The sequence below is a fragment of the Acanthopagrus latus genome, chromosome 2, assembly GCF_904848185.1.
Source record: "Acanthopagrus latus isolate v.2019 chromosome 2, fAcaLat1.1, whole genome shotgun sequence".
Classification (NCBI taxonomy): domain Eukaryota; kingdom Metazoa; phylum Chordata; class Actinopteri; order Spariformes; family Sparidae; genus Acanthopagrus; species Acanthopagrus latus.
The window spans coordinates 3,836,875-4,075,970 of record NC_051040.1 but is presented as its reverse complement, the minus strand read 5'-3'; the positions used below and the strand labels follow the sequence as shown (position 1 = coordinate 4,075,970).

The following is a 239,096-nucleotide window of genomic DNA, read 5'->3' as shown; positions in this document are numbered from 1 at the left end:
GCCTACACTCAGTTGGACATTAGGTCAGCGTGCCCCCACCCCTCCTTCCTCTCCCCACTGGCTCCGAAATTCCCCAATGAACAACACATTCCTCCTTCCCAGTCCCTCTGTTTATGACACGCCATCCTTTGAAGCAGCATGTCAGTGTTTGTGTACGTGTATGTGCCTGGGTGCACGAATGTGTGAGTGTGTGTGTGTGTGTGTGTGTGTGTGTGTTTGTTAGCCTTGAGCAACTCAGCCTTTGTGAATACATAAACGTTTCAGCATGACGCTATCAAAGTTGGCGCGCGTGTTTGAGCATTTTGTGAGTATTTTGCGAATCGGGCGCACCTGAGCAGGTACGATAAGGGCATACATCTGTGTAACAGCTGTTTTTTACATCGCCATGCCAAAAGGGAGAATCTAGGCCAGCTGAGTTACACAGAGAGGGAGAGTGCATGAGAGCGATGGGTGGAGGAGAAAGCTATGACTCATCACCAAACATGGGATGCGCTCGTTTTAAAAGGAAGAGATTGAGAGGGGCAGAATGGGTGTTGAGACTAAGAAAAATAAACTAGTTGCTTTTCTAATTAAAGCAGCCCTGAAGGAGAGGGTGGGGGTGTTAGGGAGTTTGTTGGGGGGGTGGGGTGGCGGAGGTCAAAGCAAGCTGAGTCATTCCTTTACACCCATTTCCTGTGATCGGGGCACTTTGGGAGCTGGCAGCAGGGTGAAATGATGTGTTTGGTTTATGCAATCCTTCCTCAAGCACTCTCACACGCAATCACATTATACATGTGCACCCATGAGAACTCTTTAGACACACGCGTCCATACATGTGCAGCACGTGCTCACACATAACTTATTCCTGTATGGACAATAGAATACATCATATAACTTTCTGCCACATCTGCACTAAGTCACTGAGTGCGTTCACTGCACAGTATTGTACAATTCTGAATCACCTGCACTCAACTTGACTATTTTAATTATATGCCGCATTTAAACTTCAACTCCAGCAATGTAGTAATTTTAAGTCCATGTTTCATTAAAATGCTGTTTGCTCATGAATGCACCGGGATTCGATCCATTATCATTAACATGTATTTTAGATAAAGATCATTTCTACAGAAGCTGACAGCAACTGATGGCTGATTACAACATTACTGATTAATGCATCGGACTGTACTTCGACCTTTTTTCTTTTCCATTATGAAGGGCACTATTCAGGGCTAAATCCCAACATATCCCTTACAGTGATTAGCTATAATGTAGAACAATACAAAGTTCATATCATTATCTTTAAAACTCCCATCACACAAAAGCAGTTTATAAGCACTATTATAAATCTTATGAAACAGTCGTCTTGTGATAAATTATCTCGTGAACATGTGAAGTCGGCTACATGTTTCCTACAAGATAATAAAATAAATGAAGCCTTTATCTCCAGAAAAACAAGACAACAAACATGTTGCTGTAATGGCACGCATAGTACGAGTCCTTGTTGGCTTCCATACATGTCAAATCTGTATAATACTTTCAATATATGAGTTAAATTCTGTTGATGTTGAAAGGCTGAATGCAGGACTTGGAATTCAAATGGAAAATGTTTATTTATTTTACCAGGAGGTCCCGTTGAGATCAAGATCTGTTTAACAAGAGACGCCGGGCCGAGAAAGCAGCCGAATCAAAGACACAGCATGATAAAATATAGGATATAAAACTGGGGAACATGACGTGGTGGTATTGATACTTTCATTTACTGCACAATGATTAAAAAAAGGAGCAGGGCTGGGCACATGTAACACAACCCAGACTTTAAAAGCGGGGCACTAATTCAAGTCAGTCTATCTTAGAATCAGCACCACAGTCCGGCCCTGCGGCGCTGCTGAATCACAAAGGCTAATGCTCAACACACCGAAACCCTGAGAGCAACACGCACAGCCCCGTCTTCTTTATTTGCATCCGAGCGAACCTTGACACAATTAATTCTGGCTGATCAGCGTTTTGATGATAAAGAGGGAGATCATAAAGTCTACTGCATTCCCCTGGAGTCCAGTGAGAGTTTGGTAGATAGTATCTGTGGCTGATTACTGCTTCACACCACCTGATGAACACATGTGACGACGCCGTTGAGTGTGGTCCTCATTTTCTTTAAGACATATACCCGCTGGTCTCTGCAGTGCAAATAGGTGCAAAAGAGGCCGTCTGCTCCGGAGGATACCTACATCTAACACTGACTCCTCTGCCCGGCCACCCAAGTGCACAGGATGTGACCTAATACTTTACAGTAAGGAATCATACTCCCTGGAGATAAAAAAAGGGGCTCAGGGATGAGTCTGGAAGGCACCCAAAGGTCTGTCAGTAGTTAATACTAACTGACAGGAAAGTCCAACAGTAAGAGCAACAGGAAGAGGAAACTCTCCCCCACAACATCCTGGATGGCCTGCCTATGTGTGAATAGATATTTTCAGACCCTGCGTAGAGTTTCTGAGCCTGTATTTGTGCCTCACAGCTGGTATTGACATGGCAAAGTTTTAGTGTATCATTAGCGACTTAAAAAGCATCTGTGTTCCAGTTTGTGTGTGCCCACTATTATGCTGCGGTTAGGAAAGTAATGTTGTTCTACTGACGGATATTTACGGTTCGCCTTAAACACTTGTGACATGTCAGTCTGTCTGCCGCTGTGCTCGACTGTTACTGCCGTCTCACCACATCAGATCGCAGCTATTCACGCCACTTGAGACAATTCAGCCCCGTCAGAAGAGGCTGGGGTGTTTTTCCTCAACAATCCTTGTCTCTCTCCACCTTGTTTGCGGAGCTCTGTGGAAGTATTCCTTCCCTTTTAAGTCCCAGAGTCATCTAATAGTCCGAGTATTTGCAGCCCCAGACATCCTGAGTCACTTATGATGCGGGTTCCTTTCTGTGGGAAAGCTTGACCATGTGGGCCGCGCTCGATCGTTCATTGCTCATAAACAGTAGGAGCACAGCCTGCGATGTAAAATAAACTAGCTGCCACAACATGTCGTCGCTACCGTTAACTAGCGTGAAAACAACAACCGCACTGCCAGATGAAAGGGCTGCAGCGGGTCACGCTGCCCCGCTGGTGCGCCACTGTCGCTTTGATAGATAATCCTACAGCTCTGACTTGTTTTATGAGCTCAACTGCTCGAGGGTTGCCGTCTGGCACATTAGTACAACTGTGGGACGTGGGTGTGATGCAGAGCCTGTCGCAAAGCCGGTGTTACCTCCAGGTGAAGAGAGCAAACAACTGCACTGTCTGACTCCCAGAGAGCTGTAGGTGTCCTCCGCAGAAGTGAGAACTAAAAAAAAAAAAAAAGTGTCTGATGAAAATGAAGATGAGATCACAGGTTAACAGTTAAATGGAGGTTTTCGACACCCTCGGTGGGTTCAGTGGGATGGTTGATGTCATAGGGCGACGCAGAGCAGCATCTGGGGTGGGCAGTGTCTATAAATATCATACTTGGGGTGTTCCTCCTCTCCCTGCCCTCTCGCTCACATAGCAACCTTTTCACCTCGAAAAATATACAGCCTCTTGATTCACTGTGTCTATTCCACATCCTCCTCCGCCGCCTGCCCTAGCTCTATCTATCTGCATTCCTCCCCTCAGCTTTCTGTCTTTCTTGCCGAGGCGCACACAGACGCGGGTCTATTTGCTTGAATTTCTCATTTCCTGTTTGGGGTGTGTATCCGATCCCTTGTTCTCGTGCCCAGCACACATCAAACACTCATGCTGCTCAAGAAAAGACAGAAAGGAGGACACACAGAAAGCATGTAAATGAGGGAAAGATGGCAAAAGTAGATGTGGATGGGAGAGGGTGTGTGTGTGTGTGTGTGGGGGGGGGGGGGGGGGGGGGGTAATCAGGATGAACATGGAAAATCCTGAGTAATGACACAGTGTTATACAATGGAAAATGAAAAAAGGAGTAGAGAATACAAAGTGGTTGATTATCATTCCGTCCACAGATATGGCCAAATAAGGCCAGACTCATGCCAAGCAGAGTTAATACAGCAGAATTGTTTTAAATCCTAATCTAATTTCCAAAGAATCTGGCCCGCTTTCACTTCCCGTGGCAATTTGTTTTTATTTATTTCAATTATCTGTTTAGTCGGTCATTTTCTAAATGTGCTTTAACAGGGCTGTGGTGCCAGTCGATCGGCGGGGGAGCCTGCTCAGTTCCAGCCATAAAAAAAACTAACAAAAAACAAAAAAACACAACCTTCCATAGTCTGTTTCACATTTCCACAGTCAAGAATTCCCTTCAGTCTGTGTGTGGGCTTACACTCAGGTATGGAGCTGTGGTTTCAGTGGCTAATGCAACTACTCTTATTGCATTAGTTTTTAAAAAAAATCCTGACTTGACTTGTATTAGTTTGCAAAGTTCTCTGTGAGATGTCAGGGGGCTCAGGGTACAGAACAGTCATATTCAAACTGTACTGCAGCTTTAAGTCGTGTCTGATGAACCAAATTAACATCTGAACTGAGTCGTATCTGACAATTACACACCCAGACGCACGCTTCAGCTTGTTTGCTTGTTTTGGTGAAATGCACGACTTCTGGAATTGCTTATAATAAGTCTCTGTGGATTTTCTTGATCTCACCTGCACAAGTTTATTATTTCATGTTGTTGTTGTGTTGCAGAATTGAAGAAAGACAGAAAGAACAAAGACATATCTGATTGCACAATGTAATTGCTATAGAATAATGACACCATCTGCATTTACTTTGTTAATTATGCTTTTCTGTTTGCCACTGGGTACAAATTCTCCAGTGTCGAGCTGCTTTCTCACGTTTCCTTGTGGACTGAATTCATAAACTCATGTTTTCGTTTTGTTCTGTGTAGTTTGTAGTTGCTACTCTGAAGAGAACATAAAGCAATCCAGTTGTTTTTCAGACAGTGGCGCCAACAATAATGCCACTTGGGGGGGTTAATGTGTCTGTTTCCACTTTCAGTTCAGCATAAAGCATCAGCCATTGCCCTTTCACTCAGCCCCTTTAATAGCTTCATAGTTGCCAAAAAATGTGTGTTGAAATGTGAAAGTTTGAAATTAATTCTGGGCAAATCACTAATATTTTGTTATTGTTAATTAAGGTTGTTATAAAATCATATCTGGTCACCAGGGTTTACACTGCAGCTGGTTTTATTGCAGGAGCTGAAGGTAACAGCCTTCCTTAAATGTAAAACAGCCCTACATGAAATGTAAACAGACGCTCGACAAAATATAAACACAATTGCGTTATATACCCTCCTCCAGTCCCCACCCATAACCACCAGAGACAAAGGAGAACACAGAGGGGGTTTTAATGTGGAAAGGTAAAGCCAGCAGCAGAGTCTTTAGGCAGGTATGCATCACGTTTCTTTTTCCATTTCCATGAAATTTCCAACTCCTCGTTCCCCCGCAGCACAAATAACTTTAGTGAACGTGCGATGTGTCATTTCAGGATGTTGAGTTACACACTGACTGATGGCCACACTGATCAACAACAGGAGCCCCCACACAAACGAGGAGGAGAGACTTGGTAATGCTGTTTTATAATATGAGCAATCCCTTGCGATTCGTAGATGACTCAAAAAGAGACTATCAGCAAAAAAAAGAAAAAAAAAAAGGAAAGCTGGTAGCTAATAGAGGAACCAAATGGCCAAACCAAGCATAAGCAAGATAGAGGGAAACACAAAAAGGAGGAAGGGTGGAGCGCAAGAGGATGAGTTTTTTTTCCACAATTTATCTTTAATGTTGTCCTTTGCCCTGCCCACTAGAATAACATGTGGTTCAAATAAGTGCGACCCCCCACAGACCCCCTGAAGTCATGCTCTCATTAGTGAATTATTTGGGCAGCGTGGAGCAAGAGACGGGGCAACAAGACCTTTTTGGCCTCTACAAAACACTGGCAAAGTCTGACAAAACAGTTAAAGTAGTGGAGTAAAAGATTAAAAGGGGGGTGTTCAAAACACTCGCTACACAGTGGTCTTACATGCTTACAGGATAATAAATTGTAAGAAGGTCTAGATCGGGCCTATGTAACGTATACTCCACTCGCTCTGCGGCCTCATCATTCATTGGCTTGCGACCTTGGAATGTCACTCACATTCGCCCTGACCTTCATCCGTCTCTTTCTCTGGTTGCTCGTATATCTCCTGGCTCCTCCGTTCGTGTTTGTTTTAACTTTCTCAGGACCCCTCCAAAGCCCACGCTCATGCATCGCGCACCCAAGAGGATGGCAATTTCCCCGCTTGGTCCTCAGTCGCAGCAGAGCCAGATTTTTCTCTACCTCTCTTCCTCCCACACTGTCTCTCCCACTCTCTGTCTGCGTTTACACTCATGTGGGGCTGAGGCTGTTAACGTCAGCTCTCAGTCTGAGGCAATCCTTTTTTCTTTTCTTTTTTTTTTCCTTCCCCGCGAGCGCTACTAGTAAAAACCATCACAGAACTAGACGTGTTATGGCTCACAGAAGAAAAGGACGACTCATAGATAATCTTGCTAAGAGAAAGTGAACTCACACTCCACAGTGAGCGAAGTGTTCGACGGGGGTCACAGTGAGTCACCCGACTGTTTGGCCTCTTACTCTTCACTGCGGGATGTCGCTGATGAGTCAGGGCAGCAGACTGGACTGGGCTGTATCCTCTGTGTCACATGCTTCTCTTTAGCATCTCATACTCTGTTGAACTTCTAACCCTAACCATCTAAAAACCCAAACACACCAAACCACAAAACCTACGTCTCGAAAATTGTTGACTTTTCCTTTCTGGTGCACATGACAGATGTCCTTTTCCTGACTCCAGTGACGCAAAGTACCATTTCGACGAGAGTTTCTGGCAAAGAGAAGGTGTCCAAGCTTGGATGTGTTTCTGCTTAAGGTTGCGTGATGTTTTTGCAAACCAGTTATTTGAGGCTGGGGTGCGTCAGATGCCATGTGTGCGAGTGAGTAAAGTTGTGGAGATGTGCACCTGTGCCATGATTGTCCCCTCGCTGCCACATCTGTGGATGCCGACGGGCCGACACTGCTGCGCTCGGATGGCAGGAAACTTCCACTTCAACACTCTCAGGCCTCGAGGCAACTGGAAGAAAACCAAAAGGAAATGTGACTGAGGCTGTACTTTTTGTGTCACAGGAGCCAGTTGGTTTTAATTGAGGGAATGTTATTGCAGTTGAGCCACAGAGGTAGCACTGAATGACAAGCTACCACTCTTCATTAAAGTCACTGCTCCTGAGAAGGCAGGAAGAACTGGCTCCCCCATGAATCATTTACCTAATCTTAAACTAATGATCTGGTTGTAACACATTACTCACCGTCAGAATATTCTTCTGGTTAACCTCATATGAACGCACCGGTATTTTCCTCTAGGCCCCTCTCCCAACCAGTTAGGCTGCTCGGATTAGTGAGAATTTCATGGATATTTCAGTGAAGGTCTATATTGACCCCTGCTGGTTAATAAACCTAAACAACTAAAATGTAAATATTATTCCTCTTTGATATTTCTCCCTTCTACCATCCTGACTGTATTGACAATGCCTCTGTCTCACACCTAGCAATCCACACACACACACGTACAGACACTTAATCAAAAATAACTGGGCCAATGAATTATTAATTATTATTGTTGGACAGTGTAACACAAAAATGAGCTATAAGCCACAATAAAGACAGAGAACCCCCCCCAAAACAAGCAGTTTCCTCAACAGAGGCATAAAAACCCTCAACAGGGGCTACACTTGTGATTTAACCACATAATAACCTGATTAATTAGTGTAATGGGATTTCACAATTAAGCTCAATTGAGGGAAACTCAGTCAAATTCTTTATATTTTTTTCTTTTTTTGTTTTTGTATGTAAGTCATCTTTGTACTATTTGTACTTGTATTTTTCAAGCAGAAGCTGTCTTCACAGGCATTTTAACACTTCTCAAATAATTAACTCACAAATAAATCAAACTGTTTTTTCTCTATACAATTTTTTTAGGTTAAACTTGAAAGTGCACTTTGAAAAAAAATAAGTATTATAATTTATTATAATTGTTAAAAGAAAAAAATAATAATAATAGATGGGGGGGAGGGGAGACTTTGCGACCTTTGCGACCGTCAATGGCGAACGGATCGGTAAACGGCAGAGAGAAGAAGATGGCGGAGGGAGGTAATGATGCAGAGCTGCTGAAGGAGAAGGCGAATAAGTACTTTAAAGGTAAGCTGACACACCTGTCAGGTCGGTGGCTTTTACCAGCAGCTCACAACACACACAGATGTGACCACTAATTACAGCGGCAGCCTAATTACGTTGCAACACGCTCCGTCTGGAACCGGCCGCTAACGGTTAAGCTAAGCTAACACGGCTCAGACAGCATGCTAACTGTAAACCCCCATTCATTGGATTACGCGGCGCTGAATTGAAAGAGGTTAGCCGGATTTTGGCTAACGCTAGCTAGCAGCTAGTTCTAACACCAGCGGGCAGCAGCGTGTTAACCCACGCTGTCACGCGTGTCATGTGAAGTGCACCGCAAACTTCTCTCAGATTTGGTCACATCGTTGGGCTTGAACCGCACGGCCCTCTGCTGTGATCACCCATCTTGTTTGTATTGGGTGGTGCTGTCAGATTAGTGTGTAGCTAGCTGTTAGCTGTAGGTTAGCATCAGGCACAACTCCTAGAATATTCTGCTAACCGGCGGGCGCGTGTGTGCCAGCAGCACGGCGGAGCCTCGTTTTAACAGCACTCACAGAGGAAACAGGTGTTTTAATGTTCAGCATCAGTATTTCTGAGCCATTATTCCTACATTTTACATTATATACATCCATTTTTTTTACTAAGCGGTGGGATATAAATACTAACAGTCATGTTGCTGTGCCTCCGTTTTAATCCAAAGGAAGCATCAATAATGAAAGTTTATGTTCCACTGTGTTAATATTTGATTGTTCATTCAGATGCATTTCAAAATGTACTTCTAACGCAAAGCATTAGAGGATTTTTACTCCCTTCTGAAGATATTCCCTGTTGAAGTTTGATTGCTGTAGGCCTGAACATCACCAGGACTGATGCCCTCATGAGTCATAGCAGATGTAATGTGAATGCTGTCTGCTGAAGGATGGGCATGCTGTCTTTTTTATATCTTATGCTGCATAAAAATAAGGGACAAGGTTAAATTCATACCCATAATTACCGGATAGTTGCTGTCTGCATATCCCCTCATCGATCCCAATATAGAACTTATCACTTAATGGCAGAAATATTGTCATGTCAGATTTAGCAGACTTGGATCTGACAGTTATTTTCTGAATCAGTCGATTAATTATTTAGTGTAGAAAATGTCAAACAGTGCCAGTTTGTAGGACTAATAAAGTAGTTTCTGATTCGTAAATGACAAATCACAGCAGAAAATCCTCAAATCTCACAGCTGGAACAAGTTAAAGTTTGACATTTTTGCTAGAAAAATGACTGAAATGATTAATTGATTATCAAAGCAGTTGGCAAGGTTTTCCACGTTTATTGGTGAATATTGTATAAACTGTAAAAACCTGATTCAGATTTTCTTGACTATTGGAAAAGGAAAGCATACCATTAGGTTTTCATGAAAGTTTTATTTGTAACAATTCATTTCAAACATAACTTATTCTTATAAAACTTCCATCAACAATTAGGCTGGAGTATAACAAAGTGGGAGGAAACAAGCACTTGCAAATTAATTCCAAACGCTGACATATCACTGAGATTGATGCGGTGACATGAGCCAAAATGTCATCACGATTGTTTCAGCACTCCTTGTATTTTGGCCTTACTATCAGCTGAACTATCGCCCAAGTTGGAAATAAAATATACCTGTACTGCCTGCATTGTTTGTGAGACAAACCCTGTTTGCCAGTGAAGATGTGACATTTGTTTTTTTCAGACAAAGACTATGAAAATGCAATCAAGTACTACTCAGAGGCTGTGGAGCTCAATCCATCCAATGCCATCTACTACAGCAACCGCAGCCTGGCATACCTACGCACAGAGTGCTATGGCTATGCCCTGGCTGACGCGACCAAGGCCCTGGAGATAGACAAGAACTACATTAAAGGATATTACCGCCGTGCCACCTCCAACATGGCACTGGGCAAGTTCAAGGCTGCACTTAAGGACTACGAGACGGTAAGAAATGCTGCATCTTTGACTTTTAGCAGCTGCACACTTTAGCTTCCATGCAGTCTAAACCTAGAACAAGTGAATAATGTGCACATTAGAACTACATGTTTTTCCATGATTCTTCTCAAAACAAAGAACACTACAATCCCATCTGTGGTTGGCACGAGTTAGGCTCCTCATTTTGCTTCGACAGCTTGGAATAGGGATCATCCTTTAATCCCGTCGTGATGCCAATTAGATTCTGTGTACAGGCACTCATACCACAGCTAATTTGGTGTCTATTGTTCATGGTGTTCTCATAATTAGGAATATAAATATACCAAGGCTGCGCTAACAAAGACCTGCAAACTAGACGAAGCACCATGACAACAGAACATGAGAGCTAATCCTCATGAACTGATGAGAGGTTAGAGCTCAATGTATATGTATTTATAGGTCTCTGAAATGTATCAGGCAAAAGAGTGTGAATGTTTTAAATGTTGTTCATTTCATTTCCAGCACCACAATGAACAAAATATGTATTATCCATTTTAAACTGTCTGCATATTTAAGAAATTAAAACCTTGATATACTTTAATTACTGTTTTCATCTGGTTAAATTTGCCCTGTAGGCCCCAATGCCAGTTTATGATTAACCAGTTTAATTCCTGTCATTTCCCTCTCTTATAATAGGTAGTGAGGGTTCGACCGAATGACAAGGATGCAAAGATGAAGTATCAGGAATGTAACAAGATTGTGAAACAGAAGGCTTTTGAGCGAGCCATCGCCAGCGATGAGATAAAGAAATCTGTTGTTGACTCTCTGGACATTGAAAACATGAGTAAGTTACCCGTGTTGCCCTAAATGTATATGTGTCATCGGATGAATATATGAAAAAATATGTGATTGAGCAAAACATGTTGTATATAAAACAGGAACTAATTATAACAAAGTCCAGTCGTGTTCACATCATCTAAATCATTGGATTCTTTACTGTACTTGGTGATTTTTGATCTGAAATCAAGGTTATGTCTAATTGCAGCGATTGAGGATGACTACGTAGGCCCCAAACTTGAAGATGGGACGATCACATTGACGTTCATGAAGGAGATGATGGATTGGTTCAAAGACCAGAAGAAGCTGCACAGAAAGTGTGCTTATCAGGTAAAGATGTTTATTAAATACACTCACTGAAGGAAACATATCGGTTTGTGTCATTTAATGTTTCTTTTTGTACTCCTTTCAGATTTTGGTGCAAGTTAAAGATGTTCTATCAAAACTACCAAGTCTTGTTGAAATCACATTAAAAGAGGTGAGGACTTTGTGTTTACTTTATATACGGCGAGTGCAACAGTATGATTACATTCTTTAGTTACCGACTCTGTGATCAGCACATAATAACTCTACAGCGGTTAGTCACCGCATGACAGTAAATAAACCCTGCAGGTCTAAGATGTTATTCTTCATGGCTGTCTGTCATCTTTTTTGTGACCCCCCCCTCCCCCCTTTTTTCTTCTTTTCCACAGACAGAAAAAATAACTATTTGTGGTGACACCCACGGGCAGTACTACGATCTCCTCAACATCTTCAAGCTGAACGGCTTACCCTCAGAGACCAACCCTTATGTATCCTTTCCTGTTGCGGCAGCCACGTGTCGGCTAGAAAATTTGTGTCCACGTTTATGATTAACTAAGGGGTCTACCTGCCAAGGGCCGTGTGAAGAATACACAGTATTTTTAGTGCATATCACACTTTATATGTATGTCTCAGAATTTGTGTCTGTGTCCAAACCACCAACAGCCTCAAATCCAAAACTTGCTTGTCATAATTCTTAACCACAGATTTCAGCTGTTCAACGGTGACTTTGTTGATCGCGGCTCTTTCTCTCTTGAGGTCATTCTCACTCTCTTCGGCTTCAAGCTACTCTACCCTGAAAACTTCCACTTGCTTAGGGGTGAGAGCCATGTTAACGTCTCACACTTATTACATGGGTTACATATAACACTGAAGCCTTTTTCATATTGTGACATTCAACCAAGATTGTTACCTACAGGTAACCACGAGACAGACAACATGAACCAGATGTATGGGTTCGAAGGGGAGGTCAAAGCCAAGTACACAGCCCAGATGTTCCAGCTCTTCAGCGAGGTCTTCCAGTGGCTGCCTCTTGCACAGTGTATCAACAACAAAGTTCTGGTAAGCAGTGGTACTCACCGGGCCACCCAGCTAGTTTTGTTCTTGCTGACGTGTGCAGTCTGTGTTATTACTAAATTCTACAGACAGTTGTGCTCATTTTTCAGAGAGGATTTTGTGAAAGAGTAGAACATTAAAAAAAGGGGTTTGTTGGTGGAAAACTGGTTAAAATAGTAGACTCCTACAAGCTGTCTTTATTTACAGTCTATGTGTTAAAAGATGCTTTTATCAGGCAATGCATTCTTTTTGTATAATGGACAAACAGCCATAATTTACCCGAGTCTTCCCAGTATAAATAATTTTTGCAACCCTTAATAGCACAATGGTTTGATGTGTTTCACTGTGTACACAGTTCTAATAAGATTCCCCATCTCAGGTCATGCATGGTGGACTGTTCAGTGAAGATGGTGTGACATTGGACGACCTCAGGAAGATTGAAAGGAACAGACAGCCTCCAGACTCAGGTAGGGTCATATTCCAAATGCAGCATGAGTCTAAATCGAGCTCTCAGAGTGTTTTCACACCCATAGTTTCGCTGATCTAGTTTGGATGGACAGGAAAATGTGTTGTAGTTGCATTTTATTTTATGCACCAACTGATTTGCATAATTACAACTTGGTTTCACTTATCAGCTATGAAATTGCTTGATTTCATGATCAGCAGAAAGATTTATTAGTAGTTTAGCTTTTGAAATCGTGCTGAAATCATAATCATCATAATCCTTGGTTGGGTTGATTTGTTTGCTTTCACACAATGAATGTATGAGTTCACTTGGAACCAAACTGAGACTTTTTTGACCAGTATTTTGGTCAGCACTAGGATACGAATGACGGTTTCCACACCAGTCCAAATGAACTAATCTAAATGGATGAATGCACCATTTAAAAATACATTAATCAAAAGGAACATATGTCCGTTTCAACACCTTCCTCTGCTCTTTCACAGGTCCCATGTGTGACCTCCTCTGGTCAGATCCACAGCCTCAGGTCAGTTCCCGCACAGAACATCATTAGGTCAATAATGTCAGACTTTGCAGTAGTTTGTTAGAGCATTATTCAATCTAATTCTTCCTCAGATTAATAATTAATTGTCCACTTCTCTCTCTCGCGCTCTCTGTGTCTTGTAGAATGGCCGGTCCATCAGCAAGCGAGGAGTGAGCTGTCAGTTCGGGCCAGATGTGACAGAGCGCTTCCTGGAACAGAACAAGCTGGACTTCATTGTGCGTAGTCATGAGGTCAAAGCTGAGGGTTACGAGGTCACTCATTCAGGGAAGTGCATCACCGTGTTCTCAGCACCCAACTACTGGTACGTTATCATGCTGGCTAACCTAATTAAGAGTATAAAATCATCTGTTACTGTTCATTTCAACTGTTGTGTGTTGTATCCTGCCTCTCCTCAGTGATCAGATGGGAAACAAAGGAGCTTATATCCACCTCAGGGGATCAGACCTCAAGCCAGAATTTCACCAGTTCACTGCTGTGGTCAGTATCCTCAACTCTCAATTGTTATATTTATTGTAATTGTCACCTTGTGTCAACACGCCATCATTGGTTTTGGTAATTATCCACCAGGAGGCTTCATGGCCCAGGTTCTGCACATGAGGTTATGTTCATAATGTTGCAGTGACTTCTACTGGGACCTCATGTAAACCGGTCCTGTTCAGCCCAGCTGCTTATTTGGTAGTAAAATTAATTTGAAAGTGAAAACTTCCGTGGCAATTTTATTACAGAGCCACTTTGGTTAAGGAAAAATGTGATCAAAACAAATTTTGCAGTTTGATGCTGCAGCAGTTTTGGATTGAAGGTTAATCTAAAACCTGCTGATGTAAATATTGACAGCTGCAAAGGAGCATTGTTTAATTACATTATAGTCAACTTTCTAAAGACTAGACAGTCATTAGACAGTCTACTGCTTAACACTAAACACTACTGTGGCTAACACAGCCAAACGTAACAAGTGCGACAACAGAAACTATTGCAAGCCAGCTGATATAACTTAGAATTCAGCCAGCCCAATGCACAGCTGTGGTTAACCAGAACTGGAGCCCACTCATCCAGCTCCAGTTCTGTTGCACCTGAAAACCTCCTCCTCCCATTGTTTGTTTCAAAACTCCTGTGCTTCAAGTGTAAATGACAGCATTCTGGTGCTCAGAGCTCAGATAACGTCAGCTACGGTTAGCAGCAGTCAGCGGTTACTTTAAGTAAAGTTGTCTGTCTATGATGACACTCTGTACATCACAGAGTTGAGCCAGCAGCCACTGACATCAGAGGAAAAAAAACAAAACAGTTTCTCAATAAGATATGATCAATTTCACTGACATTGGGGGTGAAGTAGTGTCTTGCACCTCTCATTCCCTCTAACCCAAGTTGTATCAAAATGATATTCAGGTGTTTTAATATAAGGCAAAATGGTAGCATAATGTTCAGAAGCCCTGATAGAAAGCTTAGAAAGCTTGTTGCATCTCAATCTAATTTTTGTCTGCCTCTGATTCTCTTTTACAGCCTCATCCAAACGTCAAACCCATGGCGTATGCCAACACGCTAATGCAGTTGGGGATGATGTAGAGGCCATGCTAACCTGTCTGTGACACTGACGACCTCCCATCTGACCTGAACCATCCCAGCCACCACACTCCCTCCAGTGCTCGGACATGCTCTTGTTCATGCTTAGCCTAAGGGATCCCTCTCCCCAACAAACTTCCACTAGTTGTGTGCCGAAAGCACGTGGTGTAATTGCGATGGGAAGAGATCACTTACACCAGCCCAGTTCAGAACTGGGTCTGTTCTTTCATGTTATCAGTTAAAACTGGAAAATCCCCCCATTCCATTGTCCATTTACCCACTCATGTGTTCCATCACTGGTTAAAAAAAACCAACCCTGAGAATTTCAGATGAGTCTCCTTGGAGCTGTTTGGTTTTTAAATATCTGATAAACTCGGCAGATGGATCAAATAGCTGGTATGTACCAAAGATCTGTAATGAAAATGATTGTTCAGTTTTTACAAGGAGCATCCTCTGATTCTGAAACCTAGCACTGTTGGCCTCTGTACACAGCTTAGAGCATTGTAAACTGGGTTAAGAGCAGCATGTTTATCAGTGTTTCTCAAACCAACCTGCAGTATGTCATGATTTTTTTTATTTCACAGGAATACAAACTATGATTACATGTATTATCCCAGCCCCCCCCCCAGAAAAATAGATTGATTGTCCCTGGGTACACTCTTAAAGGTGCTGTTTGCCATTAGTGGTGTATTTAGTCAGTTCGGTCATGTAGCTGGTAACATTTATTTTGCACTGCTTCCTGTTTAGGAAGATACTGCTGCTCTCCATGTTTTCATCCCTGACCGTCATTGTGCCACTCACCTGGCAGCTCCCGCACAGTCTCCTCTCCAGACTAGCTTTGGTGTAAAGGCAAACACTGATGGCACTCGTCTCCAATACATGTTCGATTGCTGGTGACTTATTATCCCCATATGTGGATTTCTTCAGTACACAAACGTCCAAAATGCAATCCTGTCTTGAAACGCACAGCTGCATTGTCCAGTGGCCCTCAACTTTTTAGATAAAGAAATACACTGATGTGTATGTATATATACTGTATCATTTAAAGATTCCGTGTATTGTTTGGAGAAAATTATTGAATAAAAAAAAAAATACAGTCCGGTGATTTTAGAAACAAGCTGGTATCTTTGTCAATTTAGCAGTGTTGGAAACGCAACTGAAAGCCATATTAGAGTAAAAGTAAAGATATTGTGTGTATCATATTATTTTGGTTAATGTGAGAGTTACTCATGTAAATAATACTTCCGTAAAAGTCTTAAAGCTTATTTAATAGTGAGACACCTGAGTAAAAAGTAATTGTCTGACTATAAATGCACCTTATACCTACATGTCTATATTTTATACTATGGTTCTAACAGATTATGTAATCAGGTATTCTGCAGTTGTGTGATGATCAGAAATATTAGGTTGTCTTTATCTAATTGACCATAAATTAAATAAATTGAATCAAAGAGTGCTACTCTGGCTCTGATGTGGCACGTAATCTGCAAAGAAACAGATGTAAATGTCATGTAAGCAGTAAAAAGTACAATATTTACCTTTTTAAAAGCAGCAAAAATGGAAATAAGTACAATTTAAGGTATTTATACTGTACTTGGGTACAGTATAATAGTAAAAAAAATATACTAATTATACTTAGTTACATTCCACCTCCTGATGTCAACACGTCGATGAATTAAAAAAAAAAGTACTTTGTTTTATTATTTGATCATAAATAATTTGCTGTGGGGTTTCACAATCGATCCGATTCACGAGCGACAGAGGCTGACTCACGCTGCTTCCTGGTTTGTGCGGCAGTCGCATGTATTTGACGTCACCAGCCTCAACAGCTGATCGTCGCTCGTCAACTATGCGCCACGCGTTGACAACACAGCACGAGTTTCACCTTGTTGTGAACCCAGTTGGACACGAAACCGTCGGCAGCAGCAACAACAACAACATCGAACCGAGATGCCGAAATATTGTTCGGTTCCGAACTGCAGGAACGACTCCGGCAGCGGCAGCGACAGGAAAAGCTTCTACAAGTAAGATTTTATTTTAATTTTTTTTAAACAAGTCTTTGAGCTGCTAGCTTACTTCAGAGCTCAGGTGCTTCAGGTAAGAAGCGTCATCTAACTTTCTTCACCGTCTTCCTGTTTGTCACACTTCAGCAGCGCCCTTTCTTACAGCAGGATTGTTGGCATGAAATAAATCAATGTTGTCGTGAAATATCAGATTTTTCGACGCGTTTTTTTTTTTCTTTTTCGATCACCTGCTAAAGTTTGACTTTTCTCGCTCTGCACTTTGTGACACTCCGAGTCCGGAGTGAATCAGGAATTGTGACTCAGCTAATCTGGAGGTTAACTGACAGGCAAACACACCTTAAAGATACCTGTGCGTAAGAGTGTAGGAGCGTATATGAACACTGACCTTTAAGCACCTATGATGTCCAAACTTGTAGCATTCTTAAAACAGTTACAGAAGATAATAAAGTAAATAAATAAATAAATAAATGACAACAGTAAAACAGGCTAGTTTGGTGGTGTTCATTCATGTAGTTACACTTGAAATTCTTGATTTCCAACTCTATAAGTGAATCTTTACATTTCTATAATTTGATTTCCTGCTGTTTTATGGAGGCAAAGAAGGATTTTACCAGCTTATCTGTCTCATAGCTAAAACAAAGTATTCTGTGTACGTGTCTGTCTATTTGGTACAGGAAAAACCTGATTAGAGGAGAGTAGAGACGTTACAATTTGGGGCCTCCGTTGATCTGTCAGGAGCATTTTCCCAGCATTGATCAATCAAAGTGGGTTTAAGTGATCACCTTGATCTTATGATGAAGCCTTTTTATCCTGGTCTCTTGCATGATAATGTTCCTATTCAGGGTCACTGAACTGTTTAAAGAGAGTGAAATCAGTGTTAGTAACTGTTGTGATTAATTAATTAATATTCTGTCCACCTCACACAAAATACTAAAGACATCCCTCAGTGTAATCATCACTAACTCAGCCTCATAAACTAGCAGTGTTGTTGCCTCACACTACACAGAGTGTAACGGCACAAGCCGAAATGTGATGAGTCCACAGAGTCAGTCAGGCACCTGATACCAGCACCGGTTCTGATACTCTGATTTCCAGCCGAGGCAGGAAGTTATAACGCTCACATATATTGACTTTACTGTCATATCATTTGCGTAAATTCATTTTTTCTTTGTCTCACATCACCGGTCTTAATCGTATTCCAGGTTCCCTCTGCAGGACACGGCCCGGCTGCATCAGTGGCTGAGGAACATTGGACGGGAGAACTGGACTCCCTCTCGACACCAGTACATCTGCCACGAACATTTCTCACCTTCGTGCTTCAAGGTGCGATGGGGTATCCGTTACCTGGAGAATGATGCTGTGCCCACTGTCTTCCTGGAGGCCGAGGTACTTAATTAAAAAGATAGATAGACAGAGATCTGCCAATGTACTGATTGAGCTGATTAGCTGCAGTATGTAAAGACCTTGCTGTGGCCAATTCCGATGAGGTTTCTGAAGTTCCTAGGACAGTTTTGTTTGCAACACTTCACCTGCTCTGTGATCAATATCATGTTGCGTTTGACAAACACACACTCCTGCTTCTTTCTAGAAACGGAAAGCTACTGATCTCTGTGAGAAGAAGCCAAAGCGGCTTCGAGCTGACGGTGATGAAAGCGCGACGGTGTCGGATGACAGGACGGAGGCTGTCGACGCTGCAGAGATGGAGAGTTTGTTGCACACGGTGCACCTGTATGAGATCACTGTGGATCCAGCGCAGCAGGGAGATCCCAGCCTGGCGGAGTCCATCGATGTTGGAGAATCTGACCGCTCTCTCCAAACAGACGCAAACCCGCTGGCATCGGTGGACGCGTTCGAAACGGTGGCCAACTTCCCTTTGACTTTATTCCAGACAGTAAGTGATTTAAGTCACAGTGGAGAGAACGCCGAGGTGGTGGTGATGTCTGAATGCCCTGCTGGTGAAGGGCAAGATGAGCTGCTGAATGGAATCATTTTAACTCAGGGCCATGGGCTGGTCCTGAATGAATCCACGATCGGCTGTGCAGACGAGGCCGTGGCTTCTCTCTGCGTCGAAGATTTGACTTGTACCACCGAGGAGCTCTCAGACGTCCACGAAGGCCACGAAACTCAAGTCATTGCGTACTTCGAGACAGTACCAAGCGTTTTCCCCAGTGAAACCTCCAAACACATCACCGTCTTTCCGGACACCGTGCTGTCGTCAGCTCTGAGCTCCAAACCCATCACATCCACTCTGCCCATAGTGTCCAAACATGTGCCGCCTTCCTCCACGTCCCTGGTCCTCACCGTGGAGAGACTGGACACAGACGAGGGAGAGGGCGACGACGGCCAGTCAGAGGACGACGGTGTAGAGCAGCTGGATCACCAGCTGGAGGAGCACTGGTGAGCGATTTCAAGGATACAGGACAAAGGAAATATTTAGAATTATCACAAATGTTTAATTTTTTTCAGCAAGCAAAGGTGCTGCAATGATTAACAGAGTAAACGAAAATAATCAACAGATTAACTAGTGAAGTTGGCAATCTTGAAGTATTGAATTCAATTTCAATAAAGATCTATAACTAAATATTTAAAATGGATTGTTTCAAGTTTTTACAATCGCTTTCCTTTTTCCAATGAGCAGCTACCACAGGAACAGTCTGAGTAAGGAGCAGCTGGAGGCGATCGTGTCGGAGCTGCAGAAGAAGGTCAAAGTGCTGCAGCAGCGACACCGTCGACACCTGGAGAAACTCCTGGGACTGGAGAACACAGTCAGCCAGCTGAGACAAAACAACATGCTGAATGAAGAGCGACTGCAGCTGCTCGAGAGGGTGAAGAGCTTTAAGTATTTACACGAAGTTAGACAAGATTATTTATTTCCTGTGAAACTTGCGCAACAGTCCGCTCAGTCAGAGATGACGAGGTGAAGGCACTGAACACATCTGGGTGAAAATATGTAGTGAAAACGTGAAACAGTAAATTCCCATTTGTGTGTTCTCCTCTTTCTCAGGCTTACATACAGACCAGTGCAGCAGTGTCGGATGCCGGCGAGACCGTCGCCATCATCTATGAAGAGGACGATGCTGCGTACCTGTACACACCGCTGAACAACGTAGACGAGAAGCTGTGAGGCCGGACTGACTGCGACCCACTGTGCCAAAAGAGATGTGACTAATTCATTTGGCAACTAAATGCTACCTTATTTTTCTTTTAACAAAATGGCATCTATGTGTTAACATGTAGTAATGTTTGGATAGATCTGTGGTGAACTTTGCACTAATGTGGATGATTGATAAGGGACAATGTTGAATGTGTGTGTGTTTTTTCTTTTTTTTTTTATGGGTTTCACTCGTTACCTATTTTTTCCTTCCTTCTACCACTTTTGTTTGACTTTTAAAGTATTTTTGTTGGTGATAATGTTCATATCTAATTAAAAAACAACTTCCATTTTGGCGTATTCTTCATTTCTTTCATTACTGCACACAATTCATTATCGTGTTGAGTGTTGCTCCAGTTGTTTTCCTCATTGTTGACTGAAATATGAAACAACACCGTTTTAGTTGTACAGTTTTATTCAGGAAATCTCATTAGGGGAATACTTTGTTATCTGAAACAGGGCGATTCTTAACAAATCTGTGGTTTAAATCCTGTAAAATGTTCTTTTTACTCCAGTCAGTGTTCAAGATTGAATTCAGCGAGAACTTTTCCCAGTGTGCTCACTCTCTGTCTCCACTAGATGGCAGTAGATGCTGTTTCACCTGAATTTCGGATTGTGATCCAAGTATTCACTATGATTTTGTAAGAGTAATAAAATGTGAGTTTTAATACTGAAAGGAAAAATGAACTCCACAACAGGAAATGAATATGTAATAGTGTACTGTGGGGAGTGGAGTGATGACTGAATACTTCACAGGGCGGTTGATAATAACCAGCAGCAGATTTAAGGACATCCTAGATAATTGAATAGAGATTTGGCTTTTCTCAGAAAGAGAATAACAAAGTGATTTGATCCACGTCCTGGTGAAATTGTTCAATTTAGCATGTTTGGCACATTCCCATCTGGAAACAGAAAACAATCACCGAGGCAGAAGAAGACATAAATGCTGATGAGTCAGACGGTCCCAGCTGTGTTGAAGTCTGTGTGAGACGTTTTATCAGCTCCATCACTTGAGAGTCGTTTCTCTATTCTCTACATATTCTGTCTGTCTGGAGCCATTTCTTCATCAGACGTCATTCGGTGTAGATATGTCGGGTTTTAGTGTTTCTCCATGCATAGACTCAGTACTTGAATACAACCAGGACCGCAGTTCTGGCCCCAGAGTAAGGCTTCCTTTAGGACTTAAGAGGATGGCTGAAATATCAAAATAAAGATCCTTTAGCTGAGGGACTGTGGCCACTCTCCTTTCTCTATAATCTCATCAAGAACATATGAATCCATGAATCTACTTCTTCAACCACTGTCTGCCACTATCTGCTTTATCTTGGTACACAAAACAAGCGTCTTCACATCCTAATGAAATAGTTTTCAGAATAAATAGATCGACAACCCTCTCAGTCAGTCAGTCACAGTGATTTCCATTTAAACATTCACCACTGATTTTTCCTTATTTTGTGTTAAAGACTGTTTTCCTTCTCCTCATCCATCCTGGCCGTCAGCAGAAAATACAGCAGCAGGTCTTCATTGATGTTTGAAGGGGTGAGGACGGTGGGGAGCTTATGGTGAGAGGGAGGAGCAGAGGAGCGGGACGGGTCGGAGAGGCAGCAGGTCGGCATTGGGCAGGTGGGACTGGCTGTACGCCGGCACACTGCCAACCTGCATAATTACAAGACATCATCTCAGTTTTCTGTGAAAGGAAAAAACATGTAAAAGTCCCTTTTCCTTTTAGCTTCATTAGTATGTTTAACAAATTGTAACTATGTGGCTCATGAGGAGAAAATGGACTATATTCTTTGTGACAGTATCAGTTTCAAATGATGACAAACAACCTCCTCGAAATGTGTTAAATGACTGAAGTAACATCTAAACAAAAAATGTGAGATATGCAGGAAAGTGTTCCTGCTGCTCGTCTTCTGAAGTGCGCTTTTGTAATACAAGCGTAGTTTCAATATTTACTATTCTGCCTGTTTTACCAGCCTGCACACAAATGTTTTGATTTAGAGATTTTGTGTGAATATACAGCAGGTATTTAATCGACACAGTCCACCTTTGGCGTGTGGCTGCCAGTGTTTCTCAGGTCATCCAGGTCAGTCGTCCCCAGCTTCCACTTCTGCCATTTATTCTTTATCTCTGCCTGCACCTGAGTTGCAGAGAGAAAGAGGAGTGACCAAGTGTTACAATGATGGGGTAGATGAGAAATGACACAAACGCTGGAAGCATTAGAAATGACAACGCTGTGTTTCCTCACTACACAAACACACACACACACACACACACACACACACACCACGTACCTCCCTGTTGACAAAACAGTAGAGGATGGATACAAGGAAACCCTGTGAAGAGGGGAAATCACTCTTAATGTCAAACCAAATATATAAACACCACGAAATGCTGCTTTTATCGAGGGAAACTCGTCTAAGTGCAGATATCTGTCTCCAAATGATATATAAAGTCCTGACCGTACCTGGAAAGAGCTGAAGAAGAGCTGGAAGAAGAGAATGATGTAACGGAGGACGCCCTGCATGTTCTCCTCCGCCAGCACCGCAAAGACCACTTCATGGATCCCCAGCAGAGGGATCAGGGTCAGTGTGGATTTGGCCAGTCTGGAGAGATTGAACACAAGAGACGAAGTTTCTTTTTTCAAATTTACACTGAACAAAGTTATGTCAGGACATTATAAGAGGCCTCTTCTCTTGTCTCGGTTTCCTAAAGTCTTTAGATATCCTCTCAGTTACTCCTACTGAAGCATTTGTTTAGCATATTTATGTAAAAATGTACCGCATACTGTTGTGGTGCGCTTCCTTGAATAACTTTGGCTCTACAGCCACGTCCACGTGTCTCACCTGATTTTGTAGTCCGTGTATCTCATCTGATGGGCCTTCAGTTTGGACACCAGAATATGAATGATGCGTATAAAGATGATAAAGTTCACCTGAAGCGAGAAAAACATGCAATTTCTCACTCGTAGTGTTACAGATAAGATTATATGCAACTTCAAATTCAAATCGTTTTTTTTCAGTAATTTAATGCTTTGTTGATGGAAGCTTCCATGAGTCAGCCAAGAAACAAATGTCCTGCTGGAGTGTGTGATCATGGCTGAATAATCTGAATGAGACAGTGTTGCATGTTATGGATGTGAAGGTTTGATGTCTGCACAGACGAACCTTTAAGCTCCCAGTGCTGTGATGTTGCTCCTTTATGCCGTCTGCTGTCATCTCATATTTACTGTAGAGAGTAATAAGCCCTGACACATCCTGCCACTTACACCGAGTGAGTCTGTCTGAGTGTGTGAGTGTCCCTGTGTGTACATTACCAGGATGGCGAGCAGGATGGGAGTGCGAATTATCCACCAGTGCACCATGTTCACGTTCATTTCCCAACATCTACAAGGAAACAAACACATTCAGGGGGGTCAAATCAAATTAAAATCTGTGGAAACGGTGCGCACAGAACTTAGTGACACTTACCTCACGTTTTCAAACAGGTAACGTACAATAATCCAAGGAACCACAAAGAACACCGGAGCGCCTGACGAAAACAAAACGTGATGCAAGGAGAGAAAGTTCACAACTCAGCAGCAGATTCAGCTGATTAATTCATAATAATGTAACGGATAATTAATAGCAAAACCAATTCCTTTTTTATTTAATTTTATTTCCATTTCAGCTGTATTGTGTGTGAGTATTTGTGTGACTGTGTGTGTGTGTGTGTGTGTGTATACCCCAGCCTATGATCAGGTATCTGGAGAAGTAGCGGCCGTCAGAGAAGACCGCCATCACCAACAGGTTGTGAAGGTACAAACCTTCCACCAGCAGCCAGTAGTAGTTGGCTCCCACACAGTACTGCATCAGCACCTGAGCCACCTGGCAGCCTGTCACTGCCTGGTGTGTGTGTGCGTGTGTGTGTGTGTGTGTGTGTGTGTGTGTGTGTGTGAAGGAAGAGATAAAAAGTTTTCATTAGAAGATTTAAGTGATTTTTCTGTGTAACATCACAACAAGTCTTGTGGCTCAAGTCCCAGTCAAGACTGCAGGATTTACCTGGATTTACCAGGTGAAACCTTGAAAAAACACGATCAGGACACCTTTTAAATTCCAGGTCCAGACTTTTGAGAGTCAAGTCCAACAAGTCTGACTACGAGTCCAGAGTTGTGATATCGATCTCCTGCGTTAATGACCAAGAACATCTGGCAGGTGATAAGTAGGATTTATTGTTGTAATACTCAATTTGACCACAAGAGGCAGAAGCGCACCAATACTTCATGTTCTTCATGTTTTCCTCCAGGTGAGGTTTAATTCCTCCATGTAAAAGGTGCACGAGGTTCAAATATTGTGTGTTAGCAAGTTGTGTAACATTACTGTCAACATGTGTAGCTCAGACTTAGATGGATCACCATAAATGTTTTGTTTTTTTTTCTCACTGGCCTTTCAGGACTTTTGTAGATACTTGATATAAAAAGTGTTGGATCATAACAGATTGGACTTGTTGACTGTGGGACTCAATCTACTGAGACTTGAAATTTAAAAAAGCAATACCTTTTTGTTTTCCAGGTTTTGACCTGGTCTTTTGATACAATACATCCATGTTTTCTGTGTCCTAACCTGATCACTGAGTACATCTGAGATGTCCTGACTGTCTTTGACCTCAGGAATGTCTCCGTTCAGCAGAGCGTCTCTGGTCAGGATGGAAACCGCTCGCAGGATGAACGATGCAAACAAGTTGGCGTGGATGTAGTTTCTGGTGCAGTGCAACCTCCTGTAGAGACACACACACACACACACACACACACACACACACACACACACACACACACACACACACACACAGTGATGCTCAGCAGCGTTGAGCTGGTCTGAGCAGGTCTGAATTAACTCTGAAAGTTTTTCCGTAATTCTATTTTTACTCTCTTTATATGGGAGAAAACTTTATCAAAGGTCCAGTGTGGAGAATTTAAGGGGATCTTTTCATAGAAAGGGAATATAATATTCAGATTTATGTTTTCATTAGTGTAATAATCACCTGAAACTTAAAATAATGTTGTATTTGTTACCTGAGAAAAATACAGGGGAGTATTTTGTTGGCTGCAATCTGCAACCACGAAGCTAAATGCCACTAAACGATGCATGATAAGATGTTCTGCAGAAACATACTGGTTGTGCTTCACTGTGAGTTGACACTGGTTGTGCAAATAAATGATAAAGCAGAAAAGAAGAGGCAGCTACCTGAAGAGCAGCAGAACAATCAGAGCCAGAGACAGACTCGCCAGACTGACGCAGTAACCGACTGTGTACATGACTCTGAAGTAGGATAAGATCATCATCTGCTTCTCCTGCGAGAAAGTGAGTTAATATCGTGGGCAGGAGCGGAAAGTTACATTGCGTGAGTATTTATGTTTGTGTGTGTGTGTGTACCTGAGCTTCCTGTTGGCTGTTGTCATAGTTACACTGAGAATGGTCCCTCCAGGTGCTGCTGGAGCTGCTGGTGGTCCACTGACCATCAGGTCCACACTCCCGCAACACAAAGCCGCTACGCACTGCACAAACACAGCTTTGATTACATAATGTGTGTGTGTGTGTGTGTGTGTGTGTGTGTGTGTGTGTGTGTGTGTGTGGCGTTCCTACCTTGATTGTACCAGGGCAGGTACCAGGGGCAGGGCACCTTAACTGTAGAGTTTGGTTTTCCATCCGACCAGCAGGCGTACATGTCAAACATACGACTACAAAACACTCCTGAGGAGGAGAGGAGAGGAGACGAGGAGAGAGGAGAGAGGAGGGGAGGAGAGAGGAGAGGAGGAGAGAGGAGAGAGGAGGGGAGGCGAGAGGAGAGGAGGAGAGCGGAGAGGAGGAGGGAGGAGAGAAGAGGGGAGGAGACGAGGAGAGAGAAGAGGAGGGGAGGAGAGAGGAGAGGAGAGAGGAGAGAGGAGGGGAGGAGACGAGGAGAGAGAAGAGGAGGGGAGGAGAGAGGAGAGGAGAGAGGAGAGGAGGGGAGGAGAGAGGAGAGGAGGAGAGAGGAGAGAGGAGAGATGAAGGGAGGAGAGAGGAGAGGAGGAGAGAGGAGGGGAGGAGAGAGGAGAGGAGACGAGGAGAGAAGAGAGGAGGAGAGGAGAGAGGAGGGGAGGAGAGAGGAGGGGAGGAGAGAGGAGAGGAGGAGAGAGGAGAGAGGAGAGAGGAGGGGAGGAGAGAGGAGAGGAGGAGGGAGGAGGGAGGGGGGGAGGAGAGAGGAGACGAGGAGAGAGGAGAGGAGGAGAGGAGGAGAGAGGAGGGGAGTAGAGAGGAGAGGAGGAGGGGAGGAGAGAGGAGAGAGGAGGGGAGGAGAGAGGAGAGAGGAGGGGAGGAGAGAGGAGAGGAGGAGAGAGGAGGGAGGAGAGAGGAGAGGAGGAGGGGAGGAGAGAGGAGGGGAGGAGAGAGGAGAGAGGAGGGGAGGAGAGAGGAGAGGAGGAGAGGAGAGGAGGAGAGGAGAGAGGAGGAGAGGAGAGAGGAGGGGAGGAGAGAGGAGAGAGGAGGGGAGGAGAGAGGAGGGGAGGAGAGAGGAGAGAGGAGGGGAGGAGAGAGGAGAGGAGGAGAGGAGAGGAGGAGGGGAGGAGAGAGGAGGGGAGGAGAGAGGAGAGGAGGAGAGAGGAGAGGAGGAGAGGAGAGGAGGAGAGTACAGTGTTTATTCTACATAGCAGAGAAACAATGTGTGTGTAATTACAGTTTAATTTGCAGAAACTGTAGTTAAAATGTGGAGAAAGTTAGTGGCACCTTCATTAATGTTATTATAAAGAACGTCTTTGGGTGGCTGAACATTTTTGTTGTCATCCATTAATTAATAAAATGTTGGTATTTGTTACCTTTGGGTCTGAGTTCTGTGCTCATCTGGAGCAGACATTCGGTCCGGTAGCGGTTCCATTTCTCCATCGTGTCCTTCACCGTCCTGCCTGACACACACTACACAAACATTCAGGTAAAGTTTAAATACATGATGTCTTCAACTTTAATAAAGCAGCAAACTGTTTGCTACGTAAAGACGGAGCGGAGTGATGGTGTGAACGAAGAATGACATCGTAAAATCTGATCTGACTGACAGGATGTTTGAAGGACTCTATACTAGATTGTGTTACATTTATACAACGGTACCACATAAAGTGGCATGTCAGTAGGAAGTCTGTAGTCACATACCAGAGTCCTGTAGACGAGGAAGATGAGGAGGAACATGTCAGAAGCCTTCATCACTCGGGAGCAGGAGCTTTAACCACGAGGCTGGAAAAACAGTAAGAACACTCGACAAACTACAAGAAGGAATTCAGGAATATTGATATTTTTAGTTGTTATTTTCAGTGTTTGATTTATAGGTAAAACCTAAATATTCAGACTGGATAACATTCTCTATAGTCCAATGAATCCGAGCTAACGTGCTAATGTCGTGTGATAATGTGTCTCACTGTACGAGTTTCTTCACAACTTTGTGTTTCGGGTTAGAAACACAACAGCACAACTGTAAGTGTGAAGTCATTCTTCACCAAACTGGAGTCCATAACCAGATGGTTCTCATCTACAGATTTCTAAATCCGCACAGTTTTATCTATCACTCAGACGGAGCTTGAGAACTGTACAATCATGTCGACTGTTGCTTAATAAAAATACTTTTATACTCCGAGAAGAACACTGATGAAAGTATTAATCAAGATTCAATATCTCTGAATTTAATGAACGCTGATAAGCCTCCAGCGATCTGCTCAGTACATCATCTTGATTAACTAAAGTTCATATGCAGTTTTAATAAGCCCTCGCTATTAGAATGAGTCTCTTTTCACGTTTAAACAAGGTCTGTGCTGCACTGTAAGATATTTACAATGTAACTGAACATGATGAGCAACAACTAACAACCTTTTCTTTCCCGTTATGTGACCATGTGCACGTCACTGCAATGAGCAGATATTCACAAGAGCATCCAGTTGTTTTTTTTTCAGTTGTCAATAGAGGTTTTGATTACTTGTTTGTATTTGTTTTGTGTGTTTTTCTTGTTGTTTCTGTTCCAAACACAATCACATTTTGCCCACTGGCTGATTTATCATGCGACATTAACCACAATCACAATGTGCCAGAGGAGGCTTATCAAAACACTAGAACTGGCTGTGCTGTAAACATGTTCATCATAACACAGTGAAGGCAAAAGCTGCACCATACGAGCGTAACGACAAATAAGAAATGTGGCCTCACCTCTGTAAACGTCATGTCGTCTCTGTCAAAGTCTGCAGCCGAAGCCAGAACAGCTCAGGAGAGGAATGAAGTCTGCAGTCAGAACTGTTCCTGAAGGCATCACCTCTCTCTCTCTCTCCCTCCTCCTCTCTCTCTCTGTCTATGTCTCTCTCTCCTCCATTAATGAGACAATAATGCAACTCAGACATATGATTTTTTTTCCCCTTAAGTGAATAAACATCAGGTCCCTAAAACACTGCTCGAAGCTAGAAAGGTGGCAGGGTCCGCCACATATTCACAGTATTCAGTCATTAAAACAAAGAGAGTTTGTTTATTTCTTTATTTGTCCCCCAAAACTGCTGACTGCAGCTTTATGAAAAGTCATCTTGACATGATTGTAAGGACGGTACTGATTGATCTCCTCGATGTCTCAGGTAATCAGAAGCTATCGGGTTCACCTGTGATCTTCTCCCTCAGCTGGCTGCAATCAGTCAGCTGGGAGGTTTTATAAAGGGGCTCGTCTGCTCGGGTGGTTGCGTGTTCTCAGGGAGTCGACACCATCAGTTGACTCTGTGGTTTGTGTTTGAGATTTATTTCTTTTGGTCATTTTTCCTCTGATCAGTGACTCCAACTACACCTTTAGTTTTTGGGTCCAATGTTTTTTGCTCGTCTATCATTTTGATAGAATCAATGGGAAGTTGCGGGTTTTATTCCCACCGTCGCCTTTCAGACGCTGAGGGACCAGTTTGATTTGAACCTTTTGTTATTTGTCCAGAGTTTTGTTAGTTCCCCAACCTGTGACCTCCGTCCTTCAACCCAAGTTGCAGGTGGTGTAGACGTATTCGTAAGCTGCACATGAAAGCAGGCTGTCGTCTCACTTGAATCCATCTCACAGTTGCAGAGAGATGGTACTGATAAAATCAAATGACAAGTGCAGGGTGATGGGATTTTTATTCTCCTCCAGCAGTTTTATGGGATGCCAAAGTAATGAAGATGAAATAAAAGCCCTATTAAACAGGACAAATGGAAATTACTTTGTGAAAAGTTGTGGATGTGATGTCCCGACGGTATTATTCTGATCAAAACTGATTCGCTCTGATATCACAGAGTAAAAGAATGAAAGCACGAGTGTGTTTTTAATGTACTCGTGTCAACGTGACAGTATCACGTGTTAGGATGGTGCTCAGTGTGTTATGATGAGTAATCTGTACCTTCATCTTCTATCAGTGTTGCTCTCCTCAACATGAGAAGCTGCATCACTTCAGTAGAATATCTGATATGATACGACATCATGTTGTCTCTCCACATTCATTGAAAAGCCTTTTTAAGTGTTTGTCGACATAAACAGAGCAGTTATCGTCTCGCTCTGATTACCGCTCAGAGGATTATGTAAATGTGACTGAACTTCACACAATCCAGCCACAATGATCTGTTATCTACCGTATGTGTGCTGGCAAATCCATTTAAGATTTGTCTGCATATCTGCAAGATGTGAGATTTGTGTGCAAAAAACTTAATTGTGCATGTTCATACTGTGCTTGTTATACACAAATCCCTCTGAAATAAATGTTTTGAGTCCACATGGGCTGGACAGGATTTCCATTTAATCATGTTTTTTTTTTAAAATTAAATATTTTAATCTGTGACAAGCAGAAGGTGATGGAGATAAGGTGCCCCTGTTTGCTTATCTTTTATATATATATATTTTTTTTCTTTCTCCAGTTTTGGGGCTCCATAATTCTCTGCATTTACTCTTCAAAGATAAAAACTACACCTTTGCAGACTTACCTGCATTTCCTGGGTCTTTTTACCTCCTTCCAAAATTTCCCAACTGTGTTCATTCATGTGCAACATCCACAAGTTAGTTATCATACTGCTTCCACACTCACAGACCACTGGAGGGCAGCAGAATGTTTTCCTCTGGTTGTTTCTCTTCGTGCTACGACAGATTGTTTCTATCAATCTCCATCTCCAACACTTTTAGAAATTATGGGAAATATTTTAGGATGATTAAAGGATCACACTTTTTTTTTTTATTTGATGTTTGCACAATGGCAATATCCATTTTTTCTAAGTGTCTATCTATCAGCTGGTAACTGTTCTATACATGTTCCTTTCCTCTCTGTTGTGATGGTGTTTCTCTCTGAACCACTGACCTAGTATATTTAGCTTCCTCTCTCACTCAGCTCAGCCAAACTGTCTCACACTGGAATAATTCAGCTGGGAGAGTGAAAGGTGATGAAGGCGAGTGTTTCTTATCTGTCCTCGGCTGAAAGAGACACACTGCTGGAATGTAACAGGGAGGGGAACTTCATGGGCAGATGCGTTAGCTCACCAATGAGCTAATAGGTCAACCAACCAAACCGCAAACACAGATGCATCAAAGTATGCACACACACACACACACACACACACACACACGGATATTGGCAGTACAATCTGACCCGAACTACCCTGTGGCTCACACTCTGTACCTGACCTCCTCATAATATTTTGGTGAAGACAAACCGCAGCTTTATTTACGATCATTTCAGAGATTTAATGAGCGATTTGTGATTTGAGGGCTGTTGTGTTGCCCGTTTCCTGGACATAACAAAAGTTTGAGACCAAGTGTGGCAGATCAGATCTTTTTTTTTGCATTGTTGCGATGACTGATTCACAGTGAACAAACCTTAAATTAATGTCTTATCTTTTTAAATGTACACTGACAATGACTGATATCCAGAACTGTAGCAACAATAGAGAAATCTTTGCCAGAACCAATGACTCAAAGTGAGAGAAAGAAAGGCTATAAAAAAGAAGAAGGGACGTTTCTTTCTTATGTCAAGGGACAAAAATTCAGGTGTGTGGTTGAAAATAAAAGTCTGTGTTTTCCTCCTCATCTGGTTTTATTCAGAATTTCATGATAAACGTCTCAGTACAAAACTGCTTGCTGACAAACAGACTAACTCAGTTCTGTAACTTTGATTTGAAGACAAGTGTTCTCGTTGAGTCGGTTCCCTTTGTGAGTCTGCAGTGGTTCAGATTTGGATTTAGGTTTCTTGCGGTTGCAGGTGAAGACCCCGGTGAGTTTCCGTTCCCACTGAGTGGACACAGGGAGCCTCTGTTATTTTCAGGGAGGAGGAGGAGGAGGAGGAGGGAGGGGAAGGTTGCTTTCTCTTTCTGACTTCAGGTGCCAGGCAACCTCTCTGCCCTTCACATTCCCCAGTATCGGTCATGTGACCAAAAGTTTGGACAGAGCCAGCGGAGCACGACCGCAGAGACTCACACAGAGGCCTTTTTCTTTCCTCTCTTCACTCTTTCACTTCTTCTTTTTTTCTTTTACAGTCAACCTGGTTTAGGTATTTGATGAGATTCATTTTCATTATAGCCTCAGGATCTTTAGGTTTTCGCCGTACTCATGTTGTTTTTTTTTTTTTTCTTCTCTTTAAACTCACACATTAAACAATTTAACTCTTTTGAAGTGTTTCAATTCACATACTCATTATCGGAAGTTACTCCATAGATTTACTCAAGTTTCAACAATCAACAGATGAATTATGATGTAACTTGATAGATGAAGATATTTTGTATTGATCCATCCAGCAGATAAACTATATAACTTATTTAAACCACTCTTACCAGCATCAACATTAAACAGAAATAATAAACCATCCATACTTACAGTCCAATGATATAATAGGCATTACATCAGTACATGACTTTGAAATGTTCCGTTCTGCATTAGGAGTTAAAAGTGCTCCTTACTGCGTCGATACTGTGAGTGTATTCTGATGTTAATACTTAATTGTAAAAGCGATTATACACTGTTTTTATTACTACTTCTGCTAAAATACAACATCTGAGTGCTGCACCTCAGGGTGTGCTTCCATCTGGAAACCAGAATGGCTGCGAGGTTCATCTGTGTGAGAATCAATGATTAGCTGAACGATCACCTAACACGCCCGAGGGTCTTAAACAAGTCACTGGAACAGCACACACACACACACACACACACACACACACACAGTTTCTCTGCCATCGTGATGCTCCGTCACGACTCTGAGGAACGAGCTCACTTTATCTTCTTTGTATTTTCAGGTTTGGAGCTGATTTATGTTTTGGTTCACGGACCAAGAAGAGATTTAAGCAGAGAAATTGTCATTAACACTAAATTAGACAACGACTGTAGAGATTTTAATGTGAGTAGTGTCACATTTCTTTTTTAAATATAAGAATTGAGCAGGTGAGGCAGGTTTAGTTACAGAATATAGAACCATTCAGATACAAGCAAATCAAAGTGCTTTACAGAGGCATAGGCACACATTAGAAATAGATTATTGTAGATGTTTAATTTGATTTTAAAAGATAATTTAACAAAGCAAACAGATGAGCTTATAAGTAGTTAAAGATTTGAAGAAATTGCATTTGAAAGACAATAACTGAGGGAAATACATGGTTACAAACCTCAAGGAAATAAGTAATTCTGACCTAGATGATGAGCGATACAATCTGACTTCTTCTGTGCACAAATCTATTAAAGAAATGTGTGAAAATCTGAGCACTAGGAAATATTTGAACATATACCTCATATCTGTTAACTTTAAGACAACTTAAGTAAAAAGCTGCTGTGTGAAAGTCCCTTTTTAATAACTTTCTTATTCTTTATAACATGTTACTTGATATTTATCATGTGCAGCATTTGGATGCGCCTGAATTTAACGGAATAGAAAAGCACTGACGCATCGCCTGCACACTGAATTGTAGTTTTGTGTGTTTGTATTGCAGCGATATGAAATGAACTGGGCTGTAAAGGAGCGTCACGTGCCTCAAAAGTCACAAAGAAAAAAAAAAACTTTTCATGAAAGTCATCAGAATTTAAATGAGCTCTAATCTGTAGTTGCTGTAGTCATGACCAGATGTCAGGCAGCGTCTCGTCCTTTGTCCGAGGCGACACTGATCTGGCAGGAAAAGACAACAGTTGGAAAGTAATGCGATGCTGCTCGGAGGGGCCTCTCCCATATTTACGATGAGGCCTTCATTAAATTTTCAGGCCGCTGCCTTCGTCAGGTGTGACTTCATGTGTTTCAGGCCTGACTCGTGTCTGTTCTGGGGGAAACTCTGGCTGATGTTTTAAATGTGCCGGGGGTCTGAATAACTACTTTGATGTGTATCGTCATTAAAAACAGGACAGTTAAATATACTGAAGGGAAGCTAGACTTATCTGAAGACTTCAAGCTGGAAGAATCGAGGCTGAATCACTGGATGACTTTGTAAAAAAAAAAAAAAAGAAGATACTGTGTGCTTTTGCAGAGCACTCCTGATCTAACCAGTGGCAGGTGGCTCCCATGAATGATGAGTGTGGTGTAAGTGTGTGTCAGGCTGTTGGAGAGCCAAGCAACCAGAGATAACTAATGTCTTATGGTTTAAAAACAAACAAACAAATGAATCATGTAACCTGTCTGGAAGGACTCCACTCCTCTGTGCTCACACTTCTCACCTCTGCCGGTTAACCGATCCCGCGGCTAATTGCTCAGAGCGTGTGTGGTTAGAGTTGCCAGCTGCCGGTAACGTAGCCCTCGGGGGATCAGATGTCGCGGGCCACTCTTACGAAAACACCATCATTTTTGTCACCGGCCTGCTGACTCATGTGGGAGTGAACACGGAGCTCGAGCTTAAGCACGAAGGAATCGAAAAGTTTAGTCGTGTTAAGACGCAAGATAAGACAGACGCAGTATCTTAAGAAAACAGTCATGTTTATTTAAAAAAAAGCAAACAACTTGTGAGATACATGTCCTGCAGTTATAGCACTCAAAGCCTCCCCTCCATCCCAACCTTCACAACACTGCGCTAAAAAGCTGCGCTGAACACGTTTATCAACTGTCTGGACTGTCGCAGGTGATTAATGATGCTCTTACTACAGTGTTTATAAAACATAATCCTGGTCATAACTCTCTCGTGCTGTTCAACACATCCAGTTCTTCCTGCTTTGTAGGCAGTGTTGCCTTATTTATGTAGGTGGCAAATGAAGCAGTCATGTCAGATTTTATAAAAAAAAAAAAAAATCAGTGGTAAACATCAGGACTGTATAAAAGGTTTTTGATTGTTCGATGATAACATTTAGCATGTTGACTTTTAAAAGAGCGTGATTATCCTCACTTTTTGTCTTGCAACATGATTATTGGAAATTTCCACTCCAGCATCCTTTATAAAATGCTTTTTCAGTCTCTGAAAAGAGCCTACGTCAGACATACGTTACATTTACAGGCAAAATCAAACACATTCTTCATTGCGGAGTCTCTCTGTTCCTCAGTTCGCCCTCGTTTTGGTGCGGAGAGCAGGTTTGAGATTCAATAAAGTCTTTTCTTCTTTGACCGTCGTTCATACATAGTCTTTCCTTTCTAACCCTGGTCCTCCTGCGGACCTCGGGGCAGAGTAAGCCATTCGTGAAGGGTTGTATCTGGTCTCACGTGGCGGACAGGAGCAGCAGAGCAGTCCGCCACCGAGGATCAGGAGGGCGGCAGCTGCCCAGCCGATGTAAAGTGCAGCGCCCAGCTCCCTTCGCTGAGCATCGGTGAGTAAAGGGTTGTAGAAATCCCTGATGATGGTGTTGGCCGACCAGGAGACAGGAATGAGCTGCATGACACCGGAAACAATGAAGAAGACGCCGGAGATGATCATCACCTTGGCCTTGGACGCTTCGTCGTCGATGCAGTTGGTGCACTTGGCCCCCGCGATGGCAATGAGCACAGCCAGGATGGCCAACAGGATGGAGATGACGGTGAGGGCGCGGGCCGCTTGGAGGTCTTGGGAGAGGGCGAGCATGGAGTCGTAGACCTTACACTGCATCTGACCCGTGCTCTGGACCACGCAGGTCATCCACAGGCCCTCCCAGATGATCTGAGCCGTCACGATGTTGCTGCCGATGAACGCCGTCACCCTCCACATAGGGAGGGCGCACGCCACAATGGCAATAATCCATCCCAAAATGCAAAGGGAGATGCCTATCAACTCCAGCCCGACAGACATACTGAGACGTCTTCCTCTGCTGCTGCTGCTGAATGTGTGTCACACCTGAGACGAGTTCACAGAAAGAAAGAGAGAAAGAAAGAAAGAAAGAAAGAAAAAAACTGCTGAGAGGAAGAATCAACCGGAGACCAAACTACTAATTAAGTTAATTTCAGGCCTTGCATCGGTGCGTGTGTGGTGATCTGTTGCCTCGACTTCACCAGTATCCTTTATAAGGCGGATCAGATGGAGGGAGGAGACCTTCAAGGAGCTGACATCACCAAAAAGGGGGAGGAAAGGAACCTGGACACACTCTGCTCTCAGCTTACATGGCCAGCTTCACAATGGGCCCGGCCACAAAGAGGCCTTATGCAGCGGAACGGGGACACAAGCGTGTGCATGTGTTGTCATAACTAAAGAAACAGTTCTAAGGTTCGAGGGCTTATTGTAGGATTGAAAATAAGGGTATTCGATTTCATTTCACCTCTTTTATTTATCGTGCTAATGAAGCGGGTTGCAAGTGTAATCTTACCTTTCCAGGATCAGTGAATAACATGTTTATGGTCTTCTTATAAAACTGTACATTTAATATTCACATAATATTCACATTCACTAATGTGTAATTAAAGTCTTTTCAAATGAGTTTGGTTCATCTTGGATCACACGGGATGAGCGTACAGAGCCGTTAGAAGATAAAGGCTGAATCTCTTTTTCTTTTTTGTGCAACCTGTTCCTTTTACGCTTTTCTCGCGTAACATTTGAGCATTTGCTGGTTCCAGCATCTTAAATGTGAGGATTTGTCTGTTTTCTTTGTCATTCATGGTGTTAAATGAAGAGTCTTTGTGTTTTGGACTTTTGCAATTTAATTTAATTGAAGATGAATTTTGAGTTTTTGCTTCTGTGTAATTGTCATGAGGCTCGTTCACAACTGTCTAGGCATTTTCTAGACCACACAATCAATCAATTAACTGTGAAAGCAATAAAAAAAAAAGCCCCAACTGATCTTGCTTTCAAGGCAGGATTGAAAACGTATCATGAGACCAAGTATGGAGCAACGTTCTCAAAGTTTACAGCAACACAAACTCCTTCACTTCGAGCTGGAGTTACGAGGCGTTCACCTGACCTGTCTGATGGACCTTAATGACTCCGTCTGTCTGCAGAATGCCCTTGAAATTCTTCGGGGCCCGGATTGTCTCCCTAGAAATCGCCCCCCCACCCCCTCCTGCATTCTGTAACCCGGCGTTGACAGTCTCCCCCCCCCCTCTGCCATGAAACAGATCCATTGTCTGCAGCTCAGACAGTCGAGTGTGGGGAAGCTGACAAAGTCGTGGTTCTTGTTATCACAGAGCCAACAGACATGTGGGAGACAGCCAGGTGGAGAGGGGCTGTGATAGAGATGGGTGGGTACGCAGGGTGCACGGGACCAGAAACCATCTCTGCACCTGCTCATGTGAAGATCAAACATCTCACAGAGTCTATTTTTGAGCGTGTTGTTGCAGTTTCCCTTCTGGAACCAGTTTTGCCATGAGGAGTTTATCTGAATGTTTGACTGGCCAACCCAAAGTGAGTCATCTTACTCACCATCAGTTGCATAATACACTGGATTTTAAAACACGTCATCTAATATTGAAGATATCGCACCTGATAAGAACAAATATCCAAACACATTCTGCATTTGGGATGTTGTTTCTCTCGTGAAAGTTTTTTTTGTTGCTGATGGTTTTTAATCAAAAGAGCACTTACCAAAGAAGTTTATTTACTTCAGGAGAGAAAGTTTAATATTCCAGTTCCAGTATTTTAAAGACAAGAATTAAAAAGATGATCAAGTAATCTCAATCCTTAGATGTAATCCTAATCCCAGTCATAACCACTGCTCGATCACATGATATACAAGTGTCCATGTGTACTTTTAAGGTTTACATTTAATTGGAATTATGCGATCAGATTACAAAAAATAAGCAACTGTAATCATTCCTGATCTTTTTTTAAACATGTGTTATTAGATTATAGTTATTTATGCAGTTAATTGTGGTACACAGTGTGTTCATGAACGTGGTTAAAACAGACCTGGAAAAATAATTGATATTTTATATTAAGGTTCTCATCCTCACCAATGATGATGTGAAACAGACAAACTGAAAAGATAATTGTGATCAAAGATTTGAATAATCGAGACAGTTTAGAATAAAAAAACACGGCCTTTAATTGAAAACATATTAATAACACGTCAGATATTAAAACATTTCAGATGAACTGTTACAAAAAAACCCAAATCTTCATCACGTCCATAAACATCTTAATCAAAATTCAAAGTTTCTCCATAAAACACTCACACTTCAGTGGATACAGTGAAAAAAAACAAAGCGTACATGCAAAAGTGAAGTATAAATTGCAGGACACGTCACATCACTAACAGTTGTTGGTCTCAGTGCTTCCGACAACTTCATAGTAACACACAAATAAAGAAAACAAAAGAAAACCAGATTGATGCAGGTTCTGCTCAGTGTGGAGCCACGAGTACGGAAGTTTTCCTCATCTCAGCATGAAGACGGATGCGTATAGGTTCTGCAGCGCTTCGAGTCATGAGAAAAGAGCAGCTGCGAGTTCAGACGTAATCTCTCCTGTCGTAACCACCCGGTGCGATCGACCTGGTTTGGGAGAACGCCATCTTTGATGGAGGCCCGTACCTTTTCTCCGGTTGTTGGGGGCAACTGGAGCACAGGATGCCTCCTCCAATGAGCAGAAACGCAGCTGCAGCCCAGCCCAGGTACAGAGCTGCACCTATCTCCCTCTTCTGCGCCTCAGGTATGACTGGATTGTAGAACTCCATGATGATAGTGTGGGCGCACCAGGACACAGGGATCAGCTGGGTCAGAGAAGCCAGGATGAAGGCCGACCCGGCAGCTATCATCACGCGAGCTTTGGCCGACTCTTCATCCACACAGTTGGTACATTTTGCCCCCATTACGGCGACAAAAGCTCCCACAATACCCACGACGATAGAGATGATGGTGAGGGCGCGGGCGGCCTGGAGATCCCCGCTCAGAGCCAACATGGAGTCGTGGATTTTACACTGCATCTGACCTGTGCTCTGGACCACACAGTGCATCCAGATGCCTTCCCAGGTGATCTGAGCTGTGACGATGTTCATCCCGATGAACGCGGACACTTTCCACATGGGCAAGGCGCAGGATACAATGGCTAGGATCCATCCCAGGACAGCCATAGTCACGCCGAGTATCTCCAGTCCCGCTGAAGGCATGTTCGAACTCTGCGTCAGTGCAAGTCCTCCAAAATCTGCTCAGTAGTTAAAAGTGGAATGAGGGTCTCCCCGATGCTGATTACAGATATAAGCAGCAGATGTCTTTAGAGCAGAAGGAGGAGTCGCTTTGTTATTGGCCGGGGGGAAGAGTTCAAATCATCTTCTGTCCCACCTCGTTTGACTAAAAACTCAGCCTTGGCATGTAAACGGTTCCCAGCTTAATCATTCAACCTCCTCTGTGCCGGTAGCTCTCCCACCTATTTGGGTGAGGGGAGAGTAAACAGAGGGTGTGTATCTCAGGTCTGGAGTAGTTAAAGAATAACAGACATGGTAAAGATCAGTGGATGAATGATTGTCGGTGGGAGGCTCCGTATAACCTCCTGCAGATTTCTCATCACGATGCTCTCCTAATTGGATAAAAAATAAAACATTCATTAAGATGTACTCCTTGTTCCCGAGCACATTTAGTAATATCCTTTATACAATCTCATCCCATCCTTGCTTGTGAATATCTGAGCCCTTGTCAAACTCGATCACGACACGATCACCTGGTTCCAAAGATCTGTGGAAATGAAACAGGTGTTTTTTGGAGCATTTCACAACGTTCCCACTCTTTCCTCTTTCCAGGATTTCATGCATAAAAGTCTTTATATCTCAATAAAGTCGATGAGGTGAAACATATATTTTGAAAAAAAAAATGTCAAAAGGATTAAAAAATAATCACATTCTGTTTTATTTATGTTTTAAACTGCTCAGTAGTTAAAAAAATGTGATAAAACCTTCACACCTTCTGTGGAAGGTCTGCAGATTTTCATTTACTGTAACTTTTAACTTTTGAAAAGCCTGTGATGGGAAATGGTGTTTTTTTTTTTTTTTTTAGCTGCACGTATGTGGGAGAAATCTGCAATCTTATCATACAGAAAGTTTGACAAGATTGGACCTGGAATCTTTCCCGTAAAAATGCCTGACAGAATTAACGGTTCAGATACACGTTCCCTAAATGAGAGTAGTTATAAACGCTGATTGTGTGGTTTCTCTCCACACCACATGGAACTTCAGATATCAGATCTTAAAAAACCACAAGGTGATGAAATACTACTTATGAGTGTTGGGGTGTGTGTGCTTCAGCGTGTTTTTTTTTTATCTTTATTTTTTTTAAACAGCTTTTCCCAGCTGTCTCCGTGGGAAGTGAATGACTGAGACCACATGTGTTGACTGCAATGCAAACATCAGACAAAGCCCTCTGCGCATACAGTGAACTCTGTTGAAAATCATTTATAAGTAACATCCGTATGTCTCTCAGGACGTAGACATGTGTGTAATGATTATTCCGAGGAACAGTCATTCACACCGACAGCAGTGTGTCGAAGCTGAAACAATTGTCTGCCTGCGTGTGCACAAAGCTGACGGGTCTTATCAGCGTCCTTGTTCTGCAGGCCAGAGTGCATCAGGATCTTCAACCTTAGTTTAACTTTTGCACGTGCCGCGGAAGAAGGCGCTCCTAAATAAACACCTTCAGTAGTTCTACCAGCTTCCCTTATCATTCTGTGTTGAATCTGCAAAGCTAACTTTGTAGTTTTCAAACAAAAAATAACGAGATCACCAACGTGATGCAATGAATTCAGTCAAAAGCATTAATTCACCTTTTAAACACAGCGTGTATTAGATGAGCATCGAAGAGGACAAAATCACTATTTAACATTAAATTTATTTTCTCGTTACTTATACTCTCTTTTCTGTGAGATGATGTCTTCATATTTCAGTTTCAACTCCATAATCAAACTGCAAAAAAAAAAAAAAGCAAAGAATACAGGAAATAAACTCTGATTTAAAGAGAAAGACTTTAAAAAAACCAAAGTGATTTCATATCAGTCAAATGATTTGTCCCTGCAGCAGGATTATTTTTTACTTTACAAGAAATTAGGTTTAGGTTCAAAGATTTGAAAATAAAGCAAAACATGTTTGTGTTCTTAACTTTCGCACAATGTCACAACATAAAATCACAAAAAACAAAGTCGCTTATCAAGACGAGACAAGACATCAACTTGAACAAACCTAAATAAGTTTATTACTCTCTGTTAAATCTGTAGTTTTTGTGGTGTCTGTTGAGTTTTGGTGAATGTCCATGACTGGACTGACGTACTTTCCCATTAACACATGACTGCACAGCCAGTAACACAATCCTGCCAGCAGGGTCTGTGGTCACTCAGAGGGAGGGAGGGACGTGAACCCATCCTCCAGATCGCTAATCTCATAGTTCAAACCAAAGAAAGCAAAGAAACATTTTCAACACCAACATTAGTTCTTGTTCTGATATTTTTAATATTGCTTGTAGGGAGTTAAGGACCACTGAATTTACATACAAGTCTATATACCTTCCACACATTTGATAAATGTTAGAGTTGACTCAGGTGGCTTAACACCTGCTGCTGTTAGCAACTTTCTTCTACAAACAGTTTGTTTTATTGCTCCTGCGCCTCTTTTTGTTCTGCCATTTAAACTCAAGAGCCTCTCTGAGCATTCAGACACACAGATTCCAGTGAGTCCTACCTCGGCCAGGAAGGTAAACAGTTGCAAACCACTGGATCAATGGGGTCTTTGTGGCTCAGTTACAGTGCAGGTTGCAGTTGGAGACTTTTATCTCCGACTCAGTTTCACCCTCGCACAGGCTGCGATGGAGAGGAAACACAAGGCCCTCTTCTGAAACAAGCCACCCGTTGTTTCTTTCCTCCACTTACACTGAAACAGAATACCTAATTTTCTACGTGCACCAGCGGCTCTCATTGGTCAGACTCTGCTGAACTCTGCAGCTGGTATCTAAACTCATTTCCAAGTACCAACGCACGTAAGAAGACAAAGTTGCTGTAGTAAGTGAAGCATCCGTTTCTGATCTCAGAAAGGTTGTCAGGGCAAAAAGAAAAAGAAATCCTAGGCACACAAAATAGTATATTTTTTTCTTTTCTTTAATCAGAAACCTGCACGTGTTGCTGTTACAGAAAAAGTGACTGAAAACACATCTACACATTTGTAATAATGTTCATATATGTGCAGCCTTTTGCTGAAAATCAGATTGTGGAGCTGCAAAGTTACGTACGGTCTCCACTAAGAGGAAGGCTTGTTTAACAAGTTCTTTTATTGTAGTGTTGTAAAATTACTCAGAATCAGACAATGTCTTAGTATTTCTTAAAAAAAGCAGAACATCAACAAGTAAAGTGAACTGATGTTTGATACAAAATATTAAAAGCACCTCTACAGAAAAACACATCGTGAGACATGCAGCAATAATTCACATTCAACATTTAAACCCAAGATGCTGCATTCACAACCCTCTCATGAGCACAGATTCACTAACACTGTCATCATGTGCACACACATGCTCATACATAGTCCCTTCTTGTGTATCCATTGACTGACATGGTCTTCACGGGTGTGTAGTTCACCCGGGGAGGCACGGAGCCGCCACCACTCGGCGCTGTAGCTGCCGTCTGTGGGCAAGAGCAACAGAGCAGGGCTCCCCCTAGGATGAGCAGGCAGGAGGCAGCCCATCCGAAGTACAGAGCATTACCAAACTCCCTCTTCCCCGTCTCCTCCAGCATCGGGTCGTAAAAGCCGATGACGATGGCGTGCGCAGTCCACGACACGGCCACCAGCAGCAGCAGTCCGGCCACCACAAACGTGACTCCGGCTGAAACCACGAGCCGAGGTTTACTGCTCACATCTCGGCTACAGTTGGTGCACTTGGCACCAGCCACCGACAGCCCGATGCCCACAATGGACAGAACCATGGAGACGATGACCAGGGCGCGGGCTGCCTGCAGGTCCATCGGCAGCCCCAGCATGGAGTCGTGGACTTTGCAGTGCATCTGGCCTGTGCTCTGCACCGAGCAGTTCATCCACAAGCCTTCCCAGATCACCTGGGAGATGACAATGTTCTGACCGATGTAGGCGGCCACCCGCCACATGGGCAGGCCGCAGGCCACCATTACCCCGAGCCAGCCGGCCACGGCCAGGATCATCCCGAGGATCTCCACGCCTGCAGAGTACATAGTTGGAGCTGAGCGAGATTATCTTCCAGGGATAGAAGGCCCTCTGTGTCCGCAGGCTCAACCCTCCTGAGATGAAGGCGATATCGGATCCCGTTGGCTCAAAGTCCTGCGTGAGACTTTTAGTGGGAGAGAAAGTGAGAGGGAGAAACAGATTCTACCTTCTTTATACAGCTTAGACCACTGAAGGTGGAGTCTGCTTAAGGTGGCATCATGTTTACCTTCAAACTGCACTTGTGGTCATATTCTTTACAAAAGTGTGTTCACCTGGAGTTTGTGTCACCACTGAAAAATGTTTCCAACAAAGAATTTGACTAGTACATGCAGAGTCTTAGATCGAGGTAAACATAATTAGTAAGTATAGATTTTGGGAGAGTTTTAAATCCAAACCACATTCACACAGAAGCAGTTTATACACCAATTGTTTATGCACTCAGTTCTGATTTCACTGTGTAAAAGTGCTCATCTGTTTATTTGTGTATTTGAGAAAGAGTGTGTGTGTGTCTGTATGTGTGACGTGTGACAACCTTGAAGAAAAATGCTGAATCACCATCTGAATGAGATCTCTGGGCAGGAAAACACGAGCAACAATGACAGGCCTTGTTTTTTTTTTTTTTGTTTTTTTTTCGTTGGTCAGCTACATAATCCCTCCTTGGAGAAACACACACACACACACACACACACACACACACACTGAGGTAACAAGCTTCCCTGCTCATGTTTGAGGTGTTTTTCTTAAAATGCAGCACGTACGGTTAAAAACAAACTAAAAATACACTGAGAATGGTAGTTTTATGACGGGACAGGAGCAGATGATGCTCTTTTGATTCTCCATGGGAGGAGCGTTGAAAACGTCAAAATATAAATACACACCTGGGACTTAATAGTTGGTCGTCTTTGTAACTAATCCCCTCAGTAAATTCCCCCTTTGTATAGTATGATTTTTTTGCTGCAACAGAGAGGCCATTTTGTTTTTGGTTACACGTTCTTTGTGAGCAAAAACCAGAAGCTGCATTTCATGTTTCATTTTCATCTCCGTTCTATCTGAAGCTGGAAATGCATCATCGACATCATCGTGCTTCACAGTGAATCAAACAAATAATATGTTGTTGTTTCTGGAGACAACGGGGACGTTGATGTTAGTCGAGCTCTGTGTCATTACAGGCTCTCCTCTTCTTATTCACAGAGGTCAGCGGGGGTCAGCGGTCGGGATCAGTATCTCTGCTATCTGGTGGTGAACCTCCCTCCACTGACCCACATCCGTCCTCCCACACAGACGCACACCTGACAGCAACATTCACAAAGGACGCCCCGTTCATCCTGTTACCAGTGAAGCTGTTTACCTGTGAAATGGTCCACAAACAGGTGTTTTTTTTTGGAGCATTCTGTAACTTTCCCAGTCTTTTGTTGCTCCTGTCTCAGCTTGTCTGAACCGTGTTGCAGCCATCAGTGTCAGAATAAACATGTATATTTACAACAGTCAAAGAGGTTGATGAGTTGAACATTAACTATATTGTCTTTGCACTGTTTGCAATCGAGCCGTCAGAAACACTGAACGGCTGAACTTCATTTTGTTGAAGTTTGCATCAGGAAGAAGAAGAAGAAGAAGAAGAAGAAGAAGCTCTTTCATCATCAGAACAAAATGTTTTTTTTTTTTTTTTTTCTGTCAGCTTGAATATTTATTTCATTCTGAGTGACTGTTTCATCTTTTCTGTAGATGTTATCAGTCTGTTTATATCAGATCTCAGTGGACGTGTGACTAATATGGTAGTTTTTGGCATCATTACTTCCACTGCCGAGGAAAAGTTACATTTCAGAAAACGCAGCTCGAACTTTGAGGTACTTGTACTTCACTTGAGTATTTCCATTTTACTTTACTTACTATACTTTAGACCTCCACTCCACTACATGTATTTGATAACTCTTAGAAATTAGAATTTAAGGAAACAAATCACTGATTCTGATTGTCAGAGAAATACTGAACGTTACATCCAGGCTGATGATTGATCAACAGACAGACTACAGTTTAAACATACTTGTAAATATGTTTAATTTACTTTTTCTGGCACTTTTGGTTTTTACATAAATACATTTAATGTCAGATACTTTCAGACTTTTACTTCAGTACTTTCTGTATGGGTGACTTTCACTTTTACCAGAGTAATATTGTAATAAAATGTCTTTATATTGGTTTTGTTAAAAACGTTTGCTCAGATTAAAGATGGAGGTCAGAAACAATGTGACACGTGACTTTGGCGACTTGATTTAAAAACAAGCCTGCTGAATTGCTGTTCGTGTGCGTCATACTGTAAATGTATGTTTGTGCAGGCAGGGGGAGCCACTTTTACATTTGATCAGTGATTATATTTGGTTTAGGAGAAAGCACCTGTCTGTCTGTCTGTCTGCCAGGTTACAGTACAGGTGGATTTGTGATTATTTGAATTGTCTTTTTCCTTGTTTCTATTTCTATGACATCTTTTGTTTTCGTTTGTTCATCCAATGATTCTTTTAATTTAAAAGTCTTGCCCTGTGTGAATCCCTCTGTATCTTGAGTTTGAAAAAAATCTCTATGAATAAAATGTTTTATTATTTTGGGAACAAAACACTGCTGGTTCAACGGAAGTGTTCAAATGTAGCACCTGTTTCAACTCGCAGCTGGCAGCCGTCACTGTATCACGAGCTCTCAGTATTAGGCAGTTCCAACAAAAAGAAAAACATATTCATGTCTTGGTACAGCCAGGTTTTCAGAACACTGTGCTTCCCTTTTGGTTTGCCAGATGCAGTCAGATAAAACCAGATACAGCTTGAATCATAACATCATCGTAACATTTGGAGGAGGATGAGGCGTTGTCCCTACGGGCATAATCTGTAGTTTTAACCTTTATCAAGCTTAACACACCCGCTCAAAAACCCCTGGTGAGAAACCTGTTACCAAAACATCTCAAAACACAACACTGGTGCAAGTACCCTGATACAAGCAGTAAATTAGATTCGCTTAGAGTCTACAGAGAGATTTGGTGGTTGAGAGATGAAACCGAGCAGCATCTAGAAAAATCCCCTCATGGAGTCCAGACACCTTTAGCGGCGGCGGCTGTTTGTGTGGCTTCAGACGAGCAACAACTTTAGTTTTAAAAACAAAACGAGAACATCGCTCCTATTTTCAAACAATAGGCCCAATGTTACTCACTGCGACCGAGAGGAAAATGATTCACATTTGCCGTTAAGTCGTGTCTTGACTTGCCAAGACAACACACAAATCGTAGTATTACAAAATACGGACTTTTCAACAAAACGTAATATATTATGCAACAATGTGTGACATTTGAGTTTTGCATTATTTAGCTTCTGATTTGCACCTTTAATCAGCTGAGTGTTGTTTATGAAGACGCCTCTTTCAGATGTTATGAATTGTTTAATTAACATTCATTTCGAACAACAAATCTTGTGATTGTCCAATTTAAATGACTGACATCTACGCAAAACTGTATTTAAATGTTAAATTAACCACATCCAGTGAATGTCACGCTGTGTTTACTGAGAGTTGTGAGCACAGATGTGTTGTTTGATGGGTATGCGATCGATAGATCTCCATAGATCTGTATCTCTGGATTACAAGGCTGTGTTGCAGGTGCAGCTTTGTGATTATAGCACGCTGGAAATATAGATGCAGCGACTTGCAGAGCACCTTGCTTAACACTCACCTGTCCTGGGAACAAGAGCGGGTCAGACCGGTTTCCATGAGGTTCTGTTGTCTGTTGTAGGTCGCTGTTTTTTCACATCCCGCTCGCCTTTCTAGGAACTATAAGAATATAATTTGTGACTTATTTGTTCAATTCAAACCTTTATTTATTCAGATTTTGCTGTTGTTGTGTGTGTTTCACTACCGACGTGTACAAAATGTACATTATTAAAGTCCATGCTGTGTCGAATATGGCAGATGGGGGAAAAAAAAAGCAAAATATGTTTTGGAAAGTTGCAATTATTGAAGAAAAAGGAAGCAAAAGTTGTTCCTTTTTCTTATACAAATTTGTTTTGCTAACACTCAGGAGGAACTGAAAGTGCTGCCAGGCTAAAACACAAACCGTCAGTCACGCATTATTTCACAACCAAAATGACTTTTCTTCTGACTTGCTCGGCAGCGGTTGTGTGCGGTTTGTTTTATTTCATAGACACCATCTACGCTACGCGCCTCCACACATATACCTGGAATTCATTTACCATCACAAACAAGACACCTCTGCTCATGAATGAGTCCAAGTCACCAACGTAACACAAAGAACACAAAGATCTGAGCCGTCGTGTCCTGATATTAGAGAAAGTTATAGTATATTGTTTGATATGAACAGATAATCTCTTTCCACTGTCCCGCAGACTCTCGAAAGCTTCAGGTGCGTGTTTGTGTCATGTGACAGCGGGTCACGTCTGAACATGCGTGACTCACCGAGGAGAAACTGTGACTGCACCTCAGGGCCTCAGGGCTCGCTGCCATTAAATCACCAAACACTCACAAACATACTTCCCACTCTGATGCGTGAAACTACCAAAACAGTGAAACTAACGACAGCAGTTGCAAATTATTAACGTGTCACAGTTTTGTGTCTTAGACTGAAACTTTCAGCACTTCCTCACACAGAGCACAGATCTATGATCTTAAGTGTTTCTGGAGTTTTGACCACTCCAGACTTTCTTTCTTTCCCATAAAAGTGGCTGAACTTGTGCCGTAAATATCGATTTCTAAATGTCTGAACATAAGAGTTGCATGGAAGTCTCTCACTCAGGGGGAGAACAGACTCGACTAACTTACCTAAAAAGAAAAACAATAGCGGCAGCTCTAAGAACAGAGCTGCGAACTGAAGCTTTCAGAACAGGGAAAACTGTGAATCTGAGGTCTTTAACTGCAGTGACACACCCTGAATATTCAAGTTCAAAACTATATCTCGTCTACTATATGGGGAAAATTTAGACTCCTGACCTGTTGTCTGCACTGATGGATGATGTGCTTAATAACCCCGCCAGTTTAAATGAACTGGTCCAACCCTTCAGGTGAACCGGCGTGTCAACCTGAACCAGCGGCAGCCAGCGGCAGCCGTTACAGTGCAGTTTGGACTTGCCTCCGACTACCTGCTGACACTTGTTGCTCCGGCTGCCTCTGGCACTTTCTCACGGCAGCTTTAATAAAACCTTTTGTCTGCCGCTGCTAAATTTGCTCTGCTCCCTTCTGCAAAGTTGCCTCAGTGTCAACGTTTTCAAGTTATGACACTGTTCAGCTCCTTTACTCTCAAAACCACAAAGATTTATCAAAGAAACTGAATTCAGCATTTTGCATTTAGCATCTGATAGTTAAATGATCATGCACATTTGAAATTATATCATTAGTACTTTTTTAATAGTTACTAAAGTTGCAGCATGTGCAGTAACTTCTGTGGCGTTCCTTTGAAAACATGACACATGTGACTGTGGCGTCTCTGAGGCCTATCGGCACTAATCTCACCCTGAAACCATCTCTCCTCAGATTCTTAATTGTGGAAATTCCTCGCTGCCTCCTTGTGTGTGGAACCCAATCTCCTCAGCCAGGCCGAAGCAGCTTTAATGATCCTACCTTGGATAAAATAGAGGCATTATGGTCCTAACGGTAGTTTTGGCTCTTAAACACTGCCTCCATTCATTTCTGAAACAATCTGATTCTCTCTCTACCTCTCTTTGCCCCCTCTCGCTAGTCCCTCTTTTTTTTTTGCACCAGCCTGTCAACTGGAATCACTTGGCAGAGTGTTGTCCATTTCCCCAACATCTCCCTCCTGCATGTCTTCTCACCGCTGAGGAAAACTATCGATAAATCGAGTGGGACCCCCCCGACTGCGGAGAGCACCACATTTTATCTCCCAGAACGACCTGCAGGAGTCGACTACAACCCTTCTGACATCACTGCAAGGTCAGCTCTTATCTCGCTCTTTTTCGCCTTACGATGGATACGCTGAATTGCAATTATTTCTATATTTCTGTATATTTTCATGGTCGTGTCCTTTGGCTGTTCGGTCACACTGCTCTGTAATTAGGCCTGTTAAATCAATTTAATCAGTTTTTAATGTAATTTGGAGTTGAGCTTTACATTTTTACTGTAAATGGGATTCTGGGACTGATGAACACCAGACTGGTCGGAGCATTTACACAACCAGTTGCATTTGCTGGTGTAGATTCTGTCATAGCAGTAGTTAGTAGTTATTAAGGACACGTTCAACATGCTGTGTTTCTATTCGTCACATCAACAGTTCTTGATGTTTATTTACATTCTGTGAACTGAGTATTCCTTAACCAAGAAATCAATAAGCAACAAAGGGAAATTAAAGTGTTTTCATGCAGTCAAATGCATGTTTTTTTTAATCTGCACAACTCTGGACAAATGTTTTTCTGCCTTTGTCATAAACTGAAGATCCCACAGAGACAAAGGGTTAAAAATCTAGAAAACTTAGGACTCTCGTTTATTTAATAACGGGCTAAAAAAAAAAAAATGTAAATGAGAGCTGTAACTGCTCACGAAAACCCTGACACTGAGAAAATCTGTCTTCATTTCTGGTTTTAATCACAAGCGAAACATTTAGCGCTCCTTTATAGACGGATCAGTACAAGGCTCAGATGTAGGAAACATTTTCAGAACCACTTGAATGAACAGTCATTTTTAAACCATACTGTTCCTCTTCCACTTGACCACAGCGAAGACGCACATTCATCGTTATCGAAGTGTGTAACAGAAAACATGTAGGAGGAAATCCCAGGACTCATGATATGCTCCAGTAACTTGTCGTGGGGTGTGGCCGATGACATTTTTTAAAAGTCTGCTCAACTGATCCCAGCACCTGTGAGTCACAAACGTGTCCATTCCATCTGTAACGATTAACTGACTGAGTACAAAAACTGACATGATGACACATGCCCACAGCTTCGGGTGGGGAAGTGGGGGTTAGCCATCACGTCACAGCTCTGTGCGACAGTTTGCATGTGTTTATGCGCCAAGCCCCTCCCGGGTCAAATGTATAAAAGATCCGATCCAACTGTGCCCAAACATTCACTCTTTGGGGATCTCTCAAGCAAGACTTAACTGACTTCCAGAGACGCAACTTTTGGATCTTTTTTTTTTTCGTTGGACAACTGCTAGAATCTTTCTGAGGAGACATGGTGGCTGCTGGTTTACAGATGTTGGGCATCGCCCTCTGCATTATCGGATGGATTGGGACCATCGTCGTCTGCGCCCTGCCCCAGTGGAAAGTGACGGCCTTCATCGGCCAGAACATTGTGACTGCTCAAACGACTTGGGAGGGCATCTGGATGAGCTGTGTGGTTCAGAGCACGGGCCAGATGCAGTGCAAGGTTTACGACTCCATGCTGGCGCTCACCACTGACCTCCAGGCTGCCCGCGCCCTCATCATCATCGCCATTCTGATCGGCATCCTTGGAGTCCTCCTGTCCATCGCAGGGGGCAAGTGCACCAACTGCGTGGAGGATGAGAGCTCCAAAGCTAAAATCGGTGTGGCGTCTGGTGTGATCTTCATCCTCGCTGGTGTGATGTGCCTCATCCCCGTGTGCTGGACGGCGAACACCGTCATTAACGACTTCTACAACCCTCTTACAATGGGCTCCCAGAAAAGGGAGCTCGGAGCTGCGCTCTTCATCGGCTGGGGGGCCGCAGGCCTCCTCATCGTGGGCGGTGCTCTCCTCTGTGCCAACTGCCCTCCCAAGGATAACTACTCCGCCAAGTACTCAGCTGCCCGTTCATCTGGGCCCAAGGACTACGTCTGAGGAGGAACGACAGGGGGACTGACAAGACACTTTAATCAAATGCTTTTACGGCTCGTGAAATTAATTCACACTGCCGGAATGAGCATGGTTTGAATTTCACAGATCACAGCTTGTTTTTGACGCTTTCATGTTGAGTTACGGCACTTCAGGATTTGATTCATCATCGGCACGACAAAGAGACACGCACCACACCCACAACAACTCCTCCTCTGTGGACTGAGAGTCGAAGTGATTGAATCAATGAGAGTGCAAAAAAAAAAAAAAAAAAAAAAAAAGAAGAAGAAAAAGATACATAGAGATATTGGAGCAACATTTAACATGTCACTGAATTTGTATTACTTTTAGATATCATTTCATTTTATTGTGTGAGTAATTTGTGACTGTCCGAATCTGTAAATAAAGATTTTTTTTGTATCAACATCTAATTATCATGTTTGCGTGGTCTTTCAGATTTTTATAACATATTTAAACTGCTTCATCTTGAGCCAAAATGGAGGCTACAGGGGGGGGAAGACATAGGGTGTGGCACCGCTAGACACGACGGTGTTAATAAGCTTCAGCGACCCTAAAAACAACTTTATTAACAGACATCTTTACAGCTGATTGATAACTAAATAAATAACTAAAAGCAATGATAAAAAGTAAAAAAGATGTATGAAAAATGATTTAACTGAATTGAGATTTTATATGAATAACTACTTTATAGCAAACAACAAAACTCTGTAGATTTTATACACATCTAATACAAGGTTGTTAATAAATTAGTCATAATCTTCACGTTAGTCTGATGAATAATGAGACGGATGTATTTATGTTTTTATTTTTTAAACAGGAAGTGTCCCTGATGACTGAGGACTCATTACAGGTGCAACACTGCCCCTTGCTGTAAACAAAACAACATGTCGTGTGGTTTGTCATTTATAAACAAGATCACTTGTGTTTTGTTCGTGTTCAGCTTGTAACCCCGAATCCATATTAGACAAGAGAAGACAACACAGCAAGTTTATTTGTAAAGCACAATTCAGACACAAGATGACTTAAAATGCTTAACAGGGGCATAAAAATGACATTAAAAGACATTAAAAAGCAAGATGGAAGTCATCAAGAAACATAGTGTTGAATCAAGGAAAGAAATTGTAAAATAAGCTAAAATAGAAAAGGTTTAAAAGAGACAAACCACGGTGCCCTCAGGATAAAAATGAGGTCAGCTTTAGGTGGTTCTGCTTGTTATTTCAGGTGAGACGTGAACGATAAGAAAAACTAGATTTTCCATGTTCTGTTGAAGCACCTGCAGCATAATCCACTCATTGAAGACAGCAACAAAGTGATGTAAGGGCGTTAAAAAAACAGTAAAGGCCTTTTAAATACATAAAAAAACAATGTCTATCACGGCCTGACAAATTGATATGGACCTGGAAGTGTCGCAGTCAGAAACTGTGGGCGGCACCAAGTTGCACAAAATGCAGATTTTTACATGTTTCTCAAACCTGCAGTTGCAATAACCAGTAATACATCTTAGTGCAGAGTGATAAATGGCATCCAAGGGCTTTAGAGAACAAAAAAACAATAACAATAAGCTCGGTGTGAGTGAGTGAACAAGCTCGACTGCATGTATAAATGTAAAAAACATCTTTTTTAAATCAATATGAAACCTGTAGGCTTCCAGAGACACCAGATGAGCTGTAGGGAGCCTTTTTTTTTGAAATTTCTTTTACGCTGTTATGCTGTGAATCTCCAGAAATGTTTTCTAGATAATGACTGAATTTTCATCTTTCGGGTGAACTTTAAGGGTTTTGTAAAATCGTGAATTCACAAGAATGTTCTTTCAGAGTGTGTGCTTGTGCTGTCGACAGTTTTTCTTGTGTTTGTGTCTGACCTTGAAGCTTTGGATTCTGGCAGGTCAGCACTACTAAAGGTCAGTGGGTCTGTGTTTGTGTGTAAACTCCTTCCAGCCAATAGGAGCTGAGGTTTGTGGTATCACATACCCTCACATGTCTTGTGCATCCCACTTCTCACACACAGCACCCTATAAATACCAGCTCACCTCATTCCACTCGTCTTTTTTCTTGGATTTTCACGTGTGAGGGACGAAGGCGGCAACATGGTTTCTCAGGGGATCCAGATCATTGGTATATCGATGGCTGTGATTGGCTGGTTCATGGTCATCGTGGTGTGCGCACTGCCCATGTGGAAGGTCACCGCCTTCATCGGGGCCAACATCATCACGGCTCAGACCATCTGGCAGGGCATGTGGATGAACTGTGTGGTGCAGAGTACGGGCCAGATGCAGTGCAAGGTCTACGACTCCATGCTGGCTCTGCCCCAAGACCTGCAGGCCGCTCGGGCCATGATCATCATCTCCATCCTGACTGGAGTCGTCGGAGTGATGCTGTCGATCGCTGGCGGGAAATGCACAAACTGCATCGAGGATGAGCGGTCCAAGTCGAAGGCCTGCATCCTGGCCGGAGTTCTGTTCATCGTCTCGGGGTTGCTCTGCCTCATCCCGGTCTCCTGGTCTGCCAACACCATCATCACCAACTTCTACAACCCGATAATTATAAACGCCCAGAGGTACGAGTTAGGAGCGGCGCTGTATATCGGCTGGTCGGCTGCTGCGCTGCTGCTGCTGGGAGGCGGGCTGCTGTGCTGGAACTGCCCGCCCAAACACGAACACCCTCACTACGTCCCCAAGTTCACACCCGTGAAGTCAACCTCCACATCGAGGGAATACGTATAAGATGATCCGCACTTCCTGCACGCACTCTTGCATCAAAACGTAAACGTGTCTGACCTGGAAATGTAAAACGTGAAATCGCAAGCTGAATCCTGAGATCCGATTGGTGGTTAGTGAATGTCAGTGACCTTTCTCACAACGGACATTTTGTCCTGTCCGGCAGGTTTGACTGGAAGCATAAACACTGGCTTCATTCCATTTAGTTGTGCTGACGCGGCCCTCAGATTGATCAGGTTGGCTCACAGTCACATCTATGGACTAAAGCCTTCTCAGTCTAAATTTTAATTTAACTTAATGTTTTAAATCCAAGTTGTATTGTAGCTATCTGATGAATAACTAGGATTAGTATTGTTACTACAATCAGGCTTATCTATGTAAATATTTATTTTTTGGCTTCCTTCATGTATAACTTCTGCTTAATCACATTTTTTAATTACATCAACAAAAAGGGATGTTGGTAATGGTTACACCTTCAGTAAAGTCTGTGCATTTTAATCTACTCACACATCCTGCAGATACCACATGTATATTTCTGTGTTTCTGAATCTTGTGATGTTGCTGTAAATAAACAATATACTCACCGGATGATGACTGTTTACTTGTGCATGAAAAAAAAACAAAAAAAAAGCATCAGTATTTAATAGCATTATGGAGATTAAAGAGGAGGGAAGAGGTGTTAAATTAAGAGACGATTCTGCAGCACTGCAGTTCACGTGATGTGACTGTGTTCATAACATGCCCACAAAAAAAAAAGAGAGACCAGATTGACATAAACCATAAACGAGACCTGCACATCTGTCACACCTTTAGTCCAGCAGAGATCTTCATCAACACCCTGGTCAGCATTATTAGAATATCATACATGAGAGTTTCTTTATCTTTGATTGTCTGCAGCCAAATTCATCACTGAGGAGATGCTCAGCAGAGACATTAGCCCACACATAATATACTCAGACTCAGTTTAAAGAAAAGCTGCCATTGTTTTAAAATCTGTTGGGCTTCAAAATGAAATGGAAATGGAAATAGCTGCCAGTGCAGTATCACTGGGATAGGTGTGTGAAAATGGAGTGTCTGTTTGTTTACCCAACAGCGGTATCTGTGTTTGTCTTTTCAAATGCAAAGTGACAGCGTCACTGGATGCGTCCGGCTTCCTGTGTGTCATCACTCCAAGCTGACTGTTTGCAGTGCTGAACAGATAAAGTCTCCTCCTCAGCTTAAGGCTTCTTTTTTTATCACCTGGGCCACATCCTGTCTTCTGTCGCTGCACGGGACACATTAAGATCTGCTGGCTTTCGATTATCTTTCAGACTTACAGCCGACATCAGGGACACAACTAAGTCTTGTGTCTTATTTATGTGGCCTTTAAAAAAAATCTAACAAGCCCAGTGGAAAAATATACAGATAAGTGATATTGTACATAACGTCTCCTCATGTTGATGGAATTAACATATCATTATCTCCACTGTTATAGTTATCTGCACATTCACTGGTAAAAATGAGAAATGCAGCCCTCTGCTGTGGTTAGAAAGATACTGTGATGTACAGCTATAATTCAACGAGTCAACAGAAAACCTAAACACATTCAGCCTCCTTTGATCAAACCAATTACTGTCACAAAATCCCATTGTGTGAAAACTAATTGAAGAAGAAAAAAGCTCACAATTTCCCTCCATCATTTCCTTAAAGGTTGTCTCAATGTTGAGGCAAATGAAACAGTGTAGGAGACTTAAATGAATCTGTGCATTTCCCTTGTCCAAACAATAAAGAGTCTTTAGACTAAAATCAAATATTGACATTAAAAAGAGATCATCTCATGATTGTATTAAATTGCCCCACTGCTCTGATTTTAAATCAGCCTGTTTGCGAATAAAACAACCAGATATAATATAATCATTTACCATCTTTTACAGCCTGAACTGGTTTCAGGATCTTTGAAAACACAGAGTGGCTGTAACTCCAGCCAATAACACATCCTAACTGAAATCTGCATATGAAAGTGCGTTTTCCAAGAACAAAAACACAGCATTGTTTGAACAATGAGTGCCACTCCTTCAGCTGTATAAGAGAAGGAATCTTGTTTGGCCAGAAGAGCTCTCCTGACAACATGACAGCCCTCCGCCTGCACATTTCCTGACAAACAACAAGTGAGAGAGCTGCGTTACTCCCAAGGAGAACCAGACCTGAAACACTTCTCTCTCCTGCCGCGGACAAAGCCTCTTCAACATGGGGAGGATTGGCAAGGAAGTGGCAGGCCAGATCATCAGCTTCATAGGTTTTGTCGGGGTGGCGGTGACATGCGGGATCCCCATGTGGAGGGTGACGTCCTTCATCGGAGCCAACATCGTGACGGGACAAATCGTGTGGGACGGCCTGTGGATGAACTGTGTGATGCAGAGCACCGGGCAGATGCAGTGCAGGCTGAATGAGTCTGTTATCAGGCTGTCCAGGGATCTGCAGGCCGCCCGAGCCCTCGTCATCATCTCCCTCATCTTCGCCTTCATCGGCTTCGTCGTCTCCTTCATCGGAGCCAAGTGCACCGGCTGCCTGAAGAAGGAATCATCGAAGGCCAACGTGGTGATTGTGGGTGGCTGTCTCATCATTTTCGCTGCCGTCCTGGAGCTGATCCCCGTCTGCTGGTCTGCAGCCATCACCATCACGGACTTCGAGAACCCTTTGACCATCGAGACGCAGAGGAGGGAGATCGGAGCCTCCATCTACATCGGCTGGGGTTCTGCTGTATTTCTTCTGGTCGGTGGGATCATCCTAACCACATCCTGCCCTCCTCAACGACCCGCGTACGGATACCAAGGCTACCCAGGAGCCCCGCTGTACCCTTACACAGCACCGGGGGGAAACCCGGCAGCGTACGGCCCCGTGTACGCTCCCCCATCCAGCCGCCCATACACAGCTACTGGGACATACATACCCAGCAAACCGTACGCAGCACCAAATGCATACTCTCCTGCCGGATACATCTAGAACTGAAACAACACAAGAGGGATAAAGACTGTAAATTCTGGCAGGCTGCTTCCAGGAACTGTGTCCCATTAGCGTAAAATTGCACCAAAATGCACAGTGTATTTCTAGAGGATGGTATGTATCCCGAAACATTCACGGGATTGAAAATTAATCAGCTGAAAAAAAAAAGAAAAAAAAACAATCACTGTAAACTGTTTCTCTTTTGGATTGATGCTGTGCTCTTTTCTAGTTAATGAAGTCATGAGACAAGAAGAATATTGTGAGAGTTGCATTGCTTTTCCAATAAATCAGTGTCAATATATTTATTTCCTTGTCACACAGAGCTGATTTTGTAAATAGTAAAGATTTGTGATGTGTCTGATTTCTGTAAATGCCACTTTATTTTTGAGATTATATGAAAGAGTTCCAATAAAACGTTTGTACTTTATTCACTCGTGTGTTTGTGGAGTCATTATCAAAATACTGTTGCTACTTCATGGGTACGTGAAGGTCTGAGATAAATAAGAAACTGTATCAGAAATATATCAACGGACCTCCTAAAACAAATCTTTATTAAATTTAGATCTCTGCGTCATTTCGCTATGAGCTCTGAGAAACTCACCACAAATGATGAGCCTGTGAAAATAAAGACAAATATTGATCCAATCAACTGTGACATTGATCAGTGGGAACACTTTCATCCTGATTAGAACAAAATACACTAATAGAATAATTTGGAAGCTATAAAGCTCTGATCAAACAGAAGTAATGAATAACCACAGGGAAAAGGAAACATAAATGGCCGTTCTTTCCGTAAACGTCTGGCGTCTGGTGATACTCACTCCCTTGTCGGTGTTTTTTTTTAAAACCTGAAACCAGTGACAGGACCTGATCTTCCGGTAACCCGTCAAATCCGAGAGGCCGGTCACTGAGAAAGTATTGTTTCGGTGACGAATGTGGTGCCTCTTTACGGCCCTCATTAACATAGAGTCGTTTCCGACTGATGTTCATCTCATCGAAACTCCTTTCGTCCACATACGAATAATGTCAAGAATCTGGTTGGGCGGGTAAAAGTACATCGGTTTCAGGTCAGAGGCAACCTGACTCCACCTTCAAGAGAGGCATCCTTATAACCAGACGAAGTGTCCCACAGACTTCATTCAACTTTACAACTCGAGCTGAGCTGATCTTGCTCCTGAAATCTTCAATTCTTCAGATCTAAGTGACTCGACGAGACCTCATCATGGTGTCAATGGGACGGCAGATGCTGGGCTTCGTCCTGGCCATCATCGGTTTCTTGGGGACCATCATCGTGTGCGCCCTGCCGATGTGGAGGGTCACAGCCTTCATCGGAGCCAACATCGTGACGGCGCAGGTCATCTGGGAAGGCTTATGGATGAACTGTGTGACGCAGAGCACAGGCCAGATGCAGTGCAAGATCTACGATTCCCTGCTGGCCCTGCCACAGGACCTCCAGGCTGCCAGAGCCCTCGTGGTCGTCGCCATCATCGTTGCCGTCTTCGGCGTCATTCTGGGCATCGCAGGAGGCAAGTGCACCAACTTCGTGGAGAACGAGCACTCCAAAGCCAGGGTGGCCATCGCTTCCGGAGTCATCTTCATTTGTGCCGGCGTCCTCATCCTGATCCCCGTCTGCTGGTCTGCCCACACCATCATCAGGGACTTCTACAGCCCCATCCTGACCAACCCGCAGAGGAGAGAGCTGGGGGCCGCGCTTTACATCGGCTGGGGCACTGCTGCACTTCTCCTCCTGGGTGGAGCTCTCCTCTGCAGCTCCTGCCCATCCAAAGATGGCCCAGAATATCCAGTCAAGTACTCCGGTGCCAGGTCCACAGCCACCAGCCGAGCCTACGTCTGAGAGGCCCGCTCTCCTGAAAAAGACTGCAAATGATTTTACTTTTTTTTTGTTTTTTTGAGTGAATCCTCCTCATTGTGAGTTTCTGATAGCCCCATAACCTGTGTCTCGACACAGAGTGAGGACACTTGTCTGAGAAATTCCCGATTTCTCTGGAAGCGAGCGAGTGTTTGTGGTGGCAGAAGGACGTGGTGTGAAACTACAGCACGTCACAATGAATGGACCGAGTTATTCCATTTTAAGCTTGTATCAAACCGAATGTTGGAATGTATTGAAGAAAACTTGTACAGTACACTGATGCATTGTGAATATATATATATATATGATTGAATAGTTATACCATAAGGCTGCTTTTGTTCACTGAAGTCTCTGATTTTAATAAAGATATTTCATAAATGAAATTCTTTTGTCAAAGCATTTATTTTCAGCTCACAGAGAGTCGATTTAAGATTTATTATGTTCTCTTCTTCTTTTTTTTTCTGTTTACATGAATGGTTGTGGGTTTGAACTGACAGTCCAGAGCAACTCGTCAGACGAGTTCGGGGTTAAGAGAAGAAGAATCACAAAGTAAACTCAAACCAGGTCAGGGGTGTGACCCATTGTGAGCAAGACATTTAAAATAATCCAGATGCAGCAGTGGCCAAAACTTTCAGTTTGATCACGTCTGAAGAGGAAATCACTGGTGACCCAACTTCACATGCTGGTGATTGAATCATCACGCTGTAAAATGTAAAGAGGTCACAAACTAGAAACTGTGGCACAATACAGTGAAACTTCATAAACATGCAGCAGTTCATTGAATACTTCATGCGGACGTTGAACTGGTTGAACCAGTCGTGCGGAGCTGAGTGCCAGTCAGAGTTGGCTACAGTGTGTGAGTTTCAATACGTATTAAGAGCCGTACCCACACACACACACACACACACACACACACACACACACACACACACACACACACACACACACACACACACACACACCAGCCTTTAAACACCACCTGGATCAAAACATAGTGCGACTTGAACAAAAACATCTCCCAAAACTAAAAAATCTTTTCTTACTTGGTGATTAAATGTGGGTCACAAGTGTAAAGTATTATATAGTATAGATATATAGAATATATTTTTTATCACGAGCGGTGAAATGACTCATTGATGTGTTTGTGGAAGTTTTACATATGTTAATAAAGTTAAAAACAGACAGTTTAGGGTTTTTACATACAGATTTGGTGAGCTTTGAAGCAGTTGAAGCCCACCTCACCGTCACTGCTGTTTTGTCCTGAAAGTCAGTGACTTCACTATTTATTTTGTCAAAGTCAGGATATTATATTATCTGTCATAGAAATGTGCCTCAGGCCGGAGAAAACATTTAACTGGTCAAATAAGACTTTCCTCTCCAAATGCCCCAAAATGAAATGTTTACATTCACTACAAAAGCCGTTCAGTGAACAAAGTAATAATAACGTGTCCGTTGAGAGTAAAAGAGGACGTCAGGTGACTTAAACACAGGACACAGCTGCTCTGTTCTCATTTCACACCAACTGTAAATGTTGTTTAGTCAGAGCATGACCACAATAATTTCCAAACCTCATTCAAGTGCTTATTATCGTGACCATGACTGAGCTGTTCTGCCAAAATCTCACTAAATCATACAGCGAATTTAGTTTTCAAGTGTTTTTTTTTTGTAACTGTTGGAAAGCAAAAACTCACGATGTCATCCTGCATCCTGTGACATCAAGGAAATAACCTGTATTTCTTTCTATCATGTTCCTTATCAAAAACATGATGTCAGCGCAGAATTACAGGGTGTTTCACCGGTGTGAACACACCCTGCACATGATCTGGTTTCACATTCCTATGTTGCCCTGTGCCACGCAGGAGTGAATCTACCTGGACCTGTTAGATATGAAGGGATGTGTGATGTCAGAGTTACACAGTGGAACAAATGAATCACAAGTCAACCACTAAATAAGCAATGATCAGGAAAAAAAAAAGGGTTTCGGTAAATGAATAATGCATTTTTCATAAATGTTTTACCTGATGACACTTTAGTTTCTGCTTTTACTTTTATACATATTAATAACTGAAAGCACTAAAGGTGTATTTACATGGATAATTCAGATTATTATGTGTAATGTTTATAGTTTCAGGTAATCAAAAAACTTGAAATAAATATATATTAATTGGGTTAAATGTGCAGTATGTAAAGACATGAGTCGTGTGGGATGATGGGAGTCATCGCTGTTAAACATTCATCGGCAGTGGAAATCTATCTTATGTGCCTGTTTATGAACGAGATGCTGATTTAAAGATTTATCAACGTTATGTTCGGTCACGTTTGCTGACTTCCTCCCTCACTCTCTGACTCTCTCCCGGAAGTCATCGCAACAGACGACTAAAATGAAACGCAGTGTTTGATGTTTACATGTATATATGTGACAGTTTTCTGTCACATTCATCCTTTTCCTCGTAAAAGAATACAAACAAACCCTTGTGTAACACAATACTCGTCTCCATCCAGACGAATAATTGAAACTCCAACCTTTATTATCCCCGCACACAAAGAATCCTGCACGGCTGGTATTCTTTGGCAGGGCCTCTAATGTGTCTCTAGCAGCTTGGTTTTCACGCCCTTCTATTCTTCAGTCTTCGTCTGCTTCAGGTGCACATGAACACCTGATCAGCTGCTGATATTCTCTCAGAGACGCTCAGGGATAGAGGACGATGGCTTCCATGGGGATGCAGATGGCCGGCTGCGCCCTGGCTCTGTTTGGCTGGATCGGGGTGCTCATCACCTGCGGCTCGCCCATGTGGCGGGTCACTGCCTTCATTGGCAACAACATAGTGACATCGCAGACCATGTGGGAGGGCCTCTGGATGAGCTGCGTGGTCCAGAGTACAGGCCAGATGCAGTGTAAGGTGTACGACTCCATGCTGGCTCTGAGCACTGACCTCCAAGCCGCCCGAGCTCTGGTGGTGGTGTCCATCATCACAGGCATCGCGGGGCTCCTCATCGCGTTCGCCGGTGGAAAGTGCACCAACTTCATTCCGGAGGAGAGGGCCAAGGCGAGGGCTTCAGTGGCAGCAGGTGTGGTGCTGATCATCTGTGGGTTCCTCTGTCTTATCCCCGTTTCCTGGACCGCTAGCATCATCATCAGGGACTTCTACAACCCTCAGGTCATAGACGCACAGAAAAGAGAACTGGGGGCCTCTCTGTACATCGGCTGGGGGGCCGGGGGTTTGCTGATGTTGGGTGGAGCGCTTCTGTGCACCAGCTGCCCCCCCAAAGAGGACGAGGCTCCCTCGGTGAAGTATCTCATAAACAAGGCTGGAGGAAACAGCAAAGTGGATTCATTCCGATCTTCCACACCGACAAAGACGTACATTTGACATCTCTACAGGGACAAACAGAAGTCTGGCTCATGGATTTCTGTTTTGTGGCTTGAAGTTGAGATACCTGCTGTGGAATATGAAGAAAAAGGACATTTAACAGTCAACCGGCGATGAAGGAAATATGCACTTTGTCTTTATGAGAGAATCAATTTGGATGTATGAAGATGCTTCGTCTGAGTTCACTCTGAATATTGTTACTTTGGGTGATGGTCCTGTTTATGTGGTACTTTGACATGTTTGGGAAAGTGGTTTCAGTTGAAAAGAAACCTCTGTGTAACTGCACTGTGCATCGTTTTGTCCTTTGATATATGTAATTCTTTTTTTTTCACAATAAACGATCTCTTGCTATATGTTTTTTTTCCTCTCACGCTTCTTTGTTTATGTACATTTGAAAAATGCACCTGTGGTGATTCAAACCAAACACTGAGACAAAGAACCGGTCTGTCAGGTCCTCACCTGAGATCTCTATCCAGGGAACAAACACGATGACTCAGGGACCGACGATCCTGCTGGCTGATCTGTTTAGTAAAGACAGAACTCCTTCAGAATGTTTTGTAAATCACTGTCAGTGTTTGTTGCGTAAATACTTAATAAAAGAAAAAGGATTTAAGTAATTAAAGGAGGGTCTTCTAAATCTAATGACAAGTTTAAACTATTTAACTAAATATTTGGACATGAGTTGATTTAGAAAGATGGTTTTGATTTGAAGTGCTGACATGGTTAGTTGACTGTAACGCCCAAATTACTGAAGTATTGTGTGGTTTTTTGTTACCTGTCAGAGCAAAGAAATGACTCAAAATGTTGAAAATGACACAATCCTCCAGTAAATGTGTCTTTGTTCTTATTAGTTTACTTTCAGTTTTATCTTCAGTGACTCTGAGCACAACAAGAGTAACACATGGAACACATAACACATAATACAAACATAACATGTTCAAAATAAAACTGAAACTAACAATACATGCACAAGTTAAAGTAATAAAGCTTTTATCTCAGGCATTAATGTCCTTATAGCTTCAGTCAGGAAACAGCATTTTGATGATGAAATGTGCACTCATTGAGTGTTGTAAGTGCACATTTGGGGTACTTGTAGTTGACATGAGTTCCTCCACATTATATGCACACATGAATATAAAAAGAACAGCAACATGACAGAAATCCAGAGATGATTTCCTGGATGTCACACAGTGTGGATGCATTGTTTGTAACCATCCTCTTCAACAGTACATAGAAGCATTCTCTGATCTCCAGCAGCACAACCTCTAAGTTTGAATAGATTCAGTGACTACAAGCAAACACTAGATTTGAGCAGCTGTTTGGAAGTGAAGTTCAAATCCAATCACAGTTTGTCTTTGGTGACATTCTGCCCTCTAGTGGCTCTTTGGAAGCAGGAAGCAGCCTCAGCTTTATGGAAAACTCTCTCTGGCCTCACTGTTATCCTTTCTGTTTTGGTTTATCTGTATAGTGTTCTTATCATAGCCTTTGTTGACGTGAAAAGCCACACGTTAACATTTCAGTTTTGTATTAATCAGTGAAACGTATCACAGAGCAACATATTCAACATGTCAGGATGTGATAAAAGGAAGATAACATCGATCCATTCTGCTCCTCTCCTCCCTCTGCGTCTGTCAGGGTGTGGGAGTCCTCATCGGCCCCATGGCTCTGCAGGAGCTGGGTATCAGCCTCTCCATGATCGGCTTCGCTGGGACCATCCTGATCTGCGCTCTGCCCATGTGGAAGGTGACCGCGTTCATCGGCACCCACCTGGTGGTCATGCAGGTGTTCTGGGAGGGTCTGTGGATGACTTGTGTCAGTGAGTACACGGGTCAGATGCAGTGTAAGCTCTACGACGCCCTGCTGGACCTGTCGCCGGACCTCCAGGCAGCTCGAGGCCTCATCTGCATCAGCCTGGTGCTGGGATGTTTGGGATTCCTCATCTTCCTCCTGGGAGCTCGCTGCACCAACTGCCTGAGCCACCCGAGGATCAAGGCTCGCCTGGTGCTGAGTTCGGGGGCCACCTTCTGTCTGGGAGCCCTGACCACTATAGTTTCTGTTTCCTGGACGGCCAACTCCATCATCAGCGACTTTCACAACCCACGAGTCCCTGAGGTGCTGAAGAGGGAGCTTGGAGCGGCCATTTATATAGGCTTTGTCACCTCTGGGCTGCTGTTTATAGGAGGAGCCATTCTGTGCACGAGCTGCCCCCCACAGAGGCCCAGGTTCCCCACCAGTGGGTACACACTAGCCAGGACACCCACACACAGCAGCTACGCCGTCAAGAACTACGTGTGAGGTGACGACTGAGGGCCGAACACAGATCAGATCAGAAAACACGTCACAAACAATTTCCCACTTCAGGATTAAAGGATGAAACTGTGTGATAGAAGCAAATAGCCGTATGTACATACACTGATGACTAACAAGTGAAGTGAATAACATTGATTGTGTGGCGATGCAATGTCCTGCGAGGAAACGCCATGTTCTGGTATCATGTGGGTGACACGCACCATCAACCCTGTTGCAGAACAAGTACACCCTCTCGTGGCCACAGCACTCCCCAATATCATTGTTCCTCCTGTCAATGTTTCCTGACAAACTGCAGGAAGGAACGACCTGTGGAGCGTGTGTTGAGTCTTATAAGTTCGTAGTTGTAGATTTGTAGACGTACATCTCCCTCTCTGCCCGCCCAGAAGGTAGAGTTACGCTAAGATCATGTTCAGATTCACGAGCTTCTGTGTTCAGAGGTTCTTCTTCCCCTCCCTGAACAGTATCTCATCCACAGTGAGGAGGAGGAACACTTGTTGTGGCAGCTGTAGGTCGATAAGCTCACATTTGGAGCATTTCTGGTCCTCTAACATCTTCACTACATCTCACACGAGAGATGCATCAGCTCCATGAACTCCAAATGCTCCCATCAACCTGGTTTAGTTAAGCATGTGTCCACTGAATGTGCTCAACAGAGGGTTCTGATATATTCAGGGTTCAGAGATAGCTTTATATGGATATTCTTCATTAGGTTTAATTAGACATGGATGACAAAGTCTCCCTCAGAACTGTCACTGCGTTACACTGTTACTACATGTGCTGTGTCAGCCTGTGTTCCAGTCTCCTCGGTCTCCTTCCTCTGCTGAGTTGCACAGATGAAAAATAATAAATCAACAAAGCTGCTGACCTGGGCTCCAAATTCTCCAGATCCCAATCCCACTGAGAATCTGAGCGAGACGTGCCCGGACATGTTGTGATCCTCGCTGTCAGGTTCGCTGGAACATGTCAAGTGGCAACATGTAATTTGAACTAGATGATCAATAATATTCACTTCACCTGTTGGCTTCTTTTAATGTTTTGGCTTTTCGGTGCGTCTATATATGTCCAGTCACATATGAATGTATGCAGTTAATTCATGTGTGAAAATGTAGATTCCACTTGTGAAAATGTCCAGTTCACATGACATTATTTTCTTTTCACTTGTAGGTATTTTTATACATTTTTATAAGGGGTGACGTAGATTTGACCATTATCAACACAGTATCCTGAATAAAACCAGCAATTTACAGAAATTTGTCAAGGTGGTTTTCTTGAAACATGCGGCTGAATTATTAGATCTTTTTATGGGGAACATTTCAATAATTAATTCACTTTTAAAATAGCTACAATTTGTCTTTTTTGGTTTTATGATGACTGACTTTACTTCCAGCTGCTGTCACAGAGGAATAATCATTGATTTGTTCTCAAGTCGCTGAATGTGCATGCATTTTTCACTAGTTAATCATGTTTTAGTTAGTATTTTTAGTTAAATGACACTTGTATGTTTGTGATTTGTGTCTCAGAGTGTTAAATAAACTCTGCAGAGTGTGCAGCATGTGCCACTTGACTCAGTCTTCTGCAGTATGGAAGGTGTCAGTGTTGTTCTCCACCCAGTAGCTCCCCTGAGGGAGTCCGACACACTGCTACTGTAACACAGATCCAAACAGAAGTGAGACCTCGTGGCTCTTTAATTCAAATTCCCTCGGAAACATGACACAGAGGCCGAGGAATCAGACAACAGTGGATCCTTTGTTGTCCGCTCGCTGCAGAAACAGGGAGAAAGGGATTGTTTTGAAACCATGGCAGAGCAAACAGAGGGATTTCCCTCCTCCACCCAGGGCCTTCTTCTTCTTCTTCTTCTTCCTCCCATGAATACCAGCAAACTGGTTTCCCCTTTCTGAGCAGACATGCAAAACATACACACACACACACCTATTCACACACATACACACACACACACACACGCGTTATTATCTCTCCCTCACTCGTGCACACACTAGTTAAAAAAACACCCCACCCCGCTCTGCTGCCAGCTGTTTCTGGTTAGGCCTGCAGCGAAGAGGAGGAGCAGGCAGGCCGGCCGGAGTCATGGAACGGCAGCTGGAGCTCGCTGCCCTCGGTCTGGCCCTCACTGGGTGGCTTTGTGCCATTCTGACACGCTGCCTGGCTCTGTGGAAGGTGAGCGGCACCCTGGACAACACCACGGCTACTCTGCCTGCCTACTGGGACGGGGTGTGGCTGGAGTGGGATCACTGGGACTTGAACCACGATGGCAGCCTGCACTGTTCCTTCTACCAGTCTCTCATGTCTCTTTCTGGAAGTTTTCGGACGTGGAGGGCGCTCATCATGGCGGCCGTGGGTGCTGGGGCTTTCGCTTCGGTGATCGGAGCGGCGGGAGCAGTGTGGTTCCCTCAGCGGGGTCAGATCAAAGTGTTTTCTGGTTCTCTCTTTGTTTTGTCTGGGATCCTGCTGCTGATCCCCACAGCCTGGACGTGTCATCACACCAGTCAGCCACTGGAGGGGGCTGAACTGCTGAGGAGAGACTGGGGACCTGCACTGTACCTTGGATGGATCTCCTTTGCTTTGATGCTGGCTGGCGGGGCGTACCTCACCACCAGGTGCCCCACAAGGGAGACCCAGGTGGCTCAGCCTGAAGGCAGCAGAGGGAGCGGGTACCCGAATCTCCAGGATGAATCTAATCACCCGCTGAGCAGGATCAGCAGGACTGCGTTCACCAACAGCCAGTACGAGCGCAGATCAGAGCCGATCTGAGGGGACTGTGGTGTAATATTTAACAGGGTGTGAGAGTTTAAACTGGATAATCATTAATGTGTGAAATGACTGTGGAGAGATTGGACAGCTGAGGGAAACGTGTGGCTGCACATGTTGAGCTGTGATGCACTGGCTTCAATTAGCATGAACATTAGAGAGTTTCAGCACAGGGAAGTGTCATGTAGGTTTGTTGATAGAGGTGTGAGTGAATAGCACTTTGAATTTTCTTCCATTACTACTCAATTTAACAAACTGAATGTACTGTGTAGTATAGTTTTCCATTCAATCACCATTTCCCCCCCGGATTCCATATTACTGTAGAATACTACTTGTGTGCTTTACTTGATGCAGTAACTGATATTACAACATTAAAGCCCTCTGATTCTTTTAATACAGTTATATATTAGATGTGACAGAACTGATATTGATCTTCAGACTAAATGCTGTACTGCACAAACACATTGCCCTACATTAGAGTGATGCAGTTTCATGTTTGTTTTGCTTTTGTTTAAGAGTGTTTTCTCCTGAGATGAATTCTTCTGCACCAAAGGACACTGTGGAATAATAAAGCATTGGAAAACATTCAGATACATTTGTTTACAGAAGTTATTGGATGTTCTTAAGTATTAAATTATAGCTGTTCTGACTCTTTTTGCCATTGGTTCAGCTGGTTGTAGAGAAAGAACGAAACAACATATTTTACAAGAGTACTGACGCGATACATACCACAAAAACTTCTTTTTAAAAAAACTCGAAAAAGTTGAGAACCACTGAGCCACAGAGCACTGGAGGAACAAATTTAAATATTAAAAAACCACAAGAAGAAGCAGCCAATGTCTTGTGAGCAGGTTGATATACTTTATAACTATTCAGAGGAGATTGTAAAATTATCAGATGTAAAACTGGAATTTTCAGGCTAAACACAAATAAACACAAATGTTGGAGGGTAAAACACAGAAAAGATGGTGAGATGAACACAGGAAACAAAGTTCGACTGTACGGAGTAAAAGTGAACTCAGAACTGTTTCTCTCGTTCTAAGTAGAAGTCGAAGATAGAAACCTGACAGGAAAACATCCGTGTTTCCTCATGTTTCTTCTCCCTTATTTTTGCATCAAATGATGAAGATATGATTCAGAGATGACTCAACACCATGTGCCCAAACGTTTAGTCACAGCCCTCAGATCAGTTTGAGCATGAAAATAATAATATTAGCTACTTCACTGTGACTTGATTCTTCAGGTCTTTGTGTTCATATTTCTGCAGTTATACTTAAATGTGTCTTGTTTCGTCTGAAAATACAATTTTTCAATTAAAAAACACCTTTTAAAAATAATTTAAAGTCAAAGACAGAGAATGAGATTCCTGCAAAGTCGATTTCATTCATTCTCAATCGACTGCATTGATCTGAGAAAAGTCAGTTTGTATACACAGAAAAAAAATTCCTCAGTTAAACATTTATTGCGACAGAGGAAATACACTCATTATGACAAAATATAACTTATTAGATTTAAGGAATTGTGCATAAAAACTGAATATTGAGCATGACTACATGACAAGGCTGCTGGAAGGCAAAAATACTTTGTCCAGATGTTCTGTTAAGAATCCAGAGACACTGAAATTAGCCTGGAGAAATGTTCTGATCTGTGAGTTTAGGTATAAACACTCCCATGTATTTTCAAAATAAAGTCCACCCAGCACACAAATCTGGTAAATAATAATAGTCAAATAAATCCTTTAAAATATAGAGAGGCAGGGGAACAGGGAGCGCTGAAACGAGCATGAACATCTTCATGTTTATAGTCTCTTAAATGAGCGGATGTGCCGCAGTGAAAGCTTGTTAGTGTGGATAAGGTGCAGAGTCCTGACTGGCTCGGTTCACTATAATTTCTCATCTCCCTCCTCCACATCCTTCAGACTGATGACCTCCAGAGAACCTCGGCCTTTAGTCTCACAGCGGATCAGCTCGTCGATCTCCCTGTAGCAGCCGGGATCCACCAGACACACCTGAGGAGAGACAAACAGAGGCCACGGTGAATACAGAGACGACAAAAGACTAAAGTCATCCGAGTGAAAGCAGCGAGCACTCAGCTGGTGTCTGACTGTAATTCCCCCACCGCAGAGATCAACGGTCTTGAAATTAAATTAGTTTGTGCCACATCATTCAGTAACTGTACAGTGGATCACTCCTCACCATTTCCAGCTCCTCGTCGAAGTCTTCACTCTCCACGACCTGCAGCAGAGGTTTCAGCTTCTCCTTCAGCCTCTTGGCCTCCTTGGCTGGCAGCACCAACCGCAGCCTCATGTGGGCTCTCTGGATCTCCATGGTCTCCTTCAGCTGCCGGATCACTTCCAGAGCCTGCGAGAGACAAGACAGAGCAGCTGGTGAGGACTTGACTGAGACTTTTTCACACTCTCATGCACACTTCCAAGTCAGAAAACAAGCAAATAAAGCTCCTGTGTCTCTGGACCTGCTGCTTGGTGTTCTTGCCGGTCTTGACGGAGTAGTGGATGTCCTTCATGGCCCGCTCAATCAGGTTGACTGTATACGGCCTCTTGGTCTCCGGGTTGACACACTTCTCTGCCACGACCGTCGCAATGTCCCTGAACATCGTCTCCAGCTGAGACTGCCTCTCCTTGTCTGACACCTGGAGCTCTCCTTTAGCCAGGATCTGGGAAAAAAAGGAAACAGCAGGTAAAATGAGAGGAAGTGGGAGAGGATACAGTGTGTAAATGAGGTGGAAGGAAAAAACATGTTGTACCTGTTTACAGATTTCTGTCAGGTCATCTGTCCCAAACGCTTTAGTCAAGTCATCCTTCTTTGCCACCTGTCCTTTGGATACGTTGACAAAAACTGAGCTGGTCTGTAAAACCTCATCCAGGTCTTTCTCTCTGGAAGAACACACGAGCACTTTGGATTCAGACATGTTTGTTCTCCGTAGTTTCACAAAGAAGCTTCGAGAGGCATTTAACTGACTGGTTTAATACGACCTTTATAACACAAACCAGCTAACTAACCTAAACAGATAATAACCATTTAGTTAACTACTGGGTTAGAACAGTGTGGGTGCTGACGTTACGTTACTCACGCTCCTGATCTCCAGCTCATGACTTTATTCTTGTAGCAGGCGATTTCAAACCGCTTCCCTCCTTTTTTCATCCGCACCACCGCCACGTTCGTCAGCCGGATTTGATTTGTTGGCGTGAATATCGACATGTTTGTGTTTAATGCGTCCAAAACAAACAAGCTGCGCGGACAGTTAACAACGCCTTCGCTGAGCGCCGAGTACGTCTCTCAAATGCATCCGCAGTGAAACGACGTTGAACAACAGTTCCGCTCCCGCTTTTTTCGTCTTTTGTAAATACTTGGTGAATTATCTTTTAAAAACAGCAATCGAAAATACATTTAATGACTTATTTAAAATAGGATATAACGATAAGAATAATACAATAATCGTGTAAAGTGTACTGTTCAAGTGCGTCACTACAACTTTCTATATTTCAACATACTTTACACGAATATGTAGCGCACTACTGTGGTTTGCTTAACGTTTGGTTGGTGGATTACATCATTACATGAGCACATTTAGAATCATGAGTTTAAACGAGAGAAGACATTGATTAATTTATGTTCATTAGCGCCTGGTCTTAACGTTGGTCTCTGTATTTTGAAAGTATCTACCGGAAGTTCAGGCACGCTGTCACTTCCGCATTGACTAATTTGATCTTGCAGTTCCTCTCTGTGACCACTAGAGGGCAGTGAAGACTCATCACAGCTGTGGTTCGCGCATGCTTGGTCAAGTCAGCGGCAACTTTTTTTTTCCAGTGCGACAATGCACCAATGTTTACGGTACTCGTAAATAATGCAGCTGCTCTAACTATGGGTCAGATTGCAGCCTCTCAATCAGACCCATGATACATGATACTTTTATAGTAATTATTCCCAGTAATGAACTGATGGTATCACGTAGGTATACTTCCGGATTTCAAAGTAAAGGTCAACGTGAGACCCCCCCCTCAAAAAAACATTGTTTCCATAATCAGTCCAAGATTCACATACTGCTGCACTTACTTCCCAGACTATTTGCATGCATAATTATAAGTACCTTTACTGTGTGCAATTCGAGTAATACTTTGTCAAAATCCTTAATTAATGATCTTGAAAATGTTGTAATTTTGTTTAATTTAGACTAATAAATAATTTATGAATGCCTATATTTCTTGAACAATCAGTTAAATGCTTTATAACTATTTTCCGTGACACTTGCTGTCTGTCTGAGAGAGAGTGGGGGGCAAAATGTCCAACAGCGATGGACATTAGACTGACCCTCAGTCGTGCTCATTAACTACAAAATACTTACTTATTAAAAACAAAGATGGGAACATTAATATCTGAGAGGAGTTTCTGCCTTGATGAATGAAAGAATGTTTGTGAGTTTGCTTAAATAAAGAAAACACCTCTTGCTCGTATTTAAAACACCAAAACTCTTATTGACAAAATGTTACAGGAGATTCTGAATGAACTGATGTAGATCGGGAACAATGAAGTTAATAAAACTGGTACTGTTTGTTCTCCTCCAGACATTAAGTTTGGAATTTAACACAGGAGCTTCTGATGGTTGGTGGCACTCTTGTTTTTGAGAGTGTGAGTCTGTTTGCAAGCAGCACAACATTTCCTACTGATCTGATAGAAAACATTTGACAACACCTGGCTTATAAAATAAGTTTGACTCATTTATTGCTTCATCACAGATGGACAGAAACCAAAAGCAGTCTGTGTTGTTGAGGATGTTCAGGAGTCTCACAGCCTGAGGACAGAAGCTACGTCAGCAGTTACTTTTGGTTCTTTTAGTCTTTTCAGTATTCTTTGAGCTCTGATCAGTCACCTCACTTCTCCTCCGTCACGGATGCTCTGTGGATGGATGGATCACCTGCTGCAGAGCCTTCCTGTCCTGGCCCGAGCACCAACCAGACAACACGTCAGTCCACAAAACTTGATTACAGGAAATCAGGATTCAGTTCAGGAAACTGTCGTCCAGCTCGTCCTCAGCAGCCTGTTCCTCTGCCCACACTTTCTGCTCCTGGCTGCTCTCGTTCTGGAGAAACCAACAGTGACCATCAGCACTCTGCAGATATATCAGCCATGTTTGATCCCCTCGTAAAGTCCAGGTGAAAGATACTCACACGTTCCCTTCAGCTCCTGTGGCGGCTCGTCTCCATTGTTCGTCTCGGTGATTCGTCCTTTCAACCGTCCATCACCTGCAAGATGAGAAAGAAGAGCAGTGGTAGTTTCACGTCTCTTTGTGCAGGTTTTGTGGGGATTATGTGCAAGTTTTTAGTGTATTTGTGGACATTTTTGTGAATTTGTGGAGGTCTGTAGAGATTTTGTGTGTCATTGTGGAGGTTTTGTGCATATTAATGGCAGTTTTTAATGAATTTGTGAAGTTTTGTGTGTCATTGTGGAAATGTTTGTGTTTTTGTGGAGGTTTTTGTGTATCTGCGGAAGTTTTTGGTGAATTTGTGGAGGTTTGTAGAGATTTTTGTGTCATTGTGGAGGTTTTTGTGTATTTGTGGAAGTTTTTAATGAATTTGTTGAGTTTTGTGGAGTTTTTGTGTGTATTTATGGTTATTTTGTGTGTCATTGTGGAGGTTTTTAAGTATTTGTGGAAGTTTTTAATGAATTTGTGAAGTTTTGTGTGTATTTATGGTTATTTTGTGTGTTATTGTGGAGGTTTTTGAGTATTTGTGGAAGTTTTCAATGAATTTGTGGAGGCTTGTAGAGATTTTTGTGTCGTTGTGGAGGTTTTTGTGTATTTGTGGAAGTTTTTAATGAATTTGTTGAGTTTTGTGGAGTTTTTGTGTGTATTTATGGTTATTTTGTGTGTCATTGTGGAGGTTTTTGAGTATTTGTGGAAGTTTTTGATGAATTTGTGGAGGTTTTGAGTCTCTGGAGATTCTGTATTTGTGGAGGTTTTGTGTGTCATTGTGGAGGTTTTTGAGTATTTGTGGAAGTTTTTAATGAATTTGTTGTGTTTTGTGGAGTTTTTGTGTGTATTTATGGTTATTTTATGTGTCACTGTCAAAGTCTTTTTTGGGAGGTTTTGAGTGTATCTGTAAAAAACATTTAACATGTGTATACACTGAGAGCCACAACATTAGAACCAGTGACAGGTGAAATAATAACATTCATCATTGTGTTCCAATGTCATGTTCGGCTGTGAAGCCATGGGTCCCAGCATTCATGTGGATGTCACTTTGACAAACACCAGTCACCCAAACACAGCTGCAGACCAAGTACACCCCCTCATGGCAGCAGCACTCCTTGGTGGCAGTGCCCCCCCAGCAGGACAACGCGCCCGCAACGCTGCAAAAACTGCTCAGGAACGACCCGAGGAACGTGGGAAAGAGCTCAAGGTGTCAACCTGACCTCCAGATTCCCCAGATCTCAATCCAACTGAGCTTCCACTGGATGCAGTCAGAGCCAAGAACCATCCATGGGGGCCCCAACATGGATAGGAGTTGGTTCTGATGCATCCAACAGATGCTCAACTGGATTGGGATCTGGAGGATGAGGAGGCCAGTTTGACACCTTGGGTTCTTTGCCATGAGGGGGTGCAGTTGGTCTGAACGGTGTTTGGGTGGCTGGTGTTTGTCAAAGAGGATCCACAGAAATGACAGAAGTCAAAGTTTCCCAGCAGAACATTTGATTGTAACAAGATGATCAATGCTCACTTCACTTGTCAGCTGTTTTAATGTTTCGGCTGAACAGTGAAGATATACATGTTAAATACTTTTCATATTTTGCATTAATTGAGTTTTTATTGAATTTTAGTTATCCAGCATTAAAAGCAGAAAGTTGAGATAAGCCAGTGTGCTTCATATGGAGGACAATTATCAATCAATCGATTAATTGCGTGATGTCGGTATACTCACAAAACAATTCTGTAGAAAGAAAGCTGATTTCTGAGTCTCATTCTCAGGTCGTCAAATAATGCACTTTGGGGGCTATAAGCAGGACTCAGAGAGTCGCGTTATTAACAGTGAGAAGACTTGTATGTTCAGATAAATTTTAAAGCAAAATATATTTAAAGATATATATATTCATGTGTTTATCCAGTAGCTGTAAAAACACTCCTTGAATCCTGTGGGTTTTGAGGCAGGGCCTCAGTCTGATCTGGTTGGTTGGTTCACACACGTCTGATAACCAGGTTTACCTGGCAGACCAGTATCAACTGGGTTGCTGTTACTTAATTTTTGTGCCTAGAACTCTATGGTGGTGGACTGGTTGTCGTAGCTTACTGCGCTCAACATTGTTTTGCTAACACTGTAAGCCTGAAAAGCTTTACACCACGGTGTTGCTCCAGCAAAACAACTTCCAAGGTTTCATTAAGCTAACCAAGCACTCTGAACGCACATTTGCACACCCGAGGGGAGATAGACAAGAACTAAAAACAAACTTTCAATACTCTCAGAAGGAGGCAGACAAACTAAGAACTACTCAAGCTGTTCAGTTTGCAAGACAACAACTCAAAAGGCTTCATAAAGCTTATCAAGCACTCTTTGAATGCACATTTGCGCATTCGAGTAGAGATGTACCTGAACTGAAAACAACCGCTCAAGCTGTCTGTAGCTATCAGTTTGCTGCAATTCTACCATAAACGTGACCACAACAACTGCTTCCAAACAAAAAATGTCACCACAACACAATCAGATTCTTATCAGTGGTCTGCTGGGCAGTGAGGCCGAGGGCCCTGTAACAGCTTTGTAATGATCTCTGCCTGGTGTTATCAAGCAGGATGCTGTTGCGCACAATTGCAAAGAAATTGAATTCCTGCAATTTTTTTTTTTATTATTTCATTTAGTTTTATCACAGAGGTTCAACATTATCTTCAAGGCAAAGGCATCGCGCCCATACACACTGAACTCGCGAGGGGAATCGTCATGGACAGATGAGGGCAGAGATCCAAGCCGCTTTAGTGGCGTCAGGCTAGCTTCTACCGTGGCCCTGAGCATGTCCCTAGCCAGGCCGAGGCCCAAGCTAAACACGCACACTTTGTGCACGCTTCTACCATACCATAGGTGTCTGAACATGAGGGACCTGTAAGTTGGCGGGATCGCACAAGGGCTCCTAAGATACGCTATTACCAATACCAGCAGCTGATCAAAGGCCTGACTACTGCCATTCATGGAAACCACTGCTTACAGCTCCGATGGACTGCACTCGGGCATTTGCCATTGAAGACAGCTGAAGTCTGGTCAAGTTAACCTATAAATTACAATAACACCAGGTTTGCCTGGCAGACCACTAACAACTGTATTACTGTCACTTATCTTTTGTCCCTAGACAGATCTATACCACAAGGCCTCCAAAACAACACGTCTCCACTCAGTTCTGCTGGTGCTGTAGCTCTAAATTCGCTGCACTTCTACCATGAATTAGAACACCAATGTTAACACCAGGCTCTGCTCATCATAGTTTATACACTCAGAAGGACATAGACAAACTTACAACTGCTCAAGAGAAACCTTACACAGGCTGACAGAACTTAACATGTCTCCGGTCATTCTGCTGGTGTTTACAGCTCAGTTTGCTCCACCTCTATCATGAATGAGACAACAACAACCGCTTCTAAACCAAAAACTTCACTACCACACACCTTCACGTCAGAAACTGAATATGATCCTTATTAGTGGCCTGCTAGGCAAACAGGTTGAGGTTAATGTTGATGTTGAATCTACATAAATGAAGCTTTCAATTTAAAATGTATGTAAAGTCCCAGCTAAAAACCCACAGGATTCAAAGGAAGTAGAAGTGTTTTAAACAGGTTTTGTTTTACTGAGAGGAAATATAAACAAGTCTGGTTACAGTCCCAAAATGCATTTATTTGATCTAATTCATGAAGTATTTAACATGTGTGCACACTGAGAGCCACAACATTAGAACCAGTGACAGGTGAATTGAATAACATGGATGATTTTGTTCCAATGTCATGTTCGGCTGTGAAGCCATGAGTCCTAGCATTCATGTGGATGTCTCTTTGACAAACACCAGTCACCCAAACACAGCTGCAGACCAAGTACACCCCCTCATGGCAGCAGCACTCCTTGGTGGCAGTGCGCCCCCTGCAGGACAACGCGCCTGCAACGCTGCAAAAACTGCTCAGGAACGACCCGAGAAACGTGGGAAAGAGCTCAAGGTGTCAACCTGGCCTCCAGATTCCCCAGATCTCAATCCAACTGAGCTTCCACTGGATGCAGTCAGAGCCAAGAACGATCCATGGGGGCCCCAACATGGATAGGAGTTGGTTCTGATGCATCCAACAGATGCTCAACTGGATTGGGATCTGGACAATGAGGAGGCCAGTTTGACACCTTGGGTTCTTTGCCATGAGGGGGTGCAGTTGGTCTGAACGGTGTTTGGGTGGCTGGTGTTTGTCAAAGAGAATCCACAGAAATGACAGAAGTCAAAGTTTCCCAGCAGAACATTTGATTGTAACAAGATGATCAATGCTCACTTCACTTGTCAGTTGTTTTAATGCTGTGGCTGAACAGTGTAGATATACATGTTAAATTACTTAGAATTATTTAATTTATATTGTACATAAATGAGATCAAATAAATTCAGGTGTGCTAAACAGACATACTGTTCATATTTCCCCTCAGTAAACAAAACCCATTTAACACGTTGAACTGAAACAAGGCCAGTTGCCAACAATATAGCACTTAAAAGTAAAAGCCATTTAAAATACCACTTTTACTTCCTTCTTTTATTTCCAATTGAAGTAAACTCTACATTGTTTGTTTGTAAATTTGTTTTCCTTTTTAATTATTATTATTATTTTTTAATATAAGACAAACAGAAAAAGAGGGAGAGGGACTCGTGTCCAACAGTGACACTGTAGTGGCTGCAGTAGAATCATTTGCTGATTCCAGAGTATTAATGAACAGCAACTGACAAATCTCACACTTTCTGCCTTTAATTTTTGCACCTATATTGCACTGACCTTGTTAGACCAGGTGTCTCTCCTCTCCGGGTCTGATCACCATACAGGTCAGAGCTGCTCCACCTGAAGCTGAAGTCCACTGTTCACCTGGAGAGAGGAGGAAGAACTTTAATATAACATGATGACTACATGCATATGTGTGATGACAACACTTCAAGAGTCTGCCCTGTAAAATCAACAATAATCTAATTTAATAAATGTAGTTTTTTAAAGGTAAACCAAAAATAAACTAAATGTATTAAGTCCTGAAAACATTTAGTGCTTTATAGAGTGATATGATTTTAAAGACTATCTTTTGACACAGAGGGAGTCAGTGCAGTGATTTAAACAACACATTAAACCAGAACTGAGACAAACACACTGAACACATTCTGTGCAGATTACAGTGAGGCTGCATATTGTGTGTATAAACTATTTTAGCTGCTCAAAATAACCTTCTAGATGCTGACAAACTAACATAATGAGACATCATTAAGCACAACACATGGAGCCTGATAGCTAACTGTGCTGTGCTCAGATATTTGGCTGTAACATGCTAGTATTAACTAGTTAACATGACACAGCACGATAATGGCGTCATGCTAACACTCTCCAACAGACACACACGGTAGCTAACATGCAAACCTGTCCCTTAAAGAACAAGATTAAATGACTCAGTCGTCTTTATAAGCTCCTTAATGTGTCCTTACCCGTTAATAAAGGCAGCTAAGCCGCTGCTAACATGTTTCCCAAACCTGCAGTGCATCTGCAACAACTTTAAAGTCAGCTAGCTAACATAGCATATCATAACCACTCACTTAAACTGACCAGCAAACTTTAGCTAACCAGCTTTCATGCTAAAGAATACATACATTTTTAAAAAGTTTGATGCCGATTTTACCGAGACTGCCTATATGTTTTGAGAAACTAACCAATGTTTCATTAACTGTGCATTCTTCATGTAATAAACACGGCAAAGATAAAACAACCAAAATTACAATGGAGTTTGGTGCACGAGCAAATCATAAAGTCCATCCGGATATAATTGGATGTAGTAGGATTTTGTTCCAGCCGAATTTACCTCAACACTTCACAGTTAAATGAGAAGTCTTCAGCTTCGTGTTCAGAGTTATTTTAGAGACACTTGAGGTCAAAACAAATCCCGCAGACATGAGAGGGAGGCTGGCTCCCTTTGGGCTTAACTTTAACAATGCATGAATGTAGTTACAATGCAGAGCTTGCTGGTATATAAAAGAAAATCACCTGGGATTTTCACCTGAGATCAGTAAGTAATAACTGACCTGTACACCTCCCACACAGACATGCATACACCTGTGCTGAGCAGGTAACTGGACACATAAAGCAGATTCGTTCAGAACAGTTTACTCACCGTGTTCGTGTCCTCAGAGAAGAGACGCTCTGACCAGAGTAAAGATCCACCAGTGACTGATATTAGGTATCAGACAGTTTTGGAGGGAAATGCATTAAATTCACGCGGGAAACGAGCGAGACCGCCCCTTTCGGCGCGCACCACCTGTATTCTTCAGAAAGCCTGTGGGCGGGACTCATTTTGCTGCTGTGTGCCAATCAAGAGTCAGAGAACTGTGGAGTGCAGTTCAGCTCAGTTGGCAGAGCAGGCCTTCAGTAACCACAGGGTTTGTCTCTTCCATGGGTTAAAGACCCAATCTGGGTTCTTTTGCTGCATTCTGTTCCCTGTGATCTCTCAATCTGTCTTGTCAATAGAGGGCAAAATAACAATAAAACGAATATTTATAGGACCAACACAAATAAACAATTAGGACTAAAAAAGCTCTTTTTTTAATTAATTGATGATTCATTTCTCTGGCCTGTATTTGTTATTAATCCCAAACTAACAGAAAGTAATCAAGTTACATTACTTTCATATTGTTAACCGGTGAATGCAGGTAATCTGGACACCTCAGCTCAAGTGTGTACAAATATATGTACTCTTGTTCAATGTTAAGGATTTTGACACATGATTACTTGAAAAGTACACAGTAAAAGCACTTTGTTAAATAAAAGTAAAAGTGTAAAAGTAAAGGTATGTTTCATGGGTCTGATTGTGAGACTGCAGTCTGACAGTCTGCAGAGCGGCTTCAGTACGATTACCGTAAACGTTCGTGCGTTTGCGCACTGCAAAAAAGGTGCCGCTGATTTGACCAAGCAAACACGAAACACAGCTGCCTGACCGCAGTCGACAGCCATATCGGCTTTCTCGCCTTATGTGGGCCCCTTAATAAGACAACAAAGTCTGACACACAACCGTGGACACGACCCGCTGTCTGTTGTTCATGTGAACGCGTCCCTGTCCTTAAACGAGAGGTGAACGTCAAGGCAGCATGTAGCCATAGCAACACTTCCGGTTAAGAAATTCTGAATAAAACTTAAAATTAGTCAGACGTGTAAATTAGCGCTCTGTCTCAGGGGATCGTTACGAAAGATTAAATATATTGTCCTTGTTGTCTTTCTATATATTTCTGCCACGATACTTGAAAGACTGCTTCGAGCGTAACGTCAACAATACAAAGAACTACGCTTCCCGGCATGCTCCGCGGCCAGACAACATGGTGTCATACACTGCACCAGCTGCAGAGGATTGTGTACTTTAATATAACCTCACAATTTGCAGCCATGTCGAGTTTCTTCGTGGTTGTTTTGCTCTTCGTAGGTCGGGTGTCTTCCTCGGATACTAAAGGTGAGCTCACTTCACATTTTAACGGATCAGGGAACGAACTTTAAGTGATGTTTGAGCTAATGTTAGTAACATTCCTAGCATGCTAACCTGTCACCCGCCTTCTGATGTGGCCGACCTGAATGTTGTTTGTCTTGTTGCGTTGGATTAAAAGACAAACGCACGCAGCTAGCTAACATTTTATTGTTCTTATTTATTTATATGTGTAAACAGAGGACGTGATGCATTGTCTTTTCTCCCTCCAGTCTCACAGAATGCCTACAGCCCCACTGAGAGCTATTTCATGTCGATATGGCACAACAGGCTGTATTTGTATTCGGCTGCTGCACTTGTTTTTGGGATCTGGTTCTCACTGAAGGTGGCGCTGAAGAAGGTGAATTCTCTACTTGCTCGTATCATCACATCACTTGCTCATTTCTGTCCAGTTTGTGCTGCTGCTGTTGTTGTTAGTATGTTGTGTTATCAGTGGCTCCTGTTTCCAAACATTTGAGGTCTTTGTCTTAGTAGGAAAGGGAAGCTCAGCATACAAAAATACCTGACATTTATTTGTCATCCCTTGTATGTTTTTTAGAAAAGCTTCTCCAAAGATGTCGGCACATTGGTGTACAGAGCTGTGAAGAACAATGACCGAGACACTGTGGTTCACCTGTCAGGAGTTAAAATCTTCTACGGCTCACAAACTGGAACAGCAAAGGTACATAATTTGTTTATTGAACACTTACAGATCTTCACCAGGTTACGATGATAAAATATAAACAACTTGATGCTATAATAACATGATGTAAACTCCGGGGAGGCGGACCAGTAAGGCTCATAATATTCTAAATCTTAGGAAAACAGAAATGAGGTTAAAAGTTTATATAATGACGCCATCAAGCACGGCCACCCAAATCTGATTGAATCACAAACCAAATGTGAACACAATAAAAAAACATTGCAAAAACACTTAATTCATCACGATACAAAAGTAAAGGTCACAATTGATTAATCCAAGGCCAGTCAGACCGGCAACTCACACAAAGTAAATACACCATTCTGAGAAGTCTAACAAGCATCATCTCTGGCTCTTCTTTTGTTTAGAGCTTTGCACAAGAGCTGTCCGAGGAGGTGAAGACTTTGGGAATACCAGCAGAGGTGATAGACATGAAAGACTACGATCCCGACGATCGGCTTGCTGATGAGGTAAGATGAAGAAAAAGAAGAAGAAGATTCCTTGTTTATTAAAGCACAGAAAAATGGCAAAAAAAACCCAGCAGCATGTGGAGACATATGGCCCTCAACTTGAGGATGTCACTTCTCTTAAATTAGAACCTAAACTCCTGCCAACTTACAGAGCTGCTCCTCGCTGCATAACCCTTGAATTTGGCATTATATAATGCAAAGTGAATAATTAATGCATCTGTGAATTATGGCGTCTCTGTTAAGAGGATAAACACAGTGTACAGACAGCACTAAGAAGTTGCTCCAGGGTGTTAATTAAATCTCTAAGACCTGGCGATGTGTCTTTTACAGGCGAGGCTTAATTAGAGACGAATTAATCAAAGTGAAATAAATCATAACTGTTTTCTTTTTTTTTTTTGATGAAAGCTTGACAACAAACTGTACAGTAAGCCTCACGTCGTGTAATGTTCCAGCTCAGCTTTTTTCAAACGGCTGTCACAGAGGACACAAATCCTGCTCAGCTGAAGAGAGATGGATTATTTTCATCAGCGCTCCCTTGTTATTTTGTGGGCGCAGGCACAGACGGTGCATCAAGAGAGGAATGGGATATATTGGTTGGCTGCTACACCGCTGGAAAGAAAATGTCTTTTTGCTCTATAGGACCGTGATAAAGTTTTCAATGACGGAAAATCTCCAGAAGGGAAATGATTGCAGACACCAGACATTGACCAGCCATCAATCAAGAAGACACTATGTGTTTGAACACGCTGAAGTTTTCTGTTTGTTGAGATGAGGTCAAGGACACGAGGTCTGCTTACTTTTGGTTTAATGTTCATTGATTTCCTGCTGGCTGTTGCATGAAATCTGATTCTTGGAGGAAAGTCGGCCAAATCAATGTTAGTTTAATCATCATTCATCACACAGCTGCCATAAGTAATACTGCTCGGACTTAAAGTAGGTGGGCAGGTTTTTAACTCCAGTTGTTTTTGTTGTCACTGTTCTGCTCCACCGTGTGGTGAAATACATTATTACACAATTCTTTCCCCTTTATTCCAGATAATCAATGATGTTTAATCAGAGACGTTCCTAATGACTCATTTACCTGACGTTTAATGGAAGATGTGAATATGTAATTTAAATGTGTAGAATTAAATGATTACTACTCGAGCACATCCCTATTTTTTAATATCGTTGAATAATGTCTAAGATCTCCTCTCGTTGAGTTTAATGAATCTTTAATTAGACTTAATCGTTTCCCTGTTATCTTTTATGTCTCCACTCAGTGCTCCAACAAGTCCGTCTGTGTGTTCCTCGTGGCCACCTACACTGACGGACGGCCCACAGAGAACGCTGAGTGGTTCTGCAAGTGGTTGGAGGAGGCGTCCACTGACTTCAGATACGGGAAGACTTACCTCAAAGGCCTCAGATATGCAGTGTTTGGTCTCGGCAACTCCGTCTATGTTGGCCACTACAACACAGTGAGAAACGGTTTCCATATTCTTCTGTGTGAATAATGGTGCTTGATAATGTGCTTTTAGATATTCAAGGGTTATCCAAAATGTAAAAGTGTGGTGGGAAATGGATTTCAGGTCAAAAATGTCAAAACTCAAGACCAGACAGAAATGTTTAAATGCTCTTTTCCTCACCAGGTGGGTAAAAACGTGGACAAGTGGCTGTGGATGCTGAGCGGCATGCGAGTCATGACCAGGGGAGAGGGCGACTGCAATGTGGTGAAGAGCCGTAATGGCAGCGTCCAGGCGGACTTCCTGGCTTGGAAGGTCAAGTTCCTGAACCGCCTCCAGGCTCTGACCAAGGGAGAGAAGAAGAGCTGCAGTGGGAACTGTAAGACTGGAGGCTCCTGTAAGAACAAGAGGAGAGACACACAGGAGGAGGAGGAGGAGGAGGAGGGGGAGAAGGCAGCGCTGAAGAATAACAGCTCTGAGGTAAAGACAGAAGAACAAAGTTTATTTCACTGATGTGTTTTTAATGACACACCGAACATTTTTTTCTTTTGGGGCAGAAGGTGAATAGTTGTGTCAATCGGTTGAGCTCACTTTGCTGAAGTGCCCTTGAGCAAAATGAATGTCTATCTGCCCCTGGAGCAGAGTTCTGGTGTTGACAATTATGTTTTCTTTATAACTGGGGGCAACGCATCTGGTCACCTGTCAGTTACCTGTCACAGATCATATCTCCCTTTATATAATGGGCTCTGCTGATCTGGATTTACTGAACATAGGTACAGCGTCTCCAAGCAAAGGTGTTAGAAATGATTCACTGAAATCATACGCGTCAGTATAGTGATAACTGCCATTTCTCCTACAACTGCAATAACCACATGGATCTAAACGGCAGCCAGCCTGAAGTACAGAGACACACCGTATCAAGGCAGTGATTCTAGTCTGACTCATGATGCTCATGTGAATTTCTGTGCATTGTCCCTTATTTAAATGAAATAAGCAAACATAAAAACAAAGTGTATTAAAGATCCAGACTGCTACATCACAGACCTGATGATGTTGCAGTCTGACTGCTGTTCCCTCTAACAGCCTCCTGACTGAGGACGACAGTGAGTTGTTTTTCCAAAAAGCCTATTTAAAAAAAAAAAACTTTCCTGGCTTCTGCCTAAGACTTTAATGAATTACAGTATTTACAGTCATATAAGAGAGTGTTTACTGTTGAATAAAAACATGGAAACATACCTTGATTTACGTTTTAATGAATGAATTAAAGTAGTTCAAACTCTTATAACAGACAGTAAATGCATGATAAGTCCACTTGGCTCCGTAACAAAACACAGAACAAAAGGACACAACCACATTCTTCAGCCTTTGAACAAATTAACTCAATATGTACCATCAAATCAGTCAGTTTCGTTGAAGGATATAGTAGCACTAATAGTTCAAATCTGTTATATAGACTCCATCTTCTCCCTTTGACCCAGAATACAAGCAAGCAGATGGTGAAGATGAGAGTAAGAACAGCAGAGAAAGTGTAACTGATGTCTAACAAAGAAAATGTCCTCTGCCTTACGATGTCATCTGTCAACATTACAAGGTCACACACACACCATATCCCAGCAGGCTCAGTAGTCTGAATGGGCCAACAGCCTCCTGCTGCACTTCAACTATGTGATCAACGTCTGATGAGGATTCAGGAAGATGAGTGTTACTCTCTTTATATCAGCACTGATGTTGTGCAATTTCAATAGTATTCACGTTGTTATAAATGTCCTGCACAGCTTACATGAAATCTGTCATCACTGTCAACACTGTCGTCACGTCAAAATAGCATTCATACGCATCGCTGCACACACGGATGACCAGTTGTCATGGTAGCAGGCACCTCAGAGCCAAATCTAGCTGAGACTTCTTCCCCTCTGTCCTCAACACTCGGTGCACTCAGCTGAGGTGACATTCAGCCGGAACCAAGAGCAGCTGAAGAACTGTGGCGAAGTGGATCATCATCGTGATTTATCTTCCCACAGTGCAGCTCATACACTTTATCCTGCCGCCGCCGAGTGTGTGTGGTCAGAATCTTCAACACCGCATTGTGATAAATCCTCTAAAAGACCATAAACATGCTCATGGCTTTTGTTATTTAATCAGGCAGCCCAGGAGGAGACGACAGTGTGCAATAAATGTGTTCCATATGGGCTCCCTCACTCAATCATGTCAGTCGTCACAGGTTTTTAATTGGTTATGTGATGGGACACATGTGAGTCTCTCTACGCTGGAGGATCATTTACATTTGTCCTTGAGCTTGTTTAACCTTATTTTGATGTTTCTGACTCTGTTTGTTCTGGTTTCAGGAGGAGCTGATGGAGTCCAGCAGTGATGACGAGGAGTCTGGTCAGCAGCGTGAGAAGAAATCTGCTTCAGTGGTCGACATGGAGGATCTGGGCAACATCATGAACAGTGTCAAGAAAGCAAAGGTCAGATTCTGATACAAGTGACTTAAGTACATTTACTCAAGTATTGCACTAAGCTACTAGCTCCCTCTGCAGGTTTAGCTTAATTATACAAAATATAATGATTTAATGTTAAAGATTAAGATAAATTTCCTTTTTCAGCTGGAATGCATCAGTTATTACAGTCTAGTATAATGAAATATGCCATCCTGCATGAAAACTTTCACTGTTGGTGCATGTAAGTAAAGGTTTATATACATAACTTTTACTGGTAATAGAGTATTTCTGCACTTCTGGTACAAAATTGGTACTTTAAATTGGCCACAAAATGCTGCGACCCCTCAGAATCAAAATGTAAACTGTACAAATTAGATATATAGTACTGCTTCACAGTATTACAGTTAAATGATTGTATAATTATTTTAAGCTGGAGGTCCAGTCATCATCCAGCAGGTTTATTTTCAGCCTTTCCACATTGATGCCTATAAGCAGGCACCATCAGGGCATTAAGCTTCCACCACCTTAGTCCTGATCTAAGTGTGTTGAGTGAGGAGAAAAAAAGAGGTGTCACTGAAGGAGAAATGGCAGATGGGTTGATAGACACCAGACCCCCGGCAGGCGAGAAGCGGAGGCTTGCATAAGAGCGAAGACGCCCACCTCACAGACTTGTGAGGAACGAGTGAGTCAAGGAGAAAAAAATCAGATGGCAGAAACATTATCTGCTCCTTTATAGGCTGTAGTGTAAAGAATATATTGATGAAGTGAACATGACGGGTTTAAGGGAAGGGAAGGAAAAGACGGGGAGGTATTCAGTGTGACATTCACTTTACTTGTCTGGGATCCACAAGTAGAGATTCGATTTCATTCACAGTGTCACCGTTGTAGTGGTTTGACAGCTTATTGTTTAATATCTAGTTACATACAAGTGACATAGAATTTGTTTGAATTTAATACTTTATATTTGACAGTCGCGCCCCCTTGGTGTTGGTTGTGGCCCTGGTCTTAAGAGACAAGTCGCTGAACGTGTTGACTTCTGTTTTGTTTGGACAGAATCATTTTTGTGTTTATCAGTAACTCCAGAGAATACCAGAGATAATATTGCAGTTTGTAATTTGTTCACGACAAATTATAAATGTTCTGGATTGCAGTGGGAGTGTCCACGTCTACCACAGATTTAACAACATGTTCTCGCCGGCTCGTCCCGTCTCACGTCACATGAATATTGCAGTACATTGTGTGTCGGCGCTGTGAGGTTTGGACAGGCCTCTTTGTGAACTCGACATGGACGTGTTTATACATCACAGCTGGAAAGTTGAAGAGGCATCAGTTGATAATTCGAGGAGTCTGGGAAGCTCAGTGCAGTGGAACAAGGCAGACGTCTTTTCAAAGTGTTTTTATTTAGTGTTTATGACGAAGCCGTGGGGTTCCCATTGTCATTCTTCCCTCTGAGGATATTCCAGTTTATTTTTTTTGTGATGGCCAAACACAAACATGGACACAGACTTTGAATAGAATTTATTCTAACTATCTTGTAGCATTTTAGTATGATTGTAATTGTATCATCACACTTGGATGTCAGGATGACAACTTTGCTTGCGTGTCTGCGGCAACAAATTAGTGTTTTTGCATAATTTGGTCACAGAGAGCAGGCAGTGCAAGATGTAATTAGTTTGTACACTAAAGATGTGCTATTGCCAAGAGACGACGAGTATTTAGCCAAGCTGCAAATTAAGTGTGAACAAGGAAATTCCCATGACAGGAACATGTTAGTTGGCTAATTTTCAGTGTGGAGCTGACTGCAAGTTTGATATCTGTTTTTTTTGATAAACTGGATTATGTCTTTTTTTGAATCTGATGTTATAAAGGTTAAATATAATTCACACACACTTATGTTGCATCTTTCAAAAGGGAGCTGGAGACACAATATTTCATCATAACTGCAGGTGGAAGCACACTTTGGCCACATTTGACCACTAGGTGATGGCAGAGACTCTCAGTTGCAGACACCTCAAGTCTCAGAATGAACCACGGCTCTGACATTTGTCACCATGCTGTCATTTCACCTCCAGAGCGATTTGCTTTAATGCTCTGTGCACACCAGCAGGACAGACATTTAACAGATTTCATAACATTTTCTCTCTCTACGTTCGTCTCCAGCCTGAAGCTAAACCTCACCGACTGAGGCTGTATTCAAGAGCTTTGAATCATCAGGTCGTTGGTAAATGTTTTAGTGAATTCCTCCACGATTATGTCCAAGTGATTTATGAACACCAGTCACACACATGCAGAAGAACAAATTATGTTCATGTCATTGTGGAACAGATTAACAGCTGTGACTGCACTGCAGGTGACTGTGATTTTATCTCAAGTCGTTTGGATTTTGAGACTGATCAGTTTTCACATTAAATACTTAACATGATGATATATTTCCTTACTGGTGATGGCAATGTTTGATCATATTTCTTTGCTAACGTTCTTGTTTTCTTTTCGTATTTATTACACAACTATATCATCCCCGAGGGCTGCGTTAAGAAATGCAGTAAACATCAGCACATTTCCATTCACTGGTACTAATTTGTATCATACCTCATAGTCTCTGTTCCCTATATACACTGGTGAGTAGGGATGCAAATAACGATTAGTTTTATTATTATTTCATCTGACTGTCAAAAAAACATTGTGAGAAATGCTGCCAGCGTGATTTCCTAGAACGCAACGTGACGTCTTTTCATGTACTCTTATAAATGACAGGAAGAAGCTGGAACAAGCAAATCTTTTAAATGTCTGATTTAAAAATTATTAAATTTTCAATTTACTCATACTAATCTTCTTTTGGTCGATTAATACATTAATCAGCTAATAGTTGGAGCTGTAATTGTCACTCCCAAAAGATGTCCAAGAGAGCTCATAGGCATGATTGTAATGTTATTATTTAATAGAAGAATTGTTTTAGGGGTGTGTTTGTGTAAATATCCAGACTGACACAAGGAAAATGTTTTCAAACACAATATCGATCAGTCGGCCTGTTATTGAACTGAGCCGTCCAGAGATTAGGGCTGTTTTCACCCACTAATGAGTTTCATTTGCTGTGCCATTTCATGCTCTCAAAGCCATTACGCTCAAATGAACATCTGTCTCCAGTTGATTTTGATCTTACAGTTACTGAAATGAAGTGTCAGTAGCTGTCATGTCTAAGTATGTCACCACACCCAACCCCGAATGGTCTTTTTGCCATCATGACTGCTTTAGTTGAGGCCGACCCGTAAAAGAACAGGAGGCTGTAGAGCTAAAAATGGCAGTGATGGATGTCTGTATTGATGTCAGTGGAGCTTGTAGCCAGGCAGGAGTGAGGATGAGTGGACCGCTGCTAAACCTGATGACATGATTTGCTCGTTTTGCCAGACCTTAGTCAGTATCAGTCTTTGGCTGTAGTTTTATTTGTTTTCTGCCAAGTTCCAGTAAAGCTTCACTGTCTTTGATTTTCTAATTGATTGTGCACAAAAAAGATGTTGCACCAGCATCTAAACTCTGTCAAAGGAGGCTTTTTTTTTGTGTTTTTCATGTTGTGGGACTGTTAGCAGATCAGCGTTTGTGTCAGGCGGATCATTCAACTTGGTGGCTACGCAGCTTTCTGGGCTGGATTTTGATTTTTTTTCAGCTCAGTGTCCAGTCGAGGTGAGATCTCTAGGCACCTCACGATTCAGTGAGATTCTGAATCAGAGGGATTATAAAATGATCATGGATACATTTTGATGCATTCAGATTTAGAATTTCAGCACATTTCATCTCGTATTTGTTTCCCTCTTTCCTCTTCATCCGTCTCGCTTGTGCCGTCTGTCCCACATGTACCGTCATGTTTGTCCCTCGATCACCTGCTTGCACTGTGTGTTGTCGCTGTGCTGTCCGTCTGCATCAACCCCATGTTGCGTCATGGTTCCAGAGCACAACGTGGTGCTGTGAGATGTCCCAGTTCTGTTAGTCCAGACACATCCGGGCATAACTGGATGTCTGTGAGCTCTCGAGCGCAGGGTGAAAGCGGAGCTGTGGGAACCAGAGACTGGAGCCAGATGAATCGCTGGTGCTGCACGCAAACACCACAGGGACAGATTGTTGCACTGTCGGCTACATGTAGCGTATGCTGTCAGAATTTTGCATGCAGTAAGTGAAGGTGGACATTTGTGATGGCTGATGGTGTCAAACTAGTCTTATCCCCTTTTAGGGTTTAAATTGTACCTGACCTGAACGGCTATTTGAGCCACATCCTCCTGATGAGTGAACCTCAGGGTGGCTGATGTTTTTACAAATTGATTATTTTAGTGAGTTACTGTACACCAGAAATGGAATAGAGCACGGCTTAGAGCATCATTTAAGCCAGCTGAAGTAAGGCAGAATTATTTGCAGAGACAAATTAAGTCTCAAAATCCTTTTTCCACCTTGGAACAAGATGTGGGTGGATTACACAGCATGATGGCTTACTTATTCACAGTGTCTCCTTTCAGCAGAGGAGCTGCTCATCCAGGGGACCACAGGAGTACTGTGATCTGCCTCTTAATGGTAGGCACACATGGCCTCGGATGGACAGAGCAGTTTGGGCTGCATGGGTTTAGTTTGAGGAGCACCATTGTCAGGTTTCTCAGCAGAAGATTGGTTCTGATTACCTGAGGTCTTGCACAGATTCACAATACATGTGCTTTGTAATTACACACACATGTTGGAGCCTGGTTTCTTTGAGGTGATGCTCAGTATTAATTTTTACAAAGTTTGTGGGATGCAAGAAGCAGGTCACATATATGTTTTGTTCTTTTGTTTTTGCAAATTTTGATGAGATCTTTGAGTAGTGTGTCGCAGCTGCACAACATTGTTTAGCAAAGTGGTTCATTGCAGTTAAACAAAACAAAAAAAGCAGCAACAAGTCACAGTTGTTAAACTGAAACATTACAGATGATTTGCAAGTAACCAAATGTTCATATTGTTTTAGAATTGTTGTCTGTCTGTCTTTACTGTTTTGGTTCACTGCCCCGTTCTACAACAAAATCCCTTTAACATTTAGCTTTCAGCAGCAGACGTGTCCCTCAGAAGCTGGAAGAAACCGTCATGGCCAAAAACAACCCTTCAAATTAATGATCGTGTCGGTCCGACTGGGTGTGTAAATAGACAACTGTTAACAGCAACTGTTCGCCACGTCAACTTTAAAGTTGTTCACAGCTTGAGGCAAAACAATGTGTTAGTGCAGTTGTAGAAGTTTTTTTTCAAATGAACTTTCTAACAGAAAGAAAGTCCATAAACTCTGGAGTCTAAACACTCTGATCCAGGAGGAATCGTTTGGAAAATATGGAATTGGGGGAGTGTAAAACAACGCATGGATTAGTTGATATAAATATGAATATTTACTTTTCTCTAAATCAAGTGGTAATCAGACTGACTTGTCTTAAACGCATATCTTATTTCAGCTGTCTTCTCAGAACCATTACTTAGACGCAGTGGTGCATGTCTGTAGCACTTAGAGCTGTGTGTCCAATAAACAAGGGATAGCGCCCTACAGCATGCTGCACAGAAACCAGTGAACTGTCTCCTTTCTTCAGATATACACACAAACATTCGTCAATGTTTGCTGACAGAGTATCAGCCCCTCATGGACGCCGCAGTGCTGAGAAGATGACATATAGATCCCGACAGACAAGCCGAAGCAGTGGCAGCAGTACCATAATTGGGTGGAGCTGTCACTTAACTTGGTTAATCTCCGAGACGTCTCGTCCATCACGCTCCTCTGAAAGTATTACCTGTTCCCATCCACCAGTGTTGCATCTGTAAACAGCACATCTTCTGAGATACTTAGATTTACATACAAACATCGTACTCCACAATGAAGTAGTCCTGGCCTGAGGGAAGTTTTTAATCTTTCAGATGCTGCTGCTGTTTCAACATTCAAAAGAAAGAGCTTTTGAGATAAATCTAAATAGCTCTTGTGTTAACTTTCAAAGGGCCCCTGAGGAGAACTTAAACCAACATTACCTTCCACTGTCTCGACAGGAACATGGTCCTGTATTAGACAAATGAAGCTGTCACGCACTGGTTAATGGTTATATCACATACAAAGTCATGCGAGGACCGCTGAATCATAATCCTTGATCTTCTCTCCTGTCAAACATCAGACACTTAGAGGAGCTCATTAAAATTTCTTACTTTTAACTTAGTTCCTTTAAGTGTTAAGCATCAAATCATGTGGCAAGCAGGTAAGACACATTCAAAAATGGATTTATTAAAGCCTTTCTGGATGTTTTCTGCTGTTGGCGTCTGGTTGAAGAAATGCACATTGTATTCTTTTCATCAGTTTCAGCTTCTAGCCTCATCGTGTCTATTAAATGATTTATTGGCATCTGGTTGGTCTATTTTTTATTGAATAGATTGAATTTATTGTCAGCTGAGACAGTGTTGGTTTTTGTAGTGAATGCATTTTACAAGAGCAGCTGAATTATTCTTTTTCTTTGCTAATGTCAGAGTGTACGATCTCAAAGATCACGACACAGCAGCAGAGTCTGATCTTCATGGATACCAGCAAGGTTATAAACAATAACTGAGGTTTTTTCTGTCTGCCGCAGAGTAAAGATGAGAGTCGAGGAGACGGCCAGATGGTGAAACTATCCAAATTGAACGGAACGAGGAAGATTGAAGATGAAGGGGAAAGAAGAGAGATGATCACCCCTGCCCTTAGAGACGCGCTGACAAAGCAAGGTGAGGAAAATGATAATTTGGTAATTAAAGTTATAAATTACAGAGTTTATACGAAACAAATTAGAAACAAGGATGAACACGCTGTCAGTATGGTCTGTAAATGACAGCGCTTCATTTGTTGATATGAATCTTTGACTCATGCGTGTAAAACTGTGTATTCATTTCCAAAATAACATCTGCTAAGTGTCACTGGGTAATATATTCATATTATCTAGCTGCTCTGCTCCGCAATAAAAAAATCACATTACAGACCTTGCACACCAGCTGCTTGTCAGCATATCCTTAACCTTGCTCTTTCCACAAGGGCAGCAGAGTTATAATTCACTTTAAAACATGAATTATGAGTCATGTCATGTCAAATATGCAGCTTGCCAGCCGAGAAATCAATCTAGATTTTCTTTCCTTAAAAGTATTGTTTCGTGATCAAAGTCACTGATTGAGGCGTCCGCTCGCTTTAAGTCTGGTACCTACAATATGTGGAAATGTTACATATTATATTTTTAAGGTTAATCTGAGGTGCTCTGTGAGGAGAAATGTTGAGCTGGTGAATGTGTGTTATCTAATGGCACCTAATGATGCATTGCAGTCCAATTAGCCTCTCTGCCTCCACCTGTCCTCAGGGTGCAGTACCAAGAGTTTCACTCCTCTCTCCTCCCACACAAACACTCCTAGCTGGTGTCATAAAGTTCTTAATTCATCATGCAGAGCCTGTAGTTGAACTTGCATAATGTCACCTTGTCTGAGAAGAAAGTTCCTCCTGTATCCGTCCTGAATAGATGTTTTGATACCTGTTTCATCAGATGAAACGTCTGCTGCATTTACTCACTGAAACCTCTCAATTCTCTAATTACACATGCACATCTGATAACCTTAGTGCCCCTCGCCTCTATGTGAATGCTTAACTCTGAGTGAAGCTCAATATTTATGATACTGCATCTGTGTTTTAGTACATGTAGCTTCATGCAGTGTATCCATATGTTCTCTGTGTAGGTGTTTGCCTCTCATAAGGCTCGAGACTCTCAGTTGTTGACTCATTAGCGCAGCCTGAAACATTTTACAATCTCTCCTCGCTTTAGTCCATTCACAAGCGTAACACAGGCCAGTCATTTTCAGCCAAACCCCCCCCTCCAACTGTTTGCTTACACAACAGTCTATAAATAGGACTCTGTGAGCAAGACTTCACTTTATTTGACCAAATGGTGACCTATTTCATGGTGATTGTGTTGGCAAAAGTCAGTCCCCGGAGACAGTTTGTTATATTTGCAATAAAAGAATGAAGGATGAAAGTTTTGGCATTGTTTTAATGATACTGTGTCTTTTGAGGGCTGTTTTCTGTGCCGCCATTTTCTGGCATGACACGGATGCAAAAGTCACTCATCCAATCAAATCGTCCAAGAACGTTTGAACGTAGTGCTGCACACAAGATGAGGCTGAAACGTGTACGCCTGCATCCAGAATCTGTTTCTTTAAAAATGCATTCACAAAGAATAAACATAGAGGGCAGACATGCGTTTAAAAACAGTCACTGTAACGGATTAGACCACAGGAATCTCATCAACTATAAACTGAGGTGAATGTTTTTTGTTTTTTTTTTGTTTTTCTTTCTTCCACATGATTTATGAGCTGGCACACGTGTGAGTAAGGAGATAAAAATGAGGTCATATCCAGGTCCATAAGAATTTACAGGACAGCGGGGCTGTAAAACATTTCTCATCAGAATATTCAGATTGTGCAGCTGAAACACTGAAACACATTATTTTGCCAAGTGTCTCTTTGTTTTATTGGTGGAAATCTAGTACCTGTGAGATCCTGATAGAGGATGCTGCAGACCTGTCCAAACAAATTGGGCTTATTTTCCAGCTCTTTGATTATTCACATCCTCCCTTTGCTCATTTTTATTTCCCTCAAAGCTCAGAGTAGAGGACAGAATATCAAAAAATCAAAGTATAAATTGTCTGCAGAACTGTCAGTGGTGTTGTACCCAAATCGCTCGGGCACCTCTGATTCTGTGCTTTACAAATTAGAGGCCCTGTGGGTAAAGACTTGTTTCTCTTTAGCAGTTATTTGTAGCAGCAGGCCGTCTGTGAGCCTCGGTTGATTAGATCTAGTGGCAATTTATCTTTTTAAAGAGTTGTTAGAGAAGCAGGTGGTCACTAATATAATCAAAGAAACAGATGTTTTATCAACAGGCTTTGAATTCGTTATCAATCTGTTTTGGGTTTTGATGACACATCTCCAAATACATACATGTAATGAACACCTGTGCATGAGGCCACGAACATCAGCACTTTCAGGCTGTATCGGTGTTGTGTGACGCCTCCTGGTGAAGCTTTTGGTCTTTTTCCTTGATGCATTACACGTTAAAGTGTAACATTTCACAGCACATATTCTCCTCTTGCAGTGATAACAGAGAAAGGGGGGAAAGGAACAGACTTTCTTTTCTTCTCTCCATCCACCTCCCACTCACTCTGGCTCCATCCTCTCCAGTGACACATTAAAGGATGTGAGGGCATTGGAAATCAATTTTCCTAACAAACACAAGAGGGGAAACCTTGCTTACATTAAAATCATTAATAGTTAAATAAACTGCCCGCAGGTCCAACTCCTTACTGTTATTTCCACAGTCTCGTTGGCCTGGGATTATATATTTTTATGTATCTTGCGGTTGCTAGGCTGGAGGTTAAAAGAGGACGTGTGCTCTCAAGGTATTTTTCAAGTGGAAAAACAATTTGATGCTAGTCAGCATGTTTTTGCCCCAAAGAAAAAAGGCAAAGCAAACATTGGTGAGAAATAAGACACTCAGTTCTGTGTTTGTGCATTTATTGTTATCAAGAAACTCAAAAAAACATCCTTGATTATTGTCAAGCTGTTTCATTCAGGTGGTAAATCAAAGAATTTGTATTTTCGTCCTCTAGCCTTCCCTATAAATAAACATCTTAGTATTTGACTTATCTAGCATCAAACTTGAGATCTGTGGAAGCTAAGGGAGATCTTACACACTCTTACACTTATCCTGTGTTTTAATTGAGTATTTCAGCTACAAGGATTTAAAATCAAAACATATAATGGTCCAAATAAAATGTCACCACCTGGATTCCACATCAGGCTGTTCAGCTTAAATATAAAGCCTCTTTGAATACTGGGACTTTAAAGTGAGCCCTCCTTGATTCACCCAGAAGCAGTCCCCATGTTCTGCTAGTTATTGAGCAGATTAAGCGTTAAACGATTAAAAGATAAAAGTGTTCTCTTTGACAGACGTCACAGAGGAGGGTTTGTTACAGCGCAGACCTGCAGGGACTCACCCAGACGTGACCATTCACAGCTTCTGGTTTTAGGCTGTGGTAATTTAAGAGGATAGAGAGGCAGACTTGTGAAGAAAGTGAATTTGAAACACTTTATCCTCCTTTTGTGCTGAGGGGGAATTTGAAACGCCATCCCCTCCTTCTAACTGTGGACGTGCCCTTGAGCTGCCATTAGTCACTTTATTGGAGATCTTCAGTGGCCTATCAGAGGACTGTGAACGAAGATGACTCTGTGAATGTTGAGCAGGGCTTTTGTTAATGCACCAGTCAAAGCAGATATTATCTCTACTGGTATATGTATTGATTATCTGCCGAATGTGGCCTCGTTGTTCTGGGCCAGAGAAGTGTTTAACTGATTAAAAAATTCCTCTCACATGTTGTTGTTCTGTCTCGTTCTGCGCAGGGTACAAACTAATTGGAAGCCACTCGGGAGTAAAATTGTGTCGATGGACCAAGGTAATGGATCTTACTCTTCTCAATAAAACATTAGAGTTTGTGAAATACTGCATGCATGAATCACAATAAAGCTGTTGTGTCTGATTGGTAGTCTATGTTGCGGGGGAGAGGAGGCTGTTACAAGCACACGTTCTATGGTATTGAGTCCCACCGCTGCATGGAGACGACCCCCAGCCTCGCCTGTGCTAACAAGTGTGTCTTCTGTTGGAGGTACGTGCCTGAGGGATAAAGCCAGAATCTTTGACTTATTAATGAACAAGGCCAAGTACCTCTGCTAACTCATTAACCTCGGTTGAACAAAAACAACTGATGCTGTCTTCACCACACATCCAGGGTACCTTTCTCTTCCTCTACACCTTACCTTAGTTAGTCTAGCTGTCATTGAGCGATGATCTCTTTGTGTCAAGCAAGTAATTGATTTACGTGCAGGAGACTAACGGCCAGGATAACTGTGAGGCCTAAAGGTGGACACTGATTCATTGTGACATTAGTGCGAGACGGGCCCGTTCACTCCCCTCAAGTTCCATTTGAAAAGGTGACTGTGTTGAGCACTGAAAGGTCGCTGTCAGAATGTGCTGCGGTGAGCTGCTTCCCTGTCACCGCAGATATGCCAGTGTCTCTTAAGGCAGAAATGTGGGATGACAGGAAATAAGCAGTTTCAGGTCCTAGATGTATTGTTGCAGCTGCCCTCTCCATCCACCTCTTTCTATCGCAACAGGTGGAATAAGACTTGATGTGTGAGGCCAGCATGTGTGGAGTGAGTGTGTGCATATGCATGCGACAAACCGACAGTTTTGTAATTCCCTCAGGATTTGTTGTTGCACCTAGACATCACACTTACAGAGTCAGAGGGTGTTATTAACACCTAAAGGAGGTGCGATCTTTTACAGAAGGATGCACTCATTCACTTCAGGTTTTTTGTAGTGTGAGGATATGCATTAGCCTTCATTATGCACTTTCAGTTTGTGAATAAACTTGTTTTGGTCTTGACATTTGTCACATTGTTAGAAGGATGCTCCTGTCAATCCAGTGAAATAACTGTTATTTGTGTCAAGTCTAATGGCCTGAATCTATCTAAATCTAAGTAACGCCTTGGAGTGATACTATCTGTCAGTCAAGAGCTCCAGTAGGCAGTAAACAAGTGGTATCTTCAGTGTGTCAATGTGTCTGCTGTTATTACCTACCTGTTCTTCTGTGTGCCCCACCGACAGACATCACACCAATCCTGTGGGCACAGAGTGGCGCTGGAAAATGGATCCTGCTGAAAAAATCCTGCAGGACTCTCTGGAGAAGCATCAGAACATGATCCGACAGTTCAGAGGTTGGTCCTTAAGCGGGTCACACGTGCAGACAAGGACGATACTACACATCCATTGTTTAGAAAATAAAATGTATGGCAAATCCTTACATTTAAGAAGCTGGAACATTTTCCCGGAACAAAATAACTGAAATGATTAATCAGCTTTAAAAAAAAAGTTGTCAACTGATATTCTTTGATTTGACTAATCATTGAATCAACTCATAGTTTCACCTGAGACGTGAGTGTTCTCTCCTTTTCTATCTCCTTCTCTGACTTTCTCCAGCAGACTGTCGATCCATCAGCTACACCGTTGAGCTCACATCATGCATTATATTCCTTGTCAAAATAAACACTGGACTCTGTAGCGCACATCTGCACATTTTGCCTCCTTATGAGCTTCAATTTACCGCTCATGACTTCTTGTAACCTCCAGTGTAATGAAGCACAGTGAAGATCAAATCGCTGATGTTCTGTCAGCTGTTGCACCACAACCTGTCTGCACCACCTCATCAATCACTTCTCAGCATAAACACACACACAAACTTTCCCCATCTGGTGCATTATTTGTGAAAACTTGACTCTCTTTATTTTCTCCAAACTTTTACTCACAACATTTGAGCTTAAACTGCACTCAGGGTTCTATAGAAAATGAGCTCAATTGGAATTACAGCATGTTATTGTTTATAGTGCAAGAATCTGCCCACTGTCCCCACATTTTCGGCTCCATTTGTGCTACTTGTGTTAATATTATTGGCATTTCGGACTTAATTTCTCTGGCGGCCTCCGGTATTGGCTGAGGATGGCTGGTTGGACGCCCAAAGCTCAGTCAAAACTGAATTTAGTGATCATCCTGTCAGTCCTCCCTAAGCAGATTTTCTTAGAGAGGTTTTGATAAATGTTGTCAAAACATGGTGCTGACACATTAATCAGACATTTATGAAGGCAAACAAGTATTGGTTGGCTTGTGTTCCAGATAGATTTAAAGGTTTTAAACAAGATCTTTGCTGTTGATGGATTGTGGGGAAATTCAGGCATCGGTACGTTTTTCACTTAAAAGATTTGTAAATGAATGTCTTTGCAAGGTATTGTGAGGAATTTGATAGCGATGGTTCCACGTTTCTTGCTTTCTATGATCATAAGTCCAAAAGTCAACTTACAGTGATATGATATAGAGAATCAACAACTTCTCACAGCAGCTGTAACATGTAAATTCGATATATTTACCTGTTGATCTAGTTTTTTTGTCAGTTGACTGATCATTCCAGCACACGATGTTTTTTTCTTCAACTGTGTGTTTGTGTTCGTGTTGTGACCTGTTACAGAAAGTTACAGATATTTATTTCATCACCATATTTTAGAAGACAATGAATCACATTCAAACAATTGGCAAAAATGAGTTTTCTCCTCCTCAGTACTGTTTGTCTTTTGAGCCTCTTTCACTGCAGCATCAGTTGCAAGTACAGCAATAAGCTCTTGCATCGCCCCCCTCTAAACTTCATCCTGTTCATTATTTAACAGGTTATGCTGCATAGTTAACACTTGGTTTTTTGTGGCATGACTCTGGCTGTGCAGCCTGTCGAGACTTGGAACAGATTTAGCCTGCAGATCCCTGTCGGCACAGACACACACACACACACACACAACACACACAAGCACACAAAGACTGTTCTCAAGCCCAATCTCAATTTGTCTTCTTTTCAGTTAATCTTATTGTTTATTTCTTTTTGTGTTTTTTGCGTAACTCAAACTGAAACCAGCAGCCGGTACCTACAGTACTCTGATGTAAAAAAAAAAAAGATTAAATAGCTGACATATATGAAAGTACCTTCAGCCCCTATATTCATACAGCCTGGTTTGATTCTGCAACCTCACAGTCAGACGGCTGCCTCTCCAACCTCAAAGCCACTGCTGATCCCATTATAAAACAGAGAAGCAGTTGTACTCAGGAAATGACACAGATGCCAAATGCTAAAAGCTTATGAGACGTATCTTCTTCAAAGGGCTACTTTTTTTATATAGCTAATATCATTCTCAGAGCAGTCATTCATGATGTTTCACAATGCGTGTCATCACAGTAGATGTCATTTCCTGATGTGATTGTAATGGAACAATAGGACACATAAGCTAATGTTGACAGTAAGCTGCTTCTAAGTTCACTTGGCATTAAAAAAAACAACACATTGTCGCAAAAAGGATTATGGTTTCATTGTTTTGTGCATAAGATAACAAAACATACATTTTCAGCTAGGCTTTGCAACTCCAATTAGAAACAAGCTAGAGCACTTTGAACCATAATTTTCTTTCCAGTCGCACTATAAAATCACATTCGGCAGCCGTCATCTCCTTTTACCATTGACAGAGGTACATTTTTATGACATCTAGCACAATGAGCTATCCAGACAATGTCTCTGAAAACCCACGGTGTGATTAAGCTTTCTGCTCTGACTCCCCGATGATCTGCTGCTTAAAAGGTCTCATCAATTAGCAGCTTTAAACATCCATCAGCTGTTTATAATGAGCAGGTAATAGTCATCATTTAAATGTGGAAAACATGTTGTTATTGTGCTGCCGGAGACAGAAACTTGGTTTATTTTGGGATATAACACTGTTAATTTGATTATTTTAAACTATAAAACAATAGAACTCACAAGGCAGTACATTTGCATGCAAGTCATTGCATAAATTAAATATTCTGCTCTGTGATTTTTTTTTTTTTTTTTTTTCTAACCCTAACCCTAACACACTTACATTTTTAAAAATGACTCACTCCAGTCAGTCATGCATACTGTACTTCTGCACTACACCCTTCCATCCAAGCACAGATGACCTGGTTTAATATTAAAAAGCAAATGCATCGAGCAGACACCAAACAAAGTTGTGAAGTGAATTTCCTGAATTGCACATCTTGGGCAACTGTATGAGGAGAAAAATGCATCAGACTACAGGATAATGACTAAACCATCTCCTGTGAGTATCGGTGTCAAACCAAAGGTGAAGCAGGTGAAGGTCAGACGACACTGAAGGTCTTTGATTCCTTAACGATCATTACACAGCTTGTATCAGCACCCTACGTTCTCGCTGACAGACTCTGTATCCGAGCGATCCACCTCAGAAAAGAGCACCCCTCACCCTCCCAAAGGACCTCCGGGGAGGTTAGAATATAATGGGATTTCACATCACTAATACCAAAAGATGTATACTTTTAATGAGGTTTCTCACACTTGTCTTAACACACTTGCACCGTCCTCCTCAGCTGGTTGTTATGAGCACAGTTAAGTGGGATTTCTCCTGAGGGACAGTTTGGTGTCTTTGTGGCTGTTGTTGGGTGTAATTTGTCCTTGAAAGATAGATGGCAGAGTAACAGCTGATTTTTCTCTGTTTCATCCGTAGAAAACGCTGCAAATGTATCAATAATTCAGAGACGGTTTTATAAAGTTTGTGAAGGCAACAGTCCAAAGTCTTATTTGATTAAGATTCACTGCATGTACTCTTAAATTAACTGGCAGCTGCTGTAGCTTCAGTAATATCACATTAAATCCCCATGACAGAGTGTGAAACTTTTCCCCTCAAGCTTTTACTGTTTGTTTATTTTCCTGCCTCCATCAAATCCTATACTTTATACTGTGGGCAGAAAGCAGGCTAATATGCTTATATATTGCTTCTTGTATGTTTACTTGACACTCTGTACCTGCCCACCCCCTCTAAATCCCAAAAGATGTGCATATTCAAATGAAGATGCACCTCATTTCTCTGCTCCTTGTTGGTTAAATGTCCCAGGTGGGTTTTTTTTTCATTAATCTAACTTTGCTTGGCAGAGGAAATCAGTGTTATTTACTGCAACATTTAATGCCTAAGGCTGAGGTTTAAACTGTGTTTTGATGAGGCGGTTACCTCCGGGACTGAAAAATGAACCCGGTGCAGAAGTGCCACAAACATTTCCTGCAGTTCCTCAAATGGCCACTTGAGGCTCCAACAGTGAGTCAATCCCCGTAATTGAAATGTCAAACTTTATAGTAGAAATAATCATGTTTACAGCCGAGTATAAAACACGGTTTTGGTCTCTAAAGCTAATTTTCCTCTTCATTAAAACTCTACAGGAGATGGAATATTTGTATAACTTAAGTTATATCAAAGCATAAAATTTAATTAAGGGTGTGGCCGCTTTGAGTCACAGCAAACGCTAGCTGTCCAATCAGGCTTCATTTGGCCCACTCATCTCCACCCATGCTGCACCTCTTTGCCCAGTTTTAGATTAGCCAGGAGTCGGGCGGAGTCGAGGACGGCCAAATCCACCATGTCGTTCTTCTCACTCGTAATGTGTTTAATGCTTCTTGGTTGTCTTCTCAACTGTAACTCAGTTGTTTTCCTTTTTATTGTATTTAATGATCTTCTAGCTGTAGTTATTTAAACTTTATAACAGTTATCCTTCATACTCAGGAAGTTGCGCTGAGCATATTTTTACAGCACCCTGTAGTCTTCTGCTTCACTGAACATAGGGAGAGTCCAAGACCACCCACTGGAAAGAGAGAGAGGGGGAGTGGAAGAGAGATGATGAACTGGGCTTTAAGCCCATTTCTCAAAGCTCAAACTTTTACTGTTTCTCCTTTCTTCCTTTCTCCTCTCCCCATTTTTCAGCAGCACCACATGTCTCATTTCTGCCTTTTTGGGTTGTATGCAGTTGCTCAGTTTGACCTCAGTTCAAAGTCTGACCTCATGCTGTTCGCCCTCGCGTTGCTCTTAAACTTTGCGGTGCTTTGATTTATGCCTCCAGATGTGAGGCTCCTTATTTTATCGTTGGGAGACATTGATTAAGTCAAAAGGTGGAGCTGACTCCAGAACCTCTCTCACTCCAGGTGTCCCCGGAGTGAAGCCAGAGAGATACGAGGAGGGCTTGGCGGTCAAACACTGTGCACTCTCCCTGGTGGGTGAGCCAATCATGTACCCCGAAATCAACACTTTCATCCGCCTTCTCCACTCCCACCACATCTCCAGTTTCCTGGTCACCAATGCACAGTTTCCACAGGAAATCAGGTACGGGCAAAACAAGACGCACGCAAACACACCTTGCTTGTGTGGATGTTGCTATTTCTTCTCTGCTCTCAAAATATCCATTCCAGCCAACCTGTTTTGGCAAAGTATGATTCAGTGATATATTTTTATTCACTGCCATTCGCAAGCTCTTTTCTTTGAAGTCTCAGAGGATGAATTGGAAAGTAGGGAGTGTGAGTGTGTCTTAGGCTCTGAGCAAGTAGATTATTCCATAGCGGGAAGGATCAAAGGTTCAGCCTCCACAAGTGCTCTGTGTGTTCTTAACAATGAGGATACAATGCTGTTGAATTGAGCTGTTTATTGTATTGGAACATAAATAATCAGCAGTACTTTGTTGAGCTAAATTAAACTTTTAGAGCTGCGAGCAGCACAAACAAAGTCACAGTAATTTATTAGGCAGGCTCCATAAGTAGTTCTAATTACCTGCTAATGATTTAATTTATGATCATTTCACACCTGAGGGTACTTCTTCTTCTTCTTCTTCTCCTCTTCTGTATTTATCGGTGGATCTCGAACCAGTTTTTAAGGTGCCATCAGCCACCTACTGTATCAGAGTTTGCAAATGCTCCTGTTTAGTCAATGAGAGCAACTTGGCTTCATATTACTGACTCTGTTTAATGATAGAATTTCACTGATACCAATTGATATTCAATAATATACAAGTTTCCCAATATTGGGCAGATAATGTATCAGTCCGATACACATGACAAGTTTTCTGTCTGCATGACCGGATGCCACAGAAGAGAAGGGAGAAGTTGGGGGTCTACAGAGGGTCTGTAGCTGATGCCACAGATGCTACAACCATTCTTTTTGCCGCATTGTATATCGTGTCCCAGCTAGAAGAGTTTTGGTATTCAGGTTCTGCATTGATTTTTCTTTGACAGAGGGGTTCAACACAGGGTCAGGTCCTAGAGGCATGCGCCTTATGCACCTACAGAAACAGTGTGAAAAATTTATAAAAGACAGCACCACCTCAGATTGCTTTATTTGCAACAGATCAACAATGCACACACACACAAACACACACACAAAGTTTTGTGTCTGAGGAGGAAGCGCACTGAATTGACCTCAGAGTGTCATTATTCTCTGCGTTATGGCTTCTATTCAGCACGCTGTCAGCTCAACACTGAGCTGTTACCTCTCTGACATCCCTTTTTGTGTAGAAAATAAAAAAATAAATGGAGCCCTTTTCCATTATAAGTACAGTAAAAACAGCGTGAAGTGAAATAGGAACTCGCCCAAAAACTGAAAATCTATCTCCGGTTACTTGTTTTTGAAAGATCAGCAGTTTCATATATCAAATTTTAATGTGTGTTTTCATTTTACGGAGTCATTCACTTCCACATGAAGAAGGAACTTATACTACTACTACTGCTTATTATCATAATAATATTTGTTTCATGTATATTCTCATATATATCAGGAAGCACATTGACGACAAGTATATCGTCTGTATCTCAAAAGGCTAAATTTGGTTTTTACTCTCTCAAATCCTTTGTCATCAATATTTTTCCATATAACTTTAGTATACAGTTACTGATTTCTCAAACAACGTAGACTCTAGAGGCTGTATGTTGTCAACCTGTTTGAAATGAACGCTATGTTTATCCTGGTTTCTGCCCTTTGACTCTCAAATCTACAGACATCACTCAGTCCAGAAGCCTTGGAAGTTGTCATCAAGACACACACCGACAGTATGGGCGATATTTCAGCTAACTTAGCTGTCACACGCTGACATGTCATACACTCATTGAGTAGGTCAAAGGCAAGGACAACAGCCATCAGCCAGTTTGGCTGAGCAGCTCATCGAGTGTCTCCTACAGCTCTGCTTTGATAAGGGGAGATATTTTTCTCCAGAAACACTGTGTTTCCTGGATTTGCTCATTTAGGTTGTTGGTTTGGAGTTTTGCATCCTTACATAATTGCCGCTCTTATCTAAAGACACATGAAAGGGTATTGCCCTTCATGTTTAAGTAGACTCTTTCACACTGTTTTTGGTAGTGCTGCTCTGGTGCCTTCTGCCTCCCTCACAGATTGTGTCAGAGTGCAGTAACACACAAATAAGTTGATGTCTCCCCTCATTCATTATTGATGAGAGGCACTCCGAGTTTTTCCTACAGCTTCTCCTTCTCCGCGCCCTTAAATTTGCTTTCATCCGGCTATGCAACAAATTTGCTGCATTTAGCACAACTGCAGCGAGTGTTTGACCTCATGTTGTTGTGCATATATTATTGTACCATCATTGTATAAGAAGTATATACTGAGTGGAGCTGAGCGACAGGTCTGTGTTCAGTCCAGATGTTTTCTGTTGTGTCTCAGACTGAAGAGGTACAACAGCTTGATTCAAGAGCTGATAAAACACACTTGTGTTCATAGGAGCCTCTCTACTGAGGGAGACAGAGACTCAAGTAAAACATTTATATATATTGCTTTTCTTCAAATGTTTTCAAATGCCCCCTGGGATTTGTACTACCTTTCTCTCTCAAATTGGGTCATTCTTATCCTCATGTCTCTGCCGTTTCTTTCTGTAATTTCCAGGAGCCTGGTGCCAGTTACCCAGCTGTATGTTAGTGTGGACGCCAGCACCAAAGACAGTCTGAAGAAGATTGACCGGCCACTTTTCAAGGACTTCTGGCCGCGCTTCCTGGACAGCCTCAGGGCTCTTGGAGAGAAGGTAAGCTGCCCACAGAGCAGGTTTGGTTTTGAGAGAGAGAGAGAGAGAGAGAGATTCTAATAATGTGAAAACAATTTCTACACAGTTGCAAAAAAAAAGGTTACATTTGGCTTCACAATCAAATGATAATAATTTTAGAAATTATTATATTACTCATCTTCCGTGACTAATCTAGAAGAGAAGGATAGTCTGCATGCACAGCCAACCACCAATCAAAATCATTGTTCATCAGTTTGTCAAATAAAGCAGGGCGATCTTGGTTGTTTGGTAAAATTAATTAATTGTCCCCTGGAAAACTTGATCCACTTTTAACTACTTGTATTCATTTTGTTTGATACATGTTATGGTTATTGTCTTCTTCTACTTTGTCTTCTTCGTCTTCATCTTCGTCTTCTTCTTCTTCTTCTTCCACTTGCCTGATCTTCAGAATCTGTATATCTGGAAAAGAAAAATTTCCAGAACATTGATCCAGCAAATATCACATGATTGCTGTCAGTGAAATATAAATCAAAATACAATACATTTTAGTATCTTTTGTGTTCATCTGTTTTACCAGATAAATTAATGAGGGAAGCTTCTGCCAGCACATTCATACTCCTAAGCCACATGGCATCCTGGGAGTTTTCTCACCAGTTCTCACCATTTTCTGTCATCACCTTTACTTCAAACTGAGACGTGCGAGAGGATTGAACACGCTGCAAGTTATGACCCCTGCGTTCATATTCAGCTGCTGTTTATCTTGCTGTATCATGAGGGCAGATATAAAGGAAAAGTATACACATATTGGTATCCTACATTAAACTCAACATCAAATGTTTCATTATGAAATAGATAATTGGAGCCTAGATGAAGGTGATTTCTTTGACATCTGAAGATTTGATAGCAGGCCGGAGGTGAATTAATAACGACCTTCAGTTTCCAGTTCCTGATTTTACCCACACTCGAAAGCATCATCCTGACATTGCTGTGGCTTTTCTCCTCTAATCGAAATTGTTTTTGTCATGGTTTGTTGTTCTCTCGGCTCACAGAGAAATGCCCAGAGTTTGTCTGCGAGATTGTTTCGTATATAGTCCTTGATAAGAGTGTCTTATTTAAATACTTGTCAGATGCACCAAGAACAAAACAATCAGACTCAAATCTCGGGATGGAGGGAGTTTATATCTTCTCCGCACCCTCGGGGGATTGGTGACAGGAAATGTTTTGTTGTTATTAATCTTTGGAATAGAAAAGAAACTTTGTCCATAGTGCTTTAAACTTTCAAACTATTCTGTCTCAGCCTGCCATGAAAATGCACTGAAGCTCTACAACAATTGAAGGTCTCGACAACACGCTCATTCCTTGGAAAGCCGTGACTAGAAATATGCTGCGTTGATTATTTCAACAAAAGTAATGTCTTATCACCAACGCAGGATGAGACAGATTCTTACCTCTTGTGCAGATTCATCTATTTTTGTTTTGAGTGAATCAGAGCAGCTGATGTCTGATTGAGTCCTCTCAGAAAACGCTGAGGTTTCCTCTCTATGTACTGACAGCAAGATGCCAATGAATTATAGACTGTTCAAACCTTTAACACTTTACTCAAGTGGGGAAAGGTGTCTTAGTATTGATTTCTGAACCTTTTAACAGTCTGGCTCTATCAGAGCGTGTATAATGCTGCTGCTGCTGCCACCAGAAGAATGAAAACATCCGGTGGTGTTATTCTATTAAATGTGTGATCTGTGTCCAGATAACCTTGTAGCAGTTCCGAAAAGTGCGTCCTGTAACCTTGCACGCCTTTTCATCATTCGTGAGCAGAGGGAAAGTCTATTATCACAGTCTCCCTTCAGTCACCACACCCTCTGTGTAAATCGATTCGCTGTGTTAGTTTCCTAAAAAGCCAAAGTGAGGAAAAAATGGTGCTCTGGTGCGACGGGAAAATGACCTTGAGGGAGATCTGGGCTGTGAAGTCTGTGTGAAGATGGAGCCTCTATTACACCTCTCTGTAATGGACCAACTTCCTCTTGATTAATCCTTTTGCAAACAATGAGCAAATTCATTACCACTCAGTCTGAGGTGTTGGAGACTGCGCTGCTTGAGGCAAATCACTGGCGATGGATCATTGTGCTGTGATTGCATCTAGATCCCCATTTTCTCCACATGACAACAAGCAGATATCAGTGTGAGGTAGCAGCAGGAGTAGACAGAAGAACAGGAACATCTTTGGAATTAAATGAAAAATTAGCCCTGTGTTAGATGCTATAAATGTGAAGTAAGATATTTAATTTGCTGTCAGCACTTTTGTCAAGTCTGTGGTAGGTTTTGAGGTCATGACAGTGAGTCTTTCAGTCTCACTACTGATGTATTTCACTGCGTCGTGATAGATTTGCATGAGATGATGCTGAAGCAGTCATGATAATTTACGGTCGCGTCTGTGGTGGAGCATGGTTTGATCCCTGGCATGTTCAAGCAAAGTTAAAAATGAAATGGAAAGCCCTGGATGTGTTTTTTAGTGAATATTTTAGTAATGCTTTAAATATTAAAGTCAACATTTGCATAACAAACCCTTGAGTCAGTGAAGTTTTATACTTGAAAGACAACAGTGCATTAAAAAGACATTTGTGCACATATGTGGTTATTTACTTTATAGATTAATATGATTATGTTTGTCGCAGAAGGTTGCACTTTTGGTTGGTTGTTTTTGCTTCAGCCAGTGTGGCAATATGTTTTTTGCTGCGTGCAACTTTCCAAAAATAAACTCTCTGTTCCCCCCCCCCCCACCACCACCACCCCTGCTGCCTTCCTGTCTCCGCTCCATATTCCTAAGTCTCCATTTCATGGTGGGCTCTATCTCCATCCCTCCTGAGTGCTTATCCCTCTCTGTTCTCTGTTAGCCCTCCTGTTTTCCTCCACCTGGCCTCCCTGACAGTGCGCTGGGGGATTGATAGAGCTGTGCCTCTGTGTCAGATTTGGAATGGAGGCAGCTCACCTCCCTGCTTTCACTGGCCAATTATCCCCTCCCCTACTGGGCTGAAAGGACCGAGTGTTACAGATAACCTTCCAGTCGGAGAGGGAGAGACTGAGGAGATGAGGGAAGGGGTGCTCTCTCCGTTCCCATCGTCATTACCTGTTTCTTTTGTTATCGATTTCTCATGTCCTGTGTCCTTATCATTCCCCTTCTTCTTCTAACTTTTTTCCTGATCTTTATTTCTCTTCATCACATTCTCAGTAATCCTTCTCCTCCTGCTATACAGCAACAACAATGGCCTGAATCTGGACCATTGAACTGAGATCAAGGCTTTTTTTCAGTACTTTTATATACCCAGGGAAAGTTAGCTGAGCACAGATCGGATATTCTTGGCTCTGACCTTTAAGCCAAATCTGTATTTTTTAACTATCAGCCAAAACATAATCATAGTCTACGTCTATCATATCTTTTATTTATAAGTTTTTTTTTTCATTTACTAATTAAACCATCTTTACATTGCACAAAGAACGCATAGCAGGCTGACATTAACATGCTGAAACCTCGGTTCCCTCCCTGATCACTTGCTGAGAATACTGTTGTGTTTTAATACTTTTGGATGCCCATTAGGATATTTTTGACAGCTGGAAGAGTAAACAAAGTGTTGGAATTGTTATTTGGAAAATTGATGTATAGTAATATTATTCATGAAAAAAACGTCCCTACTGGCCCCTGATTTTTCAGATAAAATTGGGAAATGCATATGCAACATATGCTGCTCTGCTGCAACACAGCAGTTGTTGAGCATTAACAACCCCCCCCCACACACACACACACACACACACACACAATCTATGATTCAGACAGAGAGGAGGTGGCTGGCAGGACATCTGTGAGCTGCTGTGTTGCCCGTTGAGGACAGATGTCTGCGACAGCTAACTTCCCTGATCATTGGTTTATAATCAAAGACGAGAGGATAGCTTAACTGTGCTAGCACTTAAGAGACGTCATATTGAGCTATTTAATTTCGCAAACAAATTACAGTTTGAACTCCAGCAAGTGTGTTGTTTGGTTTTGCTCTGATGAGCTTTTACAGTTGAGATGATGATCGGACCACCACAGTGAAACCACTTAGTTTATGGCCGAACTCAGCGTTATGACTCTTTTATTTAATTCGTGTTTACAGTAGCACTGAAAAAACTGTGAATTCAGTTATAAAGAAGAGTCTTTTTCTAAAGTAGAGGAGTTTTCTCAAGGACAAAGTGTTGCACAAACAATTTGATTAACAAATAAATTGAATGTTTTTATCAAATATGATTCAACTAAGGGAATATATAAAGTTAGGTCTCCTATATTTGATACGCTGCACACTATCACTGCAACAATAACATGTTCCACTGATCCCTGACGCCTGTCTGTCCATCCAGAGACAGAGGACGGTGTACAGACTGACGCTGGTGAAGGCCTGGAACGTGGAGGAGATGCAGGCCTACTCGGAGCTCATCGCTTTGGGCCAGCCGGACTTCGTCGAGGTTAAGGTGCGTTCAGCAGTGCGGGCTTCATTTCTTCTTGTGTTCTCTGCTGTCACAATATTTGTATGTACTGAGCTAAATGAGCTTCAGCCTCAATCAGGGACTCAATGATGCACCTCTTCATTTATAGCTGCTCAGTCAGTTGGTATATCAACTTTTTTTTTAACTCTTTTAAAGCACTTTGTGTTTACGGTGCTGTTTTTTTATTATTACTGCATACACTACAACTCTATAGACCCCCTTTTAGCTTATGTTGCCTTTAAAAGTGAAATACTGTACTCGTAGTGAAATAGTTGGAAGAGGGACTTTGTTTCGATAATATATTCTGCCACCTTTACAGTAAAAACAACTGTACATGAATTTGCTCTCTTGTGCAGTTTACCCAGTGTTTCTTTTAAACAGAGCCTCGACTCTGTAAAATTCGGCCAACACAATTAATTGTCTCCTCCTCAGACTGCAGAGATAAGAGAGAGCCCTGACCTTTTGAAATCAAATAAAGTTGAGTCAGTTGTATTCCATTTTAATTTCACTGCAGGGGTGCAGGCTAATTGGTTTAAACAAGTGATCTGCTCATTTTTCCAGCCTCATTCCACCTTCCACACACACGAACACATGAATAAACAGGCTGCGATGCACCTCATCCACCACCTTGTGTGTCCCAGTACATGCTTCCCTCATCCTGAACATAATGCAGTAGAGGCAAAAGAGGAGAAAGGCTTCCCACAGGCAAAGTTGGCATTCATGATGCACCGTCTTCACAGGGGAACACCTCCACACGTCCTCTCATTCAGAATCCAGAGCACATCTCATTCTTGTGCTAACACAGTTCCATCACTGGCCACTTTTCCACTGGGATCCCACTTCTCACCGCTATTACTTTCTTTAAGGAGAGGCTTTCACAGCTGAACGGCCTCTTTCTGTGCAAAATGTGTAGGTTCTGTGTAACCGCTCACAGAACCTCACCTGGGAACTGCCCATTCAAAGGCACTTACGTGTTGGCCAGCAGCAGAAAGGAGTATTCAAGGATAAATCTCCTTATTCAAGGACACCTAAACTGTAGATAATGAGGGAGATTTTACAAATACAGTAAAGATTAAAAAAAAAAAAGACTGATTCATTAAAATTTTACTGAATATATGAATTTAACTAGGAAACATTTTTCTTCTTTCTTAAGCAGCAGACACAACCTGATTTTCCTTCCTCTCTCTGTATTATTTTCCCTCTGGTGCTGCAGAACGGTGCTGACGATGCAGAAATAAGTTTTTTTATACCACACACACACACACACACACACATTCGCACTAGAATTAGTTACGACCGAACTTACTTTGGTGAAAATGTGCATATGGGACTGCTGGAAGTAATAATGTTGTTGCTTGATTTAGGTGTTGACACTGTTTTCTCAAGCGAGTGAAACCCGTTTGAGCTCACAGTTCACACTGATAGAAATCATCAGATCAGGGTGACGCGTTTAACTGTTAACACTGTTTAATAACATTTGGTGACCATTTACTCCTGCATGTTATAAGGAGTAATTAGTTTTTGCTATGGATTTGACATCACTTGTGCACTTGAATTCCCAAACCGGCACTTTTATCATAAGATTCCCAACCGCCGTGTATTTGTTATGCACCATTTTCTATATCTAAATTAAATATTACATTTGAAGGGGCCTTGCTAAGCCGGGCTGCATCCTTGCAGCGCTGTAAGGATGCAGCCCGGCTTGGTGAGTTATTAGACAGCATACGAGCATACAAACCTTTAAAAATTATAGTGTAGGTTCAGAAACACACACAGATTGTGCAGAGATCAGATTCACACAGCCAGCAGTCTTTGTCAGGCCTGAAATATATTCAGTTCACTCTCTCCAAAGAGCTTATTTCCTCTCAGTAACTATCTTAGCATATTAATTACTTTGTCCTTTATTCTTTCATTTGTGACCTGGTCTTTGTTTCTCATGTCTCTGCACTGTTGTGTTGTGACACACCCATCCTCAACTCATCTCCCTCAACTTTCTTCTGTTCTCTCCCTCTGTCTCTTCTGCTCCTTGTGATCAGATTCTTTCTTCTACTCAAACTTGTCATGTGCTGTAAATGTCAAGGCATTTTATTTTATTTTTTTTGCCATCTGTGCAAAAATGGATTCGACCCAGCTGTGTGACAATTAAATGTTCCCCGTCTCCATCTCCTCGCTCTCTCTTTCCTCTACATTAAGCTAATCTTGTCTACTTACATGCTGTGTTTTATCGCTACTTGAGTAATCAACAACTGGCTTTATGATGAGGTTTATAATGTTAATGGGTGAGAAACGCACACTGAATCTTAAGTTGCCCCCCTGAGACGTGGCTGGCTGTTCTACTAAAGATTTTTCGTAGGAGTGTGCATTGATCCACTGCTGCGTGGCATTTCACCACATCAGAGGGAGCACAACACTAACAAGACAGCAGGGAGCATTGGATCGGGCAGGTAATATGGCTACCCATCAAATGTAGCTTTACACAGGAGCTAAGATGTTAATATAATTAAGCTGCACTCGCACTTTCCCACTTTGTTCATGTGCTGCTTCCTTTCATCGCACAACGAGAGAGAGCAGAGAACAAAATCAAAACAAATCAATTCTTGGCATTTTTCTTAACGCTGTGGAGGAAATGAAGATGGATAACAAGAAGCACACACACACACACACAGAGAAACACTGTAAACACCTTTATGGTCGATCAATGGATTCAACAATATAATAATCAGCTAATTGCGTGTCATTTATCAGTGCCCAGAATTATCCAGTTCACCAGTACAAATACTTCCTGCTGCCTTGTTTTTGCATCAGTGTGAAGTAGAGCTGCAATGGCTTATCGGTTAATCCATCAGTCAGTTAAAAGACAACTAATTGCAAACGTTTTTGATAATCGTGAACAGTTTCAGTCTTTTTTTTAGCAGTTTCATCTTGAATATGAGGATTTGCTGTTCTTTTGTGCAGTTTATGACGGCAAATGAAAAGTCTTTTGGTTTTGGACTGTTGTTTTATTTCTTTTTACACTAATAATCAGATTAATCTATAATGAAAATAATTATTACTTACTGTGAGGTGACTTAAAGCTGCTTAAAACACTCCACAGCAGAGATTACTGTTGGAATATTGAGCTGTATAATACTTACAGCGGCTTTGACCTTCTTTCATTATTTATTGGCTAAATTCAGAAATAGTTTTGAGATTATAAACGTTTACATTCATTTCAGCGCTCTCTTGGTAGAAGTTGTGACGGTGTGTTTAATTTTCACACTTTATACCCACCTTTGCCCTGGCATTTGTTCAATACTCCCAGTCCACAGTTGAGAATGACTAATGTCACTGTCTTTATATATTAAGTGTTTAATGTCGTCCAAGTCTGACCTTCAGGACTGTAAAAATCACAGAAGATTCTTCCTTTTAATCTGGACAATCAATTATTAACCCAGTCTCACTGGCACAGGTAAAGAGGTCGCTGTCAGGGTGAACCCTCCTTCTTTCTTATCTCCTTCTCGTCTTTCCTCCCTAAATTATCTCCACTGTGTCTCTCTCTTATCTCTTTGCTCCTCACTTTCCTCCTCCTGCCTCCGAGCAGTTTACTGTATCTTCCTTCACTGAACGGATGAGCCCCTCTTGCTGCTGAGCCTTTGGCCAGCTATCGACTTGAGCATCATGAGCTCAGTAATTAGTGCGTCCCAGGATGAACTGGTGACAGTATGATGGAGTGAGAGGCTCTTTCATATCACCAGCTCTCAAATAAGCCCTCGCTGCTGACTGATGGGAGACGGGGGTGTCACCAACAGGTCTATTTTAAAAGTACGCCGCCCCCTTCAAATGCTCAGAGTTACCTGCTGCAGAATCATGATTGTGTACACTTAGATGGCTGCGAGGAGTGCTTCGTATTTAAGATGAAATCAGCAGGTGTGTTGTTTATGCAAAGGTTTCCTAAAATGTTTAGAGCCCAATCTGTTATTATAGTCCAGGTTCACTTTTGCCTTGACAGACTGGAAAATAACTCATAATCGAAGCATGATTTGGGGAGAAAACAACACTGTGGGGACATCGACTGAATATGATTTTTAATGATTTAATTCTTCTTTTCTTTTTCTGTTTGGGGCCAATATTAATTCAACTAGAATAATACATTTGGTGTCCTATTTTGGCAATTTTTATCTGTGTAAAAGAAGCCATTAGGAAAGAAAGAAGAAAAACATCAGTATAACGGGTGATTCCAAACATTTGAAAGGGTATATATTTTCAGTATACTCTATAATGGAAGTGCAATAGGGCCTTAAAGACCAGGAGGAATGATAAACCATTTGCAGACATGTTAATCAATACACACAGCTATTAGAGAAGCTGCAGTAATAAAACAGAATCTCAGCTGATGGAAATTAAAGCTTCTATTGTATTTGGGTCTGGAGACAAAGGACATAAAAGCTATGCAATTTCAGTCGAAGTGGGACAAACGGAAAGTAAACTAATTAGTAACTGTAGTAATTAGTGCGATTTTAAAAGCAATTTGAAAACCCCCTGCGAGCTAAAGAAGGAACGCTTAAATGGAGGATATGTGATGTTTCCTTATTGGTGTAGATTAAAATCTTTCTGCTGTGTTTTAGTTTAGCTGCAGAGGAAAGAAAGCTTTTACTTACATGACCAGAAAGAAAGGGCTGAAAATAAACATTGGTGAGAAAATAAGTATCTGAAAGGACAACGAGACATGTTCTGCTAACGCCTCAGTGGTCACCATGATGGTGAGGTTCTGGAGTTTTTGGTTGTCGGGCCAGAATGATCCACTAGAAGAGCTGTATCGGCCCATGGCAGCACTTTTCAACGCCATAGCATATTATTTACACTATTCATCGACCCCCCTCATGCCCTGTGAGTGCTGCCATGGTCACAATGGAGGAGACTTTTCTTACAAAGATTGATAAAGGACCCAAACCATGCAAGAATGTACTCAGGTATTGAGTTACTGCTCCTTTTGTTGTACAGAAAAAAAACTCTCTCTCTCTTAGCTGAGATCAACAGATTTAAAGAATGTACTACATTATATTTTTCCCTTCCTTTGTTTGGCGTAATCCATTAATTTGCCACCCATCTTTACCGAGAGAGTGAGAGAAACACCAGTGTTGTGTGTGTGTGTGTGTGCATTTGATCAAGATGAAGTGTTGATCTGTAAAAATGATGTATTACATGGATGTGTGTGTGTGTGTGTGTCCACCGTCGCCGGCAGCAAGATCTTTGTTATTGACCCATTAATTATTAGTCCGTCATCTTATATGGTGCAACACATTGTGCCTACGCAAATTTACCATCCACTGTCCGACCGTGTGATTTATCATCTCGCTGCTGCATCAATACCACTTACATGCCACTGGTCCCTCACTCGGCCAGCGAGGAAATGGATTACTGAAAGAGCGAGAGAGAGGAAGGGACCAGGCAAGGGCGTGAACGTACAGAGATAAATGTATTCAAACACACACTGCTGTATGTTTGGCACCATGAGGGGGGCCTCGAGGATCAGCATTTATGATTTCCATAGAAGGCGAAAGACATAGATTATTAGTGAAGAGGTGAAAGGACTCTTACTCTTCCCCTCCGTCTCTTGCACACTCGCACATAACTTCCCTGATGATACACCTCATTCATTCCCTCCGTGTATCTCACAGATCTTTCCCCATCTCCTCCCATTGCTTCCCTCCTCCTGCCCGGCCCATTCCTGGTGATTTATACTGAGTCCTGGATAGTTGATCTTTATTCAGCGGGGCCTCCAGGCAAGGCTGATAACACCAAGGTCCCCCATCAATTCTGTCCAGCGCCCCTGCCCTGCCTTACCCCCAGCAGCATCCTCACTCTCTCTCTCTCTCTCTCACTCTCTCCAAATTCAACCTCTAAAGATACGTTCACTCTCTGTTTGTGTTGGTTCTGTTTTTGTGCGGTGAATTCACAAGCGGCCCCTACGAGACACATGTGGTCGGCCGCGGTTCATAAGTGGAGACAAAGATCCCCTGTGACTGCTTAGTGGACGGGCTCGAATACATGTGAACGACGCTCCTGAAATAACTGGCCTGGTGGGAGAAAGAGATCAGTTGTGAGGGTATTTCTTGTGTAGTCTGTCACAGAGTTTGAGTTTTACTGTCTCCTCAGACAAATCATCTCTTCCATGGATATAAATTCTGCTTTTGCGATTTAGGGATTTGGCCTCAGCCAGCAGATTGTTGCACTTTTGATGTCTGGCTCGGGTGGAAAGGTGAAACATCTGGTACTTCATCTTCACGAAACCTGTAATTTCTTCAGTGGTTAGAACTTTTTGACTTCCGAGAATTCAGGTTTTTGTTATATTTTTGGCCAAAGTCAGAAAAGTGTTGAGTCACCTCTTACTAAACAAGGTGAAACAGATTTAACCAACTGAGATTCTCATAATTTTAGCACCGTTGAACGAAAACTATTTCAAAATTCATACTGTGAATTTAATGTTTAAAAATGGATCCTGGACATTAAATCTGATCAGTGAGTCTCAGGAGATCTCATCAACGTGTACAGACCTGTCCAGTTATTTTCTCTGTGCAGTAGACTGTCAACAACCAGAATATAAATACTAAGTTATTAATTATGGATTGTGTGGCTGATATACTCCAGTCAGAGCTTTTCAATGGTTTCACTCTTTTTAAATAAGATCTTCAACAATTTGTCAACTTAAAAAAAAAAACTTTTGAAACATTTACTGGTTCGAACTTCTTAAATGTGAAGATTTGCCTCCTTCCTTTGTCACTGATGACAGTAACTTGTGTTTGGACTGTAGGTTGGATAAAATAAGCAATCTGAGACGTCACCTCGGGCTCTGGGACACTGCAACAAGCATTTTTCACAATATATTTATTTATTTTAGTTAATCTTTTATAATTATCGATTAGTCTGCTGATTTCTTTCCACAGTTCGAGAATGACATTTTTGCGAGTATCCACAGGAACATGATTGAGTGTGTGAGCTGTGCAGCGGTACAGCAGGGGTCGATATTGAATGGCTGGCTCCAACAAAGGGCCTGTGCAGCTATCTTTACATTTACAGTGGGGAGCTTCCTGTTTGCTGCTGTTTTTGGTGATGGATCCCCTGCCAGAACGACAGAAGGGAGAATGCCTAGATGCCTGATTTAACTTTAAACATGCTCACGATCATTATTTTTCCTCAAACATGCAGACATGCACATATACACACACAGACAGTGACTCTTGGTTTTCCTCCACGAGATCCCTGGGTGAGGATCAGACGTTGTTCCTGGCCAACGGATCAGAGGATTATGGGAGCACAGCTGCTCTCTTGGCTCTTTTGCAGCACATTTATACGGAGGTGGTGTGTGTGTGTGTGTGTGTGTGTGTGTGTGCGTGCACGCACAGATATTTGTGTGTTTAAGACTGAAACTCGGTAAGAAATGTCTAAGTGAGTAAAACAACCAGGACTTAGATTCAGCATGTTTGCAGCAGTGGGATGTGGTAACATGGTGTCAGTGAGAATCCCAAACAAACCATTACTTGGTGAGAAAACAACTGCAGTGCTGCCTGCTCTGTAAGCACACACACCATGATATGTAGGCAGTCTTAAGAAAGCCCGTATAATTCAGTTAAGCCATACACACTAAAGCGTTACACACACTGTCGCACACGGAAACCATTTCTGGTAAAACGTTTCAGAGACGATCATGCTGCTGTGTTTGATGGTGTGCATGCTTCTGCTGTTATGGATATGTCAGAACCACTTTATTCTTTTATTATTTTACACTTTCATTAAAAAAAAGAAGTGTGTCGTCAGCTCACATGTGACTAATTATTCTCCTAAATACTCCTGAAATCTTAATTACTCCCACGATCGACTCTCTCTTTGTGCTTCTCTGCTTGCTTTCTCTCTTCTTCCAGTTTTTGGAGACTCTGCAGAAGCAACAACATTGAATCATCCTCTCAGACTCTAAATCAGCTGTATCTGCTCCTCTCTTCTAAAATATGTCAGCCATGAAATTCAAGAGCTCAATTTCTGTATATCAATAGAAACATCAGTCTGGGTTTTTAATTGACGCTTGACGCTCAACTGCAATAATCAATGAACTACACAACAATATGATTATTTAACTTTTTAGGAATTGAAACAGACATCTGAACACATTAGAATTAATTTGAAATACATTTGAGATGACGTGAAAATCTCGTTATGGTTTAGCGCAATATCGCTAAAAGCTGAAATTTTCTTTGATAAGGTTAAAATGTGTCACAGAACAGCATTATAACGAACCACTGTGGTGCTACAGAGATGCCTCGGCCCACTAATTCTGTTCTCCAGATGGTACAGACCCCAATAAACTCCACAAAACTTAAAAGATTTTTAAGTGTATATGAAAATGATGATGCTAAAACAGCATTCCTACTACTCATCAATCATATTACAGTCTTTAAACTTGTAAAAGTAATTGCAGATTCATTTATTTTCCTGTACAGTACACAGTATTATATGATTAATCAGGTTGCTGATGCAGGTCTTGTGTCGAGGCTGCTGCCTCACACCTCTCTGCTCTCAGCCCAGCTCGTCAATAATACGTCTCTGCCATCGGGAGCTGTTGTTCTCTCTCTCTCTCTCTCTCCTCATCACTTGTAACCGCAGCTCAACTTCTCCAGTATTGATCAGAAAACACTCAGCAATCCAGCCTGCTGTTTTGATTGATTTTTTTTTTTTTTTGTATCCAAGGCCAGATGGTTTTGCACCTCCTACTCCGTTTCTCTCACCTGCTGAACAGGAAATTATATGTGTGCTCCCAAAGTTTTAGTAGCTGTTACCATGAATGAAGCCTTTTCGTCAATCATTGTACTCCAGCCTGGCAAAATATATATTCTTGTTATGTACAGCTAGTATCTGCTTTTGGTAGGATTGCTTGTTTGTGTGTAATATGTTGGGATGAACTGGTAAATTGTGTTTTGCCTCTGCTTGGTGCTGAAGTACTGTTGGTACTTCACCACTGATCAGGCAGGCGGACACATCCAAGAAGCTTGAATTAATTACTGATGCTCTGGCACCTTGAAACAATAGAGATAGTGCTGCCAGGTGCTACAACTGTGTGTGTGTGTGAATTATAAACACCTCAATTTGATACAGCAGTGACACACTGCATCATAGACATTTGCTAGCTAGAGGCTCGCTAACTGGGATGTCACTGACAGTTTGTCATTTTCATGAAGCTGCTTAAAAATGGGTACTACAAGAGGAGAATATCTCATTTTCTCTCAGTGGGCAGATTTTTCTGGGATTCAAATCAGCAACCTGTGACTTAGTCTCACTTCTAGGCTCTGCTTTCTGAAATATACAAACTATAGTCCAACTAAAACTCAAAACAACAATGATTATTTGTCAGATATCTGCAGTTTATTCCTCAAAATCAGAGCCTGTTTTCAGATTATATCTGGTGATTCTGTGTGATCCTTTTTTGGTGTGTTAATAAATTGCAAAACCTGCCTCTCCTGTGTGCTTTGCTTCTGATCGTGTGCTTATGTGTTTGCAGGGAGTGACGTACTGTGGGGAAAGCTCTGCCAGCAGTCTCACCATGGCTAACGTGCCTTGGCACCAGGAAGTGGTCGCCTTCGTCCAGCAGTTGGCCGACATGTTGCCTCAGTATGAGATTGCCTGCGAGCACGAGCACTCCAACTGTCTGCTCATCGCGCACACCAAGGTAGGAACTCGGCATCAGACGGGTCAGACGCAGCTCAGTATATCACATCCAGAGATATAGCAGATAAATTAGTACTTTCAGAGGTTATTTTGTTTATATTTATATTATTTTTTTGTTGCGGTGAACCAGAATCTGCACAGCTCTGACACTCAATACAATAAGATGACACATGCATGTTCACGAGGCTGCTGTTTTTTTTTTTCTAAGTCATGATCAGCGGACCCAGACAGTGGATTCTGCATTAAGCATCCCTTCGCACATAATCATGAATAATGTGTACCTGATGATCCTCTGTGATTCTACAGGAGTTCTGCTCAGACACAAACATAAACATCCTTAATCTCCATTTTCTTTCGAAGGAGCTTTTTGCAGACAGCTCAATAACTTTCTGCAGGTTCCTACTTTTTAAACCATTGTTTTGATTTAGTCTTGTTTCATTATTTATCTTATTGCGTCGCCTGTCTGGCTTCCTATCGAAATATGCAACCATCAGAGGGTTTTATTCAGGTTCACCCCGCCCCAGAACGTATCAGGCTGCGGTGGGTTTCTGCCAAGGCAACTGTCCATCAATAATTAATGAATGATTAATTGCCTTCTTGGCTTTGCCTGGCAGAGTAGAAACTCGAGCCAGCCAGCTAGTCACCCACACCTCCTGAACACAAACACACACACAGAAAACACACACAAACATAAACGTCGTGCTCGATGTGTTATCGCAGTTTATATAAGCATCCAAACTCCTAATCCTCGTTTGTTTTTATTTACTGGAGCTTTGTTTTCATGGGACTGCGTACAGATTTGTTTACCTCTGAGCTGTCTGTAGGCTCTTTCTGGGCCTGTAATGCCTCGAGGGATAACAGGAGAGAGCGAGAAGGCTCAGGGTGTTTACACTTCATTCTGCGGGTTTTTTGCCACACAGTGGATTTCATGTTTTCAGTCACTTTGAGGAAAAAATAATCAGTGGTTTTACAGTCACAAGAAAAAAAAAAATGGTACAGTTGCGTCTTACTTCCATAATTCAAGATCCAGAGGAGGTTTAAACAGGATGTTGGCAGCTCAAATCTTCTGGGGTTGCTGGTGTCATAACATGGCCCACCATTAAGGATACAAATCGATATTTCACTGAACCGATTTCCACGTTCCTCTCTTCATCCCCCTCTCTCTCTCCTCTGTCGTCTCTATTTTCATCTCTCCATCATTTTCTCTCCAACACAAATATAACAGGGGCCGTTTGTGCACCTGCTTCAGACGCCGTAATTCATTTGCACCTCCTCGTCTACAACTGTCAGTATTTCTTATTATACACACTCATACCTTCACATTCTCTGCGAGTCTTCCTGCTTTCAGCCACACAGATTGCGGTATTAGTGCTTGATGCTCTGAAGCGGGATCTATCTGCCTGTTAACTAATAGCCCCAGCTGAGCCACCGTGAGAAGAATGAACAGCGTTTTGCACTCACGGCATCTTTTGAGGCATTTTAAGCATCACAAAGACTTTGACAAGAAAAAAAAACCAGAGCAGTGGAGCTTCATTTTCATGCACACACGCTTGGTACCTCCAATTATTCTCTTCCCCTCACTGTGTGTGCGTGTGTGTGTGTTTTTCTACATCCATTTATGGATGTGCATGCACTTGTAGAAATTGACAGGAAGAAAATGCCTTAAGGTTTTTATTGTAAAATATGAGCAAAAATTAGGATTATTAAGGAAGAAGTTATAATGTGGGAGAGGCTTTTATTGTTCATGGATAATGTGTTTTTGTTCTTGTGGACTATTGTGGCTTCATTACTTTCTTCTTTAAATGCAACAGCATGTGTAGAATCAGTCACTCGTCATTTGTTTTCGTATTCTCGTCAATTATCCAGCAGTTTGGGAGCTGAGCGCATTTTGAGGTTCCTCCTGTGAACGCAGAGTCTGATGTTTTTTCTGTTAAGTGTCTCCTGCGTCCTGAATGTCTTGTTTTTTGCAGCCTCGGCCTCGGCAGAAAGAGAATATGAACTCCTCCAAGTTTTAATGTTCACTTATATAACGGCAGAGTTTAAAAAAAAAAAAAAAGAAAAGAAAAACGCAGCACAGGAAAGCACATCAGTCTCATTTTGAGTGTGTGTGCTGACTGCACAGTCCTCAGATCTTCCAGTTAGATGAGATCACTGTTTGATGTAGTCCTTTAAAAGACATCAGAGGTGTGTGTGTGTGTGTGTGTGTGATATCACACTTTAGCAGCAGCTACTGATAGATCCTCCGTGCACTGACACATCATCATCATCATTAGTTCCTTTTCAACCCCTGGGATCTTCCCCGTGATTGGCATTTCTCTCTCGTTCTCTCTTTCTACTTTCTCCACCAGCCGTTTTCTCTCTTTCATCTCCCCCTTCTCTCGTCTCTCCTTCTCCTCCACCATCTCTTTTTGCCTCTTATCCTCCGTCCTCCTCCATCCATCTCAGTCCCATTCAAAAACAGCAAACCTCCCAGAGATAATCGCCCTGAAACACCTGTTGACTCTCACCTGTTGTGTTTGTTTGTTTGTTTGTTTCAATGTCCAAGAGAGGTCCTCCCCTTTGGCAGTCAAACATCATATTATATAAGTGCAACGAACAAAACAGGAAAACTTTAATTAATAATTTCAATGATTTTTCCAAGCAAAAATATCAGACATTTCCTGCTCTTCAGCTTCTTAAATGTAAGGAATTGTTGCTTTTCTTTGTCATGTATGATATTAGATAACGAGTCTCTTGGGTTTAGTCCGAAGTCATCACGTTGGGCTCTGGGAAATCACAATGAGCATTTTTTTCTTTTGCATTTTCTGACATTTTTATAGGAAAACAAATAATCGATAAAGAAAATAATGGTGAGTTGCAGCCTGAATTCTTTGAGGACGTATTGTTGTTGTCCCCTGACTCGTAATTATAACTCGACGACACACGTAAAAAGGTTTTTTTCACACGTGACTGCTCATCCGTGCAGCGTGGCAGAGAGGCAGCATCCTTACTTTGGTGGATGTTTGCTTTACAATATGCATAAAGAAATCTGTGTCCCTGCCTGGAGATAAGAAAAAGACATTTGCTTTATTGTGGTTGAGGTTTGAAGTCTGAAATTATTAGGTTAGATGCAAAGAAATGTCACTTTATATGCAAACAACAGCAGCTCTCTGAGTGCAGAAGAAATGTAATTTACAGGGCAGATCTCCGTACGGGGGATAGAAAAGTATGTAATTGAATTTTCTTGAAGCCAGAGATCGGATGCGATTATCCTCCATTAGTTCTCTGCGCATGTGTGTTTGTGATATTGCTGTGTTGCTCACTGGCATGAGCTCATACATGAAGACACCTCCTGTGGCGCTCGGTGAAGACGCTGTCGTCAGCATCCTCACTGATCCTCTGCAAATACGCTGTCAGTAGAAACAACAGGCCGTCTTGTTCTCGTCCCAGACAGCCGAGCTTTGCTTTGTTGCTTAGAGACATAAACTGTTTGCCTGAGATGCCGGCTGAACAAATATCGTCCTTTCTCATTACCAGAAACATTAACTCCCTATAGGCGCCGTTTTCATTTTTTTTTTTTCCCCTCCCTTTCTCAGGCCTCATTAGCAATGCGGCGCGTAGCTTTTCTCTAATGGCCGAGGCAGGCGCAAGGCATCTAAAGGCTACTGCTCAGACGCTTAATGCCATGGCTTCCTCAGCGGGCCATCATCTCCAACACCGCAAATAAATGTTTGCTCTTTGTGAGTACGTTTTGTGTCGTTCTGCTGCTGCTGTTTTTTGTTCGGTCAGTGATGATGTAACGCCACTCCGTTTCCCTCCCGTTGTGTGAATTGCAGTAGTGGAAGCAGTTTAAGTCTGAGAATTTAAAAGAAGCCGGCTCCAGTGCACACATGGGGGTCTGGTCAAAGCAGAAAGAGCTTTTAAATTCTAATTGCTGAGCACTAAAGCACAACAGTCGTCCCCAGTGACACCTTACCAACATTTTGCATTCAGTTACAGCTTATCAGAAACCTCCAAACAACACCCGCGGGTGACTTCAAGTCACCAAGGAGCGTTTCAAACATCAAACTTTTGCTACTTGCTGCCATAAAAGCCAATAAACTTCAGAGGACAAGTGGTGTTTCATGTTATACTTCCTATGTTGCTTGTTCTGTTTCTCTGTCATTCTTTCCCACCTTTTACTGACACCAAAGGAATACATGGTATTGTATCAACCGGAGTGCTCTGGTGCATGCTGGGAAAGTAGAGGTGACACACTCTGTACTCGGAGAGCCGGTCTGGGAAAACAAGCAGGATTAGAGAAGCAGAATGTTGTGAGAGGGTTTTTTTTTTTTCCTCACCGTCAAACACTTAAGCTCTTCACTCTCTCGCTGGTAGTAAGTGTGCCTCTCACAAATAAACACACACACACACACACACACACACTCTCCTGGTCCTCACTCTCCTTCTGTCCCATTTATTTCCCTCCTTTTTCTCTTTTAGTAAGATGGATGGCCATTTGGGTGGAGGAGTAAGGAGCAGTGACTGATAACAGGGGAGATGTGAGGAGAAGGGAGGAGGTGGACTTTGTGAATCCACCAACTATTCAAAGAAAAGGTTGAATTAAGAGCTCATCTACCACTTTGTTTCTCTCCCTCCCTTCTCTCAGTTCAAGGTGGACGGCGAGTGGTGGACATGGATCGACTACGAGCGTTTCCAGGAGCTGGTCCAGACTCACGAGGAGAGTGGGGGACTGCAGAGCTTCTCAGCCTTGGATTACATAGCCAAGACTCCCAGCTGGGCTCTGTTCGGAGCCAGCGAGCAGGGCTTCGACCCGGCCGACACGCGCTTCCAACGACGCAACAAAACCAAAGACATCTCAGGATGCTGAGAGAGAGAGAAAGAGGGATAGTAAAGATGAAGTAGTTGAGTTTCGTTGTTTCCTTTTGCTGGACAGCTTCTTCTTTTTTTTTTTTTTTTTACTGTCCGCAGCTGCACTCTTCTGATGTGAAACTCATTCTCCCTCTTTTAATTTCTTTTCGATTTGCATTTTATTCTAAGATCAGATGAAACCTGCCAGAATCAGTTACTTTACCCTCGTTTTCTAGACATTCCCCTTCATTTACTGTCAGCGCTTTTCTTGCTTTGTAGATATTTGTTGATCTTTTGATACTTCTCTTTATTTTTGAAGGGGTCGTTATTTTAACGTCAGTGGGTTTGATCGATTAGAACCTTCTGGCAGCACTTTATACTCTTAAAGTTGAACCTGGCTGTGGCTTCATCGCCTGCCTCATTTCTTACGATCCAGTTCCTAGTTTGGCAGCTGTGCAGTTCGGGACATGATCAGAATGTAAGGAGCAGATCTTTTCCTCGTGTCGTCTGTGGGAGCGGCACATCTTTCCCAGACACCTTTGCTCTTCCTCCCACTCATTAGGACGGTGGTTTTATTAACTTGCCAGTGAGAGAAAAGCTCTCAGACTGCGTCTCCTCTGGGAGAGTCAAGCTTCTTATTGCTCTCTTTGTGCTTTTATTTATTTATTTTTTTTAGTCCAAACGTTGCACTGTAGCACATTCCCAGCAATGTCAGCTTTGCTTGGTTTCAGAGCTCTGAGCCTGGAGGAGGAAAATGTAGCAGGTTTTGACAGGTGAATCTACCATTCTGACTGTTTGGCTGTACGTTAGTGAAAGGTAGACAGCATTTTAAAAAACGAACATCACAACATACAGTTTTTGACTTATTTTAGTAACTTTATATCAAGTTTCTGAACGTTTTGGATGTGATGTCACTGCTAGGGAGGGATGACAAAAGTCTCAAACTTGTACAGTACAAATATACTGTACACATTAGCCAGGTCAAGATCTGATCGCTCATACCACTTTTGTCCAAAGGCGCTGCTAGAATCAGCAAAAAAAATAACCTTTCTTGTAGTCGCTTTAAATAGACATACCACTGGACACAATTATAGAAAACTACTGTACCAATGTGCAACACATTTATAGTGTAAACACCCAAAAGTATACAGTTAAATATACCTTCAGGTAGCAGTCCAAAAGAAGCCACGTGGGAGGTAATGTAGCTTCACATTGGTCTAACTCATGGACTCCTCACCAGAATTTAGCCGTTACTGATATTTGAGTGAATCCAGATGTAAAAGTGAAGTCCATTTGAATTTGTTTTTTTATTATTATTATTTGAATGTAAACCTTTCAGTCCCCTTTTGTATTTGTTTTGTACCTTCTTCAATGTCGTAGCAACTCCATGTTGGGAGAAACAGCAGGTGTGCGATTAATCACTGTAGTAAATGTATTTGAAATACTTTGCTTCGTGTTTTGTGACTGTCACATGCAACATACACACTCACACATGTAAGCGCATTAACGCACGTGTGTCGCACTCTATTTCCGGCAGACACCTTTTTTTTTCTGGCAACCTGGTAGGTTGACATTTTAAGAGCACTATTATTTTGGCAAGAGCTTTCTGGGCTGCAAGTAAAGGTCAACAGAAGTGCCCTCTGCCAAGGATGGAGTCAGAGGTGGAGTTAAGCTTGATCAGGCAGAACAGAAGCTCTCTTATTCCTTTTTCAAGTACACTCATATAATACAGCTGTACTTTAGAGATGTAAAACTGCAGTAAGTTAATATTATAAGTGGTTGATGCTCATTCTTTCACAAGCACAGTTATTATATATAATTAAGGCATTATTGTAATTGGTTCACGGGTCGTACTAACTTTCCTGTTCCACTCTTATATAGGTTGTCTTGGTGACGATGTTCAGGAAACTTAAAGATCAAAATAGAAGATTGGTGCCGCTTGATCTTCTCTTCCATCAGTATCGTCACCACAGGCAAACAATAAATCACTGTTTTCAGCCTCCATGACAGAGTCGATGGTCCACTCCCTATAAATAATGCAAAATGATTTAATTCTAATGGTAATTTTCTCTCACTGGCTCTTAAAGGTAATGTAATGTGTAAGTTTAATCCACGGTCTAACACACCGCGACACCGAGAAAGACTCCCCCCTTGAGAGATCAAGTTTTCCGACCACTAGCTTACATAGTTTTAGCAACCTCAGAAAAGACTGCATGATAACAATACACTGCGGTCTACGCCTCTAGCAAGAAAACGCCATCAAAACGCCACAAATAAATCTCAGAACAGCACCAAACTTCAGCAACAGTACAAGTAGAGTCCCAGCACATAGTTCGAGGCATCAAACATCAGCTAGCTTTGCCGGATTTCTACTGAAAAGAGAACGCAGCTCACCACTCTCCTGCAGCAGCTTGCTCGTTGTGGAGAAGCCCTGACGAGTTGATTACCGAGTGCAGCTCAAGGATGAAAAGATATGATTATTACTCCATGGAAATGCACTAAAAGTTCACGAGTCTTGCCTACCAGTTTATAACAATTATCATTGAGCGCAGACGGGGAAAAGAACAGAATTGAGCGTTTCAAACTGCACTTGGTGATCGACTCGTCAAACTATCCCTCGTTAAATAATCTTTAATTGGGTTTTCTTTGATGTGAGATGACACAAACCACAGAAGAGAACAGGTTCCTTGCTGGGTAAACTATGATCTAGGTTGCAGGATGTGAAGTGTGTGTTAATATAAACACGCAGCAGCAACATTCAAACCCCCCGTTTAATAAATGAAGATTAAAAGAAGTCACTTTGAATTGACGCTGCTGGTTTACCCACCCTGTGCTTCCAGCTGTGCTCGTTTGACTCCACACGTCCCAGCTCGTGTCAGGAGATAAATGACGGGAGCAGATTGCACGTCTCAGAGGAGAAAACCTGCCTGGAGATGGTGAGAAGGCCCTGGGGGATGATGGGTAATGGCTACAGTGCCCCAGGCAACACAAGGTAACAGGTTGTTTAGGTGATTGTGCATCTTCTGCCGGCACTGACAGTTTGTCACCTTCTCTTAGATGTTCAGGTGCCGTTTCAAAAACACGAGGCAGTTCTCAGACAGTGTTGTGCAGCTGTCAGCGAGAGCTGGTTGTTATCATGTCGAGGGACAGTCGCTCTAATGTGAGTATATGTTCCATCAAGGTTCCTCCAGCACTTCCTCTGGGATTGGGAGACATTCAGACGAGTCTCCACCTTCGACGTTCCTTTGAATACGCTGAAGAATATTACATTTGCAGGGACTTCTGTCAGTGGCATCATCACCTTAAACACAAGCTCTGAGTGCTGCCGCGCCGCTGGTCAGACACGCCACCACTCAGGAGAGAAACCACATGCTCCCACAGGAGAGGTAAAATATTGGGAGGATGTTTCCACAGCGCCCTGTGTGTCAGTTGATTGATGCTGCCTATTGTTTTTTTTTTTAAGGTCCTCTGAAGATGATTACTCATGTCTGTCAAACATCCATTTTATTTCAGACACAGCACCAGGATGTCACTTAAAGACGCTGATGGACTGCTGAGAGGTACATGAACTCAAATAATGTACTTGTACGACAACTCAGAGGCAAATATTATACTTTTTACTCCACTCCAGTTTCTGACAGCAATAGTTATTAGTTGTTTGGTTTTTTTTTTCAAACCTTTCCTATCCAGTGTAAACCATGTACGGTATCTCCAAATTGAGGGGAGATTTGAATTTGAATGAAGTATTCCTCTAAGTGTGTGAGAACATGATCCTCCCTATTTATAATCCTAATCTCCTAATAATGTTTAAATACCTTCATGGATTAGCTAGAAAAAAGCCTCAGCACAACATCTAAAAATACGCTGTTTTTTTCTGACACCATGAAACTTTTTAAAGATGCACGTTTCTCACAGGACGACCACGCTATGATACAGATGATCCAAAAGTATAAATGAACGTGACTTTAAACAGCAGTAAAATGCAACATTCTCACGAATGCAGCATTCGTATTAATCCATACATATCAGACCACTGACAGGGAACTTATAACTGCACAACGACTATCTTTACTTGTCATACTTTGAGTACAGTGTGGTCACAATACTTGCCTCCTTTTAGTTCTTTCACAGTGTGATGATGAATATGTTTACTGAGATAAAGCGTCCTTGTCCTCCATCACTGCTAAAAACAAATAAGTATCAGCATGTAACAAGGGTCTGCGTCTGCTGTTGGGTATTTTATGTATGTTTGTTGTCACAGAAGGTGAAGTGTTAATGACTTAAGGGACATGGAATAAGTTATTTTAAAATGTGTGATTCTGTCCACAGTGGAACGATAAAAATACTTTTGTAGGATTCAAAATGATTATTGTCTTTGACTCTGACATCAGAACTCTTTAATGTTTTCTGCTCTCTTAGTATATTCGTATTTACGCGGCTTGCTGACTGAAATATATAATGATTAATGGTTTCAGTAGAGATTTTTGTACAGTACTGATAAATTTAGCTCTATACACCATTAGAAGTTAAAAAGACAATGTTTATCCAGTTGACTTGTCTGCTAAAGAGAGCTTACATTTCATTCCAATCTTTAAATATGTCTACTTAACCTTGTCAAGGAAAATCCAGATACTGAGGCTTGCATGAAGGCCATTGAGCTAAACACGACAATAAAAATGTAATTGAACAAGAATGAAAACATTCCCAGGAAAATGAAGTAAAACCAACATCGAGGGGGAGAAACATGAGCTTAATACTAGAACAGTAAATCACGGCGGCAACTATATCTGTCCCGACTCTGTTCTCTGTTATTGTCACATACAGTACGTCTCACCGGCACAGAATATGTCTCCGTCATCCAAGCTTTTTGTCTGGGCGCATTCCCCAGAAGTGTAAGATGAATTTTTCATGATGTGAATGCATGCAGTGAATGACTATTCAATGAGAATTTTTTTTTTTGTTGTTGTTTTTTTTTATCGTCCTCCAGCAATCCTCCCTCGAAGCACACCAAAGAGACAAATAATAAATAATTAATAAATGGAGGCCAACTGAAAGAGAAAAGATTAGAGTAATTATTTTTAACAGAGAGACTGTTGGTGCTTTGTGGGAGGGCTGAGAGAGGAACAGAAAGGGGAGGCCATCTGATTTTGTTGTCTTACATAGTAAGCGCGCACACACAATACACACACAACACACACACAACACACACGTTGCTGAGGACTGATCTTTTTTTTTCATATCTTAAAATCTCCCGGATCATAAGTCACAAAGCCTCTTAATAAGCATTTAGCTAGAACATATGTGAAGCTTAAACACACACACACGCACACACACACACACTTGGCTGTGCCCAAACAATGACAGATGGAGACTTAAATGGCTTCAGTTCATCCAGAATGCTTTGTACTGTCGTTCCTTTGTGGATTTTGGTGACATTTGAAAGCGAAGACCCCAAAAGACAGGAGACATATTTAGCATCTAGAGTACTGAACGTATTTTAACTTGAAGTCTTTTACTAGTTTGGAGTTTGGAGCCCGAGGAAACCTCTCTGGAGGTCGACGACACAAGTCAGAATATTGACAGGATATCCATTAAAAGTTGAACATGTGCCCACAAAGTAAGCCTGATATTCTCTCAGGGTGATATTGTGGAGCAGGAGTCCGGCTGGCGGTCCGTCATTAGAACAGCAGGGGGTCCACTGAGCTCGGAGACGGTCACCGGCCCTGTAGAGACCGCTGAAAAATAGCAGTAGGTGGTGATGTTTTTATTTTCCTGCTTTTCCTCCCAAAGGTTCTGTCATCCGTTTTTAAGCTGCTGCTGCTTGTACGAGCTCAGAGTCGGCCTGTGATGGCAGGACTGTAAACAGTTTGTGTGCGAGTCCATGTGTCACGCTGCCTGTCAGCTTCTGCTCGGACTCGGAGGATAATCCATGTATTTATGAAGGTGATGTCTTCAAGTTTGTCTCCGTATTGCGTGTCTAACGATGATGCGCCCAGAACTCAGGGATATGTGAAAGTGATGAGGGTTCTTACAGATGGCTGCTGAGCGTGTTGGAGGATATCATCGGTGTGATTTCGTGTTTGCCAGATAGAGATGTGGAAACAGTCTGTTCTGCTCCACTACCAGCTCCAACCATTACTGAGGCCCCTTCCTCTCCACAGCTTCTGTTTGTATGTATGTATGTGTGTGTCCTGTTTGGGCCAGATGTCCCGACAATCTGGGCTCAAAGCAGACGTCCACTCTACAGTTTCTCTCTTCTGTGTCCATCTGTAAGCCAGAACCTCTCGGGACTAATGTGTGTTGTTAAGTAACCGACGTTCGTCTTTCTCCTCTGCAATTCACGGTTCTCCTGTTCCCTTTTGCTTTGTCTTTGTCAACCCCCGAGGTCAAAGTCATTGTAAATAATCTCATTGCTTCAGTCCCAGTCTTCAGACTTGCAGGTTCTGTTACCTGCACTTCCTGTGGCTTCAAACTCTCGACCAAGGCTCAGTTAACTAACAACACGCTGCACGGCTAATTGCCCCCTTTGAACAGATGGCCGTATCTTACAGACTGCACCTTTAAGCCGTGTAGTTTTCTTATGGAAAGCATAGTGGGACAAAGTTAATCACAATTAACATCCATTGGATTGTTTTAAATTTGTTTTTGATGGATCTTTTATGGATTTTTACATTCACAGTATGATTTATGTCAACTGTACTGTGACTAATCTTGTTTGTACAGTTCGGATCGATTTCCAGCATCCTGTGTCAGCATCAGTTTCTGCTGACTGGGAACGAGGCCTCTTTTAAATACAATATACAGTAAAATACAATACAATACAATTTACTTTCATTTGCATTTCATGGCGCTGCTGTTACATTAAATATTTATCACCACTTGTAGTATTTTATTCTCTCTCTACGTTACGTTCTCCTCACACAGAACCTGCTGTGTTCAACTAGATGCAGCGTATGTTTGCGTCCACCTGTGTGAATCCATGCTCGCTCACGTCTTCAGGTGCCTGAGAGAATTTGTATCTGTCGTTTAAAGCATCTGAAAATGTTGGCCTATAACCGGACGAACTGCCTGCACCCTCTCGTGTTTATATCTATGCCTGTATACGTTCAGACGCCGGCGTGGATGCGCGGTGCTTTTTCCTCTCTGTCTGTACGAGAATGCCTTCAGACTCGCGGGTACGAGCTTGTCGGCACTCTGTCAAAGCAACAGATTTGAGGGGAGCGGGGACCAAATGCTGGGCTGCCCTCTGCCAAAGAGGAAATTTGCTGAAAATGACTTGAGCAGCCCAAAACAAATTACAACACAATGGAGACTCTTGTCTGGTGCCACGCTGCAGACACAGAGGCTGGTGGTTTATTGGTCGTTGTTTCAGTGGACTCTGCAGAATGTGGGTGTTGAAGCCTGTTGCACTGTCGCTTTATATCCAATCTTCTCAATGAGCATCTGAGAAATGCTTAGATCAGAGTTTTTTTTATTATGTTTTACTGCATAATAATGTGTTATTTATTGCTTGTATACCACTGAAACATTTATCACTGCAGTTAAATTCCCCTTTTCAGTCCTAATACTATTCCTTTTGTAAGTAATGTGATAAATACTGGAGCACAGAGGCACAGTTCCCACGCTGACGATGTGTTTGTGATCTGTAATTTTTCTGCCCCAGCTGTATTGATGCCCTCCTTCTCCTGGACCACGGTTCATTTTTCACATCAGCTGAGGCATCAGTGGAGCTCAGCTGTGATTACAAGCCAGCGACACAAATGTTCTGTCAACAGACGAACACACCTGACCTCCTGTGCTGTGGGAGTTCACTATTAATCAATTGTACTAATTAATAACCTCCTTTTTGAAGTGTATTATTAGAGAGAGGGGAAAAAAAAAAAGCAACTGGCTCAAAACTGACATTTGCCCTCAGAAGCTGCCGCATCATTTTCTTGCCAGCACACATGGCTCTGTGTGAGACAGGTGCTGCGGGGAACGACCTTGATTAGCTCATATGCTAATCCCCTCTTTAAACAGAGAGACTCAATTAACCAAATGACCGTCTAACGAAGGCATCGCCTCGCATACTGATGCTTTATTTTCGAGGGAGGATTTGCATTCTAATGGCGTAATGAATTCTCGCCCGACAACTGGCTGGTGGTAAATCACACGGCGAATGCGATGAATCATAGAAAATCTGTCTCAATAATGAGTGTTGAAATGTGTTCTGGGTGCCGAGCGATTAGAAGAGATATGTGCTAATTGCCTGCTGTGTGTCCTGGATCATTCTTTTTTTTTTTTTTTTTTCTCCTCAGGCTCAGCTGTCATATGCTCTGTTTCACAACTCGTAGGATAAAGGGGAACAGTCCGCACCAAAGTTTTGCACCATCAAATGCAATTAAGGGATCATTTTGAAGGTTAAGGCCCTTTATCCAGATTACATCATTTCCTTGGTGGCTAATTGATGGAGACTGAAAAAAAAAAAGAAAGGTTATCTATTACATCATCTGTTGTTTTTGACATCATGGTATGAAGCGCTGCAGTAATCACCATGAAGTAAAAAGAAACATTACCTTTGCTGTTTAGGTGCTGACTCAGTTTTATGGTCTTTAAAGGCACAGTATGTAATTTCTTCTGCTAGGAGTCTCAATGAAACAACAAAACAAAAGATGTAAGTAGCGTGGGTCCATGGGAGTCGTTGTTCATCCATCTAGGTGACTGAAACAATTTATCTCCTGATTACTGACTGTATAAAACCTGCTTTCTTTCTAAATACTGATATATGTGAGCTTGTAAGAAATATGTTTCACTTGATATATTACCTCAGCAAACAGTTTCTAAATGAGTTTATAGTCTCAAACGCAGGTTTCAAGTCTTCTTTAATGCAGCGTGATGTTCGTTTTGTGAATTATGGTCTAATTTCCAGTAAAACAGACGATTATCCGAGGTTTAGTTTAGGATGCCGACGAGGATCTGTGTTTACTAACACAATCATTGGAAAGATTAGAGGTATTTAGAGAAAAAGAGAAGACCTTTTAGATGATACCAAGAGCTGAATGAAAACCAAATAAAGCTGCTGTGTCTCCTCACTTCTTGTATGTTACTGTCCCACAGAGAGCTCACATGTGTGTGCGCTGCAGGGGTGAGAGAGTTCGCCGGTGGGCATCAAGTGAAGCCTATTTTCCTGTAACCTTTGTGTCCTGCGGTCTGCGCCGTGCTATTGAGCTCAGAGAGTCTGATTGATGAATGAACCGCGGGCAGGTTAGCAGGCGAGGAGCCAGGTCGCCTTGTGAGCTGAATCACACTGAGCTGATTATTATCCATCACACACCGACGGACGGAAATAAAGACCTGTGACACTTGAATCAGCTCTAAGTGAGAGGTGTTTTTTTATTGACCCTGAAACTGAAAGGCTGTTGATTCCACTTCTGTGACACACAGGTGTGTTATGTTTTCTGCACTTGTGTAGATTACAAATACAGCACAATGTTACACTGTGTGTGTGGCTTTGTACCAATAATGGCCAATTAGGGAGGGTTGCTGAAATAGGAACTGTTTGTTCTGTATATTTTTAGCCACACATCAGTGATGAAAGCTGTTTCCAGGTCAGAACTAAAGAGAAACACATCTAAACTTCACATTTATTGACGTCAGGATCTATCCAACCTGGTCTGGTTCCAGTGGCACAGTAGGAAAGTGTAATTTGATTAGATTAAATCTGCATTCATTATTCAAACCTTCCCAACCACATCCTCCAGGGGGGATCCCAACCGGGCTCGATGGGACATGTAGTCCCTCCAGTAGGTTCTGCTTCTGCTCCGGGTCTCCTCCCAGGTGTACATGCCCCAAATACCTCCAGCTGTAAAAAGTCACGGACCTTTGAGCTGAAGCTTATTCACCCCTGACATTTATTCTTACTGCTGCCTGTGGTTTGGCACTCAGTCTGTTGGACGTGATGGAATTTATATCTCAGGCAGGTTGCTAAGGATAAAAGACAAGCTGAATAAGACTCTGCTGATCAGATCCATAAATAAACCAACTAAGGTGAATCCTCCATCAGAACTGAGGCAGTGATTGAGAGATACTAAACTGACATTTGACACACAATTGTTGAAGCCATTAGGGGGAAGAGGTGCATCAGGTGGGCTGCGTACATGGCGTTATGCCTAATTACGTTAGAAATACAGCTGTTGCGCAACATGTTACAGTTACCGTGGTCTACTTGTTTGTGCACATGCTGTGGATGAGGATGTGTGGATGGATATGTGTGTTTGAGAAAAGGGAGACACATATATTGATTTGATTACAGTCATCAACAAGGAAGTTAACGGTATGGTTCCATTTCTGCACACGTGTTATTTGATCAGGAAGTGTGCACAACTTCATGATGTCGACAGCCAGTGATGAATGTGTGTGTACTCTATGTAAATACTCCCTCACTATGCAAATCTGTGTGGAGAAAACATTTGTTAGTGTGTAAACAGGCAGCACAGGAAGATTTATTTCAGTCTAGTTGGAGCAAAGTGTTTGCATAATGAATGAATGTCTTTAATCTTCAGCGTTCTCTACCTGCATTCTTCTCTCTGTTTCTTGTGGTGCTCATCATATCTTTGTTTCCTGAATGTGTGGCGCTGACACCGCTGTGGCAGATTTAGTAGTCATCTGAATTAATTTTTTTCTTGTTTGAATTTAATTGTAAACTGAGCTTGTCGATAGCTGTCAGTCTGCAGCACTTTGTAGGTCTTCTGCCTGCACGTGAACACAACGTCGAACATGCAAACAGTCACCGAGCACAGATGCCTCACATTCGGTTGTTGTCTTGAGAAACTGTGCGTACTTTATGTGCTGCGTCTGTGAGCAGCGGGCTTGGCAGATATATGATAAACCAAATATAGGAACAGGAGGACTGTGGGACTGTGAGCGCAATTCACCAGGTGTGATGAAATTAGAGGAAATGTCAATACAGTAAAGGCTCCGGATGGCGACAGCAGGCAGCGCTGAGGAAGATATCATCCCGATATTCTCTGAAATCTTTCAGCTGGGATCATGATTGTTGCAGCATACAGATGAAGTTGCTGACATTTGCTGCTACACACACTCAGAGCTCCTGCAACATGTTGAAAGGCTGCAGTTGATCTACAAAAACACCATAATTCAACATAGAATAAAAAGCACAGACTTTCCTTGAAATGACTGTATGTTTACACCACATGTCTGCCAGCTGTTTGTGGAGTTTGGTGTGTGTGTCGGTGAGAACACTGAAAGGAATACTTGGAAAAACAGCACACAGAGATAGGTGATGTTACACCTATTTGCATCAGAAGTGCAACTGTCATGCAATACATTAAAGTCACTGCAGAAGACATGTTTGTGCACATTATACTGTGGATGAAAAGCCGATGAGAGGAGGCTACACATGGGAGCTCGTCAGACAAATGATGCAGACTTCTGTAATTGCTGTGCAGCTGATTATGCAGTAAGTTGACGTCCTTTACTTGGTTATTTCTGCTATGTTATGCTTCCATCCTGATAGATTTTGGAGGCAAATATTGTATTTTAACTCACAAATTGTTCCTGATAACATTAGTTACTGTTTACTTTGCAGATTGCCTGAAGCTTCAGAGCCAAAGAAGCACATTTAAAAGGATTTTGATCATCAGAAAAATGCAGAATGTCAAATCCAATAATCGGCCAACCTGTCGCCCCATAGTATACACAGAGTAAACATGTAAATATATGTATAATTTACTTTTACTTGATTCTTAAGTAATCTACATTTGTATAATTTAATTTTACTTTTACTCAAATAATATTCTCCTGGATGACTTTCACTCTAAAATGACTTCTGCATACTTTTTAACTCTGATAAAAAACAAAAAAGGGCGATTACGTGATAAGACAGAACATCTAAAATAACAGAAATCCAGAATTCATCAGAGTCCAAATTAATACCAACTCAAGAAGTATAGTGATAAAGTAAGTCTTAAGTATGTCAATAAAAACATCTGTCAGTATGTCAGCTCCCAGTTGAATCATGTAAACTAGGAGACTACTGTTGTTTTATTTATTCACCTTATGTGTGTTATTTAGGTCAGAACACACCTGTACCTCTCTGTCTGGGCAGCTGAGCCCCCAGTAATATGCATGAAAAAGGATTCCAGTACCTTGATGTTTTGTTTTTGCTTTCTGACTGATGAACGGAGGAAGAATGACAGTTAAACAGCAGAAATACAGCAGCAGAAGAACTGCGATATTTTGCAGTAAAGTGAAGACGAGCTGTCTTTATATGCTGTTGCTGGAGGCTGCTGAGCCGGCAGGAGCAGCCACACTGATGCTCGACTGCCTGAGGAGACCTTTCTTTTATTCTGAAGCGGCAGCAGTGCTGGGTACATCTTATCTACTGGCTCCAAGACTTACTTTGAAAAACATCGCAAGGTGGTTTAAGGACTTCCTACAGTGCAATAAAAACAGTTATCTGAATCTCAGCATCCAAAGTGTAGCGAATATAGCCTCTGAAGGTCTCCTTCCATTTTTAGTGCCTGCTTAAAAGTTTTTATTTTGAATAACTGAGATAAGATCTTATTTCACTTATGAGGGCATGTTGTAGGAACTTGGGTTTGGGAGTAAAGATACTGTAAATACTACTCAGCCTGTAAACGCCTGCCACGTAAATACGTGATTTTGAAATATAACACACATTATTGAAATGCAAAGTGTTACACTAACACTGGCATCAGGGCTGCTTTATTCAATCTGGCAGTGATATTTCTGCAGGAAGTACATTTGTCATATTGGTTTTTTTCCTGAGATGTAAAGTAGAGGTTACATAACATTAAAGTCTTCTTCTGCTTCAGTTTTATTTCTTCTGGGCTCAATGAAACTCTAAGCAGGATTTATCTTTTTCTATAAACAACGAGAGAAGGAAAATATTAACAGTTTCTTTATTTCCATCCATGTGGTGATTCTGTCTCACTGCTTTTTACAGTGTTCACTACATTTCTGGTCGTCACGAGGCTGTAAATGAATCGACTGTTGTTATTCTGGGTACAGTTGTTAGTCCAGCAGGGCAGCGGTCACACGCTGGCATCATGCGTCACCTGTCACCTGCTCCGTGTGACTGTGGTTCTGGTTCCGGCTCTTTCCGTCTCTAACGAGGTGGCTGCTGCAGGAGATGAGGTGACTTCACTGCGACGCTCAGGAAACATACTCACCTACTCACTGAATTTTAAAAAGGGAACAAAATGACCAAGGTGTTTTTTGGGGATTAGTTTATATTGACTTGCTTCTTCGTATTTACATTTCATTCACATTCGTACTCCCTCACAGCAACAATCACGAGGCAGGCAGTGTTAATGGAGCCTGACTGAGGACTGTGGGAGGAAACCGACACTGAACGCTTAGCGTGAATGTGTCGGACTCTGGTTGTGATGGATCAGTGGATCGTTCTAGGTGTGCCCTGCCTTTTGCCAATGCATGCTGGGAAAAGGCTGTTGCTGCCATGACCTTGAATGGGAATGAACCAGCAGAGAAAATGTTTTGACTGGGGTGAAGCTTGTGATGTTGCTGATCAAAATGTGTTGTCATTATTGTTGTTGTTGTCGCTCAGGCTCACTTAAAGGTTCAGTGTGTCGGATTTAAGGCGCCAAAAGTCATGTTTAGTAGTAATAATCATGTTTTTAACAGACTATAATGACCGGAAACAACAAATCATTGTATCATTGTTACCTTAGAATGAGGTATCCAAACAATGACTCTAGAAAATCCCTCTCTTTACCACCTTTAATTGCCGCCGTCGGGGCTTTTGAGGCTTCATTTTACTTCAGAGAGTGACGTTCAAATGCATCAAGCAGCGAGGATCACAGCGTTGACAATAATCCTTTAATGTTCACTGTGTGCATGTATCACAGTGGTGTTGTTGGCTCAGCTTTACAAAGCAGATCCCTCTTCTTTTTGTCCCCTACAAAAGATTCTCAGCAGCCAGAGGCTTTGTGGTCCTCGGCAGCTGTCGGGCGTATCAACCAAGACTTCAGTCTCATTACAGCGAGTCCAGAACAGACGTATTGACTCATTAGACTCCCTTCTGAAAAAGTTAGACCGAGCCACTGCAGAAACAGTGACGCCGTGACTCATTCCATCAGGGAACACACACACACACACACACACACACACACACACACACACACACACACACACACACACACACACACATATATAGTACACTGCTCAGACATGCAGTCACAGTTACACATGCGCCACACACCTCATGGTGATGAGCTTTCCAAGGCTGTAACTGGTGCAGGAACTGAGCACAGATTGGAGATGTGATACATGGTGTGTGTGTGTGTGTGTGTGTGTGTGTGTGTGTGTGTGTGTGTCTGCATGAAAGGAAAAGATCAGAACAGCTCAGAGTGTTTCCTGCATGAAGCACATATTTAACACAAACCTGATAAATCTGCAAGCACTGCAGTTTATTTCACAGTTCTCTCTCTGAATGACCTCGACAATGATTTTCTAAGTTCACCTGTGTTGTTTCTGGGCGGTCTCCATCAACGGTGTCGGCGTGTAGTTTGGTGATCAAAGAGTCTGCGGAGGCAATCCTGGATGGAGTAATAGTACAACCTTTATTGAAACAGTCTGAACCAGTGTGGCAGCATCATGGTGTTCCCAAATATCCGGCAAAGTTCAGCCCAGTGTTTTACCAGAGATCCTCCAGAACGATCAGAAGTATCCACACAACTTTCTCTGCCTGTGCGAGTCTGTTCGCCCGCACCTACCTGCTTCTTCTAATTGGTTCACAATCCAACAGGAGAAAGAGGAGCTGATCTGCCTCGACTCCCTCTGGAATATCTCCTCTTCTGTCCGTTACGTAACTCTGATAATGTCAGTCCTTGCAGCTTGCAACCTGAAGTTGACCGGATTGTGTCTCTGTACTGATATGGAAATGTATACGTTAAGTCAGCTCCTGACTCAGTCGCCCTGTATGGATCTCGTCCTCTTGCTGACCTTTAACACACACACAGAGCTGATTAATGACTCCGGGGCTCCCTGGACATGTACGGCCCCCCAACATCCACCACATTCCTTAACTCCTAGAAGCAGAATCAACCTGTCACAATTAAATCATCGCTCAGAGTGTGTAATTGCCCAGATACCTCACTTGTTTACTTATTGCAGGTTTCTCTGCACTGCTGTCTCTTTTGTAATTTATTATTAATCATTATTCCTTGTGGGACACGTAGTCACGGCTGTTACAGAAGTCATTGTGATGATTCACTAAAGAAGGTGATTCTGATTCAAACACGGTGCGTGTGATTCCTTCCTCCAGGTGTCCGTCAATCAAGACTACACAGGAGATGTAAGTCGGGCGGATTCATGGGAGTTGTTGTCTCCATCGTCTCCACTGATGATGAGAATCTACCTGACAGAGGCAGAAACATTCAGCGACTAGGTAAAGTCAAGTTGTTTAACTTCAATCTCTGACGTACCATCGTACAGCCACAGAAAAATGAAATGTTCCCTCGAGTAAACCAGCACATTCTCCTGTCTTAACAACTGAACAAATCGATTACCTATATCCTAAATCACTATGTTACTTCTATAACTTCAGTTAAAAACGTACCTTCATTACGTAACTAACTTACGTTCCATTATTCATGTTAAAGTGTGTTTAAGTTAAAATAACTTGTGACTTCTGGTTTCACTCTGGACGTGACCAGCGGCCTCCTGAGTTAATATCTCGTTCCTCTCTGTGTGGATGTTTTGCTCTTTCTGCTGCTCCTCCACTCGTCTTTCTTTCTTTACAGTTGTGATAATAACAAGGGCCACACCGCATAACAAGAAACATCAATATGGATCATAACAAGCTGATTTCATAGTCGATTTATATGTTTAATTTTCTGGGCTGAAGCAAATTACTGAATTTATCTGGTTCGAACATCCTGGACAATGTAAATACTGAAGGTCTCTTTGTTTTACTACATTGTAAAGCAAAAATGTTAAATGTTATATCTTTAAATGCTTCACTTGCGTTCAAATATCGACAGAACCAACCTAACTTCTGCCCTGCAGGTGATGAGGCTCAACCATCACCTGTCTTCCTCCGTAAAGTTACGTTATTGTCTTAAAATGCAGACAGCTTATTCATTGAACGGGAGCTCGGCTACAGAAGTCACAGGCTGTTCCTGCCAAAAATAATCGCTCATGCACTAATAATAGCACGACGCTCACATGACCGAATCAATCTGCATGTAAATAACAGGCCTGGGTGATTGGAACCTACAATCAGGTGAACAGCAGCTTTTTCCTCCTGTAGCTCTGATTACAGTGTTCAGAGCACCGTGTGTACAGTGCACTGTAAAAACACCAGCGTTACATACAGATCGTTGGTTTAACGTGCGGCAGCGTCAACGTTTTCTGTTTTCTGTTTCAGCCGTAGATTCGACTTCCTTTACGAACTCTTGACTTCTCCTGCAGGTCCACAGGCTGATGTTTAACCATGTGTACGTTATTGTCTGTGAAATTATGACCAGGACGTTTTGCACATAGAGGTTCATGTACACCGACATCCAGAGACATTCCTGGTAACTCAGAAAAAAACAAACTAATGCAGTGAGAGAAGTATAGCGCACCAACTTGTGTCCATCTGACTCCTACATGGTGACTCACAACACCTTAAAATGTGAAAATTAATTGTTGACAGTAGAATAATGGGTGGCATTTTTTGGCATTGCCTTTTTTTTTTTTTTCTTTTGTCCTCCGTCATTGCTCGTGGGCACATTACCCTGGATCTAGATTGCCACCGTTGAACTCACAATACCCTGTCAGACTACGAGTTCATTTGATCTGAACTGACAGGAACGGGAATAAAAGAAAAAAGAGAGTAGGCGTTTCAGAAAGTTCCCCCGCCGTCAGCCGTGTAGCCTTCAGGAGAAATCGAACTGGCTCCTCGCAGAAAAGAACTCCACCGATTCTCCTTCGCTTTATTTTAACAGGTGATTGTCAAGACTTTTTGTTTTTGCTAAATGTTGGTCACACCTTTTTTTGAGCTGAAACATCACTCACACTTTCATCACAAGCCGTTCTGTTGTAGTTCCCTTTTTTTCCCTGGATTGACTAAAGCTAGTTCAGACATACAAACTGGAAATGAATCATATTCAAAGCTCTGAAGTCGCTGCACTGGTTGCATCGTACGTCCTTCAGAACTGGTTTTGAAGTTATTTGACTTCTTTATAGAACTCTATCCGACCTCGCTCCTCTCAGCATCAAAGTTTTTCTATCATTTTATGTTCCAGTTGGATCCCTAACAACCTCCGCTGCTTTTCTTTTGAATGTGTCCTGTGACAGTTCAGGTGAGACTGCCTTCGGTTTCTATGCCCATAAACTTTTTTTTTTATAGCCTTAGATTTAATCATTGGTTTGGCAAAATTTCATCCCTGGTATTTATTTTATGGATTTCTCTTGATCTTTTACATTTCTATTGTTTAATTGTTGGACTTTTTAGTCCTGTATAGTTTTATCTAATGATGTTTGTGTGGCTCAAATGTCCAGCGAGAGAGTTAATTTGGTTATTCACACGTCAAAGGATGCCAAGACGTCTGGATGAAAACTGGACTGCATTTGAATGATTAGTGAACTTTTTTTTTAAACATTTGATCAAACAGCATTTAGCTGATTGTATTTCAAACCATGTGGTCCTCACTACTGCTGAGACATTGTATATTTATTTAGATTTCTTTTGACCTGAAAATGGCCAATGACATGGTTCTGTAACAACAAAGACATCTGGTGACACACTTCCTGTGAAGTCCAAGATTTGTTTTGAAGATGAACGATCTACTAATTTTGAAGTGTAAAAGTTTTTTAATCAGCTGTTAAAATAATCTCCACTTTATGGTATTAATCATCTGCAACACTGAGCACTTCATTTAAATGAATGTAATCACTCCAACAGGTGCTTTCCTTGAGTGCAACACATTTCAGGAACATGCTCGGTAAACACCAATTAGGAGGAAAAATGTGGCGTGCTTGTTGGCCGCAGCACAACCACCTGTTCAGGTAGTTTGTTTACTTCTTCTTATTCAGGTCGGGGTGAGGAGGGCAAGCAGAGCGACGGCTACAAACCACCTCCTCTGCTTCACCTTCATGTAGGCTCAGCAGGTACTCACAGACTTCCAGGGACACGTTGAGTCCATCTCAGATATCTGCGTCCATGTTCTCCTGAGAAGCTGACAGTTTCACTCACAGCTCCACGTGTAGACAGCAGGCATCAGTTTGTCAGCGGTGCGTTCGCTGTCCTCTAAAAAGCCCCGGGTAACTTTTTATTTTGCAGAGCAGGTGTCACTTCTTGACTCAGCTCCATTCGAACACACAAACTCATCACTTACAGCAATGTCACCGGTTTCATAACAAGCCCTTTTTATCCTGAGAGAAACACCAACCTGCAGCGTGTCAGAGCGAAACATTTCTGATTTATTCAGTCTTTCATCGCATCAAGTCGGAGGCTGCTGAGTCTCATCGCTCCTGTTTCTGTCTGTGGGAGACATCAGTCAGCGTGCAGCAGTCTGAACTGGGCCGTGCATCAGCCGAACAAGACTGACGTTCTCAGCTGGAAGGAAATAATGGTCATCTGAAAGTCAACACAGAAGCCAGTTATAAAAAAAAAACCAAACACATTTGAGGGATTTATCTAAACAACCATTTGGTTTCTTTGTGTCTCCTTCACCACAACTGATCATATAGATCTGCCTGTTCCTGTTCCTGCAGAACCAGAACCAGATCAGAACCGTTGATGGATGTAGATGACACGGTCAGTCAAGGTCCACATGACGAGGAAAACACACATCAAAATACAAAAATCCACCAACTCATATTCACATCAGTGTTGTTTAAAGTACCTGCAAGTCAAACTTGAAATATTACTTTGATATGAATTCTACTTGAGATATCTGATATTAAATGTACTGAAGAAGCAACAGTGATTTTATAAGAGTAAAAGTAAATTATTTAAAATGTGTTTATATACTGTATGTTATGGGTCAACATGTCATGGAGGCTGGATATTGTGGATTGGTCTTGTTATGTGAACCAGTGTTTGTTTAAACTGATAGCTGATAAAATCAATTAATTAATAAATGTGCCACTGAAAGTCCAAAGTACAATATTTGCCTTCAAACATGCAGTGGAGTGGATGTTAAAGAGGCTGGAAATACTCAAGTAAAGTACAAGTATCTGTATTTATTTAATGACGTCAGTGTTCATCGTTGACTTGACAGGTTAACAAGTAGTTTGGGAGTTTTGTAAAGTTTGGCAGGAATAATGAGAAAACCCGGAAATTGGACGCTTCAACCTCAGAAATAAAAGTTAAAAAATAAACTTTGTGAAAGTCACAGACGATGACATGAGACAGATTTAAATAAATCAAGACTTTTAGATAAATTATGAGGAGAAACTTTATTTATTTATTTTTTTACAGCAATTCTAAAATGTTTTGTGTCTGTGGCCAATAATGAACACATTATTTTGAAAGTATGAACCGGAAAATGTAATCGTGTTTTAGCTCCTTTGACACAGATTATCGTCATTATTATTTATTTTTTTTAAAGGTGGGTCTGAAGACGAGGCGCACATCCGTCGTGCAGGACATCTGCACATCAACACTTCACATAGTTTCTCCGGTTGAAGATGAAACAATAAACGTGTTCAGGCAAACCGGAGTGAAACCAGCCAATCACTGCTCTCCTGTTCGATTGCGTATTGATCTGGGTCGGAGTCTCCTGTCGCCGCCGGGCTGCTCTCATCCATCAGAACCACACTCAGCAGCACCTGTGTGTGTCCGTGTGTGTGTCCGTGTGTGTGTGTGTGTGTGGATTAAACTTTGAATGAACGGACCTTCGCGGTGAACACTGACTGGACCTCACCGCGCGTGATTATCACCGGATGCGACGCGAGCGAGAGGAGGAATTCAATTAATTGATGAGAGTTTGGCGAAAAAAGTGCAACTCGACTGAACGCGCGGCGCGTCTCTGCTGCTGCTGGACTTCACATGAGAGGGAAATAAAACCCAAGAACCGAATCTGTGACATCTTCATCATGTTTGAAGATGTGAGCGCTGCATCTCCAAAATAAAAAAAAAAGAAAAGGATTAACTCTGAGAGCGCGACGATCAATCCGGATCGATCGACGAGCCTGGTCCACCACAGGTGTCTAAACTGGATCCTACCGCCAGCATCGATTAGCGGATTTGACGGATATCATCACGCACGCACACACACACACACACACACGCTCAAGATCCTTTTACAGGTAAGTTTGGGACATCAGACGATACATTATCTTTCTGTGTGATGATAAACAAGCTGCAGCTCGTTCGGGTTTTTCTTTTTTTTCTTTTTTTTTTTTTTGTTGGTTCGGTGCCAGATGAACAACTGTTGTTCGGATCGGTCCGGACCCGCTGGTGTCCACTCGCATCCCAGCAGTCCGAACAATATCTGCTCTGATATTAAATGTTATGTCTCAGGTTATAAAATAAGTCGAATGAAATGTTTCCCTGTGCAGTGAGGTTTGTCAGCGGCTGCAGCTTCGTCTGATCCGTGTTTCATAAAGTTTTTTTTTTTAATGAATTACTGACAGCTGACCTGCTTTAAATCAGCCGTCTGGAGATAATGTGGCGTCTCCCGCACGCAGTGCTGCGTTCAGGAGAGAGAAGCTTGTGTGACTGTTTCTTAAGAAAAACAAAACAACAGCACAGATTTCTGATCTTTCAATGAGAATATCGACAGTAACTAACGCCTGTTGGAGATGAGCGGAGCTGTTGCATTAATGTAGTGATGACGAGCAGCTCACAGGAAGTGTGTGTGTGTGTGTGTGTGTGTGTGTGCGGGGTCGATGTGATGTACTGGAGCTGTGAAGGGGCTGAGCTCTCACTGTGGACCCCCCGCCGGCCACCCACCATCATCATCATCACCACCACCACCATCATCATCATCATCATCATCATCCCGTTGCGCAGCGTCCGACGCGCGTTCTTGCTGCTCACGGTGGCGCACGCTGTTACGCACGGCGCGCCTTCACAGCATCCCCGTGTTGACCTGCAGAGCGCACTGTAAGCATCATCAGAAGGGATATAAACGCGTGTGTGTGTATTCTTCCTGCACACACACACACACACACACACACACACACACACACACACACACACACACACACACACACACACTGTCGTCTTCAGCTACTGTCAATTTTGCTCCCTACTTTTTCGTCCTTGTCCGCTCCTGCTGGTCTGTCATACCCAATTCTGACTGTCTGTCTGCAAACTGTCTCCCCTCTTCTCTCCCTCCCTCCCTCCCTCCCCTCTACTTGTGTATTTTGTGAGCACAGCCGCAGGCAGGCAGGGCTGGGTCTGTCATTGGGACTCACTAATGAGCCCTCCACTCTGTCTCCCCATGTGGAGGAATGTTTGCACTGGAGAAAGAGTGAGTGAGCGAGCAAAGGGGGAGAGAGGGAGTCACAGAGAAGGAGGGAGGGAGAGAGAGAGAGAGAGAGAGTGAGGAGCCAAGGAGTGGAGCATGAGAGGAGCTGTCGTACCTGCTGCTCTCACTGCTCAAATATTAACAACGGGTTTCTGGGAACCGATGCCGCTGCTCTGGGACAAGCCCAAACTGTGGAGGCAGCCTGGCTCAGTGGTCTGTGGACAGGCAGTCTGCTGCTGCTGCTGCTGCTGGAGGCACAGCTGCATCTAAAGGAGTCCGATGGAGGAGGAGGTCACAGAGCCCGATCCTCAGACAGTGGAGCCCACCGGCATGCCGCCGCCGGGGACGCACTCTGAGGTAAATGGAGACTTGCCAGGCAACCCGTACCTGAGGGACGGGGCTGTGGACGTGATGGAGAGTCCGGCGAGGGAGCCTGTTGTGCTGCAGGATCCTGCTGAGTACAGTGAAAGCCACCAGTATGGGTAAGAATCAGCAGGGGAGAGATGGAGAGAAAGAGAGTCTGTTGCTGCAGGAGGCAGCTGGTAATGCGTGCAGAGAGGTGGCACTTCTGTGAGACGCTCCCGTCTCTTTTCTCAGTTTGACTCCTGTTTGCAGTGAACGTTTGATGGATTGTCTTTGCACCCAGTTGGCTGCGTTTTTTTTTAAAGCATCATGTGTGCCTGTACTGCACAGTCCACAGCACGGGGAAGTCATTTAACCATTCATTGCTCCAACAGAAGGCGTAACTGATCGATAGTGATGATTTTCACCTTGTTATTTCCATTACTGACCCATCGTCACACACACATTTGTTCTGTTGGTGTCACTGTACACACCTTCAGATCAGATGTGGTTGAAAACAGTTGGTAATTGTTCCATCTTCATCATGACTTGCTAAAAGAAACTGCTTTGTTTTCACATTGATGATTTTTTTTTAAAGCATCTGTTTGTGTGTTTGCTGCAGCGGTGTAGAGTATTTTCAAAGGTGTTTGCACAGATCTGTGAGTAGACAGAGTCATCAGACGGCACCAAGCTGCTTCGCTGTATGGAAACGCCACAGGCCGAGTCAATAACGTTTTAGAGCAACTGCAACACCTCCGTTTTGAGTTGATATAAAGTTTATAGATTCAGTACCTGCAGCTTACGATCATTATTATCATCGATTAATCATTTAGTCCAAAGAGCCCAAAGTGACGCCTTTGAGTCGACAATGACAACGAAAAGCAGCAAATCCTCAAACTTAAGAAGCTGGAACCAGACAATGTTTGAGATTTGTGATTAATTTATCCAAAAAAGTCTCGACTGACTAATTGTCGCAGCTCTAATAGATTCTCCACACATCAGGATCTTGGCTATATTTTAACAATGCCGCCGATTTCTGAACTGGTCATTTTTATGACCGGTTGGCTGTTTCCATTTTTTCTCAGACAGCGATGGAAAATGGTAAAAGAAAAAAAGACACACACTCACACTGAAAACTTGCCGCTACATTTCTCTCTGTGGGTGGAAAGTTTTAAAGTATTCTTCTAACGTAGCCACACCTCAGTGTGTGACGTCTTCGCAGGTGTTTTTTTTCATTTTTGCGCTCGCTGTCACATCTCTGAATCCAAACAGAAATGTGAGGCGGCAGAGAGTCGGCGCAGAACGTGTTAACTGCCCCGTGTGATTCAGAGGGGATTTACGTTCAGAGCGAAGCTCACCTTTCCTTTTGGTATGATAGTCCAGCAGTTTGTCAGTGTGATGGGAAGGAATGCCAATTCGTCAGTTTTATGGAAATGGAGTCTTTTTTTTTTCTGTCGCTTGAAGAGGAATTATTGAAACTGCTGGTGTCTTTTCTCAACATAGAGGAGCGATGCATACAGCACTCATACAGATGTCACTGTGCCCTGGTCCTTTTCACACAAACGATTCTTGTGGTTAGAGGTTCTGCTGCCAGTACACCGTGTTCTGCTTGTGTCCCCATCAGTATCGGACCATCGCTGTTGGCTGTTGTGCTGCAGGGTCTGATGTGAGAAATTGCCATCTGGCCTCCTTGTCCTGCAGAAAGCTTTGAATAAAAGCTGCGCTCTCCTCATCAGGTTGCACTCTCCAGGAGCGGAGACCCAGAGCTGAGGTCTGGTTCTGAGCTCTGGCGTGGCCGTTTGATTAGTCATGTCGTAAAGAGAGAGAGAGGGAGAGGCTTGGCACTCGCAGGTCAGAGTGACATGTCAGATTTAAATGCAGAGGAGAAGATCACAGTGTGTGGTTTACTGTCGGACTACGCTTTCTTCTCAGGATCATTTCATGATTATAATGCAGTATTTCAAAAGGAGACGCAGCCTGTTTGTCTAATAAGGTGCAAAATATCAAGTGTTTAGTCTGTGAGATGGTGATGGTGTCTTAGCGATAAACAAAGAGCTGCAACTAATGATTCCTTATTGATTGATACGCTGATTAATTGTTTTGACATCTTCAGATTCCTCCTTTTGTCCGACCAACAGTTTAAAACCCAAAGACTCTTCATTCAGGATCATATTTGACAAAGAAAAGCAGCAAATCTTTACATTTAAGTAACCAGAGTAAGAAATGATTGACTTCTTGCTTGAAAATAAACGATTATACAATCATCAAAATAGTAACTTTCCATCCACTAATTGATCAAACGACTAACTGCAGCAGCTACGCAGACGATTTATCAGCTGTTTAATCGATAGAAAACATTGACAGGACTGATAATCAATCCATTGTTTAAGAAATTAACGAAGACAACACACACACCTCTCTCTGGATGCTTTGACGTGAGAGTTATTTGCTTTTTACAGTTTTGTTTGATTTTGACTGAGTTTGAACAACACCTCCACGTTAACATGTGACTCTCGTCAGTGATGTCTGATTGGACACAAGAAGAGGAATGATTTCATTGGCTCTCCTCATCGGCGCTCTGAGGACACGCAGCTTTTTAGTGGTCACAGCTTAATTGCGGCTCAGTGCTTCCTCCTTCAGGGTCAAAGTGTTTTGATTAGTCATGTCATCTTTGTCTTATCCTTGAAGTGTCGGTACAGGTAGTGCTTTTCCTGCAAGGCATGCACACGACTTCAGTGTAGGTGGGTTTATTTATGTCTCGGCTGTAATTGGGTTCAGTTTCACCGTGACCCAGTCTTAACAACACCGAAAAGACTGAAAAGCGGCTTTAATGACGCAGTAATCGCTCGTCAACTGTCGGTCTACCTCAGAATAGTTTTACTGCGTTTGAGTGGAAACGCACTTTCAGAAGAAAAACTTATATTTGCTCTGAAGTTCACCAGTTTCTAATAGGAGGCGTCCTTGGAAAATCCATTTGAACTGTACGTTCACACCACGTTAAACATCGTTAGTGGTTCTTGACTAATTGCACATCATCGTCATCATAATCATCATCATCATCATAATTTCATCACCCATCATCGAATCCGGTGATAAACGCAGCCACCCTCTGTGTATAATGTTTGGGTCTTTAGTTACGTTAATGGTTTCTGCACGCTGCCCACTGAATTTAGAGCTTTTAATCAAGGAGCATTAATCGTGTTCAAACATGTTGAGACGCCGATCAGTTAATTAGATCATCACGATCGATATCATGCAGAAAGTTTTCTGCTGTTACTCTTCGGGCTGAGTAACCTGTACTCTCCTGTCACCTCTTCTCAGGTACATGTTGTTAAATGTCAAAGATATCAGTTGTTCCTTTTTTGTGTGTCTGATTACTGAAATGAATTGACATCATTCTGACCAGCTTTCGGAAATTAATAGACTTTGATAATGTGATCATGCAACTGGCAACCAGTATAGAAACTGGCATCAAGTACTTGGCCTTCAGTTTCCATCAGCAGCTATTAAAGACGTTGAAAATAGGGACAGAAAACAGAAAAAGTCCCTCGAAAAACAGCTACATGTTTAATATTCGACTAAGCTTTACACTTCATCTGTACATCCTTCATTCAACCATCAGATAAAAACATTTAAACATTATTACACGTCACGTTTTCATTATTATGCTCATTCATTAAGTATAATTACGTATTAATCATAATTATAAAGTGACTAAAAGTGGCAACCGTATTTGAATTTCTGCAACAAAAACTGGTTCTTGGTTTATCACCTGGAAACCAAGTCCCGGGAATCAGACTGTAATAAAATACGTTTTTAAGCAGCGCGTCTGAATAAACTCCACAGGTCCAATCACAGCTAGTGCCGCCGTGAGCGTCCTTGAGCCTTTACACCAGAATCTGACTTTACCCGCTCCCTGAAAGTTACTCTGGATAACCACATTAGCTAATGGCCTGAACCTGACGTAACATTTGATTGACTGCCCTGTGAAACCACGGCAGGTTTATTCTGCTTTCAGTGTTTCATGTGAAGTTTTTTTTAAACATTATTGAGATGTTCTGTCTGCCTGGATGCAACAGCACCACTAAAATAGTCAACCCGGGTCAGGCCTCCATTCTTAGATAGACTTCTGTACAACCGTTTAAAGGTAAAGAGTGAAGCTGAAACAATTAGTTGATTAATTGATCAGTGAACAGTCTTTTCCCCATAATTTTATATCATTTTAAAATGGAATTAATGCGTGTAAATACATCTGCTTTTCTGATCTGGGAAGCTGTGATCAGCACTTTTTCTCCGTTTTATGTTACCAGATAACATAAACAGTCGATCAATCAAATAATTGATCCACAGTGATACAGACAGGGATGGTGATCGCAGCTCTGTTGTCAGGCGGAAAAATGATCTTGATCGTATCCTTAAAGAACCAGGGATGTAGAACTCATCAAAGCAGCTCGCTCAGTAAAATACTGAGGTGATTTTATCTCTGAGTCATTTCTACGGCTCATTTTTATCGGCTATTCAATCTGACTATTAAATCCCAGAATCCTCGGCTCTTCTTCTGTTGAACTGATACACCAGTGTGCAGAGAACAGAGATCAGATGAGGAGAAAAAAGAAGAGGGAAAAACGTTGGATGTGGTCCTGGTCGAGGCGGTGGTGATTACTTCCTGATTTAAGTGATTACTGTATGTTGCTCTGCTCCTGAAGGGCAAATTAGCTTGTTCAGCTGAGACCCTGATCAATTTAATCAAGTGTAATGATGCTGAGGGATGTGAGCAGCTCTGTTCAACGCTGTCTTCCTGAAGGGGTTGGAGATCAGTTGTTTCACTGTTTCAGCACATTATCTCACAGCTCGTCTGCTGCATTAAAAACATGATATCCTTGTGACTTACACTGCAGTAAAACCCGACGTCTTGTTAAGATGCCACGCTCGCTCTATGGATGCTCTTATAGGCACAACTAGGTCTTTGTTTGCCCGGGCTCCTCTCCAGCTGTTCGGAAAGGTCAAGTACGTCAATACGTGTAATTGGTGTTGTTCGGTGTTACAGAAAGTGTTCTTGTGTCAGGGACTCTAAGAAGTCGGCTCATCTTTGCGAAGCGGCGCGCAGCTGTCAAAGCAAATCGTTACACAGTTCTGTTGAATTGATGCAGAAAGCTCTGCTCTTTGGGGGAGCGTTCAAAAGAACCTGTGCAGCAGCAGCCAGAGTCGTGCCGGGAGGCATCGACTTTCTTGGCGGCATATCGACGCATTTCCAAACAAGGTGTACGATAAGACAATGCCATCAGTTGATCTAGTTTGATGTCCTGTTTGGAGGACCAACATGTTTCTTTCTGCGTCCAGCCTCTCTCACGCTCCACACGCAGCTGAGACGCAACTCTGTTCGCAAGTTTTTCCTTCTAACGAGGAGAGACGAGTGACTGAAGGAGTCTTTAACAAGCAGCGTTTACTTCAGCAGGCAAAAAATCAAAGTTGACGCTTGGTGTCATACATTCAGTGTCTGCCATCTTGACTCTCTCTCTCAGCGAGTATCTGCTGTACAACCCTAGTGGTATAAAGCAGAAGACATATGTGATGCTTCATTCAGTCCATTAGTGGAGTACACACTAAGATTTGCTTTTGTCTGGTGGCACCAGGTTGGCATGATTTCCAGTGTCGTTCCTTCAGGCAGCAGGTTGAAAGAGTCTGTTGATGAAGCTGAAGCTCTTCAGCCTGTCCAGAGTCAGAGACATTGTCCATGACAGCCAGCAGTTTTGCCAGCATCCTGTCCTCCACCACCTCCTCCAGGGTGACGAGCTTGGAGCGGACAATAGATCCTGCCATCTTGATGAGTTTATTCAGTCTGTTGGCGTCCTTCGCTTTGTTGCCTGCACCTCAGGACACAACAGCGAAGAAGACGGTGCTCGCAACAACAGACTGACTGATAAAAGGTGCACAGTCTTTTACATTTTAAGGCATTTATCCGACGCTTTTGTTCAAAGCTACTTATATTAATTCATACATCAGGAGCAGTTTCCGGGTTCAGTATCTTACCCAAGGACACTTCAGCATGCAGACCTGGGGAATCAAACCAGCAACCTACCCCTGAGCCACAGCCGCCCCTCCTGAGAGGGGCCAGTCGTCACACCTGAGAGGTTTGAACCGGCACGTTTGATTTTGGTTTGATGGATAATGAGTAGTTTTTAAAGTCCGCTCTCACTTGAGAGAACTGTCACCACAAAGTCCATTTAGCCTAGAACAGCCACAAAATAAGGAGACCATCAAGTTTGTTTTCTTCAGCTTGTCTCAGTGTTGCTCAACATCGTTTAGCTCCTCGTTGCTGAACACGTCCGTCCTCCGCTCAGCGCTGGTTAGCACGAGCTTTTAGCTGGATAAGCAGATTACTTAAGGATGCAGAGACAAAGTGACAGAAACGAGAGAGGACTGACAATGTTGCACAAAGCACACACTTCTGCTGCTGCTGAGGCAAAGTGCTATTTTTCCACGTTTCCTTCCATTCTCAGCTTTTCAAAGTAATTACAGATTTCCAGAAACTCAGTTATTCTGCACTGAATGCAGCCCAGTCCTGATGGATTTACTGTAATGACATGTATGTAAATTCTGTCCCTGCACAGTAAATCCTTCTGACCAACAAACGCAGGATAGTTTACACCTTCGCCAAACAGCTGACTTCAGACATTGTGTGTATATAACCGCTATATGGTCTGGCCGGTAACAGAACAGACAAGAGCGATGATTGTAATATTCATAATGACAGCAGAGAGATGACTGAATAATTGATGAATCAAAAAATGAAAGAGAGAAAAAAAAAAAAGCCTGACATTACATGCAGGGAAGCTGGTCATAAAAAGGCTTGAGGCGTCGGTGCAGACGTCTTAATATTCATGCTTATTAAACTGACAAACAAGAAAGATGCAGGGGAGCTTTTTTTCAATTTGTGAGGTAACAGATGGCCGACAGCTTTTAACTAGTGAAACATGATCATTGGTTGGTGCCGGACTTGGAGGTAAAAAGCCTTTTAAAAAGGGGATAATGGGAGCACGAAAAATTAAAGATATATTTTACCATTTATTGGACAGATATTCTAATATAATATACTTTTGCTGCCAAGAATCTTTTTTTTTCTTTGTCTTTCTTGTGCCTTTTTATTGATAGAACTGCTGAAGATGTGAGAGGAGAGAGGGAACCCCTGAACACCAGACGGACCGCTGCAAGAAAAGTTAGAAAACATAAAATCTGGTTGATCGTGGATATTATTTTTACCCATTCTGTAAACATGTGTGGCACTTGTGTCGTTTCTGTTCAGATCTCATTATTCACTCTGCTGTTTTGCAAGAGAGCGTCATTGTTCGGTCGCATTACAACTGAACTGTGTCGATAACAAACATTATGCAATCGACTAATTCCGTCACTGCATTGATACGGAATCTCATACGTGCACTTCACATTGCAACTTAGACATTTTCCACCTCTCTTAGTTGCCAGGTTGTGAAAAATCCCTCATCTGGTTTGTATCCTCCTCCAGACTGACCTTTAATGTTGATCTTGATGGTTTATTAGACCGTGACTTACTAACATTTACAACATGAAGAATGACTTAAATCATCTTAATTTCGGAAGGCCTCGTATCTGCAGTTATAAGGAATGTTGCAAAGTGGCAAAACCGTCCACAGAAGAGGTCGTAATGAGTTTGTGTTCCCTTCTTCCCTTTATCTTTTAATTGCAAAAAACAAAACAAAAAACAGAACACCAGAATGATGCTGTGAGCTGACGTACGTTTATCCTGCGGGACGAGTTTGAGCGAGCTAAACAGATAAAACAAGCGGAGGGTTTTTTTTTTGTTTTTTTTCTGTTATCTGTCTGTGCAAATAAAAAGAGGCTTCCTCCTGATAAAGCATGAATAACACTGATGAAACATTCACTGCAACAAGAACAACCTCGTTACATTAAGTGTGCAGTATAAGCAGTACGACCAGCGCAGCAATGATTCACCTGATCGATTCATAATGTAAATGTATGAACTAGCAACACGAGTTGGACTCATTCGCCTCAACAGAGCTCGCGTTTGTGAAATTGTGAAGCAACCTTGAACAGCAGGCCGCACGTGTCACGCTGAGGAATACACTGAATGTTCATCGAGTTTTAGACGCGATGCTGCTGAAAACTCAAAGAGCAGAACTGCTGCTCGTCTTCCAAACAGAGCGCGCGTCGTCGTTGGATGTGTGTTAAAGGTTTGTGTTATCGAAGCCGCAGAAACGTGTTGTAAAGTTCAACTGATAAAGAGAAAAAAAACCATGGAGAAGCCCAGAGCTCTCTGGGTGTAATGTTTCAGCCCATTCTGAACTCCTCATTCTGTCTGAAAAGCGTCTCCTCCAGGTGCTCATCGAGACGAAATCCAATTAGAGAGACGGAAGTCGGCGCCCAAATCTCTCTGCTCTCTGTGCTCTTATTTTCCCCCTGTGCCCTTGGGCTTCGATTTATTGAATAATTAATTGCCTCGCTCACATTTGCACATACAGTACACACACACACACACACACACACACACACACACACACACACACCACATTTACCTCTAGTTATATGAGCTCTCCTCACTGTGTGACTTCCCATTTAGCGAATGAGTTCTGCTTCATTTATCGATCTCGTTTTGGCGGTGCCCCTCGGACCTGAATTTGTTTCAGCTTCACTGGTATCACAAATGGTCACATCAGCTCCTCGCTGCTGATTATGGCTTTACATTTCGTTTTTTTAAAAATTTTTTTTTTACTTTGGTTGGGTTGAAAAGAGGATTTATGCACCTCTCACGTTACCTCTCATTATGTTATTCTTGATAAGTGGCTAATTTGAATGCCTGACAACAGTGATGAGCCATGTGTAATGTGTGGAGCTTTTAATTTGTGCTCAGAATGAATTTTCCCCCCTCAAAAAAACAAACCCCAAGAGAGAAATCTGTTCAGCGCCTCTCTTCCCTTCACTTGTGTCTAAACGTGTCCTTGTGTTGTCTCTCAGGGAGGAGAACATGCCGTTCCACCATGTGACGGCAGGCCTGCTCTACAAGGGGAACTACCTGAGCCGCTCGCTGTCGGACAGCGACAGCGACGTGCTGGCCAGCATCTCCGTGGAGGAGCTTGACGGTAAGACTTCTCCGTAAACCGTCTGGCTGCCGTCCTGCCGTACGCTTAATGTGCTTTTAAAGTGATTTGGCTGCTGCCGCCGGCCTTTCTACCCCATAATCATTGGCACCATTTCACGACAAATGAAGGTGAGCAGATGATTATATCGAAACATGGAGGCTACTGGAGGTTGTTACTGTAATCTGACACATTGATTCAGTAGCATTTCAGCGTAAATGATATCCAGAACTCATGTTGAAAGTCTGTTACAGATGCCTTCCCTCACTCTCTCCCTCGGTTTTAGTTTACTTCTCAACTGTCCTATCAGATTAAAACTGGTTTTGAAACATGTCGTGTGGTAAAAGGAAACAAATATCATTGGAGGAACAGACAAAACGCTGGAGAGCGCTCAGTCTCGTCCTTTTACTCTTTTCTTTACCTCTATAACTTCATCGTCTTTGCCTCCTCCATCACTGCCATTGTTTTCTTTTGCAGTGTAAAGTCTCCACTGTAACTCCAGGTGTTCCATTGTTACCTGCGGATGGCAACCACAGGAAAAACAATGTCTCTTCCTGTTCAGGTTGTGTAACATGCTCCCTTTTGTGCCCATAATTCGACCTTCACTGTTGGAGCTGCCGTTATTATTCTATGGACATCAAGATGTGCAATCAGGATTTACCTCAAAATAAGAAATTAAAGCACAGAAGTTGTCTGTTGCTGGTTTAAAGTGGCTACAAGGAACGTTTAAATGTTTATGAACCAGTCTTGTAAATCGTCTGATGGTTATAAATGACCTGTAACAGCAGAGGAGACCATCAGATATTATTATATAGTGATTGTTAATGCCTGTGTTTCAGTATTTGTTGAAATCCCAAACACTCACAGTGTCTCTGTCGTGGTGGTCTGGAAGGAATAATAAAGTACGTGTCTTTGCTCTGTGTTTTCAGTCGTAGCCAAATTTCAGTCAATTTATTTTCAGAAGCGATGCTTGGGTCAGCTTCAACTGAGCAATAAAAAAAAAAAACAACAAAGCTGGACTAGAATGGTTGCAAATGGAATATAGTTGTGCATATAAATGATTAGAACTCTCTGCAGCTTTATGTTTAGTTGCCCTTCATGCCAGCTGGAGGGGGACGCAGAGCCAAAGCTAAGAGAAACCGTTAGCGGCACTTAAAGAACAACGTTGGCTGCAGTGGAAAAGGGGGGAAAAAAAAAAAAGACACGGAGGATTTCGATGGTCTTTGACTGTACAGCATGTAAACAAAGATAATGACGCAGAGGACAACAGGAGACCCACGGCCCGTCACGTGATCTGAGTGCAGATCAGACGGTCACACAGTTGGAGCCACTGCACAGAAATGAATATTTTCTGGCATCGAGCCTGTTGCACACTGCAGAATCACAAACCATATGGAGCTTCGTTTTTCAGACAACATTTCAGGCTGCTTAACGGGCCTCAAATGAGATAGTATATCCCAGAGGGCTAATAGAGAGACTTGTGACGGGTTTTTGTTTTAAAGATCCAAGTCAGTTTAATAGTCGGCAGTGCTTCAAAGACAAAACGATGCCACGAAACCTCCAGCTTCCGCCTCACCTGAGCCAACAGAGCACAGCGCTGCACTATTCTCCTGGTACCTTATCTCACCAGGAGCATTCACGTCTGCTGGCTTCTGCCTCTGGCTTCATGTCTGTAGCAGCGGCTGTTTATGAACCTTTTGTTTTGGAGTCTGTCTGAGAGTAATCACCTGGGCCTGTAGAACACAAGCCTGATCAATTACAGCCCGACGAAACCAGCAGCGGCAGCAGCGGCAGCAGCCTCTCAGCTGGCACACAAACTCAGCTCCTCCGGATCTCCAAAATATTAATCCATCGACGCAACATTAAGCTGCCGCCTGGAAAATTGGCTGCAGAGCTCACGGTAATAGCCAGATACTCTGTCAGGGTCCCGTTTTAATATGTATGGAGATATCTGCAGCGTATGAAATACTCATTCCTGTTCCAGGGCGCTGATGTTGTTTGGAGAATAAGAAACGGCTCGTGTGTAGAGGGTCTTCACGAGGTCAACTAAACACTGTGAAAGTGGAACCTGTCACCTGTATAATTACTACGAGTGTTTACTACATGCTGTCTGCTGAGCGACGGTATCACAGCAGATCAGGATGTTTCCACTCTCTGTAGTTCATCTGAGATCTGAGTGGGAGAAATTACTCATTCATAACATCCATTCTTGTTATGAAGTGCTTGTCACCGAGGCACTTCACCTCATAAAAAAAAAATAATAATCTCACCCGTTTTCGGAGTGTCATAAATTAGTCACACTGAAGTGCACAGATGTCACACATCCACATCCTGCTGAAATGTTGATGTCCCTCAAGTGTAAATCTCCCTTGAGTTACTTTATATACATATCCTGAAAAAAAAACCCCCTTATCTTAAAGTGAAACTCTCACCAAAATGCAACTTTTTTTCGTGAATGTATACGAGTCAAACTGTATTTTTGTTTTTGGGTCAAGTTCATTTTCTCAGTGCAAGGGGCACGCTAGCATCAAAATCTCTGTTTTTAAAACAGTAAGAATACTCGACACTTTGCTCGTAGTATCACGAGGGTCTCTACACATGAACACCAGCAGTGAGAATGTTGTTTGTGTACACAGAGTTTACTGAAAAGAAAGTTTTTCTAACAGCTCACATTAGCAGTAGCTTGTTCCGCTCCCAGTCGTCCTGCCAGTGGAGAAGTGTCGATTTCTTAATGTGACGTAACCTGGAGGACAGTTAAGGTGGAACTACTATCCACGCGATGTCTCACGTGACTTTTCTGGCTTTTGATTTTAGTATTGTTTCTTATATGAGGCTCCTTCTTCAACTTTAAGGTCAATATTGTTTCTCACTAATGACAAAACAACAAATTATCTGTGCATTTATCTGGAAATAAGCTTTAGGAGCGTTCCACTTTCCTCATTTGACTCATATACATTCACAAAAAAAGCCTACGTTGCATTTTGGTGAGAGTTTCACTTTAACTTAAGATCTTGTCCTCTATTGCTCAAATTCAGACGTTGATATTGGACGTGAACGCTGCAGAGTGTAGACGTATTAATGCTGAAGAGAAGGACGCAGGTGTATTATCACACCAAAACTGAAAACATCGCTCTCTCAAAGTGAGATAAGCCGGAGCAAAGGAATGATTCCACACAAACTGCAGCTTTTTAAATCTCAGACTCAACGTTCAACAAGGTTTTTATGTGCCTAGAAAGAAGAGCTGCAAAGAAAATAAAGAGTCTTGGTTGCACAAAAAATACATTTGAAGACGTCACTTTGGACAATATATATATATACACAATATATTATATTTAATATTCGTCAGCTTAATCATCATTAGATGCAGCTCTCCCTGGAACAAGCTATCCAGGAAACAGATATTTGGATGTAAACTGGAATCTGTCACCAAACTATTTCCATTGTTTTTCTCTAACTGACATCGCAGCGTATTTTAAATGGGTATGTGGCACGTTTCCCAAACATACGTAGTGATTATGACATAAATCTGCAAAAACATGAACTGAAAACTGAGTAAAAACTGGCGATTATGCTCAGTGGTGTGACAGTTTTGTGCCGAATAGAGTAAGTGGGTGGTATATTTCCAGTCTGTACACACCAGGTTTACATCAGACACTGTTAGAAGTTACCTGACTCGTTTCTCTCTCAAGCTTCATTAAGAGCTCCTGTACTCCTCCTCCTCCTCCTCCTCCTCCTCCTCCTCCTCCTCCTCCTCCTCCTCCTCCTCCTCCTCCCGGTTCAGCTTACACAGCCTCCACATTCTGCACATTCAACACTTCTGCTTCACAATATTTAAAGAAGCAATTTACTGTATTTGTCCCAGGCCATTAGAAAAAGCTTGCAGCAGCCGGCCGAGCTGTCACACTCGTAGCGGTGTGGAATCAGTCAGCTGGAGTGTTTTTTGTAAACGTCTCGTGTCTCAGGAGGAGCTGCTGTTGCCTGCAGGGATTTATAAAGAGAACAACTGGCGCTCAAATAGGATGTCAACATAATTACGCCATCGACTAAAGACATCCATCCCTTTTGATGACCTCAATATCGTGTTTGTCATGTGTGTTTATATAAGAATGTCACCAACATGATGACAAATAAACAGCAGGTTTTTACCTTAAACTGACCTTTTAAAAGACTTAACCGTAAAAATGCATTTGTCCATGTGTTGTTTGCTTCACACACACACACAAAGATGAGTTGAAACTTGCAATGTGACATCAGCATCCTTCCGTTTCACACCAGTGCGACTAGCTGAGTAGTGCATCATCTCCACAGCGATGAGTGTACGTCGAATCTAACTGTCTAAGTTATTTGCTACCGTGATGAAACGGCAAAAACAAAAGGTGTGTGTGGCTGAGTGACTGAAAGAGCGCAAACGTTGGGGTGTGAAACGCAGCATCAGCCGCGATGAGTCGAGCTGAGACGGGCGGGTTCACTCCTGCAGCGCTCTGAAATCTTTTTTTTTGTTGCAGCTCTTTGGCCTGAACCGGGCTTTACGTAAAGCAAATGGGTGTTAATTTCGATGACCAGAGGATTGTGCAAGGTCAAATTTTATTTTTGTAACCTAAAATCGCAGCCATACTCCCTCAGTGGGCTTTACAGTCTGTACAGGGAGCGACATCCTCTGTCTTTACACCCTCAATTCGAGAAAGGAAGTCTTCCCAGGAAAAAAAACCAAAACGTAAGAAACCTCAGGAGGAGCCACCGGACAGAGATCCCTCTCTGGACGGACAGACATGCAGTAGATGCTGAACATACAGTTCAGACCAACTCGATCAATACATGGCTGAAGCATCGCCAAGTGGTGCCTGAGCCCAAAGATAATACACTTGGGATTTGGAAAGACAGCCCACTGTTCTACTATTACACTCATATAACACCTGTCGGACTCATTATGGACAGTTTAAAATCAAATTATCAAAATTGTTAAAAGGCAGGAAGATATAAGATATTTTTTATTCCTCACATTCGTCTTCATTTTCGAGATTTCCGGTGCCCACATTACCCACGATGTCACACTGAGCGACATCACTGGAGGCAGTTCCTCAGATGACATGCGTCCACAAAAGGCTTCATACTACTTTTGTTTCACTCCTCGCGGTGCCTGTAGAGTTGAGTATGTCATTTCAGCAGGAAGGGAGACTTAAATGTGTTCTGTTCGGTCTCTTCGCCAACACAGGACTGTTTTTTTTGTTTTTTTGTTTTTTTCAAATGTCACTTGAAGGATGTTGGGCAGGTATTTAATTCTTTGAAACATTCACAAGACGTTCCACTGAACATACAAATTCCAGCGAATGTGCGAACACACGCGTACGCACCACCTACCGAGCCCGGCTGCAGATCGGAGCGTCTGATCCGATCCGGTCAGAAGCCAGAACCCGGAGCTCCGCTGTCACTCGTCTGAAGACTCGCTCTGAAGATTTAGTCTGAGCTTTCACACCCGAGTGTCAGTTAGAATTAATCTAGCGGCTCCATCTTCACACTCAGCGACGACATCCCCCGTTCAGTCTGAAAGTAATGAGCTAAATTTATAACGATGGCCGAAGTGTTCGCGTCTTCACCACCACAGCTGTCAATCATTCACCTCGGTGTGTAACACAGTGGATGTCGAGCATTACAGTCTCGTTGTGGGTTTTTGTTTTGATGCACTGTTCTTTACTTCATGCATCTTTAAGAGTCACCTTGATACCGTCTCTCTCTGTTTGCCCTCTGGTACGTCGTTACATGCAAGTATTACTAAACTGAACAAAGTCCCCGCTTGAAAGCTTTTGCCTATTTTTTTTTTTTTTTTTTAGCCCCGTTGTTGCTGAGCGAGGTTCAAACTGGGCCAAGAGCTGCACAAGGCCAGTGACCTTTGGTGGCATTTATGCACTTTGGGAAACGTATTTTCCTTCAGTTTTATGCAAATCAAATGTTAAATACGTTTTTCTCTGACCTCAGGCCGACTTGAGTAGACATCAGCCAGCATTTAAATTAAATTTGGGGACAGCAGGACATAGAGGAGCTTTATGACTGAGAGCTAATATCACTTTTTCACCAAATACGTTGTACAGCTGATTATATTCAGTGTAATCTGGAGAGTGTTGTGTATAGACTGTGTACATTAAGGCTGAAACTAAACTTCAGACCATGAATAATAAAAAAAGATAAAGAAAAATGCTCATCAAAATACCCCGGAGCACAAAGTCATGTCTTCAGATTTCTTCCTCAGCAGATCCTCGCCATTAAGATGTTTCGAACCAGAAAATACGACTGAAATGATCATCAGCGAAATAATTGTAATTTAGCTCTTTTGAAATCTCCGGTCTGTTTCTAACAGCAGACTGCAGCAGTCAGCATAATATCCAGCACAGTCTGGCAGCATCAAGACACTCCGCCACATGTTGAGCTGAATCTTTATCCACAGCGGTGAATTTCAAGCAGACCTCGCAATAAAGAAGTCCTGCAGACGGGCTTTAGAGCGAAAACTAAAATAGGCTATTTTATTAAAGGTTTAGTGAAAGGGCAGTGAAAGAAATCCTTCCGTGTCGGCACTCAGGCCGTCTTTTCACTCAGCACGCTGAGCTGAAACAGACAGCACTAAGCCTGCAGGGAGGCTTGTGTCTGCTCAGCCCACCAGCGCCGAGCTTTCTATGAAGGAGAGCGGGAGAAAGAACAGGCAGGCTGACGGAAAGCAGCACTAGGCAGCTTGTTTCCAACTCCATGGCCATAAAATCAGCTTTCTTTCCGTACCTGGCAGTTTCTGTGCTTTGGCTCAGAGAATTGGCTATTTACAGGACCGGTTCTGGGGTTGAAGCTACTGGGTTTGGAACTGGAACCATCAGGTGTGCAGCAGACAGATGACCTCTCTTCAGCAGGAGTGTGTGGAGCTGTCCAGAGTGCTGACAGTGTGGGCCTTGCTGCTGCCAGGTGACAAAGATGGAACAGATTCGTCTTCAGATCTCACACAGCGTCAGACTGACATCAAAAAATCAAAATCATTCTGTGTGCAAACATGCCACAAATCAAAACAAACAAAAACTTTATCTTCCATGAAGCTTATTAATGAGTCTAACTAGAACTGAGTAGCTGGTCGATTGATTTGCCCATAAAAAATATATCGACTCAGCTTTGGATTTAACATTTTCATGATTGTATGATATTGATGGTTTTATTAGGCGTATATAAAATGGGATATTTAGTGGAATGTAGTGCAAAACTAATCAAATGAAACCAGTCAGTCAAGAGAATATCAATCAACTGTTTTTGAGGATAAAGATGATTTCCTGTTCCAGCCTCTCACATTTCAAGATTTGCTTTTCATTAATATCTGAAATATTATCTGCGGCATGATTCATTGGTCATAATGATTAAAGATTAATCAATGTTGAAAAGAATTTTCAGCCCTAAATATACAGTTTTTCTTCAGCACGTCCTCGTAACTTAATGACTGATTGCTAATGACTCTCAAAACGACACGGCCATCTGTACATGACCATCGGAGAATACCAGCGGCAGTCGTACTGGATTTAAGGGACCGTATTAGGCACCAAAGCTTATGGTTAGGTTCAAGGAGAAGCTTGTGGCTTGCATTAAAATAAGGACAAAAAAAACGAAACAACATAAAGTATGCAGAGCTCTTTGTTAAAGAATATATCGATGATGCTGTTGTGATTCCACGTTGTCTGCACATTCAGCAGAAAATAGATTTGGTAGATTTGTGTGCACACGATCTTCGTTTCCTCACAGTTCTGTTACTTGTAATAATGCAAGTAAACAGGCATCAGTCATTCAAGCAGACATATAGTCATAAACCCAGCCACAATAAAAGACATGCCTCCATAAATATTTTAACACCTCAAGACATCATTTGCATACAGAATTAAAAAAAAAAACTCTGCCACTTTAGGATTCTGTTCCACTTTAGCGGGAGCTTGCGGGATGTCTTTTGTTTCCCCCTGTCCTCTTGGTGGAAATATTGGCGTGCTGAATGTCAGATTGTGAGCTGCGTATCCTCTGTGCGCCGTGAGTTTTGATGGATGGGAGCGTTTGTGCATGAAATGGACTGATTCATTTGAATATCTAAACCGAGTCTCCGTGTTGTTGTTCTTCTGTTCCAACACGCTCCAGACACAGGGAAGTACTCAACAAAGGCCTGAGTCACCGATAGATTTATTCATGAGACGCTCATTTTAATGCAGGGGAAAGAATCTGTTCGCCTTTTGATGTGTTTCAGCATCTGCGTGTGTGAATCATCTCTAAAACTTACACTTTGTATTGTCACGAATGATGATGGGGCTGTATTTGCTCAGGACCAGCTGTCTGGGGATGCAGTAACACGTTGTTTGGATGCAGGTCGGAGACTGTGACCTCTCATTATCTCCTGGAGTTGCTCCGCAGAGTCAATGTTCACAATTTTACGAGGCGATTCATAATTCACGCTCCATTTACGGTTTGTTGTTTCAAACAATTTGCCAGCAGACTGGCTCAGAATGGTAGCAGAGCAGCAGATAATAAGGTGATTGATGGGCTCATTTCTTAACGACCGGGTTTTTGGTTCAGTTTGGCAATTTCTTGGTTCAGGCTGTCAGAAAATGCTGGTAGTGTGTTTGTTCCCTGAGCAATTTTGAATTGAAGCCCTCGATAACAATAAATTTTCCACTCCGTTAGGATGGATTATTTTTTTCCTCTGTACATTAATTCGATGAAATTGATCTGTCTGGTCTTGCTGCCATTTTTTTTTTTTTTTTCGACAGCGCTAAGACAAATTCCTGGCAGCTTTTTTTTAAAAAGCACAGTATCTAACTTCAGCTGCCAGAAGTCTCTTAATCAAAACACTGAAAGCAGAAGATGAAGTTTAATGATGTTGTTCAGTAGCGTGGGATCATGGGAGATGTTGTCTTCACTGTTAAGTTTATATTTTGTCACGTTTGCTGACTTCCTTCCTAATTCTCTCACGTATCGTCTGGTATTTCTGGTATTATGGAATAAAATTACAGGTTTCTCTCGGTTTGAACGTTGATGGAAACATTTGGGTTGATTTAAGCACACAAGTCAATAAAATACAACAAAGGTCTAGTTGTCTAGTTGACGATATAATGAAATTTCTGTAAAGTGGAAGCAGACAATGTTCCCGCTGCAGCATCTTCAAGTTGTATTATGTGAGTTTATTCATTCATTTCTTCTACAGTGGGGACTTGAGAGCAGACAGAAATAGTGCCGGGCTCTCAGCCTGATTTGATTGCGAGTCAGGCTTCATTTTCTTGGGACATTTTGTGCCTGGTGTTGGACTAAAGAGCATAGTGAACGCAGGGTTACAGGTAAAAACTCGTATGTTGCAAGTTTACATATTGAATCATGATTGTTGGATACAACTGATTTGTCGTTTGTTGTTTTTGTTGGATCCAACATCTCCAGAGAGATGAAGCCCTGCCTCTCTGGTGCCTGGGAGGGAAAGAGTTAAACCATCTATTCCTCGTCCCAGTCTGAAATTATTCAGTGCTCAACAGTGTGCTCATGCATGTCATGCAGTCATAGTGTTCTTCAGTGAAGTGACATTCCACCTCTATTTAAAAAACACCAGATGCCTGTCAGTCTCTCTCTCTTCTCCTGCCACACACCCTCTCCTGTCTGTGGGCACGCTTATGAAATATGCATTTATTAAAGCACATAGAAACCCGCTGACTCGTTCCACTGACGACTTGATCACACGTCGGGATGCTGGTGAACCAGCTGCTGACTCAGTTGCGTACAAGCGAGGCGTTTTCGCCTCTGCTGCCGGAGAGAGTCCGTCTAGTAAAATGTAGCTTCAGCTGCGCAGCGTGTGCGCTCCGCGGCCGAAACAAACAGACGGGATGTAGATTTCTGCTGCTTCAGTGTTACTAATCAAAATGTGTGGATCCTTGAGATCCAACAAACATGTTCGGTGTATTTCTTCATTATTTTTGCATTGGCTGGTGCTTTGAGATCATCTCGGCCTGTCACCACCACCTGAAGATCAGGGGGACAGTGTGACACCACCAGCAGGATCGTGTTGATCACCTGTGTGTCCAGCTGGATTATTGTGCTCCATTGTGCTACCAGGGGTAAAACTAACGGTTGCCACTGTCAGGATTTAATTTATCCTCCTTATTGGATCGGTTCTTTATCAATATACACATATTTGTGTCAATTACATGTTCCCAAACTAAACTAAACAAAAGAAGATAAACAGAATACATCTTAACTTGTTTGTAACAATCGCTATCAGCTCAGCTAGTGCTGGATTCAAACATCGCTCCCTCCTTGTTGAACAGGTGTGGTGATTTAAGTATTGGTCTTTTTTACTCACAAAGGTTTTTATTGCAGGTTAACAACTGTAGCTGGACCAGCTCACTGTCTCCACCACAGACTTTCTGCTCTTATGTTTGTGTTTGTTGGAATGCGTTGCGTGACGAGACACAGACGGCAGGTAGAGACGGCGTTACAATGAATTATACTAAAATGTTCAGAAGTACTGTAAAAAAAAACCCACTAACATTAGAGGTTATCAATACGACAATGTCTAATTATCTGTCACCAGGACGTTTCCCATCCCTGAGTGAAACGAACAGCGAATATCATGTTTGTGATTTTGATTTTGCGACTTGATTTTTGCCCTTAAATTGCTGTTGCTTTGGTCACCAATGCAGCAAATCTATGTGAGGTCGTGAACAGGACATCCATATGCTCCAAAAGTATTAGAACATATTCAAATCATTAAAAAAAACAGTAGCTGCTAATAGTCCCTCTGCATCTCCATCTTTGACCACTGAGATGAATGAGCTGCCGTACAGAGTCTATACAGCCTGCACTTTTGCTTTATGCTCCTGTAATATTTTTCAAAAGTTGAATTAGGGAAAGCCTCTGAGGTGTCTTTTTCTTGCTCCACACTGCAGCCGAAGACGAAGCAATTTCATCAAGTGGAGTTACGACTGCAGCGTGTGTCGGACCCTCGGGGGTCACAGCATAAATCTGAGGGGTCACAAGATGATTAACAGGAGAGGAAAGATGAGGGACTGTGTTCCTGTTACAAACGGGTGTTTCTGACTTATCACAATCCTCGTCCTGTCACATCTCTGAGGCAAACGTCTGACTTTGGTCCCTGTAAATAAAACTGAACTGATTTTTTTTGTCTTTTCAAAGTATATAGTAGATATTCTGACCTGTTTTTAATAGTAATATAGTGAAAGAACAGCAAGATAAAACAAATCTGTTTCATAAATGTTGATACATTAAGCAGTATATTTTTTTTTTCCCTCTGATGACTAAACCATGTATACAGACATGATGCGACACCAATAAGAGCTGAGAATATTTCTCGCCACCTGTTAACTGCACACAGCAGGAGTGGTTATGAATAGAGTCGCATCAGTGGGAACCATAACCTATGAAGTAGCGGAAGGAAATGTCTTTTTATCCTGAAGGTCACAAAGTGCCCTGACGCAAAAACCCCACCAATCTAAATCACTGAGTCTTTGAACGTCACTTTGGATGATGGACTGCAGTAATTGAAATATTAAGAATACATGAATGAGGAAACCAAATATGAAGAGAAGAAAGGAAACACACCGAAAGGCTGCAGAATGGAGAGAGATGACGGCGGCTGTGACAGCAGGTGGAGAAAATGAATCGATGGCTGGAATTGATCTTGTTAACTTGAGGCAGTGGAGCGAGACCAATTGCATAATGCTCAGCCCGAAGCTGGGTCAGACAGGAAGAGAGCGGGAGCTGGGGAGAGGTGTGCGAGTGATGCTGATCGAGGGGGAAGGGGTGAAATGCCAACTGACTTCATTAATTGCGAGATGAATTCCAAGCCGTGAGAAGTGCATCACTGCCAAAGAACCTAATACCCAAAAAAATACAGAGGGCTGCGTGAAGATATGAGGATGTCTGGCAGACCAACACACACACACACACACACACACACCATGCTGTAAATGAATATGAATAAGTGTTTATGTTTGTGGAAGCAGGAGAGATGGCCGTTGTTTATAGATGCTGACTCAGTTTCCTGTTTGTCTCGGCAGAGATCCGGGAGGCGTTTAAGGTGCTGGATCGTGACGGAAACGGGTTCATTTCCAAACAGGAGCTCGGTATGGCCATGCGCTCGCTGGGTTACATGCCCAGTGAGGTGGAGCTGGCCATCATCATGCAGAGACTAGACATGGATGGTGAGTCACATGTGCACACACACACACACACACACACACACACACACACACGGGTAAACATGTACTGTGTGATGCTGATGTGTTAGATCATACACAAACACATTTCCCACCTCATAAGAATATTAATAGCATTGACGTATTTTCACACGGCGGCCATTCTCCTCTGACGTCACAGCCGGTCCTGATGCTGTGTTCAGAGTCACATAAACGTGAGGAATCTGATAAATCATCACCAATTCACTGCTTTCATATATTTCATATTTCAAGGTATTTGATAACCAATCAGCAGCCATTAGCATTGATTACATCAAGTGTATTTCACTTCACACCTCCCGGGCTATAATTCAGCAAGATTTATGGCATTCAATTTTTTTCCAGTGAAAAATAAGAAATATGTGAGTCTCAGACGATACAAACAAAGAACCAAACAATTGATTAAATGTAGTTTCATAACTGAAATTGTGTTTGGAGAGCACTGCTAGGATTTTGCAAGGTTCCAGCAATTTAATAGACGTTTTTACTCATTTTCTTTCAAGAAATTCAATGACGTGAACTGACAGATCCAAGGTGAGCTGGGGCGGAATGACCCAAAGGAGTTTATGAACTCAATCCTCAGTTTTAAGTCTTCATATTTTAAATGCAGCATAAAGTTCATTTTGTAAACAATGGTCCCATTTAGAGTCATATATATACCACGATGCAGAGCTTTAGGCTGTGATGACCTTGTGATTGACACGTCACTTCCACAGCTTGACTTGAGCTCCAAGTGAGGTCCAGTCAGGATATTCGCCCCAGCTTCACCCTCTCAGCCAAATATTTGCTGTGTCTCAATTCAGAGTCTGCATCCTCTGAAGGACCCGGCCTTTGCGGTCTTTGAAGGCGAGTCCTTCAGAGAGACCTTGTTAACCGCGTCAGCCATTGTTAAATGGGACTGTGTAGCCTTTGGAGCATTTCCTGGTTGCGTCACCAGATGTTTTACCCCCACGTCACGATTTCTGCCGCACAGGCCTGCGAAAGTGACGATCTACGCCACGCATTGTCGCCATTTTCTCTCTTTCTGTCTTCTTTTTCGTGCGCGCAAAGAATTTTGGGATATGTTTGGCATTGTGATGTAATTGGCCTTAAGATTGAATTGAGATACAGCAACTCTCACTTCTGGCTCCAAAACCGATGTGACCAAAACCTCCACAGACCGATGTGAGATGTCACATTTAGATGCACAGATTACACATTCATCTGTGTCATGCATGAAATAATATTCATGCATGCCTGAGTGTGTGCTCATAGTTCAATCTCAACCACTTGCCGTTTTCTACTTGACATGAAGGTACAACAGGGACGCTGCTGGAGAGCGCAACCATGAGACATGTGAGATTAATGAAATGCATGCACACACATTTCTGATCGGTTGTTCAGTTTAGATCTGACTGAATCCATGAATTTCCTGCAGCAGCTGAATCTGTGGGGAAATGCTGAGTGCACATGTTTATTTCTGCTGCACCGTCCTCACCTGTGACCATTTAACCTTTCGTCCTTGGCGAGAACACTCAGCTGCATGCAAACACAAACACGACCCTCTCCTATCGAACAGTGTTTGTGCAGTTTCAGGTAAAGCCGTCTGCCTTAACTGTGACTGACATTTTACAAAGGATACATTCTTAAAAGTGTCTCAGACGGGGATGGGGAAATGCAGTATGCAAATGTCAGATCACAGGGAAAATATAAGAATTCTTCATGCTGCTATCACAGCCTTTGATAAGTGCTTTTCAGCTTCACAGCGGAGAGAGAAATACTGTAAATGTTCAAGGCTGGATATTAAAGTTTAAGAAGTTACACTGCCTTTTTATTCCTGCTCTGACTCATCAGCTTCAGAATCTCAGGAGAGCGTAGCTGCTTTTGCGCCTCAGGGCTGTTTCTTGTTGCATCGTCTGCCGCAGCCTGAAGATGCAGGAGAGGCGACTTTCGACGCCGATGAAGGTCGCGGCAGCTTTTGTCTCGGGAAGTCTGTGAAGTGTAACGCTGTTTATTTATTTATGCGCTCGGTTCTCATCGTTCTCTCTGCCTTTCTGTGTAGTGAATCCAATCTTTGGTGAAGTTGTTGGGAGAAACGACTTCCTCATTAAATGACCCGGGTCAGCCTGCGTGTATTGATCGCCATCATTACTGAAATACTCTTGTTCTCTTGTTTTAGGCATTATCGAATCTGAGGATCGACTGGTAGCTTGGAAAGGTGTCACGTCCTCGTGTTTGTTGATTTGCCAAAGTTCTGTTCAATAAAGCGACCTCACTCAGATGTGATGTAAAAGGTCGAGACAAACAAATGAAGAGAGTGGTCCTGACTTCTTTCAGGTGCAGGTGTCTGTCTGATTGACGTGACAGGGATTTGAAAAAGGCTGACAGAACTAAGACAGCGTATAACCGTCGCCTGTACGAGCCAGAGAGAGTGTTTATAGAGGCTCTCTGCTGCAGCCAGATTATTACTGAGCTGCTACCCACAAAGTTTTATAGTAAAGAACTAAATATCAACATGAAATTTACATTACACTACTTATAGAATAAAAAGTGAGACCTATTCAATTTGATCGCAACGTAAATTGTTTGACGTAACTCATTCATTCATTCATTCATTCATTCATTATGTATGCAGTGGGCTTTAACCACATCCAGCACACACTGATTTGAAGAAATTGTTTGCACAATGTGAGAACTGCTCCCCACAATATTCTGATGAATGATGAATCTGAGGTGTAAAAAAATCTGGCCTGTTGTTGTTGTTGGTTTTTTTTTTCTTCCTTTTTGTAATTTACAGAGCCGCTTGTGAAATTATCTTCTCATATGCATGTGTGTTGACACCATGACAAAGAGCCAGCGATCAAAGGGACACGGTGTGGTGGAGGAGGAGGAGGAGGAGGAGGAGGTGGGGGAGGGAGGGAGGAGAGGCATTAGCAGATGGATGAGAATGGATGACAGCGATTGTATCTGGTCCAAGTGGGCAGCTGTGAGGATCGGATCCGCGGCCACAGCCGTCGATTCTGAGCCCAGCGGCCAAGTCCACCTCGAAGACTGTGATGGGTTATTTTCTCTGCTCGCCTTCGCTGTCAAGACTAATCCATGTGATTGTTATTGAGCTCTGTATGCCCTTCATGGAGGAGGTGTGACTACTCCTCAGCATTGCACCAGCCTCTTTTTTTTTTTCTCTCCTGGTGTTGATGGCCTTGATAACGTCACTCTCTAACTTCTACTCTAATCTCTAACTCTGGATCGGTGTGGACTTGCCAATGAGCTAAATACCAACAGCAGCCAGTATCTTGTGTTTATCTCCCATCGCATTGAATCTGACTTGTTTGCAGGATTTCACACCTTCAATAATTCATTGTTCTGTTTCGAGCCGAAACAGGATGCTCGGTTGTGACGCAGCACAGGAAGAGAGCGGTCTGAAGCAGGTGCTTTGGACGATGACAGACACAGAAAGTGACTCAGTGACTTTGCTTTTCCTCTCATTTTGAGGTTTCTGGCATTTGTGACGGCTCAGCATAACGCAAAGAGGGCTTTCAGGGCAAACCTCAAATATTGGACAGTTTTACCTGATGTTGAGGGGTGTTTGGAATCTTAAACTCTACATTTGGTACAAAAACTCTGCAGAATTTTTGTCCTCGGGTGTCAATATTTTTTTCCATCTGGGAACTTAGAGCTGCAACAATTGATGGAAATTGATTTATTAATTGTCAGTTATTTTGTCAGACAAAAATGTCAAACATTTACTGGTTCCAGCTTCTTAAATGTGATGATTTGCTGCTCTTCCTTGTCATTAATGTCAGTCAATGGAAAATATTCAGATTTTAAGGTGTTGGTCGGACAAAAGAAGTAATTTGAAGACATGTTGATGGTCTTGGAGATTAAAGAAATAAGGACAGACACCACAATGGGTTGATTTTACCCAGCACCAGTGGGTTGAAACCCCCCAACATGAAGTTGTTTTGATCCAATAAATCAACAGATTCTGATATAAACATATAAATTAAAGCCATCATTCAGTCATTTCATTTCCACTCAGCACTGCTCAGAACATCCTCGTCCTAAACAACCGAACAGGTCGATCACTCTCAAAACAACATGACACTTTACAGCAAAGCAGCAACAGGACCTTCATCATATACCTGCAGTTTGGTTAGGTTCAGGAAAACATTGTGGTTTACCTGAAAATATATCACTTCAGTTCCATAATTTACATGAAATGTTACTTGTTGGACAGTTAAACAACTCGCTTGTGTTTTGTAGCCTTTTCCTGATACACAAACAAACACAACCCTGAACTCGTTCACCCAGTCCCTGTTCAGCTCCACTGTCTCCCATCCATCCTCCCGTCCTGACGCTCTCAGATCTCAACTCTGCTTCACCTGGCCCGGTGCCTTGCACTTGCCCTGCTGAATATGCATGGACAGAAGTGCAGTCAGTAACATTAAACGGCGTCAGCAGCCTTTGCCACAGTCGGAGCAGGAGCAGAGGTACAGTCTGCCGGTCGGGACAGATTGTGTCGTCCTGCATCGGTAAGTTTCCACTGACGAGGTCTCAGCCTCGTCTGCTGAGACAGGAAGAGCAGAAGTGAAAGATCAGAGAAGTATGATGAGAGTTAACAACAAGGACACCAAACGCATGAGACAACAGGAAGAGAGGAGACGGAACAAACTGGGTTTTGGAAGAATGACGGACTGAAAAGAATTCTGTCTTTTCTCTGCAGTTCATCACAGCTTTATATTCAATTATTATTTGATCTCAAGTCACCCAACCAAATATTTCATCTGCATATTTCATAATAGAGTTATCTTAATGTCTCAAAGTGCAGTTATGGGTTTACAGCGTGAAGACGAAGGAGCTGAGCACACAGCCATGAGGTGCTCCGCTGTCGAGTACTAAAGTAGATTTGCTGATTTCTTTGTTCCTATTCTCAGTCTCAGACGCCCCTAATCGATCTCTAAATCATGAATAAAGGTTGAATGAATGAATTAATAGATAAATGTTAAACTGAGTGAGTTTACTGGTCAACACATTATTTTAAAACCGAATGCTCTGAATTCTTAACCCATCTAATATTCACAGTTTCAAAAGCAAAACCAGACCGGCCCTGCTGCAGAGATAAAGAAAAACCTCCTCGGCTTATGAAACTTCCCACTCAAAGAAAGAAAAGAGAAAAAAAAAATTCAAAGGATTCAAGGATATTCAACCACATCGGTGTGGATCTGTGATTTGTTTGCTTGAAATAGCCGCTGTCTGCAGAATTTAGATGATTTATTTTGGCAGCAGCTTCAGCAGCTATCAGCAGGCTCCCAGATCAATGTGCACAGCAGGAGCTTCTTGTTGTGGCTGATACAGTAGCTGCACACTTTGATCAGCTTCACATCCTGTATTATACATCTAGTCATCATCGCTCATTGTTTTTAACTGCGTCTTCTCTCAGTACTAAGTGCTGTTTTCAGCTTGGAGTAGATCATAACAACAAAGACATAAAAAAAAACAGCATATTTCTTCTTCAAGCCCAAACACATGTAACTTTTCTACACATTCTTGAAAAAATATATAATTAAAGAAACCTTTTTGCAGCTCCAGAGGCTTCAGTTATGTCTGTGCTGTATACGTATTTAATCCAGGAAAGGTTCATAGCCGTGTCCTGCTTTGCCCTCAGCATCGGGCTTCACTTCCCTGCAGTAACACATTCAGCTGCAGGCTGTTGGCTGCTGAGTGCTCTGCTCACAGCCACATCAGCCTTAGTTGTTCAGGACAGGAACATCATTTGTCATTCACCCGACCTCACCTCAGACTCCAGACCAGTGAAGGGATATCAGTGAAATTGCATTTAAAGAGGGATGTGAAGGGAGCTCGGATGCAGACCAGAAACAAGAAAGGTTGCCTGTTTGTTGCAGCTTTGATTAGGATTGATTGGGGATGAGTTTTACTTTTGGTTTGATATCACCAAGAGTTATTTACAATCAGCAACTCCAACAAATCCCTAATCTTTACTTTTTTCATTGTGTCAGGTGATGGACAGGTCGATTTCAACGAGTTCATGACGATCCTCGGACCCAAACTCCTGTCGTCGGAAACGAGAGAGGGCTTCCTGGGCAGCACAATAGATACCATCTTCTGGCAGGTAAAACTTTATCCTCTTAAATCCGCGCTGGGAACTTTGCTGAGTCATGAATCGAACGGTAAAGCGGATGCTGTGTGACTCAGTTGAATGATAATCACTGCAAAGTGGAGTGGGGAAAGTAACATAATTATGTCTATCTTCAGCCAAAGATGCGTTGGTTCTGACAATATACAGTATTTATTAAAATGTTCCTCTACGTACGAGGCACAGATGAGCAGGAAACACAAAGTACAACCTCTCAGACTCAAAACCGTCCTTTGTTCACACATGAATCCTTAAAGCATGATTGATCATCGACTTTATACAGATGAATACTCATCGCTTCTCTTCATCACCTGATCTGATCTGAATCATATCTGGTTTTCTGTTTTGTGTTTATTTGGTCGGTCCATCACTCTTTGTAAATGAAAAGTTCTTAGTTATTTTTTATAATAATTACAAAAATGTAGCACTTGTTGTCTTTCATTTATTCCAAAATATTCTTCTTTTGTTCATTTTCAGCACACTGCAGACTTTATTGGAATAAAACATTGTCCACTGAAATGTCTTTTTGAGATTATCTTTTCTATAGTTCATCTAACTTCCCCCCCAAAGGGGTTTTTTTTTTTTATCTCACTGCTCTGCCAAACACAATGAAACAGTGCCCCTCTCACCTCAGTGCATTTTGTGCATAAAGCTGGCGTTATTGCTGATATATTGATTTTACTGGAGTGATTTAGGTTGTAACAGTCTTAGCTGATTATTATTTGATTTTCTGGAAACTGAAGTCCAAAATATTGTTCAGCTTTTGTCAGATGAGAACAGTTTTTCTATCCAGGTGTGGTTCAGAGAAGCAGTCATTGTGATGCGGGTGGTGATGGAAAGAGACAAAGTTTTTAAAAAATGTGTTTTAGGCACTCAGAGCACCACAAGCTGAGCTCCATCTAGTCATTTTATACTGGAGAGCAGGCAGACATCTCTATTTGGCCGATATCTTTAAAACTCGCACCAAAACAATGTAGATCATAAATTCACTGCGGGTGAGAGGAACAATATGTATTTTTGATTTAGGAGTGAACTGCTGCACATGTCGTGGGTCTCGCCAGAGTTTAGAGGATTTAATGTTACTGAAAAGAGATATTTTTGGGTCCAGACTCGACGAGTCCAGAGAGAGTCTTCTCTGCCTCTCTGTGATAATGCCGTCTATAAATCACGTTAAAGGAAGTGTAACTTTATTTGACTCTGTCTCCATTACTCGCACTGTGACTCTTTTGAAGGCCGGTGCCAAACAGATGCTTTCTGTGCTGCGCCTGACGTCCTCTGAGTGATATCGTGACTGATGATGGTTACATGTGACCCTGACGGATGTGCCTCTGCACAGCCTGAAGGGGGTTTGAGAAAACCTCAAGAGACTCAAAGAAGTCGGTCGCATAAGAAACAAAGACGAGGGAGAACGGCAGCATGTTAGTGACAAAGACTGACTTTGAGCGAGAGGGACGGAGAGTAATGAATGCACAGACAATAGAAAGAGAGAGAGAGTGAGCATGAACGGGAAGGATGACAGATTGAGCAGGTGTGAGGGGAAAGAACGAGACATTTGGCTCTGATAGTAACACTTGGCGAGTCTGTCCTCTTGATGTAATCGTCGGCTTGACCCGGGCTGTTTCTGCGGGGCAGGAGCGTGTGGTTTACACCGCGAGGACACGAGTCTTTGGAGGTATGAGTGCAGTCTGGGTGAATGTGCTGCCAGCCCCATTTGGCTGCTGCAGTAACCTTGGCTTGTGCAGGAAAGTGGTTGGCTTGAAAAGGTTGCTTTTTTGCCTCCAAGTAGGTAAAACTGGCGGTTGTGGGTTGAGGTTTTGTTGCTTCTACACTTGCAAACCCACATTTCTAGTCTGATGAATTCATGCCTGGAGCGGGATTCAGCAGGAATCTGATGTGTGGAGCGTTTTTGGATTAAAAACCTTGTTTTTTTTTTCATGATTATTCATCCACATGCCTCTGAGATGAGTAGCTGCTCGAGGTATTACAGTTTTGTTCTTAGTTTATTTTGTAAATGGACTGTGGTGTGTGCCTCAGCCTCTTTCTAAGTGTTCATTTTGCGTTCTGTCCTGCTTGAATATCTGTATTTCGGAGCCTTAGAACGGAGGATTAGATGCAGCGTTTTGGCTCTAAATCCTGCCGGGAGGCCACCAAACAAGTGTCCTGTTCTCAGTTCACAGTATATAAAACTAGCTCAACATCAGCTCTGCTGGACAGAACATGCAGTGTAGCCTCTGTGTGACAGGAGAATAATGGAAATGATGTTAACATTGCAAGTACACATGAAGAAAAATAACACTGTCTGCTCAGGAGCCCACCCAACAGTTCTGCCAACACTGAATAAACCATCTATCAGGACAACTCATGCTGCTGGCTCATTATGTCCCACTCATCAGCATTCAGAAACTACAGCACACTCCTAACGCAGGCTCATAAAAACAAGTTATCCTTCACAACTGACTCCAGGATTCATAAGAATATGTGTAAGTAATATGTAGCATGTAGGATAAACATATCTTATTAATTTCTGTGCAGATTTGAGTCCTTTAACCTGCACTTCTCAGACGAGTTGTGGACATTTCTGGATTCTAAAATGCATCACTTTGTCTTCGTGGAAGATTTTGCAGGACAATGAAGCCGTCTTGCTTTGAATTGTGGGCGAGCTTTAGGCTAATGTCACTTTTTATACATGTTGGGACATGTGGTGGAGGGAGGCAGCAAGTGATTTAAACAAAGCTGCCAGTATTTTGACATTTCAGATTTTCTTTCAACTTCCTGAAAAGAACAAACTGAATGTTTCACTCTTGTAGCTCTTATAAGCGTGTTTCTGGTCTCTATTTGTCAGCTTGTTCTGGAGTTTTTCCTGTTCCCTAGTGACCGAGTGATTAATGCATCTCTAAAATGTAGTAACAGTGAGAAGAAACTGGCACAGCCGAGAGGGCTTCACATGAAACCTGGTTATTTTAGACGGGGAATATAATCCCTCCACCTAACACCGACCTCAAAAACACATCTTTAAATCTCCACGTAGAGCTGTGATGAATTATTTTACAATGATTTGATGAGTCAACACACTTTGATGAAGTAAAGGAAAGGATTTGTATTCTGATTAAAATATTCCTTCATTCTTTCCAGCAACAACTGAAGCAGTGTTGTTCATTAAAGTGAAACTCTCGCCAAAATGCAACATAAGAGGCACTTTTAAGATTTACTGTATTTTCGTTTTCGGGTCAAACTCATTTTCAATTGGAGTGCTACGGGCACTTTAACGCTAGCATCAAAATCTCTATTTTTAAAACAGTAAGAACTCTTGACACAACATGAAACTTTGCTTTTAGTTATCACCAGGGTCTCTACACATGAACACCAGCACTGAGAACATTGTTTGTGTACACAGAGTTTACTAAAAAGAAAGTTTTTGAATAACTCATGTTAGCAGTAGCTTGTTTTGCTAGCTGCCGTCCTGCCAGTGGAGAAGAGTCCATTTCTGAATGTGACATAACATGGAGGACAGTTTATGTCATGGTAAATCTTTAAAGTGCCTCTTTTGTTGTAGTTATACGAAGGTTTGACTCGGGTACATTCACACAAAAAAGCCTTGGCGAGAGTTTTGCTTTAACATTTAGATGTAAAGTGCAGGATTTTTTTTTTTCTGATTGAAATATTCCTTCATTCTTTCGAGCAAAGATCACCTGGCAGTAAGATAAAAGTCATTTCAGAGTAATATCTACACAGTATGTAGAGAAAATAGTTGTTAGATAGGGAGGAAACTGTGACACTTCAAGCTGTTTGACTGTTGGATATGATAAATTATAAATCAGTAGAAAACAGCCTCTGTACTCACCGGTGAACCAAAATAACAGCAACAACTCTAATTCTCTGATTTTGTTTTAGTATTTTAACTGTGACTCTACAATAATGCTGAGATGGTTTTCATATTTTCTTCATAAAGGGAGACTCCATATCAGTTTAACATCATCTTAAATCTTTCTTGAGCTTTACTGCCGGACATTCATGGAGCACATCTAATTTTAATGATCTGCCTGTGAGGAATAAAAGCCCAGTAGACTCATATCTAAGAATTAATCGGTCAGCCGCAGCACATTGTGGAGTTATTGGAAAGATTCAAAGCAAGTAATTGTTGTTTTTCTTCAATTTTATAACTGCAGCAGCCTTTCCATTCATCACGGCGAGCCGAGCAGACACTAAGGAGTAAGAACAAACTGCTCGGAGCTGTTTAATGAATCCACAATGAACCCTGTGTAGCTTCACGACCGATCGGCTGAATATCCAGACTCCTCCATAAAACATGAACCGTGACAAGCACACAACAACGACGCGACGCTGAAAGCATTTAGCTGGAGGGGTTTTCGTGTAGCCCTCATTAAATCCCACCGTTATCAAAGCATTTGACAGAGTTTCACAGATTTCATTTTCCTCCATCTGGCATTTTGTGGGATTTTTTAAATTTTTTTTTTTACCATGAAGTATTTATTTTACCTCAGCCCGGGGGCTGTCAGAGTTTGTCTCCATCAGAGCCGGGCTAACTAAGTCCTATATGAAGCACGTGTTATGTTCTGGTTCTGTCGTCCTGGACCGTGACAGCAGCCGAGTTCCTGTCGGCTGAGAGATTTTTCTCATTCCACTAATGTCAGGAAAAGTGTCACATCCTCACCAGCTGGAGTGACGGGATAATGATTCATCTGCTGTCACACGCTCACCTTCCTACTCACTCGTCTCTGCTCTTCAACACTTTGTTAATGTATCTAATTATCCCATCCGGATAATTATTATGAGCTTGTAATTGAACAACTGCAAGCAAACATCTATTTTCCTTTTGTTAATCATCAGCAACGTGATTAGCAACTAGTCTTTCATTAAGACGTGTGTATATAACGTTTTCTAATTAATACAACTTGTAATTTTTCTTCTATAACATTTCCTTTGACTTGATTGATCACTTTGGTTTCACACACGTCACATTCGGGGACTTTATTGCCGTGTATGATAAATATTAAAGCAATGTGGAGCAGATCAAGTCTCCGTTGTGCTTTTAATTACAGGTCAGCGCCTCTTACTTTGTACTAACTAATCCCCGAGCAGGTTTGTGACTCATCATTGAGGTGGTGATTTATTCCAGCTGACCCGAGTACAGTGATGTTCTGGTCTGAGTGAGACTGGAGGAAATGCACATGGATGTGCTTTAATAATTCATAACTTGTGAAAACTGACAAGGAAATATGTGTCAAAAGTCGTAACTTGTCAAACACGCCGTGTCTGTGTGGGGTTCGTCACTGAGCGAGCTGCTGAAGTGAGTCGGCTGGTTTTCATTTAATAAAACACATTCTCATTATAGCTTTTGGCTTTCGCTCCTCAATTTTTATGTTTTCTCTGAAGGTGAGAATCATTTGTATAACAGGGATTGTGTCCAAAACAAAGACTATTTTCGTGAGCTTGTCTGGAACATACTGTTCTATAATCAGTACTGGGTGCTGGTTCAATACGCCTGCACTCTGGTGCCAAATAGTTCTTTTGTTTCTGAAAATGAACCCAGTGAAGTTTTAACTTCCTCATATTTTAGAAGCTACACAAGTGATTCTCAGTGAGAACAGTCATGATGAAATTTGGGAACACTTTACGATACTGCACACAAAACAAATGTAATGCATAGAAAACAGTGATGAGTTACAAGAGAGCAGAATGGAAAGTAATGATCTGTTGAACATCAGGGAACTTGGCATCAAACCTAACGACAGGATAAAGAAGCGTGTTTGGGAACATCACACATTGTTTGGTCCATCATTCAGCGCACACAGGTGTGATGTGGAAACTTCACAGTGTTCAGACATCATGAACGGATTTTAAGGTGAACACATTCTGGAGTTTTTAATGAGGGAGACAGAATCATTTTAAGGATTTTGGTGTCGTAATTATACTCTCATTTATTCTTCTTTATTTTTACACATCTGCAGGTATGTTTAAGGATTAATATCTCGATTACAGAATCATACTTTGCTCCTCACTTGCAAAACTGATGCTCATATCTTATATATGAAGTTGAATTTTGATCAGGTACAGTGCAGTTGATGGCTTAAACCGGACACGCACACCTGAATTTTTAAAGCCACAGAGTCTGTGATACAGTATAACTTCGGCATCACAGGGATGTAATTTATTTTGCTCTAAGTACTGCAGGTCTGCAGGTAATAGTTTGATAAATGGTCTTTCAAATGTGCATTGTTCTGTGGTGACCTGTGCTTCGGCGTGTTTGTGCAGAAGTGTGGGGCTCGCTACAGTCGTCTGTGCCCTGTCAGCAGTGTCTTGTTCATTATTAACCGTTGGCTTGAAAACTTTTCTGGTTTTTGAGTTTACGCCCGCGCTCGTTAGGACGAGGAGGCACGCAGGGGGGGAGGACTGTACTCCTGCTCGTTGTAATTAAAAATGTACACAGCGTGTGTCGTGCTTTCTTTCTGCGCAGCTTTAGAAAGTGGATGCAGCAGTGGAGCGTGTCAGACTTGTGGTTGTTTTCCAGAACTACAGAAGCTACTTCTGTTTTAGACGAAGGAGTCTTGATGATGAACTGAGGAGTCTCGTGGCCTGGGCAGCAGCAGGGTGATCAGACTGTGGCTGGCTGGGTGTTTATCTTTTAGTTTCCTTTGGGGCGTCACTGATATCACCGATGGTCTGTAGACAGGAACCGATGATGTTTCCTGTCATTGGAAGTTTCCTCAGATATCTGCGTCCATCTGTACCGTGGAAGCAACAAACATTATGTGTTGGTATCAGTTCGTGAGAACCAGAGGGCTGCTTCCTGAACCCATTATTTACACTCAGATGTTTAACCATCACAGAACAGGAACTGAGGAAGCGCCAGATTCTCAGCTAATTGTCGCATCATTAGAGCAGAATCCACTGCAGCCGCAACACATTTAGCGTTTTAAACAAAGGGGCTTGTACGCTGTTATACCAATTTTTCATTTTTCACAGTGTGCAAAGTGTTCTCTTGTATTTAAGGCACTTTTTTTTTAATTTGTGCAGAATAAATGTGGCAGAAAATAACACAATCTTTCTTTAGGTATGATAATTAGCCAGCCATATTGTAATTAAAGTATGTAATCTATCCCCTCCCTTCTCAGCCCCCTGAGTCTCTCTGGTTCGGCCTCAGCTGTTGAGTTCGTGTTGGCTTTCCTCGTATTTTCAAATTTGTACAGTGTGTCCTCATAAAAGGAAATATGCATGCATGATATCATCCCTAAAATCAGTGATCCTGGCAGCTGGAGGACGGACAACACTGACAGGATGAGCGCAGGCAGGCGTGTCTTGTATCTGGGAGACTTTTCTTCTACGCTGCCATGTGAGCCATGTCCTGACCATCAAGTGATGCTCCAGTGGATCCACAGCAGATTGAGATTGATCAGACTGGTGGTGCTCAGTGACCTGTACTTAAACGAGCGCTCCATCGATTCAACCAAATTTTTTTTGGCAGAATAGCGTCACGAAACCGTACAGGTGTGCAACTGAAATGGAACTGAGAGTTTGGTTATTTGGACGAGCTAATGAAGCCTTGTGTCATGAGATGCAATCAGAGAAAAAGAGCAAGCTACAGGAGTTTGGTGAAGGGTCAAGTCCAGACCTACAAAAGGTCTCAACATGGTCATTTTAACATAAATATGATCGCCGTGTTGTCCCAACCTGTACCGTCCAGCACTGACTTGATTGACTTTCAAACTCTCACTCCCTCTTATAGTAAATCCCATTTAAAGACGACTTTGTGCAATGCCTCTCAACACTCTGATTTGTAAAAAATTGGCATATTTCTCCCCCTTTTTTTAAATGAATTTCTTATTTTCCAAAGCCGTCCATACAGAGACTGATGTGCTTGTTGTTGATTTTGCCTCCTGATCATGTTTCCCACAGGTGAACTGACAGCCAAGCAGAAATGACTGATGAAGGGTTACATGCCTCGTTGACAGAACAGCATGACTGAGATTATTTTAGAGCTGTTCGCACTGTAATCATTCTCTGTGCTGTCGTACCGAACGCCCATTTCGAATACGATTCTGCAGCCCTGAGGAAGAATTTTTCTCATGGAAAATGAATTTCATCATGCCACAACACAGTCTGAATGTGGATCAGTCAGTCTTTATTCTCTTTGAGCTTTTTTTTTTTTTGCACACTGATATTAATATCCTTAATGGGGAATTATTATTTCTGATCATCCGTTTTGTCCGCTGCTCAGATTTTCAGAGAATAAAAAAAGTATAGTAGAGAAAATATCTTCACTGATACGTGTGGTAGCAACGTGTGTCCCTTTTTCAATTCATGGTGAATACAAAAAAATTACAAAAACTGAACAACAATTTGAAGTTTCATCCATCTGCCCTGAGTGTTGAATTCAATCTACACTGTGTAACATAAGACTCACATGAACATGTTGAAATTAGATTCTGTATTTTTATTGTTTTTGTTCCTCTGTTCATTGAATTTCCAGCAGAGTCGAGCAGTAAGTTTGGTATCGTGCAGCCTAGTTCCTCATGTAATCACCTCGTCTTAATTGCTTCAGGTGTTTGATCCCACTTTGGCAGATGTGGCATAAAGTTTCTGGCTGTTTTAAACAAGTGTAATTAAAATAATTCCTACTGTAAAAACCATCAGTGGAAGCCTCTCCAAAAATAGAACTTTCTCCAAGCTAACGAGGGGGAGAAAAAAAAGGGAGCAGAGGGTTTAGAATTGGTTTCTCGGAGGTGAAGTGTGTGTTTTTGGGGAGCAGATGTCAGGAGGAAGAAGTACTCAGAGATGTGTGAGGAGCCTTAATGAGGAGATCAGATCAGTCATTACACTCGGCTCACAGTGAATCCTTTAGATTAACAAAACAACTGATCAGGCTTTGGTTGTTTCCGACAGTCAGTAATGTTTGATGCATCGAACTTATTTGAACAGTGACAGGTTCCTCCGTGAGAGTAGTCTACATTTAAGATATTTACCAGTTGTAAAGTAGCTCAGTGGGTCGTAAAGCTGTTCTTTGGTCTTGCAACACTTCAGGTTTTCGTCCTTTTCACATATTCAGAGTTAGAGTTGTTGAGATGTTCAGGGGAGTCTCCGTGTTTCTAACTTTCTCTCGCTGTGCTCCTGATATTCACTTTATCCCATTAATCTCCTGATGTCAGTCTCCGTGTGAGTTTTGGTACCTGACGCGTGTCATTGTTCGCTGAAGCCGTCGTCTTCTTCCATTTTAATGAGATGAAACGGGTCCAAAGACGAAGAAATAAGCTTTCAAAATGTTTCACCACTTTTACCTCCTGTCGCACTTGCTCGTCCTTTTGTCTCCACTCTGCGGACTGCAGTCCTGCACTTCTGATCACGTTGCTTGTTTATCTGTATATTTCCTTTTAAACAACGAGTTTAAGACTAATTAAAAGTCTCCCAGGTAACAAAGAGACCCAGAAAATCTCCCTCTTTTTCACAGCTTGATGTTGGCTGGTATGCTGTCAGACATCAGGCAGCATCAACTCAGGACACAAGCTGTTAGCATGTTGTGTTAAATAGTGCTACGCAAATGTTGACATTTTCAAATAAAGTAAATCTTGTTGGTTACCTGCAGTGTGAAAGGATCTGGCTTTAGACTTTGGTCCCAGCTCCAGACTTTAGGACACCTGGCTGTTCGAGTGTGCAGCCTCGGCCTCATCCGAGCTTTCTAAATGTTGACTTTCATCCAAATTCAGATCTATTATCTTCCCCTTCGTCCCGTCCTTTGAGCCAGGGCACGTTTTTTCGGATTGATAATGACTTTGAAACAATTCATCTGAGATGAATAAAACATGGGGCGCAATGATTTTCCTACAGAGAGATAGGAGCAGGTTAATATTTATGCTGGCCCCTCCAGTGTTAGTCTGATTCTCTGTAGAAAATGAGAGTAAGTCATGAGCTCTGTAATCGTCTCTGTGCAGATCAATATATGAAGTCTAGTCAAATCGAGTTAGCAATAATATGTCATATAAAACATCAGACTTTCAGAATGAAGCTTGCTGACACACGGTTAAACATTGTATGACATATAATGTCTTTTGGAAATGTGATTTATGTCAAGCCGTCTCAGTTTGACGAGGTTTAGGCACAAAAACTATTTAGTGAGGTTTAGGGAAAGATCATGATTTGTGTTAAAATAACTACGTTCAGTATCGTAATGCTAAATTGGCATCGCGGCATTGCTCACATAATGTAAGTGACGTAAGTTCTACAGCGGTCAGGTGTCAAATTGTTTGATTTTATAGATTAATTTGACGTTATTCATGATTTCCTGCAGCCATTCAGACATAATTTTCTTCTTTTTTCACATCACAGAGAGGCGACGCTGAACTTCTTTCCCTCTTCCAGCCTCGTAAAAGACGTGACAGAATGTGGATATGCCCATTTGATACCCAATGATGATTAAACAACCTCAATTATGATCTTTTTTCACCCTCATTGGTCACACCGATGTAGAAATAATTCAAGTGTCCCAAACTGAAACTCGGGATATAAATGAAGAACTGCTGACAGTCAGTAGTTCTGCTCCGGGCAGGTAATATGAGGAGGGCTGGTTCGTCTCTGACGAGCGGCTGCAAGGTGTCTGATGGATTCCAGTCGGCCATGCAGGAGGTAAACACACTGAGAGGGACGTTCACATGCCTGCTTAGAAAGCAGAGAAGGGAGAAAAATCATATTCCCTTTGCCAGGCATGGCCTTGAATAGCAATGAAGGTGGCACAGAGATGTGATGTTACAGTTAATCAACACACACACACACACACACACACACGTCCTCCCCTCCCCGAACATAATCACCCTCCTTCAAAAAGTCGCATCAACTTTGAGTATCGTCCCTGTAATGTGCTCCTCCTCAGATTCCAGCTCAGAGGTTGGGAGGTGAACTATGGAGGATTATCAAAGTGAAAACGACGCCATTCGTCTCAATCGCGCCGGGCATTACGGCGCCATTATGCCAGTAAAGAGCATCGTTTTGATCCCTGGCCAGAGTCGCCTCCTCTGAGATGTTCGTCCTCACCGTGAGACAGAGTGGTGTTCTCATGACGCCCTCCAGATGAGATGCACAGCACTCACTTTGGTCTCGACCATGCAGGGTTTAATATCGTGGTTTCAAATGTCCTCCGTCTCATTTTCATTTTCTGTAGTTTAGGAGAGAATAGTTAAATTCCTGTTTGAGTTTAATATTTAAGCAATTCTGGCAGCTGTTTTTTTTTTTCCCAGCTGCCTCACAGAAGGGTTTGTCCCCATGAAAATATAATGAAGTGGTTAATATATCTAATTTCCTGCAGAGGGGACTGACTTATTTCCCCACAACTATGCACACCTTTTATAAAAACCTGGTCAGGTTAGACTCCATCGTAATGTTTTCATATCTGAAGAGGTGGTGAAGGTGTGTGTGGAATAAGAAGTGGAGTCTAGACGCTGGTGGTGGTGTTTCTGATCGGAGAAGGAAACCTTGTAGATCCGATGCAAAGCAGAGTTGATTCTGGTGGGTTCGACCCAGACACTGGATATGAAGAACCGGAGGAGAACAAGATGGGGGATGAAGAGAGGAGAACAGATTTATAGCTGCATTGTCATGGAGAAATAAGAAGCCCATAGTCAGATAGTCAGAGGATGAAGATCCAGATAGAACTTACTCGGAGCTTCGTTGCAGGACCCATCACTTCATGAGAGAAGTGTAAATCAGACAGGTTACTGCAGGAGGAACATCACCTTTGTGTGCATGAAGAACTTTGTGGATAGACATAAATAAAGCCGAGTATTATACAGTGCACAGTAAGAAGCTTAGACAGATTAGAAACCTCAAATATTCCAGCTATTATCCGGAGTACAGTGCGGATGTGAAGGCCGTGTGTCAGTCTGCGGTGAAGTGAAGTGCTGAGCTGCAGACTTCAGTCGAGCTCCTTCTCGCGGCGCTGACAGAACATGGACGATGCCGTTTGAAGTTCTGCTGCTGCTGCATGTGGAGGAGCTGCAGCAGCAGAACCTCGGGCATCATCCGCCTGCTTTCTGTAACAAATGAAGCCACTCTGTGTGATTTTTTTTTTTTTTTTTTTTTTTAAAAGACACCTTTCTCGCGTTTCAGTATGTGTCAGTTTTTCTTCTTTTTCTGACCCGTCCTCCTTATGTTCCGTGTAGCTTTAATTACATGTGAGTCAGCTTCGGCTACCTCAGTGATTCACTTCATTACAGCTCATTCTCATGCACGCCGCCGCACCGACAAGTGTCGGCAACATATTACTTCATTTTCTGCACAGTCGCTTAACTTAAAATGTGCACACGTACACACACGCACACACACACACACACCGGAGGATCATTTGTGCTCTTGAGTGCCCAGAATTTTAATGACGCACCTGTCAGTCAGTAAAATGCTGGCTTTCCGAGAGGGGACCTTCTTCATTTTTATCTACCAAGTAATCACGATGTAGAATCACACTTCACTGAATTTAGAGAAAAAAATTGTCAGCTGAAGGCAATCGAAGTTGTTCGCCACTTCACGGTGTAGCCTGGATGTGCCAACATCGCCTGAGAGGGTTTAACCTTTTTACTCTGAGCTGTACTTCAAAGTCTCATCAGGGCTGCAGACAGCGAGGGTGAAGTGTGAATATGGATGCGTGACTTCAAGAGATTTATCCCCATCGCTCGTCATTCATCATTAAACGTTTTTAGTTTGTTAGCATTTCCTGAGATGGAAGGAGTTCGGTTTTATTTTTCTGCGAGCTGAACTCATAATTCTGCATGAATTAACATCCCCCCTCCCTCCCCTCCCCTCCCCCGGCTTTTAAAGTGCAGGCTTCGACTCCTCGGTGATGCAGTCCTCGAAAATACTAAAACAGAACACCTAATGTGACATTTCGGCGAAAATTATTTCAATTTCCGATAATGCGAGTTAGCGGGTGGGTTGACACATCCCTCCCTCTTCTCCCTGCTTGTCATGCTGGGTGTTGTTTTGCAGAAAGAAAAAACAAAAAAAGGCAAAACAGCCCAACAGTCCAACGTCTCATCAGTCCAGTGTCTTTGAACGTTTAAGAGGATTTTATTTTGCAGGAGATTTTCACACGTCCAACTAATTCAGACACTGCTCCTGCTCAGTGTCACAATATACTGATCACTTTGGTCCTTTTGGACTTTTGTGGTCTAAATTGTGATGCTGAAGAAGAGCGTGTGGGATCTTCTTCTCTCAGGTTTAGGAGGAAAGAAGTCTAAAGGTGACTCGGCTTACTTTTAGAGCCCGGGGGAGTTTGATGCCTTGATCCTGCTGATACTGCATCTGGTTCTCTTGGGTTGGATTTGGTGTCAGTTTCGACCACTTTAAGGTGAGAAATATGGTCTATAATCAGTTCCAGGCGTGAGTATCGGTCCTGTTGACAAAAGCTGCTGCTGCCCTTTGGGCTTAATTAAAACCTGCGCTGAATGTTTCCAGGATTTGGATCGAGCTGCGATTGAACGTTAAACCCGCAAGTAAAATTGTGCTTGGAATTAATTTGGTCTCCCACTTTTCTTCCATCTCTTGATCCCCGCTGTTCTTCTATTGGCTATCTGTCTCGCCTTCTGCCTCTTCAGTTCCTCCTCAGTACAGGCGATGCGTTATACGAGGCAGCCCGTATGGATCCACTGAGTCGCACTAATGACGACTGTGACCCTCAGGCAAGCTCCTCGCGCCTGCTCCTCTCCAGGGGTTAATGCGAGTAATCTCTCCTTGATTAATCATATCAACAGTAATTGGCTATTGATAGCTTGCTCAGTGGTTTTAGGCAGTTTCGCTTCTTTTTTTTTTTCTCACTTTCCTCTCATTGCCCCTGTGACTCTGAAGCCATAAAGTCCGTTGATGACTCGATGCTAGCAAAGCATTTTGTCATTATGCAGCAAATGAAAAGCAAATGTTAAGCAAGTGAACATCTTCAAAGGAGAATATTACCTTTTTTGTGCACACAAATGGATTTCCCCGAAGGACTCACAGGCTGTTAAATACCTGATGCGAGCGTTTATCGGAGCCTCTTTGATCAGTTTTCTGTCGACTGTTTGTGTCTGAAGAGGCAGCGGAAATACTTAAGACGACTGCATGATAAGTTGTTTTTGTCGCAGAGGATAAAAACAGCACACGGGGTGAAGGCATCAGCACAGGTCTGGTTATTTCCCTCAGGGCCTGAATGTGTATAGATTCCCTCCATAAGAATCAAAGTACAAATCCATTTTCATCAGGGGCCCATGTGGCCAATGTTTCTGTCACTTCCAACACACTGGTGACTCGTTCGAGATATGAGCCCCAATTCATTTTTCTGCCTGTTTGTGACTCTCGTGGCGCATGTTATGTTTTCTATTTCTCAATTAATCTGCTGCCCTTTGACAGGCGGGTGACGCAGTGGTAATGGAGACATAATTTTTTTTTTTTCCCTGATGGCTCGGGGGTGTGCGTGTTGGACCCAGACATTAAGCAGGAGGAGAGGACGTAATGAATATACTGAGCCGGGTCTGGTCTTATTACCTGTAGCATGTCCTGGGAAAAACCTGCAGAAATACAGCTACACTGCAGTCATGTTCTGCCTAATGTTGCATCCTCGTTAAAAGCGATTTGTCTCGTATTTTCTGACAGATAGATGCTACGATGTTCATATTAGCTGTTTCCAAAGTTTAACATAATCGGGTGAAATGATAAAATAATCCCAGTGAGCAAAAAGCTCCGAATGCAATCACAGTTGCTTTCAGGATGATCTGAAGGCACTTTGTCGCCAACTCGTTTGCCGGTTTAACTCTGCAGACACAGAACGCCTACAAAGTACAGGGATGCACCGTCCACCCGCTCGGTCTCTCTAGTTCTTCACGCTGAGGTGATTCATAGCGGCTCATATTCTATGGAAAATATGTTCTGGTTTTCCCTCTGACGTCCCCCAGCTGCTCCGAGTGAACTTTCTGTAAAATATACAGTGTTTCAAGGAAAGATAGCTCAACCTTTTGCTAAAAGTAGCGCTAACTGCTGCTAACTCTAACATGACAATTTGTACCATGAGCGCGTTAGCTCAGCTTTTGTGCAGTAAGAGGTCTGATTAGCTGATTCTGTCCCCGCTTCAACAAAATCAGTGAATACAGTTGTGAAGTTGGGTTTTTTCGTGCAGTAATCGCTGACGCTGGACCTCATCAAGTAGGACTTTGAAGGAGGGGGCAGGAAAGAGGATGAACAGAGGAGCCGTCTGAAGGCCAGGATTGGATAAAAAAGGTGTTTTTTTTCAACTGTGAATCATGAAAATCTACTGCAGTGTAGTCACAGAATAGAACATAAAGCTGGAAATGAGCATGATGGGTCCTCTTTAACACGTTTTCATTAATTTCCAGGTTAATATGGGTGTTTTGAAATAATGAATCATATGAAAAGGAAAATAAATGTGCTGGAATTTAGTGTCTTTAATGCAGAATAACAACCTTATTGTTGTTGTGTTATGGCTACAAACAGAAGTTACTTTGAAAGTCATGATGTGGAAGTAAAAGCTTGAAATGTCAGAACGGCAGACAAAGAAGAAAGCTAAGAGAAGAACGAAAGAGCTGGATAACATGTTTATTCTTGAAAGTGAGAAGGGTCGTCATGGGAAGACTGTGAGCAGATTCAGATACTGTATTGTGAATAATGCAGGAGTGTATATAAACTGCTTTGTAAATAATAAATGCCCCGGCAATAAATATTACCAGCCGTCAGCGGTGGGAAAAGTTTACAGGAGGGACGTCCTGAAGAGTGACGAGAGCTCAGAGACGGTTCGATGGTATCAAGTGATGACGAGTCATTACTGTACAACTTCTCCCACACGGAGCAGCCGATGGAGTCAGTGCCTACTGACATAAAGCTGTCGAAACGTCAACTTGCTAATTTTCATTGTCACCGTCAGTGTACAGTGCACACGTCCCGTCGGTGGATTGAACTGTGTCTCACTCTCTCCCGGCTGAGTGGTGATGCAAGCAGGGCCTCCACAAAATCCAAAGGAAATGTTGAAATTTTAAAATTGACAGCCGCAACTTCCCAAAGTGCAAGAGGGTGCAATTTTGTGTGGAGGGTAGAGAACTGTCATCCTCTTCTGGATGACACATCAGCTTGGTTGCATAAGATTTTTTTATTTTTTTTCCCCTATCAAATTTTATTTCATGGTCTGGCAATGCAGTGCAATCGTAAAGACATAACTGTATGTACATCTCATGTTTATATTGTCACTGTAGCGTTGAGACTCAGACCGAATGATCTCGCAGGATTTGAAGCTTTTCTAACCACCTCAGAGGTTTCGCCAAGGTGTCTGTGTTCATGCACGTTTGCAGGTTTGTGTAGTTAATTTTTTACAAACCGTTGTTTACCTTGTGAAAATATATGACTCCTGTCTCTGACACACTTCTGCTTCCAGTAGCTGTGAGGCGTGTATGAAATCCTGCCGTCATCGTCATCAGAGCTGCATTTTGTTCCCATTCAAACACATCAACCACATCCAGAGATTTCACTGCTTGTGAGCGATAGAAAACCATCAGTTCACAGACAAACAACACAAAGATAAACTTCAGGCACAGACAATGAGGAGATGACACATCTAAGAAAGAGAGTAATCGAGGGTTTTAAACCTGGGCTCAGTTTTTCCACATTTATTTATCTAAATGACTAACAGGCACAAAACTGTTTTGAAATGTGTCCAGTTAATAGCCTCGTCCAGCAGCCATGCAACATAATCCTTAAGGTCAACTGCGTATCTCTCATAAAAGTGACTTTTTTTAGCAACTGACCAGCTCAGATTGTTCCTCTAAGCATGGAAAAGGTCACTACAGCGATGGACCTATTTGCTTAAGATTAAGATCCTTGTTGTATCTCTCACCAAACTTCACTGACAAAAAAAATTTCAGTCATTTAACTGCAGTTTTACCAAGCTGGATGTGAAACGCTGTTTTCCCCCTCGATTCATTTCGATTCCTGACCTCCCTTCTCCTGCTATTTTCACATCTTTCTGGATAAATGAAGGTTTAATTATGAGAAAATAATCACTGAATGAGAGCCGGGTGATTGTTGTGTCAGTGGAAGGACGAGCAACAGAGAGCGTTTCATTTTGTTCCATTAAGTTTGAATGAGCCGTGTTTTATGATGATCTGTAAAACTGCTTTTTTCTTTCTTTTTTTTTTTTTATACAATGGTAAAATGGTTAAATGTGATCGCGAGAGGAGCAAAGAGGGAGGAATATTTTAACATTTCACTGTGAAATCACCAGGTTTGTCAGCGAGTCCGGTTAATTAAACAAAGATTTCATGATTTCAACTTATTTGTTGGACATTAGAAAAACAATCTGAACCTGTCACTGTCAAAAACAAGCACTTTAAGAGGACAATCCAGCCATTGCAGCCTGTTTTGCAGCTGCATTTTGAGGCTGATCCAATTCCCGCATTTTTGTGTGCTTGTTAGTCATTTAGACAGCGAATACGGCCCAAGTATAAAAACTGCTTTTTCTTTTTTAAGGGCTTGTTTTAAAGAACAGAGCCCATAAAAATCCTTGTCTGTCTCCTGCTCCTCTCTGTTGCTCTGGATTCAGACCCTCATGTCCTCTGCTGCAGCGTGTTTCAAATGCATTCATATTTCTGCCTGTTAAAACAAAACGCTTGCCAGCCCATTGCGTTTAAAAAAAAAAATAAAACATTTAGATTAGCAAATGCATGTAATTGGATTCAGCGTGTGCAGAGCATTATCTGTAGCCGTATAATTTGGCCGTGCTCGCGGAGGGCTGAACTCAGCAGATGGATGGATGCTGGCTCTTGGCACCTTCTCACCGCCTGTGTGTGTGAAAGCAGCCGAACACGCCTCATTTACGAGTGCAGAGAAGAACGGCGCTTTCTCGTTAGGCCGAGTCCCGAATCCACTCTGCGGTGTGAAGGACAGGCGCGTAATCGATTGAGCAAAATCGTAAAAAAAAAAAAAAAAAAGAAAAAGAAAGAGTTCATGGTTTAATCCAAGGACGGTGTTCCTGCCAGGGTGAGAAAATCACTCTCATGCATCTGCTCAGGCTGAGCTTGATTGTGCTCATGGCAATAATACTTTCATTGATTGATACCCAGGTGCAGATATTGCTTTAGTTGATAATGTTTAAGATAATAGTACTATAATCAAATTATCACAATTTATCAAACATATCACAGGCTCCCACAATCTCCAGGTATTTAAAGACACTATCTGAAATGCAGATATTAGATTAAAACATTCGTCAGTGACCATTTTTATATTCTTAGTTACATGGTGTCTTCTTATTTTGGGGGTGCCAGAAGCATCCTCATTTCCATTTGTAGTCCGAGTTGTATTGATTTATCATGGTTGCATGCTGGTAAACAATCTGTGTGGAGAGCAGCAGAGACGAAACACGTTGGGGGAAATGTAATCTCTGAGTCCATCGGCTGGCATCTGATGAAGAAGAAGCCTCGGGGAGCGTCAGCTGATGTGTGAGGGCTCCTGATGTAGCCAGCGGATATCTTTTACTTTAACTGATTTCGACGGGTGTTAAGATCGCTAATTGGACTGGAAACGATGACCAGTACCTGGAAGAGGATGTCTTGGCCTGTTTTATCTGTCGTCTTAAGAATCAGACTGATGGTGTCTCAGATGTCACAGATTATATTTGGAGTCGGTTTATTTTGTGGGAATTCTTTTTAGCACGAATAAAAGATTAATTCAATTCAGAGAAGATTGTTTTTTTGATTTTTTTTTTTGGGTAACAAAGCAGATCTCCGTCGTCACATCCTGTGTCAGCACACAGAGAAACTTCTGAGCTGTAACCCCAGCAGCTCTTTGCAGTTCCTGACATTTCCAACTCTTCCAGAGTCATTAAAAGCGTCTGCGCCCGAGGCATGTGATTACACTTCAGAGGGAACTTCTGTGAAGACTGTGTGGCAGAAAAGATGGTGGAAGGTTTCCTCTCTGTGCACGAGGTTCAGTACAGAACTGTAGGTCACTCAACACTGGGTGTCTCACTAAAGATCTTTTTTTTTTTTTTTGTGGGAGTCACTTCAGATCCTGAGGCGTCATTCTTCTCTGCACTCCTTTCTTTCACCATATTCTCCCGTAAAGGTCACTCCATGCCTGGATGTGAATCTAGGCTGAGCAAGTCGTGGGATGTGAAAGGAGAAAATAAAATGGCTTTCTCTTATCTGCCACTGGAGTTCTCAGTGAATGAATCTATCCTCCGGCTTGTCTCTCTTTTCCCTGGCAAATGAAGCGCCGGCAGACTTTGATGTCTGCCGGCGCCGGTGTCGTTAGGAGCAGCAAGGTTGCGCGAAGGTCGAGTAAACACAATTAGGCTGCCGACCCGTCTCTCCTGGGGAGAGGTGACACAGGAGCTGGCTGTAGGTTTAAGTGGCAGATGCTTCCGACGCGCTCCAGGTGGATCTGTCTGTTTAGGACGGCGGTAGAGTTTCATCGGGGGAGAGGAGAAGTAAACAAAGCTTCTCTGTCTGCGGGACGTCTCATTTGTTCTGATGCAAAAGAAACTGTGATGCTGCTCCACATGATGGGAGATATTAGACTGATATATACCGGCGATTATACTCGGGCCTGGCAAGGTTTTTAGATGAGTTGTGGTGAATGTTTCAGGTCGTGGATGTGGATGTGTGTGGACAGAATAATGATTATCTGAAACTTGACATGAGTCTTTTGCTGTTGGATATCTTGTAATATAAACTTGTGATGCCGACGGCAGTTTGAGTCTGAGTTTCAGCATTTATCAGTAGAACCATTCACACGGGTGTTTGGGTGCGTCTTTAATCCGCCTCCGTCTCAGTGTGAATCTCTCGGAGGCGGTGATTGACAGGGGGACACAGGGGAAAACACCTGAAAACGCACCGACGTCATCATCATGACGTGGACCGTCACGCCTCTTTAGGAGCCGCAGCGCCGGCTTCCTGTGTGAATCACCAGCGGCGGAGAATTGGCGAACTGAGGCTCCGACATTTATACATCTTCTCCTGTGTGAATGGGGCTAGTGTGAAATCCCTGCAACTGTCCAACATCCAAACAGACCATTTTGAGAACTGTGCTGACAAATGCAGATGTTTTCGGCTGGAAGTTGGGCAATCAACAGTCGCGTTCGTGCCCTTGAGACCTTTCTGCTATATTTCTTTTGACCAAAACTGTTTTTTTAAGCCAAACCATGAAGTTATCTGAACCCTAACTAAGTAGTTTTTGTACCTACATTTGACCCTAATCACAGCGTTGTTGGTGAATGTTCTCTACGTTTATCTGAAGCTTTTTTTTTTTATCATTTTGATCCAAAACCAAACGCTCAGTCCCGTCTGGAGGATGTTGCAACAGCTTACATACTCACATTCATAGCAAACATGTGGAATAATTATTCTTTTTAATTTACGTCTTACAAAAACACACGTGATTTATCTATCTATCATTGTGTCCCTTTTATTAAACCTCTGTCCTGCCAACACTTACTTCTACTTTCTCCTCTGATTAATGACCCGGCAAACAAAGGGTGAACCGCTGACCCCTAACTTTTAATTAGCTTTGATAATGAATCTTTATGGAGGCTGATTAACATTGGAGGCATGATGGGTATGAATGTTCATTAGCCGTCTCTGAGGTGGAGAGATAACGAATGCTATTGATGCTAAGTGTGATTTATGTCCAGCATGATTTATGCAGTGATTTATATAATTATCTACCCAGCAGGCTTGCGAGGAAGTGCAGCGAACGTTTTTTTTTTTTTTCCCCTTCTCTGTCTGTTCACGTATATAATTCATCTCGGTATTAATGAGTGCTACAGATGCACTCTGGGATTTGGGATGTACAAATCAAGATGAAAATAAGTTGAAGGATGTGACTGAATGTGAGGAGTAGATAGCATTCAAGAGTTTTTCACTTCTATCCTACCTGTCTTCGCAGAATGTCGGGGCCTAATGTCGATCAATATAATCACCAGCTTGTGTCTCAGATCCATTTCCATCTATATCAGCGCTCTCTGGGGGCTTCTTTATCTGAACCGAGCTGAAGTCTTTCTGCCTTTTCACACCCTGGAAGATGTTATTTCAAAAGTAGAACTGTTAAGAGCCATAAAATGAGTCCAGATCAGCCGTCAGATCCACCCAGGCACTTTTAAATCTGTCCTCTGCAAGCTCGTTTTTCATCACTCATAGAGAGACTCGACTTGATGTCACAGATTAGATCCACGCTGACGGTTTCAAAATGCGGAAGAAACTTTTATCCGGAGGTTCAGTCCAGGCTGAAAAATACAAGGCCATGGAAGGGCACAAAAACCCTGGAATGGTTCGCCGCAGACTGTCCTTAAAACTGGCATCAGGCCATTACAGTGATTGAAATTTTAAAGGGTCAGAACGCTCTCATGTTCAGCTGAGAGTCTCTCCTGTGACGTGGGCGTTAGGCTGCAAGTCACTGTTCTCGGTTGTAGAGGCTGCAGCCGAATGTTATTTTCCATTATTTTCTTGATTAATTGATGAGTTGATCTAATGTCTAAGGTGACAAAGATCAAGAGAAAGCCAGAGACGTCTTGTTATGTCTGTGCAGACGTTTAGCTTACTGAGGAGGAAACAAACAAATAAATAAACAAATATTGCGGTTTGCATATTATTAACCATACAGTTAATGATGGCTAACGTTAGTACTGAATTGTTCCTGTCGGTCTTTATGGTTGTATTGCAGGTGGTGATGGATGTCGGCTGTGTATGAGAAGAGCTTTTTCTTTTCACCGCAAGGTCTTTGTCGACCACGTTTTCATGGCTTTTCTCTCCTCCCTCAGCCATCATAACCTGGCAGCCACCACCAAACTGATGCCGATTCATTTTGTCAGGGAAGCTAACGGCTAGCTGGGGTTTCATCTGATTGGCCGTTGTATCCAGGGTTCAGTCTGATAGGCTAAATGTTGCGCAAGTAAACAAAAAGATTTTTCTTACTCATCGCAAGTCAGGCAGTCTTTTGCGATGTGTTTATCGCACATGTTCTAATCGCCATGATGATGAAAATTCGATTTATCGTGCAGCCCTAACAGGAAATATTCACATTTAGTATTTCAGGAATCAGAAAATGTTGATGGTGTAACGTCTCTCCTGCCCTGATTCACTGCCCGCTGTGGTTAGAGCTCGTACCTCAGCTCGCTCTTCTGCCTGCCACAGCTCTGTAGGCTTCACTAGTCTGACTCTTTATTATTGTGCGTGTCCATCCATTCTCTGTGCAGACTTTTCTGCTCAGGGTCACAGGGGGGTAGTGTCCATTCCAGCATGGAACAGGTGCTTAAGACTGTGAGAGCAGAGCGCAGAAACAGAGCCAGCTACCCGGAGCGCTGAAGGCTGGACCTCGTAGCCGCTCGGCTGCTTTGTTGAGGGGAGCTCAGGGATCGATGGAGACGTCCCAGATGACCCATTCATGTCAGTCCAAAGTCTGTGACATCAGTTTGGAAGATGCCTCCGTGTTATATATCTTTCTCTCATACTGAATCTGTCAAAAAGGTTTCTCAACGTCGTGCCAGATTTAGAGAACGGGGAGAGGAAAATCCATTATGTGCTAATTCTGTTGTCGTATCACGGCAGGCAAATAACACGTGTTCATAATCAGCTTGTAATCAGATGTGTACAGCAAAGACCGGCCTGATAAAATGAGTTGTGTTCACTGAGTCAGTAAATATGAGCGGCTGTTGATGCCAACATTCACAGCAAATCAGGGAAAATCAGTCTTTTTAACTGCCGCTGGACTCCGAGTGAGCCTGAGTGTTGATTAAAACGTCATCACACTCATTTCCCGCCATTGATACGGAGACATTTAAATCAGTTTCATTACAGCTCTGAAGCATTTTGGTGACGTGGCGTTTTCATCAGTGTCTCCAAGCTGCAAGTTTCTCTCAACTTCAGAGACAAAAACTTCAGCAGCCGGTCGGTCTCGTATGACCTTCAAGTCAAGCGCGTGTATGTGCATGTTTGAATTGCGTGAATTCTATAAACCGAACAATAAATCAATCACTTTCAGGCTTTAACCTCTGCACATTCAATTTCATCAATGCATCAACGCACTCTGATTAAAGTGAATGCATTAGAGCGCGAGGTGTGTAAGTTACCGGGACGAGAACGGCGAAGACGTTCTGGAACATGCGTCACGATTTATGAGTTTGAGCTTTCTAGCACAAATTATTTATTGTAAGTTGTTGGCAGCAGAAAGTCAAATTCAAGTTATTATTGGCTCTGTTTTATTAAAGCTGAAGCGCTAGTCCCAAAAATTGTAGAAGAGTTTTGACACATGAATACACTCGAGTTAGTTCCTGCTCAGTTAATCCTGTGTGCTGCCAGGAATACTGCAGAACGGTTTATTTATGTACGGAGCAAAATTGTCTCTCTTTTATGAAAAGCTCCCCGTCTCACCTCTGTCCTCCTGCAGTTCGACATGCAGAGGATCACCCTGGAGGAGCTGAAACACATCCTGTTCTACGCCTTCCGCGATCACCTGACCATGAAGGACATTGAGAACATCATCATCAACGAGGAGGAGAGCCTGAAGGAAAACTCTGGGAACTGTCAGACAGAGTTTGAGGGAGGTGAGCGAATGTCCCTGAGCTAACTTCACACACAGCACAGGCACTTAGGCAAATGTGTACGTACAAATATGTGTGTGTGTGTGTGTGTGTGTTTGATAGATATATACAGGTCGTGGTGGGAGTGTAGTGAAAGAGAAAGTAATCCGTGCTGTCAGGAAGAATTTGCGATGTACAGCCTACAGAGTCGCAGCACACCTGCTGATTAATTGATTTGGGGCTGGTGGCGAGGACCAGCGTCAGCTGGTCACCAATTCAGAAGTGGCTCAGATGAAATATGCATGAACTCGCTCTGCAAAACCAGCCATCCAAAATTTATGGAGAGCAGTGGAGGGTATTCTAGGACGTCTTCATTCTCTTGCCATAAAAATGGGTTATTGTTTCTCTAAAACAAATTCTATTTCAAACCATTTCACAAGTATTTTTGACGTCATACTTCTTTGGATTCAGATTCAGTGAGTCAGCTCTGTGAGTCTTTCAGGGGCTTTATCGAGAAATGAATCAGAGAGCAGTTGAATTTACATAAAACATTTTCAGTTTGATGGAAAATGAAACATAAAGGCAGCCTCGTGTCACAGTGTTCAGTATGCGGTCCAGGCAGTTCTCTGTCACCAGCGTATGTGCAGGGCTCAGTGTTATCAGGCATCTGTTTGGATGAAACTGAGCAGATGCTTGTTGCTGTTGAGCAACAACCCTTAAGAGTTCAGATAAACAGTCACTTTAATTCGTTTACCTCATAACACATCCATGCACGTCCTGCTGTTCGCTCTCAGACTGGGCCTGGTTTTTTTTTTTTTTTGCCAGCGGATTGAAAAGCTTCAGTCTGTTTTTAAAATGCAAAGTCAAAACAGATTATTAAGGAGATGAATGTGGAAAACAAAATTGCAATTTTTAAATTTTAAAGCATCAATCTTGAACCTTTGGAGCAACCTTCTGGCAGTCTTGTGACATTTTCAGCACCGACTCACGCTGCGTTCAGACAAATGTCTAGGTAGAAATGTCACACTGAAAAATGTGACTGCTGAGCTGCATTATGTGACGTTATGGAGTGTGTGTGTGTCTGTAACTTGACTGATGACATGTGTGCTGCCTAAAAAACAAAAAAAAAACTGCAGTCTTGTCCCTTTCACACCAACAGCAATCACATTATTTTTGGATGTAGGCTGAGTCATGACGCTACCATTTCCTACATAACCTGAAGGCAGCACGGTCGAGCCGGTTCTCAACCTCGTTTGTCATGTGCGACCGTCTTCATCAGAGGTGTTGTTATTATTAATAATAATAATACTGTGTGTGTGAAATTCCTCTGCACTGAGATTTTTCTCTCCAGTCGAGGTCATGAATATTTCTTCTGTGGGCCAACATGCGTGGCCAGAAAGCCCTTAATGTCCCTCTTTACCAAACGCCACCTGCCTCAGAGTCTGGCCTGTCCTGGAGGGAATTTAATTGGCTGCCGGTGGTGTCAGTGAGGATGGACACAGATCGCGCCAGCACTTTATCAGGGTCTTAAAACTGGCGTGGAGTGATGACAACATGATGCTCGTGCCGGGTTTATGATGAAGACTGACCAGCGCGGGATCATCCAGAGCGCTCGCATTTGTTCACTCCAAGGTCCACGAGCACCACCTGCCACACAGGGACACCAAAAACTGCTCAGTCACGGAGAAATCAATACGTTGTGTCACAGTGCGATTCATACTGAGCACAATTCATCATGCTACCCTGGTACTTACTGCTTCAGCTCGCTGATATATGAGGTGGGATAAAAGGCTCTTGATTTCCCCCTGGCTTCACCTCGCCCTGGAATCAATATGGTGTGGAGCTAAATAAAAAAATAATAAAAAACAACAGAATACAGAATGTAACCACCGATCCATAGAAGTTCACCAGGCGCTGATTCATTGTTGAACAAATTGCACCAATAGCGTAAAGCGCAGAGAAACATACGGGGAGCAGCAGATGTCCGGGGAGCGCCTGTCAGCCAGACGCAGGCGTGGAAATCAACTTTGATCCGTGAATGTCACAGCTGCCGTACACGTGTATAAGTCTTAGCAGTACGTTCATACTGTGCATGTTTTATAACGCCAGCTGCACCAGTTGAAGCTGTATTCGTTTACTTTTTCATTTATGTAAATATCAAATTTTCATTGCTGTTCTGAGCTCAGTGGTGCGGCAGGTTCTGCTTCTATTTCTGGTGTTCATTCCAGCGAGCAAAACGGAGTTAAACCTCCTCAAGTTGTCTGTCGAAAGCTCCTGAATCTGAATCTCCAAGGCTACAGTGTTGACTGCTAGCTGCACGGCTAACTAAGCTAACAGCAGCTAAAGTTAGCAGCAGTTTTAATTTGGATGAAATGCAGTTTGGAGTTTGAATTCTTAGATGATACACATTTTAACATTTCCAGCTTCAGGAGAAGAACTAAATTACTTACTAAATTCACCTGGAATTGAAATTTGACTAAATTATTTTGTGAGTGGCATGAAGACACCAGAGATCCTTCTCTGAATTGTGGTATCATTTCTCTCTCCAGTAGTTTTTGAACCAGCCTGGTCACAGACTGCTTCCTGAACTTTGAGGCCATAATTATTTCAAAATAATAATAACTACGATTTTATTGAGTGAAAGTGCAGCAAGGTGTCAAATTTTCTTTTTAACGACAGTGACAGTCATTTCTGAAAACTTCGGAGACAAAGGAAAACGGCACTTTTTTAAAGTCATCCTTCAAATGTCTTCTGTGAAGAAAAGAATATGTCTTGAGGGATGAATGTGAGACTGAGTTGTAAAATTACATTTTTTCGTTGAAGGTAGACGGCCGTAATTCAGCCGCCTGGAAACCAGCGTACACTTCATTACCTTCATGACCACAGTGGCCTGCTGAAGAAAACCCTTTGTGGATATCTGGCAGTGGTGTAGTTACTTTGGGCGGTTGAGGAGGTGTTTTATGAGGCTGACGGCAGGTTCAGGCGACTGGACTGAGAACTAATGTCTAGACCACAACTCTCCTCCCATTTCCACGGCCCACCGGCAGCTGAACACATGGACTTTCCATTGACACCCTCCTCAACTCACCCCGACTTATACAACTGTATAGATGGATACGTGAAACCTCTGTAGAACTGTAAAATACAAAATGTTCATTATGTATTATGGTTATTAATCCTCATCACTTTAATTCTGATGCCTCTTTATAAACCACATAAGCAAACAAGAGAAGACTTTTTTTTTTCTACACACTGCAGTTCATCTTAACGCCCGTCATGGAGTCGGATCCCAGATGTTAAATGTGTTTTCACGGCAGAGTGCTGAGGATTAATTGACGAGTCTCGTGGTCAGAGGAAAAGAGACTGCACACACGGGCGGATCAAGATCTTCAAGACAGGTGGAAATCCAGAACAATGAAAGAACAATGAACAAGTTGTGTTTTATCTTCACACAAGACTTTTGAAAGAGAATTTCAAACCGTTTCAGATCTTGAACTCTACCATAAAAAAAAAATTACCAGCATGAAAATATTCTTAAAGTTCAGTAAAAGTACTCATCACGCAGAATTGCATATTTTAGCATAATGCTTATTATATTGTTCAATGAAGAGTTTAATCACTTTAATGCTGCAGCTGATAAAGGTGGAGATATATTTAATTATACCTCAGGGATCAATAAAGTTTTATCTTGAGCTACAATGTTACGTCAGATTGATATTGACAGCTTCAAGGTGTGTGTGTGTGTGTGTGTGTGTGTGTGTGTGTGTGTGTGTGTGTGTGTGTCAGGATGGCATTCCTGCAAAAGAGATTTGTTCGTTTTAATTCAGGTTTTAAAGAAAAACACATTGTCTACTACGGCTTGTGAGTTACATAACCTCGGGTAATTGGCTGCGAGCTCATTCTTAGATAATCCATTTGGCTAAAAAATCACTTCAGGTCATGTTTTATGTGATGTGAGTGTCTGGAATAGTATTTTTCAAGTGGAGCTCGCCTCCTAATGACACCGTCTGAGCGGCTGAGCCAAGAACGATGTAGCAATTTCTGCCCTACTTTCCACATTGCATTTTCTTTGGAACAGCAGTCAAGAAGCATTTTTGATGACTTCAGTGCTTCTTGAATTGAGAGTTATAAATAGAGCGCCTGAGAGTGTGAGCCATGTGGCTGTGGGTCATTGGCCCAGCTCCTCTAATTACCTCGGCTCGGTAAAAATTGTCTCAGCCGCTCGCGGTCCGCCGACCTGCCGCAGGGAGGAAGAGCTGCTGAGTTACCGGTCGGCGCCGGAGATTGATTGAACCAGAAAATGATCTCATAGGGAGAGACGGGACTGCTGCTGTGTGAATGTTTGTGTCAGCTCAGACTTCGATATACTGTCCTTAAGTTCAACACGGTGTCGTATCTTTGAAAGGGAGAAAAAAACAATTGATCATCTTAAAGTGGATCCATCACGCACACATTTGTTTATTTTACCCTGGTCAGAACTACGGAAGCCCTGAAGGACAAGTGAGAATTTTTTCTGGTGGTCCATTTTCCAAGTTCTAAATTTACTTTGCTCAACACATTTTTTTTCTTAAAATTATTTTGAAAATGATGAATATATATATATATATATATATATATATATATATATATATATATATATATATATATATATATATATATATATATTTACTCTGAAACACATGAAAATGTGAAAAAAATGTTTTACTTGTTTCGACACTGGAAAAAAAATTCAATTTTTTTTATCACGAGTGAGAAAAAAATGTTCGACACATGAAAAAAAGATTATTTCACCTGGCTCAACACATAAAAAAAAAGATCCTGAGTGATTTTTTTTTAATTTAATGAGGGTTAGGATTAGGTTAAGTATAAAAAGAAGTATAAAAAAGTGTTTAAAAAAATGTTCATGGCTGTATTTCTTTTGTTCCGTGTGTGAAACCCAGTGGAAACATATTTTTTAAGAGTAAACTGAGGCTTGCTAACCTACTAAATAAGATAAGATTTTTTTTTTCATGTGTCGCAGCGAGTAAGACATTATTTCTACAGTGAGAAAAACATTTTTTCACTCGTCGACACATAAAAAAAGTTTTTTCACAAGTGAGAAAAATCTTTTTTTTACTCGACACATTTTTTTTTTTTGCCCCAAATTAAAAAATCAAATTGTGAAAAAAAAATAAAAAATCAGCAGGAAATTAAGGCTCAGTGTCTCTTTCTGTAATATTCTTTTTTTTTTCTTTTTTTTCCTCGGATTGATCCATGTAGAAAAAATAATTGTGGATAAAAATTATTTTGAATTGTCTGGACACATGAAAAGAAAGAAAAAATCACTGTTTCACAAATAAAAAACAAAATTTGAAAGCTCAGAAAATGGAGAACCAGACAAGTAAACATCTTCCTTCCTTCCTTTCGACTTTATCTGATGATCTTTGTCAATACAGATAATATTAAACAGGTACCCCAGTGATTTTAATATTCCACTTTGAGAACATCAGGGAAATCACAAGAATCAGATTTTAAAAAATATTGCTCTCAATCATTAATCTTCCCCTCCTCCTAAATGCTTCCCCGATTTCTTTCAGACCTCTCACCTCAGAGTAGTTTAACAGGCTTTGTTTGAAAGATGCTGAGCCTGCGGTCCAGTCAGAGATCAGGCTGTTTGTTCAGACTAGAAAATCATCTGACCAACTTTATACGGCTGTTTACACACTCTGAGTAATACTCCTCATTACACGTGAAGTAAACATCATCTGTAAAATCAGTGGCCTGCTGCTCCTTCAGCTACGATCCAACGCAGAGCTGTTAATCTACCTGGCAACACTGATGTGAGCTCACACCTCAGGCTTATTTCCTCTGGCCACTGCTGCAGTGGAAAATGTCACTTCACAGTTCCTGTTCGTGTGGCCAAATTTAGAAGATTTGTGAACCAAAGTTACCTGAATGCACAAATGACTTGTTTACTGTTCAAAGGTTCATCTGCCTGGTGAGGTAGAATCCAACAGTGTGTTATTCTAGTTGGATGAAATAAGCACAAACTGCAATAACTTCATTCACTGCTGAAATATACCTTCTCTGCCATGAATAATTCTTACAAAATATATGAATAAGAACAGATGAAATTGAGCCTCTGTAGTTTATTTTGTTGTGCTGCTGGTATTCTAAGCACTAGATGTCAATATCCGTCTGCTAACGACTCTTGCATTTTCAGGCATCGTATTGCAGTTATTTATGTTCAAATAGTTTAGGAGAGCTAATAAACTAAAGAAGTAAACAGAGGATAAATAAGCTCTCCCAGATATGCTCGCTGCACTCTGTTGTTTTATCTCCATTATATTCCCTCTCTGGCTGCTGAAAATGATAAATCCAGAGCTGTGTCAGAAACTAAAGTGTTATCATCTTTTAAACTGGCCCTTGAGGAACGTTTTATTAATTCTCTTCTTCGTCTTTCCGCCCGTCTCCTCAGTTCACCCTTCGAAGAAGAACCGCCAGACGTGCGTGAGGAAGAGCCTCATCTGCGCCTTCGCCATGGCATTCATCATCAGCGTCATGCTCATCGCAGCCAATCAGATGTTGCGGAACGGCATGGAGTAGCGGCGCCCACTGTGAGTGGGGGGGGGGGACAAGCCAGCCTGCATGTGCATGCCAGTGGGTGAGGTCATATCCCCGTCGATAGGAAAAAGAACCACAAGGAACAACACTCAAACTAATCGCTGACAAAAATCCATTTTTTTGAAATTATTCTTGATTTTTAATTTTTAATTTTTTTTTTCGAAGGAGTGGTACCTCTCCACCCGACGTCCAATGAAACCATGAAGCCAGCATGAGGAGTCATGCAGGACTCCTCCCCCTTTACTCTGACAGGGACACTCAAGGGCTGACATCACACATAACACTCTGTCCTGTCTGTTTCCCTGATGCAATAAAAGATGTAGAACAAAAAAAAAAAAAAAAGTGCACGAGTTCAGAGCCGCTCGCTTTCCCAGCAGGCGAGATTTGACGTGTGTGTCTGCAGATCTGTCACCCACCAGGAGTCTGATGAGCCACCAGGGCTGCAGTCTGGGCCCCGAGAGAGGAGAGAGGAAGGGAACAATTGCCCTCTTATTAAAGTTCCTGCGAGGACGGCTGCAGAACTCGCGGCCACTCGAGTGTATAGAAGGATCTGAACGTGTCAGGCCACAGCTCCTGGAGCTCTCATGGTGCTACGATACTTCAAGCAACCTCCAACTCTCTATTTTCAACTCCTGCGTCTGTGGGCTGGTATGAGGTGCTGGCATCAGTTCATCGGCCCTACCAGCGAAGCAGTCAAGCGAATAAAAATTTAAAATGTAACTTGAGACTTGTTGAATTCATGAATGAATTCAGAAGCTCTGAAAGTTCAGTCTCAGATCTTCTCTTTCTCCTGGACGCTGTTGGATGGACAGCGTCCAGAGTGAAAAGAAAAGGTTTCTGTGTCCCATTAAAGGGAATAAATCCACCCTTCCAATGCTCTCACACTGTTATATATCATCTGTCTGTGGTGTTCACTGCACTCCAGGAGTTCCTTTGTAAGGCGATTTAGTTCAACTTCTTGGTCGACCGACTTTCTCTCAGTCCGCCTCAGTCTGGGATTTTTCCAACTTTTCCCCAGAAGGACTCTAGACAAACTCCAGAGAACAGGAGTGAACGTGTCACATCCAGCTGTGAGTTAGAAAGAGCAGAAAGAGCAAAAACAGCAACAAGCTCTCCAATCAACACAACCGGAAGTGAACCTTCCATTCTGGCATCTTTACATACTTTCACCTGCATGTCATTGAGGTTTTAAAGGTCCAGTGTGCAGGACTTTTTGGGGCGATTTAGAGGATTTAGGGGCAGAAACGTATCATATCGTCACCGTCACAGAGTCCGCCATGCTGCAGCACAGTGTTTCTACACGAGACCAGAACGGACAAACCAAACCTCGACTCTCGAGACGTTTTTAAGTGATTTTAAGGAGACCGGGAGGTGAGGGATGTTCAGTTGGTTTCAATCTGCCACTTCACCTCTAGATGCCACTAAATCCTGCACACTGGACCTTTAAAACACATTTTCTCTGCTCTCAAACTAAGCGAAGTAAAAGACATTGACCTGCTGATCGAAGCTATAACAGAGGATAGAGATTTAACAGCGGTGAAGTGTTTTTAGGGTGGATTTTTAATGTCCCTCAGTTCTCTATGAATTAAGTTAATGAAGTATAACTCAGTGCTGTGAGAGTGGAATCGCCTTCGCACTCAAAAACGGCTCTAAAATTGCCTTTTATGTTAAATTAGATATTTCAGTGTATAAGTTTCATTACATTTAAGCTTGAAAGTAAAATGGTGTGTAAGACTGAGGCACCATTTGATTTATCTTCATCCTATCAACATCTCAGTTCTTGTGTTCTCTGAATTTAAATACATCCTGCAACAAAAATTCGTCACAGATTTCTTTAATATCTGTTTTTATCTTTTGTTGGCGGAAATGATTAGTTGATTAATTACGTGACTTAAAATCACTGCTCACTTTAGTACTCACCTTATTTGATTTGCATTCACAGACCGGAAGAAAAATGTGCTGTTTTTCTGAATTTCCAGGATAATTATCTTGTTGATTCAGGAAAAAAAACAGAGCCCTCTCCTCCACATGTTTCCTGTTGGGTGGTAAAACAATAATCACTGTTAAGAAGACATTTAATAATTTCACTTTTAAATCATTTTGAAGCAGGAGAACTATGAGAGACTTGCAGGGTGGTAACTGTCTCACAGCACTGAATCATTCTCAGACCCCGGCCGAGTCCCTCCTCTGGGGTCGGCTCTGAACTCGTGTGCTGGATCTCATCTCAACCTGTGGACCCAGCCGGGCCTCAGAAACACACGTGTTATCAAGTGCATGCGATCAAGTCAGTGTCTTCTGTAAATACCGTAACCTACGTCTGATGTGTCTCAAAGTGTCTGTCGAAGGTGAACAGTATCTCTGTGTGTGCATGACCGTCGGTGCTCTCTCTGCTCACTCGGGTTCAGAGGCGCAGGGAGGGAGGTCAGCAGGTCGAGAGGCGGTTGCTTCATCACAAACGCAGCAGGCGGTGAAGGCCCTTTCTGCTTCCTCTCCACCCCCTTGCCAAAGCCATAAGACTCTGCAGAGGTGAACCAGACAACACAATATAGACGCTTTTCCCTTTTCCCACGTGGAAACACGAGATCAAACTGCCCTTTGCTGGCAGAAATCTGTCTGTCGTGTAGGATTTGTTTTGTCCCTGTTCTTGTTTTTGCACTGTACCTGTCATCCGTTCCAATGAAATGTCAAGGAGGGCTGTTAGTCGTGTGCGAGAACGCCATCTAGAGGTTGAAGTGAGATCACATCGTCCATGCTGTCCTCCCATCACAGTGTTTGTGTGTTTCTTACTCCCTTAAGCACCAGGGGAATGTGATGCCAGGACTCACAGCATCGTTCTCACAGTGTCTGGCAAGCGTTTGATCTTAAATGTTAAAATATGATGATTTTTATGTATATTGTATAGGATGACTTTGGTCTACCAACACTGCAGGTAGAGCAGCACTCGTATGTGGACACATATTTAAACGCAGTGTATTTATAGGAATAGACTTCTTGCCTGTGGCAGAAAACTCTGTTTGAACCTGTAAAAGGTTTCATCCGCGGATGATTTACAGACATCACGTTTTGGAGACTGAAATGAAGAGTATACTTTGTGCAAAAACCGTCTGCAAAGCCTCGTCGGTCACACTGGTTTTTATTTTTTTCTAATATAAAAAATTCACACTGATTAAAATTAATTTTGTTCTCTCTCTCTCTCTTTTTTTTTAAAAATCTGTTATTCGTACAGTACTGGTGGAAACTTCCCACCAAATCCACAGCGAGTCACTGCTGCCATGTAGTGGTTAACTGTAGAAGGTGTTTTATCATTTATTTGTTCTTCAAGAAGAACTTTTAAAATAATAAAAAAAAAAAAAGTCATATTTTTCATTTGGGTATGTTATTTGGGATTTGCGTTGTCCCTCCCCCTGCATGTCTCTATCTATTGAAGTAGAGTTTTATTTTGGAGGGGAACCGCGTAGTGTCTCTTCAGTAGCATGGTGGTCGGACCCCACAAGTGTTTCTGTTATAAAACTTTGTACATAGCTAATAAGACGGCATATCTATTAGACAAGCACACACTATACATACTTTGCATGTGCAATATTTAAACCTGTAGACTAGAAAAAGACTTTAAGTTGTACTATTTATTAGAGGCATAATAATTATGAAATTGTAAATACTGAAATCTGTACAAAAGTTAAAGGATTAAGCATTGAGGCAATAAACTGTGTTTTTTAAACCGTGTTCCTCGTTTTTATTTGACACTGGACGTGTGTGTGTGTGTGTGTGTGTGTGTGTGTGTGTGTGTGTGTGTGTGTGTGTGTGTGTGTGTGTGTGTGTGTCAACCTTTAAATTAATCAGTTTAACTGCTCAGTGTTGCCCCAGATTCTCTGTTTAGGAGAAACACTGTTTTGCTGTGAAGCTCCAGAACTTGTGGACTTCACCTGACTTTCCATCAGCACTGTGGGTGAGTAGATAGCGACTGAATATTCATTTTTGGGTGAACTGATCCTTTAAATCCGCCCCCTCATCACTAATGTAAAAGTCTGTGAAACATACATAGTTACTTGTTTTTAAATTAAAAACATTGACAACATACAAGCTCCTCTTCATGGAATCGAGGTTGAAAAACACTTTTCCAACAATTATACTAGAAACTTTACATTTTATTTATTTGTTAGGTTGGTTGTTGTATTAGATTGCATTAGACGTTGTGCAAGTGCATCTAATAAAGTGAATTTTATCTATTTGGGACACACTTAGACCACAAGAGGGTGGCATTAGGCACTGATCTGGCACAGTGCACAGCCATGTCAGCCATATTTAATGTAAAACACAAATTGTTTTATATCATAAAACGTCTTGAGGTCCAGCTGCAGTGACTCATGTTATAATATATCTGCAGATTCATCAGTTTCTGTTGAGTAATGATTTTTCTATGTTGCTATTTTAAACAGATCATGTCAGTGAAGAAGAAGAAGAAGAAGGAGGAGGAGGAGGCGCTGCTGGACTCTCTTCACTTCAGCCTTGTAGTTCTGCAGGATTGAGACGTCTTCAGCTGTCTGATCCTCCTCTGTGGCTCTGACTGTGAAAGTGCCGCTATTTCTCTGCCCAGAGCAGAGATCCTGGCCTCCTCTTCCTCTTGTAGAAACTGATGAAGCTCTTAAACTGCTCTTTGATCTGCGCCTGTGTGTGTCGGGCCTGGACCTTGATGCCTTCTGCTGTTTGAGCCTTTAGGTTCTCCTGTAAGGGCTTCAGGGACTTCTGGAGCTCTTATTTAAGACCCTGAATCTGTGGTTGCTGTGCGTCTTTGAGACGAGACGCACCGACTCATCTGCAGACAGAAGAGTTTTTCTTTAAATAAGTTAAATAAGACACAAAAAAAACCACATACAGTTTAGTGTATTTTTTTAAGTACATTATGGAGCAATACACATTATTTTACCATAAATTATGTTCAGTTAACTATACATCTTTTTATTTTAACCTGGTGAGCTTGTTGTGGAATAATTAGATGGTACAGATAATAATGCAAATTATACCTACAGAGTTCATTGTACATATTTATTATGTTGTGAGAGTGTTTCTTATATTTTTGCTGTCATATAACCTGTCAGGTAGTTTTTAATTTCTTTTTTCTTTGCAGTGTTTCTGAAGCAGTTAAAAGACAAACGTATCTGTACATATCTTTGAGGAATGTGGACATTTTTACAATCTCATACCGTTAAACACTAAAGAACACACTGTCCTCCGTCCCTCCTCCATTTCTTCTCCTTTGTTTTCAGGTGTTTCACCTTTTGTTTTGTGATTCGTATCTCAGCAGGCTGGACTGAACTTTACTGTGACTCTCAACTGCCTGTGTGGTAAATCATCAAAATCATAATGGAACTAAATATGTAAACTGTTTTTAAAGGTGCTCTAAAAATAAATACATTATTATACATATTATTATTTTTATAAATAAGGTCAATAAGACATACATCCTGGTCATGTGCCGCCCTCATCACCTCAAATGTTGACCGACAAACAGAGATGACATCTGTCCTAGCAGCTGAACATTTAAGGTCAAAGAACCACACACTAGATTATTTAAAATATTGCTCCTTACAAAAATAAATATTAACATAATAAATTAAAAGTAAACCACTGTCAAGGTTTATATGTTAACTGTGAGAGCAGTTTAGATGTTGTACGTTTGTCCCCCTTGTAAAGTTTAATAAAACAGCTAAATAATAATAATAATAATAATCACTTAATAATTGAGAATGATATGACGTAACTTCCTGTGACTGTCTCCAGTCATTGCCGTTATTTTGCAATTCTTTCTCGGTGGGTGGGGCTGCAGTTCTGTACAGTAATGACATCACATGTTGGGAACAAAAACAACGTTTAGAGGTAAAATAAGACTTGAAGACTTTAACATGTGGCCCACACTTAAGTCAGACCCACACAAGTGAAACTGTCACAGGCAGAGGGAAGCAGTTGATGAGGCTTGTCAGCAGCACGTCGACTCTGTAACATCAGACAGGATCTGATGATGACTAAAGTCCAGAGGAAGTCGACACTCGTCCAGAATGTCAAAGATGAACACAACCTGCACATTCCTGCTTAAGTTTCAATAAAAGAAGTGATGAACAAGTTCCAACAAGCTGTAGTGTTTCCCTTTCAGCACATTCAGCTCTCTGAAAGTGAATGGAAATGTGAACTGTATGTTCTGGTTCACTTTGTCTGCAGTTATTCTGCAACACTTTCTCCATGGGCGAGGATGCGATTCTGTATACAATAACATAACACAGTTGGAATAAAAACAAAGTTGAGAGGTGAAATAAGACTTTAAACAACATTTAGATGTGAAGGTGTGAACATGTGGCCTACATTTAAGACATTAAATGTCCCACACAAGAGCTAAACGGTGTTGACAAGAAGCACCAGTCACATAAGTCACTTCAGTCACAGTTACAAAGAAAATGTCTTTATTTTGATTCCATTTGGTTACAAAGAAAAAAATATCGAAAATATTCTTCATTACATATTTTTAAATGTTTTCTCATTTGATTTTTTTTTCAAATTAGTACATTTCTGCTCACCAGGTCTCATCTTCTATTTGTTATTAGTAAGTACTCAGTTTAAAAAACCAAGCTTCTCGTACAGGATGAGTAGGTCGGTAGCTGCCTAATTGTTTCCATCTTCTCTGCTTTAATAAAAGCAAAATGCCAATAAAAAACAGGGGAGTTTGTAGAAAGATGATGTGAATTAAGTGAACAAACTGAACCAGGTCTGTTTCACAAGAGACTCATTTGATGCTTCATCACAGACGGACAGAAACCAAAAAGTCTATTTTGATGAGGATGTTCGGGAGTCTCACAGTCTGAGAACAACATGTCAGTCCAAAAAACTTGATTTACAGGAAATCAGGATTCATTTCAGGAAACCGTCGTCCAACTCGTCCTCAGCAGCCTGTTCCTCTGCCCACAACTTTCAGCTCCTGGCTGCTCTCGTTCTGGAGAAACGAGCAGTGAACTGCAGATATATCAGCCATGTTTGTTCCCCCTCGTGAAGTACAGGTTCAGGCTCCTGTGGCGGCTCGTCTCCATTGATTGGCTCATCTTGGTGATTCGTCCTTTCAACTGTCCATCACCTGCAAGATGAGAAAGAAGAGCAGTGGTAGTTTCACGTCTCTTGTGCAGGTTTTGTGTCTATTTGTGGAAGTTTTTAGTGAATTTGTGGAGGTTTGAGTATATTTGTGAAGGTTTGTGTATTTGCGGAGGTTTTGTGTCGATTTGTGGAAGTTTTTAGTGAATTAATGGAAATTTTTAATGAATTTGTATAAGTTTTTTGTGGATTTGTGGAGGTTTGAGTGTATTTGTGGAGGTTTTGTGTATATTTGTGGAAGTTTTTAGTGAATTTATGGAAATTTTTAGTGAATTTGTTAAAGTTTTTCTGGATTTGTGGAGGTTTGAGTGTATTTGTGGAGGTTTTGTGTATGTTTGTGGAAGTTTTAGTGAATTTATGGACTTTTTGTGTATTTGTGGAGGTTTTGTGTATATTTGTGGAAGTTTTAGTGAATTTATGGACTTTTTGTGTATTTGTGGAGGTTTGAGTGTATTTGTGGAGGTTTTGTGTCTATTTGTGGAAGTTTTTAGTGAATTTATGGAAATTTTTAGTGAATTTGTTAAAGTTTTTTGTGGAGGTTTTGTTTGTATTTGTGGAAGTTTTTAGCCTTTTTTGGGAGGTTTTGAGTGTGTCTGTAAAAAGCAGTTAACACGTGTAAACACTGAGAGCCACAACATTAGAACCAGTGACAGGTGAAATAAATAACATGGATCATTGTGTTCCAATGTCATGTTCGGCTGTGAAGCCATGGGTCCCAGCATTCGTGTGGATGTCTCTTTGACAAACACCAGTCACCCAAACACAGCTGCAGACCAAGTACACCCCCTCATGGCAGCAGCACTCCTTGGTGGCAGTGCGCCCCCTGCAGGACAACGCGCCTGCAACGCTGCAAAAACTGCTCAGGAACGACCCGAGGAACGTGGGAAAGAGCTCAAGGTGTCAACATGACCTCCAGATTCCCCAGATCTCAATCCAGCTGAGCTTCCACTGGATGCAGTCAGAGCCAAGAACAATCCATGGGGGCCCCAACATGGATGGCAGTTGGTTCTGGCGCATCCAGCAGATGCTCAGCTGAAGTGGGATCTGGACAATGAGGAGGCCAGTTTGAGGCCTTGGGTTCTTTGCCATGAGGGGGTGCAGTTGGTCTGAACGGTGTTTGGGTGGCTGGTGTTTGTCAAAGAGAATCCACAGAAATGACAGAACTCAAAGTTTCCCAGCAGAACATTTGATTGTAACAAGATGATCAATGCTCACTTCACTTGTCAGTTGTTTTAATGTTTCAACTGAACAGTGTATATATATATATATATATATATATATATATATATATATATATATATATATATATATATATATATATATATATATATATATATATATATATATGTTAAATAATTTTCATATTTTGCATAAATTTTGTTTTAACTATATTATTCATACTTTCACAGTACTTTGTCTGACAGCTTTAGTTACTAGTTACTTTGTCGATTCATATCAATATTAAACATTTGCTGATGAAACATGATATATTATTATAGATTAAGTTAATCAGCATTAAAAGCAGAAAGTTGAGATCTTAGAGAGGCCATGTGAGACAAGCCAGTGTCCTGCATTATGGAGGACAATTATTAATTAATTGATATATTGCATGATGCCGGCATACTTATAAAGCAATTCTGTACAAAGACAGCTGCTTTTTGAGTCTCATTCTCAGGTCGTCAAATAACGCACTTTGTGAGCTATTAACAGGACTCATAGAGAGTCAAGTTGTTAACAGTGAGAAGACATGTATTTTCAATTACATTTTATTTCAAGATACATTTTTTTATATACATTTTTTGTGATTATCCAGTGGCTGTAAAAACTCTCCTTGAATCCTGTGGGTTTTGAGGTGGGACTTAAGTCTGGTCTGGTTGGTCAGTTCACACAAGCCTGACCACAAACAACTGGATTGCTATTACTGAACTTTGGTGCCTGGAACTCTACAGTGGCGAACTGGCTATTGTAGCTTACGGCACTCAACATTGTTTAGCTAACAATGTTAGCCTGAAAAGCTTCATACCACGATGTTTTCGCCAGCAGAACAACAACTTCCGAGGGTTCATAAAGCTCATCAAGCACTCTCTGAGCACACAGTTGCGCACTCAAGTGCAGATGTACAAGAACTAAAAACAAACCTTCAATACACTCCGAAGGGTGCAAAATAACTAACAACCACTCAAGCTGTTCCTAGCTATCAGTTCACAAGACAACTCCAAAGGTTTCATAAAGCTTATCAAGCACTCTCTGAGCACACAGTTGCACGCTCAAGTGCACATGTACAAGAACTAAAAACAAACCTTCAATACACTAAGAAGGGTGCAAAATAACTAACAACCGCTCAAGCTGTTTGTAGCTATCAGTTCACAAGACAACAACTCCAAAGGCTTCATAAAGCTTATCAAGCACTCTCTGAGCACACAGTTGCACGCTCAAGTGCACATGTACAAGAACTAAAAACAAACCTTCAATACACTCAGAAGTACTCAGACAAATTAACAACCACTCAAAGTATCTGTAGCTATCATTTCACTACATCTCTACCATTAACATGACAACAACAACAACAACAGCTTCCAAAGAAAAAATGTCACCACAACACATTCAGATCGTTATCAGTGGTCTGCTGGGCATTAAGGCCGAGGGCCCTGTAACAGCTTTGTAATGATCTCTGCTTGGTGTTATCAAGCAGGATGCTGTTGCACACAGTTGCAAAGAAAATGAATTCCTGCAATTGTTTTCATTTAGTTTTATCACAGAGGTTCAACATTATCTTCAAGCAAAGGCATCGCGCCCATACACACTGAACTCGCGAGGGAAATCGTCATGGACAGTTGAGGGCAGAGATCCAAGCCGCTTTAGTGGCGTCAGGCTAGCTTCTACCGTGGCCCTGAGCATGTCCCTAGCCAGGCCGAAGCCCAAGCTAAACAGCGCACACTTTGGGCACGCTTCTACCATACCATAGGTGTCTGAACATGAGGGACCTGTAAGTTGGCGGGATCGCACGAGGGCTCGTAAGATACGCTATTACCAATACCAGCAACTGATCAAAGGCCTGACTACTGCCATTCATGGAAAACACTGCTTACAGCTCCGATGGACAGCACTCGGGCATTTGCCATTGAAGATAGCTGAAGTCTGGCCAAGTTAAACTATAAATTACAATAACACCAGGTTTGCCTGGCAGACCACTAACAACGGGACTGCTCTTACTGAACTTTTGTCCCCAGAAAGCTCTACACCACAAGGCCTCCAAAACAACACGTCTCAGCTCAGTTCTGCTGGTGTCGTAGCTCTCAATCCGCTGCACTTCTACCATGAATAAGAATGCTACTGCTAACAAACCTTACACAAGCCACCAAAAATTAACATGTCTCCGGTCATTCTGCTGGTGTTTACAGCTCAGTTTGCTGCACCTCTACCATGAATGTGACCACAAGAACCGCTTCTAAACCAAAAACTTCACCACCACACAGCTGCACGTCAGAAACTGAATAGGATCCTTATTAGTGGCCTGCTAGGGGAATACACCGAGGCTAATGTTAGTGTTGAATCTACATAAATGAAGCTGTCCATTTAAATGTAAAAGTCCCAGCTCAAAACCAACAGGGTTCAAAGGAAGTACAAGTATTTCAAACAGGTTTTGCTTTATCAAATCAAATCAGGTCAATCAGATTTTGATTTACTGACAGGAAATATAGACATATAGATATTTTAGACATATATAGAGTATTTAACATGTGTATACACTGAGAGTCATATCATTATAACAGTGACAGGTGAATTGAATAACATGGATGATTTTGTTCCAATGTCATGTTCGGCTGTGAAGCCATGGGTCCCAGCATTCGTGTGGATGTCTCTTTGACAAACACCAGTCACCCAAACACAGCAGCAGACCAAGTACACCCTCTCATGGCAGCAGCACTCCTTGGTGGCAGTGCCCCCCCTGCAGGACAACGCGCCTGCAACGCTGCAAAAACTGCTCAGGAACGACCCGAGGAACGTGGGAAAGAGCTCAAGGTGTCAACATGACCTCCAGATTCCCCAGATCTCAATCCAGCTGAGCTTCCACTGGATGCAGTCAGAGCCAAGACCGATCCATGGGGGCCCCAACATGGATTGGAGTTGGTTCTGGCGCATCCAGCAGATGCTCAGCTGAAGTGGGATCTGGACAATGAGGAGGCCAGTTTGAGGCCTTGGGTTCTTTGCCATGAGGGGGTGCAGTTGGTTTGAACGGTGTTTGGGTGGCTGGTGTTTGTCAAAGAGAATCCACAGAAATGACAGAACTCAAAGTTTCCCAGCAGAACATTTGATTGTAACAAGATGATCAATGCTCACTTCACTTGTCAGTTGTTTTAATGTTGTGGCTGAACAGTGGAGATATACATGTTAAATAAAATATAATTATATAATTCATAATATATATAAATGCAGGTGTTCGTTAAACTGAAACAATGCCAGCTGGCTACAATATCGCGCTTAGTAAATATTAAAATACTATGACTTCCTTCTTTTATTCCCCATTGAACTAACCTGTACATTGCTTGCTTGCAAATTTGTTTGCCTTTTTAATTAGCTTTTTTAAAGACAAACAGAAAAAGAGGGAGAGAGACTAGTGTCCCAACAGTGACACTGTCATGGCTTCTGCCAACCCAAACTGTCGGTATTCAACGACCTGTGAATGAGACTCGACTATCCTCTAAAATCATTTACTGATCATAGAGTATTAATGAGCAGAAATTGACAAAACTCACACTTTCTGCCTCTAATTTTTGCACCTATATTGCACTGACCTGGTTGGACCAGGTGTGTCTCCTCTCCGGGTCTGATCACCATACAGGTCAGAGCTGCTCCACCTGAAGCTGAAGACAAGTCCCACTGTTCACCTCGAGAGAGGAGGAGGCACTTTAGTATAACATGATGACTACATGCATATATGTCTGTGTGTATACACATATTCTGATTGTAAGCAGAAAAAAGACGTATAGACAGAGTATAGACACATCTGGCAAAATGGGATTTCTTACAGGATTATCATTTCATAATAAAGAATGATATAGCGGTCTGTGACCACGTGCATGACATCACCTCAGGAGTCTCACATCACTCTGCACTATAAAATCTACTTTCATCTGATTTAATAAATGTGTTTTTTTTAAAGGTAAAACAAATGTAAACCAAATGTAATAAGTTCTGAGAACATTAAGAGCTTTATACACGAGTAATATGATTTCAAAGTCTATCTTTTGACACACAGTGCAGTGATTGCAGTAACACATTAAACCAAAACTGAGACAAACACACTGAATACATGCTGTGCAGCTACAATGAGGCTGCTTATTTTGTGTATAAACTACTTTAGTTGCTCAAAATGACCTTCTAGATGCTGACATACTAAGCACCTGGAGCCTGTTAGCTAACTGTGCTGTACTCAGATATTCAGCTGTAAAGATGATAGTATTAACAAGCTAACATTACACAGCACGATAATGGCGTCATGCTAACACTCTCCAACAGACACACACCTTAGCTAACATGCAAACCCGTCTGTAAAAACACAACGATGAAATGACCCAGACGTCTTTATAAGCTCATTATAGTGTCAGTAGCCCGTTAATAAAGCAGCTGAGCCGCTGGTAACATGTTTCCAAACCTTGCATTGCATCTCCAACAAATTTAAACTCAGCTAGCTAACATAACCACTGACTTAAACTGACCAGTAAACGTTAGCTAACCAGCTTTCATGCCGTTTAAAATAATAAATAAATAAATAATACTTCAAGCCGAATTTAACGAAACTAGCGACTTGTTCTGAGACAGTGACCCAAATTTACTTAACTGTGCAGTGTTCATGTAATAAACACCGCAGATATAAAACGGCCAAAATCACAATGGAGTTTGGTGCATTGGGCAAAACATACAGTCCGCGGCGCGTTTAAATGGATGTAATTACAGAATTATGTTCCAGCCGAATTTATCTCAACACTAAACAGTTACACAAGACGTCTACAGTTTCGTGTTCAGAGTTATTTCAGAAACATTTGAGGCAAAAACAAATCTGACCGACATGAGAGGGAGGCTGGCTCCATTTTAACCGGCACTAGGCTGAGACAACATGGAGGTTACTTTGCAATGTGGAGCTCTTTGATATAAAGGAACATCACCTGGGCTAATCACCTGAGATCTATACAACTCCCACACAGACATGAACACACCTGAACTGAGCAGGTAAGCACACACATAAAGCAGATTCGTACAGAAGAGTTTACTGACCGTATTCGTGTCCTCAGAGTAGAGCCGCTGGAACCAGAGTGATGATCCAACAGCTATTTAAATACACATCTACAGTTTTGGAGGGAAATCCACTAATTTCACGCGGGAAACGAGCGAGACCGCCCCTTTTCGGCGCGCTCCACCTGCATTCGTCAGAAAGTCTGTGGGCGGGACTCATTGTGTTTATTCATCCAGTGTGAACTCATAATGGTGTTTAGCTCAGGTGATAGAGCAGGATGTGAATGGAGGCTTTGCTTCTGCTCTGGGTTTGAGTCCCGCCATGGATCCTTAATTAGGGCCCGAGCAGGGAACCTGCGAGGACACTATTGTTTTTGAAGCGATTCTTTATTAGGGCCCGAGCAGGGAACCTGCAACAAAATTCCTGCATATTGTGTTGAAAGCAGACAATCTTGCACATCTAAACAAAATACGGTCTGATTATCACGTAAATGTTCATAATTGTGTTCCATGGACTGATGAGGCTCTGTGTAAAATTTGGTGCAAATCGGCCAATAGATGGTGATCTGGTCGCAGTCTGATTAGTTTGAATGGAAAGTAAATGGGAAAATCTTAAAATCCTCTTCAAAACTCATCGACTTTCAACCTCTTCTTGTGCTTCATGCTTTGAGCTACAGATACCATTCCACCTTTTAAAGAGTGAGAAGACCTTGAACTGTTGGGCATGTATTCAGTTTTTAAAAATCTCTTACGGTTTCCAAATCATCACAGTTTTAGTTTTACGGATTTTTAGGCCTTCTTCTGATTTTATAATGGGTGTGTATTGCGTGAGCTAGAGTGCGTGACATCATCGCCAGAGTGTAGAGCAGCTGGAAGAACTGGAGAAAAAATTCTCTTCAGCTACTGGACGATGATACTTTCAGCTTCTTCCTTAAACTATTTCATTGCATCATGCCTCATGTGGACATTTTCGTCAGCCAGCTCCAGAAGCGGACCGTCATCTCAGTCTATGTCTGGGGAATCGTGCAGCAGTACGAAATATTATAAAGAAACGGCTTCTTCGAGGCGTTGCGTGCGGAAGCCCTGACGGCAGCATGCCCCGAGGTGCGTGTACTGCGAGGGCCCGACCAACGCTGCTCGCAGCTTTAATTATTATTACTATTATTATTGTTATTATTATTAATCATTACAGGTTTATTTCCACCACCCTGATCAAACCACCATCAGAGACATTTTGTTCGGCAAGATAATAAACACATTTTTATGATTTTTGGAGCAGAAATTAGCTCAATAGATGCAAAAAACGTCTACAATAAATTGATCTGTCTACATATTTAGATTTTCAATAGTTTGCAGCTAGTCAGCATGTAAAGACAGATCAGAGAGTAGAATAGTCTCTGTGTTGGCTGTGATGACCTTTAATGTTATCAACAACTTCTGTAGCCTCATTTACCAACCTTTTTTAAAATTTACAAGCAGGGTGTTTACTGACGTACTTTATATCTTGGAGCAGAAAACATCTTAAGCTTGTGTTAAAAACGTATTTCAGGCAGTTGATTGAAAACCTGCTCAAAAACACCCCACACTGACTTTAAGAGTTTTAGGATTCATTCCCGCAGCGCTCAACACTATCACTGATTCTCATGATTCATTTTTAAATGATTTCACCCACAGTGACAGAGTAATGTAACTATATTCAGATTTCACATCCAAAATAATGTTAAAAAGTTACTCCAGCAGAGTCGGCTGTGTTGCACCACCATGTTCCTACAGCAGCCTGGAAGGGACAAACCAAACACTGACTTGTAGAGAGGAGCTTTGTCATTTTGTCCTCCACCACAGGAGAGGATATTCAGTTAGTTGCAATCTGCAACTGCACCACTAGATGCCACTAAATCCTACACACTATTCCTTTAATCAGCTAGAATGTTAATGTGATGTAAAATGTTCCTGTTTGCATGTTAAAATCTGCAAAGTAGCCACACTCCTGTCCCTGCGCAACCCGCCTGATACACTACTTTAGTAACATAACGAGCGTCTGTTAAGCTCGTTTGATCCGACTGTCCTTGGTGTTAATTACAGTAACTGTTGACATTTAGCAGGATTTTAACCGCCCTGTTATTAATCCTGTTTAATGCAGGGAAGAGATGAGCTGGCCCTCTGTCGTTAAAGAGTCTGATCAGCAGTCTGTGTTGTGTTTGCATGCAGACTCTGTCCTCCAGAGCTGCACCACCCTCTCCAGCTCTCTGCTAAAATCAGGCCCTTGTGCTCCCAGCAGGCTCCTCCTGTTTCATTTACATCCTGAGCATTTAGCTGATGCTTCATCCAGAGGAGCTTAGTGCGAGCGAGCAGACAGAGTTCAGCGTCTGGTTCAAGGACACTTTTTCACAGGACACGCGGCCTTTTAAGGACCGACTCCATAACTTCTCTTTTATAGGACAGTGTCTTTTATGTCGGGCCACCTGGCTGCCTCAGATGAGCTTGTGTAATATTTTGGCGTGCCGCTTTTATAAAGCATATGTGATTAAACTATTCATAAGGCAAGTTGGTGTTCGGTCGCACCAGATGCCACGCGGCTTTGAGCAGAGGGTGAAATCTCTTTTGAAGTCGTCTATTTTTAGAGACGGTTTAAAGGGTGAATCTCAACAGAAGGAGAAAAGATGTTGACCAAAACCGAGCAAGTGGACGGAGCAGCTGAAAAGAAAGGCGCCCTGCATGGGCATGATCGTACGGGGAGTTTATAACAAAGTACAAACGTTAGTATCTTTAAACAATATTTGATCTACAGGTTGAGTGACTCTACAAATCAAATTACCTAAAACATTAAGTTTAACCAATCAGAATCAAAACTGTACAAGGAAAAATCCAGGAAATCAGTTGTTTATTGGAAGACAATCTTGGGAGCAAAAATCCAACTGATAACATTGAATTAATTGATTATATGACATCATATACATCTCAATACATTAACGATACCGGCCTCAAAGGCCTCCAGCATTTCCACAATCGTTGCACTTGTGCACTTTTCAGTTACCGACTCAGTATTTCTCTCAGAGTCCACACTTCTATCTCCGTGTCCAAGAAAGTGCTTCAGGTTTTGGCCGTCTGCAGTAGTTATGGCACTCAGCAGGTAACACAATAAAACGGCTCAACTCAACTTTGTCCCCTTGTGCATACAGTACTTACAATCATGCTACAGGATGTGCTGCATTTGGTGCTACCGAATGCTTTTCATAAAAATTAACAATAAAAAAGACAAATGCGTCCACGACATTTATAAAACCATGATTCAGCCCAGTAGCCCTCGACGGCGTGATGTTTGAGATGATTTACAACAGCTGCAAAAAAAATAGGCTCCAATACGCCAAGTAATATTTATTGTTAATGCCTTTTACTTCAAATTATAAATATTTACAGGGTTCTATACTTCTGTGAAAAAATCACTTTTGGGCGTTATAGTTTGTGGGTTAATCTTCATTTTCAGGCATCTTAAGCTAAAATGTCAAACCACTGATGAAGCCTTTCACAACACTGCCGATGTTTTCTGATCAGCGCTTACTGAAAATTAAAATTAATTTTAATTATTCTAAAAGACCTAACATGACACATAATGAAATAATGCAGAAACATTTTGAGAATGAAGATAAAATCTTACTTTTCCCCCCCACATGAAACAGAACACAGTTTCGGCTGATCAAATCTTCATCCTTAAACCTAAACACACCGTGGAGAAAGTGGCACGCACAGGAATTATGGCAACGTCACATCGAAGGTTTGTCAAATTCATATGGAGAGAGAAACAGTCCTCATCCTAAACTTACATCACTTTGAACGTCCAGTTTGTAAAAAAAAAAAAAAAAAAAAGTTTTTCACAAAAGTCTTCTCTTGAGACGACGAGGAGCCTCGGCCTCATCAGGTGCCGCTCGGCCAAGCTGAGCTCAGCTGAGAGCTCTTGAAAGTGGCCTCTGGTGTGATTGGTCCCAGTGAAATTGGCTCATCAGCTACTGCTTCATGGTGTTCTTGATGGTCCACCTCTGCCCCGAGCAGGGCTGCAGGACCAGCAGGTGGCCGAAGTAAACATTAGCCGGCACCACCTCCAGACAGCGCCCCGTGGCTCGATTTATGATGGACTCATTCTGCAGGGCAGGAGGAGAGACGGCCTGCTGGTTTTATCAGGTTTAACAGATGGACTGTGAACCACATGTGACTGTGATGGGATGAGACAGGCCTGACGTGGGAAGATGGTTCTCATTTAACCTTCTCAGGTGTTAATTACAGCGTTTTAATTGTGAAAAAAAAAACAGAAAAATCATCGACACATTAGTGTAAAGACTTGTTGCCGTGAAGAATACCACTGCAGGAAACCACAGCCTGTTTCTGCTGGACTTATTCTTCACTGCGGTTAAATGAAAGTCTGCTTTATTCTGTGTGAACTCTCTTTTTCTAGTGCTTCAAAGCTGTGACTCTTCAGCTTTAGGTGAAAAATGAAAGACTGATGGAAAATGTACTTTTTGGGTTTGTGTCCAAAAAAAGAGAAAATAAAAGTCAGACGTGCCAAAAGTCAAAAGTGACGACCTGTGTCCTCAAAAATCAGCCTATTGGTTTAGACTAATTACACCATAAATGACATATTGAGCCTTTATTAAGCACAAACATTTAAGTGTCACAGGATAGAGTGTGATGCCACCAATTAAACACTCATTTCCACATCAGGTTCACATCATTTAGCACTCACAACAGTTTCCTTTCTCTTTTTCTCACCTGAGAGAAATGCCACGTCTTCTGCTTCACGTTGGTCACCTTGTCACAGTTGAGGAGCTGAGGAAAGCTGCCGATCTGGTCATCCACCACGCAGCGAGTGTCCTCCCCGGTGCTGCCCAGTGGGCCCAGGAACAGCTGACCCTCTTTGGTGTAACGTCCCAGCTGAGGCAAAAAACGGAGATGGCACATATTCAACAGTGTGGAAGGGGGGGTCACAAACAGGCCAGATGGTGTTTACTGTTGCGTTTTCCTGCCGAGATTGTGGCTCAGCCCGTCCAATATGAATGACTAACACGTGTTTCCTGCCGAGTGATACACTGTAGCCGAGAGTTTCACCTTTAAAACAGCACCCATCTCATCAGTCTGAATCACAGGGCTCCAAACAAACCTTAAGATTAGTTTCAAATTCTTTGTATGATTGCAGCAGTGCTAAACCAGGTGTTGTAGGTATATTATGCAATGCCTCTTTCAGTCCCTAGAGGTCACTGCTGCTTCTTTAGACACCTTGGGAAGCAATTACCTGCATAAAGTGCAAGTGAGAAACTGCTGCTCTGGTTTCATCAGGCAGACGACTTAAAAATACACCTGAAGTGTGACTTTTGAAGAAAGGGGGTATTGTGCTGCACAACTGCCACATTTGAAGTTATTTTTACCTCTGCAAGCTTCTAACGTTTTACCACTGAAACAAAGACCAGTGCCAGTTTACCACCGCAGGCTAAAGAAGAGATCCCCCCCCCCCCGGCGGGCTGAAGGGCAGAGGAAGTGACGCTGGCTGACTCAGGGCACGAAAAAAGTGCAACACAGAACCATTTTTATCCTGACAGCAAATCCTAAAAGGATTTCAGCCGAGCCTGTGCGAGAAACACAACTGTAAATCACGTCGCTGGTGAAAAGTGTTAATGAGCTGAGTGTGTTTTCAAGAGGGAGGCAAAGAAAGTGGTGAGAGATGCACTCTGTCTGGGGCCGGATGTATTAATGCGTGTACGTATGAAAACCACACGTACGCCTTGACCCACATATAGAACCGTATTTAAAGAGGAAAAAAATAATGCACATGTTTTTTTTCTCAAGGCAGCTGCAGTTGAAACGTCATACATGTCATACAACGGGAAAGATGGAGCCTGCAAATAAAACTTGCAACGGGCGTTTTGCTGCAAATCACTTAAGTAAAATATATTAGTCATGACCCTCCTGATGTTTATTAATGATGACTGGGATATTACTGCAATGTAGGTTTACAGATACATGAACGGGCTCTATAAATAGCCACGGCTGTGCGTAACAGTCGTGACAGCTGTCTCGATGATGTCGGAGAACCTCGCTGATGAAACGCTCGGTTGCACTGTTCTTTTCTGGGTCTGCTGACTCAGAGAGGGTCCAGGTAGCAAAATGCAAATTCAAATGTATGTGTTTCTGCATCAACATATGGACAAATGACGTAAGACAACGACCAGAATAACTCGTCACACAGCCTCATAAATCTGACAAAAAGAATGCGTCTGCAGAAATGAGTCTTTATACATATACAGACAGTTTTGGTCATGAGTCTACACAGGTGTATGGCCCCTGTGTCCATGTCCTACCTGAGGACCCCATCCATGGCAGGGGTGCAGGGTGGCCGTGTGGTTCTCCTTCACACCCTGATCCATACACAGGTGGCTCACTTTAGAGTTACGAATCTGAAATCACAGAGCGTCTTTTATAATCCCACTCGCCTTCACCTGCCACAGTTCTCTCTATCTTTGTATATCTTTGTATTCAGGTGTTCAAGTTCACATATTAAACATTTTCTACAGCCCTGTTTCCGTTGTTTTGCTGCTCTGTCCCGGCTTGTTTGGAACATGTTGCAGAGCGCAGAGGTTACACAGAGTCCAAACCTTTCAGGAATCAGGGTTGTATTATTTTTTATCCCGCAGCTCAGACAGTGTGTGGGGATGTGCTCTCTTATATTTTTTTAATAAGGATTTATTTTTCTCATCCATTTTCAGTGGTTTCATCTATATGTACAGATGCAGCACACCGTAAAAGTACAAGCTTGTCTCCGCCCCCCTCCTGCTTTAATGTCTGGTTTGACTGCTGACTCACCTCGCCGTAGAAGAGCGTGTTGTTGTACCTCCTCATCTCCGGGTAAACATTGTCGAGGTACCACTCAAAGCTTTTACACTGCAGACTCTTCCTCAGTGCAACCCTCTGAGAGATGTCTCCATAATCAATACCGTGGTTCTGCAAGAGCACAGCGAGTCATTATGGGAAGTCTTTGCTTTACGGAGGCATTTTTTTTTTCTTTCCCCCCCACATGAATAGTTTAAATGGTGCCACAGAATATTTTAACACAAATTTCCACTTTGCTATCGTCTGTTGATTACTCCCACAGAAATGAGTCGACTAATTCCCAGTTCATCAAAGTTTAGACATTTCTGTTTTCTGCCATGTGGGAAACATTGTTCATGTGCAATAAAAAAACATCATCCTTCACCTCCACAGGAATGTTCCAGGCCAAGTAGACGTTGGACTTGTACTCATCCATCCAGACCTCAGCCACGCGTAGAGCGTTACGCCGCGTGTGGAAGGCTATGTTACTGTGGTAGGGTTTCTTCATCCGTGCGATGTGAGCCACTCTGGAACAAGGCAGCACCTCCATACTGCCTCCACACAGCCACACCTGCAGGTAGGAGGTTTAAAAAAAGGAATGAAATCAAAGCTAGCTACGTTACGTTCGTTACGTTACTTAATGTTTTCCCAGAAGTTACAGAGACAGCTGACAAAATGACAGATTTCTCTTGGTTGTTGGAAACGTTTGGGATAATTCAAGTCTTCAATCTTTAAAGTTGGTATTACAGTAATTGATTAAATAACCCTTACCTCACTTATCCAACGGCAGAACTAGAAATAGTCTATTTTTCTCATATTTATCACTGACATTTGGAAAATGTTCAATTTTCTTTCCTCTGCTTTTTGGCAAAAAAACCCCACAAAAACCCTGCAGAGCAACAACTGACTCTCCATCTCTCTGGATATACAGGAACAGACTCCCAACCTTCTCGCTCCATGTGACCTATTTATCTCCATTGCCCTGCTGTGAGCTGCACACACGGGGCTGGTCCTCCAGGACTCCTAATGGGGCCTCATTTATCAGCGGTGCCACGCTACGGTGGCCACTGCTCCACTTAAACCTACAGGGGTAGAAAGGGAGCAGGAAGAGGAGGAAACTGGGTGACACACAAACCCTGATGCCCAGTTCGATGTTCTCCCCCCCGTAGACGTCCATGCCCGAGTCGAGCAGGCCGAGTTCGCCGAAGTAGTCGCGGTTGGCAACGAAGGAGCAGCCGATCATGGCGGGAGTCCTGCAACGAGGGAAACGCAGCAATATGAGGACAAGTGACCAAGAACATTTGATCCTGCACGTGTGTTGTGTTGTGTGTGGACATGTTACTGTAAATCAGGACATTTGTCTGTTTGCATTTGTCTGTGAGAATGCAGCATAAAGATGTTTGTATGCGTGTGTAAAAGTAAAATATGCATTTTGATTTTCTTTTCTTATTATATAAAATCAGCTTATTCATTAGTGTTTATTTGGAATAAAAAAAAAAAACGGAAAAATATGATTTTACGCAAATATCTGGGTGGACATCAAATGATGATAATCTAATTTTCAGCACAAAAACTGCTGTTTTTAAATTACTTTGAGGGAGTCTGGTGCTAATTTATCATCTTATATGTCGTTCTCCTCTTATTGATTCCTCATTTGTCAGATGAGTTTTTCCCCCAAGAAATTTTGAAAATATGCAGAGACACAAACTAACACAAAACTGCGCTTCTTTCAAAAATCACTAGAGAAAAAAAACTTGTTAATAAATATAAGAGTGTTTCTGTTTTCTGCTACTTTAAACGTTCACTCCACTACATTTGTTTGATTCTTATTGGTGACTTTGCAGACTGCACGCTGCATCACAGCAACATTTAAAATTAATTCATTTTTATCAGCAATTGGATAAAAAACAAATCAAAACAAAGGTGAATATCGGGTCTGATACCTTTACAAATTTATATTACGACACGGTAACTTTACTTTTACTCGAGTATGACTTTCTGATGTTGCGGTGTGGTTGGCTCACCTGATGGGAGCCGATATGTCTCCGTCATCCCACCACTGTTTGGGCGGGTTGATGTACATGCACCACAGCTCCCAGTTGTAGCCGTGGCCCGAGTTCTCGTAGCGCTCCACCTCGAACGTGTCGTGCTTGATGTTGTCGATGGAGGGCAGAATAATCCTCTTGTGGTCCTCTTTTATTCTGGCCAGAACCGGCTCGGCCCTGACGGGGGAGAATAAACACACACACACACACGTCCAGACTTTGCAGACACAAAATGAAAGTCAGACGGCACGGAGCTTCTTTTAAGATCCCCCCTCTCTTTCACCCACTTTGCTCAGTTATACGGTCCCTCAAGTTGTACCAACTTTATTACAAATTCTATTTGATTCGGCTCAGTGCAGCTCTGGAGGGCATGTGTCTATTTATGCTGAGTGAACTGGGTTGTGTACACACTCTCAAGTACACACTGAGCTTGAAAACGAATAAGAGACCTATAAAAGAAGGTGTCAGTGGGATTTACAAAAAGGCAGTCAAGAGCTCCCGTCTCAGCCAAATCATTTTCATCTTTTAAATGATTTCTTGAAATGTACTTTCAAGAATGCCCTATTTTATTGCTCGTTTTATGTTTTGTTTATTTGAGGAGCTATACGTCTTACCGTATCTTTTAATCCTGATTCTACGGGCTTCACCCTTCTCCGTCACTCCTTATCTTAAAGCCTCTCAGGTGTGAAATTGCTTTTTGTGTGTTCGCTTTATGCTGCCGCTGCCGTCCTTTGTTCTCTCCTTTAATGATTCTGTAAAGCACCTTGTAACTTTCTTTTTAAAGTGGTACCTACAGTCTATTCTTGTTATTGCTCTTATCATTGTTTGTAATTCAGTGGTTGTCACACCGTTTGGTTTGGAATACTAATTTCTAACATTCAAGTCCAAGTGAAGTTCTGCCTGAAAAGAGGAAGGAGGTGTTTTCATTCCAGACGTCACTGACTCTTAAAAAGAGCAGGTATCATTATTTACTCCCGTCTTACTCACCAGGATGGGGTGAACTCCACATGGGCGTCAAAGAATCCCGTCACCTCGGCGGTGGCGACCTTCCAGCCCTCGATTCTGGCCCGGATCAGTCCCTCTCTCTTCTGGTTCCTGACGATCTTCACCAGGCCGGGGTAGCGCTTGTTCACATACTCCTCCAGCGGTCCTTTCAGCTGCTCTGCAGTCCGAAAGACGAAGATAACACCAAGCAAAACATCGTATGATAGTGATAGTTAGACATATTGAAGTCCTGATAGTTCCAGTTTCTGCCTTTCCACTTACTGCAGACTGTTTTCAAATAATAAAATAACTCACTTGTGTCCTATTTCACCCTCTGCTCTGATCTCACACTGAACGTATATCGCTCACAGATGAGTTCATTTTATTCTAAATTCTTATTTTTTCCAACACCAAATTAGTTTTCCTTTCTAGTCATGTGCTGTTAGTTGCTGTGTTAATATATTTGATTGTTTCAGGCCCTCATCTACTCCCAGTTTTGATTTGTCCATCCTGGGCTACTGTAGAAAAACGGTGATGCAACGTGACTTTGCAGATGACGACCTGAAATAAAAGGCTCATTCTAAGACGACAACACTGACTCTTTAGTTTCAGGTTGTTAAACGCTAATGAAAACACAACTGTGAATATTATATTCCATTTCTGCCAACACATCCTCCTAAATCCCATAAATCCTGTAATGAAAAATGTTTGAATGCATCAGTTATTAAACTGTAATTAATCAATGAATGCATTGTGTTCGTGTTTTGTTAATTACAGACTCGAACGCCAAATCAATACAGTGGAGTAAAATACGTGAAATTAAGCTTGAAGCTCCCGTTTATAAAAAAAATCATCATTAATGCAGATCTGACCTGACGTGGAGCACTGAACTGTACAAGCTGAGGTGGATCGTCATAATCATTTAATAGCCTCTCATTAATTATTTGCCCATTTATAAGGATAATGCTAATTATATCATCTCTCTCTCTCTGTAGGACTGATTTTTGCGATGCCGCATTTTTCAGGTCCGACGCTGAAACGAAAAGTTTCACCACAAGCACACGATGAGTTTTATGTCGAGAAAGAAAAACAAATGACGCACACAGGAACAGAAACAGTCAGATGACATAAATCTGTCGGCTCGGTGCTCCGCGGTGCTGCTTTCAGCTCCGACACACTCCACGCAACACAAATCAGAGTCTGCAGCTTCCTGAGTGTCATCGACTGCTCCACCTTTGATCTCTCCATCAACCCATCAGCCTCTTTCCCCCCCGGATACACACACACACACACACACACACACATACATTCACAATCGCTCTTCTTCTGCATCACAAACACACACATGCACACTTAAAAATTCCCTTAAACAAAAACACATTTCTCATGCTCTCTGTTCTTTCTCTTTCTCTCTGCTTCTTTTTTTTCTCCCCTGTTTCTTTCTCACTCACACTGGCTCTTGATCACAAACTCATTTCCTATGCTGTGTCTTCTCTTTCTCAAACACACAAACACACACACACACACACACACACACCACATCATTCATACACACTCGGGTGTGTACGCTTGCAAGGCCACGGAGCCGGGAGACTCGTGCAGGCAGTGAGAGTGGCGAGCGTTATTTGTTTGCGTGCCTCGCCCTCCGCGCCGCTGCGATCTCTTCCCCGCTGTGATGGATCGCTGGCTCTCAGCCAATCAGCAGTTTCATGTGAGAGAGGCGAGATGGGGTTCGACTGCCTCCACTTCCTGCTGCTCCTCCTCTTTCTTTCCTCCAACACTCTCTGAGGGAGAAGAATGGCAATATTCTACATTTCTCTTATCACCAATAAATATTGGATGCTTGAGTAACGTTTGCAAAAGCTACAGCGCCCGTCTCTTCTAGGAAATGATTTAAAAGCGAGGATTTATTTCTTTGGTAGGAACCAGCGGGGCTCAGGGCTGAAGCACACGATGCAGGGAAATCAGAAAGAGTTGAATGACAGACTATGGCTTTGTTGGTTTTTCATGAGATTTGTGGAAAATAAGAGAGACAGAATAACATCAGCTTTATCCTTTAATCCTCGACTATCTCGTCGTTATCTTCCCGTTTCCTCGTTATTTGTGTGTGCTCTCCATTCTGTCTGATTGCTCCCTCTCTCCCTCTTTATTCTGGATTTCCATCGCCTCGCGCTCGTTCTCCTCCTCTCTGTCCAACCTCATTTATCTTAGAGCTTCTCTGTCTCTCATCCTCTCCCCGTCCCCGCCACTTTCTCTAATAGCCTAGTTGCTCTTTCAGCCTCCCCTTTCATCCTCTGATGCCTCTTCATCTCCGCTCCTCTCTTCTTCTCTCCTGCTTTTTCACTTATGTCTATATTCAAAACCCCTCGCCACTCTCCTCACTCAACCTTTCCATCCTTCCTTTATTTCTTCCTGAATTTCTCTCCAACACCCCTCGCTCTTTATCTTTCCTGTACCTCCTCTCTCCTTTACGCGCTGCCTGGTCTCATCTCTTTCCTCTCCCCTCGTCTTTCTCTCACCGTCCCTTGATGTCACAAAGCCCGGCTTGGCAGCCCTGCCCGATAAATAAGACAGGGACATTTCTCCTGTGACATCCAATTGTGGCGCTCCGCCTCTATCTGCCCGTCTGCCCCTGCAAAAATCCGACACCATCAGTCAACTCGGCAGATGCTGCTCCTCAAAAGCAATGACCACGGCTTTTGTCAAGGAGATGCTTATCACCTTGTCAGGCCGACAAAGGCGCATCACAAGTGTGACGCCTTTATCCCATAACACTCCAGAGAGCGACACGTCGGCATGTTCACGAGGAACACATGAGGATGAAAACAGGCGGTGAGTTATGTTTGAAAGGTGGAACGTGTCAATCATTTCCTACAGTACAGATGATAACCATAGTTTATTTCCCTGTACGAGGCGAGAACACGTAATCTCATGAATCCATCCTGCCTTCCCTCAAACTCTGACCAATCAGCATCCTACGAGGAATTGCTGGACGCTGCAGCTGTGGTTTCGATACGACGACCGGCGAGAGAAGCAGCTGTTCGTTTGAGAACAACAATGACAGATCTTGAAGAGGTTAGTGTAGACGGCACTACAGCATCTGTTACACCAGAGCTGGAAAGTATTTCTTCACTGAAAGAAGAGCGAAGAAAGACAGTGAAGGCTTCCCTCAACGAAAAAAAACAAACATGTTTTCACTCTCCACTGGTGGTGGCTTTAAAGGAACAGTTTCACATTTTGGAAAATATGTGATTTCTTGCAGACAGCTGTAAGTCTAGATTGATAACACATATCTTATATTTGCCCGTTAAATAGTGGCCAGGACCGATAACTTCCCGGAGTCTTTGCTGGCTGTTTGGAAACTGCTCAGAGCCAAAAATAGACCAGCACAGAAACCCCCCATCACCACCACCACGTTTTGTGCGCATTACACAATTAAGATAAAGCGAGGCCCTCTCAGCTCTCCCTGTATGTGTCTGCTCTGACGACTCCCTTCATCAGCAGTATATTTTATAAAGCCGCCCATCAAACACACTCCAAACACACTTCTGGATTTTTCTCATTCCGTTTTCACAACGGCAGGTGATTTGCATGTGGAGGGGGCTTGTCATTAATTATGTAATCCTTTGGAAACTGCACTGAATCGCCACAACCAGGTGCACTTGTAGGAAATGAGCGGCTGGAGCAGGCCCTCAGTGAAGAGGAGAGGTTGTATCACGATCTGTGCGTTCACAGGATGGACGCAATCACAGAGAACATCTTTCTCTCTCTCTCTTGCTCTGTTTCTCTGCAGAGCACGTTCGAACTTCAGAAGACAGGAAGGGTAGAGCGAGGGCAGACTGCGCACTAGTACATCGATTGTGGATGACGTCATCGTCTCAGACAGATAAAACAAAAAAAAGAAGGTAAAGAATATGAAAACGGGTCAGCAGATATACTTGAGTGGTCGTTAATATACCTGTGTGGCCTGCTCAAGTCATGTATATGTGTGGGAAACACATATGGAATCAATAAGAGGGAGCCTCATAATGACCATAAAAACGTGAGAGCATTATCGACATTATGATCTCATGCCAAGACATCCAATATTCATATATTCCAGAATGTTAAATGATTTTTATACATGATTGTAGGATCACTCACGGTGTCCTAAAAGCAGATCCTGTTGGTCCGTGTGTTACTTTCAAACTTTTAATCTCAGTGAATCATCTCAGCTAAGCTCTCACGCCAAGAGCTGGTAAATACGGTTCCTTTTAAGGATTCGAGTCACTTGAGTCACTCGCTAAATTGAACCGGGTTGTGCGAGTCACTTGAGTCAGTATTGCTTAATCACCACGGAAAATCAGTCCTAGCCCATACTCCACGAACGGAGTAGGAGGATCTGTGGATTCACTCGTTGCAGACACCCACTCACTGTTTTGGATCTGCTATGTTTAGGCTGTTTGCGTTATCCTGCTCTGACTCGAGTCGCGAGCTACGAGTCTGCTGCTGTGTTTCCGGCATCGAGGCTCGTGAGCTATGACGACAAGTGTTTCCAGCATCGGCTCGCGGGCTAATGGGCTACGAGCTTGCTATGTATACGACTCTGCGTGACGCTATTTATCATTTTAGATTTGATTACAGTAGGACTCAAGTGATTTGAGTTAATGATGCTACAGATTCGCAACTCGGGGGTTATTCTAAAGACCCGGGTTAAAGATCCGGATGAGCCACGATTCATACACCTCTACTCACGGCAAAGTCGAAACAAATCTTTTGCCTGAAACGCCGCCGTATCGTTCAATATCACTTCAATGTACATGTCTCTTTTACAGAATGGACAAAATCTAACCAAAACAAACAGGATCGCAGACACAAAACAACACCTCTGTCAAAAAGTAATTATAATCTTTGCATGTTCTTAAACAACCTCTGAGGAAGCTAACTGGGTGAAATAATGTCTATCATTTGGTGGCTGGTCAGGAGAGAACAGGCCATCTATCAGACTAAGAGGCCTTCTGTCACCCTCTGGTTGTTTAGTCCTCTCTTCATCCGCCCCTACAGGCAAATGTTTTATTTAATTTTCCTTATTTGTGATTTGGGAGAAGAAATCGTCCGTTTCTACTGACCGTCATCGCTGTTGTCGTCCACCAGGATGATTTCTTTGAGCAGGTGAGCCGGAGTGTGATTGACAGCCGAGTGGACGGAGCGCAGGATCACCGACAGAGCCTCGTTGACGAAGATGAAGATGAGGGAGATCTGGGGGAGGTCTCTCGGGTAACTGACCTTTCTGCATCTGTACGGAGACACGCAAACAACACCACACCATCTGTAACACAAGAGCCCTTCCACGCTCGCCTGTGAAGCCACATTCTGGGCTTTGCACGCTCCACTTATCCTCCATCATTGCTGTAAAAGACCAAACTGCCTCCATGGGGCTGCTGACATCTTGTTCGATGAGGCTGAAAGGAAAACCACGTGCCACTTCCTGTTCTGCCAACCAAATTGGCCTATTCATAGTTTGTCTGCTGCAGATAGGAGGCCTGTTTTTTCTTCGCTGCCGTTTAGTTTAAGGAGCTCTAATGAAGAGGAAAGAGGCAGGGCGAGGCTCCGGCTCTAAGTTTAGTAAGGGTGGGAGAGGAAATGCTTTCCTTTACTAATCCCCTTTTCCTGTCTTCTTTCGTATCAGCAATCTTATTTCCTACATGTAATTTAATTCTAATTACAAGGAATCCTATAATAAATCCAACGTTTTGATGGAAATCGGCAAAACCGGCGTTTCGGCAGGAAACACTCAGCATTGGTTGTTATCATAATATATTCTTATTCTACCCTCTGAGATATTTGACATGAAGCTGTGGGGTTTTGCATACGTTCCACAAGAAAACAGCTTTAATTATGAATATTACAAATGCGATGACATGATGTTGATGTTGAATATTGATACATCACGATATGGCATTAGTGTTTTCTTTTCCTGGTTTTAACAGCTGTGTTAAAGTAACGTGATGTATCTTCTGAACTTACCAGACTTGTTGTACTGGTGATTATTTATCAAAACTCTCTTATATAGTGTTTATATTTTATGAAAAGTATCAAGTCATACCTGCAATACTGTCATACTATAGATTTCTGAGATATTTAGTAAAAAAAAATCACGATAGCATTTATGAAGTCCTTTTGAAAAGATTTAAAAATATAGAGATATATTGTTTTTCCTGTACAGCCTAAAAATACTGCAACATTATCTTAAAGCTATCCTGCCGAGCCCTCAGATGTATATGATTGAGATACTCGTTTTTTCTTTTTTTAATGAAGTACATTGATTCCAGAGAAGGTTCTGTGTTTGAAGAAGTTCTCCAGCTGAAGCCAATTAAAAGTGTAAAAGTCTGAGGGGAACATATTAAACACAACCCCCCCCTCAGGGCAGATGCATTAGGCACTGATATGGAGAATCTATGTTCGTAATATACAAGGCGGGGGACGCCGCGGTAATTATGGTAATAAGAACAGGAGGAGGCCGAGCTGGTGCAAAGCAGCGTAACCAGTGACAGCAGCGTGCAGCAGATAGAAGGAAGCAGCATGAATGATTCCAAGTGTGAGAGCGTGAACTCGTCACTTTACAAGCACAGCTTCATTGACTAATCTGAGTGTGACTGCAAGAGTCAGCTCATCAGCTGCTGGCTTTTCTTTTGGAATTACGTATTTTCTTATCAGCCGATATATACTGACATATCTGAGCACAGCTCAAATCTGTTGCGCCTACGTATCAGTTGGCGCGTATTATTTCATAATTCTGGGGAAAGAAAGTTTCAGTAGCAGCTGCAGAGGAGACAGTAAGCAGATTTAGAAAAATTCCCCTAAACTACGTTTCTTCTTTGTTTCTTTACATCTCCGTCTTTTCACCGTCACCTCCGGCTGTGGGCGCCTGTAAAGGGACCTTCAGTTAAACATAGGCGACTCCTCAGAATCCATCATACATGCTGCTGCTGAGCCTGAAGATATCACACCCCAACACGCTTCACACGCCGCTTTGATCCCGGCAACATAAAAGACCCCCCCGAGTGACAAACGAGAGTGCTGGATCCTGATTCCTCCGCTCCGCAGCCCCGACACACTCGCACACAGTTGGTGGCAGCGTTACGCCCGAGGCTTTCTCATCATCGCTGACTTTCAAAAAGAAGGGCTGTTTCTCGATTAACCAGCAATGTGGGCCAGAGACACGCACACAAACTCTTTTACAGGACCTGCACCATGAACGCCGCTACGATACACACACGAGGATCTGCATGTTCATCAATAATAAGCAGCACGATTCAAAGTGTTGCTTTAATGTGTGGCTGGAGCATCCGTGCATGGCTGGAGATCAATAGCCAGCCTGTGATTGCGTCTGCATCAAACATGAGTAAGAGGCAGCGAGGGAGGGAGAGATTCAACGGGACGGACGAGCACTGCGTGTGTGTCGGCCTTATCACATGAGAACGGTCATCAAAACAAATCTCACATTTGTGCAACTCAAGCGTGCACGTTTTGGACTTTTCACACAGATGATGCACGCTCAACTTTCATCCAAATGGGTAACAACGAAAATCTGAATCGTATGAATATAATGAGGAGTATCACTATTTTAATCATTTCATCAAAAACAATGAAACTTTTACGTTTGATTGCTGTTTGATAACTTTTCTAAAAGATGTTTTAAATCAGGCAATAACTCCTAATAAACCAGCTGTATTACATCAAAAAGCAATGTGAAAAAGACGTAAAACAGTGGACTGAATGTTATATTCTACATTTACCGAAAATATATATGTCATATTTGGATATAACTTAGGTAATGACCACAAATCTGACTGGTAACTCCATTTTAATTGCATATTTTCCCTCAGTTTCTGTGTATGTATGTAAAGATAAAGACAAAGATAAGAAGAGAAACTCCGAGACAGCCTGATATCTAAAACATGGCACACAAGGAGGAGGATGGAGGGACGTGGGGAGCTGCCATGAGCGAGCCCACAGAGAAACAGTGAGAAGTGTCAGGTGGGCTGCGTGGTGCGTTATTGTGAAGCATGAATGAATCAGCTAAAGCAAAGACGGACGTCAGAGCTCAGAGTGAATGTCTCTCCAATAACCAGGATCCCACTTTATCCGGTCAGTGCACAGAAATCATCGTGAACACTTTTCATTGGAAGCGAGTTTTGAATCTTATTTTTCTTATTTTCTTAATATTTTTGCTCAGTTTCGGGTGTTTCTGGGTGATTTCTGTAGAAAGATAATAGATCGTTGACCCAAAGCATCAAATACTATCTCCACTTCTGAATTATGTGTCTACAAACAACAATTAATAATTCTGCACAGTGTTTCTTTACATGTAATTTCACCAAACAGCATCACAAACAAATTCCCTTATCTCTAGTTTACTGGTCAGAGGCAGAAACCTCAGAGACAGATTGTTTCTCTATCAGGGATAAAACTTATATGAAAATAAGTTTTACAGCATGTTATTCCTCTGAACTAACATTAAATATTAAGTTTATCTGCTCTCGTACTCACTTTCCAGGCCGGTGGTCGGGTATAGTCCGATCCAGAGAGATTCTGTCGCTGAGGTAGGCGTTGTAGCCGTACTTCTCCCTCAGGTATTTAGCGTCGCTCTCCTCAGCTGGCGACAGCGTGGCGGCCAGGCCGCCTCTACCCCGACCTCCGAAGCCCTCAATCAGACCCAGAGATTTGGACAGACCTGGGTGAGGCAAAACAAGATTACATGTCAGGATCCTTTAGTCGGGGCTGAGTCACTCTCCCCTCAGTGAGGCGCTCTGTGGCTTACAGCCGATAACCCGCCTCCACATCACGGCTCCGGCCTCACAGGAACATGCAGTGTGTAAGTCAGAGGCTGTCAAAGCAGGTGAAACCTCTGAGCTGAATTCACATTATGACAAGCGCTGGCACAGATTCACACAGCGCACCTTCCCTGTGCAGATATATTCGACTAACAGAGACGTGTGTGGGCCTATTCCAGGACTTCCTCCTCTCACTGAGGTCAGCGGCTCCTGTGTGGGAACACCACATGAAACACTTTTAATGATAAAAGTTAAAAAAAAAAACAACACTCAATTCAAGGCTGCAAACTGTTAATGAAGCTTCAAGGATTTCACTGTTTGAAATGAGGGATAAAATAAGCTTCTTCTTTGTGTGACTGGATGTGTTTGTGGGCGGCAGTGTGATTAAAGTGACTCCTTCAGCGTGGCGAGCTGTGTTTCAAAGCCTCCGCGTTGGCAAACATCCTGCTGAAGAGTCCTGAAGGCAGCGGATCCCTAAAAGCTCCGGATCTGTAGTCGACCCTGACCTCTGACCCCCCCGTTACCCCAGGGCTCCCTCAGGGATTCATTAAATACAACGAAGGGCAGAAAAGATCCAGGATTTACTCCACCAAAAGTTACTGGGGTCTATTCTGGGACGAGATCCTCCATCGAAGTTTCCCGGGAATCATGGGAATTGTGTAGTTTTGGTGTAAACACACTGACAAACCAACGAACACGAGGACACAGGTGAAAACACAAAATCCTGGAAAAAGGCATCTGCAGTGTGTTTAAACTTTTAACTATGAATTATCATTAATAAAAGTTCTTTACTTTTATAGTTCATTAAACTTTAGTTAACAGTTATTTCAGCTGTGAAAAATCGTATAAAACATTAATAAAGAAAATGCTGTAAAGATGAGTTACAACTTTACGATAAAAAAAGTCATAATACATCATTCATAACACATTTTATTGTTTGTTGGCTGTGAAATAACGATTAACTGAAGTTTAATCAAACATAAAATCACCATTTAAAAAGTTAATTTCCGTTTTGATGACTTTGTCATGAATTCAGGATAATTAAATGTTTATTCATCCAACTAAAACCAGATTTGACCTTGATGTAGGTTTTCAAAATTAAATGTTTTTTTCATTAATCATTTATAATTTCATCGGTGATCTTTGCTGCCCTGCTGCAGAAGTTAAATAGAGGATGTTTTCTTCCATAATCTCATCAAACTTGTTTAAAATGAAATACTGTCAGGAGTCTGAGGAGGAGGAGGAGGAGGAGGAAGAGGAGGAGGAGGAGGAGGAGGAGGAGGAGGAAGAGGAGGAGGAGGAAGAGGAGGAGGAAGAGGAGGAGGAAGAGGAGGAGGAAGAGGAGGAGGAGGAGGAGGAAGAGGAGGAGGAGGAGGAGGAGGAGGAGGAGGAGGAGGAGGAGGAGGAGGAGGAGGAGGAGGAGGAGGAAGAGGAGGAGGAAGAGGAGGAGGAGGAGGAAGAGGAGGAGGAGGAGGAGGAAGAGGAGGAGGAGGAGGAAGAGGAGGAGGAAGAGGAGGAGGAGGAGGAAGAGGAGGAGGAGGAGGAGGAAGAGGAGGAGGAGGAAGAGGAGGAAGAAGAGGAAGAGGAGGAGGAGGAGGAGGTCAGATCATGCTGTCACATCTCCACCGCTCCAGGAGAAACTCTTCCTCCCTCTGCAGACTCCTGGAGGGAGATCATGTCGACGTGTTATTTCAGTTTAGATGTTACGCTGCTCTTTACCGTTTAACTGCCGGTACACCACGTCCTCCAGCGAGCTGAGCCTCTTCAGCAGCACCTCATGGCTGATGCTGGGCCCCTGCGTCCCGTTGCCCCGGGGCCTCTTCCCGTCAGCCGGAGCCTCCGGACCGGCGGCTTGGACGCTGCGTGTGTTGCACTTGGCCCAGAAAGTCATGAAGCCAGCAACAGCGAGCACGTTCAGCACCAGTAAAACCCTCCATCTTCTGAACACAAAAGCCATTAAAAAGTCGCCGGTGTCCGGGCTCCGAGTGTCGGGGGGGGGGGGGGGACAGGAGGAGGAGGAGGAGGAGGAGGAGGAGGAAGGGGGGGGGGGGGGGGAGTCTCTCCGGAGAAGCCGAAGGTGTCACAGATTCAGGGCTCCTGAGGCTGACGTGCGGGAAGCTGCGGGGATAATTCAGCATAATGATTCTGGTTAAAGCTCACAGAGAAACAACACCACACGTTACCGCAGCGACCCCCGGTCATTAATCTGCTCTCTTACCATTTGGCACCGGGGTTATTTTAGGTTGCATCCCCCTTCTGAGCAAATTCGGGGCGCCTGGCCATCGGCTTCCATCCGTGTCAGCGCCACCTCCAGCCGGGCTGCAGGATCATGCACGGACGATGTTAAACAAAGCCAGCAGCATATGTTGATCCTGAGGGAACAGATACTCCTAAATTATTTAACAAGAGAGCAGAAGAAAAAAAAAAATCAAGTCCGTTCTTCTTTTTTTTTTTCTCCCTCCTCCTGCTGCGTCTGTAACAGAAGTCGGCAGTGATGCGACTGAGGAGCACTGCGCGCAGGAAAATCCTCTCAGACACTCAGAGAGAGAGAGAGAGAAAAACACCTTCCAAATGTTCAGTCAACCTTCGTGCTCCCTGTTTGTCCGCTCGTACATCGTCGTCCGGCCGTCACACGCTGTAATATTCTCAGTGAGCTGCCGCGGAGCAGAGCGGAGCTGCGGGATGTGAGCGCTTCAGGAGACGCAGCATCCTCCGGTGGAGGCTCAGATGATCCGGGACCGCGGCGGCAGCAGAGAAACGCGCCCTGATCTCTCGTTTTTCACATATTCCATCACTCCTTCAGCACACACACACACACCGACACCTTTCCTGTTATTCTACACGCCCCTTCTTGTTTGTTGCGCCTTGTTATTTCCTCTACTTCTCCTTATAACCTACACGGAGCTTAATAAGGGCGCACGGAAAAACGTGGAGTGGATCCGGCGACGTTTCACTTCGCAGCAGGGCAGCGCCGGTGGGTGGGGTGTCTGCTCACTGCTGCCTCATCATCTGCAATTAGGGGAATATTCAAATGTCTCACAGGGGTTCCCACAGTGCACTGGGGATCTTTTAAGACTAGAAATGTAATTTTATACTTAACTTTTTTGTCATTTCAGAGATAATCACGCTGGGATCATGTTTAAAACACTCTGCAGAAAAATCATCACCGCCCTCACAGAGCCGAACAGTACCGACAGTTCTGCAGGTCTCGGGTTGTGCTCCTCCTCACAAAGAGGACACTGATCAGCTGATCTGACACCCTGTGGTTTGTGGTGGAAAGATATTCCCACTGAGATAAAAGTAAAACACACCAGAATGCATAAATAGTCCAAGTCGAGTTAAAGTGTCTCATTGTGCAGCAGCAAAATGTTAGAAGTGTTAAATTAATGACACGTGAAGGTGTAAGCAGCATTTTAATGTTGTAACTGCAGGTGGTGCTCCACTGATTTTTCTCTCTATATATATATATATATTTATATTTGTTCTCTCTCTATTTTTCTGCACGCTGAATTAAACTGGTACGTCTGTATATCTGCAAAGGAAACAAGATGTGAATAAAAAGCTCATAATTTCCGTCACACAGCAGTCAGAATGCGACGTCTGCACGTCATTAGACTGTTTGAAGTGTGTGAAGGAGTCTCTGCTGCTGCGTCGTATATTCTCCGTAATACAACTGTGACCCAGTTTAGAGTGAGAAACTCTTTTAGCCACTATTAAACTTACAAAGAACACAGCAGTATTTCACAGAATGTCATCACCGTTAGGCAAAATGTCAAATAGTAGTTTTTATCATTGAAGCGTGGCGCGTGAGAGGAAGAACTCAGTGAACCTACAAACCATTTTATCTTGGAGATGTTTTACATTACAGGAGAGTTCAGCAGTCTATGTTTCCTCATCAGATCATGTGCAGTTAAGTTTCACCCTGTGATCTGAAGTCACAAACTGGTCATGAAAACAAACTTTATGTTTCTTTCACCAGCGAGGACTCGTCTAACTCCTGGCTGAGATGTGGAGGCGAGTCACTGAGACTTGGACCTGAGAAGACTTGCAGCTTAACTTGGATTTGGAAATTAAACACTTGCGACTTGACTTGAGAGGTGAAGACTTGACTGACTTCTCTGTGTTCAGTCTATGTTGTCAGGTTAAGATTTCTAGTTTTACTCTGTTCTGGCTTTCAGTGTTTCACTGTTTTAAAGAGATGAGCTTACTGAGCAGAAGTTAATAAATAAATAATCATTTATAATGTTTTTGGTTTGATTTTTTTCACTGACAATCAATTAATTACAAGACAAATATCAGGGATTGTCCTTCTGTTCGACGTGGCCTGATATACGGCCCAGATACGTTGTGTTTCCACAAAAAGTGACTTGACTTAGACAGTCTTGACTGCTGGGACTGAACGTTCCAGAGGAACAATATGGATTTTCTTTTCAACCAATAATTACCTGCTTCTCATGGCCAATATCATTAAGCTCAGAACTTGAAGTTTATGCAGACCCGAGGGTAAGAAAGTAAAGATGTAGTGAGCCGACTGGATGATGTAATTTTCCATATCACAGGATATTTTCCCTCGTATTGGACCCCCCAAAAAAAACATGTATTACAAAAAGGTATCGTGTTGTTTTCTTCTGAAACTGCAAAAAATGTCCACACCAGCGACAACACGTTTGTGTTTATTGTTGGATTACAAAGAATTGAAGGTGCAACCCACCAGGCGCTGTATCTGTGTGTAGATGGTACGCTTTATATATTATCGATAATAACTGTCATTATCAGTTGTTGGCAGATGTTTTGTGCATCACCACTCAACATTTAAATTCTGCTTAAAAGAGCTCTGGTGGGATTGATGTCGGGATATTTATCTGATTTTAAGATGTGTTTGCAGGATCATTTTGAAGGCAATGATTTCCGAAGTAGGAGGAAAATGTATTTCATTAGTTGGGTTTATTACTTTGTCCTGGGTTTGGATCCTCGGTGGACCAAGACTGGAC

General features: G+C 42.4%; 17 protein-coding genes and 2 long non-coding RNA genes across 25 annotated transcripts; 12 read left to right on the top strand and 7 right to left on the bottom strand.

The window, feature by feature from the left end:
- The first annotated feature begins 8,047 nt into the window (after nt 1-8,047).
- On the top strand, nt 8,048-15,958 carry ppp5c (protein phosphatase 5, catalytic subunit). The gene is made up of 13 exons (XM_037075270.1): nt 8,048-8,176; nt 9,873-10,114; nt 10,781-10,928; nt 11,130-11,251; nt 11,334-11,399; nt 11,614-11,712; nt 11,936-12,041; nt 12,141-12,283; nt 12,657-12,744; nt 13,226-13,266; nt 13,407-13,585; nt 13,680-13,761; nt 14,782-15,958. Exons 1-13 carry the CDS (start codon nt 8,080-8,082, stop codon nt 14,842-14,844), a joined length of 1,476 nt encoding a protein of 491 aa, XP_036931165.1. The 5' UTR covers nt 8,048-8,079; the 3' UTR covers nt 14,845-15,958.
- A 711-nt stretch (nt 15,959-16,669) lies between these two features.
- Nucleotides 16,670-20,242, top strand: LOC119006517 (THAP domain-containing protein 5-like). The gene is made up of 5 exons (XM_037075293.1): nt 16,670-16,865; nt 18,068-18,251; nt 18,454-19,262; nt 19,504-19,690; nt 19,870-20,242. Exons 1-5 carry the CDS (start codon nt 16,792-16,794, stop codon nt 19,987-19,989), a joined length of 1,374 nt encoding a protein of 457 aa, XP_036931188.1. The 5' UTR covers nt 16,670-16,791; the 3' UTR covers nt 19,990-20,242.
- A 124-nt stretch (nt 20,243-20,366) lies between these two features.
- On the bottom strand, nt 20,367-28,322 carry gipr (gastric inhibitory polypeptide receptor). Its single transcript, XM_037075283.1, has 15 exons — nt 28,215-28,322; nt 27,174-27,254; nt 26,846-26,942; nt 25,638-25,745; nt 25,428-25,549; nt 25,239-25,345; nt 24,618-24,771; nt 23,741-23,900; nt 23,487-23,547; nt 23,333-23,402; nt 22,863-22,951; nt 22,484-22,622; nt 22,311-22,352; nt 22,064-22,156; nt 20,367-21,672 (listed from the first exon to the last, which is right to left on the bottom strand). Exons 2-15 carry the CDS (start codon nt 27,222-27,224, stop codon nt 21,574-21,576), a joined length of 1,392 nt encoding a protein of 463 aa, XP_036931178.1. The 5' UTR covers nt 27,225-27,254; nt 28,215-28,322; the 3' UTR covers nt 20,367-21,573.
- Nucleotides 28,323-33,909: 5,587 nt separating this feature from the next.
- Nucleotides 33,910-35,399, bottom strand: LOC119012360 (claudin-3-like). Its single transcript, XM_037086090.1, has one exon. It carries the CDS (start codon nt 35,199-35,201, stop codon nt 34,554-34,556), a length of 648 nt encoding a protein of 215 aa, XP_036941985.1. The 5' UTR covers nt 35,202-35,399; the 3' UTR covers nt 33,910-34,553.
- A 1,959-nt stretch (nt 35,400-37,358) lies between these two features.
- On the bottom strand, nt 37,359-41,277 carry LOC119012576 (claudin-3-like). Its single transcript, XM_037086547.1, has 2 exons — nt 40,993-41,277; nt 37,359-38,849 (listed from the first exon to the last, which is right to left on the bottom strand). Exon 2 carries the CDS (start codon nt 38,440-38,442, stop codon nt 37,786-37,788), a length of 657 nt encoding a protein of 218 aa, XP_036942442.1. The 5' UTR covers nt 38,443-38,849; nt 40,993-41,277; the 3' UTR covers nt 37,359-37,785.
- A 110-nt stretch (nt 41,278-41,387) lies between these two features.
- LOC119012570 (claudin-4) lies at nt 41,388-46,234 on the bottom strand. The gene is made up of 2 exons (XM_037086535.1): nt 46,187-46,234; nt 41,388-42,604 (listed from the first exon to the last, which is right to left on the bottom strand). The coding sequence occupies exon 2, from the start codon at nt 42,486-42,488 to the stop codon at nt 41,820-41,822; it is 669 nt and encodes a 222-aa protein (XP_036942430.1). The 5' UTR covers nt 42,489-42,604; nt 46,187-46,234; the 3' UTR covers nt 41,388-41,819.
- A 2,047-nt stretch (nt 46,235-48,281) lies between these two features.
- cldnj (claudin j) lies at nt 48,282-64,273 on the top strand. The gene is made up of 2 exons (XM_037071502.1): nt 48,282-48,414; nt 62,866-64,273. The coding sequence occupies exon 2, from the start codon at nt 62,890-62,892 to the stop codon at nt 63,523-63,525; it is 636 nt and encodes a 211-aa protein (XP_036927397.1). The 5' UTR covers nt 48,282-48,414; nt 62,866-62,889; the 3' UTR covers nt 63,526-64,273.
- On the top strand, nt 49,542-50,701 carry LOC119004541 (claudin-4-like). The gene has a single exon (XM_037071539.1). It carries the CDS (start codon nt 49,653-49,655, stop codon nt 50,274-50,276), a length of 624 nt encoding a protein of 207 aa, XP_036927434.1. The 5' UTR covers nt 49,542-49,652; the 3' UTR covers nt 50,277-50,701.
- On the top strand, nt 52,350-54,148 carry LOC119004524 (claudin-4-like). The gene has a single exon (XM_037071514.1). It carries the CDS (start codon nt 52,378-52,380, stop codon nt 53,011-53,013), a length of 636 nt encoding a protein of 211 aa, XP_036927409.1. The 5' UTR covers nt 52,350-52,377; the 3' UTR covers nt 53,014-54,148.
- On the top strand, nt 55,004-56,415 carry cldnf (claudin f). The gene has a single exon (XM_037071474.1). The coding sequence runs from the start codon at nt 55,234-55,236 to the stop codon at nt 55,987-55,989; it is 756 nt and encodes a 251-aa protein (XP_036927369.1). The 5' UTR covers nt 55,004-55,233; the 3' UTR covers nt 55,990-56,415.
- On the top strand, nt 57,112-58,235 carry cldne (claudin e). Its single transcript, XM_037071525.1, has one exon. The coding sequence runs from the start codon at nt 57,212-57,214 to the stop codon at nt 57,842-57,844; it is 633 nt and encodes a 210-aa protein (XP_036927420.1). The 5' UTR covers nt 57,112-57,211; the 3' UTR covers nt 57,845-58,235.
- LOC119004514 (claudin-4-like) lies at nt 60,459-61,583 on the top strand. The gene has a single exon (XM_037071489.1). The coding sequence runs from the start codon at nt 60,565-60,567 to the stop codon at nt 61,228-61,230; it is 666 nt and encodes a 221-aa protein (XP_036927384.1). The 5' UTR covers nt 60,459-60,564; the 3' UTR covers nt 61,231-61,583.
- A 963-nt stretch (nt 64,274-65,236) lies between the features above and the next one.
- On the top strand, nt 65,237-66,891 carry LOC119004634 (claudin-9-like). The gene has a single exon (XM_037071736.1). It carries the CDS (start codon nt 65,626-65,628, stop codon nt 66,307-66,309), a length of 684 nt encoding a protein of 227 aa, XP_036927631.1. The 5' UTR covers nt 65,237-65,625; the 3' UTR covers nt 66,310-66,891.
- Nucleotides 66,892-67,145: 254 nt separating this feature from the next.
- Nucleotides 67,146-69,629, bottom strand: sbds (SBDS ribosome maturation factor). The gene is made up of 5 exons (XM_037071726.1): nt 69,397-69,629; nt 69,070-69,199; nt 68,779-68,979; nt 68,502-68,666; nt 67,146-68,314 (listed from the first exon to the last, which is right to left on the bottom strand). Exons 1-5 carry the CDS (start codon nt 69,522-69,524, stop codon nt 68,189-68,191), a joined length of 750 nt encoding a protein of 249 aa, XP_036927621.1. The 5' UTR covers nt 69,525-69,629; the 3' UTR covers nt 67,146-68,188.
- A 9,078-nt stretch (nt 69,630-78,707) lies between these two features.
- tyw1 (tRNA-yW synthesizing protein 1 homolog (S. cerevisiae)) lies at nt 78,708-124,045 on the top strand. Its single transcript, XM_037071714.1, has 16 exons — nt 78,708-79,006; nt 79,249-79,376; nt 79,575-79,697; nt 80,084-80,185; nt 81,448-81,642; nt 81,814-82,107; nt 83,973-84,095; nt 90,671-90,803; nt 94,509-94,561; nt 94,653-94,771; nt 95,773-95,882; nt 100,715-100,892; nt 103,449-103,584; nt 107,953-108,063; nt 117,605-117,772; nt 122,399-124,045. Exons 1-16 carry the CDS (start codon nt 78,856-78,858, stop codon nt 122,618-122,620), a joined length of 2,346 nt encoding a protein of 781 aa, XP_036927609.1. The 5' UTR covers nt 78,708-78,855; the 3' UTR covers nt 122,621-124,045.
- Nucleotides 124,046-125,338: 1,293 nt separating this feature from the next.
- On the top strand, nt 125,339-126,504 carry LOC119012641. The gene is made up of 3 exons (XR_005072546.1): nt 125,339-125,761; nt 125,878-125,987; nt 126,115-126,504. It is a non-coding gene; the product is annotated as an uncharacterized LOC119012641 (long non-coding RNA).
- A 14,846-nt stretch (nt 126,505-141,350) lies between these two features.
- Nucleotides 141,351-202,385, top strand: caln1 (calneuron 1). 4 transcript variants are annotated; one of them, XM_037086624.1, is made up of 9 exons: nt 141,351-141,388; nt 142,185-142,884; nt 143,483-143,683; nt 153,402-153,526; nt 165,583-165,726; nt 171,759-171,871; nt 195,308-195,464; nt 201,898-202,036; nt 202,209-202,385. In XM_037086624.1, the coding sequence occupies exons 4-8, from the start codon at nt 153,412-153,414 to the stop codon at nt 202,023-202,025; spliced, it is 657 nt and encodes a 218-aa protein (XP_036942519.1). In that variant the 5' UTR covers nt 141,351-141,388; nt 142,185-142,884; nt 143,483-143,683; nt 153,402-153,411; the 3' UTR covers nt 202,026-202,036; nt 202,209-202,385. The 4 variants fall into 4 exon arrangements, 3 of the variants coding, with proteins under 3 accessions (XP_036942519.1, XP_036942512.1, XP_036942504.1); XM_037086617.1 differs by lacking the exon at nt 143,483-143,683 and having other exon boundaries at nt 141,363-141,388; XR_005072536.1 differs by lacking the exons at nt 141,351-141,388; nt 142,185-142,884; nt 143,483-143,683 and adding an exon at nt 144,138-144,532 and having other exon boundaries at nt 201,898-202,083.
- On the bottom strand, nt 195,881-197,824 carry LOC119012636. Its single transcript, XR_005072545.1, has 3 exons — nt 197,409-197,824; nt 197,195-197,283; nt 195,881-197,087 (listed from the first exon to the last, which is right to left on the bottom strand). It is a non-coding gene; the product is annotated as an uncharacterized LOC119012636 (long non-coding RNA).
- A 15,887-nt stretch (nt 202,386-218,272) lies between the features above and the next one.
- Nucleotides 218,273-237,077, bottom strand: galnt17 (polypeptide N-acetylgalactosaminyltransferase 17). Of its 4 annotated transcripts, none has more exons than XM_037086505.1 (13): nt 236,670-237,077; nt 236,324-236,495; nt 235,825-236,223; nt 233,822-234,005; nt 230,398-230,564; nt 225,293-225,467; nt 224,285-224,482; nt 223,396-223,513; nt 222,646-222,831; nt 222,255-222,392; nt 221,753-221,848; nt 220,170-220,331; nt 218,273-219,544 (listed from the first exon to the last, which is right to left on the bottom strand). In XM_037086505.1, exons 3-13 carry the CDS (start codon nt 236,060-236,062, stop codon nt 219,410-219,412), a joined length of 1,797 nt encoding a protein of 598 aa, XP_036942400.1. In that variant the 5' UTR covers nt 236,063-236,223; nt 236,324-236,495; nt 236,670-237,077; the 3' UTR covers nt 218,273-219,409. The 4 variants fall into 4 exon arrangements, with proteins under 4 accessions (XP_036942400.1, XP_036942407.1, XP_036942392.1 ...); XM_037086512.1 differs by having other exon boundaries at nt 236,324-236,477; nt 236,690-237,077; XM_037086497.1 differs by having other exon boundaries at nt 236,324-237,077.
- Nucleotides 237,078-239,096: the final 2,019 nt, after the last annotated feature.

Coding starts and splice junctions, on each gene's coding strand:
- LOC119004541 (XM_037071539.1), top strand. CDS start 49,653: ATGGTGGCTGCTGGTTTACAGATGTTGGGCATCGCCCTCTGCATTATC.
- galnt17 (XM_037086497.1), bottom strand. CDS start 236,062: ATGGCTTTTGTGTTCAGAAGATGGAGGGTTTTACTGGTGCTGAACGTG. Junction 230,565..233,821: donor CCCGACCACCGGCCTGGAAA/GTGAGTACGAGA, acceptor GTCTCCGTACAG/ATGCAGAAAGGTCAGTTACC. Junction 220,332..221,752: donor GCCATGGATGGGGTCCTCAG/GTAGGACATGGA, acceptor TTTTTGCCTCAG/CTGGGACGTTACACCAAAGA.
- ppp5c (XM_037075270.1), top strand. CDS start 8,080: ATGGCGAACGGATCGGTAAACGGCAGAGAGAAGAAGATGGCGGAGGGA. Junction 12,284..12,656: donor GTATCAACAACAAAGTTCTG/GTAAGCAGTGGT, acceptor TCCCCATCTCAG/GTCATGCATGGTGGACTGTT. Junction 12,745..13,225: donor CAGACAGCCTCCAGACTCAG/GTAGGGTCATAT, acceptor GCTCTTTCACAG/GTCCCATGTGTGACCTCCTC.
- caln1 (XM_037086609.1), top strand. CDS start 144,330: ATGGAGGAGGAGGTCACAGAGCCCGATCCTCAGACAGTGGAGCCCACC. Junction 144,533..153,401: donor AGTGAAAGCCACCAGTATGG/GTAAGAATCAGC, acceptor GTTGTCTCTCAG/GGAGGAGAACATGCCGTTCC. Junction 195,465..201,897: donor TCAGACAGAGTTTGAGGGAG/GTGAGCGAATGT, acceptor CCGTCTCCTCAG/TTCACCCTTCGAAGAAGAAC.
- LOC119012360 (XM_037086090.1), bottom strand. CDS start 35,201: ATGTCTGTCGGGCTGGAGTTGATAGGCATCTCCCTTTGCATTTTGGGA.
- LOC119006517 (XM_037075293.1), top strand. CDS start 16,792: ATGCCGAAATATTGTTCGGTTCCGAACTGCAGGAACGACTCCGGCAGC. Junction 16,866..18,067: donor GACAGGAAAAGCTTCTACAA/GTAAGATTTTAT, acceptor ATCGTATTCCAG/GTTCCCTCTGCAGGACACGG. Junction 19,691..19,869: donor GACTGCAGCTGCTCGAGAGG/GTGAAGAGCTTT, acceptor CCTCTTTCTCAG/GCTTACATACAGACCAGTGC.
- LOC119012570 (XM_037086535.1), bottom strand. CDS start 42,488: ATGTACTCTGCAGGCGTGGAGATCCTCGGGATGATCCTGGCCGTGGCC.
- LOC119004524 (XM_037071514.1), top strand. CDS start 52,378: ATGGTTTCTCAGGGGATCCAGATCATTGGTATATCGATGGCTGTGATT.
- gipr (XM_037075283.1), bottom strand. CDS start 27,224: ATGAAGGCTTCTGACATGTTCCTCCTCATCTTCCTCGTCTACAGGACT. Junction 25,550..25,637: donor CCTGCCCTGGTACAATCAAG/GTAGGAACGCCA, acceptor GTGTTTGTGCAG/TGCGTAGCGGCTTTGTGTTG. Junction 22,157..22,310: donor ACTGTTTTGTCAACAGGGAG/GTACGTGGTGTG, acceptor TCTGCAACTCAG/GTGCAGGCAGAGATAAAGAA.
- cldnj (XM_037071502.1), top strand. CDS start 62,890: ATGGCTCTGCAGGAGCTGGGTATCAGCCTCTCCATGATCGGCTTCGCT.
- cldne (XM_037071525.1), top strand. CDS start 57,212: ATGGTGTCAATGGGACGGCAGATGCTGGGCTTCGTCCTGGCCATCATC.
- LOC119004514 (XM_037071489.1), top strand. CDS start 60,565: ATGGCTTCCATGGGGATGCAGATGGCCGGCTGCGCCCTGGCTCTGTTT.
- LOC119012576 (XM_037086547.1), bottom strand. CDS start 38,442: ATGCCTTCAGCGGGACTGGAGATACTCGGCGTGACTATGGCTGTCCTG.
- tyw1 (XM_037071714.1), top strand. CDS start 78,856: ATGCTCCGCGGCCAGACAACATGGTGTCATACACTGCACCAGCTGCAG. Junction 79,007..79,248: donor GTCTTCCTCGGATACTAAAG/GTGAGCTCACTT, acceptor TTCTCCCTCCAG/TCTCACAGAATGCCTACAGC. Junction 94,562..94,652: donor AATTGTGTCGATGGACCAAG/GTAATGGATCTT, acceptor TCTGATTGGTAG/TCTATGTTGCGGGGGAGAGG.
- sbds (XM_037071726.1), bottom strand. CDS start 69,524: ATGTCGATATTCACGCCAACAAATCAAATCCGGCTGACGAACGTGGCG. Junction 69,200..69,396: donor ATGAGCTGGAGATCAGGAGC/GTGAGTAACGTA, acceptor GTGTTCTTCCAG/AGAGAAAGACCTGGATGAGG. Junction 68,980..69,069: donor TGACAGAAATCTGTAAACAG/GTACAACATGTT, acceptor TTTTTTTCCCAG/ATCCTGGCTAAAGGAGAGCT.
- cldnf (XM_037071474.1), top strand. CDS start 55,234: ATGGGGAGGATTGGCAAGGAAGTGGCAGGCCAGATCATCAGCTTCATA.
- LOC119004634 (XM_037071736.1), top strand. CDS start 65,626: ATGGAACGGCAGCTGGAGCTCGCTGCCCTCGGTCTGGCCCTCACTGGG.